At 41.6% G+C, this 288,358-nt stretch overlaps 3 protein-coding genes across 5 annotated transcripts; all 3 read left to right on the forward strand.

The window, feature by feature from the left end:
* The first annotated feature begins 54,454 nt into the window (after window positions 1–54,454).
* Window positions 54,455–68,490, forward strand: LOC147611577 (uncharacterized). The gene is made up of 4 exons (XM_086784983.1): window positions 54,455–54,627; window positions 60,477–60,584; window positions 67,714–67,778; window positions 67,913–68,490. The coding sequence occupies exons 1-4, from the start codon at window positions 54,499–54,501 to the stop codon at window positions 68,058–68,060; spliced, it is 450 nt and encodes a 149-aa protein (XP_086641109.1). The 5' UTR covers window positions 54,455–54,498; the 3' UTR covers window positions 68,061–68,490.
* A 26,232-nt stretch (window positions 68,491–94,722) lies between these two features.
* LOC147611578 (protein TAB2 homolog, chloroplastic-like) lies at window positions 94,723–171,976 on the forward strand. Its single transcript, XM_086784662.1, has 5 exons — window positions 94,723–95,612; window positions 122,101–122,170; window positions 122,269–122,440; window positions 171,281–171,424; window positions 171,562–171,976. Exons 1-5 carry the CDS (start codon window positions 95,035–95,037, stop codon window positions 171,819–171,821), a joined length of 1,224 nt encoding a protein of 407 aa, XP_086640788.1. The 5' UTR covers window positions 94,723–95,034; the 3' UTR covers window positions 171,822–171,976.
* Window positions 171,977–243,583: 71,607 nt separating this feature from the next.
* Window positions 243,584–247,047, forward strand: LOC147611579 (uncharacterized). Of its 3 annotated transcripts, XM_086784664.1 has the most exons (6): window positions 243,593–243,763; window positions 244,025–244,391; window positions 245,004–245,077; window positions 245,352–245,457; window positions 245,895–246,230; window positions 246,439–247,047. In XM_086784664.1, exons 2-6 carry the CDS (start codon window positions 244,125–244,127, stop codon window positions 246,802–246,804), a joined length of 1,149 nt encoding a protein of 382 aa, XP_086640790.1. In that variant the 5' UTR covers window positions 243,593–243,763; window positions 244,025–244,124; the 3' UTR covers window positions 246,805–247,047. The 3 variants fall into 3 exon arrangements, with proteins under 3 accessions (XP_086640789.1, XP_086640791.1, XP_086640790.1); XM_086784663.1 differs by having other exon boundaries at window positions 243,584–244,391; XM_086784665.1 differs by lacking the exons at window positions 245,004–245,077; window positions 245,352–245,457 and having other exon boundaries at window positions 243,590–244,391.
* Window positions 247,048–288,358: the final 41,311 nt, after the last annotated feature.

Below are 288,358 nucleotides of genomic sequence, written 5' to 3' on the forward strand. Positions count from 1 at the left end.
CTCTTAATTCTATCATATGTGAACAACATGTTAATGTTGTGTATAATAATAAACAAACTCACATTTTTCCTAAGCTCACTCAACAAGTTTCTAATTCTTTGCAAAGTCTTTTGCATGAATTTCATGATGTGTTTCCAAGCGACTTGTCGTCTAGTTTGTCCCTTGAGTGCACTTGTCATTGAAGTGCTGAAGGATGCTAAACCAGTCTATAAGCTTCCATATCGGCTTAGCGCTAGTGAAGTTAGTGAGGTAGAGCATTAGCTTACTCACTATGAGTGTGATTTTTAAGGGAGCTTTTCTTGGGTGCCCTCTCTCTCTACTTGAAAATCTCTCTCTAACTATTGCCACCACCATCTCCGTCCACCACCGCCCAACCCAACCCAGCCTAGTCCAGTCCAGTCCAGCAGCCCAGTCCACACCACCCTCTCTCCTTCTCCCACCCTCTTCCCTCTCTCTCTTCCCTCCCTTTCACTCTCCATCTCTCACTCTCTATATCCTTGTCTCTCTTTGCTAACTCTCTATATCCTCCCCCTGTCACTCTCTCTATCCTTTGCTTTTCTCACTATTTGTGTCCTCCCCCTATCTCACTCTCTCTATCCTTCTCTTTCCTAACTCTCTTTACCCTTTGCTCTCTTTGGTATCTCTCTGTATTCTCCTCCCTCTCTCTCTCTCTCTCTCTCTCTCTCCTTCAATTCCCTCTCCCTCCCTCTCCTCTCCCTCTCTCCCTTTCACTCTCCCACCCTCCCTCTCTCTCCTTCTTCTTCCACCCCCTCTCTCTCCCTCCCTTTCACTCTCTCACCCTCCCTCTCTCTCCGCGCCCAGCCCACACCACCCTCTCTCTCCTTCTCCTCCTAGCCCTTTCCCTTCCCATCTCTCTTCCCTCCCTTTCACTCTCCCACCGTGCCTCTCTCACTCTCTCTATCCTTGTCTCTCTTTGCTAACTCTCTCTATCCTCCCCTTGTCACTCTCTCTATCCTTCTCTTTTCTCACTCTCTGTCACTCTCTATACTTCTCTTTCCTAACTCTCTCTATCCTTCGCTCTCTTTGGTATCTCTCTCTCCCCCCCCCTCTCTCTCCCTCCCTGCCTCCCTCCTTGTCCCACCCTCCCTATGAATAATCTCTTCTTCCACCTCATTTATCTCTATCTCCCTCGTCTTCACATGCATTTTCATAGCATTGCATGTGAGTTTATTTTCTACATTTGTATTTTTGCTTTTTCATGACATAGGCTGCTCTGTATTATCCAATTGCATATCAATGCGTGTATGTGTCATTACAATACATTGCATTGCATGTCATGGCATTGCATCTTGATGTTATTACATGTGCATGTCATTGCATGTGGTACTCCATGCCCTTTGCATAGTGTTGCATGTCGTTGCATGCCTTTATTATCCAATTGTATGTCAATGCATGTATGTGCCATTACAATACATTGCATTACATCTTTATGTTATTACATGTGCACGTCATTGCATGGTACTCCATGCCCTTTGTATAGTGTTGTATGTCGTTGCATGCCTTTGTTATTATCAAATTGTATGTCAATTCATATATGTGCCATTACAATACATTGCATTGCATGGCATGGCATGGCATTGCATCTTGATATTATTACATGTGCATGTCATTACATGGTACTCCATGCCCTTTGCATAGTGTTGCATGTCATTGTATGTGATTTTATATCATTTGAAGCCTTTACATGTGACAACATATCATTGCATGTATACATACAAGGTGAATAATTTAAAGAATTATACATACAAGATAATTTCATTCTAGGCAAGATATCTACTATGCCTTGTGTAAGAAGTAGTGAAGAATGTAAATTTATTAAGGTCAATAATTTTTTAATTATGATTTAGATCATGGCCTAATTATTTGAGAGGAAGATGGAGGGGGAGAGAGAGAGAGAGAGAGAGAGAGAGAAGAACATGACGACATTACATCCTTAGGATTGAAAATACTGCTTTCAATTATAGATAAAATCTAGTTCATTCATATACACCTTCCAAATACAACTCTTCTATCATAACTGTTATTCAAAATATATAACAAATAGAGAATTTGACATAATTAATCAAAATAACAATAAATCAAAAATTGACCAAGGTAATTAATACAAAAGACAAGGTGATCTATAGTTGAGACCACTTTATTCTAAAATGGTTATTACATCTACTACAAGTATGTACTTATAAGGGCTACTACAATCTAACATTGTTTAAAATTGATAACATACTATAACTACCTACTATACACTTTTTTAGGCTACTCTATTCTTTAACTCCTCTCGTAGGGGCTCCTCTCTCTCTTTGGTAATATACCCGTAACTTCGCCAAGTGCCGATAGCGCTTCCAATCTTCATGTTCCACACATACAAATCTCTAAAATCAATAGGCTCATTCGCTAACATCTTTGTCCAAAGATTGCGGGCTTCTGCCATGATTCTAAGATGTTCTGTGTCACATCTCCGTCCGTTTTGTTGCATAAATCTTTACAAACCCTTTCTAGGGTTTCCTTCACAATATAGCTATGGCCATTGGAAGAAGCCCTTAGAGTCAACAAAGGTTAGTTGATGGTGGTGAGGGTTGTAAGGAAGAGAATGGTAGTGAGGGAGAGAAATACAATGAGAGGGAGAGGGAGGCAACAAGAGGGAGAGGGAGGTAACAGAATTTGGAAGTGAGAATTAGAGTAAGAGGCAAGGGTCAAATTTATAAATACACAAAGCAAAAACCAAAAAGGTACTTTGTATGGCTATCCCCACTAAATTTAGAAAAGTAGATACATGGCTTTTCCTTAAATTTAGAAAAGTACATGCATGGCTTTTCCCTAGATTTAGAAAAGTAGGTGCATGGCTATCCCCTTTATTTAAAGAAATAGATGAATGAAATAAACACATTCAAGCCATTGACATATATATAATCATATTATTTGTCCCGTTAAAACATTAAAAAATTAAAAAGTAAATAGTTCTTGCTAGAGAATTGAGACAAAGGACATTTTATTATTGTAACATGAAGGATCTTTTCAAAACTACAATACAATGTCATCAACAATACTAGGTCCTTTTCACAATGTTCTCTTGCTGCTAAACATCCTTATTAGGTCCTCCTTCTTTAGAGTGGGTTGATGTATAAACATATTATGATTTGCATAACTCAAAGATACATAAATATACAAAATAAAGGTGCTTGCATGCACAATATGGTCATCCAGCACCTACCCTGATTTGAAAATCGGGACATGTGCATGATGGATTCTCTCCCACAGTCACCTGGTATTTTTTGTTGCGTACTAGTGATTCCTCAGTCTCAATTACAAACACTTCCATCTACCCAACCTTATGACCAAATGCTCAAAGGCCGTAGTTGTGCTTAAAATTACCGAATCTATTTTCTTGGCTGCCATATCTGATATGCCACTTCTATACCTTGTTGACCGTTGGTCTACATCATTTGCTTCTTGACATTGTCCCTTTTGCAACAACACAAACCCACCAGCCTCCAATGCTCGGATCTCATCCAGAGTCAGGTTTGTACCTCATCCCACTAGCCAAACAATCGGGGTTCTAGCATAGGTGATTGACATATGGTGTTACATACTCTCCAAGTATGATCCATGCTGCTGTTATAAAACCACATGAACTGCCCTCGACCATTCTCTCATACCATAGAAAGAACGATATGTAACACCTTGCTCGTAGTTCTTGATGCTCTTTTTGCAGTTGCCATCTTGGCCACCACCTAACCATCCTTGGCAAGTTACCTTGCTGTGTAGATATGTTTGATGTATAGCCCACATTGAATTGTGTATGTTACTCTCCATAATTTCTTGCACCTCTACTTCAGCTATCTCTTCCTCTGCATTGTGTTGACCACCTGTAACTAAAGGAATAGTGGGTGGGAAGCTTAATCTCTTACCTTGTTTTTCTGTGTCATACTATGGACGATGTGATGAGTTATCTTTCTCAAGATTTATAACTGTGGGTTTTCGACGCTAGCTAAACAGTAATGTTATCACCAAAAAAGTTTGGTTGCATGTGCATTGGTGTGCCACTCACTGCTTTCCTCACCAATTTGTTAGTGCTTGATGGACTTGGAGCTTTTGATGCTCTGGCCTTCTCCATCAACTTTGTTATAGGGCCTGGTCTGTGATATTTACCTGGCATGAATGCATGCTTCTTTGTGGATTGCAAGAGGGCATTAGCGAGGTCTGAAATAGCTACATCATATAAAGATATGGTTCCCTTGAAACCCTCTCCTGCTAACCAACTTGCATGTTTCATTTCTGCTAGATTGGTGGTGGTCAGCCTGTGCGGCACACTAGCATCATCGACATCATACAATAGGAGATTAAGTTAATTGCAAGCTCCAACTGCATTCTATAACCAAATAGTTAAGTTGATAATTCGGATTCAAAATACAAGCTATTTTTTTAGAAAACCAAGAAAGTAATACTTACCCCTACAAGATGTTTTCTCCAATGGGGATATCTAGTATGCCACCACCTAAGCCAACAATCCATGGCTATGGTAAGTTTGCATCAGTGACTTTACCATTCATCCACCACCATCTAATGTGTCTGTATTTTAAAAGTGCCTCTTTGTCACTCAATGCATAACGCCATTGACGACATAGTCGCTTGTGCTCTTCCTAAAAATTCATAACTACATACTATACTGTATGGATGTTCAAGCTTTGTTTCCAATGAAAAAGACAAATGCTCACGACCTTCCAATATATTCTCTGGTCCATTATTATAGACTATTCTAACTGCTCTCCAGTTGGCTCTAGCCTCATCAGCCGTGAAGCTAAATAAATCTAGCTTGGAAAAGCCTTTTTGGACCACAACATTGTCAATCATCTCCCACAAAAACACTTGTGCCACTGTGTCCTCCTCTTTCATTTTGCAAGTTGCAATTGTCATGAGCTTGCAGGCTGCATGCCATTATACAACAATTGGAAAAGTACTAAAAACAAGATAAAATTTTTAAGAATTTTACAAGACCAAACTGTACCTTGGATCATATACATGTGCAGCCATTGTTGTCCATCCTTGCACATGCATGACGTGATCAATATAAACCCAAGCCTTCCTCAAATCCCCATCTCCTATTTGGCGCATATGGTTCACCAAATCTAAACCCCCAATGCAGGCCCTCAGGTTGACATTTTAAACACACAACACCGGTCTGACTGCCCTCGAGAAAATGACTACATACAGGTTTGTTTTTTGCAGTAGAAACAAGCTAGTGATCCATATCCATCCGTTGTTAAGACTAGAGAGGGAAGTTTCTGTGTGAGCTTGCCTATTATGTGAAAAATTATAAAGTTTCAATAAATACTCTTATAAATCAAAGTTTACTGAAATTAAGCCAAGATAATAAGATTACCAATCCATAATGTTGTATTTGGTGTGTCGTTCATAGTTCTGCTTTCACACAAGGCACAAGTGCACTTAAATAAGCCTCCACAAGAACTCTTTCGTACAACTCCATGAAACTTCACATGACTCTCTAATAGGTTTCACCCAACAATGGCCATCATGCGCTTGCTCCATTCCTTACATTGGAGAGGCTGAAGAATCACGTACATTTGGCAACTCAAAAGCCACATTACCATTATAGATTTGAGGAATCTCTTCTACTTTCTTAATATGTGTGCTTGCTAATAACAATCTACGAAGAACACCAGCATGAGATTCCTCAGACAATAAGTATTTGACCACACTCTTTTGAAGTGTACCTGTGGGAGAATCTCCTATTCTAAGTTCAATAATGGCTTCTTTTGGGGTGTTTGCTGTAGTGTTGCTTGACTCTCCTATTATTGGAATAACAAGGTATTCTGTTGTTATATCTTTATCAAAGATATAACATGGTTCCTCTCCAGCAGGTCTAGCTGGTTGGATAGGTATAAGATGTTCTACACCATCATCTTGTGGTTTGATTAACTTTCAATCCAGAGTGAGGACATAATATTTCATCAAATCATCAGCTTTAGTAATATAAAAATGACCATGTCTAGTTCTAACAATAGGATCACTCTCCAAATCTCCCACAAAAATGTGAAAAGAAGTGTTCTCCATGGCAAGAAAAGCTCTCAGAAAACCAGCTCACAAACACACAACAAAACAATAACAATGAATTCAAAATCTAAACACTAATTTTATACATATTAGAAAAAATTACAAATTTTATACTTATTTTAAAAAAAATAATCATTATAAATAATATCATTAATACACAAAATCTAAAATTTATTTTTATTAATTATACTATATAATAAATGCCTTCATAACTAACTCTCATTTAATGATTATTCCATAACTAACTCTTATATAATGATTATTCCATAAGTTACTCTCATATAATGATTGCATATGTCTTCTGTGATCCCAATTTAAGGTATAACCTTCCTATCATCTCTTTTTATGATTCCATCCATTTTTATTTCAAGTAAAGAGTACATCCTTGTATTGTATAGTTCTTACTTAAGCAACTGATTTTAACCCCAAGTAAAGATGTGCTTACAAAGAGTGGGTAGTTTAGGCACAACTTTCTAGCACAAGAGAATGCATATACAATGTGACATGAGAACAATGCCCTTCCATCACCCCCCATGGAGTCGATGTTGGACAATAGTGTCATACGTGTGATTGATAAATTAATTGATCCTGTGAGAGAGAGAGACATAGAGGTATTAAAGTGTACCATGACCCACTAAGGGCAATAGAACCATCGCCCTTAGTTGGTGGGGGATCGCCCTTAGTGGGTCATGGTTCACGGTGAGGGGTGGCACACCCCCCCACCAAGGGTGCCCTTAGTTGGTGGGGGGTCGCCCTTAGTTGGCGCCCCCTCCACCCCCCCACTAAGGGCAAGCCCCCATCCACTAAGGCGATAGCCACCCTTAGTGGGTTGGGAGGGTCGTGCTGCTGAGTTGGCGACCCCCCTGCCCACTAAGGTTCGGTCGCCCTTAGTTGGTGGGGGGGTCTCCCTTAGTTGGCGATCCCCCCCCACCCACTACAGAGGCGACGATTGCCCTTAGTGGTGGGTGGGGGGGGATGGTCACCCTTAAGTGGGTGGAGGTCCCCAACTACGAGCAACTATCGCCCTTAGTTGGCGACCCCCACCCACCTCTACTAAGGGCGATGGTTACCCTTAGTTGGCGAACCTCCTCCCCCCCACCAAATAAGGGCAACCATTGCCCTTAGTGGGTGAAGGGAGGCCACGTCCTTAGTGGGTTGGGGGGTCGCGCTTAGTTGGCAACCCCCCCACCCACTAAGGTCCAATCGCCCTTAGTTGGTGGGGGGGTTGCCCTTAGTTGGTGACCCCCCCACCCACTAAGGGTGACCGTTGCCCGTAAAAGTGGGTGGGGGGGGTGTTGCCAACTAAGAGCGAAGGTCACCCTTAGTTGGCAACCCCCCCACCTACTAAGTGCGATGGTTGCCCTTAGTAGGTGGGGAGAGGGGAAGGGGAAGGGGGGACGGTCGCCCTTAGTTTGGCGACCCACTCCCCCCCCACCAACTAAGGGCGACCATTGCCCTTAGTTGGTGGGGGTGTCTCAGCCCCCACTAAGGGCGATCGTCGCCCTTAGTGGGGGGTGCACGCGCCTTTCCCTACCATTAAATGCTTGACCCTCCTACACGGCAGCCACTCTTCCACCCTGCGAGAACGAACGCGGCAACCACTCTCCCCCTCCCTGTAAGATTCCTCCCCCTCAGCTTTTGAGGTGTACAGGTGTAAGAACCTTCCCTTCTGATATTGTAATTATTTTCCCTCTCTGGAATAAAAGAAAGATTTTGTTTTATCATGGTTTGACCTAGAGAGAGAAAATGTCTAGAGGGAGGTAGTCTAAAATTGAGATATTTTTGGATATGAAAATTCTCCTAGTGTCTAAAATGGTTTCCCTTGAAACAAAAATTCAAAAAGAACTTTTCAATGTGCAATTGGAATTAATTAGAAATGGGTATAAAGGACCTTAGCCTAAGGGTCTAGATTTTCAGAAATTTTTGGATTATGGTCCAATTAAGGTTCCTATGGGACCAATAGGATCAATCCAAGTGTGGGGAGAAGATAAATCCAATTTATAAAATAAAAATACCCAAAAATGAGTAAATGCCCACATAAGATGAAGAGTTGATTGAGTACAAGGTTAATTAGTAAAAAACTATGAGTATTACTAAAAAAATGAGATATTTTGGGTATAATGATTCATTTTTGACACATGTGTAAGGAAAAGGGGGCCCTTCAAGGAGGCGCCTAAACTCAAAAATATTGTGATATTTTTATCTCTCCTCTCTCTTGGATCAAACCAAATCAAAAGGGAACCAAACTAGGTCCAAATCTTATCCAAATTCAACCAAACTGAACCTGGAAAATTCTAGAAATTAGTTGGACTTGGTTAGAGGCCTCCCTCACCTATAAATAGATCCTTAGCCCTTTGTAAAAAATATGAGAACTATACTATGCAAGTATTATGCTGAAATAATGATATTTTCTATTATCCTCTAAAAACCTCTACAAAATTGAAGAGATTGGAGCTTCTCTCTCTCTCTTCAATCTTCCTTGGTGACTCCTACAACATACCAAACCAATTGATTGGTTGGGGGCCTCTACTGTGATCAAAGAATCAAGTAAATTAGAAGGTAAAGTGTGGATTATTGTCTTTTTCTTATTAAAACTCCAAATGCTTCTCTTCCCAACCCCTCTCAAGCTTGAGAAGCTTTAATTTGAATAGCTTTTGATTACTATTGAAGTTCTTTTATGAATTGTAATAAAGAAACACATAAATTTTCATTTATGCTTAATTTTAATGGGTTTTAAGCATTTCTGTCTCTCCCCCCAAAGAAAGGTCATTCCTATGATCTATTCTCAATCCAAATGAAGCTTCTCATGAAGCATTTCTCTAATCCAAAAGTAATTTCTATGCTTGTCTAATTGGAGGTCAAAATAATGGCTTTTTAATGCTTTTATGATATTTATTTCATAGAGAAATTATGAATCAATCCATAATTGGATAATGATCCAATTAGTGGTCATTCTTATCATATCAATAACTCATTCTTTTAATTAAATTGAGAATTATCAGTAATAGCAGCGGAGCTATGGTAAAATTTTTGTAAAATAAACACATAAAATATTTTCATTCATAATATGAAAAGAGAACTTCCTACCATATTCTAGGAATTATCATCCTAGATTAATTGAATGATTCTCATATATTTTATGTAAAAATTAAAAAAAGATTTTAGTTAAATTTATCTTTTTGCATAGATAAGTTTAAATGATAAAAGAGAAATTCCCACTACATTTGGAATTCCATCAATTAGATGGGGAAAGATAAATTCCTATCACATTGGAATTATTGGATAATTCATTTAAATTTAATGATGAATTTTTAGATAATTTTATTTATCTATGACAAATAATTAAATGTTAAAAGAGGAATTCCTATTACATTTGGAATTCCATCATTTGGATGGGAAAAGAGAAATTCCTAGTATATTGGAATTATGGGATAATTTATTTAAATTCAAAGATGAATTTTTAGATAAATTTATTTATCTATGAGAAATATTTAAATGTCAAAAGAAGAATTCTTATGACATTTGGAATTCCATCATTTAGACGGGCAAAGAGAAATTTCTAGCATATCGAAATAATGGATATTTTAATTTAGATAAATTTATTTTATGAGATAACATTGGAATGTAAATAATTAAATGCAAAAAGAGGAATTCCCATGGTAATTGGGATCCAAGAAATTAAATGGGAAGAAGAGGAATTTTTAGTATAATTCGATTTATGATTATTTACCAAAAGTGAAAATATGGGTAGAATTGATTTCTACAAATCCCATGAATTCTTTTATTCAAAAGAAGAAAATTGGATATAATTCAATTGAGGAATTGAGAAGGAATATGGAAATAGTTGTCAGAAAAAGAATCTTTAATTAGGCCAAGCAATTGGCAAAAATTTAAAAAAAGTTCTATTATTGGTATCAATCTAGAAAAAGCTATTAAATGGGAATAGCATGTGTATGGATGTGGATATGGATGGATGTGGATGTGTATGTGGATATGGATGTAGATGTATGGATGTGGATATGGATGCAGATGTATGGATGTGGATATGGATATGGATGTGTATGTGGATATGGATGTAGATGTATGGATGTCGATATGGATGTGGATGTGTATGTGGATATGGATGTAGATGTATGGATGTGGATGTGTATGTGGATATGGATGTAGATGTATGGATGTGGATATGGTGTGGATGTATGGATGTGGATGTGTATGTGGATATAGATATAGATGTATGGATGTGGATATGGATGTGGATGTGTATGTGGATATGGATGTAGATGTATGGATGTGGATGTGTATGTGGATATGGATGTAGATGTATGGATGCGGATATGGATATCGATGTATAGATGTGGATATGGATGTGAATGTATGAATGTGGATATGGATGTAGATGTATGGATGTGGATGTATGAATGTGGATGTGTATGTGGATATGGATGTAGATGTATGGATGTGGATGTATGGATGTGGATGTGTATGTGGATATGGATATAGATGTATGGATGTGGATATGGATGTGGATGTGTACGTGGATATGGATGTAGATGTATGGATGTGGATATGGATGTGGATGTATGAATGTGGATGTGTATGTGGATATGGATGTGGATATGGATGTGGATGTATGGATGTGTATGTGTATGTGGATATGGATGTAGATGTATGGATGTGGATGTATGGATGTGGATGTGTATGTGGATATGGATGTAGATGTATGGATGTGGATATGGATGTAGATGTGTATGTAGATGTATGGATGTGGATATGGATGTAGATGTGTATGTGGATATGGATGTAGATGTATGGATGTGGATGTGTATGTGGATATGGATGTGGATATGGATATGGATGTATGGATGTGGATGTGGATGTGGATATGGATGTGGATGTATGGATGTGGATGTGTATGTGGATATGGATGTAGATGTATGGATGTGGATATGGATGTGGATGTATGGATGTGGATGTGTATGTGGATATGGATGTAGATGTATGGATGTGGATATGGATGTGGATATGGATGTAGATATGTATGTGGATATGGATGTAGATGTATGGATGTGGATGTGTATGTGGATATGGATGTAGATGTATGGATGTGGATATGGATATGGATATGGATGTATGGATGTGGATATGGATGTGGATATGGATGTGGATATGGATGTGGATGTATGGATGTGGATGTGTATGTGGATATGGATGTAGATGTATGGATGTGGATATGGATGTGGATGTATGTATGTGGATATGGATGTAGATGTATGGATGTGGATGTATGGATGTGGATGTAGATATGGATGTGGATGTGTATGTGGATATGGATGTAGATGTATGGATGTGGATATGGATGTAGATGTATGGATGTGGATGTGTATGTGGATATGGATGTAGATGTATGGATGTGGATGTATGGATGTGGATGTGGATGTGGATGTATGGATGTGGATGAGTATGTGGATGAGTATGTGGAAGAATGAATGTAGATGTGTATCTGGAAGAATGGATGTATGGATGTGGATATGGATGTGGATGTATGGATGTGGATGAGTATGTGGAAGAATGAATGTAGATGTGTATCTGGAAGAATGGATGTGGATGTGTATGTGGATGTATGAATGCGGATGTGTATGTGAAGAATGGATGTCGATGTGAATGTGTACGTGGAAGAGGGAATATGGATGTGTATGTGGAAGTACGAATGTGGAAGAATGAATGAGGATGTGTATGTGAAAGGATGTGATGTCGATGTGAGTGAATGGATGAGATGTAATGTGATGTGAATCGGGATGAGAATGAATGAGATGTAATGTGATGTGAATCGGGATGAGAATGAATGAGATGTGATGTCATGTGAATCAGAATGTGAATGAATGTGAATGAATGATATGGGATGTGAATGGATGATATGTGATGTGAATGAATCTGATGTGATGAGATGGAAAATGATGTGATTGGATGAGAATAGGTACACATATGAATTGGACGTGGATTAAGTAATATGGATTGATATGGAGCAATGTGGAAAGACGAGAGTTCATTATAGAAATTGTATTTGTGACCTGTTTGTAAATGACTGTTTTATGTCAAGAATGCTGGGGAAGCATTTTGACCATCTTGTGAATAAGGTCGTAGACGTAACTGATAAAGTTGCAACAGCTGACGGAGAGTCAATAGAGGACGTCTAGCCTAGCAAGGTCGGTCAAGGTCTTGACCAGCCTCAGTTCGATTTAAATGGTGAGCTTCCGGTACGGTGGATGAGGGACCAAGGAAGCGGCCTATGAGTAAAGCGCTAGGTGACCTGCGAAGGATCCTAGAGGGTGCTGACCATATGGTGCTCGAGCTCTGGGTCGCCGAAGATACCCACACGTGCGTCGTGGAAGATATTGGAACAAGGAGTAAGAGTTGTTTTCTGAAACCAAGCATGGATCTGGTTGATTGACCTTGCTGGTCCTCAACGGATGAGTCCATGGCTCTTTTATATGGATCTGTTAGTTGATCTTGCTGATCTTCAACGGAGATTCCATCTTGAGTACTATGAGCTAGGAACTATCGAAAAGGCCCCTGAGTGCACAGGTGGTGAGCGTTCTGGTTGCCAATGATGCCATAGATACTCCGATGAAGGAACGATTTGAAATTAAGACTCAACTGGATATTTTGGAGGATTGCGATCAGTGATACTATGGCTTCATTAAATGATTGTTTTAAAGATACCTGAATCTATGAAGAAAACAATTTCATATTGGGTGTGTAAGTGGTGTGACTAGCTTTAAGTTTGCACGAACATCCGGCTAGGGGCCCTGGGAACTCTTTTCCCTGGTACCCGGGACAAAACCTAACCAAATTCTTAATTGGATCCCATCACTATATGGTTGGGTAACCCATGGTACTGGATGGGGTTAGGTTGACTAATGGATCCGCCGTAAAATGAGACTCAATTTCTGTTGCAGTACGCTAGATGAAGTAAATCCCGGATAGTAATTATTCTATGGAAAAAGGAATCAACGGCTGTGCCTCTTGATGGGGGAAATAAGCGTTGATCTCTATGATCTAAGTGCAAGTTTCTTCCTTGATCTGACCAAGTGACTTTAGGTTCGGTCGGATCAGTTTGGTCAGTGTAATGACCTTGACTACGTTAAGGTAAAAATATCCTGGAGGAGTCGCCCGTGCTTTCCGGGCAAGGGAAGTATTTTCGGGTTCGGTTTTGGAAGAACCGAGGGATTAGTCTCCTGTCCGGATATCCGTGGGCGAGGCCCTGAGTGAGAGGACCCTGCACCGTGCAAGGAGTGCTACTTCCGCTACTAGCAATCCCGAATCCGTTGCACAGAGGGGGCAGGGATCTTTCACTCCCCCCACCAACTAAGGGAAACCATTGCCCTTAGTTGGTGGAGGTGTCCCACCCCCCACTAAAGGAGATGGTCACCTTTAGTGGGGGGTGCATGCACCTTCCCCCCCATTAAATGATTGACCCTTCTACATGGCAGCCACTCTTCCTCCCTGCAAACACGGCAGCCACTCCCCCCCCCAAAGGAAAACGCGGCAGCCACTCTCCCCCCCCTAAAGCAAAATGCAGCAGCCCTCCCAACTCCCCCCTCCCCTCCCTCCCCTCCCTAAAAGCAGAATGCTCCCCTCTCCCCATAAAACGATAGCCCCCTCTTCTTCTCTCTCACAGACTCTCTCCCTCCCCCTAAACCCTAAAAGGATAGCCCTCTCTCTCTCTCTCTCTCTCTCTCTCTCTCTCTCACGGAACTCCCCTTCTCTCTCTTTCTCATCACCAACCTTTCCTTCACTCTCTTTTTTCCTCTCTCTCTCTCTCTCTCTCTCTCTCTCTCTCTCTCTCTCTCTCTCTCTATTCCTTTTCCTCTCCTCTCTTTTCTTTGTTGTTTCTTCTCTCTCCTCTCTTCTTCTTTGTTTCTTCCTTTTTTATCTTCTTTCAAAACCCTAAATTTTTTAATTTAATCTTTTTTCTCTCTATTTATATCTATCCCTCTATTTATATCTATTGCTTTTTGGCTCTATTTTTATCTTTTGCTTTCTTATACCTTTTAGGACTCTTTCTTCCTTGTTCAATCTCCTTCTTCTCATGCTAGTTGTTTGTCCTCATGGCGTCTCCTCAATTCCAAAGAGGGATACAAGTGTCCTTGATGTTCAATGATATCAAGATAGCTATTGGGACTGTTTTACATGTAGACCCCACCATGGATAATGTCTATGCAATTGGTTTGCTGCTTGGTCATGTTGGCATGTCAATAGAAGATGTTAAAGTGGGAGAAGTTTCTCTTCCTTTTCCCCTTGAAGATGGTGATATCGACAAGTTAAATTAAACCAAAGGATACATCATTATGTGGCCAGTTAGATATTGTGTAAGTCTTATTTTATCTCTCTCCACCTTTCCAATTATGCTCTTTTTTAGTGATTTTTTTATAAAGGGCAATCTGTCTTGTATATGTCAATGTGTTTAGATTGTTGTAAAAATCAAAGTAAATTCCACATCCCCAAAGCATGCAAAATGTGTAAAGAGCACACCTGCTAAACAAGCAAGCCAAGAAGTGACAGGTACCAAGAAGAGGAAGAAAGTGCAAGAGGAAGATGATGATTGGAGTCCTCCTTGAAGGAATCCAAATTGAGTTGCTAAGTCTTCGAAGAAAGGTGCTTCTTCAAAAACCATTAAAGAAACTAAGGAAGTAGGAGAGGTGGATAAGGGAGTTGAAAAAGAAGGCGAGAATGAAGAGGGTTTCATGGTGATGCATACAACTCGCTTGCGAGATTAAAACTCCTATAACACAGTATTAACAGAGTGAAGGTAATTATTAATTACTTTTTATCAAATCTTACATAAGGTATCTTTTGGATTACCAAACATAACGTGTTCATGTGCATTGCAAGTGGTGAAATCCACTCCTTTGACACCTATTCCCTTGTGCAGACTTGTGCCTAACCCCTCTAGTATGAAGAGTGAAATTTAGGTATAAGAAGCTAGCAAGGGAATTTCATAATAAATGGCTATGTTTCTGAGAGATGCAAGTTCATTTGCTCCATCTCCTCGTCCCATAATCCTGTTAGAGAAGTGACTCAAGATGGTTATTGCATGGGATGACATCTGGCGATTGAAAAATGAGGAGTTTGAGAATATGATCAAAGACACGGAGTGGGAATTCATGAGCAACAAGATGTTGTATGTGTGGGATGGCAATCTTCGAGTTGTGGCATGGATGGAGGAGATTAATAAATGTGAGACTACTTAAATTGCCTAACTTTGTGAATGCGATCTTTTGTTTTATAAAATAGCTTTGGAACTAATTAGATTTGCACTAACTAATTGTAGCATTTAAGAATGTCACATCAATACATCCTTGTGTTGACACTATCCTTATTGAGACTCTTTGAATTAGGAATGTTCGATGTAATACATCTCAATCTTTCATCATAACCTTAAATTTTGTTGCCATAGGATGAATGAAGTGGACTATGTTTCTTCTTCCCTTGTGGACAAAGTGCCCCTCATTAGGGCACTTGGGCTGGCAAACAAAGAAACAATTATGAAGTACACTAAAGAGCATGGATGGACAAGCATGCCTCGACACAGAAAAAAACGGCCATCCATCCTGGTATAATGTGAGCTTTTGGAACTTTCCTGAATAGTATTCCAAGTAAACCTTCAATCTTTAGACACTTGCAATATGATTAATATTTGCATATCATCCACTAATGCTGTAATTTGTGAATAATAGTATGAGTACCTCGCAGCCACCCGACATATTGATCCTCTAGTAGATAGTTTGCTTGCACATGAGTTTGAAGAGATATGGAGAATGACATTTTATAAAGTGAAAGAAAGTAGAGGCATGCTACAAGGCGGCTGGTGGTGATTACAAACCTTGCACAAGGGAAAGGTTTCTTTGAGTAAGAAATCCTACACTCTTTCCTTTGTCTATTTCGTAGAGGTAACAACATTTTATGGTTTTAATGTTGCGGTTTAATTTTGGTGTTGTGTTGCAGATGACTAATGCAAGTTAATTAGAACAAGAAACTGGATTGTTTGACAGAGGATAGGCTGTATAGCTTGGCAGCTAGCTCATTGCCAAATGACCACAAAGCGCAAATCTTGGATTTTTTGATTGATGGCGATTTGCAGTGAAGAATTCACAAATCCCTTAAAGTATGTAATAATTACTTTCCCTATCTTCTTGATATTTACAAAGTACTCTATTTTTTTAAAATAACAATTTCAAATAGCAACGTAGCAAATGCAAGTTTATTCAGGGATTGGCTTCGAAGAGAAGTCATATGGCATGAGATTGGAGCACAAGGTGTAGCCATCCTTGTAGAAATATCAAAAAAGTACAAGGGTAAATTTTTCATATACATTCCTGGAGGACCTCACCGATTTTAAGAGACTGTATTTTGGGAAGCTATTTGAGGAAACGGTGGGATCCCTAAAGAAACAAGGTGTGGTATCTTCAAATCCTACTGTGGTCAAGGCTACCAAGCGTGTTGTGTGCATAACATTCTACAAAGTGTACTTACTACTTAGTTGTACTCTTATATTTGTAAACTGAATGGATATAATAATGTGTAGATGGATTTGTAAGTGCCATGCAGAGAGATCTATTATAGATGTGCTTGCAATCTTAAAAGAATGGCGTAATCCAAAACATGAGAGCACTATGTATACACATCAACAACTTTAAGACCTTTGGGATACAGTTATATACAAGAGATGCCCATTGTTCCTTGACTTTCCAAGTGGCAAATTTCCCAAGAGCAAGAAGGAGATGTATACTTGAGCTTGTAAAGTGAAGCAATCAACCATGGTATGAACTATACAATTAGATATTTCACTTTATTTTAATATTGTTTCTTATATCTTTTCGAATTGTGAAGCCTAGAAGTTTATGTGACAAATCACATGTTCAAGGTAAGGGTAAAGGTCTTATTAAAGAAAGATGAAGGGGATGATGAAGATAAAGAGGATGATGATGATGAAGGGAAAAAAGTGCCAAAAAAGGATGCAACGAAGGAAAAGGGAAAAGGAAAGTCACTATAGGAAGAGGACGACTCTGATACCTCTCCTCTCCATCAGAATACGACAAGAGCGATTATGAGATGATAGCACTTGCAAGATCAAGACAATCCCAAAAGTTGAAGAAGTTGGTCATACAGCAACACAGGCAGGGTAGTCTTTTACTTGTGGTTCATTGGTACTATTGTTACATTATTTGGATACTAACATAGATTAAGTTATGGATTTAGATAAGCTTGGCAAGAGGGGAAGCGCCAAATGCACCATTGCAACCAATTAATCCACCTAGCCTACGTGACCTGACTCCAATCCAAATGAATTTGCTAGAAGGTATGATTTTACTCATTGGTAATGATAATGTAAAGTATTTGTGTGGTGTATGCACTTACAAAATGTACGCTTTGTAGGAGGTTCTCGTGGTACCACGACAGTAATCCTCGGCATTCCGAGTGAACATCAAAGTGCTAGTTCCTCTAAAGTTATAGAAGCCTCAACGTTAACAGGTAAAATAATCAATTATGACCACATGTGAAAAGATTGTAAAGGTGTGTCTTTTATATCATGTAATGACAATTGATGTATAACTCTACTCAACATAGTGTGGCGGGACATCATTCTACAAAGATGATGACATGTGTTGGGGATCCTTTGAAGATAGGTCGTGCACTTCTTAACCAGCTATGTCCATCAGAGCTAGAAGATGTCTTTGATATATTGCAGAAGGCCAACATGCGAGACATGACCTTTACCTACTAAAGGTGTCAATACAAGCACAATGTGTGATTGTATTGTAGTGAGGTTGCCCACAGGAGGTTCTGTTTATGGCTACCCCGATGACATTGTCCCACCATGGAATCTCTGCACATGTGAGTGATGAGATGATTTTCCCTTCATTAAGATCTTATGTGTTGTTGTGCATATGTTGCGTGTATTCATGCTTATGTTTTTTGTGTATGTCATTCTGATGCCACATAGATGGAGAGGAGCATGCATTGCTTCAGATTTGTGAGACTATCTTAGATGACAATGACTCTATTATTGTCATCGATACTGTGTATCAAGTGGCAACCATTATAGCTCATGTCGAGCACTCTGGCTTCTCCTTAGACACCCTGGTAAATGTGCAATGTACAACACACATTGGAAGGGCCTTTGGAAAAGAGGTAAGCAACACTAACCATAGAGGTTGCCATTGAGCATCACTTTTTGCTACAAAAAATCATTTCATACTCTTGTGCAGATACATACCCTCGTTGTTGCTACCTTCACGAGCATAGTTGGACAAAACCATACACAACCTTTCTCACCTGATTATATCATTGATGCTTCCAACATGATGCACTGAGGTAGATGCCCAGATGGGACAGCATGGCGAGGTATGGAGTTAGCATTTTTGTGCTTCAAAATAAGGGCCTTACATTTTTTGATGGAATTAAGAGAGATGTTTTCTTTGCAAGTGGATCTCAGCGTGGATATGACTTTTGGGATAGCTTGTTGAGGTGTCATGTAAAGCAAGGGAAAGTGTTAGTAGAGCTTTATGCTAGATGTGGATATTGTGCTATGGTAGCAAAAAAATTATGCATGAACATTGTTTTGTATTGATCCCGAAGAGAATGTAGTGGAGGGTGTCTTGATGAAGATTTCATTATAGTGCAATACACATATTTATATGTGAATATTCAAGTGACTGGGTTTAGCAATTGTTTATGATTATGTCATGATCTTATTTTTCATATTGAGAAAGAGAGAAAGAGGGAAAAAGCAACACATGTTGGGGTTTTGCAATAAGACATCATTCCCCTTTGCAATGATGTTTATGTACAACATGTTGTACAACCCCAATAAAGAATCGACATTTTCTGTATTATGTGGATGAATAAGATAGTGAAGCATTTGTAGACTCGAGGATCTGTACGTAAAACATGAGTTAAGTATGCTATGTTGAGAAATGAGGAGGAAATATAAAGAGAGTGAGCAAAGAGAAGGATAGAAAGAGTGAATGAGACAGAAAAATAGAGAGAGAGAGAGAGAGAGAGAGAGAGAGAGAGAGAGAGAGAGAGAGAGAGAGAGAGAGAGAGAGAGAGAGAGCAAAGAGAGCAAAGAGAAGGGAAGAGACAGAGGGAGGATAAAGAGAGTGAGCAAGGGATTGAAAGAGTGAGAGAGAAGGGTAGAGAGGGAGAGAGACAGAGGGAGGATAGAGATAGTGAGCAAAAAAAAGGACTGAAACAGTGAGAGAGAGACAGAGACAAAGAGAGGGAGCGAGAGCAAAGAGAAGAGTAGAGAGAGAGAGAGAGAGAGAGAGAGGGAGGCGAGAGTGAGCAAAGAGAAGGACTGAAGAGTTAGCAAAGAGAAGGATAGAGAGAGAGAGAGAGGGATAGAGAGAGAAAAGGAGAGCCAAATGAAGGATAGAGCGAGAGTTAGCAGAGAGAGAGAGAGAGAGAGAGAGAGAGAGAGAGAGAGAGAGGGAAGGAGGATAGAAGGATTGAGAGGGAGAGAGAGAGAGAGCAAGAGCCAAGAGAAGGATAGAGAGAGGGGGGGAGGATAGAGAGAGAGAGTAAGAGCCAAGAGAAGGATCTAGAGAGAGAGAGAGAGCAAGAGCCAAGAGAAGGATAGAGAGAGGGGGGGAGGATAGAGAGAGAGAGTAAAGAGAAGGATAGAGAGAGTGAGCAAAGAGATGGATAGAGAGAGAGGAGAGGATATAAAGAGCGAGAAAGAAAAGGGGCATAAGAGGTAAGAGAAGGATAGAGAGGGAGAGAAGGATATAGAGAGTGAGAGAGGGAAGGAAGATAGGAGGTAAGAGAAGGATAGAGAGTGAGAGAGGGAAGGAAGATAGGAGGTAAGAGAAGGATAGAGAGGGAGGGAGAGAAATGGACGGTGGTAACAGAAGAGAGAGAGAGTGTTAGCAAAGAGAGATAAGGATAGAGAGAGTGAGAGAGGGAGGGTGGGAGAGTGAAATGGAGGGAAGAGAGAGAGGGGGAGAGAATAGGGTGGGAGAAGGTAGTGTGGGCTAGGCGGTGGTGGGCGGAGATGGTGGTGGCAACAATTAGAGAGAGATTGTTCAAGTAGAGAGAGAGGGCAGCCAAGAAAAGCTCCCTCCACCAAGCTCCCTCAGTGGCCATCCCCCCGCTGACTACCTTGCTAGGGGCTTCATTAGGCCTAGCAATTCGCCATGGGCATCACCAATTTTATTAGTGAAGAAAAAAGATGGGTCTATGCGTTTATGTGTGGACTATCGTGGTTTGAATACAGTCACGATAAAGAACAAGTATCCATTACTGCGAGTTGATGAACTTTTTGATCAACTGCAAGGTGCACGATACTTTAGCAAGATTGACTTAAGATCAGGCTATCATCAAGTTTGCATCCACATGGAGGATGCACCTAAGATAGCTTTTCGTACCAGATTTGGGCATTATGAGTTTTTAGTTATGATGTTTGGTCTAACTAATGCTCCAGCTACGTTTATAGTGCTTATGGATAGCATCTTACGCCCATATCTTGGTTGATTCATTGTACAATTTCTTGATGATATTTTGATCTTTGGTCGCATCGAGGAAGAGCATTTGCAACACTTACGGTTAGTGTTTGACTTGCTAAGGCAAAACACACTTTACACTAAAGAGAGCAAGTGTGAGTTCTTTGCCTCATAGATCCATTATTTGGGTCACATAATCTTGGTAGTGGGAATTGAGATGGATCCTGTGAAAGTAGAGGCAATTCTTAAGTGGCCTCATCCAACCAATCTAGAGGAATTGTAAGTATTTCTTGGGTTGGCAAGGTTCTATTGTAAATTCATCCGGGATTGTGCTAAGTTATAAGAGTCACAACTTTGTTTGGGGTGCTGCCCAACAACAAAGTTTCAATCGTCTTAAGGTTGCCATAGCTACCACACATGTGTTGGCAATAGTAGATCCCAATCAACCGTTTGTGGTTGAAACAGATACTAGTGACCATCATGCAGTTGGTGTTGTGCTTCTTCAAGGAGGAAGACCGGTAGCGTTTGAGAGCAAGAAGTTGGATAGGGCTCAGCAGAATTATTTTGCATATGAACGTGAGCTTTAGGGCCATCATTTATGATCTAGGAAAGTGGAGACATTATCTCTACCGTGCTAAGTTTTAGATTGTCTTTGATCATGAGAGCATCAAATGATTGACAACTCAAACTGATTTGAAAGGTCATAAAGCTCCTAAGCAGAAATCCTCCAAGAATTCAACTTTTAACTAAGGTATCGCAAGGGCCAATACAATGTTGTGGGGGCTGATGCCTTAAGTCAACTCGTTGAGTTTCACGGAGTTGAAAAGTGAATTTTTATATTCACTCAAAGGCGAGTGCAAAAATGATCAGTCATACGCAAAGGTGTGGAAATTTGTTCAACGCAGAGATCCCTTCCACTCCGTAGTAGTAGTGAGTGCAAATGATAGTTTCACACCCACCTCTTCTCTTTCCAGACGAGCTTAATCATTGAAAGAGATTTTCCATTGATAATGGATACTTGTTAACATAAAGGAAGAGTATGTGTATCCTCGGACTTAGATACTAGGCACCAAATACTTTATGAGTGTCATGATAGTCCAAATGCAGGTCATCCTGGAATTAGGAAGACCTATGCCTTAGTGAGAAGGCAATTCTATTGGCCTGGACTTCACAACAAGGATGTCCAAGAATATGTTTTGCATTGTCAAAAATGCCAGGTCAATAAGGCTGAGCATCTTAAGATAGGTGGGCTGTTACAACCCTTAGAGATCCCTGATGGTAAGTGGAAAAACATCTCTACAGATTTTATTGTAGGTCTACCTACAACTAGCAAAGGCCATGATGCCATTTGGGTTGTAGTGGATAGGTTGACCAAGATGTCTCGGTTTATTCCAACTAAAACCACGGTGAAAATGCCAAATTTAGCTCGAATTTTCATTGAGAATATCTATCGACTCTATGGGCTACCAGCAGCCAATATTGTCAGTGATAGAGATCAGAAGTTTAATAGTAACTTCTAGTGAGTAGTGTTCAAAAGGTTGGACACAATGCTCAGTATGAGCACTGCTGACCACCCCCAGAGTGATGGTCAGATAGAAAGTGTCAACCAAGTACTCAAGGATATGCTAAGGACATATGTTAGTAAATGGTGTTAATCCTATTTTGGATTAATAAATATGCTCCTCCATTTGAGGACATTAATAAGTGTCATGCAAAGGTACTATAAAAGTTATACATTATGAGATATTGGCCACCCAAGGCCTTAGTTAAGTTTTAGTAGGCACCCAAGTGTGAATAAGGGCCAATTATATATAAAGCATTTTCTCATATAATGAATGGACACAATCCCCCTTTGTGCTATTGAGAGCTCTTGTTTGTGTCTTGAGAGAGAGATTGAGAGAGAGAATTCTAGCACTTGTGCCTCTTCTATACTTGTATGTTGCATGCTTGTGTTGAGGAGTAAGAGAGCGTGATTGCCTTATGTGGTGGTGCGAGCGACTCTACGGTGATAACGTGGAGGTGGAGCTTGGAGGATTGGAACTTCTCAAGTGAGCTTGGAGACCTCAAGGGACACAAGTTCTAAGCATTGGTAAGTGTCCTACAACAGTTGTGTCCTATTGCTCTTCCCTAAGGTGAATGCATTGAGTTCCCTCTTGGAGGTGTGGTATCCCATAACATTTTTGGTGCTGTTGCTGGGGAAACACCTTTGTTTCTTCCATATTCTTTGAGTTTCAGCTCCCATTACATAAGATTCATCATTGCCTTTGCATTCTGGTAGCATTCTGGTAGTGCATTGTGTAGGAAATGAATGGATAAGATTTGAGTGGATGTTAACCCAATTCTAGGATTAACAAGATCTACCGCCATTATCTTACATCAAGGATTCATGATAGATACACCAAACGTTCATACATTCAAGATATGAAGTAATGGTGTCCAAAGCTACAACTTGGATGGGCACCCGTATAATGGTGTGACAGAGTATTTATGGCAATTCTTACTTCAAGAGCATGTGGTAGCAAGTTAGGATGAAGTCCTAAGTGATGTACTTCATGGATATATTATGAGAGTAGTCATTGTAATAGCATTAGGCCTCTTAAGAGCCTAAAGTGCCCGGACGGCCACAGTGTAAGTGAGTGTGAACACTTATGGCCATGTATATAAGTGAATAGCTCTCATAATACAACATACTCTCCCATTGTGAAATTGAGTCTTGCTCTTGCTAATCTCTCCTAATGCATGCTAGTGAGTGTGTGTGAGTGAAGTAAGGTGAGAGGAGGGACGAGTACCCGTAGTGCAATGTGGCGGTGTGACAACGTCTTGTTGTTGCAGGAGGCGCGATGGAATTGCTTCTCAAGGAGTTGTAGAGCTTGGAGACCTCAAGGGTTACGAGCTCAACCATTGGAAAGATCATGACAGTTGCGGTTCACCAGGTAATCTCTTTTTGGATGTGTTTCAACAAGGAGGGTTAGGGTGAGCCTTAATAGTAGAAGTGAAAAATTGTGAGAAATTGGTTGTGTTTGTTGTGTATTTGTGTGGTGGAGTGGTCTTGGAAGAGGGCTCCACTATTTTTTCTAGTCAATTTTGATGTTTGCATCACTGGAATCGTCAACATGAACGAGCAGGGTGGTGTTCTATTTTTCTTTCTTTTTAAAAATTTATAAAAATCGTAAAAATAAGGAGCCATTGATTGTGCCTTGAACTCGTATTACATTCCTTAGCCATGGCACAATCATCTTGGAAGTAGTTGGATAAGGATATTGCACAATCATCTTGGAAGTAGTTGGATAAGGATATTGCACCCAAAATCACCTCAATTGATGCAAGAAGTTTCCATGTAAAACTGTAGAAAAATCGTTCACGACATGAACCGTTTTCTACAACTTCACGTCTACAACTTCACGTTGTGAAATGCTCCCTGCATCAACTCCATGATTAGCGTCGCAATTCACGGGATTACCTTGCCAAAAATAGGTAGCCTTATCCTGACACCTCTGATACCACGGATCTGACAAAATTAAGAATCATGAATTAGCAGAAACGTTCACAACGTGAACTATTTTTTAGAGTAGTTCATGACATGAACTGATTGCATTTCACGACGTGAACCATTTTAGAATCTTTCACAACGTGAACCATTTGCTTTTCACGACGTGAAACCTATTCCCTTCATGGCATGAACTATTTCTGCGATTTCACGCCTTAATCAAATCCAACTCACGAACCTGGTATTGTTAGATTAAGGCTAAGGAAGTTCTTGAGAACATTGAAAATTATAACAAGGTAACGTGGAATTATGAGTCCAAAGAAAAAAAAATTAACACGTGAAAGTGCAGAAAATTGTTGATGACGTGAATAGTTTTCTGACACTTCACGTTGTGAACTATTCTCTGCCATCTCACGGCCTTCGAAACGAATGGACAGAATCTGACCAAAATTTAATTAGGGCAGCAAAATAGCTTATCAAATCATATTCACATGCACTTGAGGTCTAGAAAGCTCATTAGAGACAACCTCACTCCTTATTACGATAATGCATCAAATCACCCAGGATCTTCCTATAAAAAAAGTGTGGGTTCAGGCCACTCATCAGTAAGCACTCAGTTGAGTGTCTTATAAGCAATTTGACCACCGTCAAAACTAGTAGTGAAGAATCCATGGAAGAAGGGCTGCGATACTCTAGGTTTAAAGAAGAGGATGAACCACCCTCCCCTACCAAATCCAGCAGTATCATTGATATAGCCCGAGGATTTTTTGGTCTCCAGACTAGCAATGATGAAGAAGTGCAATCTGCGGGCATGGGTCCGTCAACCAGCACTACTGGACTTGGTCCAAGGCAAGAAGTACCTATCCAAACTTCAAATTCGAGGCTGTCAAACATTGGCACCCCCCAAATGAGAAGAGACATGGAAAGCGCAGCTAGGATTGGTCAAGTATTCTTCCCAACCTCAGAGGAAGTAGAATTAGATCTGAAAAGGATTGAGGTAGAACGGTAGCTTACGCCGAGAATTGAGCTTAAGGAAACAAGAGCTCAATGCTCAAAGGGCTAGAGTCAAACAAAAGGAGATGGGAAGTCTAAACTTACTTCAATCATGGGGTAAAGAGCTGGAAATAGCCATGGGCACCAGTGAGGGAGAAATTCCAAACTTAGAATCCATTAATGAAGAGGCCATAGTGGAGCAAGGGTTTGTAACTCTAGATGAAGGGGATAATCTACCAAGAGAAGCAAGTGAAGTGGAAGACCGCCTGTACACCAAAAAGGACATCGAGCAGATGATCAATCATCCCATATTCTTACAGGACATGGAACTCTGAATTCTACAAAGGTGACTAATGATGAGCCATCCCAGAATGAAGTGGCCGGACCATCCCATAGACTGGAAATACCTAGAAGAGCCAACATAGGAAGAGGACGAGGTCTAGGTAGGGGGGAGTAGGTCCTCAAATACCAAGGGCAGATCCAACCATAGATCTTAATGTAGCCACAAGGATGGATTTGTTGAATATGGCTGCAGAAATGGGCCGAGGAATGGTCAGGGAACTAGGCACTGCTCTAAAATCCCGACCCTCTCAAATGAAGCCACACATCATTTCAAAGCTCATTTAAAAATTCTCTGGGGATGGGGATCCTATTCAACATGTAGAGATCTTTGAGTCCACATGCAAAACTTGTGGGTCAGTCAGTGTGATGTAACAATGATTCATGCTTTCTCACTGACCTTAGAAGGAAAAGCGGATCAATGGTTTCGAACCCTCAAACCCGGATAAGGTTAATTTCACACAGCTCAAGATTGTGTTTGTGCCCAGCTTTGCAAGTTTGGTTTATCCTCATTCTCACTTTTTGTTTTAGCCATAACTTTCTTGGCCTCTCGCTCAGCTTCTACCAAAGCTTTGTTCTGTTTTTGGCGCCCAGCTTTTGTAAGCTTAGGCGTTTCTGGTTCTTGAAGGATGACTTGCTCCCTATGTTTCCCTTCAAGTGATATCTTACTCAATTCCTCACCCCAATCCTTACAAAACTTGTCGTGTACCTTAGTGGCTTCAAGGTATCTCAGCCACCACTGGGCATCCATGGGTTTTCTTCGGGTAGGGCATTTCGTTGAGCAATATGTCATTTTTGCTTTCGCCATCTTCTAAGGCATTGGGCGCTGGTAGTACGGCCCTGTGATCCAATCCCTTCTATGCTAGAGACCTCCTCTTCTAAATCCTCATCAATGTTTTACCATATAGACAGACATAGTGGGAACAGTTCCAGATTCCACATATTTGGTTCCTCGAGGTTGCATCACATCTATGGTAGCTAGCACATCTATGGTAGCTAGCACATGCATCTAGTTTTTACTGAAATCCGGAGGAAGTGATGCATACATTTCCATTTCCTCTTCCTCTTTGGAATTTTCCACAGTGGCCTAGCATATTTGTATGGATATGGTTCGCTCGGTTGTGATCGAATCATTACCAAACAGTTGCTCTTCCATGGGATGTGATCTCCACGTTCTCAAATCTATCTTTAAAATTTGCGAATCCCTATGCACATACACATGATCTAGTGCCCAATCGTGCACCAATTAGGATTCCCTCATGAAGGGTCTCCCCAATATTATGTCATATGAGTCTGGTTGGTGCAGAAAGTCCATTACTCCAAATGTATGATGGTAGCAAAACGTAAAGAGTTTGAGTCTCACATTCTCTAAAAGCCTAATGGGCCTTGAAGATGTTCCGTCTGCCATTTTAACGATAAGATCTGCTCTTTTAGATCGGGTTTTTCCCAGTTTTCCCAACATCATTTTGTGATGATGCTAACCCCCACCCCACCATCTAGGATAGCTAGTGCCTGGTACCCATGATGAATTGGAATTGTAGCATTAGTGTTGTCACTTTCGTAATAATGCCCCAATTGATTAACCGGTATCTTGACGACTCTGGTTGTTCTTTCCCTTATGTGTTTTAAGGTTCTTTCTGTCAAAGGTGACATAACATCCTCTATAGTGTCGAATGGCCTTAGTCCTCCTTTTACCCATTCCTTTATGTCTGTCCATAATGTTGGTGAACTACGTAGTAGTTGTCCCAATGGCATTTGCATAGAAGTGGACAATGCGGCTATAAGGTTGCCTATGTCTCTGAGTTCTCTGGCAATTGAGGGTTCCTTCCATGTGTGTGTCTCGTATCCATCCCTAGGGAATGAATGGATGGACTCATCCTGCGCATCTTCCTCAAACATTCTTGACATCGTGTTTCCTTGAGATCCCTCTTCGTCTCTTCTGGAATTGGAGTAAGCACGTCCAATTTCCTTTCCCTTCTTATTGGTTCGTTCCTTGAATACATTGTATCCCTGACCCGGTTAGCCCTTAACTTGGCTTCGTGAAGTCATTGACACTCTTCTACTAGGGCCTTGGCTTCTTTGAGCTTCCTTATCTTCTCTTCGGCATTTGGGTATTCACCAACTCCTTTAGGGATTGATGGTCTTTCCCCTTGCATCTCTAGGTCAGGCTCTTTTTATTTGATTGTTTGATCCCCCTCTTCTCTTGATTGGGTGGATCCGGTGTTGATCGTATCTTTTTCGGATCCATCTTGGATTGTGACCCTGGTGTCACCCTTACCCACATTTTTCACCCTCCTTCTCCAGCCAGTTTTGGAAGTGGTTGCCTCTGCTAGGTTCTTCCCTTTGTCCCCCAATTGGGCCTGGGCCTGGGCCCGTGTCATGAAATTGACTGGCGTGATATTTCCAGGCTGCACATTAATGCACATTAATGGTTCGGACGGTGGCCTGGTTAGAAGTGGAAGTTGAACCAAATTGGACTACCTAGTCTGATGCAAAGGTGAATTACACTACCAAGAGCGAGAAGGGTTGGCCATGGTTTATGCAGTCAAGATGTATCTACATTACCTATTGGCCAACAAATTTGTGTTCTTCGTGGACCATCAGGCCTTATTATATTTGGTGAACAAGCCTTGCACCATGGGAAGAATCACACGTTGGTTGCTATTACTATTGGAATTTGACTTCACAGCAGTTATACGGTGAGAAAGAGGACACATCATGTGTTGGGTGGCCAATCATATGTTGAGAATTCCAAATGGGGAACTGACAAAACTGGTGTTGATGATGACCTGCTTGATGCTTGTTTGTTCAAACTGGACATGGTGCCCGAATGGAACAAGGAAATATCCGATTATCTAGCTTATGGTTTTTCGCAAGAACGACCCTTGAACAAATAAATTACGGTGGCTTGTTAAGCTTGCTGCACCTTATCAATTAATTGCAAGAGAACTATATAAGCTAGGTAATAACAATGTCCTAATAAGATGCATGAGAGAAGATGAGTTCATTCATGATATTGGATGAAGCACATTCAAGGATAGCCAAAGGATATTTTGCTAGAGAGATTACGGCTCTCAAGGTGCTTCAAGCAGGACTATGGTGGCCTACATTGTTCGGGGACACCAAAGAGTTTGTCAAAAGATGCGAAGAATGTTAGCCATTTGCTGTCCCACAACAAAGGGACAAGATGCTACTCACTCCTGTTATTGTAAGACAACCTTTCGAGAAATAGAGGATTGATTTTGTTGGATCTATTAGTCCAGTAACGTATCCATCACAAGCCCAATATGTAATCGTTGCCATATACTATTTCACAAAATGGGCAGAAGCTAGAGCCTCTAAGTGAGCTGATGCTCGAACAATAGCAAAGTTCTTATATGATAAAATTATTTCGAGATTTGGCTGCCCATTAAAGTTAGTTAGTGATCGCGGTTCACATTTCATTAATGAGGTGATCGATCACTTACTTGTTGGATTCCTAATAGTCCACCAGAAGTCATCACCTTATTATCCACAAGCTAATGGTCAAGCAGAGAGTACAAACAAGATTTTATGTACTATCTTGACAAAAACATTGGAATGAATTGGGAGCATAGGCTAACAGTAGCCTTATGGGCATACCGAACATCATATAAGGTAGCGAGACGAGATACACTCCCTTCCGTCTAGCTTATGGTGTTGAGGGAGTAATGCCAATGGAATACTTAGTTCCAAGCTTGAGAATTGTAGTGCAAGAACGTTTGATAGAAAATGCATTAGTTGAAAGGCTAATCGATTTAGAGAAGCTTGATGAAACTAGACTAATTGCATAACATGGACTTATGGTGGTTGAAAAACTACCAAGAAAACATTGGTTTGACAATAACTTAAAACAAAAAGAACTGGAAACGGGGGACCTTTTTGGCATGTATGGTGTAGGGAGCACCAGAAAAAAGAAACTCAAGTACAGAGGTCTAGGACCCTTTTGAGTGTCCGAGATCACACCTTAGGGGTCGGTTAGAATGGAGATAATTGAGGGCGTACAAATTGAGGGTTATGTCAATGGGAGCAAACTTAAAAAAATATTTTAGACCACTAATCCAAGAGATGATCTTGCAAAGAACATCTCTTAAAACAACGGAAGGAGCTTGCAAAAGAAAAAATCCAGCAAGCTTAAGAAGAGACTAAGGCAATGGAGGTCAAAGCCAAAAAGATACTCCAGAGAAGAGAATGTTGCATGTGAACATGGCTTCACTAACTCTCATAGACGAAGATGAACTAAACATTGAGCCAGTGCAACTCAGGGTGAAACTCTTTATGACTAAATGTCATGCAACGAGCATTGCATTGATAGATACGGGATCAAGTCATAACCTGATCTCATATGAGACATGGGTAGCCTTAGATAAACCACACCTTGAAACCACTAATGCACAAGTACGCAGTGTGCACTTGACAACTATGAAAGCTGAGGAATTTTTAAGTGTTAATGTTTCTATCAGAAATAATTCCTTGGTTGGAAAGGTGTTTGTCATGCCTACAGGTTCAATGGAGGAGAAAATGATCCTAAGACAATCTTGGATTTGCACCACCAACTATAATATCCAATGGGAGAAGAGGATAGCATTGCTGAGAACGAGGGCAATAATGTCATTTTTGTACCCTTATGGAGCCCGATAAACATAGGGAAGTAGGCCATGATTGAGGATATAGAAACACCAAGCACGGTGACATCAGCTCATGAAGCAAAAAAGGCATCAATTTCGCAATCCCTATGCAAAAAGAAACCCGTCACAAGGTACACAACAGTGGGTGCCTAAGGGTCAACTTGGAAACCAGCACTACAAGGTTTAGAAGGGCGTCAATAAGGAATCAACAAGAGAGGTTCAAAAGGGAGACAAGGGAAAGAAGTGGGCTTCACAGGTAAGTTGGTGGTACTCCAAACAAAGCAGCACTCCATAAAGCATTCATTAAGCAATGGGTTTGAAAGGACCTGCTAATGGCACAAGGTTATTACCAAGGCAATACAGCAGTATGGTGCCCAAACTCCACCCAGTGAACCATCGTTTTGCAAACACCACCGAATATAAAGAAAAAGGTAGTAAAGACATTCAGAACCAACTCCCAACTAAAACCAATGTTGGGAGTGCACAAACACTGGTGTGGAGGAAGAAGCCAACCCAACAAGATGGGTTAAATATAATAAAAGTAATATCTATAACCACCTCGATCAAGGAGCTAGACAAGGACATTGAAAGGAGAAAAAAGAAGGTGCAACAAATGGACACTGATATACAAGCCCCAATCCATAGGACTTAGTAGAAACACTTTTCAGTTGGGTGAAGGGAAGAATCAAGCACTCTCATATGGAGTTAAAATGCCTGTAACAACAACACCTACCTAGAAGTGCCAAAGTAACACCTTGGTTTCCATGGCAATAAAAAGATGAAGGTATCCATTCATCAAAAAATGGATACAAGGTAAAGCGGGGTATCATTCACTTCTTTGAATGCATGTTGAGTGTCTAAGCATGAAGAGAAATATAGGGTATCAATCTTGTACACACATGGTCCAAAAAGGTTCACGCCACCAACTGGTACGAAACAGTTCATGCCGTGAACTAATCTTAAGAGCTTCACGCTGTGAACTGGTCTTAAGAGCTTCACGCCCCGTGAACTGGTCTTCAGAGCTTCACGTTGTGAACTGGTCCAAAATGCTTCATGCCATGAAACGGTTACTTTTTTGGAGCAATCGTAGTAGGAAGACATGTGGCATTCTTCATTAAGGAAACCGCGCAAAGTTCTACGGCTGCGCCATAAAATCAAAATTCCTTCCTTTTTTTTTTTGTCATTTTGCATCGTGTGCACAACGCAAGAATCACGCCCTTCCTTGCATCACCTTCCTCGTCACTTCTTTGAGTACAAATCGACACATACAGGTTGAGGTGGGAGCTTGGGCCTTTCCTTTGTGGTTTCTTTTCTTTCATGCGTTCAAACCATTGATTGTAATCATTGAATGCATTTGTCAAATAATGTCTTTGCTTGATGAACAATGTCTTTGATTGTCGAACAATGTCATAATCATTGATTGCCCTTTGTTATCATCCTTACACAAACCCCGCTCTGCGGTTCAATCAAATCATGCATTCATGAAATTTATCAAAAATGAAACCTAAATAATTCATGGCCAAAAAACCTACAAGTTCACGGTTAGAGCCAAAAACCTACAAGTTCATGGGTGGCTAGAACAAAAAACCTGCAAACTCATGGAACTCCAACTTGTGGAACTAACCTTCACGGGTTTATCCCATCTCACGAAACTACCATTTCATGTAACTAAATCTCATGGAATTCCAACTCACAGAACTAACCTTCAACAGGTTTACCCCATTTCACGGGATTACCCTTCACGGGATTACCCCATTTCACGGGATTACCCTTCATGGCTTGCACTTTCACGGCCTTAACACCTGCACTTTCAGGGCCTTAACACCTACACTTTCACGGTGCTTAACCCAATCGTGAGAATTTACCTTGTCACATCACAGCACTTATACCCCGTTAATTGCTCACACCACTAACACACTTCTCATCACAATTAACCTTGTTACCAAAAAAGAAAAAAAGAAAACAACAAGGCATGGCACACACCCCACCAATCTACGGACTAACCTTTTTCTCCATATACAGATGTCAACCTTAGTAACATTCGACTCGGAAGCCGCAACAAAGACCCCCACTGTGACACAAGTCAGTGCAACGAGATCCCTAGTGAGCCAAAAGAAAAGACCAAACGAGGCCCGAAGAAGCTGAGCTACTTGGGTCAATACGCCCAGGCATTCCATGGTGCCATAATCCGCAAAGAAATCCACACGGTGCATGGAAAGGTAGCTTTACAATACCATAGCCCGAAGTGCCTCCAGATTCTGGAAGATGTAGAAGTTAAAGACAAGCTGTAGAAGGTTGCGGATGGCACAGATTCTCCCCCGAAACATAGACACAGAACTATGTGCAGAGTACATAAAGACATACGATAAAGCCACCAAGAGGGGGACAGTGACTAAAGCAGATGGCACCACGAAGCAAGTGTTAATCAGAGAGGATTTGATATGTGAGGCCCTGCAGCTCCCACCACTAGTGAAAATACATACACATGCCTTTGACAAGATGCCCTTAGATGCAATGTTAAAGAAAAGCTCGTACAACTCTAATGGAGCCAAATACAAAAATATCAAGGATGAAGTCATAGAAAAGGCATGCAGGGCAATGTCACTGATAATGCAAGTGAAGCTATTGGACGGGTACAACAGGGTGCCACTAAACACAATAGCAAAGGTGCATGAGGAAAAGAAGGATGATTGGGCCAACTACATCCACAGCAGGGAGATGGAGAATTACCTTAAGGCCCATTAGTCGAAGATTTGTAACCCGTACTACCTGATGACACATGTATTAAACTATGTGGCTCAGAGGCTTCTCCCAGAACTAGAACTAGAAGAAAGAATGCAATTGGCACTCCTAATAGAGCAACCAGCACCGACTGCTCTGTGGAAATGCAAGAAGGATAAGCTGTGCTCATGGAGACTAAAGAGATAATGAAGGAGATCAAGAGAGGAAGGAAAAAGAAGACTGAAAGACGGGGATTCATACCAGATGCAATTGGCACTCCTAACAAAAATGATGGGTAGATTACCGTGAGATGAGAGATCAAGGATTCTCATTACGAAATTGGGAATTAAGAAAAAAGGGGTTTTGTGGAAGCAATCTCAAACTGGGAATTTTACTTGCATAGAACCTCTATTTTTCTTTTGAAGGATTGTTTTATGCCAAAATGCTGTGGAGGAAGCATTTGGCATATGTTTTACTAAGAGGAGGTTCGTTGCAACAACTGGTGGGGAGTTGTCAAGGGACGTCGCTCGTGGAGCAAAGCCTGCCGAGGTCTTGATAAGGTTGAGAAATAAAAAGAATATCTTTAGATATTTTATGTGGTTAAATCACTAAATTCGTATTTACCTAAAAATAGATATTTATCTGAAGAAAATCCTTGTTAGAACTAAACCGAATGATTAGACTATGATAAGGACGGACAGTAAACCTACTTGTCCATCTCTCGAATCAAATAAAAACTTCGTGACCACTTCGAGTTCCTAATTACAAAGAATAGACTACCATTGAATTAAACGTTAAATTAAACTAGTTTTCGTTTGACCGAAATCACCAAGAATAATCTAGTTGGACAATCAGTCAAATGATGGGTAGATGACCCTAATGAGAGATCAAGGATTCTCATTACGAAATTGGGAATTAAGGAAAAAGGGGTTTTGTGGAACCAATCTCAAACTGGGAATTTTACTTGCATAGAACCTATGTTTTTCATTTAAAGGAGTGTTTTACGCCAGAATGCTGGAGGAAGCATTTGGCATGTGTTTTACTAAGAGGAGGTTCGTTGCAAAAGCAAGCGAGGAGTCGTCAAGGGACGTCGCTCGTGGCAAAACCTGCCGAGGTCTTGACCAGCCTCGGTACGGTTAAAATGGTGCGCTTCCGGTACGATGGTCGAGGACTGATGAAGCGGTCCCTGAGTGAAGTGCTAGGATGCCTAAGGAGGATCCTAGAGGGTTCTATCCAGGTTATGCACGGGCTTGCGGTTTCTAGGACACCCATGCGTGCGTCGAGAAGATTCGGATGGACTAAAAAGAAAGATTTTTATGAATCAAATTTTGATATTGGATCTTGTTGGTTGGCCAACTGGTCTACAACAGAAAGTCCAGATGATCTATTTTGTAACACAATGGACACGGAATTTTGGAGGATGATGATCAGTAATATTATGATTTTCATTGAAGGATTGTTTTAAAGATAGTCAAATCTGTTTATAAATGGCAATTTCATATCGGGTGTGTACATGGTATGCCTACTTTAAATTTTGCTTGGAAGCCGGCTAGGGGGCATGGGAACTCTTTTCCTCGGTACCCGAGAAAAAAATAACCAAATCTTTATAAAGGAATCCCACCAATACAGTGGTCAGGTGGTTGGCTAACCCATGGGCCAGTTAGATCGGGGGATTCCTGCGAAACAAGTAAGATACGATTAGTTACATTAGTAAGATTAAGTCCTGAGAAGACCCTTGTTCTGTGGGAGGGAATGAGCGGGCGGCTGTGCCTTGTTAAAGGAGGAAAAAAACGGTGATTCTATGGACCAAGTGCAAGTCTCTTCTTTGATCTGACCATGCGACTTCAGGTTTGGTCGGATCAGTTTAACTAGTTAAGACTTTGACTCGTTAGATTAATTCCCCCGTTATTTCCCATGGCAGAATCGCACGTGCCTTCCGGGCGAGGGAAGTTTTTCCGGGCTTGGTTTTGGAGGAACCGTCGGGCTAGTCTCTTGTCCGCCGGACATCCGCGCAGGCAAGGCTCTGAGTGTGGATCCCTGCCCCGTGCGAGAGGCTGACGCACTGCTTTCGCTGCCAACGCCCTCATCTTTGGAGGAACCGTCGGGCTAGTCTCTTGTCCGCCGGACATCCGCGCAGGCAAGGCTCTGAGTGTGGATCCCTGCCCCGTGCGAGAGGCTAACGCACTGCTTTTGCTGCCAACGCCCTCATCTGTGGAAAAACAACTAGGTGAAGATGCCAATATAGTCGATACAGGTGTTCTTGTAGATTTAATTGAGCCTCTAGTTTTACCACACAAGCCACCACACAAGCCAGAGCGCATCTTGGATTTTCAAGAGAAGTGAACTTGTCACAGAATTAGACAACAGTGTGTCTAGTTAAGCGGAAGGATAGACCAGAAGAAGGTTCAACTTGGGAGGACATTAGTTCTCTCAAGACCCGATATCCTACCTTTGTTTTTGAGGATGAAAACTTTTCCAATTTGGGGGAGTAATGTTGGGACAAGGGTAGGACTAGGGGGAGTTGGGCACAGTTCAGGGGAGTCCGAATTAATGTGGACGGCCAGGATATAGTTAGCTGACTAGGGTCCTTATATTCGGTGATTGGGTGGAGAGTTGCCTTATTCTCTTCTAGGAGTCTTCATGGATGTCTCATGGTGGCCTCTTAGTCAGCTATCTAAATCAATTGTCAAAATCAGATTTTGTTTCACATTTATTATCATGCATATCTAATCATGGGAGGACTCATTAATTAAATCATTTGAAATTAATATTTGCATTAATCATTTATTTTCTTGTAAAGGGACTAAACACTACCTCTCCAAGGAAAGACCTTCCCTAATGGACACCAAGATAGATAAATTTGAAGGAACAAGCGTTTACACATGGTAGACCAAGATTAAATTTACATTAATGAAAAAGGGGTTGTGGACTAGAAGAAGCCTTACACCAAGGAGGGAGAAGCATTATAGGTTAGCAAAGATGAAAAATCTCTTGCCATCATTGCATTTGGCTTAAGTGATTAGTTTATATATCACATAGATGGAAAAATTACTTCAAATGAAGCTTGGGAAGAGTTGGCCATATTGTTTGGTGCTCAAGGTAAGAGCTCCAATATTAGTCTTCTAATTCAATTATTTGAACTTAAGGGAGAGCCTCTTACCTCTCACTTAAATTTGATGTGAAGTCTAACCACACAGCTTGTAACTTGACCATGGAGGAAAATGTATGCATTGCATTATTGTTAAAAATTTTACCCCTTGAGGACTATGGCAACATAGTCACTACCCTCACCAACTTGCCTTCTCCAACACTAGCTGACATCACTACAGCTCTTTTGGAAGAGGAAAAGAAGATCGAAAGGAAAAACACCACCAGCACCATGATGCTCTAAGATGAGGCCTACTTTATAAAGAAGCACTTCAACAAGGGATCTACATCAAAGCCAACATTCAAAGACAAAGGAGAGAGTAAGTGCCACTTCTGTGGTAAGCCTGAACACTTTGAGAGAGATTGCTACACCAAGAAAAAGGGTATCTACAAACCTGGTGGAGAATGAAGATGAAGAAGAACCTATTGATGCTGTGGCCTCTCATGAGGCCAATTTTGTTGACTATGATTGGGCCTTTTAAATGCTCATATGCATCCTAACTCATATGTAAATCATATATGCCAATTGTATCCTCTCATCAATAGGCCAGAATTGGAGTGAGATCTTAGGAGTCTACTGCCAACAATGCAACTGGAGTGAGTTTCAGGTTGGGGTCATAGGTGTTGTCACTTCTATTAGGTGGGAGAGAATGTAGCCAGTTTTTGAAAATTCACTTAACGAGCTAGAATCAAGGAGAGAATTATGAAAAGGTGGCGACAATTTTTGAGGTGGATCCCTAACCTCATCTCTGACATAATCAACTATGTATTTGTGCCTATTTAAGAGGCAACATCTAATTGAAGAATAAGGTCATGTTTTATATCATTATGCTGTTCATCTGTTAATTACTTTGCTTAGTTCTAATCATTCAATGCTATGCATGCTTAGGCTTAATACACTATGGTAGTTTTACATAAGCAAATATGAGGAATAAGTGCGCTAATGCACAAAAAAGTGCCACCACTACGTGTGCATCCCTGTCATGCCACCTAGCTTGTCTCGATGTGGGAAGCACAGAGGTAGATGCCACATTTACATCTGGACTAGTATCACCATCCAAAGTATCTGTACTATCATGTGTTGGTGAGCTCATTCGAAACACCCCAAAACGTATAAAAAATTTTGATAACGTAGTTAACATCACACTATAGGGTATACCTTCTCCAACTAAGAGGATAGCTCAATCTGAGATATTCAAAAGAGCTGCTCGAGGAGAAGATGACAAGGGGGTGAGAGCCAAGGGAACGAGCCCTGATACCAATTATTGCTGGAATGGAGACGAAGGTAGTAACACACAGACAAGCAACAAGAGATAGAAAGAACCACAACACTCAAAGTAAGAGGGAAATAAAAGTGAAGGACATATGTACACACACTCATAAGAGTGTGTACATATGCTCAGGGGAAAAAACCTCCTGAAGAGGAAAAAAGTGTCCCAACCTATTATTAGCCTATGTCCACACATCACTACCATATAAATAGCTACAACCTAATGTCGTATACCATCAAAATATAATTCTAAGTATAGCATAATCATCAAAATGACAAAGCGAAGCCCTTATGTACCATTATAATGAGGGAGAAAATAGGCCTATTCTTAGGTTAAATCAATAAATAGAGTAATTTGTGTGAAATAAATCATGTACAAATGAGCTTTTTGCATGCATGCACGTGCATGTAAAGATTAGGAAAGATATGATATTTTTTAGAAAAATCAAGAGTAAAGTTTTAAAGAGAGAAAGTTAAGAAACTCTCTTTCTAAATCAAAATTTGTATATATTTTTGTAATGGATCTTAGGACATATAAACCCTATCCTAGGACTTAGGATAAAAGTTAAGCTTAAAGAATTTATGTGAATCTTTACTTTAAAATTAGTGCACACAAAGGTGCACATAACTTGTGTGCATAGATGTGTAAAATGACCCTTCATATGAGATATGATTTTTGCTAATAAGTAATTTATCCATGTAAACAAAGGATAAGAGTTCTTAGGGCAAGATTAAGGCCTATTCTTAGGTCAAATCAATAAATGGAGTAATTTGCGTGAAATAAATCATGTGCAAATGAGCAACTGACTCACATGCACATGCACATGCATGCGATAATAATAAATCATGTGCAAATGAGCAATTGACTCACATGCACATGCATGCGATAAATAATTAGTGATTCTTTTTGCATGCATACATGCATGCACTTGTATATAGAGATTAGAAAAGATATGATATTTTTAGAGAAGTTAAGAGTATATTTTTGAGAGAGAGAAAGTTAAGAAACCCTCAAGAGTATATTTTTGAGAGAGAGAAAGTTAAGAAACCCTCTTTCTAAATCAAAATTTTTGTATGTTTTTCATAGTGGATCTGAGGACATGCAAACCCTATCCTAGGACTAAGGATAAAAGTTGAGATTAAATAATTTATATGTATCTTTACCTTAAAATTAGTCTTAAGTATAATTCAAGAGAAGAAGATATAAAATATATGTGTAACATGAATTAAGGTTTAGCCCTTGGAATCAAGAAAAAGGGTTAAGAGTGGTTTAATTAGAGAAAATGATACTTATGATGACCTTAGCCCTTGGAATCAAGAAAAAGGGTTAAGAGTGGTTTAATTAGAGAAAATGATACTTATGATGACCTTAGCAAGAAAGTAAAAGTAACATTTAGAAGTGTTGTAAGTTTTTGGCCTAGAGAGAAGCGTTGTAAATTTTTGGCCTAGAGAAGGCTAAATTAAGATACTCTCTAGACCATAAGTGATCTATAATTAAGATTCTCATTTTTTTATCAAAGCCCTAGAGATATTTAGAATAAGATGGGGTTATATCCTTAGGAATCTTTAAATGATAAAGAGACCTTATGCTATAAATCTATAGTTAAATAAAGGATAAAATTGGGACGAATCCTAAGGCTAAATCACCCAATGAATTTGAGAAGAGCTTGCCTAGACTATCTGGCTAGAGGACTTTTCATTCAAAGTTTCGACTAGAGAGCACAGATGTCTCATTGGACTATGATGGTTTAAACAGTCTTGAATGCATGGATGTTATTCAAGAGGTGTGCCACATGAAGATAGTCGCCCGAATTGGAAGAAATGGGTGCACTCTTGGTATGATTGGTGTGAGAGGCAAGAAGTGGCTCTGATCTGTATATCGGGCAGGGTAGTGCCTGATGACTTGGACATTGGATGGAGCTTATGGGTTCTTCCTTACAGATGAGCATTGGAGATGACACTTATGGCATGCAATTTCTATATGCATAGTGGGTCACTCTAGAGAAACCAATATGGTTTAGGCTTGAATAACCAACAAGGGCTTTATAACATCTTGTGAAGTAGAATCTTCCCCATTAATCACTTTGCCTCTTGAGATAGGTTTTCTCTAGGGATCCAAACTTGTTTGGATCATAGTGGTGAAGGTTCATCTACAATAGTCTTCCCTTTGTTTGAATTTGAGCCTACGAAGCTTTTGTCCACCACTTGGGAATTGAAAGGTAGCAATGATAGTGAGGCTAGTGGTATATGTTTTTGTTTTGGGATCCAAATACAACAATCACCCTCATAGTAACCTTGAGCTACCAATAAGCATTTAGGGGGTAACCTATAGTTTGGACCTTTTGCGCTGATTATTTCATTGAGGCCTCCTTTGTTTAGTTGGTTGAGGTGGTACGAATGGAGAAATCTTGGGGACCCATTTGGGTTGCCACTTTTTAGCCCATTGTATTGGTTGGTCCTTTTGACATGGAGGTGTTAGGCATGTGGAGGGAAAAGAATCAAGATTCCTTTGAACAACAGACAATGAGGTGGAAGGGGTTTCTTTAGATTTGGTTCATGTTGAAGTTTCCTCCTTGTTTGCATTTTTTGAGACAAGAGTGAGAGGTGGCAGGGGGTTCTAAGTAGAATGTTCAACCATGGGGGTTTAGGCTTCACCTCTATAGAAACACACCTCGTTGACCAGTCAATCATACATCGTGCAACCTTCATCCATGTGTGACCAAGTATTATTAGTTCAGGTAATGTTTTTGTAGGCATAACCAAGAAGTCTCTCCCATTAGGTACTTGTTATTACAATATGTTTCAAATTTTTAGTAGCCCAAGAACCTTGGTGTTCCTACCATTGATAGCTTTCACCTTTAAAGAGGTATCTATGAGTTGAGGTTTTCCCAATTTGTAGAGGTGCTATGTACTCATCTATGTCTCCTTCAACTCCCCCAACAAAGGTTTTGCAGACCAAGGATAGCTTCTCATTGTGTTTGTTGCTACTGTCATATTTTCCTTTCTTTAGCTCCTTGTCGACCTTGAGGTTTCTTTAATTCCACTTTTTCCTTAGTTTCCTTCTTATTATGTGCAGCTTGCAAGGCTTCCTTGGTAAGAGGGCCATAATACTTCTTAAATTTACTACCATTAAGGAAGCCTACAGTTTCAACCATGTCAAGGGTTTCAACATGAATGGTAACTTGAGGTGTTATTTATTTTGTAGACTCAAAATGGTCCTTTTCCGGTATACTTGAGTTTCTTTTTCTCATTGTAGACTCCATACATAAATACAAGGTCTCTCTAATTGATTTCCTTATCCTTGAGATTGTTATCAAACCACTTTTTTGGCGATACTTTTCTATCATTATGTTTTGTATAGCAATTTTCCTTTCTTCCTCTAGTTGTTTAAGAATGAACAACCAGTCGGCCAATATGTTACCCTTGATTCTCTTAGCCCACTACTACCCTTAAGTTGGGTATCATGGAATCCCATGGCATTACAGCCGCTCAACCCCGTATACCATCTTAAATTGTGTGCAACAAATTGCAACTTTGTAGGAGGTTCAGTAAGCCCATAAAGTTGTTGATCTTGAATTCCTAATCATTACGTCGAACCTCAATAGTTTTTGTTAATATGGAAATGATGTCTGTGTTGGTGCTCTCGGCTTTTGACCATTTTCTACGGGGGCGGGTAGTATGGAGTGGTGGACTTGCAGTGTGAGACATCATGAATGTTGTGGTGAGTTGTTATATTATAGCATTTATAAAATGTTTCCCTTGGTCACTCACCAGTTCAAAAGGACAACCAAAGCGAGTAATGATATTCTCATACTGAAACTTAGCTGTAGATATAGCATCCGCTTTTTTTGAAGCTCTTGCTTCGGCCCATTTTGTGACAGAAGTTGTAGCTATTAAAATGTACCTTGCTTGGGTGCTACATGCAGCTAGACTAATGGGTTCCACAAAATCAATGCACCATTTCATAAAGGGTTCTAGAACTTCAATAGAGTGTAAGGGCATCATGTCCTTCTTTTATGGTTTAGCACATTGTTGGCACTCATCACATCTTCTAACAAATAGTGCCCCATCTTTAAAAAGATGGGCCACCAATACCTGATTAAACTATTTTCCTTACAGTAATATCTATTTAAAAGTGTCCCCACCAGCTACCCTTTGTGTGCTTGTTCGATGATGTATAAGTATTCATTCTCCCTAGGGCAGCATCTCAATATGTCATCCTTGCCTCTTCTATAAAGAGTTCTTAGCAACAATCAATTGGAAAGGTTGTACTTCTTTAAGTAACCTCCTTGCTAGACCTTGCCTTACCTTCTTTATCTTTGGAAAAACATTAGCCACAAAGTTAATGATTTTCTCACTCCACTCTGGTGTAGTCTCAACTTTGAATAGTGTAGTATCAGGTAGATTATCATCTATTCCAATTTGTGCTTTACCATTAGGTGTTTGAGATAGATGATCAGCCATGACATGCTCTTTGCTAGGTCTTACAACAACTATGAAGTCAAATTCAATAAGAATCAACAACCACCTAGTGATTCTCCCTATGGAGCAATTTTTATTGACAAGGTATAGCAAGGCTTGTCAACGACGTAGAAATCAAATTTATTAGCTAATAAGTAATGTCAAAATTTCTTCACGGCATAAACCATTTCTAACCCTTCATGCTCGGTGGTGGTATACTTCATTTCAGCCTCATTCAACTACCGGCTAGCAAAACTTACAGGGTAGTCCAGTTTAAGTTCACTTGACTAAGCCACGACGCATGCAATGGCAAAGTTAGAAGCATCAGTATGCACATGGAAGACAACATCCCAATTCGGCACTCGTAATATGTGAGCACTATAGTTTATTGGAGGGGGGTAATTCCAAGATAATTTTATTTTATTCTCAAACATGGAAATTCCATTTTTGGACACTATATGTCCTAAGATGACTCCGTGTTTAACCCAAAATTGGCATTTGAAGGGGTCTAGAGATATGTGATAATAAAGTCTACATACCTTTCGTAAGCAGTATAAATGCTCCTACCATGACAATGAACACATAAATCATCTAAGAAAATTTCAAGAAACATCCTTAGAAAATCTTTAAAGGCAATGTTCATAAGCTGTTAGAATGTGGCTGGTGCATTTGTCAAGCCAAATGACATAACTCTATACGTGTAAACTCCGTGTTCTATAACAAAAAGTAGTTTTAGCTTGATACTCATCTAAGAAGCTGTATACTTCCTTGTTGCCAGTTACTTGTTCGAGTACATGTTTTAAATATGGCAAGGAGTAATGATCCCATCTTGTTAGTGCATTGAACTTCTTGAGAGAGAGATACTCGCAATTTTCCATTCTTTTTAGCCATAACCATAATGGGTGACACGTTCAATCTCATAGATGAATCCACATTTGATGAACTTGTCTATCTCTTCTTTAACAATTCTAGCATACTTTAGATTCATTGGATAAGGTTACTAAAGAACAGGTATAGAATTGGTACCATGGGGATTGTGTGCTACACAACCTCAACAAGTACTCCCTTCATATCATAATAAACCCATGCAAATCAATCTTTATAGTCCTTGAGGAGGTCAATGAGTTCAACTTCCTAACTCGAAGTGAGGTCTTTTTCTATAAAGACTGGCTTAGGGTCTTCCCCAGGTTCAACCAAGTCTACTTCCATTACTTCAGCCAGACTATCATAGACTTCTTCTACCTCACGTCTCAGTTTTTGTGTGGCATTATCAAACAATAACTTAGGGTCCCCAATGTAAAAGATTTATAGTTCTCTAGGTCTAGGCACAAGTAAGGTGTTGGCTCCTGATTTTCTTTAGAGCTACCTTAGCTTCCACTTCCTTTTCTTTTTGGGCCAACTCCTTATTCTTCTTTCACCTAGCAAAACAATTAAGCTTTGGTTCATCATCAGTGACATCGATTCTTGCTAATCAACTCCTTATTTTTCTTCCACCTAGCGAAACAATTAAGCTTTGGCTCATCAGTGACATCGATTCTTGCTAATCAACTCAATGGGAGGAGGGTTGCAATACATAACTTTTTATAATTCCTCTCCCCATTCATCAATAAACTTGCAATGTGCATCAAAATTTTGTCCTCTCTTATAGACTTTTACGATGATTGGTCACATAGCATTTAGTCTCTTGCATTTTTTAAGATACTACATGGTTTTTTGAGAAACCTCATCCCTTTCTTTAGATTGGGATTCATTATCAAATTTGTAACTACTCCCTGTAGTTTCATCTTCACTTCCCACAGTTTCTCTTTATGTTGTAAGCTATTTTTTTCTCATAGTATTTAAGGAGTTGGTGTCACTTACGATCTCTGTTTCAGACTCCTCGCTAATTGGTGTGTCAGAGTCATCCCATGTGCACGCAAGTTTACTACGCAAGTTTACTATAACCAATCTCTTTGACATCGAAATACATAGCATGAATCATTCATAATGGCACAAGCTTAGGAAGCTCTTCACCATCAGATGTATGTAGATCCTCTAGTTCCCTAACTACCAATTGTAGCCATCATATGTATCCAATTTAAATCATTATCAAGCTCAATATCTTGTTTTTAGCATCCTTGTAGGGTGGGTTCTTTCCTACATCGGGGCAGCTAAATAAGTGGTGGTGGGGCAGCTAAATAAGTGGTGGTGTCCAAAAAAATTTCAAAAAGTCCTCCACTACCCATAGGATGTACACAGCCAGTCAACATAAGATCAACCCCAATGATGGAATCAACAAATTGGAGGTAGACATGGTTCTTAAAATAGTCATGCACCATCTTTGCCTCTCTAATGAAGGGGCATCCTAAGAAGTCCCATCAGCCAACTTAATGATGATATCTGAGACTTCCAAAAGTGGCTTAGCCATCTTCTCCCAGCATTTATTGGTGATTATGCTCACTCCCACACCACCATCTAGGAATCCCATTCTTGTGATGCCCTTGGCAACACAAGAATGGTAGTAATGCATTAAACTTATCATCTTCAAAGTATTGTCCTAGTTTATTAAGTGGAATTTTAACCATAAATTTAGCATTTTCTTCTTCCACTAGGATTGTTAATTTGGGTATGACTCAAGGTGTCTCCATTGTAAAGTGGGGGCGTGCCTTATGCATGCCAGGGAATGGTGGTAATCCTATATTGAGTTTTCCATTAAGGAGAGCCCTCATTACTTCAAATAATTCAAGATCTTCGGGTGATTGTTGTTGTATTTGTTTGTGGGGCCATATAGTCCAAAAATTTGGGGATGTTCAATGGTGGCAAACTCATGACCTCCTATCCATACAAAGGTGTCGGTGTGAGACTAGAAAATACATCTCCAAGATGGGCTCAGGGTTTCATATAATAATTGTCCCGTGAACCAACCAAGGATCAAACTATGAGTGGTGGAGGCCTCGGTCTCTTCCATTATGACACTAGGCACATCAAGGGGTTTGTGAGTCTCAATAGTAGTTGTTAAGGTACTAGGATGTACAATGTCTAAGACTCTCACTTTCTTGGGCTTTGATTCCAACTCCTCTTATGTTTTAGTAACTAAATCTCACTGAGTTGTTGGACTTTCTCAATCTCCTCTTATGTTTTAGTAACTAAATCTCACTGAGTTCTTGGACTTGCTCAATCTACTCTTATGTTTTAGTAACTAAATCTGATTGAGTTCTTGGACTTGCTCAATCTCCTTCTAAGGGTGAGGATAAGAGCCAAGTTTTGTCATGTGATTCAATTTCAAGAATTAGAGCTTCCCTTACGATCTCCTTTCTTGTGTTCTTAGTTTTTGGTGGTATCTCCTTGCCAAGTTGTGAATCAGTCCTTGTGTCTGAGGATTCCAAGTCCTCATACAAGGAGTTCTCATCCAGGTCCCTAATGAAGACTGGCTCTTGAGGTGTTCCCAGATTTGTATTTTTGGTCTCTTTTGTTTTTCCATTCTTAATTAACTTTTTGCTCCTATGGCCACTCTTCTTCTTAGACTCTACTCTACTAAGGCCACAGATCATTGCTTGAGAACATTTTGGTTCTGAGCTTGTAGCTGGGTGATATCATTCAAAGGTGTGGGATCTAAATTTGATCCGCCTTTGTGTTCGATTACTTATCCCAATAATGTTTAGTGGTGTGATAATGGGTCCCGTCTTGTCACCACAAGCTTGTTGGTTTTATCCAATGATCTATGCCACAATGAGTAGTTGGTGGCATGTTTGAGGGCACAACTTGTTTGAGTTGAGGAAAGATTACTTGTTTTATCCAATGATCTATGCCACAATGGTTATAAGCAATTGGTGGCATGTTTGAGGGCACAACTTGTTTGAGTTGAAGAAAGATTACAGGGCATTCTGAAACTCGATGGGACCTTGACATTGGTAACATTGAAGAGGCATTCTCCTTCCCATTGCATTGATGTCCTATCCTCTTCCCATTGCATTGATGTCCTATCCTCTTCCCATAGCATCAAGTTGGTAAACTAGCTTAATTGCTCCTCTCCTATCCACTATATAAAAGTCCGAATGAAGCTCTATGGGGTCCTCAAATAAGTGTGGAATTGGTTCGACATCCACCTCATATTCTTGGTAATCATTCAACTCCTTGAGGCTTACTTGATTAAGAGGTGTCACCCTTGGTGGAGGTGGTTATACGGTCCTAAGATTGGTGGAAGTAATGGGACATTGGGTGCATTATGTATGGATGATCCATTATTTGATTTGTTAGGACTGAGGGCTAGTGTTTGTGGCAGTGCTGGCAAGACTAGTTGTGCCCTCATTGTGTTGGTAATAGCCTATAGGCATGTTTCGCAATCTCAAGCTTTGTGACCATAATGCCCACAAAAGCCATAGTTACCATTGTAATGAGCCTTTAAGATGGCATTTGCTGTGCTGGTGCTATGTGCTTAATGACAAATGGAACACCAATGAAGCTCTCTCTTTGGGTACATGTGTACATTGTCTAGAGCTTTGTTAGTCTTCATTGCCTCTTGGTGGAGAGCTTTTGAGAAGTCAGTCCAAGTCATTTCCACTAAGGTATTACCTTTAGCTATAGGTTTCGCAGTGGTGGTGCTATGACCATTGTTGGTGCTGCTTGGTGACACAACAAACTTAGAACCTAAAGCTCTAACTCTCCTTATCATCAGGTTATCCTCAAGTTGAATGGCATTAGTAGTAACGTCCTCCTAGGTGATGATACCTCTAATGACCAAACCATTGTAGATATCTTCATGTTTAAGCCCATGGTATGAATCGATCAAGTAGTTTGATTGTTGGAGAAGTGCTCATGTAAAGTACAACAAGATTTTGAATGCTTGAGATGACTAAATCTCTCATTGACTCATCTTTGTGTAAGTTTGAAGTCATGCTCCACAAAGCTCCCTCATGCACAAACTGCTTTAGCAATAACCGTTGAGTTTAGATGTTCTTCAACTCTCAAGGTCCAATACCAATCACTAGCCTTTCCATCGAGTGTAAGGTTAAAGGCATTGGTCTTTGCTATCTCATTCCTCTCACCTAAGGCCTTGTAAACTTAATCAAAGACCTCAAGGTGTTTTCTAGGATCTCCCTCTCCGTTGAACTTATGCGCGAGCTTCGCAATTTGTGCAGTCTTTCTAGAGATACTATGTCTGTTATCTCTCATAACTAGCCCTATACGTTTGGCCATTGCTCTCCCCAATGCGTGTACAAAGGCTACTAGATCAATTGGGAGGGTTGTTGCTAGAAGTATTGGTATAGTAGGGGAATCATGTGGTATGAAGGGTGTTGCCTTTGCGCGTAATGGCATGAATCCTAGAGGAGTAACATGAGTCCAGTAGGGGTTTCATATAGAAATTCCCATAGGTACCAATGGCATATGAGCCAAGGGTGCCATTGGTCTAGTCATTTGCGAGACGATATCCCCCTTGCTCTAGGTTACAATGACAAAATAGAGGGAGATGCAAGGAATTGAGGATTTTGGGTAAAGGTTCGTCCGTCTGTGGCCCTAGCAAATGATATGGATGTGTTGACTAGGCCAGGAGCTATTGTTATAGGGACTGTTGCTATAACGGTGGTTGTCATAGTTGTGACTGAGGGCATGAAACTAATGGGCAATGTTGTGTGGCTGGTCACGGGTAGTGCCATTATAAGTGTCGTAGTGCCCAATATCACAGAGTTTGGAATTGTGTTAACATCTTGAGTGGGTACCTCTCTATGGTCTAGAAATGTGAAGACCGTGCTAGTAGATTCTTGGAATCCTGCGTAACCTTGAAGAACATTAGCAATAACCAGGGCTTCGTCCATCATGTAGCTAGGCATCACCACATATGTGGGATCAGTAGGGCTTATTAATGGTGTCTCCATCTTATTCAAGGTAGGATCTCATGCCTTACTTATTCCAACCTGTGTCTCCATCTTATTCAAGGTAGGATCTCATGCCTTACTTATTCCAACCTGTGTCACAAGAAGTCACATGGGCATGATGATTCCCTGTTTACAATAGCCTAGATACATTCGCTCTTCCTCGTCTGTTGGAAGTAGAGATGGCTTGCTTAATTTCCTCCCATCTAACACCATAAATAAGGCCCATAGTAGCCAGGTCCGTTAAGGTTTCTTAGGTTGCATTGAATTCCCAGCTCTTAGTTTGTAGTAATGTGTCTAAGAATCTTACACCTAAATGCACCTTGGATATGAATTCATGTGGTTTCACCCTCTCTAGGCTGTTAGTCACATGGAAAATTGGTACAATTTGGTTGCCTTGCAAAATTGGTGCACTTTAGGCCGCTAAAATCGTTGTTGGGCTCGATGTAAGGTCTCTTCCTCTTTCACCCTAGCAGCTTGGATTAGGGCTTCTACTTCTTGCACTCCCTCTTCGATCTTGCCATTTGGTAGTAAGGTTTAGGCAGGGTTTGGTCTATATGCATTGGGTTGTTGGTCAAGATTGGTCCCATGTGGATAAGGATTTCCACATGCATGGGGCTCGTGTTTGTGTAAGGCGACACTAGGTGTGGCCTTGGAGCTAACCTCAACTCCCTCATACCCAAATTGATATGCTACTTGGTTAGGTGCAAAGATTGTATTCAAAGTTGAATCCATGAAGTAATTGGTCATACAGCCTATCAAGCTACTGGTGTGTCTAGCGTTTATTGTTTGAGTAGAGTTTTCTCCCCCTTGGTCCGGTATCCAATTCAAGATCAAAGGAAGTGTCGCCTACTTGTTGAGAGTCTCAGGCCCTATATCACACTTAATCTCATGCCTCAAAAGGGTCTCAAGACAAAGGTGGGTTGATAAGAGCTTAATTGGGTCGACATAGTTTCCTCAAAACCTATCTTTAAAATGCGCCCAGATCGCAACTTTATATCATTGTGTAGGTTGTTAGGGGATGTTTCAGACTATTTTTATTTTTTTAGATTTTCTAATTAACTAATTCACTAATTATTTAATTTTTAATGTTTAAATCACCAAAGTATGTCCTATTACGCCAAAATGACTACAAGCCGAAAACCTATAACAAGCAACTTTGTGCGTTCAGTTTTCTAAAAATTTATATTTTTTGCCCGTGTGTCGGATAACTTTCTTTTCTTTTTTTAAATTTATTATTTTTTAACTTTTAGCTTTATTATTTTTTATGATTTCCATTTTGATTTTCGGTTTCATAGATTACCTGAAAAGTAGTGTCAGGATTTTCAGATTTTTCCTAGAATCCCTCTTTGACTTGGGGCCTAAAAGCCTGCACACATTGAATGCGAGAACTAAAAGGCTAACAACTAGTGGCCAAAATTATAAGAGGATTAAGCCAAGTTAATCCATGTTATTAGCACTAATGCAAAAACGTAAAAAATTTACAAAACATAGAAATTAATGTGGTTTGCAAATCCTACCTAAATCGTTGTTTTTATCCCAAATTCTCAGTGTAAGGAGTCAAAATTGGGATAAATCCCATAGCTGAAACCCAATTTTCAAGTCTATTTAACCAAATTCATTCAATTTCAAGCTTAAATTACAGTTTTTTTTTGTGTGAATGAAAAATGAACAGACAACAGAGAATGCAAAAATTGACCAAAATAAGAATTACATAAATTAAAATACACAATTTTAGGACAACAAGAAAAACTAAACATATATTTCATTAAATAACAAGAATATGCAATAGAAAACAAGAATAATGTAGAAAAATAAAGAGTTTTCTGAGATTTTCTTTCCACCCCATTCTTGAAAAACCAGAAATATGATAGATTTAAACCATTCACAAGTTTTCAAAATACACTATGGCTATGTGGTGGGGCTATTCCCTGGCAGAAACAGCGATACCACTTATGGAAGCGCTGACACTATGGAAAGGATGCAAAGAATAACCTAATATCATGGAGCTTTTCCTAACTGCACTCGGGAACACAAATAGCTTAACCAAGAAACCAATGAATCGTGGCGGGCCTAGCTCACAAAAATCCAAATCGGGATGTGTCATTGATCTCGTGAAAGCAGGTTTCTTGGGATTATTGTAGGTAGCATTGTCGTCGTCGTGCAGAAGCATGCGAGAGCTCCACTATGCCCATTGTTGTTGTACACCAATGGAAGGTTGACCCTCCTCACAACTCAATCTCACACACTCACTCTCTCACATACATGCAAGCAAGCCCCAAGAGCTCAACAAGCAATAGGCAAGCAAGAAAGCAATAGTAATTTAATGAATTAGCATAAGATAATGAGAGGTTTTGGTTACAAGAGGCCTTATCTAATTCCTTTTTAGGGTTTATACCCTTGGGTGGCCAAAGCTTAAAATCAGGTCCTTGGGCATCCTAGGCCTCCTAGGCTAGTGTAAACACTCATCCAAAGATAGTAACCTAAGCTCCTTGATCCTTTGGTGTGTGCCTTTCATAGACAAGTGATAAACACACATGCAAAATATATAATACATGGATTTTAAGTAAATTCCAGTCATTCTGACCGCTTGTGGCCCAAAGGAGGTGAAAATGATGCGGTGGTCGGTATTGATGCCATAGAGGTCTCTAGCAAGGGTTAAAACACGGTGAATCCGAGATTACGGGTGATTTCCAACTAAGATCTAACCTATTTTAATAAATAAATACTTGGGAAAAATAGGAATTAGGATTTAGTGGATTATGGTAGAATGGTTGCCTTTATAATCGAGGAGTTTGGTCATCATGTTGAGCCTTGAGGAGCCGTTGATGGGTCCTACTTGTGATAATTATGAAGGGAATACTTACCTAGAGGAATCATGTTCAATTCTTTATGTAAGGATTATTCTAGTTCAACTATATGTGAAAGTTGTTAGATAGTTGAAAGTCAGGATATTGATACATGAGGTCCCAAGTGGAATACTCTACCCTTAGATTAGTCTTCCACTATAGATTTATAGAGTTATCGAGGGGTGGGTGTTTCACAGTGCAATATTTGTGCTCACTTGGCTCATACTCACTCAGAGGTGGACTTGGACCTACCAATGTGTAGGGGATGTGCAATGATCCTTCCCTAGGGGCTAGTGCCTTTGATGGTGGCAAAATGAAGTCATCACCTATCACATCAGATAAAATATTGTGGTAAGTATGATGACCCATGGGAGGCTAACTTTTACCTCCCATTGGGTCCTCCTTCACACTATATCTAATAATGCAAGATCTGGTCGGATTGGTTCCAAGGCAAGGGCTTTGGCTATTTTTGTGGCCTCTTTAGTATGGTTAACGTCTCGATCAAGCACTAAGGTTACCTCATTAGTTTAGGGACTAGCTTAGGCAGGGTGTCAGTGGTTTGTACTTAACTACTAGTACTAGCTCTAGGATGGGTTTAGGGATTGGCTTAGGCAGGGTGTCAGTGGTTTGTACTCAACCACTTAACTACTAGCTCTAATTCAGTCAACACCTTCCTTAAAAGCTCTTGGGCTTGCTTAATTTTCTCTTTCTCCAATGCAAGGTTGGGACACTCCTTGAGTTTCTTTGGAAGGTTTGTGTAGTTAATGGGTTTCTTTTCTCTTTCTCCAACAGACAGGGTTGGGATACTCCTTGAGTTTCTTTGGAAGGTTTGTATAGTCAATGGGTTTTTTTTCTTTAGGAAGAGCTAGTTTAAATAGGAGATCACTCGTCTGCTAAAAGCTATCAAGACTTGGAGGCAATGGATTCACATGACCCCTATCGTGCATTGCGTTTTCATGTGCTCTTTGAGGTATTCTTCATCTAGACCTCTCGTTGTAATTCATTAGCCTTTTTAGGGGCTACTGCAACCTTTTAGGCTTGCATGCCAGGCTCTTAGATTACTGTGGCGAAGCTTGAGATTTTTGCTTCTTACCGTTGCCTTGGATGTTTCCTTGCTTAACCTGGTTTGGAGCCTTGTGATGGCATTAAGAAGGACTATATGAATAAGTCCACCTTGTACGCTTAACAAGTTAAGGCCCATCAAAGTGGTTGCTGATGCTCTTGCCAATTATATGCTTAACTAGTTAAGGCTCGTCGAAGTGGCTAATGCTCTTGCCCACTAGGGTGATTGTCACTCTCTTGGGATAATCCATATCCGATATGTGCCTCTATATGGAATGACTTGGAACTAGATTTAGGGATGGAGTTGGGGCATCAGATGTGATGGTTCTATGAGGACACTCGGTAACATTGTGCGGCCCTTGTAATGGAAACATCGGTGGCATACATGTTACATTATTAGGTCTCTCGCTCTTTATTACACCATGGCCTCGAACAGAGAGGTATAGTTTACAGATTGGGGTCACTGTGGATATCGAGAATCATATTGATCATATAACTCATAGCTCTCTTGTTATGGAGTCTCAAAGTCTTTTGGCAAAGTCACAAAGTACTATTGTACTAATAGGAGGTTCTAGCATAGCATTTGGGGTATCGGAGGTGGGTATGGAATTGGTGGCGATCTATACCTACCTCTCGGTATAGGGCTCCAATGAATGGATGTTGGATTATGCTCTAGGGTTGAGAAGAATTTGGTATGGGTAGTATGGCTAGTGGTTGTTTTGGCACTGGGAAAGCATAGGTTATGGTGTCAGGTTTCCCTAGTACCGATAATGAGCTATGTTATGGTTCCCATGGTACTGGCAATGAGCCATTTTTTTTTGTCTTATAGGCCTTAGTATTGGACACTATGTACTTATATGATTGTGGTGAAAATTATGCACCAAACCATATCTCTTCATGTGAATAGATGTGGGTGTCCTGCTTGAGGTGATGGTTGGGGTTGGCCTTTAGATTTCCCTTAGGGCTGGCCTTTAGATTTCCCTTAGGGCTGGCCCTGCCACTAAAATGGTTTAGCAGATTCTTTGTTAGCTTGTCCATGCTCATATCTTAATTATGACTCTAATTGGTGCTGGTTGGGCACCTTTGGTTGACAATGAGGCTTTAGATAATGTGTCCCCTATCTCTTAATGCAGGTGGATGACTTTTACATTCTTGTCTTGGAGATTGTCTACCAGGTCTATTGCCTCACACGACAACAGTCATTAGTGCCTAGACATGTAGAGATGGTCTTTTGCATTCTTCTCTTAGAGATTGTCTACCAGATCTATTGCCTCATAGTAGGGCAACACTTATCAAAGATTTAGTGCCTAGACCTGTAGATATGGTCATGGTGAAGCCTTTTGCTATGGAGACCCATCATAAATCAATCAATGAGCAATAAATTATCCAGTCTTTTATGGGTGGTGTATCTCATGCAAAGATGCTTAGTTCTTGCAATGTAGTCCTACATCATATCTCCCTCCTCCTCAAGGTTATAGATCTATGCATGGGGCTTCATCTAGCTCCAATGGGGGCAACGAGACTCCCATAGTGAAAGTGTGTCTCAAGACCTCATATATGGCCTTTACTAGTGGGTTTAGAGACCTAAGGCACTAGCCAAAGTCCAAATGAACTAATCTTGGTGATCCCATGGCCTTTGCAAATTTGATCGAACTTCTCTAGGTATTGAATGGGATATCCAATTCCACCAAATTTAGTCATCATCCTTGAGATGTGGATTGGCTTGCTTTTTCCCAACTTATTTTTAATACACTTTTGAAGGAAGGTATAATGTACCCCCTCTCCTCTTAAACATTAGCACAAAGTATCCCTCTCTCTCCTCACTTTTTTCTTAAAGTCAAGATGGAGAATTAGACATAAAAATCTTCTTTAAAGTCCATCCATGTGGTGCTAGAATACCTTCAAGCTTGAGACCCATCCACTTATCATCAGAGCTGTCTTTATAATGCATATGCACATAATGTAATTAGACATTTTGCAAAAGTCCTCAATGATAAGAGCGACATCAAATTGGCGAATAAAATGGTCCTTTAGTAAAAACAGGTGTAAAATGGCTAGATCTTCATGATCCACTCTTACTATGGTTGATTTTAGAACAAGTTCGAAGCTACAATAGTTGAAGTGTGGTGCGTAAAGGTACACACACGCACATATATTCTAGCATTGCAGGTTGTGGCCGTGATGTAGATATTTAGAGTAACCTTCAATTTGAAGGCCATAAACTAGCTTGATCTTCAAAACTTAACTAAATATATATATTTATGCCTAAATTTTGGAGAAATCTATGAAATAGTGGCCTTCTTTTGCAACCCTGTTTTCCAAGAGGCTTTCTATAGAAGGTTTGAAGGGCTTTGATGCCTCCGAAGGCTTCATGCATGTATATGTGTGTGTGTGTGTGTGTGTTAAGCCAAGCAAATATAAGCTATGAAGCGTTAGAAAATCAAATTAATCTGACCACATCATACTTTAATGTTGAGACATAAGAAGCTTTGTAGTATCATGGAGTAGAGACCCAAATTTACACAATATGTTTCATATATATTTTTTGCATCCAGCTTTATGCCATACTTCACTAAGTGTTTATACGATATCAATAAGCTTACAAAGACCTGAACATACATATATACACACACAGGTATATATATATATATACATATTAGCAGCGCGGCTACTATTACTAGTGCTTAGAAGACTGCTTTTGCATAATTGTATTCTTCATTTCCATTCCCTTGGTTTCGTCTTTGTCCCTTGGAGTCCAGAGGAAGAGGAGGGCCAAAGGGGGGGGAAGCGCTTTTGTTTTGAACGCACCTTTCCTTTTGGTTTAGGCAAACAAATCCAACTTTCGCCCTTTATTTTCGAAAGAAAGGTTTGGGTCTTCGAATAGTTACGTCCATATAATAAATAAATAAATAATATATATACATATATATATATATATATATATATATATATACATATATATATGATATTATATAATAAACATACATACATATATATATATATATAAGAAAGAGAGATAAGAAAGAGAGAGATCGAAGAGGCTTTGTTGGTTTAACAAAGGTTATTTACCTAACCAGATAATGGGAAGTCTCCGAGATTTTGCGAGAAGGTGCACCCTCCGGCACTCCTATGCTGGCTTCACCTCTCCCACCACCAACACGACGACAAAGCCTGCCCTTACCAAGCTGTCGCTTCTCTCCCCCGACATGGTATGCATTTTTCAACATCAATTTAATGTATTGAGTCATGAATTGTTTCATAAAAATCAGTTTATGAATCATATCATAAACCCGAAACAAAAGCTTCAATCATTCCATTTTGCATAGCTTGAATGCATTCATTATATGTAAACTATAACTTTGAAGCTGCCCATTGTACATGTTCGTACTTTTCAAATCAAATGCAACTATCACAGATCAAAATTGTTATGTAGATAATTACTTGTAAACAGGCAATATAAGGGCTATTATTCTTTGTAGCAAGCTAGAATGATGTCAATCGTGTCAGTTTACATTGAAAATGACCTCATTTGATTGCCTCAGCTTTTGTTGTAGCCTTTCTCATGGTTTTGAGGCAATAGAAGCCAAGGATATGCAGCATGACGGTGTCATCCTAAGGTGAACATGGCTTCATACACAAAATACGGCACTTGTGGGTGGGGATGGTGTGTGTTGGGATGCTAGCATTGAGGGTGTGTAGGAATAGGCGAGGACGTAAGAGGGCATCAACAACTAGTAGACATGACCTATTGATAGGAGAGGACTTGAAAAGTGTCACATGGCATGTCACTTGGGTATAACATGTTATCTTTGATTACTTAATGGCGTTGTTCCATTTAAGAACTTGGATGGTCATAAATAGAACTCTGGTAGCCTCCACATCACATTCGAGACACACGCTTTGGCTTCACATAACACATTTAGTTGATCTTGTGTAAGAGTTTAAAGATGGCTGAGCATCGTGAGTGATTGGATTTGTCGCTTATCCATTTCAACTCTTTGCTTGGCGTCAGTTACATAGTACTTGCCATAGTCAACAATGACTATCTGCATTTGTTGAACACAATGAAACCAAGTAGTGTCAACATCATCTAATAACTGAGCAGAGAGCGAAAAAATGGATCATGTACTAAATCTTTGAAGGCATCATGCGAAAGATAGCTGTTATTTATATGTAACGTTTTTGATGTTGTAGAGGAGGTTCCCATAAGGGCATATGAAAATATAAAGCCAACCATAGTGGTGAATGATCAAAGAGTGTTGAGGCATGATGAACCCAAAGCTTGCATGAAGAGGAGTCATATTATCGAGTATGTAACAAATACCATCTATGCAATCCAGCCCAATATTGACTGAGAACATTATGGCAATAAGTGAATCGTGAGCCTTTCAATTTTTCTTGCTGCTTAGCCAAAGTAGAAAAGGGCGACACAAGAATGGCATTTGCAGGAGAATGAGAAGGTGAACTGATGCATCGGGGACTAGACCACAATTAGTGGTTTATGAATTACAATAAGGACATTTATTGGAGATATGCCCAAATTGTTTACATTTAAAGCATGCACCAGCAAAAGTGCCCCAAATAAGCTCATAGTTCCGACGGCCAATATCATCAATACATTTTATTCCAATAGAGACGGAGAGAACAACAGGCCTAGTTGTATCCCAGAGGATCATAAAACGATTTTCATCTTCAGTAGGTTGAGGAGGACAAATATCTTTATCCAATGAAGCAGCCAACATAGGCAAAGGTTCACGGAAATGTTCTGGAAAATGCTTCACTATGATCCACACCAGGCATTTATGCTTAATGACATTTTCATAGTCCTTATTCGCTGACCACGGCAATACATGAACCAACTGAGGCGAACTGTTAGAATTGTGCATCTCAGTGTTGCACATTTTATCTATTTTCACATGGATTATTTGTCTTGGGCCAATCGGCGAGCTTCATCATGTAGTTGGCCAGCTTCTGTCCTCACTATATAAGGGACTCTCATATTCACTTGTATTTAATCCATTCCCTTTCACAAGTTCAACATTCTCTTGTTGGCTATTGCCATTGTAAAGCTTCAAGCTATTATAAAAGGTGATCTTGTCCACAAGCTCTCTCTACTCTCTCTCTAGTTTTGTTTATGCTTTTGCCTGTGCATTCTCCAACATGGTATCATTTGCTTAGGTTCAGGCTGCTACATCCTTCTGCAAACTGCTCGCCGTCTTGTATTCTGCAGAGCGTTTTGCTTCCATAGCTTCTCCGGCTACGGATCAGCATATACAGTGGCTGTGTTTCACTGACTTGCTGCGTTTTCTGGTCCAGCCAGCCCTCTTGCTGCTGTTGGCCAGCCCTACAGGCTGCGTTTTGCTCTTCAGACGCAGGTTGTGGAGTTATTGGCTGTGTTTTCTGTTTCAGCATCAATTGTGGTGAGTTTCTTGCATGTGGTGTTGCCAAACAAGTGGCTGTACATCTTCTTCTTCCTCCACGAGTCCCTACCCTTCTGGTAGGAGGTTCCCAGTGGTTTCTAGTACTGTTTTGCTGCTATCCAGCCTCTGTCTCTCTCAGATTTGAGAGGGGGCTGATTGGTTCTGGAGCCTCACTACGTTGGAAAGCACGTGAGAGGAGTCTTTGAGAGCTAGGATTGGTGTTTCTTGTTTCTGTGGATATGGCTCCCCCCTGTACGAACAAGGATGACAAGTTGAAAGGACCCAACTATGCCCATTGGAAGCTTCAAATACGGATCTAGTTCATCCACAAGGGTTTGTGGGATATTGTTCAGGGCACTGAGAGGAAGCCCGAGCGTCCTCAAAACTCTAGGAGGTGGATTGAGGATCAAGAGGATGAATTCGTTGCTGAATTACAAGACTAGGAGAATCGGGATTCGAAGGCGCATTCAGTGCTTGTGCGGACCATCACAGAGGAGGTCTTACTGGCCATGCAAACTCTCACCAGTGCTGATCAGGTATGGTCTAAATTGGAGGATCTCTTAGCTCGAGATTCGTCGATGAGGGCAGTTATCTTGCAAGGGCAACTCTACGGTTTGTTATTCCTTGCAGGCAGTTCCATGCAGTCGTTCCTCATGAAGGCCAAGGTTATCCATGACGAGTTATTGGCAATGGGTGTTGCTTTGTCCTCTGCTCAGCTGGTTGCACTTATCCTCACCAAGCTTCCTCTGGACTATGATGTGATTTCTTGATCTTTGCGGTGCTAGGTCACATCCACTCAGTTGGATTTTGATAATCTTAGCTCCCTACTATTGGAGGAAGAGTCCGTCCACATCTCACAGGGTAAGTTGAAGGTGTCAATCAACAGTTTTGACCAGGCACTTTTCTCTGTTCAGAAGAAAGGTTGGAGTCACTGCTTCTCTTGTGGGAAAAGAGGACATCTGTCCAAGGATTATTTGTCCAAGAAGAAGGACAAGACCAAGGGCAAGGTTTCATCTCAGAGAAAGGGCAAAGACATGACACACGACAGTGATACAGATTCTAGTACCACTTCTAAGGTTCCTAGGGCGCTTTTGGCTCATGAGGACCTAGATGGTGTACTTCTCTAGTATGCATGTAGTTCTCCCCATGCGCTTCTAGCTAGATGGTGTACTTCTCTAGTATGCATGTAGTTCTCCCCATGCGCTTCCAGCTAGAGGAGGCTCGTGGGCAAGAGAGGGGGCTGATTACAGCTCCACTTACTGGTGCATGGGGACCGTGATTCGGAGTTCAAGCATTAGACATTTGGTAGAACATGGTTATCTTTTGGTATAGCAGAGATTATGGATTGGATCTGCCCAGAGTTCATTGTTCGAGGCCTTTGGGACGTAATGTGTTTCCATCCACTCTTGGGGATTATGGGCACGGTTTGTCCAATAGCTCATCTATTCTTGGAGTTCACTGCACACTTGTGTGGGAATTCGTAGCCAAGCAAAGTTCCTTGTTGTTCATGGTGGTCTTTCGTTTCGAGGAAACAGGTTGGTGGGTGCTCTCTCTCAAGTGATTCCAGTATTCGCGGTGCTGGAGGGTCGACGGTTGCATCTTCATCAGCTTATCTTCTTTAGACTCTTGCACACTTTGAGCTACAGAGGGGGTGTTAGAATTGTGCATCTCAGTGTTATGGGACTTTGCTTATTTATTGGGCATTTAATCTATTTTCACATGGATTATTTGTCTTGGGCTTGTTGGTCAGCTTCATCATGCAGTCGGCCAGCTTCTGTCCTACACACATTGGGGGTTGTCCTACGTGTTTCATCAGGAACCGACTCGACAATATGGTTATAAAATAGAACTTCCAAGCAACCTTCTCCCCTACCAGACAAAGGATCCAAAAATCCTGGTGCTAGCACAGCCACGAAAACTCTAGATTGCACAAGGATCCGTCTAATCTATTAGGAGGAAATTCGCTTATAGATATTTGTTTGCATATTCTACAAGGTTGAGACTCAACTGCAATCGACACAAGTGTCCAACCCATCAACCGAGTGAAATATAGGTAGCAAGACCAACAGGCCTTACAAAGTCCTTTGGCTTTCCATAGCTGACCAAGGGCTCAAGCCTCTAAAGGGTGTAAAGATCTCAATCACATGATACCAAGAAATAAGCATTCACACTGATGACCAGCTTACGCTGAAAATATACCTTATCATCCATTGAGATTTATGTAAAGATGTAAACCTAATACGATCCCTAGAGTACTGGGGCTTTCTAGCGTTTATGACCTTGTACGCTAAGCTGTATAGGGCAAAGTAATACGGGTTATGAACCTTTGCTAACACTCCAGTCAAGACATGTAATCTGTCCTTTGGGAATTCTTCCCCCAATGGTCATGAAGATGCAACAAAGGTATACGGAGTGCTTCTCTCGTAGCACACACATGTGCTACACAACCACTTGAGGTTGCTTCTCTTGTAGTACATACATGTGCTACACAATCACTTACTTGAGGTTGCAATAGGGACCTAGAAATGGACTATACCTCGGCAAGGTTTAGCCCCCCCAGACCAAGCCCATGTCTCTTTGCATTCGATGATAATACAAGTGAAAGTATGCACACCATTCGTGCAAAAACAAACCTGTAAAACAACTGCAACACAAAGTCAGTCAATATTTTGAATCGGATTAATCAGTCCACACATATCTTTCTCTGACTAGAAACTTCAAAGTAAAAGAACCACACACATCTTTCTCTGCAGCACTCTCCGAAGTTGCGATTCTTAAAGTCCTTACCTTCAATAAACATGGATGAGGTTCAGCCTAAGAAAGCAGCTGCCTTCGTTGTGTGTAGACATTTGATAGCCTCCAATCAGCCCAACCAGCAAGCCTCAAACAGCATGGTAGTGCCGGCAACCAATAGTGCTTGCTACATCAGCAGACTGTACAGTTTGTTGTACAGCTGCCAGCTAGGCAGCCCGTGACCCTGCATACAACAGAAGCATCAGCAGGAGCTCTGTACAGCTGCGCTTGTAGTTCATACCAGGCATCAGCCCACATGTGTGATGTTTGTACATCATGGATGTGCTGGTTCTCAGTCTTCCTTGTTGTTTGCACAGTCATGAATGCATGAACAGCAGGAAGGCTGAAACTGAATCAACTATCACTGACACTAAAGAGGCAGTTGGTGCTCACACACTCTCTCTTTTTTTTTTTTCCAAGAAAAGATCCTTTCATTAGTTATATAAAAACGCCCACACACTCTCTCTTTTGGTGAGGTGGCTGTGAACTAGACAACTGTTAGAAGTCTTGCCCAACCCCTGCATAGGGCCTTTCCGTGTTCAGAAAATTAAGGGGAGGCTTTACTCTCACATTGTAACAGCCCAGTGTATGTGAGCAATGGGCAGGGAGTATCATGAAATGATGTTGTATTTGAGGGTTGTCTATGTGATGGGTTTGTGAGACAATGCTTTTGAGTATAATGCAAGCTTGTGTACAGTGTACCCCCTTTGAGCATGTGCATGAGTCTAATGCTTGCTTCTTAATTCAAGAGCTAAGGTAGCTTTGCGTTGGGCAGGTGAATCCTGCATCCTTGAAGCTTCAAGGTAGAGGATCACTTGAGCTTGACGGTCTTTCTTTTTATGCAGGTGGAACTTGAATTCGACAATGGCCAAGCCTTTCACCTGTCTGCTGAGTTTCTTAGGGTGCAATCTCCTGCTGCTGACAGCAAGCGCAGGATGGTATCAGGAGAAAAGGTCAGACTCACTTGATATTTCTGATGTAAATAAGTTATTGTAAGCTTTATTGCACACAAAGTTGATTTGGAAGCTTTTAAATAGAGTTGGTGTGGCCAACAATGTGTTTTTTTATAAATGTTTGAGTGAAGGCCTTTTGACGTCCTGAATTGTCATTGTAATGTGGGGGGCCCTTGCCTGATTGGCTGGCACACAATGCTGCTCAAAAGGGGTCACGAGTTTGAACCCCAACTTTGTAAGTTTATAATGTGTTACCCACAACAAAAAGTTCTTGATACAGAGAGTCAAAATTCAGCATTGGGTGTGTCAAAGGTTGCATTAAAATTATAGCCAACCCATGCTTGTATATGTTCTACCTCTCTTCTATACCCCCACCATTGAAAAGAGTGGCCACAGTAATCAATAGCCTTGAACATATTGCTACAAAAATTTCATCGGTGGTGTTTACTCAGAAGCACTGTTTGATTATAGTTCTGCCCGCCTTTCTAAACATTGGAGGTGGCGAAAGGTGTCTCACATTGGCTTATTCCTCTGTCCTTACACCTAAATTTGGGTAGAATCGATGTGTCTGGGGTCATTTTTTTTGCAGGTCTTGGTTGAATGGATGCATGTGTACTGCTTGTTCTTGTATTCTGTATCTGGGTAGGATCAGTGTCTTGTCCATTTGGGGCAGGTCTTGGTAAAACAGCTGCGCCCATTTAGCTTGTGAACACTGTACTTTCCTGCATAGATGGTGGTAAGACACGTGTCACCATATTGGACATTTTTCACACGTGGCTTTGGAAGGCACAAAGACACCCAAAAAGGATGCGATGCACAAGCTTTGGGAATGGGAGATTACAACAAAGAGCCAGGCACCCTTGGTTCTGTTGGCAGTGCTCGAAGGATGACAATGGACTTATGAAATGGCAATGAAACCTTTGGGAAACTCAATGTTGCATGGGAAACCATCTCTTGTAGGCCTTCGAGAGCAGTGTTGGCAAGGGCCATGTGAACAAGGCTATAAGGACATGTTTGTTTGTTTTATGGTGACCAGTTCACATTCTTTTTAAAATGGTGGACACTTTGAATAAAAGTCTCGACAACTTATAACATGGGCATTCACATTCTTTTTAGAATGGTGGACACTTTGAATATGCATGTGCCCCTAGTTTTGCATGTTGCGTGACCTTGTGTGGTTCGTGGGCATTTAGCCCCATGTTCAGTTGGTGGTTGCATGCTTGGACACTCTATTTATATATTTGGAGACTCTTTATATATTTGGACATCCCTTTTATATATGTGGGCAATTTGGGCACATGCTTTTACTAGATGGCCATCTCTACAAGTTTGTGCAACACTTGAGGCATGTTTGTATAGTTTTGTGATAGCACTATAGGTGCCCTGAGGTGCCGAGGACATGCACCAATGGGTGTGACATATTTTGGACATAATATGAACACATTTCATGACATCTTTCATGATGGTTATGGTCTGAAAAGGACTAGCTGACAAGAATATGACTTGGCTATCAAAATTCCTATATAACGGTAGGTGAAGGGTAGGAAGATAGAGGTTGCAGAGCTAAGAGCTCCAGTAGGAAGAGCCCTAGGCAGCACTAGTCTGGGAAGTCAATGATCCTGGAAAGTGGGCCAAACCCCTCATGGAACAAACAGTGAAATCTCCCGCGGATCTCATAGTATACTGGGCAATGGCATATGTAATGCTCATGTGTCTCAACCTCTATGTGGCATAATCGAGCCTCTTCTCCCTAGGTCTCTATATGAACTCTCTGGCTCTAAAGACGCGCCTAGTTCTCCCTCTTCACTCTGAGGCGGTGGGATGAAACCAGTATTTGGCCAATCGCAATTTGCATGGCATGGGACATGGGAACACTCAGGTAGCCTGATTGCTAGATGAATCCATCCTCAATGAGCCTGAGGAAGTGATCTCTGTAGAAGTGCATCTTCGGTGGGAGCTCTGAAGGTGTGATCCATGTGTAGTGGATGTAGAGGCTGCGAAGATCTAACCGGATAACCCGGTCGGTGCCCACATGAGAGAACTAGAGAAAAGGGAAGTCCAAACTGTACTGAAGGGGTGGGAGGCAGTCCATGTGGAGCCCATATCCTGAGAACCATGTGGAAACTTGGGCATACCATACTCCAAGGTGGCCCTCGAGTGCTAGTTGTCTCTAGGACTCCATGGCAAGCGTCCGGTACCTATGGGAATCCATCTCACTGATGTGATGGAGGTATGTGACTATCTAGAAGAGTGCATCCACTACCATCAGGGCTGCATCAAACCTTGCATGGATAATCTTGTGTGGGACTGATGGTTTGCTGCAGATCATACGAGAGAACATCATGACCTAAAGCCTCTCAACTCACTGCCAATCTTCATTAGATAAATTTGCGCACCCCCCCCCCCAAAAAAAAAGGAAGAAAGAAAGAAAGAAAGAAAGAAAAAAAAGCTGCTCCATACATCAAGGCTGGTGTGACAAGGGGTGTAACAGCTAACCCTTCCTCGTGGGCACGTCGAAATGTTCCTGGAAGCATTGCCGCTCAAGCAAGCTTAAGGCTACATATCCCCGCGTCACTCTAGCATGTGCAGAGGGAACCATGGTGAAGTGTGGGCCACTGAAAGTGACACCAAGGTAGACATAGGAAGAGACAATCTCCACAGGGTCCCCTCTATATGTGAAGCTCAATTTGGATATGAAGGGGTGGGGGGTATTGAAGACCATTACCTTGGTTTGACCAAGGTTAATAGTGATGTCCCGTTGAGTGCAAAAAGTCTTTGAAGCCCCTCAGCCGAATCTGAAAGGAGGACAGTGCCATCTCCATAGAGTAGTAGGGGGATTACTACGCCTGCCAGTGTGGAACACGCCCCGCCTGATTTGTCAAGCCATGGCATCACTACATTGAGCAGAAAACAGCTTGGGAGAAGTATCTACCCACTGGTAGAGTTTGTGTACAGTAACATAGTGCATGCCTCCACGGGAAAGGCCCCATTTGAGATTGTATATGGCAAAGTGATATTGCCACCCATCCTACGCACTAAGGATGAGATCTTTGCAGTAGATGAGTATGTCAGAGATCTTGATGTTGCCTTTGCACAAGTCCAGACAACCATTGCTCGTTCACAGGAAAAGCATAAGAGGGCTGCTGACAAGCATAGAAGAGAGGTGGACATCAAAGTGAATGATTGTGTATAACTGAAATTTGAGAAAACAAGACTCTGTAAAAGGCCAGGAAAGGAGGGAGCATGCCCTAAGCTCTCTACTAGGTATTACGGACCTTTTAAGGTGATCAAGCATATCAATGAGGTTGCTTTTCGGCTTGCATTGCTTGATCATTGGAGAATTCACAACGCCTTTTATGTGAGTCTATCATGGAAGTATGTGGGGCCAAAGTTAGAAGAGCCTGTCACACAGAAGTGCTGCCAAAGGTTGATGAGCTAGAGGAAGTTCTTCGACCCTGAGCAGATTGTGTTTCACAAGGAGAGAAAGGTACCTGCTGATAAGTTTTCCAAGCGATACCTTGTGAAGTTCAAGAACTACTTGCCTATTGACACGAAATGGGTTGATGAAGGCTACTTCAAAGATTACCCACTGCTTCTTTAGGCATATTTGGAGTTTAGAAGTCAGCGGGATGTCACCATTTGGTCGCCCAAGTGGCTCTCCCCTATTTCGTGCCAAGGTATGGGAGGCCAAGGAGCTTTGTGTCGATCGTACTTGTGTCACCTACGGGAGGCCAAGCCTTGTGTCACCCATAGTGTGGCCAGGACGTGGAACCCACTGTAGGGAATCCCAGTTTAGGCTTCCCATTGAGTGGGTGATATATCCATTGCATAATGCACATGCACGCATCTTTGCCCGCTTGAAACTAATTTCACGTGATTTGTTTTCGTGTGATTGCCTGCTATGACATGTCCAGTTCACGGCAAGGAACGCCCACCTGCGAACCGTACGAGTGCCGTGTATTTTGACATGGTTTGTGGCATGTGAACAGGTGGTAAGTATTCATTTAAACCCTTGTTTATTTCTCTAAAGGTTTTATAACCGTTATTGTTCGCATTCATTAAAGTCATGAACCAACCATTAGCAAGTGCCCGGGGCCCAAGGGATCCAGGTTAGGGCAGCCCATCTTGGTTTGAGGTGGGCTATGCCATGTGGCAGAGGGGTTGGACCCCTCCCTTGCCAGCCAACCACGAACCCAGGAGGACACCCACACAATGGATCCCGTGGACCCACCTTGGGCTGTTGCAGACCCACCTCGCCCAAGAGGAGTTACCTAGGATACACTGCATGCCGGGCACTTATTGCCCCTCAGACGACAACCACGATCCAGGCATCAGTCCCAAATCCAAGACATGCTCCACTGCAAACGAGCTATCTTTCCTTGTGACGTAGTTGAGGGAGACCTCTCGACCATACTCAGTAGCCCCATGCTTGATATACTGGAGAGTGGTATACCATCTTTTGGGTGCTGATGCTCCTCTCCTGCTTCATGTTCCTTGTATTCTGTGATGAGATTTCCATGGACAGAGATAGTTGTGATTTGTTCTCTTTTATTTTATTTTCCGTACCACGATGAGATATGCCATGGACATTATTGCATCACTTTGGTCTCATAGGGCCATTGGGTCTTTAGTAGGCGCTTAATATATGTTTCTTTCTTTTGGTTTCTCTCTCTCTCTCTCTCTCTCTCTCTCTCTCTCTCTCTCTCTCTCTCTCTCTCTCTCTCTCATGGATATGATGAACCTAGATTAGATTTTTGTTATCTTTCTTTATCACTATTTTGTACCCAGGATGATGCGCCTCATGGATATGATGTAACCTTTTGGTTTCATAGGTCATTTTTTGGCCTTTTGAAGACGTTAATACAACTTTCTTTCTTTCTCTCTCTCTCCCCCCGATGGTGACATGTGTGGGTGTAGGAGATGTCATCAATTCTAGGAATTCTTGTCGGTATATTTAGGGTTAGGGTTAGCATAACCTAAGGAGGTTCAAACAAGAAAGCCATAGCTATGATGTTTGGGTGTTTGACAGATATAGAGAAAGAGAGTGAGCGCTAGAGAGAGAGTAAAACACACGACTCAATGATATGACATTAGCTTGTATTCATTCAATGGAGTACAAGTACCTTTATATAAGTACAAAGGTTCTCTTCTACACATAAATATCTATATATTATTTATACCTCTAAGAGGTGGTTCACATACATAAACACACAACCATATAAATGAGTGTGTACACCCTTTTTATGGATGTTCACACACACACACACACATATGGATACACAAACACACAATTGCACATATTACAACACCCTGCTCAATTGTGAGTTGGGGCACACACACATGAACATAGGCAATATCTTGATTCCAACACTCCCCCTCAAGGGATTGCCACACACTAGTCAATGATTAATCTTAGGCCCATAGCCTAGTTTCTCATGCTAGTAGGTGGTTCCCAAGGGTAGGAACAAACAAGGAATAGGTTACACACTCATAACAGAACACACATAGACAAGACCTTGTTCCCAACAAACCCCCCTCAAGGGCTCTCTCTCTTGCTATTGCAAGGATAAATCATAGGCTCATGTCCCAGTTTCTCATGCCTGCAGAGGTGCCACTTGGGTAGAGTCACAACACAAGAATTAGGTCACAACCACATGACAACAACAACAATAACAACGACACACACAAAAGAACATGACATTGCCTTCTATAAATCAAGGCGGTACATAACATATAACAAACAAACACATAAATGTTTGGAGAGTTTCTCCTCTCTAATCATAAATGATCCCACAAAATCAAAGCGATGGAAATATTGTGCCGTCGTTGAACTTTGAAGACGTAGCTGTCTTTTTACGGCGGCATTTCCAAGGCATGGTCACTTGGAGCCCAAGCATGAATGATGATGATGTTGAACCAAAAGCTTGTATAGATGCTCGTGCCCACGTAGATGCCCGAGGCGATGTTGTGGAAACATTTGATGAAGAACAAAAATGTGTGAAGCCCAAAAAAAGCTTCCCCATGTGAACTAGCCCTTGTGTAGGAGCTTTTACACAACAAGATATTGAAGAATCCCAAGGCTAAAACAACCTTATCCACTCGTAACCCTGCGATCTGCTTTGAGGATGCAACCGGTATGGCGGATGAAGATGGCAGCCTCTTTTGTTGATGTGTGCGATGCTGTAGTGCCTGCCTATGAAGCTGTTCAGTACTTGATTGGAGCTCGTGGCTGATGATGGGCCACTGGTCTGCAGCCTACTGTAGGTCAAGGCCGATGCTGGCAGCGGCTCTAGGTGCTAGGTGATGGCAGCTTGTGACGGGGGTGGTGTACGACGGTGGGTGTGCTATAGGCAATCAATGCTCAGCCCTCAGTAGGCAACAGCTGCAGCAGCAATGGTGATTGGATCTGCTAAGCACCTGTTGTCATCATGTGTTGGGTAGTCGCGTTGATAACCAACCGTGACCACGCACAGGGTGGACTAAAGAAAAGGGGTGCATCGTACTGCGCAGGTGAGGAAATAGCTGTATGCGCAGCAATACAGAATATGAGGTGGGCTGAGGCAGGAAGGTGATGCTCTGATATCACTGTTGGTATTTTAGGGTTAGGGGTAGCATAACCTAAGGAGGTTCAAACAAGAAAGCCATAGCTATGATGTTTGGGCGCTCGACAGATATAGAGAAAGAGAGTGAGAGCTAGAGAGAGAGAGAGAGAGTAAAACACATGACTCAATGAAATGACATTAACTTGTATTCATTCAATTGAGTACAAGTACCTTTATATATAAGTACAAAGGTTCTCTTCTAACATCATTGCTTATGTCACTACACACATAAATATCTATATATTATTTATACCTCTAAGAGGTAGTTCACACACATAAACATACAACCATATAAATGAGTGTGTACACCCTTTTTATGGATGTTCAAACACACACACATATGGATACAGAAACACACAATTGCACATATTCCAACAATTCTTGCAGGCCAATTTGATGGTCCAGATTAGTTCTCTGCTGATTCCCATGAAGACAATTAACATTTTTTCGCAGATAATTTAGTTGGAGTATCTACAATATGGACTGCATGAGGGAAATGCTGACATAGCACACTTCTTGTGTAACAGGTGATTGCTGGAAGGAGAAATGTGGGCATCATGGCTGTAGAACAAGTGGGTAATTATGGCGTAAGGTGACTCAAATCAGAGCTTTTTGTGATTTCGAGTGCTAGCTCATGCTCTGTGATCTTGCTGCATTACTTAGTGTTTTTTTTTTTTTGGATATGGGAGTCTATTATTCTTATCCTCGTTTTTCTTTCATTTCCAGAATGTCTTTTGATGATTTGCACAATACTGGTATTTACTCTTGGGACTATCTGTACCATTTAGGGGTCAACAAATTTACATTAATGAGGCAGTACCTAACCACCTTGAAAAGGCACAATTTGAGCAGGTCACCTCGAGGAAAAAGTTGATTGTGGGGTCTCTTCAGTAGTGAGAATGTGGCTGGCAATGGTCTTTCTCTTTAGGCAATAACTGCATATAGTGTAGATTGAGCTAGGTATGTAATTATATAAGAGGCAGCAACTAGGAGATTTCGTAAGTTTGGGGTGTGATTGTATCCCCAAATTAGTGAGGCCGACAATTGTAAGGAAGGTGTAGTAAGAGGATGCAAGTGAAACCAATTTTGAGGCTTGCCTTGGCAATGGATCTATGGCATAGGTAACTTCGTCCATCAGGATGAGTATGTTAATTACAATTTCTTCCAGAACCTTTGATTACAGTTCAATTGGATAGCAATATACATGTAAAACTTTAATGTCTATCCATTGGAATATCAACAATACAATGACACAAAACTAGTCCCTTGATGCACTACTTAATATAAATTTGCTTTTCTTGTCATTGGAAAAGGGTTTGGAGCTGCTTCTGGGGACCCCAGACTTGCATATCAAAGTGTACAACTTTGCAAAATCACATTAATGCCATTATCTAAGTCCGAATCATACAATATTGATAGCTTAATCTTCTCTTTGAAGGGTCCAGATTGCATGACACTAATGTTATGAGCCTAATCTCTTCTTTGAAGTCTCCCAACTCATATTACATTACTATCATTAGGTAAATTTCTTCTTTGAAGCCTTCTACGTTAAATATTATATATGTATGTGTGACAGAACATGTACCCTTTGGGCTTCCCATCTACCTTAAAGATCTTTTTTGTTTCATATCTAATTAATATGCAGCTGTCACTAAAAGTCTATGCTTGTAGGGATTGATACCACTTTTTAGGGTCATACTTCTTCACCCAGACCATAAATTTGAAAGCACAATATATAATATATCTAAGGTTAAACTCTTTTCTTTGAAGGTACTATTTGACATTCTGCAGTTAATTTGTACTTCCATCCAACTTCAACTATATCAAAAGAAATGAAGAATATTTGGGAAAAAAATATTTGCCATAAAAAGGCACTTTTCCCTTAAAAATGATGTTTGGAAGATGAGGATAGCATGCTTGTGCAACATTGTGGGTAGTAACATGGGGATAAAAGATGCATGAGACAAAGATATAGAGAGAATAAAGGAATGGCTATACAAGGCATATGATATTTGTACTCATTGTAAGTATGATGCAGCCTAGATTGAAAAACAAGAATCTTATACTTCTTCAACAAAGTAGCTCAAGATTAGGAATAGGGTTGAGTGCAAGAAGACAAGAATGTTGAGATGATAGCTTAACTGCACAAGTGCTATGATGACATGTTTGATCAAGTTTCAAAACCATCAAGGATTCATGATGGTGCTTTTTCTTACATGACTTGACATGAAGAATCTCATGATAGTTGATACTTTTTAGGATGCCTCAAATAATGCATATAAAAGTTTGACAATTATAATAATGCCATCAAAAGTGCATATGGAAAGCAACGTATATGAATGAGTCATAAGATGTAGATGTGAGATTATTTATCAAGCACCATTAGTTTAACTCGTCTTTCACTTCCAAATGCCAAGGCTATTTAAGAATTTCAAGATAAGATCTTATGAATATGGTGTTTTAAGTGTAAAGTATGCTTAAGTTTATAAGTTTGTTGTTTTCAAAGCATGATAGTACAAACAAGGCCACCTAGATTATAATGTAGCTCACTTGAACAAAACTATCCCAACAACATATTGAAAGCCAAAACAAAAAAACAAAAAACTATTATTGAATGTGCTAAAATGAGGACGGTTGAAAGATATGTGCAAGAATATATCTTGTTACTTGGTTAAAACAGTTTAAACAAGAGAAGGTTTCTCATTATTAGGCTTGCCTTAGTATTTGATGTTTCCAAAAATTTCAAAAGATTTGTCTTAATTTTCTCCTGTTAGCTATAAGAGAGAGAGAGAGAGATTAAAGTCTTCAAAAGACCTAGAGGGTCTATATGAGACCAAAAAAGTTAAAGACCTATAGGGTCTTTCTCTAGATCTTTGAGGGACAAGCTGGCAAGGGGTTTTTAATGATGCTCTTAGAGGGAGGGCACGGGGGCTTGTGTGTGTATTGCACATGGGCCATTGCTACAGTATTCGATTCACCTTTAACGTTACAATCGAAAACATTATGCAAATAAAAGAAAGAGAGTGGAGTATTCACTGCACAACCAGATCATGCTTTACATCAACAATGGGTGGTGTAGCACGATGTGCATTTGGCGATGCATGTGGCCAAATTTTGGTCGTCTCTTTCCACATGGCAATGTGGACACAACAAACCTGGTTGAGAGACTTTGGCAATATGTTAAGTATACGCTCTTGGATGCACGGATCAATAGGTCAGCCCTGGACCTTCTACATGCTCTTGTGGGTGACTCAAGAACAGGCACACGGATGGGGGGCACAACACTTGAGTTTTTCATGCAAAAGCAAGAAACAAGTAAAGATGACTGTCGTGCCTAGGTTTATTTTTATGCATGGGTTTATTTGTTTGTCTGGGCTTATCTGAGTACCCGAGTTTCTTTCCCTTGCATATGATTTGTTCGGGTTTGACTGTAGTTGATCCTAGACGATACAACATTTACGGTAACGACAAGTCACAGATAGCTAGGCTAGCAGGTGGACAGCTAGGCTAGGAGGTGGAGAGGTATACTTCAGAGGTATGAAGGTGACTCATCCACTCTTCAGATCATAGATGAGTTAGTAATACTCTTTAAGATCTTGAGTACCTCAAGTTCACATGTTTGGTACCATGTGAGCATCCAATCAGCATACTGTGATTGCCTGGATTGGTCAAGCGACTGGAAGCATCTCTATGGTATACGGCTCATCTTGAAAAATTGGTTCCCACACCTTCATATGCCATTCTCCCCATCATTGACACAACACATGCAATGGGGGTAGAGTGTGAGAGCCAACATGTGACGTGGACCCCTCGGGTGATTTGGATAGGCCTTCCACTTTCGAGTTACTGTGTCATAGCATTGAAGAATTAAAAGATCTCATGGACAGGATTGCACAAGGTATACCTTCATATGATGAATCACAAATACAAGCATTGATAAGCAAAATACATATCTCCCATGATGGACTTTGCAATACAAGGGTCCCAAAGGAGATTGTGTTACCAATGAAGGGCAGCATTTTGCAAGTGCAATCCCATGTGACAGCCACACAGCTTTGGCAAGCCCATGACCAAAGGAGAGGTGATTGACAAAACAAGTGTGGCACCCATTCAACCTACCCGCTAGACCGGTGTGTTGAGGAGGAAGCATTAAAGGGGATGGAACCGGGTGCGCTTTGAGAAATGTCCGTGAGTGTATTGTCATCATTGTTGTACAAAGACTTTGTTGGTGGACCCATTGTGTATCGACTCATGCCAAACTTGGCATGCATTGTTACCTTTGACACAGAGACTTGCTCCACAGGATGCACTAGGGGCATTGATGGATCAGCACGTGACAATATATGATGACTCATAAGCTTATGTTGCAAATGTGTCATCCTATTCATGTGGCGCCAATGAGGAAGATGAGCGATGCTTTGTGTTGACTCTAGCCAATGGTCAAATGCTGTTTGATGTTTATGCATCAAAGCTCAGGATAGTGTTAATGTAATCTCCGCTAGTTTGTATTTGCTTAGGGTTTCTCAATATGATTTGCTTACAAAGGTTGAGCACATATTTTGTTTGAATACAACAACATTTTTGCTAATCTCCCAAGATTACTTGCACATTATCGTATGTAATGCACAAAGGATTACTTGCATGAGACATGGAGTGAGTGTAACAATCGTTGACCTGTATGTATGTAATTTACTCGTATGTATGTAATGTATGCATGAGACATGGAGTAAGTGTAATAATCGTTGACATGCTATCGCAAACACGAGAGGCATGTTATAAAAAAAAGGATTTACGCATGCTCATCACAAAGGTAAGTATATAAACATTTACATGAATTGAAAACATCACATTATCTTACATTTTTAATTAAAAGCATGTAGATTTTACAATCACATGAGTTTAAATGTACATTAGTTAAAAAGAAAATTAGATAAGGTAGCAACAATGTTGCAACAAGTGATGGCTCTGAACAAGTCTTGGCCATGATTACAAATATTGGCGTCAAAACATGAGAACCAAATTTATCAAAATTTATAATGAAGGGAGCAAATTATTTAGAAAAAGAGTATATACAATTTTCATTAATATCAAAATTTTCATAAAAAAGAGTATATACAATTTTCATTAATATCAAAATTTTCATAAAAAACTTCTTTTGGGTTATAAAGGTAAGATTTAAGGTTTTTTGTAAATTTCCACCCAAAATTTATTGAATTAAAAGAATTAAGTAAAGAGGGATTGAAGTGAATTAGAGTTTCTCTAAAAATGAATTGAGTAATAAAGTCAAATGCTTTATTTATAAATGTTAAATGCATAAAAGGAAACTTTTTAACACAATTTTTTCTAAATGAAAAAATCCATTTGATTTAATAGAGAATGAACGAACCTCTTCCATTTAAAAGTTTTGTTTGGTAGTTCCAAAACGAGGTTGACCAAGGAAAGACAGCTTCTAGATCCACGTCACCTCCTCTTGAGTTGTTTCCTTGGAGGAATTTGTGGATGAACGGGCTGAAAAAGTTTGTTTAGCAAAGGTTTTTTCTTTTGGCTTAAAAGAAGTGACTGTCTTCAGGATTTGTTCAATTAGAATAACAGCAGGGGGGAGACAGGACAATGAGGAGTGAGAGGAAGGTTTAGAGCAAGGTTCTTTGTAGCCTCTAGTAATAAATCTTGAAAAAAGTAAAAAGTAAAAAGTAACAAGACCAGTACGAACTTCTAGCGGAAAGGAAGCATAAAATTATGCTGCAGCACAGAGTTAAATTTTAAAAACAATCAACATTGTTTAGAACATACCAAAACAAATGATCGACCCAAATAATTGCGGGTTGTGATTTTTTTGAGTTAGATTTATTAAAGCTACAGTGACATTTTGCATAAGGGCAAAAGATATTCTAGCAAGATTTAATAAATTCAGTGTTTTTTGGGCCTGATTCAATATTAGAGGCTTTTGTAAAAAAAAAGATAGATAAATTATTGAATTTTGAATGATCCACAACCTTCAAAGGAAAAAGTGTTAAGTCAAAATCAAGATTAGTACTTAGAAAGCATCTAGCTTGGTCACAACACATGAAGGATTAAGTCCACATATTAAAAGAACAGTGTTAATAGAAAAAGGAGCACGTTGACTTTGATTTTCTCTAGACCACAATTTGTGAGAAAGCCTTTGAGAGTCTAGCTCAACTTGTCTAGGCAAAAGAGGGATAAAGGGCATGAATTTTGCAATTGGGTCAAGAGGGCTATCTGAGGAAGAGGAGAGAAACACATATGGCTAAGAGTACCCTCAAGGGAATCCCAATCCACTCTATCATAGGCCTTCTCAAAATCCAAGAGCAAAATGGCTAAGGGCTGATTGCTCGCTTTGGCCCATTCCACGACATCCCAAAATGAGAAAATGTTATATCAAAGATGCTCCTTTCACATGTAAGAATCCATTTTGAGTATCATGAATGACATCTTGCAAAATTGGCTACAATCTAAGGCTCACTACCTTAGCAAAAATCTTATATGAAGTCCCAAGTAAGGTGATAGGTCTCCACTAGCCAATCAATGTATTATCCCCACTCTTAGGGATAAGATAGATAAGCCCCTCAGTGCGAGAAGAAGGCATAGAACCTATGTCCCACATCTCTTGGAAAGCCGATGTGATCTCAGCCCCAATCTCATCCCAAAAAGTAATTAAAAAAGGAGAGGAGAGGTCATCCTCCCCTGGACACTTACCATGAGGTAAGGCATGAAGAGCATGATTGAACTCTTACATAGAAAAAGGGGCATCTAGAACAGCATGCATTTCCTCAGTGATCAAATGTGTAGGTCCATGCATAGTTAGTGCCACCATCCATGGTGTAGACTCAGCCCATAAAGATGAACTACATGCATAGTTAGTGCCACCATCCATGGTGTAGACTCAACCCATAAAGATGAACTACATGCACAATCAGTGCCACCATCCTTGGTGTAGACTCAGCCCATAAAGATGAACTACATGCTGCTATATAGTAGCCCCACCTCCCACAGCCGTTCAGGCTCATCTTGGGCCCTATTTAGGGTGCCCTATAATACTAGGACTGGGTGTCCAAGAGTAAAGACTACCTACTCCATGTGTGAACTTTATATGAGATAACGATTCAGCATCACATATGTCTCTAAATCATATGTCCTTTTAGGCCACCTTTTCGTGTGAATATGGAGATGTTGGGTGCTCAGGTTGCTCAAAGTTTTCCTTGTAATGGGGACTATACAAACACGTGCTAGCTAGTGCCTAGATAATACAATATGAGGGTGGAGAATTGATATAAAAAATCCCCCCTCAATGTCCACCCAATTGTGAACTATCTTTGAGGTCCGAATGTTGCGATTCGATGAAGATATCGTTCTCCATATGCTCCTTGCTTTGTGAAGATGCTTGCACAATTCTTTGCTGAGCAATAGACCATCTCAAACTCCCTACACATGATGAGCTTGCACACAAAGTGATCATGAATCTTAATATGTTTTGTGTGAGTATGAAACATAGGATTTCAAGAAATGGTCATGCAACTATGGTTGTCACATTTCAATCTTGTAGCCTACTTTCTGTGCACCCCTCACATATCTTGTAGAATCCTCCTCAACCACCACAATGCCTTGCATGATGCAAAGCATGCAGCTTCGTACTTAGCCTCAATGAGAGTACAACATTGGGTTGTTTCCCTTTCTAAGAAATGCATCTCAAACTAAGAGAACAACAAGATAATTGAGTGCATGGTGTCCAAATCACCCCCCAATTCTGTTCATGCTAATACTTTTGATGGAATTTCCAAATAGATACCTCTCTAGCAAAGGACCATAAAGCCTTGCATCCAACATCGCTGAAGTAGGTACTATACCAATGGAGCATAGTGGTGGTTGTAATCACCTCTAATAACATGTTTGAAATAACATTCTAAACCATATAATTTCCAAAGTTACAATACATTTTTGCCACTTCTCCAACTTTACTTCATCAATTATGAGGATAAAATCTAAATTAGGAAGGGGGTACATTAAACACATTTGGTTAACATCTCACTACATAGTCGTGAATTTTGCATCACCATTCATAACTATACACTCACACTTTTCTACCACCATTCATAACTACACACACACACACACACACACACACACACACACACACACACACACACTTTACCACCATTACTGCATAGTTGCCACTTTTGTACCACCATTCATAGTTGTGCCATTATACAGTCTCGCTATTTGGTTGAGTGATGAGTTTGAATGATGAAATTAGTTCATGTGGACAAGTCCATATTCTCAATTAATGAAATTATTCCAACGTGAATTTCTCAAGAATTTCATGGCATGATTATCTTGGAGTTTTTCACGTATGAAAATCTTAGATTTTCATCGGTAGAGTTGCCACATCATGTGTATGGAAAAAGTGGTAACACCTCCCCCTTGCCTACACTAGCTTTAGTCCTTTGAAAGTATCTATTTGAATAACTAGAGTTGGTAACAAAAAAATAGAGGGCTTCAAATTAGAGGAATGGGTTGACAAAGAACGGCTAGAAAGCCTTAGACATGCTTGATTGGAAAAACTCCATCAAGAAGCACTCCTCGAATATCCACATATGGTGGGCAGGTAGGTAGATATCCGATTTGCTCATAGTACACACATAGATTTGGTGATGAGTTGGTCCTATGGCAAAATCAAAGGCAAGCTACTGGCGAGGGTGTTCATAATAAATGTGCAAGCCTTTATTTATTTTTATATCTTCAAAATTCCCTAAGCAAATCAAAAGTCATAAATATCTTTCATGTCATATATATGTATGTGAAAATCTTTTGAATTATGCTGATCATCCAAAAGGAATCTGATGACTTGCCTCATCCAATCTTCATCTATCTCTTCCCCTTATGGCACAATATGGTAGTTTTGGAAAATTGACTAGATATTTATTATGTGCTAGCTTATTTGTGTACTCTTGCCATCTATATATCCTTGGCATTGGCATATATTAGGGGTCGATTCTTTGGGTTGTAGGTGTATGCCTATATGTGTCTCTATAGACATGGCCTTTGTGAAACTAAGGCAGTCACCATGTGTGTATCCTGTGTTTAAAAAAATAGCCTTTAATGGTCGCATGAATTCGGCCTGCTCTAGATTGGGTTTCGCCAATCTTTCCATCAAGCTTCCATGTAAGCCTTTAACAATAGCATATCCATTCTGTATATCTATGGCATGGCCTCAACTGGCTTGTGATAGGAACAACAATTACATAAAACAACTTATTGTACATGGTAATGTTTTGCCATATCATAAACATCCTCCTCCGATGAGCAGGAGGATGTTTTACATGAATCAACTTATTGTATATGGTAATGTTTTTCTGCCCCGCAATAAGCTGACATGTTCTAGTGGCATATCATAGACATCCTTTTGTGATGGCTGTTCATATTTTGTTTTGATCCCATTCGGTGGGAGGGATGTTTCCATGTGTCAATGCCAGCCCACCATGGGTCCTCCTCAGAGTTAGCAGTTTGAATTTTAGGTTTCCTTTCTTTTCAGTTTAATGATGAAAGAGGCATTTAAGTTCTATGCTAGAAATGTATTTTCTTGTTCTTCCGTCTTTCCTTTGCCCTTATCTTTGTTTGTATCCTCTACTTGGGGCTTTTGTTTGCCTTGCTATCTATAATCTGTTGTGCCCTCTAGTTCTTTAGTCTCATCTACATGCTTTTGTTTTGGGCCGCTCTCCTTGTCTTTCTTAGAGGCATCTTGATCCTTTTCTTTACTTGGCTTCCCCAGGTCCTGCTTCTTGTCAGCCCCATTTGATTTTTTGTCATTCCTAGTAGGTGGCCTATTTTTTATTTCAATCGGGATACGCACCATGCTCTATGTCAAAAAAAATATGCATTTGCTATGCTTCTCCATCTGCTTCTTGTAGATTCTTATATATAGCACCAAAAATAGTTCAAGAGGGTATATTCTAGGGCTCTCTTCATCCAAGGTTATTTGACTTACTGAATCAAGCAAATCTTTGATCTCAACATAATGTGGATGGTCCTTTGGGTTTCTTACTCTTTTCTCCTTACCACCAAGACTTTTTGTGGTCCCAATGGTTGATTGGGTCCTTTATGTCTCCAAGGAAGTAATGTAGCTTTTCCCCTGCTATGGTCCTTACTTGTTTCTTTTTAACACTTTTGGAAATTTTCTCTTGTGATGGCTGTTCATCTTCTGTTTGATCCCATTCAGTGGGAGGGATGTTTCCATGTGTCAATGCCAGCCCACCATGGGTCCTCCTTAGGGTTAGCGGTTTGAATTTTGGGTTTCCTTTCTTTTGAGTTTAATGATGAAAGAGGCATTTATGGGCTATGCTAGAAAGGTATTTTCCCTTTCTTCCATCTTTCCTTTGCCCTTATCTTTGTTTGTATCCTCTACTTGGGGCTTTTGTTTGCCTTGCTATCTATAATCTGTTGTGCCCTCTAGTTCTTTAGTCTCATCTATATGCTTTTGTTCTAGGCCGTTGTCCTTGTCTTTCTTAGAGGCATCTTGATCCTTTTCTTTACCTGGCTTCCTCAGCTCCTGCTTCTTATTATCAGCCCCACTTGATTTTTTGTCATTCCTAGTAGGTGGCCCATTTTTTATTTCAATCAGCAAGTTATCTAGGTCGTTATGCTGACCCAATTCCAAGATATCGGGATACGCCCCATGCTCTGTGTTAAAAAATATGCATTTGCTCTACTTCTCCATCTGCTTCTTGTAGATGTTTATATATAGCACCAAAAATAGTTCAAGAGGGTATATTCTAGTTCTCTCTTTGTCTAAGGTTATTTGATTTACTAAATCAAGAAAATCTGTGATCTCAACATAACGTGGATGGTCCTTTGGGTTTCTTACTCTTGTCTCCTTATTACCACCAAGACTTTTTGTGGTCCCAATGGTTGATGGGGTACTTTATGGCTTCAAGGAAGTAATGTAGCTTTCCCCTTGCTATGTTCCTTACTTTGTTTCTTTTTAACACTTTTGGAACTTTTCTATTGTGATGGATGTTCATGTTCTGTTTGACCCCAATCGGTGGGAGGGATGTTTCCATGTATCAATGCTAGCCCACCATGGGTCCTCCTTAGGGTTAGCGGTTTGAATTTTGGGTTTCTTTTCTTTTGAGTTTAATGATGAAAGAGGCATTTAAGGGCTATGCTAGAAAGGTATTTTCCTGTTCTTCCATCTTTCCTTTGCCCTTATCTTTGTTTGTATCCTCTACTTTGGGATTTTGTGTGCCTTGCTGTCTATAATCTGTTGTGCCCTCTAGTTCTTTGGTCTTATCTACATGCTTTTGTTCTAGGCCGCTCTCCTTGTCCTTCTTAGAGGCATCTTGATCCTTTTCTTTACTTGGCCTCCTTGGGTCCTGCTGAAAAGATGCAGGAGGGAAGAGAGCTTGAGCTCTTGCAAGCACACACACACACTCACAAAACCCTAATAGAGAACACACAAGGTGAGAGGCTGAAAATCTTCTTCTTCTCTACTCAACACTCAACACACCATATACAAGATAAGAGTACACATAATATGAAAGGTACTCAACCAATACATACACGGGTTCTCTATAGTGTGAACCCGACTAAATGAGCTGGCGCTATAACTATGCCAGTCTCTAGAATGGCTGTCTCATCCCACTGGCTGCATATCACCCAAGATCTCACCAACCATGCCAGTGGTGTAAGTGTGGGGCCTATCCCCCAGGCGGGTCATCCGTGGCCACCGCCTCACTAGACGAGCTCGATATCTCAACACTCCCCCTCGAGCTCAACTCCATCTCATGTACACCAAGCGAAGCCCTGAATCTGCGGAGCTTCTCTGTACCCAATGCTTTGGTGAAGATGTCAGCTACCTGATCCTCTGTGCTGACATGAACAAGGTCAAGATCTCCTGCCAAGACCTTCTCTCTGACGAAGTGGTAGTGGACCTCTATGTGCTTCGTACGAGCATGAAAGACTGGGTTCCTGGCCAACTATATACTGCTAATGTTGTCACAGAAAATGACAACTTGTCTATCCACCACTGATAGACCCAAATCTACAAGTAGCTTTCTCAACCAAGCTACCTCACATGCTGCCATAGCAGCTACTCTGTACTCGGCCTCTGTACTCGATAGAGCAACCGTAGGCTGCTTCTTGCTGCTCCAAGTCACAGCAGCACTCCCCAAAGAAAACATGAATCCACTGGTAGATCGTCTATCTGAGATACTACCAGCCCAATCAGCATCTATGTACCCATGTACACATATCTCTGTCCCAGTCTCATAGAATAGTCCACAATGCAAAGTAGACTTCACATACCGTAGTATGCATCTCACTACATCCAAATGCGGTTTTCGTGGAACCTGCATAAACTGACTCACCAACCCAACAGCATAGCTCAAATCTGGTATGGTGATCGTCATATAGATCAAGCTTCCTACTATGCGCCTGTACATAGTAGGATCCTCCAAGATCTCTCCTGAATCTGCACTCAACTTGCCATTCTGATCCAATGGCACAGAAATAGGCTTACAGCATGTCATACCATACTTGGACAACATGTCCAAGCCATACTGTCTCTACAGTAATCCAATACCATGTGGTGACCTAATCACCTCAATGCCCAAGAAATATCTGAGCTCCCCCAGATCCTTCATCTCAAACTTCTGTCGAACTTCTATCTAAGCAAGATCTTTACATCAAAGATCTCTGCATCATGGTCCCCCGTAATGATCAAGTCATCTACATAGATGACAACAAGCACAACCCCTCTATCACCATGTCTCACATACAATGAGAAATCTGCATTGGCTACATGAAAGCCAATAGTGACAAGATATTCAGAAATCTTGTCAGACCATGCTCTTGGTGATTGCTTTAAGCCATACAAGGCTTTCTTCAACCTGCAAACATGCTCGGGGTGACCCACATCCTCATAACCAGGTGGCTGCAACATATACACCTCTTCTTGCAAATCCCCATGCAAGAATGCATTCTTTACATCCATCTAATGTAAAGACCATTGCTTTGACGCAGCCACTGCTATCACAACTCTCACCATTGCCATCTTGGCAACTGGGTTGAAAGTTTCCTCATAATCAATCCCATATGTCTGCGCATATCCTTTGGCTACCAATCTAGCCTTGTACCTGCTTATGCTTCCATCACTGTTATGTTTAACTTTGTACACCCACTTGCATCCAATGGCTTTCTTGCCTTCAGGCAATTGCACTAAATCCCAAGTCTCATTTCCATATAGTGCATCCATCTCCTCATCCATAGCTTTCTCCCAACACACATTTCCAACAGCCTCATCAATGCATGTGGGCTCTACAACCTGCACAACCTTCGCCATATATGCATAGTGATGTGCCACATAACCATCATATGTAAATCTCTGCACAGGGTTCTTCACTCTCCCTGATCTTCGCATCTTTTCATTCATGGCTTCCATAGCCTTCTTTACACCAGGTGTTCTCATAGCTGGGATCCCAAGCTCCTCATCAAGGCTCATATCTGAGCCACTAGACTCTCCATCAACATGAGAATGCCCTGCAGAAATGTCAGGCATACCAAGGGGCTCAACCACTTTCTCTTTTCCTTTACGTGATGTAGTAATCACATTTGCAGGACTAGTATTATGACGCAGCCTGCCACTCCATGGTCTATCAACAGACCCACTAGATGAGGACTCTCCTGGTCCACTCAAAGACCGTGATTGCTGACCTGCATTCTGTGCAACCACACTTCCACTCACATCAGCCCCAACAACTTCTTTTTCAGCAGCATACCAGCTGCTCATCTCATCAAACACAACATCCCTGCTTACCCTCAGCTCACGTGTAGCAGGGTTATAACACCTGTATCCCTTTTGCTCAAGAGAATATCCAATAAACACACATTTTTCAGCTTTTGGATCCAGCTTAGTTCTCAGCTCATCTGGCACATGCACATATGCAATGCATCCAAAGACTTTCAGATGAGACAAATTTGGTTTTCTACCAGTAAACCTCTCCTCTGGAGTTACATCATGTATGGCTGCAGTTGGAGTCCTGTTCATGATGTATACTGCTGTAGAAACAGCCTCAACCCAATAGCAATGCGGCATATTCTTCTCTTCCGTGCAATCTCAGCAATGTGCCTGTTTTTTCGCTCAGCAACTCCATTTTGCTGCGGAGTGTATCTGCATGTGAACTGTCTCCGAATACCATTCTTCTTCAAAAATTCAGAGAACTCATTGGAGAAGTATTCTCCCCCTCCATCTGACCTTAGGCACTTTATATATTTCCATGTTTGCTTTTCAACCAAAACTCTGAAATTCTGAAAGTGAGTGAACACCTCACTCTTCTCCTTCATGAAATATACCCACACTTTCCTCGTGTGGTCATCAATGAAAGTCACATAATACCTGCAGCCTCCCATAGATATGGTCTTCGTAGGACCCCATACATCTGAATGCACAACATCTAGTGCATTTCTACTCACATATCTGTTACGTGGAAACACATGCTTTGTTTGCTTCCCAAATTGGCATGCTTCACATATTTTCTGCATACCTTCCACTTTAAATTTTGGCAGCCCTGTCACAATTCCTTTTGTCTGCATAGACTTCAATCTCTGCACATTTACATGTCCAATTCTTTTATGCCATATGTCTATGTCTGCAACAACTCCTGAACCATTTGCAAATATCGCAGCACTCATTTCAGGCATGTCTACATTCAATGTAAACATTCTGCCCACTCTGTTGCCTTTTGCAACCAACCTGCACTTGTCTTTAAAATCTTCAACATAACACCCATCAGGGTTAAACCGAACCTGCAAACCCTGCTCAATCATCTGGCCAACTGAAACCAGATTCTTTGTTATGTTCGGTACATGAAGTACATCTGCAAGGTACTTCACTTTGCCATCCTGCATAGACAATGGCACATCTCCAACATGGGCAATTGGATGAGCAGTGTCATCCCCTGTTTCCACAAAACCTAGTCTTTCCGGGTTTTTCATCTCCTTGAACCACTCCCCATGACTCGTCATGTGGTTCGAAGCTCCTGAATCCACATACCATACATTATCTTTTTGTGCTGCATCAACATTTTCAGACATGGCATTCACGACATGCTGCATAACAAACAACCTTTCATTATCCTCATTATTTCTGCTTGAGGATGCATAGTTGTTTTGCTGCACTTTCCCATTTTGCATGTCAGCCTGCTTCTTATAACATTCTGCCTGCACATGTCCAGGCTTACCACGATAATAGCATTCACGTGCATCATTATATTGCCTTTGCCAATTTCCACGGCCTCTTTGACTCCCCCTGCCTCTGAATTTACCTCTTCCACCTGCGTGTTGTTGTTGTTGTTGATTCTGGGACTGTTGTTGTTGCTGCTGCTGCTGGCCATAATTCTGATTACCTGTTCGGCCACCTCCTTGACCGCGTCCATGGCCTCCTCTACCTCGTCCTCTTCCTGAACTCGTGTAGAAGGCCTGTTGCTCTGAACTGTTTTTACTTTGTGAAGACTGTTGATCTTCACCCAAGTTCTTCTCTTCGATAATCAGCATAGACACCAAATCTGTAAAGTTGGGAATGTTTTCCCGAGTCTGAATGGACGTCTTGAATGCCTTGTATTGTGGCCCGAGACCACGTAGACAGACTTCCACCTTGTCATCATCATCTACTAACACACCAATAGATGCAAGGGATTCCACAATACCCTTTATCTTCAACGCATAGTCATTCACAGACATGCTCTTTTTCTCCACAGTATGAAGTTCATTCTTCAACTGTATCTTACGTGCCTTGGTACTTGTTTCATAAAGCTTTACCAAGGTGTCCCACGCCTCCTTGGGGGACTTGGCATCCTGAATGTGCCCAATCATGGTGTTCCGTATACTAATGGAGAGCCAATACATAACCTTTCTGGCTCCTTGGTTCTAGTCTTTAAACTCTTTCACATCTGCAGCAGTCGGATTTATATCCGGTATCTCCGGTGCCTCTTCATGCTCACCTTCTATGTAGTCCCAATAGCCTTTTCCCATCAAGAAATTCGTCAACCTGAACCTCCAAGCATGGAAGTTATTCTTGTCAAGCTTCTCAGCCACAATCTGAGTTATCCCATCATTTGACATCTTGCCAAACACACAATTTTACCAGAAACTGCACTCTGGTTTTTCCTGCACAAATGCTGTATTTTCTGCACAGCGGTACTGTAGTACTCTCAAATGTCACAACCAGTGACTTCAATGTGCATACATACACCCAATGGCAATTGTAGACCTCTTTGCAGCACCCACAGTGGCTGCACAGTCAATCTGTCTTCCTGCAAATCTTAAAACAGAGTTCTGCAGAGAATCGATGACTTACCCACAGTGCTCGAAATCGCCTGCTTTTTGAAAAACGGAGGTCCAGACGCGCCCGAAACGCGTTTTTGGCCCGAAAATCGTAGTCCAATAGGACTGTATAGTTGCCCTATAGCTTTACTCCCGCGAAGAACGCTTCTCAATCAGAGACCGTTTGCCGATGCCTCCCGTAGAGCTCCCGACAAGGGTGTAGTCACCAACACAATAGGGAAGAGTAGTTGAAGCTCTTACCCTCGTACCACTTCCTGTGGTTCTCTTGCTTGCAGCTCAGCCCTTACAGGCTCTGATACCATGAAAAGATGCAGGGGGGAAGAGAGCTTGAGCTCTTGCAAGCACACACACACACTCACAAAACCCTAATAGAGAACACACAAGGTGAGAGGCTGAAAATCTTCTTCTTCTCTACTCAACACTCAACACACCATATACAAGATAAGAGTACACATAATATGAAAGGTACTCAACCAATATATACACGGGTTCTCTATAGTGTGAACCCGACTAAATGAGCTGGCGCTATAACTATGCCAGTCTCTAGAATGGCTGTCACACAGCCTGTCATCCCACTGGCCGCATATCACCCAAGATCTCACCAACCATGCCAGTGGTGTAAGTGTGGGGCCTATCCCCCAGGCAGGTCATCAGTGGCCACCGCCTCACTATACGAGCTCGATATCTCAACACCTGCTTCTTATCAGCCCCATTTGATTTTTTGTCATTCCTAGTAGGTGGCCCATTTTTTATTTCAATTGGGATACGCTCCATGCTCTGTGTCAAAAAATATGCATTTTCTCTGCTTCTTATAGATTCTTATATATAGCAGCAAAAATAGTTCAAGAGGGTATATTATAGGGCTCTCTTCATCGAAAGTTATTCGACTTACTGAATCAAGCAAATATTTGATCTCAACATAACATGGATGGTCCTTTGGGTTTCTTACTCTTGTCTCCTTACCACCAGGACTTTTTGTGGTCCCAATCGTTGATTGGGTACTTTATGGCTCCGAGGAAGTAATGTAGCTTTTCCCTTGCTATGGTCCTTACTTTGTTTCTTTTTAACACTTTTGGAACTTTTCTCTTGTGATGGCTGTTCATCTTCTGATTGATCGCATTCGGTGGGAGGGATGTTTCCATGTGTCAATGCGCCAGGCCACCATGTTTCCATGTGTCAATGCCAGGCCACCATGGGTCCTCCTTAGGGTTAGCAGTTTGAATTTTGGGTTTCCTTTCTTTTGAGTTTAATGATGAAAGAGGCATTTAAGGGCTATGCTAGAAAGGTATTTTCCTGTTCTTCCATCTTTCCTTTGCCCTTATCTTTGTTTGTAACATCTACTTGGGGCTTTTGTTTGCCTTGCTGTCTATAATCTGTTGTGCCCTCTAGTTCTTTAGTCTCAACTACATGCTTTTGTTCTAGGCCGTTGTCCTTATCTTTCTTAGAGGCATCTTGATCCTTTTCTTTGCTTGGCTTCCTTGGGTCTTGCTTCCTATCAGCCCCACTTGATTTTTTGTCATTCCTAGTAGGTGGCCCATTTTTTATTTCAATTAGCAATTTATCCAAGGTCGTTATGCTGACCCAATTCCAAGATATCGGGATACGGCCTGTGTTAAAAAATATGCATTTGCTCTGCTTCTTGAGATTATTATATATAGCACCAAAAATAGTTCAAGAGGGTATATTCTAGGGCTCTCTTCATCTAAGGTTATTTGACTTACTAAATCAAGCAAATCTTTGATCTCAACATAATGTGGATGGTCCTTTGGGTTTCTTACTCTTGTCTCCTTACCACCAAGACTTTTTGTGGTCCTAATGGTTGATTGGGTACTTTATGGCTCTGAGGAAGTAATGTAGCTTTTCCCTTGCTATGGTCCTTACTTTGTTTCTTTTTAACACTTTTTGGAACTTTTCTCTTGTGATGGATGTTCATCTTCTGTTTGATCCCTTTCGGTGGGAGGGATGTTTCCATGTATCAATGGCAGCCCACCATGGGTCCTCCTTAGGGTTAGCATTTTGAATTTTGGGTTTCTTTTCTTTTGAGTTTAATGATGAAAGAGGCATTTAAGGGCTATGCTAGAAAGGTATTTTCATGTTCTTCCATCTTTCCTTTACCCTTATCTTTGTTTGTATCCTATACTTCGGGATTTTGTGTGCCTTGCTGTCTATAATTTGCTGTGCCCTCTAGTTCTTTAATCTCATATACATGCTTTTGTTCTCGGCCGCTCTCCTTGTCTTTCTTAGAGGCATCTTGATCCTTTTCTTTACTTGGCCTCCTTGGGTCCTGCTTCTCATCAGCCCCATTTGATTTTTTGTCATTCCTAGTAGGTGGCCCATTTTTTATTTCAATTGGGATACTCTCCATGCTCCGTGTCAAAAAAAATATGCATTTTCTCTGCTTCTTATAGATTCTTATATATAGCAGCAAAAATAGTCAAGAGGGTGTATTATGGGGCTCTCTTCATCGAAAGTTATTCGACTTACTGAATCAAGCAAATATTTGATCTCAACATAACATGGATGGTTCTTTGGGTTTCTTACTCTTGTCTCCTTACCACCAGGACTTTTTGTGGTCCCCAATGGTTGATTGGGTACTTTATGGCTCCGAGGAAGTAATGTAGCTTTTCCCTTGCTATGGTCCTTACTTTGTTTCTTTTTAACACTTTTGGAACTTTTCTCTTGTGATGGCTGTTCATCTTCTGTTTGATCGCATTTGGTGGGAGGGATGTTTCCATGTGTCAATGTGCCAGGCCACCATGTTTCCATGTGTCAATGCCAGGCCACCATGGGTCCTCCTTAGGGTTAGCGGTTTGAATTTTGGGTTTCCTTTCTTTTGAGTTTAATGATGAAAGAGGCATTTAAGGGCTATGCTAGAAAGGTATTTTCCTGTTCTTCCATCTTTCCTTTGCCCTTATCTTTGTTTGTAACCTCTACTTGGGGCTTTTGTTTGCCTTGCTGTTTATAATCTGTTGTGCCCTCTAGCTCTTTAGTCTCAACTACATTTTTTTGTTCTAGGCCGTTGTCCTTGTCTTTCTTAGAGCTAGAAAGGTATTTTCCTGTTCTTCCATCTTTCCTTTGCCCTTATCTTTGTTTGTAACCTCTACTTAGGGCTTTTGTTTGCCTTGCTGTTTATAATCTGTTGTGCCCTCTAGCTCTTTAGTCTCAACTACATTTTTTTGTTCTAGGCCGTTATCCTTGTCTTTCTTAGAGGCATCTTGATCCTTTTCTTTTCTTGGCTTACTTGGGTCTTGCTTCTTATCAGCCCCACTTGATTTTTTGTCATTACTAGTAGGTGGCCCATTTTTTATTTCAATCAGCAAGTTATCCAGGTCGTTATGCTGACCCAATTCCAAGATATCGGGATACGCCCTGTGTTAAAAAATATGCATTTGCTCTGCTTCTTGAGATTATTATATATAGCACCAAAAATAGTTCAAGAGGGTATATTCTAGGACTCTCTTCATCTAAGGTTATTTGACTTACTAAATCAAGCAAATCTGTGATCTCAACATAACGACCAAGACTTTTTGTGGTCCTAATGGTTGATTTGGTACTTTATGATTCTGAGGAAGTAATGTAGCTTTTCCCTTGCTATGGTCCTTACTTCGTTTCTTTTTAACACTTTTTGGAAGTTTTCTCTTGTGAGATGGATGTTCATCTTCTGTTTGATCCCATTCAGTGGGAGGGATGTTTCCATGTATCAAGGCCAGCCCACCATGGGTCCTCCTTAGGGTTAGCGGTTTGAATTTTGGGTTTCTTTTCTTTTGAGTTTAATGATGATGAAAGAGGCATTTAAGGGCTATGCTAGAAAGGTATTTCCCTGTTCTTCCATTTTTCCTTTGCCCTTATCTTTGTTTGTATCCTCTACTTCGGGATTTTGTGTGCCTTGCTGTCTATAATCTGTTGTGCCCTCTAGTTCTTTAGTCTCATCTACATGCTTTTGTTCTAGGCCACTCTCCTTGTCCTTCTTAGAGGCATCTTGATCCTTTTCTTTACTTGGCCTCCTTGGGTCGTGCTTCTTATCAGCCCCATTTGATTTTTTGTCATTCCTAATAGGTGGCCCATTATTTATTTCAATCGGGATACGACCCATGCTCTGTGTCAAAAAAATATGCATTTGCTATGCTTCTCCATCTGCTTCTTGTAGATTCTTATATACAGCACCAAAAATAGTTCAAGAGGGTATATTATAGGGCTCTCTTCATCCAAGAATATTTGACTTACTGAATCAAGCAAATATTTGATATCAACATAACATGGATGGTCCTTTGGGTTTCTTACTCGTGTCTCCTTACCACTAGGACTTTTTGTGGTCCCAATGGTTGATTGGGTACTTTATGGCTCCGAGGAAGTAATGTAGCTTTTCCCTTGCTATGGTCCTTACTTTGTTTCTTTTTAACACTTTTGGAACTTTTCTCTTGTGATGGCTGTTCATCTTCTGTTTGATCGCATTCGTCGGTGGGAGGGATGTTTCCATGTGTCAATGCACCAGGCCACCATGTTTCCATGTGTTAATGCCACCATGGGTCCTCCTTAGGGTTAGCGGTTTGAATTTTGGGTTTCCTTTCTTTTGAGTTTAATGATGAAAGAGGCATTTAAGGGCTATGCTAGAAAGGGCTTTTCCTGTTCTTCCATCTTTCCTTTGCCCTTATCTTTGTTTGTAACCTCTACTTGGGGCTGTTGTTTGCCTTGCTGTCTATAATCTGTTGTTCCCTCTAGTTCTTTAGTCTCAACTACATGCTTTTGTTCTAGGCCGTTGTCCTTGTCTTTCTTAGAGGAAACTTGATCCTTTTCTTTGATTGGCTTCCTCAGCTTCTGCTTCTTATCAGCCCCACTTGATTTTTTGTCATTCCTAGTAGGTGGCCCATTTTTTATTTCAATCAGCAAGTTATCCAGGTCGTTATGCTGACCCAATTCCAAGATATCGGGATACACCCCATGCTCTGTGTTAAAAAATATGCATTTGCTCTACTTCTCCGTCTGCTTCTTGTAGATGTTTATATATAGCACCAAAAATAGTTCAAGAGGGTATATTCTAGGGCTCTCTTTGTGTAAGGTTATTTGATTTATTAAATCAAGCAAATCTTTTATCTCAACATAACGTGGATGGTCCTTTGGGTTTCTTACTCTTGTCTCCTTATTACCACCAAGACTTTTTGTGGTCCCAATGGTTGATGGGGTACTTCATGGCTCCGAGGAAGTAATGTAGCTTTCCCCTTGCTATGTTCCTTACTTTGTTTCTTTTTAACACTTTTGGAACTTTTCTCTTGTGATGGATGTTCATGTTCTGTTTGATCCCAATTGGTGGGAGGGATGTTTCCATGTATCAATGCCAACCCACCATGGGTCCTCCTTAGGGTTAGCGGTTTGAATTTTGGGTTTCTTTTCTTTTGAGTTTAATGATGAAAGAGGCATTTAAGGGCTATGCTAGAAAGGTATTTTCCTGTTCTTCCATCTTTCCTTTGCCCTTATCTTTGTTTGTATCCTCTACTTCGGGATTTTGTGTGCCTTGCTGTCTATAATCTGTTGTGCCCTTTAGTTCTTTAGTCTCATCTACATGCTTTTGTTCTAGGCCGCTCTCCTTGTCTTTCGTAGAGGCATCTTGATCCTTTTCTTTACTTGGCCTCCTTGGGTCCTGCTTCTTATCAGCCCCATTTGATTTTTTGTCATTCCTAGTAGGTGGCCCCTTTTTTATTTCAATTGGGATACGCTCCGTGCTTCGTGTCAAAAAAATATGCATTTTCTCTACTTCTTATAGATTCTTATATATAACAACAAAAATAGTCAAGAGGGTATATTATAGGGCTCTCTTCATCGAAAGTTATTCGACTTACTGAATCAAGCAAATATTTGATCTCAACATAACATGGATGGTCCTTTGGGTTTCTTACTCTTGTCTCCTTACCACCAGGACTTTTTGTGGTCCCAATGGTTGATTGGGTACTTTATGGCTCCGAGGAAGTAATGTAGCTTTTCCCTTGCTATGGTCCTTACTTTGTTTCTTTTTAACACTTTTGGAACTTTTCTCTTGTGATGGTTGTTCATCTTCTGTTTGATTGCATTCGGTGGGAGGGATGTTTCCATGTGTCAATGCGCCAGGCCACCATGGGTCCTCCTTAGGGTTAGCGGTTTGAATTTTGGGTTTCCTTTCTTTTGAGTTTAATGATGAAAGAGGCATTTAAGGGCTATGCTAGAAAGGTATTTTCCTGTTCTTCCATCTTTCCTTTGCCCTTATCTTTGTTTGTAACCTCTACTTGGGGCTGTTGTTTGCCTTGCTGTCTATAATCTGTTGTGCCCTCTAGTTCTTTAGTCTCAACTACATGCTTTTGTTCTAGGCCGTTGTCCTTGTCTTTCTTAGGCATCTTGATCCTTTTCTTTGCTTGGCTTCCTTGGGTCTTGCTTTTTATCAGCCCCACTTGATTTTTTGTCATTCCTAGTAGGTGGCCCATTTTTTATTTCAATCAGAAAGTTATCCAGGTCGTTATGTTGACCCAATTCCAAGATATCGTGATACGCCCTGTGTTAAAAAATATGCATTTGCTCTGCTTCTTCATCTGCTTCTTGAGATTATTATATATAGCACCAAAAATAATTCGAGAGGGTATATTCTAGGGCTCTCTTCATCTAAGGTTATTTGACTTACTAAATCAAGCAAATCTTTGATCTCAACATAACGTGGATGGTCCTTTGGGTTTCTTACTCTTGTCTCCTTACCACCAAGACTTTTTGTGGTCCTAATGGTTGATTGGGTACTTTATGGCTCTGAGGAAGTAATGTAGCTTTTCCCTTGCTATGGTCCTTACTTTGTTTCTTTTTAACACTTTTGGAAGTTTTCTCTTGTGATGGATGTTCATCTTCTGTTTGATCGCATTCGGTGGGAGGGATGTTTCCATGTGTCAATGCGCCAGGCCACCATGTTTCCATGTGTCAATGCCAGGCCACCATGGGTCCTCCTTAGGGTTAGCGGTTTGAATTTTGGGTTTCCTTTCTTTTGAGTTTAATGATGAAAGAGGCATTTAAGGGCTATGCTAGAAAGGTATTCTCCTGTTCTTCCATCTTTCCTTTGCCCTTATCTTTGTTTGTAACCTCTACTTGGGGCTTTTGTTTGCCTTGGGTAAGCTGTAGTAATTCTCATGTATGGAGGTGGTGAGATCATGCCGTGGCATTTTGTTGTTATAGAGGCAGTATGGCTTAGACATGTTATGGACGATAGGCTGTGTGACAGCCACATTTGGTTTACTAGAGTATGTCATAGTTATAGTGTCAGCTCATATAGTCGGATTTACACTATGAAGCAACCATCATATGTTATAGTAGGAGAGTAATTTCCCTTATAGTATGTACTCTTATCTCTTTAGTTTATAGTTGTATAGAGAAGAGAAGAAGATGGAAGAAAATTAAGCCATCCATCTATTTGTTGTGTCTTGCTCTCTTTTATATGTGTGTGTGTGTGTGTGTGTATGTTTGCTTGCAAGGAACTCGAGCTCTCCCTCTCCCTCCCATTTTCTTTAAGTAGTAGCTTTAATTTGATGTAATTGGCTAGTTTAAGTAGGCACAATTAATGGGAGATTAAGTATTAATAACAGTCAACAGTTTTATAGTATTGAATACAACGAGCTTAATTTATTCATATCTCCCTCATACAAACTCAAAAGTTCATCGTTGGAATCATAGCATCGAGCATTTGATTTCATAATTAATTAGTGTGAGAGAATGTGAGAGGAGATTACACCCTTTAGTGTATGTGAATACATTTGGATAGAGGGGCCTTTGTTTTCTATGATGAATAATTTGGGCAACCTGAGGTGGTCGTATGTCTAAAAAAATTTGCAAGGATCTTCAACTCATCAAGGACTGTAGATATTATAAATTTCACCCATTATTTCAATCGGGATACGCCTCATGCTTTGTGTCAAAAAAATATGCACCAAAAATAGTTCTTATATATAGCACCAAAAATAGTTCAAGAGGGTATATTCTAGGGCTCTCTTCATCCAAGGTTATTTGACCTACTGAATCAAGCGAATGTTTGATCTCAACATAACGTGGATGGTCCTTTGGGTTTCTTATTCGTGTCTCCTTACCACCAAGCCTTTTTGTGGTCCCAATGGTTGATTGGGTACTTTATGGCTCCGAGGAAGCAATGTAGCTTTTCCCTTGCTATGGTCCTTACTTTGTTTCTTTTTAACACTTTTGGAAGTTTTCGATGCTTAGGTTGTAGATTGAGGACTTGCGTGATTTTGCTTTTGTTAAGCCTACGCCTTATCACAATTATCGCTTCTTCCTGTTCTTTATCTGAAGACAGTCAACTTATGGCACGCACTATTCCAAGGCTTGCTAGTGGTGGCTAGGATGCGATGGTAGATAGATTTGAAGTTGTGTGCTTATGCGAGCAATCACTAATGCCACACCAAATGCACCATCTATCCAAGGGTGGCAATTTGTTTTTGTTTGTCGCTTTTAGATCTACCTTTATGGGGGATTCAGCTAGGATCTTGACATTTAAAATAATCAAGAGGAACTCTCCTTGGGCCATTAATGTCCTGCAGCATGTAGGCTCCTGATGCTATTTGCATCATTAAGGTATTGTGTGTTCCACATCACTGGTCTTGGTTGTCCTGAATAATATTCACTTTTGGGTGGGCTTTTAAGGATCATGCACTGTGTGTTGCTCCTGTATATAGTGTACCAATTCATTTCCCACTTTATAGCTAAATGTGGATGGCCCATCTCCCTAGGAGAAGCTTTCCACACTTCTTCTAGCCCTTTAATCACTACCTTAGCAATGTCTTTTGTGTGTTCTTGGGCTCTTCTATTTTCCTAGTATCTTGACTTTTGACACTTGGTTTTGTTCTGACTAAAGAGTTTTTTATGGATGGGGTGCCTATAAAGTTATTATCAAAATTTATTGCATCTAGGCAACTATCTAGCCAACACTCCACTAGGTGTTACACCCACTATTATCTAGGCTTGATGCTACAACAGTCATGACATGCTACTCACTCAATCTATTCCATGGTGAAATCCCTCTTCTATTCTACATGTTTTCATCACTCGTCGGGAAGTCTAGTATATCAAAATCCACTACCCACTTCAGCTTTCTTCCCATCTTGATGAATTCCTTTGTCGAGGCCACAATCGATAAGAAGAACTCATGTATCTTGGCATCGTACACATCGTTCTTCTTGGCAATAGAAAGATCACACCCTATATCTCAATGTAATCTCCCATGACACAACCATATCTCAATGTAATCTCCCATGACACAACCATATCTAATGGGAGATCCATGAGCTAAAGAATCTCCCATGACACAACCATGTTTAATGTGGGAGATCCATGAGCTAATGTAACATCTAGAAACATAGTGGATCTCCACATTTGCAAAGGATGTAGTGTCTCTTTAAACCAATGCATAATACAACCAATAAAATGTGAGCTCAAAGCAAATAATACACATGATTTTGTTTACAGTAACATAGTACTTTCAACCTACAATTGTTATGGTCTTGGTCGGGGTCCCCATACATTGGAATGTGTAACATCTAATGGTCTTGCACTGACATGCTTTTCATGTAGGAAATCATGTTTGGCTTGCTTAGCAAGCTAGCATGCTTTATATACTTTGTGTATACCATTAACTTTGAACTTCGGCAAACCTGTAACAATATTTTTGGCCTACATAGACTTTGGTTGGCTGCATATCACATGACCAATGTCCTATGCGCAAACATGGCTGTCTTCACCTTAGGCATATTAACATCCAAAGTAAACATCTTGCCATTTTTGTTACCCTTTGCAACCGAGCGACAATGATTTTCAAAGTCTTCCACAAAACATCATTAAGAAATTAAACCTCAACCAAACTATACTCAACCATTTGTTCAATAACATTTGGAACATGAAGTACATATGCCAAGTTCTTAATTTTACCATCTTGTATAGACAATGGCGCTTTATCGTGTGAAATGGGGTGCGCAATATCATAGCCTAGTTTCTCCATTTTCTGCATTTCTCTAAACCACTCACCATGACTGGTCATGTGGTTTAGAGGTGCCAAAATCCACATACAAATTATCTCTTAGTTTCTACATAACCTAGTTTCTCCACCATAACCTAGTTTCTCCATTTTTTGCATTTCTCGAAACCGCTCACCACCATGACTGGTCGTGTGGTTAGAGGTGCCAGAATCTACATACCAAATATCTCTTAATCTCGATACATTTGCTATAGTGGAATTGAGAATGTTGATGATGCATAGTTACCTTGCTGCAACTTTTCACTTTTGATATCATTTTACTTTTTATAATAGCAGTCATTTACGATGTGTCCTGGTTTGCCATAGTAATAACACTCTATGCTATTTGTATTTTGATTTCTGCCAACTTTCTCGGCCTCTCTGCCTCCTTGCCTCTAGAGTGGTCTCTGTGCCTCCTTGCCTCTAGAGTGGTCTCTTCCACCTGTATGAGATTGATTTTCTTATTGTCATCGTTGTTGCTCTGCTGGTTTTAATTTCCAAACCTACTACCATCTAGTCTTCTAGAGATGACAACCTATATCTACCTCTACATGTATTTGAGTAGAAGGCCTATTCTTGTGCATTTCCAAATTATGAACCTCCTTTAATATTCATCGCCTCAGAGACAAGGAGATGAATCAGTTACTAAAAATCAAAAAGGTTATCTCGAACTCCAATGGAGATAGAAAACTAGATTTACTCTTTGCCAATACCATTCAAGGTCATGGACACCATATCATCATCATCTATTGTTGGTGATCCAATAGAAGCAAGGGCATCTACAAGCCCACGGAGTCATCATTTATACCCAGCTTCCCTTTGGTCACATTACGCAACTCCTGCTTTAGTTGCATCTTTTGAGCTTGGTACTATACATCTTCACCGAGGTGTCCCAAGCCTCCTTGTGCATCGTCTTGTATATGCACAATTATAGAATCTATCACACTGATAAACAACCAATACAACACCTTTTTGGTTCTTTTATATACATGATATCTTTGATATAAAGTATAAATGTGTTTATACTATATATAGTACTAGATGCGTTTATATTATATATATAGTATAAATGCATTTATACTACCATACCTTAGGATACGCTAGGGTATGAATTTATTAATGCCCATGGTAGAGTGTACATCAAACATGAACTAAAGGAGGGAATTGAAATGGATAATTTAAAAAATATAAATTAAAAGATCCGAAGGATTGTGGAGCGCCACAAGTTATGGGAAGTGCACATTCAAGGAGGCAACGAGGTAGGAAGTAATAGGCAGTTTCCTACACAGGTTTGTCTTGGTCCTTGCAGAGGGGCGGAGGTATGCCAGTGTTGTTGGTTTTCTCTGTGTCCAAGATAAGAACAGAGCCCCCCCTCTGCATTCGCTAGTGTTGTATGCATACGGTCTCCTTGACATCGACAGAGATTGTTCCATCTCTTCACAGAGAGGTTTTGCCCTCGGGTTTCGGCCATTGATACATCATGAGCCTGGCTGTTGGAGCAAGGGCTTCATTAGCCCCAGCTTGGAATGGCCATGGAAGCTCTTCTTTGCCCACCCCCACTTCCCCTTGGCCCAACAGAGTCCATTTTTCTGCAACCTCATGCAACAAAACCGTACCTCGTTGGTCTGCCTGTCCTGTAGATGCAGCAACAGCAGCATCATCAGCAGGAGAAGGAAGAAGAGATGCCACAGACCAATCTCCATTTGGAAGTTCTGCAAGAGACGGTCACCAAAAGCGGAAACACCGCATTGTAGCATCATTGAGTGTAGCGCAGCCTTTCTCTGGTGTGCAGGAAGAAGATGTCGTCCAAGAGCCTGTCATTGTCCCTGGTACAGATTTGAGCTCTATCAGAGAGTGGGAGCTGGATTTCTGCTCTCGTCCGATCTTAGATGCTCGCGGCAAGCGAGTCTGGGAACTTCTTATCTGCGACAGCAGCAGGAACTTGCAGTTTGCCAGATTCTACCCCAACAATGTGATTAACAGTCTCACCCTCAAGGATGCATTGCTTTCTGTCATGCAGCTGGGGCTTCCTAAACCTCAGAAAATCCGTTTCTTCAGGTGAATTTGCCATTGCAATAATGCTTGTTTTAACTGTAACTTCATGTGTGTGTATGTGTATGAGAGAGAGAGAGAGAGAGAGAGAGAGAGAGAGAGAGAGAGACTTAAGGTAATAGCCAAGCCAGCTGATCACATGTGATCCATATATTGGTACAACAGTACATGAAATGGGACTTTAACTTGGGATCTCTTGATCAGGAGCCCAATGTGTTACCGCTAACACTTGAGAGAGAGTCTATCAAGGTCGAACAGAAGACCATGAGACACATGCAGTGCATCAAATTACATCCAGCATGCAGGCTGTGGATATTTATAGGACCTTGTTTGGTCCTTTGTGATAAGCCTTCCAGTAGTGGCTATTCTGCACCATAGGGGCCACCATGGTTCAAGGTCAAGCCCATCATACATGTAGGCTTATGCTTTTGATGTTAGAAAAAGTGGCTTAAGGCACCCAGGGATCTGGGGAATATTGGTCAATGTAATGTAGTGGGTAGCATGAGCCTAGGGTGAATCATCCCAATGCGTATGTTGGTATGCTGAATATATGCATGTAAACCGTCTTGCATCCTTGGTATGCAAGGGGCACCAATACTTAGAGAAAATTTTTGGCCTTTAAGCGATGAGCAGGCCGGTCATTTTGAATAAGACAAAATGACTCCAACTGTATTTATCGGCAATCCCTCATGCACTGATAGAGAAGGCAATTGAATGCCAAACTATCTGAATTGTGTGTGTCAAGAATAGGGGGTTAAAACCTGATGACAGATGACAGATGCAACTAGGAACACTAGAGACCTAGAGTGTAGTCTTTGGTCATGAGTGTCAGCGATAATACTCTTTGTAGAGTTTGTTTGGTAACTTTTGTGGCCATGTTAGTTAAGCAAGCAGACAATCTATGCTGAAGCAATTAGCTCGTCAGCTGTGAAAAGAAAAAAGCAAAGAAAACTAAAGCAAAGAAAACTGTTGAAAAATAAATCCAAGCAAATAGATTAGATCTCCAAGGTTTAACTTGCCTCCACTCTTGCAAGTGAGTGACCAAAGCTCTGACAACATTGTAAAAGGTAGTTGCTAACTCCGAACATTATGCATATGACACATGCAAATAATGCAGATTATATGCACGTTACAAAGGACTAGAAATAGGGCAAACTTGTTGGAAAAAGCACTTGCTCAATACTCTTGTTGTTATTGCGGGTGACGTATGTGCTCTGTTTTGTAAGTCTCCCTATGTGAGGAGTAGCCGTTGTGATGAGCACCCAAGCACCCGATAGTTCTTAGTTTAGACACCGGATCGTGGCCAAATGTGGCTAGAAGGTTAGGAGACGCTTATGTAGACTTGGCACTCTGCGAAGTAGGATGCACACTTGTGTGGGCTATGTGACAACATTAGTGAGTGCTGGACAATAAATCGAGGACACACTATTCTTAGGTTGTGAGGCTCGTTTGAGGGTCCAGATGGTCTAAGATAGTCGTGGGAGTTGCACAATATCTTAACGAGACTAGTTGTAGTCTATGGTCCCTATTGGATTTTATGGTCGGTTGGTCATTTTGGACTTGGCCGACCTACGTTCATGCCGACCCTTGGCATTATATATAGACTAGTTTGGCAGCCTTTGTTCGTCATCAAGTTCATTGTGTTCAAGCACTCTTGTAAGCAAGACATCCTCTGTTTAGAGTGTGTCTAGATTGCTATCAAAGCTCCTTACCTTGAGCATACGGTGGGTGGATATCCATTAGTTTGTAATCGAAGTTTGCAAACAATAATATTGTTTTCTCTCCACCTCTTTTTGCAATTAAATGCTTTGTATTATGAAGATCTTGCTTCCGCTATTGTGTTTTCTTACAAAACCATCCCTCCCTCCCTCCCTTGCCTTCCTCCCTCCCCTCCCCCTCCCCCTCCCCTCTCCCTCTCCCCCCCCCCCCCTCCCTCGGTCCCAACAATCATGTATTGTACATAATGTACTTATCATTAACCTCTATGGTTTGGGAGATGTTGCGGAGTCACAATGATGTACTATCCTTTGTACTTAACCTCTATGGTTTGGGGGATGCTACTTAACCTTCAGACTGTCTCAAGACAGGTCTTGTGTGGATGGGTTTCAATTTGAGCGTTGATTGGGGGCCTTGTGTGTTATGACCTGCACACTAGGTTGATGCTTTGCGTCAACTTTTACTGATGCTTAGCATCATTTTTGCTAATGCTTTGCGTCCACAAATAATGACGCTACCGTTGACGTAGCGCGATATGCTAGGAGCATCATTTGCAGTGTCATTTTTTGACTTGCTAAAATGATGCTATGGGTCCCCTTTTGTTGTAGTTGGGATTGGTGATCAAAATCTGACAATTTTGGGGTCAACAATCTAGATTTGGGATTGTCGATCCAAAAATCCATTAAAGATGGTGGTCGACATTGGTTTCTATGTAGTTTCCAAGTACAATTTGTGTTACATGCGGAAGCTTTGAGAGTCTTCTTTCAGCCCTAAACACCACTTAGAACATGCTGATGCAAAAACGCAGACAAAAGGGAGAGTAGAGAGAGAGACAGATGGCTGGAAATTCAGTATTTCATGGCTGGAAATTCAGTACTTCATATGGTACAAAAGGTACATAATCCCTTGCAGCCATGGGCTTCCTTCTGGAAAAGGTAAACAAACCCTAATCCTAGTCTATGTCTAGACCCAACTCAACAAGGAGTTGAATGAGTAAAACAATGAGCAAAACCTGCCTTTTATATAGGTCTTGGACAGCCAGAGATCTGGCCGACTGGACCCAAATACATTAAATGCCAATTCCGACATGCCTGATGCAGCCGACACAGTCTTTTCTTGTTTCTCCATGCAGCCGACAGGTCCGTGAGTCCACTCTAGTCCATCCCTTGCCTAAACTTGCACTCCATGCTCCAAAACATCTGGTTCTAGTGAGTCTTTATCATGTTGCCTCTAGGATTAGCCCTTGAGATTAGCATGTACATGTGTGTGCACATGACATCCCCCTCTGCTAAACTTGATGACGGGAATCCAATCTGCTTCTTGGATGACTGTCATCATCCCATTCTATTCCTGGAGTCCCTCTGTCATCCTTCCTACTCTGGCAACCTTTTCATTGAATGCCCGGCCTGGTCCCAAATCCACTCTAACTTTGAGTAAGATCTATGCATCTGTTCCATCCAGTCCCCATTGCGTGACCTGTCTCTGAACACCGCTTGGTCTTCATTCCTGAGAAATGAGTCTGGCACTCTCACTCCACCCCATGGAGGATCATCCTCCCTTGGAACTGTTGCCCGAAAGCCTTTCCTGGCTCACAGGACTGCCATCCCCTTTGGGCTTTGTGGAACACCACCAACCAACCTGCTAGGAGCTCTTCCTGGTCTCGTGTTCCTTGCCTTGGGCTTCGTACCTGTGCACTTTCCTATACCTTGTACCTATACACCTTCATATTGGACTGAATCAGTGTTTAGCCTTGTTGAGCCTGATGCTCTGATACCAATGTTACATGCGGAAGCTCTAAGAGTCTTCTTTTAGCCCTAAACACCACTTAGAACATGCTGATGCAAAAATGCAGATAGAAGGGAGAGAGAGAGAGAGAGAGAGAGAGAGAGAGATGGCTGGAAATTCAGTATTTCATATGATACAAAAAGACACATAATCCCTTGCAGCCATGGGCTGCCTTCTTGAAAAGGTAAACAAACCCTAATCCTAGTCTATGTCTAGACCCAACTCAACAAGGAGTTGAATGAGTAAAACAATGAGCAAAACCTACCTTTTATAGGTCTTGGACAGCCAAAGATCTAGCCGACTGGTGGTCGGCCAGCCGACTAGACCCAAATACATTAAATGCCAATTCCGGCCTGCCTGATGCAGCTGACACAGTCTTTTCTTGTTTCTCCATGCAGCCGACAGGTCCCTGAGTCCACTCCAATCCATCCCTTGCCTAAACTTGCACTCCATGCTCCAAAACATCTAGTTCTAGTGAGTCTTTATCATCTTGCCTCGAGGATTAGCCTCTGAGATTAGCATGTACATGTGTGTGCACATGACATCCCCCTCTGCTACACTTGATGACGGGAATCCAATTTGCTTCTTGGATGAGTGTCATCATCCCATTCTATTCCCGGAGTCCCTCTGTCATCCTTCCTACTCTGGCAACCTTTTCATTGAATGCCCGGCCTGGTCCCAAATCCACTCTAACTTTGAGTAAGATCTATGCATCTGTTTCAAGTCGCCATTCCGTTCCTGCCCTGTCTCTGAACACTGTCTTGGTCTTCATTCTTGAGAAATAAGTCTGGCACTCTCACTCCATGTAACATGCGGAAGCTTCAGAGAAGATCAGTAACTTCAATGCTCAGAATAACGGCACTCTTTTCACGACGGAATTAACGCACAAAACTGAAAGAAGATGTGCAGAAAATAGAGAGAGAGAGAGGGAGAGATGGAGAGGACACAGTATTGGGTCCCAAATACCCTCTGTAGGGTCCCCACCACGGATGGTGTATTTGCTTTATTAGAATGATGTGAATCTGAAAAGAAAATACAGAAATCTTGACCTTTCTTGGCTGGGAAATCCAAAGACTCACTAGAACCAAATGTTTTGGAGCATGGAGTGCAAGTTTAGGCAAGGGATGGACTGGAGTGGACTCAGGGACCTGTCGGCTGCATGGAGAAACAAGAAAAGACTGTGTCAGCTACATCAGGTAGGCCGGAATTGGCATTTAATGTATTTGGGTCCAGTCGGCCAGATCTCTGGCTGTCCAAGGCCTATAAAAGGCAGGTTTTGCTCATTGTTTTACTCATTCAAGTCCTTGTTGAGTTGGGTCTAGACATAGACTAGGATTAGGGTTTGTTTACCTTTTCCAGAAGGCAGCCCATGGCTGCAAGGGATTATGTACCTTTTTGTACCATATGAAATACTGAATTTCCAGCCATCTCTCTCTCTCTCTCTCTCTCTCTCTACTCTCCCTTCTATCAACGTTTTTGCATCAGTATGTTCTAAGTGGTGTTTAGGGCTGAAAGAAGACTCTCAGAGCTTCCGCATGTAACATTGGTATCAGAGCATCAGGCTCAACAAGGCTAAACACTGATTCAGTCCCATATGAAGGTGTATAGGTACAAGGTACAAGAAAGTGCACAGGTACGAAGCCCAAGGCAAGGAACACAAGACCAGGAAGAGCTCCCAGGAGGTAGGTTGGTGGTGTTCCATAAAGCCCAAAGGGGATGGCACTCCTGTGAGCCAAGAAAGGCTTTCGGGCAACGGTTCCAAGGGAGGATGATCCTCCATGGGGTGGAGTGTCACGTGCATCCCGCACTTGGATGCCACGTAGACATATCTGTACACAGAAGGTGTAGGACCTGGGATGGTGAACTGGTCCCATGTGAGCCCAGTCCAGGACGAGTCAGCAAGGGATCCATCTCAGTTGTCCGAGGTCAGGTGTGCATTGTCCTGCACAGGAGTCCAAGGTCAGGTGTGCACTAACCTGCACATGAAACAGTGCCAGTCCGCGCTGTGAGTCTCCCTCTGGAATGATGACAGTGATTCTGTGTATCTGGTATGGTACCGGATGCCAGATCATTGTGTAGATAGTTAGGGTTTACTTTTAGGAATAGGGGCCAGCCTATAGGGCTACCCCAAGTCTCAGTGTGGGCATGGGGATGGTGTGAAACCACCCCCATGAGGGCCAGGAAGGCCCTGGCTGAACCCACCAGCCATGGAGGGGCTGTAGGACAGCCCCAAGGGCATGCCAGGGGCAGCCGACAGTCCAAGAAGCAGTTATTGGGCTGTAGGGCAGGTATGGGGCAGCCCATCTAGGCTGCCCAGCCCCAGAACTGGTTGCAAAATAGGGCCCAACCCATCCAGAATCAGGTGCATAGGGAATAATGCGCAGCATTTAAGGTGATTTTTCTAGCATTTAATGCTGTTATCTCAGTCGTGGGAGACATTTAGAACTGGCCGCCTGTTTATCTACTGGCCGACTGCTGTTGGGAAGTAGTATAAATAGTGGAGGCCACAATCCCATTATTTCATCTCATTTTTCACCAAGAGCTCAAGCATACAAGGGCTAGACAAGGCCAAGAAGTTGCTAAGCAAAGGGGTGGAGGACTGCATGTCAAGGGCGTATGCCATGATAGGGTTTCTTGTTTTCTTTCTTCTTCATCTCCTTCATGTTTTTGCATGAAGGCTAGTTCCTAGGGCTAGGGTTTTGCATGCCAGGTTGGGTCCTTTGGAAGAGAGAGAAGCAGTTTTCTAGCCTTGTTGCATAATTGGGGTTTGTTTTACCTCGTGGGGGGAAGAAAGCTTCGCACCAACGACTGTATTTTCTCTGAAGTACTTTTCTTCAAGTCCTTTATAACTACACGTAGGGCTGCAACATGCGCTTGGGAGAACTCTTGTGGTCTTACACAGCAAGTTTAACTATTTAACTGTAACTCTTAGATTTAAAATCCAAGACATAGGTGAGTTAATGTCAAATGGCATTACTAGGGAAAGGTCATAATGATTGCTTAAGGCCATCAAGAAGGTCTCTAAACGAGGTAGGACTTTGGGTTTGTACAACCTTTCAAAGTAGGATTTATGATCATGTACTTGGTGTTAGCAGAGTTTTATGCAAACTCACATGTAGACAAAAAGGACATGATAATAATTTCTATCACGTCTTCTATTATCTCCAATACAAACTAGGTCAAAGGGAGATGAACTTGGAAGATCACTAGTTCATCCTTTAATAGTTCTCATTGGGATTGTCCCCTTATAATTTAACTTACCACAAACTAGACTGATGTCAAATTGAGTATTTTTGTTTCTGAAAATGGATAGAATCTATGGCATAATTTCATTGAATCTTGTAAGAGTATCTTCATAAATATATGGCATGTGTCCCTCAAACTTGAAGAAGACAACTCAATGAAGAAGACAACCCTATGGTCATAGTTTTTCAATTAACACATAAATCTAAAGGAGAGTCTCTAAAAGATTTGCTCTTACAGTCACATGATGGAAAATTCTCCTAATTGTTCCGCCATCTCTTGGTTGAGTAGGTCTTAACTTATGCTTTCATAAGTGAAATAAGAGCATATATATAAGCTATTTAATACCCTCAAAAAAGTATGCAAAGGCTGGAGGCCTAAGCACACATGCTTGATTGTGGTTGATGACTCCGATTTTTATCTGATGATTTATGGACCGAGGTGGCTCACCTTTTTATATGTCCGTATGGGTGCTTTTGGCTGGTTTTAAGGCTGTTGGCTTGTTTTGAATCACTTGCCACCCATGACTAATTTGATCAGCATTAAATGTTGGCTGTTGGTCGTGGGCTTGTTTGTTTGTTGGCCAATTGCAGTCTGGCCTGGCCGATTGCTGCCTAGGCCCTCACAAGGGCTGCCGATTGGGTCTACATGATGGCTAAGGTATTTAATACCCATAGCAAGGCTGTCCCCTCCTTGGGGCTGGCCCCTGCTATATGAATGCAACTAACATGGCTCTGATGCATACTACTAAGGCTTACATCTACATGCACCTACAGGAGGAGTCGGGACTACTTGCTGAATTCTCTAAAGTGCGTTAAGAGGACTGACCTAGCATTGACCTGACGCAGCACCACGCATGGTTGGTTGGAGAATGCACACGCGGAAGCATAAATTGAACAAGAGAGAGAGTAGAGAGAGCTCGTGGACAAGATCACCTTTTATAATAGCAATAGGCTTTACAATGGCAATAGCCAGCAAGAGATGTTGAACAATGTGCAAGGGAATGGATGAATACAAGTGAATATGAGAGGCCCCTTTTATAGTGAAGCAAGGAGGTTGGCTGACTCCAGGAAGAGCTGGCCGACTACTCAAGACATCCTAAAATAGGAGAAAATAGATAAAATACCCAACAAATAGGGTAAACCTCGTAACACTGAGATGCACAATTCTAACAGGGTGCACGTGACATGAACCCCCTTTGCCATGAAAAGGCACATATCCAAGAGAATCTCCCCCCAATAAGAGAAACACTTTTGCTACGATAGAGTCTGCCTTAGAAGATGAAGACTGGCAGAGTTTCTCCCTGCACGTTCCCAATCTCTCCAAGCTGATCTTGTTGAGCTTTGGAGGATCTTCAGTGTTGTGGCATGGTGTGCAAAATTTAGTCTCCTTGCGTGTAGTGCTTGCCATATCCCCACATCTCGTCCTTTGATTTCCTATTTGAGGATGGTCAAGATTCATCCGATTTTATGTTCACATTCCGTGATCAGCCTGGCACATGAAAAAGTAGTTCGTTGAGAGCTCTTCTTACGCTTGGTGGCCTTTTTTGTTGTAGCTGCAACGACCACTAGCGTGGTCCAATCTCTACGGTCCTGTGCTTTCACTAGACTCAACAGAGAGCGCCCCATTGGTGTTCCAGGACCACGCACAAATAGGTGCTCCCGTACTAACGCCTGGCTCTCCCGATCTCAGCACCTTTGGACTGTGGTTCTCCAAGAGCTTGGACTACCCGGCACCGAACGGGTGTTGCCGTGGAGAGAATCCCTTATCAGATTTATCACAAAGTACTTTACTTAAATCTGAAAATTCACTTACTTGTAGATTGAAGACCAATATCCGGATGTGTCTGTGTAGAAGGTGTAGCCACCTAGGAGGTGTAAAGTCCTCTTGTAGCCGCCAATGAAAAAGAAGTGCAATCTCTTACAAAAAGGAGATGGAGCAGCCGCCTTAGGAGAAGTAACGCCTCGCTGTAGGAACACAGCCACCAGATGTATAGGAGAAGGTGGCTCAGCCTAAAGAGGTGTGGAAGAGCAACCAATATAGTCGTCTGGCTGTAGTGGAGAAAAGGCAGCCTGGTGGAGGAGATGGAGGCGCACGGTCACTTGCAGCCTGCTGGACAGAAGGAGAGTCACCGACTGTTGAGGTGATGAAGCGCATCTGTATGGACAGGAGGTGTCTGGCTGCAGCCTGCGCCGCCTGTAGTGCAGAGTGAACAGCTGCCAGCTGAAGGACTAGCGCAGCCAGCAGAGGGATTGCAGAAGCGTTGGTTGTTGGAGAAGACACTGGCGCCTGCAGGAGGCAGCGCACAGCCTGCAAGAGATGGTACACGCCGCCTCTGAAGATAGTGCACAGCCGCCTGCTGTGGTAGGCAGCGCAGCCTGTTTGGCTGCCTGTCTGGAGGCACACACACACACACACAGCCACCTTCTAGGTTGCCTGGCGAAGGGAAGGCAGCCTGCTGGTGATTCAACGCAGCCACCTGCAACAAATTCAGTCGCCAGCAGAGGGATGGCGTTGCTTGAGGACATGCACAGAAGATGGTTGCTGGCTGATGATCTTCACGAAGATGGAAGAAACGATCGCTGATTTTTTTCTACGATGGAGGTGGTGGCTTCCTTTTGTAAGGGTTGGAGTGGAGTAATACCATAGTGATTTGGCTGGCTCCCCACGTTTGCATGTGGGCGGCCAGTTCCATGGTGGTGTGGGTAGGTGACCATGCACCCACCCCCCCACACACACAAGTCAAGTGTGGCTCCCCACCTTGGCCCCTAAGTGGGTGCCCAAAGGGGGTGCCCACTTTTAAGTGAGTGAACATATAACCTTATAAAACAAAAGGTTAGAATATAAAATATTAAACCAACATGTGCAATACACTTACCACCTGTTCACATGCAACAAACTCGTCAGAAGACAAAGCAAACTTCATGACTCACTGGCAGGCGTCCCCGCTCAGTAAGTAACACGTCAAGCAGGCAAACACAAAAATACAAGTCATGCGAAAACAGTTTCAAACATGCAGAACATGAGTGCATGTGCAAATAGTATCATGGACATATCGCCCGTTCATGGAACAAGTACAAAATATCTGTCGGCACAAAAATGGCACGACGTAAAACATAAATCCTGGTCTTCCTATGGAGTGACAGTCCCATAGGTAAGACACAGTTCCAGGCACGAGCCTCCCTATGGAGTGACAGTCCCATAGACAAAACACGGCACGAATACTGGCTCTTCCATGGCGTGACAATCCCATGGGTCGAACACAGTCCAGGTCATACACGGGTGGCACCAGTCTGGCTCTCGTCCATACGACACCATCCTGCTAACACATGGGTGGCACCAGTCTGGCTCCCGTTCATGTCAGCAAAATACTGGCCTCTTCACATGAGACACTGGCCTGGCCTCAAGTGAACGAGACACAAAAACTGGAGATGGACCAAATGGTCGGCCAATTGGTGACATCCCCCCGGGCTTCTAAAGAGTTGTCCTCGACTGAAAAGCCTCAAGATATGCCTGCAACAACTGTGGGTAATCAACAAAATAATCCTCATTTATCCACTTTGCATCAATAGGCAAATAATTCTTAAACTTCACAAGGTATCTCCTGGAAAGCTTCCCTGCAGTTTCACAGGTAGCTTTGGCTCCTTGTGAAAAACAATCTGTTCTGGCTTGAGGATCTCCTCAAGCTCATCAATCTCTGGCGGATCTTCAGTGACAAGCTCGTCAGGATCTGGCCCCACATATTTTCGAAATTGACTCGCATGAAATGCATTGTGAATCTTCCAGTGACTAGGCAAAGCAAGCCTGTAGGACACTTCATTGATCTTGTGAATCACCCTGAAGGGTCCATAATAGCGAGGAGAAAGCTTAGGATATGATCCTTCTCGTCCTGGCCTCTTCCGAAGCCGAGCCTTCTCAAATTTCAGCAAAACCCAATCACCTTCTTTGACTTGCATGTGTCTTCTATGCTTGTCAGCAGCCATTTTATGCTTATCTTGTGACCTTGCAATGGCTGTCCGTACCTAACCAAAGGCTACATCCAAGTCACGAACATATTCATCAGCTGCAAAAATCTCATCCTTTGTACGAAGGATGGGTGGCAATACCACTCTGCCATAAATAATCTCAAACGGAGCCTTTCCCGTGGAGGCATGGATTGTATTGTTGTAGGCAAACTCAACAAGTGGAAGATACTTCTCCCATGCAGTCTTTTGATCTGCCACATAACACTTCAATAAATCCAACACGGCTGAATTTGCAGCTTCACTTTGGCCATCCGTTTGGGGATGATAAGCTGATGAAAACTCAAGTTTAGTACCCATATTATCAAATAAAGCCCTCCAAAAGAGGCTTGTAGTCTTGGGATCTCTATCCCCAACAATGGATTTAGGCATACCATGATGCTTGAAAATATTAGCAAGAAAAAGCTTTACCATATGATCAGCTTTAATGGTTTTCTTGACGGGCAAGAAATGAGCTTGCTTGCTAAATCTGTCCACAATGGTCCAAATAGCATCATTCCCATGTTGGGATCTAGGCAAGTCCATAATAAAATCCATAGTAATACTTTCCCAAGGTTGCGAGGGAATAGGCAATGACTGAAGCAAACCTGGAGGTTTTTGCCTGTCAAATTTCACCTTTTGGCAAGTAACACATGCACGTACATAAGCCTCAATGTCTTTACGCATGGTTGGCCAAAAGAAATATCTTTGAATCATGCGTGTAGTGGGCATAATACCTCTATGACCAGCATAAGGTGGAGCGTGACATTCCACCATAACCTTTGGACGCAAATCCATCACCACACATAGGTAATTATCCTTCATAAGATAACCCTCGTTGATAACATAAGAGGCATGTGAATGACCAGCCATCAAATCAGTCCATATATGGCAAAAATCAGCATCTAAATGATACAATTCTCGCATAGCAGATAAGTCTCCATGAGAGGCCACTGAGACTGCAGCTACATAAGGCCTCCTGGATAATGCAACGGCCACCACATTTTTCTTTCCTGGAGTATGCACAATTTGAAAATGAAACATGGAAAGAAAGTTTGCCATTCTCATCTGCTTCTCTGAAAGCTTTGTTTGAGACAGAAAATATCTCAAGCTTTGATGATCTGTCTTGACTACTAATTCAGTCCCAAGAAGATAATGTTTTCATATCTTTAAGGCATGAATTACAGCCAAGAGCTCTTTCTCATAGATATCCATATGAAGCTCAGCATCATGCAAATGACGACTCTCGTATGCAACTGCATGCCCTTCTTGATTTAGGACAGCTCCTATACAATCACCACAAGCATCACATTCAACTACGAATGACTAAGTCAGGAACAATCAATACTGGACCACATATGATAGCATGCTTGAGCTGCAAGAAAGCATCCTGTTCTTTTGAAGTCCATTTGAAAGTGATTTTCTTCTTTGTGAGATCATGTAGAGGAGTGGCAATCATAGCAAAATGCCTTATGAAATGCCTATAATACGAACATAATCCCAGAAAACTACGTACTTGATGTATGTTTTGCAATTCGGGCCAATTCCGAATGGTCTCTATCTTTGCAGGATCCATTGTAACTCCATCTTTGGATACAATATAACCCAGATAATGAATCTCTGAAAGGAAAAACTCACTTTTCTTGGCATTAATGAAAAGTTTATGCTTCCGCAACTCTTCGAACACTGTGACCAGATGAGTTCTGTGTTCTTGCTCATTCTTGGAGAAAACCAAGATATCATCAAAGAATACTCCTGTGAATTTGCGATGGGGTCGGAATATCCTATCCATCATACGATTAAACGTAGCAGGAGCATTGGTGAGACCAAAAGGCATTACCAAAAATTCATGTAGTCCAAAGGCTGTCCTGAATGCAGTTTTATGGACATCTTGTGGCACCACTCGTATTTGGTGATAACCACTCTTCAAATCAAGTCGGCTAAAACAAGCCGAACCATCAAGCTTATCCAAAATATCATCAATACGCGGAATTGGGAATCTGTTCTTGATGGTAAGCTTGTTTAAAGCTCTATAGTCCACACACATGCGGAATGAGCCGTCCTTCTTTTGAACAAGAAGCACAAGAGAGTAATAAGGTGAGGAATTGGGTTGAACCAAACCTTTCTCTAAAAGCTCATTTACATGCTTCATGATCTCTTCTTGTTGTGCAGCGCTCACTCGGTATGCGGGTTTGTTAGGTGGAGAACTACCTGGCACAAGATCTATGCGATGATCTTCGGGCCTTTGGGGAAGTAATTCTCCTGGCAATGTATCAGCAAAACAATCATTGAATGCATGAAGAAAATTCAGCCTATCATTAGTCATAGCATCCACATTTTGATGATTTGGCACAAGGCTATCACGAACAAAAACCAAGTACGCAGAAAGACTCTTTTTGATTGCTTTATTAATTTGGATGTGTGATACAAGTGGGATGGAATCCCCTTCTTTGCCAGCATCAATAAAATGCATGCGGCCTTTATGCATAAAAGAAATCATATTGGTCTTGTATTCTTTGTGGGGCTCAAGCCTATGATGCCATGGCTTGCCCAACAATACATCACATCCATTTAGTGGAGCAACTAGGAAATGTTCATTATCAAGGTAGCCCTGGATATGAATGCGCAACTTTCCTATCAATGGGGTAACTTGCACCTCTTTACCAACAAATGCAGCTTCAGCTTCAATCTGAGGTTCCATGTTCTCAACTGCCGTTTGCATAGAGATGAAGTTATCGGTTGCACAGTCATCAAACATGAATAGGCGGGCTGATCCTTGATTTGACCCCAAGCTTTGTATACCATTCGCTCTTTTGCATCATGTTCAGTGTTTTCCTGCACATCGGGAACTGCATGTACATTAGCCTTGGTCTGCTTGTCCTCGTGCTTAGGTTTGCGATCAAGGCACTGTCTAAACATGTGCTCTTTGCTACCACAAGAAAAACATTTTTCCTCCTTGGTATATTGCTCTCTTTGCTCCGGGGTTAAGCCGAATTTGTTCTTCTTTGGGCCCTGATCTTTAGATGTGGTATTTTCAGCTCTACCACCCTTGTGGGTCTCCTGGAAGTTCTTTTTAGGTGGCTGTCCACCCTTTTGTTGCAGATTTGGGATAGCCTTGTCTTTCCCCTTTGAACCGCCTTGATCTTGCTTAATTTTGAGCACCAATTGCTCCGTAGCAAGAGCAGAAGCTGTGAGCTGTTGCAAAGTATGTTTCGGATGCAATTCAATGCCCGAACGATATGCTGGTTGCAATGTAGAGCGAAACTTCCTCTTTCTTTCATCCTCAGTGATTTGCATAAAGGGAGTTACCTCCAACAACACTTTCCAGAACTTGTTAACATATTGTTGCACGCTTTCATTATCTCTTTGCTCAAGTCTGTCCCACTTTTGGGTGAGAGTTTGCTCCGCATTTGCTGGCAAAAACTGAGCATAGAATCTATCCTTAAATTCCTTCCAGGTGTTAATGGGGTCCTTGGTGATCTTTTCAGTGATCCACCAATGAGCAGCAGTCCCTTTCAAAAACATGCTAGCATGGCGTACTTTTGACTTCTCAGTGAAGTCTTCATCGCTAAAAGCAATGTCAAACTGTGCCACAAATGCTAACACTTTAGAAGCATCATGCTCTCCATGAAAAACATTAAACTTAACAGATTTGTCACCTGCTTTAAATTCCTTGAGCTTCGTGGCATGAGGCTCATGGTCTTCTCTTTTTCTTTTCCCTTATCTAACGGGGCAGCCCTATCTGCATTTGCTCCATGGGCCGTCATAGAAGTTTCATGAGGCACGGTGGCATGTGCTCCACGAACTTGAAACTCAGATGCATGTGACTTTCCTGTATAAGGTATTGTCTCTCCATGAGACAACTCAGAAGGCAAAATTCTTCTAGTGGGAGACCTGTCACCCTTACCATGGGATACATGTCTTGAATGCATGTGACTTTCATGCCCTCCATGAGCATTAGCATGCATATATCTGTCAGGCTTTGTGCCTTGTGGAGAAGACGCATGATGAGAGGTGACTGTCACCTCTTCCTTTTGCATAAAAGACCTCAGCCTTTGAGATGCGGGATCTCCATGCTTCAAGAGGAGTGGATTTCTGAATTTCAGCTCTCCGTCATCCCCCTCTTTGATGTCACCCTTTTTTTTTCCTAGTCGTGGAGGATTTATTTCCTAGTCGGCTGCCTTCATATGGGCATATATATAGTTGCCTTGCCTCCCTCATTCTTCACTGCTTGCTTAGCATTGTTTGCTCTGCAGTCCCTCACATACGAGGTCTTCTCCCCTCTTGCTCGGGACATGTATTCCTTTTGATGATGATATTGAGAGCAAATTCTCACTTGTGTTTCCTCTCCATCTCTCTCTCCTCTATTTTCACTTTCCCTTCTTCCGCTGCACATTCAATCAGGTTCACATTCATTAAAAGTGAGTGGATATTTTTTTTTAAATTAAGTGCCAGGGCCCAACCTAGTGAGCATCCCGTTGGGCACCCTGGTGGTGTAACGTAGGGACACGTGAAAGTGACAAAGTTGATGAACTACTTGTAACAAACCCACTTAATCAATAGTCACAAATAATGAACGAAAGTAGAATTTAGAGAAAAGAAAAACGCCTCAATGAGACCTTAACCCTTCGCAAGAATTTATTGAATCAAACCATGGACACAAAGTGCCTGAACCTTTACAATAGTTGAGAAGTGTGTTCCCAAATGAAGAGAGAGTGCTCCAATTTATAGGTTTGAGGCTTCAATGCTCTAGAATGGAAAGAGTAAGATCCAAATGACAAGTGGCTACTTTAATTGACAAGTGTTAAGCTAAATTGACAAGTGTAACCAGCTTCCTCTTCTCAGAAGGAGTATCATCCAGTTGCAAGAGTTCTTCAGGGAGAGCATTCACCTGAGACGATTTTTGCGGCTGATTCTCCTTCTTTGGCTTGTCCACCCATACGTCCTTTTTCTCCACAGTTGAAGCATTTTCCTTCCTTGGTATACTTTGCCAGTTGGCTGATATGTTAGCTTCCTTCTGGATGGTAGAACCACGATTCTTGGGCTTCTTCTCTTTCTTTTGGTCAAACATCTTGGCCTTCTTCTTTTGGGACTCTTCTTTGTAAGACTCCAAGGCATATGCAATCCTTCCGCTTCTATGGTTGTATCTTGAGTTGCTTCCAAGGTGTCCGGTTTTGTCATCTCGTTGAAGCATTGGATGTAAGCCATGGATAAACTCTTATCTCCATATTTGAGGGAATTTCATTGAGAGAGGTTGCAGCAAACGTACTGATATAAGTTTCAACACTCTCCTCTCGGTTTTGCTTCAATTCATCCCATTTCTACTGCACATTAGCTTCAAAGGATGAAGGTAAAAACTTCTTATTGAACATCTCCTTCAAGTCCTTCCATGTCTTTGGTTCTTTCTCTACATGGACAATCTTGAGCCACCAATTCAAGGCAGCGTCCTTCAAGTGCATCGTCGCTATTGTGCTTTGGAATTTTTTGAATAATCTTCACCACCAAAGCAGCATCAAATTGTCTAATGAAAGAGAGAATCTTCTTTGTAAGACTCCAAGGCATATGCAATCCTTCTGCTTCTATGGCTGTATCTTGAGCTGCTTCCAAGGTGTCCGGTTTTGTCATCTTGACTGCCTTTGAAGCATTGGATGTAAGCCATGGATAAACTCTTATCTCCATATTTGAGGGAGTTTCATTGAGAGAGGTTGCAGCAAACGTATTGATATAAGTTTCAACATTCTCCCCTCGGTTTTGCTTCAATTCATCCCATTTCTACTGCACATTAGCTTCAAAGGATGAAGGTAAAAACTTCTTATTGAACATCTCCAGGTCTCCTTCAAGTCCTTCCATGTCTTTGGTTCTTTCTCTACATGGACAATCTTGAGCCACCAATTCAAGGCAGTGTCCTTCAAGTGCATTGTCGCCATCGTGCTTTGGACTTTTTTGGATAATCTTCACCACCAAAAGCAACATCAAATTGTCTAATGAAAGAGAGAATCTCTCTTACCATGAAAAGCATCAAACTTGATGCTCTTTTCTTTTAGCTTGAACTCCCGCTTCTCAGCTACTTGTGAAGTTACTTCATGAACTGCTACTTCTTTTGTCATGACAGCCTTAAGCGAATTAGCCACCATGGACATTTGTGTTTCTTTGGCTTTCTCCTTGTTCTTATGAGGGTTTTCAGGACAAGATGAGGCGGCTTGGGTATGGTGGGACTTTGAGGTTACAGCTTGATTACCTCCTTTGATGATGGTGGATGAAGTAAATTTCATGGTCTTTGACTTTTTTGAAGTGGAGACTCCTTTCATGTTGAGGTAGGCTTTCGTTGATGCAACACCATCAATCGTAGCAGCCTTCTCAGTAAGAAAGTCTTCAAAGACTTTAGCTTCAGCTCTAGCATTAGTTCTTCTCTCCATCAAAGCTTGAATCTTTGGATCTGCTTTAAGCTCTTTGTACCTTTGAATCTTCGCATAGTTTGAAAAAGACAATGTCAAAGAATGTCGAGAACCTCCAGATTGTTGATGAATACTTTTCTCTCCTTCTCTTGACATGGGGAATGTAATTTGTGGGCTGGCCAAAAAAATTGTCACCTCAGGAAAGTTCTCACAAGCGAAGACTTAGCTTTGATACAATGTAACACAAGGACGCGTGCAAGTGACAAGATTGATGAACTACTTGTAACAAACCCACTTAATCAATAGTCACAAATAATGAAAGAAAGCAGAATTCAAAGAAAAGATAAACGAGACCTCATTGAGAGGGAAACATGTCCCTCCCTCTTTGCAAGAATTTATTGAATCAAACCATGGGCACAAAGTGCCTCAACCTTTACAATAGTTGAGAAGTGCGTTCCCAAATGAATAGGGAGTACTCCAATTCATAGGTTTGAGGCTTCAATGCTCTAGAATGGAAAGAGTAAGCTCCAAATGACTAGTGACTGCTTTAATTGACAAGTGTAAGGAGAAATGACAAGTGTAGGGACACTTGTCTCATTCTAGATGCCACATGTCTTAATTTAAGTGGTGATTTCTTCCATAACCTTCTATGTTAAAAATATCCCAACTTGTAAAGAATTTGACAGCAGGAGGTCAGCAGCCCAGGTTCTGGCCTAGTGTGGTGTATTTGTGCATATTTCAGTTTTCAGTTTTGTTTATGTTTTGTGCTAATTCCACTTCATTAAGTGTTTAAGCGATTGTATTTACAAGACGGTGTCCAATACATGCTTAGACCCAGCGGGGTGAATTACACTCTGCAGCGATGAAGCTCTAGTAGGAAGAGGCCTAGGCACCGGTGATCTGGATAATCCATGATCTTGGATAAGGGTCCAAACTCCTCTCTGAAGAGACAGTGGAACCTCCCTCGGATCTCATAATATACGGTGACCTGCATATGAAGTGCTCCTCTGACTCGATCTCCCTCTAGCATATAGTGCATATCCTCTCCTCAGAAGGTATCTCCATGGCTCTCCCTGTCTCTATCATCCTGAGGCGGTGTGATGACACTCGTTGCTGGCCCACTGCATCCGCATGGCATGTGACATGTATATGTTAAGTTATTTGGCCCTAGCCTTATGAAAGTATCCATGTAGTATTGACGTTTGTGTGAGAGTGGTTCATTTGTAGTGATCTGGTATCCTGAATGTGTAGTCTCAATAAATCATTTCTGATCACCTGGTACCTGTGTCACATGCGGAAGCTTTGGGAGTTTTCTTTCAGTCCTGAACACCATCTTGGAACATGCTTGATGCAAAATGCATACAGAAGATATAGAAGAGAGAGAGAGAGAGCTGAGTATTCATTATATTCTATAGTACAAAAAGCTACATCTTGGCTAGCCAATTGGTTGCCCCATCAAACGGTGGTGAAACACCTAATCTAATCCTAAGTCTATGACCCAATCCAAGGAAGGACTGAATGAATCAAAATGATGAGCAAAGTTGCCTCAAATAGGCCTTTGGAATTTCTAGTGAACTCTCCGACTGTGGTTGGCCAGGTCCTGGACAAACTCAAGTGTTCTTGCTGCAACCAACATGTCTTCTCACTCATGCACTGGCCGACAGCCTCTCTTGGCCACCACCGGTCTTTCGCCTGCCAATACCAGCAACAAATGCTCGAGAATTTGGTTCTAGCCTAATTCTTTATCTTGTTGCCCTTTAGCATTAGTGTGAGGACTTCCTAGTTTATTAAGACATGATTAAAATTGAATACAAGAACTAAAGATAATTAGAGAGTGGAAAGCTGAGTTGTTTGCATAGAGACAGGGGCCTTTCTTAAATAGAGGCCGAAAGGGTACAAGTGAAGAGACACATCCCTGGGAAGGAGTGTGGCTTTGAATCAACGGTTATGTTCTTTGGACTTAGGGGTGTGTCTTTTAATGAATAGACATGTCCTTTGATAGTGACCCATGTGTAAGGGTGTGACCCTTCACAGGTGTCCTTTCAGTTAATAAGTGATAAAGGAGTAATTAAGGAGAGATTAAGAGAGTTAGTCACAATCGTGACATTCCCTCCCAGTTAAAAGAAGACTCCTGCTAAGAAGAGATGGTTGTCTTTGAAAGAATTCTCGAAGAAGTTTTGGATATTCCTGTAAGTCTTCATCACTTTGCCAAGTAGAGTCAGAATCATTAAGATCTCTCCATTTAACCAAAAATATTGAAGAACAAAGTTGGCAGGAATAAGGAGAGTATGGCCATAAGCTGCTTGAAAAGGTGTCATTCCAGTAGCTGAATGATAAGAATTATTATAAGCAAATTCCACCAAAGGTAAATATTCTTCCCATAAAGCTAATCGAGACTGAACATAATGACGCAGCATTTCTTCCAGAATCTGATTAACTCGTTCCGTTTGTCCATCTGTTTGTGGATGATAAGTAGAGCTAAAGAGTAAATTTGTACCAAGAGACTTGAATATGTAAAAATGTCCTGTAAACTTTGGATCTCGATCAGAAACTATAGATTTTGGCAATCCATGAAGTTTGAAGATATACTGTATGAACAGTACTACAATATCTGAGGCTTGGGCTGCTTTCTTGCACGGAATAAAATGTGCCATTTTAGAAAATCTGTCAACCACCACAAGAATCTTTGTATTGCCTTTAGAAGAACGTGTTAATGAAGCTGTCAAAAGACGATATGTCTTGTTGATGCCTGGGTGTGCAGCATAAGTGACCTCGTGATGTTCTTTCACCAATACTCTTCGAACATGAGTATCATGAGGTACACAAATACGGTCCTGATAATATAATAAACCATCCACTATTGTATATGCTCCATAAATCTTCAAGTCGGAAGGAGTTGCATTCTGAGAATTGAGAATTCGAAATGCATTTTCAAATGAGGTATATCCATTTCAATTGTAGAAATAGCCAAGACCGAAGCTGGCGGCATACGACTGAGGGCATCCGCAACCACATTGGTAAGACCAGGAACATACTCAATTGTCATATGAAAATTGGCTAAGAATTCGACCCGACGCGCTTGCCTAGCATTCATAACTGGCTGCGCGAAGATATATTTCAAAGAATGATGATCTGTTTTCACCACTGAATCTGCATCAAGGAGATAATGTTTCCATGCACGATAGGCATGAACAATAGCCAAAAATTCCTTGTCATATACCGGGTATCTTCCTTGAATTGCAGAGTGCTTATGACTGTCAAACGCAATAGCACGTCCTTGTTGCATTAAGACGGCACCAGTGGCAATATCAGAAGCATCCGTGTAAACATCAAAGGGGAGAGTAGAGTCAGGAATAGCCATGATAGGAGGAGTTGTCAAAGCTGTCTTTAAATTTCCAAAAGCTTGTGTTGCGGCTTCAGTCCATTTAAATGCAGGAGCGGACTTTAGAAGTTCTGTGAGAGGAGTAGCTATTTCGGAAAATCGATGAACCTTTGTGTGATAGAAGCTTGTGTTGCGGCTTCAGTCCATTTGAATGCAGGAGCGGACTTAGAAGTTCTGTGAGAGGAGTAGCTATTTCGGAAAATCGATGAACCTTTGTGTGATAGAAGTTGGCAAGTCCCAAAAAAGAACGAATATCATAGATGTTTGTGGGAGTTGGCCAATTGACAATAACCTGTATTTTCTTTGGATCCACGGAAATACAGTCTGTTGAAACAACATGTCCAAGGTACTCCAAGGATGTCTTGAAGAATTCACTTTTGCCTGGATTAATATGAAGAGCATTGTCACGAAGCACCTGGAAAACGATCTTAAGATGTGCCTTGTGTTCTTCCATATTACGACTGAACACCAGGATGTCGTCAAGGTAAATAATGACGAACTTGTCCAAAAAAGGACGAAAAAGATCATTCATCAGACTCATAAATGTTGCAGGGGCATTGGTTAACCCGAATGGCATGACTAGGTACTCGTAATGACCATATTTTGTGCGAAAAGCTGTCTTATATTCATCACCTTTGCGAATGCGAATTTGATGATATCGAGACTTAAGATCAATTTTGTTGGGTTTTATGCTGTGCACCCAGAGGAGTGCTAGTGATCATCAGTAGATTACTGGGGCACTTTTTACTTCAGTTAGTGGAGGTTTTTTTCCCCCAGTTTAGCTTAGTTTCACTTATAAACAGTTTATAAGTGTTTTGGTCCACTCGGCACATTTTATGGCCGGACATGTGAACACATCTTTTAGGTCACTTTATTATGTGGCTATTGTACTTCACATTATCAACTGAATACACAACTAGAGTCGTGTTCTCTCTCTGCTTTCCCACGTTTGTGTTTGCAGTACCTCCAAACCCTAACCCTAACAGCTGAAAGCCTTCATTTGGTATCAGAGCCATCCGTACAGGCCATCTCCACGAGCCACCCTCGCCGTTAGCTGTCCGTACGAATTCGCTGACAGCTACGGTCCTACTCCGTACTACTCTGCCTGCCCGTACTGTTCCACATCTGCGCAGCAAGACAAGTGCTTCCGTACAGTCAGCGCCGCCTTCAGTACCGTATTGTACTTGCTTCCGTACTGTACCTGCATACAGTCGACTGAACATGTACCTGCTCGCTCTGCTCCGTACTGTGCTCCGTACAGTACCACGATTGCAGCTGTCGTGTACCTGCTCGCCCAGCTCCGTACAGCACTAGTCGACTGTTTCCGTACTGTACTTGCTACGAGTACCTGCAGCTACCTACGACGAGTACGTGCTGTGTACTTATTCGCACTGCTTAGAACAGTGCTCAGTACAGTACCATGTACATCCGCCGTACAGTCATCGTACCTGCAGTCTGCTCCGTACAATCATCTATACCTGCACAGTACAACAGTCTAGTCATCCGTACCTGCACACTACAGTCAACTTGTACCTGTTGAAATCTCAGTTGTGGTAAGCTTTACAAGTTTTGAAAATTGGGCATTTTTCTCTGTAAAAATTTTCTGGCAGATACAGGCTGATTTTCTGGCAAAGAAATCTCTACAGGTTTTTTGCAAGGTTTTGGGTGCAGTAATTTTAGGCATTTTTGGCACTGTGTAAGCCATTTTTGCTGCTCTACTCAGTCAGTGGTGCATTGTGTTGCACATTCAGAGGATTGAGAGTGCAGGCATATTTGGGTTAACTGTATTCAGTGGAGTACTGTTGCTTTCAGGGTTCTTGCTATTGGGTTTTTTTTTTTGATACACAGGTACAACATTGTGCATTGGCATAATGGCAAATCAACAGCAGAGTGATGTATTCACGTATTTGTCTAAGGAAGACAAATTGGACGGCACGAACTACTACTTGTGGAGTTTTATGTTGAAAAATGTGCTTGTGGCAAAAGGTCTTTGGGATTTTGTTAGTGGTGATGAACCACGTCCAGGTCCATTGGCTCCAGAGACCCCAAGGGGGTGCTCATGGACGAGGACAACAGGTACAGGCTCCAGGTCAGCCATTGCCTGTTCAAAGAACAAATGCTCAGAAGACATGGGATGCCAGAGATGCACAAGCCTTGTCACTCATTGCATTGTCAGTACAGAGGTCTATTATACCTCATATTTGTTCAGCTGGCTCTTCATAGAATGCATGGGTGACTTTGGAGCAGATGTATGTTGCTCGTAATGAGGCTCGGATCTCGTTTTTGAAAAGAGAGCTGGAAAATCAAAAAATGCATGAAGGAGATGATATGTCTAGCCACTTAAACAAGCTGCAGGATTTGAGAGCGCAACTCATCAATGTGGATGAGATTATTCCTGAGACACAGCTTGTGTCCACCATCTTGCACTCTTTGCCAAGATCTTACTTGGCTTTTCATACCTCTTTGAATCTCAGCATGAGGAATGCTGTTGAACCCCTCAAGTATCAGGAACTTGTTGCTCTCTTGCTACAAGAAGAGCAAATGAGGAAGAATATGAATATGAACACAAGTGCTAAACAAGCATTTACTACTACAGGTCAAAAGGGGAAAGGCAAATCTCAGCCAAAGAGTTCAAATCAGAATTCAGGTGATGGTGGTTCATCTCAGGATACCAAGTAAAGTGATGGACAGCCCAAGAAGAAGGGCAAATGTCATTACTGTAAGAAGCCAGGTCACTACATCACAGAGTGTAGAAAGAGGATTGCCAAAGAGAAGGCAAAAGAATCTGGGATGTATGTAAATGATGCCTCTAAAGCTCCTCCAGAGACTGCTTCTTTTGTTGAGGACAGGGATTACTGTTTCTATACATGGAGCTATGATGCCTCTTGGTCTTCACAGGCACGCAGTATGACAGAGCATGCATGTACTTGGTATTTTGATAGTGGTGCTTCAAAGCATATCACATCTCGCAGGGATTTGTTTTGTCATGTAGGCCCTGTCCCTGTTGGCAAAACTGTGCAGTGTGCCAACAATGCTTCATATCCAGTTCGTGGCATTGGGGAGATTCAGCTCACAGCCATTGATGGCTCTATTCTTCGCCTTACAGATGCCTTATATGTACCAGGGATAAAGAAGAACTTGTTGTCCATTTCTTCTTTAGCACATTGTGGTATTCAAGTCCACTTTGATGATGACAAATGCATGGTCAGAGACAAAGCCAATGCTTTGACCTTGATGCTTACTGGTACATTATGTCATGGACTTTATCAGTTGGATGCATTTTAGCCAATGGATCAGTCTGCTTATAATGCATTCACTCTTACTCCTGCTATGGTTGATGCGGAGTTATGGCATACTCGCATGGGGCATGTAAATTTTGGTAGTCTTATGCTTATGCAGCGACATAACATGTTTACTGACCTACCTCTTATGGAGAAGCCTCCAGATCACATTTGTGAAGGATGTATTTTGGGAAAAATGCATCGGTTTTCCTTCCCACGTGATCAGGCTCTACGAGCAACTGCAAAGTTGCAGCTTATACACAGTGATCTTTGTGGTCCCAACTCCCAACTCTGATGAAGATCTATGCATTTGTTTCATCCTGTCCCTTTTCCCTTCATGTCATGTCCTTGAACACTTTCTCTGGTCTTCTTTTCCTGAGTATTGAGTTTGGCACTCTCACTCCACCCCTTGGAGGATCATCCTCCCTTGGAACCGTTGCATGAAAGCCTTTCTTGGTGTGCCCCAAGTGGCACCTGACTCACGAGATTGCCATTTCCTTGGGTCTTGTGGAACACCACCAACCAACCTCCTGGTGTCACCATTTGGTCCCTTCACTAGTCTTGATCAGTGTTTTGGGCCAAGCCCATATACAGAGTAGAACCAAGGTGAGAACGGGGATTTTCCACAGAAGAAAGCTGAAGCATTCACTGGCAAAGTTTAGCTTGAAAGATGGCTATAGAGCATGAGCAACATGGGAATTTAATCATAAAAGTGACTTACAATGTTTATAAGTCAATGTGTTCACACATCATTATTGAAGGGTTGGATACATTATTATTTTTGGGAATGGATAGGTGGACAAAAGGAGGCACCTAGCATAAACTTGGGCTACAAGCCTGGAAAAAGCATAAATTGGATATTTTGGGTAAGTTTAGCCACTTTTGGCAAAAAGGAAAAGCACAAGCCAAAAGTAGGGCTGGTCGACTTTATTAAAAGCAGGGAGTGGGGATTCTCTTTTGGGGAGTAGGCGCATGCCTCTGCTGGCCGAGTGCAGCTTTCTCTCCCTCCTCTTAGTGCTGGCCGCACAGCAGACCCTCTGTGGGTACTTTCTTGCGCTGGCGGTGCAGCAGGCAGCCGAGCTGTCTTCTGATGTTTCTTTACTATGTGCTTCTCTTTGATATTATTGGCCGTGTAACAGACGGTGTTTGGGGCTGATTCAGGGCTGATTTTGGGACTGTTTTGGACAGATTTTGGTGCTGTTTGTATCTTGGCTCTAGACAGAGATCTGGGCAAGAGTCTTGCTGATGCTTTGTGGAAAATCCGATGCTTTATGCACCCGCACCTTGGTTTTTGTAAAAAGCTTCTAATTGAATAAAGAAGTTCCTATGGGGGGGCCATCCGTTCTGGTTGAGTGTGGTGTCGTTATATTATTTGTGCCTCTACCGCTGTGTTTTTCATAGCTCTGTCTGGTATTTGAAGTGTTTGTCTATCACTCCGGGTCCCCGATTTTAGTGACACGTGGGAACTTCTTCCATGTCTTGTTTTCCTTTCCTTGGACTGTGCACCTTCATTTGGGATTGAATCAATGTTTAGCCTTGCTGAGCCTCATGCTATGATACCAATATCACACGCGGAAGCTCTGGGAGTCTTCTTTCAGCCCTAAACACCATCTTGGAACAACCTGATGCAAAATGCAAGCAAGAGAGATCGAGAGAAGAGAGAGAGAGAGAGAGAGAGATAGCTAAGTATTCAGTTTTTCTATAGTACAAAAAGGTACATCTTGGCTAGCCAACTGGCTGCCCCATCAAAAGGTGGTGAAATACCTAATCTAATCCTAAGTTCATGACCCAGTCCAAGGAAGGATTGAATGAATCAAAATGATGAGCAAAGTTGCCTTAAATGGGCCTTTGGAATTTCTAGTAAATTGGCCGGCTGTTGTTGGCCAGGTCGTGGACAAACTCAAGTGTTCTTGCTGTAGCCGACAGGTCTTCTTCTCATTCATGCGCTGGCTGACAGCCACTCTTGTTCACCACCGGTTTTTCCCCTGCCGATACCAGCAACAAATGCTCCAAAATCTGCTTCTAACCTAATTCTTTACCTTGTTGCCCTTCAGGATTTGTCCTGAGATCAGTCCTACACGTCTTCCACATGACATCCTGTCATCCCGAGACAGCCTGATGAATGGGGAGTCCGGGTCATACTAGAATGTGCATACTTAGCTATACCATGACTCGTGCCCATCTGCTGCTAGCTGTTGGGAGGATTGTAGTGCGAGCCTCGGGAGTCTCTAGGGGGCCATGACACTGATCTTGTGAATGTATGTGACTGTCTGGAAGAGTGCCTCTACTACCATGGGTGCTGCAGCAAACTCTGCCAGGATCTTATCACGTGGGACCGATGGTTTGCTGCCTATCATACGGGAGAGCATCGTGACCTGAGGCCTCTCTATTTTGGCCATTTGGCTGCTGTGAGATCGGGTGCCCAGAAGGGTTCTCCATTCATAAATGCCGGAGTGACCAAGGTGTCAAATGGCCACATCTTGGTCCTAGGCTCTTGGAAATGGGCCTGGAAGCACTGTCTGAAGCATACCCTCGCATCAGTCTAGCCTCTGCAGCATGGCTCATCGAGAAGACCGGTCCGGTAAAAGTGACTCCCAAGTACACATGAGTGTACGCATGTATGAGAGAGAGAGAGAGAGAGAGAGAGAGAGAGAGAGAGAGAGGTTACTAGTGTTTCTTTTCATTGTCCAGGTCTCAAATGCAAAATATTGTCTCAAAAGCTTGTGCGGAGCTTGATATTCAGGCTGTTCCCAGCCGCAGGGTATACACTTTATGCTTCAGTCACTAGGTTGCAGTTTGCGTTTCCTTTTTGTTTTATTTCCTTCTCAATAATTACTCTATTCGATTTGTTGGATGCAGTGTATCTCATTGATACGTTGGCTAGATGAGAGGTATCAATCTGTTTACAGCCAACATCCTGGTTTTCAGGAAAATGCAGCGCCTCTTTTACAGGTGGAGCAATCATTTCCTCTTGAACTTCCTGACAACTTGCGAGGTGATCAGTGGGCATTTGTTCAACTTCCACTTTCAGGTTGCCATGCTTGTGCTTTAAGCCGTCGAAAGTATTTATTTCATGATTCAATGACAGTTAAAAATATAATTTTCGAGAACATATTTGTTGTTATTTCTAGTCCTTCATTGATGTGGTTTAGGGTCCTCTTAATTGTAGAGCTCTTTGGTCAGAATCTAGTCACATGATTATGTTTTAGCTTTCTCCATGAGGCACCTGTAAGTGGGATTTGATGGTTGTGTACCCAACTTGCAAAATTTACACTTAAGGTTTGTACTTTTGTTAGCTATCTTTCTCACGAATAGCTACAAGGAAACCTATTCAAAGTATGACAGATGTCATAAAGGTCTTAATTGTCAGAAGAGTGTGCTAACCTATCTTTCTTTGGTGGTGACTAAAAGATTGTCAAGTGGATGCTTGACAGATTGTGTCAAGACCAAAAGGAGGAGATCTTTCCTTGAAGGAGCTGAAAGAAAGATGATGTAGTTCCCATAGAACTTATGTATCTGTGCTTTTGGTCTTCAAGATTTTCACATGTGAAACAGAAGAAGTTAATGTTTTTTGGTTGCTACCACTACTAAACTGCTGGAAAATCCAATCCTGCTGGTGTGTTGTGTCCATTGTTGACTGCACATTTCCAATCTGTAGCATTGTAGCATCTCGCCCACAGCCAGGGGAGCTTCCGTAGCCACCATGCACCGCCCGGACAAGTTGAGGCCTACCAGGCACTCAATCCTACAGACACACGCTGGAGGTTCCACCCTCTAAGTGCTGTCCACATTGGTTTTCAGCATGACCAGCCATGCATAGATCCTGTTCCTTCTCTGCACACCACAAAGAGTGTCTTCTAAATTTTTGCTGTAAGATAGACATTGTTCCGGCGTTTTCAGAGGCCAAAACTAGCCCAAAACTTTGATTTTCAGCCTCCAAGCTGTATGGCCAGCAAAGAAGAAAGAGAGAGAATGTTCTGCTAGTAGCCTGGTTCCCAATCGGTGAAAGGCCCACCCAAGAGTAATCGATCAGCATAGAAGATGTCAAAGCAGCCATGACTTTTAGTTTTCAGCACCTTGGTATTGCTGAATATACAGTAAATCAGCTCCAAAATCAGAAATCACCCCCAAAATTGACACTTCTCGCGACAGAAGTCCACCACAGAATAGTCTACCACCTTTGGAACACAGCTGGCATCAAAAAATAAGCTCTAAAAACAGTAGAGAAGAAGTCACCTAGCTCTATAGCTTCAAAACCAACTGAGAATCCTCAATTCTGAGCAAGAGAGGAATAGAAAAGCACAAGTGAGAGCTTGGAGTGCTAGGCGAGCCATGGTTTGCTTCTTTTAGCTGGGTGCCCTTCTAATTATGTGTATCCAGACCTGGATTAGCAACTCGTGGAGCCCGAATAGGACGCCCAAATTTGATAAATTTCCTGGGTACATTAATAAGTCCAGCCTAGATGTGAACCCACTTATAAGTTTATAAGTTTGCCTGCCCACATTTGAGTGAGTGTATACCTGCAACCATAAAGCCTTAGTAGCATGGCTATAAACATTAAATTGGGCAAAAGTTCACACTTACCACCTGCAAAACACATAAGAATACCGTCTTAGTCCCAAACAAGTGTGCACACACGTCCACAGGGTGACCAGGCATCCTTGGGTCCCATGAACATTTACAGCCAAAATACCAGGCATTGTCCAAGCAGACAAAACATGTCACACATGTCACACAAATAAAACAAAAGCCAGCACACACATGGCTATGCAAAATGTTACTGGAAAAATTTCCAATCTTCCCATTGTACATTTGTAGGCCTTCTGTCGTGCACAACGCGAAGACCAAAATGTCATGGACACCATCCATGCAAATCTCGGGCACCGCCTGTCTTGAGTAAACCCATATATGTTATAGACGCCTCATGAGTACCACCCATGAATCCCATGTACAGCCATAAAAATAGGAGACGGTGACAAGCAAACCAGCATTGGTATTGATCAAGCCTTCATAAGCACAAACAGAAATTGGAAGACCAAAAAGAAGATTCGATGCAGTTTCTGCACGAAGAAGTGGACTGTTTTATGAAGAAAGAGCAAGAACAAGTGCAGCACCATGCCAAGCCCCTTGAAGAAGATGTTCTAGACTCTTCTAAAGAACATGGTGCTGATAAAGAAGAAATTCATGTTGCGATGGACCGGGTCAAAAGCGTGACTTTAGGCGAGATCCAAGACGATTGGGCATTCTAAGCCTCTTCTCCCCTTCGTCATTTTGTATGAGTCAAGGGTTCTCTCCCCTAGAATCTGAGTATTTTGGATTTCTTTTGGAATTGTTGTAAAGCCTTGATGCTTTAAAAGGCAAAGATGTATTCTTATCCCAGTTAGGACTCCGAAGGAGTCGGCGGGGTGACTAAGCAATAATCTCAGCTTCGGTCATAAGGTGATTGACGGAATAGCATGGCACGGGAGGTGCGCATAGCTAAGGTCGCCTCTTTGCAGTGATGTGATGGAGTTGGATGTTGGTTGCTTCTTTTGCATTCGGGTCTTACCATCTCCGTTCCAAGGGAGGATGTTGGAATAGTTGGAGTTTGAGTCGTGTTAAAGGATGTCTAGATCTTGGAGTGAACACATTAGGTGTGAACCACCTCTTAATAAGGGACAAAAGATAGGGCCTTGTGCCTATAAAAGGATTGTACATGGTGGATGTTTTATTACTCATAATTCAGTCACTGTGTTGTTGGGCAATCTTGCTCTCTCTTGTATGTCGTCCCATCTCACTGCAAAGAGGCCTGGAGGAAACTCCGAGAGCATCGCCCTCCCACACCTATCACCTGCCTGGACACATGGCACTCCTATGCACGCTTCCTCTATCATATCCCCCATCAACCACCCCTACCCCCTCCATCAGATCCCTGCCCCACCACCTCCACCTTCTTCACAAAGGGCATGGTCCTCAAGGCTATTCGTAGACTATGCAATGGGCGAGCCCAGGATCATGAGGGACTCACTGCCGCGAGTACTTCTCGCATGACGATGATACCTTGGCGCCCCTATTAGCCTACATGTTCAATAGAGCCCTTTGTGAAGGATTTCCACCCTCTTGGTCCACCAACACCATCACCCCCATCCTCAAAGCCGGAGATCCACTTGATCCTGATAATTACAGGATGATCATGATTGGCCACACATTGGCCAAACTCTATGGATCAGTGCCAGAGGTGGAGCTCAGTTCATTTGCAGAGATGCAGAGACTCAGGACAGGCTGGCTTTCGGAGGAGCTACTCTGCCCTTGACCACATCTTCACTCTGTGCCATCATCGAGGAGGGTAGAGCACGACATCAGAGGATTTACTGTTGCTTTGTGGATTTCTGCAAAGCTTTTGATACTGTACCCCGAGCCCGCCTTCTACATCGTCTACAGGAGATAGGAGTCCCATCTGACATGGTTTGGAGCATCATCGCCCTCTCTGAGTCCGTCACTAGACGAGTGAGCCCCAGGAGGTACATCACAGTAGATTTCCAGCACTATTGGGGTGAAACAGGGCTGCCCTTTGTCACCCACTCTTTTCGGTCTCTACATTGATGAGATCTCGAGCTTCTTTGACGGATTAGGCGGGGCTGGTCCCACATTGGCAGGCATATTGATCCCCATACTACTTTATGCAGATGACATCGTCCTCCTCTTAGACTCAGCAGAGAGGCTTCAGAGACAGTTGGATGCCTTACAGGACTTTTGCACTCAGCGGGACCTCTCTGTTAACCTTGGTAAAACCAAGGTAATGGTCTTCATTACCTTTCACCCGTTCACATCCAGATTGAGCTTCACATATAGAGGGGATCTTGTGGAGATTGTCTCATCCTATGTCTACCTTGGTGTCACTTTCAGTGGCCCACGCTTCACCATGCTTCCCGCAGCACATGCCAGAGTGACATGGGGTTATGTAGCCTTGAGCTTACTTGAGCGGCAGTGCTTCCAGGCACATTTCCAGGAGCCCAGGATGAAGGGCTGGCTTGATAGTAGTGGATGCACTCTTCCAGATAGTCACATACCTCCATCACATCAGTCACATGGATCCCCACAGGTACCCGAGGCTTGCCCTGGAGTCCTCAAGACAGCTAGCACTTGAGGTCCACTCTGGAGTATGGTATGCACTAGTTTCCACTTGGTTCTCAGTATATGGGCTCCGCATGGACCGCCTACCCCCCCCTTCAGTACAGTTTGGACTCCCCTTTTCTCTGGCACTCTCACGAGGAAACCAACTGGGTTATCTGGTTAGATCTTCTCAGCCTCTACACCCATTGCACGTGGACCACACCTTCGGAGCTCCCTACGAAGATGCACTTCTATAGAGATCGCTTCCTCACACTCCCTGAAAATTGATTCATCCAGCAGCCGGGCTACTTGAGTGTTCATATGTCCCATGCCATGCGGATTGCGATTGGCCAGATACAGGTTTCATCCCATCGCCTCATAGTGGAGACATGTAGAGTTGAGCGCATCTTCAGAGTCGGGAAGCTCATACAGAGACCTAGAGGGGAGAGGATCTGCCGATTATGCCACAGAGAGGTTGAGACGGAGGAGCATTACATATGCCGTTGCCCAGTATACTATGAGATCCGCGGGATGTTTCATTGTCTATTTCGTGAGGGATTTGGTCCACTCTCTAGGATCATTGACTTCCAAGACCAACGTTGCCTAGGCCTCTTCTTGCTTGAGCTTCGCAGACACAGGGACACCTTCTTGAGAGAGCTTCGGCCTAGCCACCCCGCCCCTTCCCTCTCCAGCCAACCATCACCAGTTTCTTCCGGACCTAGGAGGTGGATGACACCGATATAGTGGCTCTTGTGGACCCTCCACGAGTTGCTCCGGACCTACCTCGCCCGAGAGGAGTTACCCCGCCCCCGCCCCCGCCCCCGCCCTCCCCCTCTCCCCCCTCCCCCCCCGTTGACCACGATCACCTCATCAGCTCCAGATCCAGGACATGCTCCACTGCCATCAAGCTACCTTTTCATGACATAGCTGAGGGAGACCTCTCGGCCATACTCATTAGCCCCATGCTTGATATTTTGGAGAGTGGTATACCATCTACTCGGAGTTGATGCTGCCCTCATGTTTCTATGTTCTTAGTATCTCCATGATGAGTTTCCATGGACAGTTTTGTATCACCTAAGTGAGATAGCTATTTTATGTTTTCTTTCTGTTTTATTTTCCATTCCATGATGAGATATGCCATGGACATTATTGTATCACTTTGGTCTCATAGGCCCATTGGGTCTTTAGTAGACGCTTAATATATCTCTCTTTCTTTCTCTCTCCACTGAGGGCCCGTTTATACCCTCACACATTCATGAGCCCTCATGTGCCTAGAGATGTCTTTGTGTGGACACTTTCGTCCCCTCTTAGTAGCTTCCGAGGTTCCCCATTGTTCCCATGTTTCCCATTTTTCCATGTTACTCTTGATCTCTAGATCTATAGATCTTTTCTCACTTTTTTCTGTTACACACCACTGACATTTGTACTTCATCTGACGAGATTATTGTGACTTTTGGTCTCATAGGTCATTTTGGCCTTTCGAAGACGTTAATATAGATTTCATTTCTTCCATCCATGGCTGCTCATCCACATACCATGGCTTGAGCTCTCCATCCTCTTCTCTTGCACTCAACTCTTGGGCATGATGGTATCTCACAACTACAACCCCCACAATAGCCGCTTCTACACCATCAAATCTTGTGATGACACAGAAGGAGTTTGATCATAAAGTAACATAGGCCGTGGCCTAAGCCTTGGCAATGCACGCAACCACCTACCTCATCTACTTGTTGAAGTCGTAACTTTAGCAGTCTGTTTTGCTCCATCGGCACTAGAAGGAAATCTTTAGTGCTTTGCGGAGTGTTTCTTCTATGCTGTGTTGGGTAGGTGGGCAGCTAGCCTGCACACACACACACACACACACACACACACACACACACACACACACACAACCTCAAGCATAGAGAAACGTGAGTGCTGGAAAAGATACTCAATAATGATAAAATGAAAGTACAAGTGAGTACATAAAGTAGCCTAGGGCAAAGTGCCCAACACACATAAGTGTGTTCACATGGGGAAAAAACCTGTGTCCAGTCACAGGGAAAAAATGCCCGTGAGTAAGCTGTGTTCACACCTGAACTAGCCGGGAGTGGACATGACCAACAAACCCCCCTCAAGTGAACGGTGTGAATGGGAAGCAGGGTGATAAAGCTGTGAATGCTGACTTGCACTATGCTCCATAGTTATCATTTTTTCAAAGAGTGAGGCTGAACATAAAGAGCATCTTGCCATTGTTTTTGAAGAGCTAAGGAAACATAAACTTTTCATCAATGGGAAGAAGAGTGAATTCCTCTTGTCAGAAATTCACTATTTAGTGCATATTGTCTCCAAAGATGGAGTACACATGGATCCCACAAAGATTCAAGCCATCAAGGATTGGCCAGAACTGCAGAATGTGCATCAAGTTAGGAGCTTTATTGGTTTATGCTCTTATTATCGTCGATTTATTTGACACTTTGCTTTCTTAGCTTCATCGTTACATGATCTAACGAAGAAGAAAGTAGCATTCCGTTGGTCGGCTCCCGAAAAGACAGCTTTTCGGAAGTTGAAGGATGCCATCATATCAAGGCCAGTTCTTATTATTCCAGATTTACATAGACCTTTTGTGGTCAAGTGTGATGCATGTGGAGATTGTTGGGGGGCTGTTTTGAACCAACATGGAGATGCAGTGGCTTTTGAAAGCCGCCGCCTGCAACATGCGGAATTGTATTTGCAGGTTTATGAGAAAGAGTTGTTAGCCGTTATTCATGCCCTTCAAACATGGAAGCATATTATCTTTTGGGGATTGAATTTATGGTAAAAATAGATCACGAGAGTTTACAACACTTTCTTACACAACCTAAACTCTCGGAGAAGCATCTAAGGGGGGCAAACTTCTTGTCCATGTTCCATTTTCAGATTTTGATTACCCCCGGGCAAGAAGAATTTGGTGGTGGATGCTTTGTCACGCAGGCCTCAAGTGCATGCCGTAACTACTGCCTATCATCAGGACTTATCAGGGATGCGAGATATGCATGCATTGGATACAGATTTTCAGCTTATTTAGGCTGATTTGAATAATGGTACTACTGTCACAACTTATTCGATTGGAGATGGGTTTCTGATAATGCAGAATCGTATTTTTGTAGTGCGTGAATTACGCCAAAAGGTTATGGAAGAGTGTCATGCTCCGCCATATGCTGGTCATCGTGGTATTCTGGCTACTACACAGGCTTTGGAAAGATATTTCTTTTGGCCAGTTCTATGCAGGGATATTAAAGCTTATGTGCGAGAGTGCATAGTGTGTCAGAAAGTCAAGTTTGACAGACACAAGACACCTGGTTTGCTTCAGCCCTTACCCATTCCACAGGAACCATGGAAAAGCATTGCTATGGATTTCATTATAGATTAGCCGAAATCGGCACATGGAAATGATGCTATATGGACTATTATAGGTCGTTTTAGCAAACAAGCACACTTTATTCCTGTGAAGAAAACAATCAAGCCATAGCACATGGCAAAGTTGTTCTTAGCTCAGAATTTCAAACATCATGGCATGCCCAAGTCTATTGTGGGGGATAGAGATCCTCGGACTACCAGTTTATTTTGGCGGGCATTGTTTGATAATATGGGCACAAAGCTGAGTTTTTCATCGGCTTATCATCCTCAAACGGATGGTCAGAGTGAAATTGCAAATTCAGCTGTGCTTTACTTGGCTCAAGTGTTATGTATCTGAGCAGAAGTCAGATTGGGAAAAGTATTTGCCATTGGTTGAGTTTGCATACAATAACACAGTGCATTCTTCAACTAATAAGACTCGATTTGAGATAGTCTATGGCAAGGTGGTATCTTACGAACAAAAGCTGAAATCTTTGCAGCAGGTGAGTAAGATACTGCGTTTGCATAGGTTCGGTCAGCCATAGAAAGATCTCAAGCTAAGCAAAAAAAGGCAGCTAACGAACACAGGCGAGAGGTGGTTTTCAAGGAAGGTGATTAGGTATTACTTAAGTTTGAGAAAGCAAGTCTTCGGAAGCAGCCAGGTAAAGAAGGCCGGTTTCCTAAGCTTTCAAGAAGGTATCCTAAGCTTTCAAGAAGGTATTACGGGCCATTCCAAATCTTGCAGAAAATAAATGAAGTGACATATAGATTTGTATTGCCCGATCACAAGAAAATACACAATGCCTTTCATGTCAGTTTGCTGAGACCTTATGTGGGACCACCTCCTATGGAACCAATTTTGGAAGATCCACCAAAAGTGGATGAACTTGAGGAGGTAATGCAACCTGAGCAGATAGTTTTTCATAAAGAGCGCAAGCATGCAGGTGGCAAGCTAGTGCCCAGGTATCTTGTGAAGTTTAAAAACCATTCGGTTATGGATGGACGAGGATTATTTTGTGGATTATCAAGAGCTTCTGAAGGCCTACTTGGAAGCTTTTCAGTTGCAGTCAACCGCTTAGAAACCGGGGGGGGGGGGGGGGGGGGATGTCATAAAATTCCTTACAGCTTCTATTTTTCTACTGTTCATGTGGCATGTGGAGCCTGACATGACATACATGTATGGCTGGTGTAGCCTAACATGGTGTGTCTGTGTGGCATATGGAGCCTGACATGACAGTATATGTGTGGCTAGTGTAGCCTGACATGATAGTACATGTGTGGCTTGTGGGGCCTGACATGGTGTACATGTATGTCTCATGGAGCCTGACATGATGTAATACCCTAGGACTAGCTATCCTGGAGATCTTTTGTATTTATGTTCTAGGAAGGTTCCGGAAGGATCATGAGCCTTGGACATTTTATCGGATACAACGGAGCAGATGGGTGTTTCTTCTAGTCTAGCTGCACTCATGTGTATGCATGACTTTGATTTTATCTTTGGATGACTTGTATTGTTTGCCGGGACAATGCTTGAGATTTCTGCCTGCGTTGTCCATGGGGCCGGGGACGCCTGAGCACCCTCTGCACGTGTATGTGCACACCTGTTTGGGAATGACAGGTGGTCTACATGTGTTTTGCAAGTGGTAAGTGTACCCAAAAACCCAATTTACAGCTTTATGGTTTCATATACTGATAATTATGGGTGCAAGTTCACACACACTTATAGGTGGCCGGAAAACTTATAAGGTATTCACACTGGGCATGACTATTTTAATACATGTGGAAGCCATAAGGTGGGCACCGGACTAGATGTGAACCAACTAAAGGTGCCCCCTTCTGGACCAAAAAAGCACATGTGTGGGCTGTTTTCAGCAGGGAAGCCCTATTATGGGAGAAAACTCCAGTTCTGGGGTAGGCGCCTGCTTTTTGGGGTGGGTGAGGGCTGGTCGACCTATTGGAGAGCAGGTTTGGTGGATTTCTCACGTGAAATCTCATCTAGGTGGAAGATGGTGGCTGTCCAATCATCATGCAAGCCTCTATTAATGTTGGCAAGCTGTAAACAGCCACAGGAGAGGCTGGTCGACTGGTAATCAAGCTGCGGTAATCTTTGGCGGGCTGATAACAGTCATATACAGAGGCTGGTCGACTGTCCGGGAGGCTAGAAGGCTGATCGTTTTTGAGGTACAAGCGGGTATCTGTTGATTGGTGGTCTTCTGGAGCATAGACTACTGTTGTATGACCTGTTTTAGGGTTTCTAAGGGCTGGTTGACTGTTGTAACAGCCTTAAAAGGCTGGTCGACCTACCCTGTGAACCTAACAGGTAAAAGAAAGAGAATGAAGAAGAGCTGTCCCGGGCTGATGCGGGAGTGCTATGCGCTGTCCATGGTTGTCCTGCATGTGCTTTATGCCGGGAATGCTCTTGGTTTCTGAGGAGGAGTGTCCAACTCAGAGCTTGTGAATTGTTTTGATTTGTTTTCATATTGTATTGGAAGAAATAGGTGCAGCCAGTGGTGGTGAACCCTGGTCACCCGCAAAGCTGTATTGGAAGCAGACTCCTTTTTCGTAATCTAACCATAGGGGGGGGGTGTCAGCCCCTCTTCTAGCCCCTAGTGTGGTGTACTGTGAAGTGTTGCTATATGTGTTTATTTAGATTTCATGATTGTTAAGATTTTCCGTGTTCAGTTGCCCTTGTGTTTACACTGCTCCCGTGTGGGTGCTACTTGAATTGCATTAGACTGAGAGGGGATGTACAGTAACGCACACTTTGCTCCTTTTGTGATCGCTCTTTGAATGTGGGAAATGAGTGGAATGCTAGGAATCCCAGCGAATCATGAGAGGCTTAGGAAAGCCTTCAATGATGGTGAAAGTGTCCTGCTTCCAGTCAAGAATGGGTGCATACTGTCTAAACCACTGGATCCCGAGGATCATGTCACACACTAAGAGAGCGGCGAAATGCGAACAAACTATTGGTGGCCGAAATGCCTATGAACGATCTGTAGGAGAAATGCTTATGGAACACGTGGCTATCTATGCCTACGAAGAGTGATTGTTTTATCTTATTACATTAGCCTACCTCTCATCCAAGGTGTGTGGTTAGAGTACCAACACGGAGTGCATGTGGTAGAGTGAACATTATGTTCCTAAGCTCTCTAGCAATTTGCTCTCAGTGTTTTGGATTGCAGGGAAAGGCTATGATGTCTACTTTGACAATTTAGTTCTTGAGATCATTGACACTAGCACCTTCCAGATTGTTGTCAAAAGTGTATAGGAAGGTAGCTTTTATAGGTTGAAGGACTTCGGTGGCTCTTTGAATGAGTCACAATCTCATCTGCTACAACTTCAAAGCTATCATGCTTTGGTAGCTCAGGAGGATACAACGTTGTGGCATGCTCGCTATAGGCACTTAAACTATACTTCTCTTCAGCAACAATTGTCTTCTCAACAGATGGTCGAGGGTCTTCCGCAGCTAAAACCCTCCCACTCCACTTCTGTGGTTTGTTTGCATGGCAAGCAACACTGAGAGCCTTTCCCTCATCAGGCTACTCATCGGGCTTCTTACATCCTGGAGCTTATCCATATGGACTTGTGGGGTTCCATGCGGACTACTACCCAGGGTGGTGCTAGGCACTTCATGCTTATTGTTGATGATTTCTCATGTAAAGTTTGGGTGTATCTCTTGGTAGAAAAATCTCAAGCTTTTTCCGCTTTCAAGAGTGGGTGCCTCTGGTCAAGGATGTGACCACACAAAAGGTTCGATAGGTCGGTTCGGACAATGGAGGAGAATTCATCTCCAAAGCCTTCCACAACTTTTGTTCACAGAAAGGTATTGGCCGTCAGTTCTCCACACCTCGCACTCCACAGCAAAATGGTGTGGTTGAATGCAAAAACATGATCGTTTAGGCGATAGCCCTTACCATGCTTTCTTCTTCCGATCTTCCTCTCTCTTTCTGTGGAGAAGTTGAGATCACTGCTGTCTCCATCATCAACCGTTCTCCCACAAAGGCGGTTGCTAATATGACACCAGAGATGCTTTTACACGACAGAAACATTAAGTTTCACATCTCAGGGTTTTCAACTGTGATGCCTATGCTCATATCCCTAATTTTGCCAGGTCCAAATTTGATCCCAAACCTAGGAAGTGCAAATTCCTTGTTTATAGCTCTCAATCCAAAGCTTACAAATTATGGGATCTGGAGACAAAGTCCTTAGTGATTTCTCGCGATTGTCACTTTGTTGAACCCTCGTCCGATGATTCGTGCTCTGACCGTGAGCTTACCATAGAGGTTCCTCATCCTCCTGCTTCTTCCTCTTCTTCCCCAGTATCCCCAGCCCCATCAGCTTCTCCACCCCCCATCCCAAGTTTATCTGCCCTCACCTTCTCCTACTACTCCTGCATTTGTGCAGCAGAGGATTGCCCCCAGGCTTCCTTGATGGCTGGAAGCCAGTGTTCGTGACTCTAATCTCTCAGATGTTGATCTTCGTCAGCTTGTTGACTCCTTAGAAGCACCTTTGACACGGGCATAGAGATTACAACAACTTCATCATTCTTGTAACCTTGCCTTGATGAGTAAATTAGTGCAGTCATATGAGCCTGCTACAGCTATGATAGAATGTACAGCGGAAGAAGGGAAAGTGGAAACACAGGAGAGAGAGAGAGAAAGAAAGATTTTATTAACGTCTTCCAAAAGACCGAACTCGGCCTATGAGACAAATCGGTGTACCTGTATGGGGTATCCTCTGTCATCCCAACAAAATGAAAAAGTACTGAACTAAAAAAGCTGAATCTGGGTGTGCAATAAGTACAATGAGTGGTGAAGGGGATGGAGCTCTACTACTAGGAGAATGCAAAGCTATATGCATGGAGTATACAATCATGATATGCAACCTAGCTAGCTCCATCCTGTACCATACTGGGGGTATAAAATGGTATACATCAATGAAGGGGGTGTCCATAGCTCCCTGAAGAACATGCCTGGGTGTGCTCTGAAGCGAGCCAGTCGCTCCGCACCTTCTCTGTGAAACTGAGCTCTGATCTCTATCATCTCTCTCTGGTATAGGCGTGGTGTCCGAAAGCCAGGTGTCCTCTGTCTCCTGCGGGCTCTGAGTGTCTCTGCTCTCTGGAGAGTAATTCCTTGCCGTGTAGGGGCTGGGAGTGGGATGGATCTCTGAAAAAATGTAGTAATCTGTGTCTATCGTCCCCCCTCTAGAGCTGTCTGAGCCTGTAATGATGTCTCTCTGTGGCGTTGTATGTCTAGAATGAATCTCCCCAGTATGCGCTGGTCTGCTGCCTCAAAGATCTGGCGTAGGGAATGTGGCTCTCTGAATAAAATGGGATCTCTCTCTCTGATGGTTGTATATGCTCTGCATCTGCATACATAATGCTCCTCACTCTCCACCTGCTCTCTGCACAATCTGCATACCCTCTCCTCTCGGGGGATCTGTGCTGCTCTGCCAGTCTCAATCTCCAATCGGTGTGATGAAACTCTAAGCTGACCAATAGCCACTCGGGAGCCGTGTGGCAAAAAGCCCTCCATGTATCTAGGTCTCTCTATAAATCTATCATCAGTGATACTCATGAAGTGATCTCTGTAGTAGAGCATCTTCGGTGGAAGAGGCTGTGTAGGCGATATCCATGTCTCTCGTGTATAGAGCTGCCATAGATCGTGTCTCAATACTCTGTTCCTCTCACTCTGAGAGAGACGGATATGTGGTGCATCCCTGTCATACTGGAATGGTGGTAGATGATCCATGTCTAGGCCATGCTGTGAGAACCAATGTGTGACCTGTGCATACCATGATCCTCTGTCTCCTGCCTCAGCCAGCTATCTAGATGCCTCAAAAGCTTTGTATGACAATCTGTCCTGTGGCATCTCTCTGAATCTGTCTAGCAAGCATATAGTCTGGAATATGGCCTCTACCATCATAGGGGGCGCAGCAAACTCTGCTCGGATAATGTCATGAGGTACTGACGGTTTGTTGCGTATCATGCGTGCCATCATGAGGGCCTGTGGTCTCTCTATCTGTGTCCACCAATGGGTAGCAAGGCCTGGCGCCCATATCGCTGCTCCATACATCAATGCCGGTGTGACTAATGTGTCAAATAGCCACCCCTTCGTCCGAGGCTCGTGAAAATGCGCCTGGTGGCACTGTCTCTCTAGCATAGCCAATGCTGCATATCCCTGTGTCAATCTAGCTCTGGCTGCTGAACCCATGGTGAAGCGGGTGGCTGCTGCAGAGAAGGTAACCCCCTAGGTACACGTATGATGTCACCACCTCCACTTGGCGTCCTGCGAGAGTGAATGTCAGCTGACTCCTGCCCTGTCTCGATGTATGAAAGATCATAACCTTGGTTTTCCCAAGGTTCACAGTAAGACCCCTCTGTGTGTAGAAATCATCGAGTGCATGTAGATGCTGCTGTAGACCACCTAGAGACTCAGACACTAATACAATATCATCAGCATAAAGCATAATATGTACTGAGGTACCTGCTGAAATTGTGCAAAGATTAAGTGCTGAAATGTGCATGAGGATCACACGTGAGAGAGAAGGAAGAGAGCGGTTGAGAAATGAAAACCGTAGGGATGTGAAATCCCACGATTCCCTTCATGCATATATTATTATTATCAATAAAAAGTCATAACCACTTACAAAGGTTTTGTACCACTTATTCATGTCCATACATTTATTAATGTCCATTGTGCATTGTGCACATTAGATTGACCTCATTAATTCTAACACTCCCCCTTAATGATCAATCTATTTTCTTTTACACCCAACATATTTCTAAACTTTTCAAACTTATCCTTTGAGAGAGCTTTTGTGAGTATATCCGCTGCTTGGTCTTCAGTAGAGCAATAAATCAGCTCTATCTCCTTTGATTGCACCTTTTCCCGTACAAAATGATATTGTATTTCAATATGCTTTGTACGTGCATGAAACACTGGATTCTTTGCTATTTGTATGCAACTTTGATTGTCACAATATATTATTGTTGGATCAGCCTGCTTCACTTTGATTTCTTCCATGATTCTTCTCAGCCATATAGCTTCACATGTTGCACTCTTTTCTGAAATATACTCAGCTTCAGTAGATGATAAAGCAACGGTGGGTTGCTTCTTACTTTTCCATGATATTGCTCCACTTCCAAGAGAAAAACAATAACCTGAAGTAGATCTTCTATCTTCAACACTGCTGGCCCAATCTGAGTCACAGTAGCCAGCCAAAGTGAGAGTACATGCTGAATTATATTCAATACCATAGTTGAATGTACCTTTAAGATATCTCAACACCCGCTTTGCTGATTTTAAATGAGGTTCTCTTGGATCAGCCATGTATTGGCTGAGCATACTAACTGCATATGATAAATCTGGCCGAGTTATTGTTGCATATATAAGGCTGCCCACAAGCTGCCTATAAGCGGTAGGATCCACCTTTCTTTGATCTCCACTTGATGTGAGCTTTTCATTGACTTCCATTGGAGTAGAAAGAGCTTTTGAATCAGCCATATCAAACTTCTCAAGCACATCTTTGATATACTTTGATTGTGTGAGAAACATGCTATTCTCTTGACGCCATACTTCAATACCAAGACAATAATGAAGTTGGCCCAAATCTTTCATATCATATTCCATGGATAAGCTCCTCTTTATCTTGTCAATAAGAGAGCTATTACTTCCTGTGATAACTAGATCATCAACATACACTATTAGAAGCAAAAGATCTTCATTATGCTGAAATATATATAAGTTTGGATCACTTTTACTTCTCATGAAGCCATTGGACAGCAAATACTCATCAATCCTTGAGTACCATGCACGTGGAGCTTGCTTTAATCCATACAATGCTTTCTTGAGCTTGCATACCAGCTTTTCTTTGCCTTTGACTTCAAATCCTTTTGGCTGCGACACATATACCTCCTCTTCAAGAATGCCGTTGAGGAAGGCACTCTTGACATCCATTTGAGCAATCTCCCAATCATGATGAGTTGCTACAGCCAAAACAACTCTTATAGTATTCATCTTTGCCACGGGAGCAAAGGTTTCTTCATAATCTATACCTTCTTGTTGCACATAGCCTTTTGCAACCAGCCTTGCTTTGTATTTTTCAAGAGTACCATCAGCTTTGTATTTGATCTTATATACCCATTTTGTTCCTATGGCTTTCTTCCCATGTGGAAGATCAACAAGACTCCACGTATCATTCTTCATAATGGAATTATATTCTTCTTCCATGGCTGTCCTCCACTCTTTGCTCTTGTTGGCTTCTTCAAAAGAATCTGGCTCTTCTTCACTTAACACTCTTGCCATGAGTGCTAAATTGACATTGGCTGAATGTTTGCTCTTCAATCTTTGGCTTCGTCTTTCACCTTCAATACTAGATTCTGGCTGCTCCTTCATTTGACCATCTTCTATGGTCTTTATGTACCATTTTGGAAGCTTTTTAACATGGGTAGGTGCTGTCTCACCTCCCCCATCATGTGAGATTCTCCTTGGACTGTTTGAGACAGCCCCTTGAGGACTTTGAGGATGTCCCATATCATCATTAGTGGCTGGTCCCTTATGCTTTTGCTGATTTTCATCAAGAACACGAGCACCTGTGTCTTCATCAATCTCATAAAAGATTAGTTGATCATCAACTTCATGAATTTCATCATTATGGACAGCAAAGGTACCTTCATTGAAGATCACATCCCGGCTGATTATGATCTTCCTTGCAACCGGATCATACAACTTATATGCTTTGGAGTGTGTAGAGTATCCTATGAAGATACACTTTCTTGACTTATCATCAAGCTTTTGCCTCCTTTCTTTGGGAACATGTGCATATGCAACACAACCAAAAACCCTCAAGTGAGAAACATTGGGTTTATATCCGGAATATACCTCTTCGGGTGTCTTTCCATCCAACACTTTAGTTGGTGATCTATTTTGGAGGTACACGGCTGTTTGGACAGCTTCGGCCCAAAAATTTGATCCAATATTTGCATCCTTCAACATGCATCTTGCCGCTTCCACAAGAGTGCGGTTCTTTCTCTCAGCCACTCCATTTTGTTGTGCACTATATGCTGCGGTTAATTGCCTAAAGATGCCATGCTCCATACAATGAGAATCAAAAGCCTCCGAGTTAAACTCACCTCCCCGATCAGTCCGGAGTATCTTTATCCTTTGTCTTGCTTCATTTTCAGCTTGAGCTTTCCATTCTTTGAAGACTTCAAGTACATCTGACTTATGTTTGAGAAAAAACAGCCAACACTTCCTTGAGTAATCATCAATAAGGGAGAGGAAATACCGTGAACCACCCAATGAAGGTCTTTGGGCTGGTCCCCATAAGTCACTATGAACCAATACAAGTGGCCTCCTTGCTCTAAATGAGCTTGCTTTTGGAAATGGAGCCCTTGCATGCTTGCCAAGAACACAAGGCTCACATACTCCCGGTATTCCTTCAATCTTGGGTAAGCCCGTCACCAAGCCTTTGTCATGAAGATACTTCAATGCTTCAATATGCAAGTGACCATACCTCCTATGCCATAAATGAGATAATTCAGCTTTTTGAGTCATCAGAACTTGCTGTCCACCCATTGTAATCAGCTTATACAGCTTGTCATTGCTTCGTATGCCACGGGCCACCTCTTCACCATGCTTCTCAAGGTCTTTTATGATAAAATGGTCCTTAAAGAACTCCACGGACATGTGCTGGTCTGTAATACAGCCAACGGAAAGCAAATTTCGTGCAAGATTAGGAATCCAAAGCACATCTTTAAGCATACCTGTGTCACCATTTCTGAGCTTGATTGGTATATCACCATGTCCTTCAATGCTTTGAGTGCTATCATCACCCAAAACCACTTTGTTTTTGTTGCCTTCATCAACATAAGAAGAAAACCAATCACCATTGCCCGTCATATGGGCTGTAGCTCCCGAATCAACATACCATTCTCCTTTGTAATGAGAGTGAGTTGATTCAGCCATCAAAAGGAACTCATCTTTGCTTTGTCTTCCATCATGTGGGCTATCTTCTTCCACATAATTGCTGTTTTGCTTTCTTGAGTAGTTGGAGAAGCCTCTCCCCCTACCTCTCATGCTTTGTGCATGTTGTTTGATTCTACATTCACTTTCAATATGGCCATCTTTACCACAATAAAAACAGGGACCTTTACCTCTTGGATTGTTGTTGAAGCCTCCTCTTGAGCCTCCTCTAAAGTTTCCTCTTGAATTGCCTCTATAATTACCTCTTCCACGAGAGGTGTAGCCTCTTCTATCATCATGGGAAGAGCTTGAATCTCCCCCTTCTTCATTGCTGGTCTGATTTTGCCTTTCATTGTTTCTCCAAGTTCCTCCTCTACCACGGCCACGCCATGGTTTGCCTTTGACATTGAAAGCTTCATCCTTTGCTTTGACACTTTTTGTGCTATTCCCTTGTCTTCTTAGCTCTTCTTGGAGAAGAAAAGCACTCAGCTCTTCAAATGATGGTGTAGATTCTCTCACCATGAGAGAAGTAACTAGTTGTTGCCATGGGGAGTTAGGCTCATTCATTGTGAGCCCATTCATTGCAATGCTCACCATATCTACATCACTCACCATCTCATCCACCGACACAAGCTGATCAGTAATATCCTTTAAACGAGTCAAATAAGATGTGATTGACTCACTAGATTCCTTCTTAAATGTGTGTAACTTTTGCTTTAAAAACAGCAACCTTGTTGTGTTTACCGATTCATAAAGGCCTTGAAGTATGCCCCATGCTTCATTTGAGGTTGAAGCACTACTTATTTGTGGAATAACGCTGTCCTTCACATTCATGTTGATGTAGACAAGAGCCATTTGTGCTCTCCTATCATACTTCTCCCTTTGAAGGAGTTCTCTTTCATATCTTTCCTCTTCAAGCTGTCTTTGATTCTCTTCAAGAACCTCGGTGATCATGGGTCTTCTCACGGTTGGTCTTTCTTCCTTGCCATTCGTGATGTCCCACAAGTCCTTCACCTTGAGAATATTCTTTAACTTGAACTTCCAAATGGGATAATTTTTCCCATCCAACTTCCCACTCTCCGGTAGGATCAGCATATCAAGCTTTGCCTCTGCCATGTAGGCTTTTGGACAGCACACACTTAGTGAGGAAATCTTCTCCACACAATGGAGATTAATGTGGTTCAATAACCACACAATGGACAGCACCACTCTTCCACAAATGACCTTTAATTTGTCATAATTTAAATGCTACATACATTACCAACATGTTGCAGCTTTCCATCAGCTTCATGGTTGATCTTTGACCTTGCTCTTTGCTGGTCATACATGCCATTAGCCCTCTTCCCGGGCAATCCTTTGAATGCAAAATTCTTCAAGTCTTCAAGGGCCTTGACATGCCCAAACACATGGGTTGTGGACAGCAGCACTTTACTTCCATTTTTGACATAAAATCAGGTCCTAACTTCAAGTTTGACACTTCAAACATGAAATGCTCCACTTTGGCTTGAAAAATCAGCAAGTATGTGGTCCCTTGAACATCACATGCATGGCTGGAGCAGTAATTTCTTCTTGGACAGCAACTTGGGCAACATTTGCCTCAACTTTCTCCATGATTTGGAAACCCATTGATAGGGCCATCAATTAATCATTCATTTGCCCCAATTTGGGCAAGTTTTCCATCAAATTTTGGAAGAAAAACAGGGCTGAAACCCTAATTTCAGATTTTCATACCTTCCATTGATCAAATTGGCTTCGTTTTGGGACTGATTTGCTCACCTTTGAGGGCTGAATCATCTCCAATTCTTCATGCAAGAAATCGCCTCTGATTTGGGGCCCAATTCTCCATCGATTTGCATCAAAACAGGTCGCTTTGCTTCTATGGTGCTTGCTCCTTCAAATCGCCTCTTTCCTGGGATTGCATGGGACTTGAATTAGGGATTTGAACCCTCTAAATCAATGCTGGTCACCCCTGGACAGAAATCGTTTTTCTCCATGCTCTCTCTTTCCTGCGTTTTTGCTATCCCTGGAACCCCCTTCTTCTCCTCTACACGTTTTGCTCTGATACCATGAAATTGTGCAAAGATTAAGTGCTGAAATGTGCATGAGGATCACACGTGAGAGAGAAGGAAGAGAGCGGTTGAGAAATGAAAACCGTAGGGATGTGAAATCCCACGATTCCCTTCATGCATATATTATTATTATCAATAAAAAGTCATAACCACTTACAAAGGTTTTGTACCACTTATTCATGTCCATACATTTATTAATGTCCATTGTGCATTGTGCACATTAGATTGACCTCATTAATTCTAACACCTGCTAAATCAACCCAATCTCCGCCTCCCCGTGTAATGAAGTCAGCCACCTCATCAATGTATAACCCAAATAGAGTGGGGGAAAGTGGGCATCCTTGCTTCACCCCAATGGTGCTAGCAATAGTCTCGGACATACCTCCTGGACATCTGACTCGCCCAAAAACCTGCTCATATAATGCATAGACGTCCCATGTCATATCTGCTGGTATGCCAAGAGACTGCAGGCGCTGAAAGAGCCTCTCTCGTGGTACTGTGCCAAATGCCTTGCGGAAATCCACAAAGTAGCAATAGAGCTTTCTCTTCCTCACTCTGGCCTGATCAATCATACATCTCAAAGTGAATACATGGTTAGTGGTAGAGAAAGCTCTCCTGAAGCTTGCCTGCCCTGATGAGCGTAAACCGGCTCGCTCAGCATATAAGCTAAGCTCTTGCTCCAACACTGCACCATAGAGTTTGGCCAGCACGTGGCCAACCATAACCGTCCTGTAGTTGCTTGGATCGAGCATATCCCCTGTTTTGTGAATCGGCACAATGGTGTGTATCGTCCACTCCGCAGGCAAACCCTCTGCTAGTGCCCTGTTAAACAGGTGTGCAAGAAAAGGAGCCAAAGAATCTACTGTATATATGAGATGCTCACCCTGCAGGCCCGTATGGTCGTCGGCCCGTCCATGCTGTAGGCGGCGGATAGCTTCCTGTACCATCGAGTGGGTAAAGAAGCTAGCTGTGGTAGGTCGAGGCTCCTGTGGCTGAGGTATAGGTGGCTGCTGTGGGGCGTGATATAGGCCCTCTGCATATGTGTGCCATGTCTGTGGGTCTGCAATAGGTGTCGGTGTCCGGGGCTCTCTGAAGTGCCGCCATGAGACAGGGCTATCTCTACTCATGAAGAAATGAAAGATCTCTAGCTCTTGTATCTCTGCAAAGGCCCGCCTTTTGCGGCGAGTAAGTCTCCTCATCTCTCTCCTCGACTCCTGCTCTGTGATGGCTCCCAAGGCTCTCTGTATGCGGAGCCGTGAGTATAGGGCTCTGCACTCGTCATCATACTATCTGTTCTGGGGCATAGTCCCAGATCTCGCAGGCTCTCCTGAGTGTACACGATGTGGGAAGCTCTGTAATGCAGCCGTGTGTAGGAGTGATGCCAGCTGGGCTGTAATGGTATCCATAGGTGCTAGGGGATCCATGAGTAGGAGCCCATCCTCTACTCTGCCAGTGTATATGTCTGCCATGTCATGTGTGAAGTAGATGGTAGTGTGTGGCGTCGGTATGTGAGGGGCTGGTGATACTGGTGATCTGGCTAGTAAAAATGCCAAGTATGTATGATCTGCCCCAATAGGACGAGGTGGAATGGAGAATGAGGTGACAAGCTGTGATGCCTCCAAAGACCCCATAATGTAGTCTACCACCGTGCCTCCGGTCCGTGTATGACCCCCATGTGGGAAGCATGTCAGCCCTCCTGATCCCGGCCACTGTAGCATCCCGTTATAAATAACGAGACGATGCCTGGCTCCCAACTCTAGTAAGTGGTCTCCATAATGTCCTCTGTCTGGTCCAGTGTCCTCTGATGCCCGACTAGCCCCTATCTCCTCTGGATCCACAGGATGGAGGATCTCCATGTCATCATAGTCATACACCTCACACTGTCTGCACTGTGTGTGGGCATTGAAGTCGCCCGTAAGAAATACTTCCCCTAGTGTAGAATAATGCATAATCTCCTCTGACAGACAAGTGTATGGCGAGGCTCCTGTCTCCTCCTCCTGTGGCATGTCCTCTGTAATGACATAGGAGGATCCTGATGGAGAAAAGTAACATAGAGCTATGTATACAACCCTGTCTTGTGAGAGCTGTAAGCTGATCCACATGTATCTGGCCTCTGGATCCTGTGCTACCACTCTCAGTCTCCCCTGTAGCTCCCGTCTGAATAGAACTGCTACTCCCCCCGACCCTCTTGAGGTACCCTGGCGTGTGGTCCTCCTGTATGCTGACTCCCACTAGAATCCCTCTACTCGAGGTAGCCCTCTCTCTGGGCTCTGATGTGTTTCTGTCAGAAGTATGATGTCTCTCCCCACCATAACATGCTCCAGTCGTCCAGGCTGCACCCATAGTGAACCATTACAGTTCCATACTGCCATGTGTATCTCTGTCAGTGGCTTGGTCTGTGTCCCATAGGCTCCCATGGGCCGGCCATCAACGATGACCCGACCATCTCGATAGAAGGCCTGGTACCAAGAAAGCTCCACAAGCAATCTCCTCAACAACTCAGCTACAAAAGCAACAGAAAAAGCTGCGAGGTGTACATTGCTTCTTTGGAAGAAAACAACCCCATAGGCTACGACATGTTGCTCCAAATAATGGTTCCAAACCCAAGTGTAAGAACACTCCCCGAAATCGTATGTCGTGTATCCAACCTGGAGAAGGAATGAAACAACCTCAAAACCAACCAAGATCAGATCCTGTAGATAATCAATCCTGGGAGAAGCAAGCTGCTCCTCACTGGAACCCTCTGAAGAAATAGAGTCAATGTGCTCCAACTCTGTACCAAGAGTAGCCAAATGCTGTACAAAAGCATCCTCTGAAAAAGGCAAACATCGCAAGATGTAAAGACTGTAAAAAAGATGGGGTCCATCTGCTCAAACTCCGTACCATGAGTTGCCCAATGCTGTACACAAGCACCCTCCACTGAGGTGGGCATCGCCAGATGAAAGGACTCCACATCCCCCTCTGAAAAAAAAGATGTGGTCGGACTGGTACAAGCCCAACCTGATTCGGATCCAAATCCAAAAAACTCTGGAAGTACCACTGTGCCCCAAGCACGGTTAGCAACCACAAATCCCAAGCATCCCACTAGGTCCAAAAATCCATCCTCCAAAACAACAAACATGCACACCGCATCAAACCCAATGGAGAACTCGAAGGGGGAGGGGCATCCTCAGAAGCATCACAAAGAAAGGTAGAGGTAGACTCCTCACAATGAGGAAGGGAAGCAGGAATATAAACTGCAGTGGTAACAAAGTCCTCAAAAGCATCACTGAGAGCAAAAGACTGTTCCATAAGTAGAATCAGATCCCAAGAATCAGCAACAAACAAGTGATCCATGTGAAAGAATCACACCTCACAGGCAAAACACCCTCCTTTCTCTGCACAAACACTGCAAAGAGCACACTCTTGGACAAAATAAACTCTGCTCAGGATCCCTAAAAAGATCATTGCTCTCCTCCAAAATCTGTAAACTCTTGTCACAAAAGAAAGCCTCCACAGATCCTGCACAAAACAGGCCGCCAAAGCAAACTGCTGTAGAAAACCACGTGTAGAAAAAACGCAGCACACTAGGTGCTGCTGCCCTGAAATCAGTGCAAAAAACAGGTGTGAAAGGGGTTCTCAGAGGTCAAACTGATGAAGAAAGACCACAGGCTGCTGAGAAGAAGAGCCGAGATGAAACCAGGCAACCAGCAGCAACTTGAGAGAAAAATAACGCAGATCTGAACACTTGCTGAAAAACGCAGATCTGACCACCTAAGGAGGGAGAGGAGGGAGCATCCAACACTAAAGATCACCGGCGCTCTGATACCATGATAGAATGTACAGCGGAAGAAAGGAAAGTGGAAATACAGGAGAGAGAGAGATGGAGAGGAAACATAGATATAGACCTGCTCTCAACCAAGAATACATGTCCCGAGTAAGAGGGGAAGAAGACCTCATATGTGAGGGACTGCAACAAACAATGCTAAGCAACCAGTGAAGAATGAGGGAGGCAAGCCAGCTATATATATGCCAACATGAAGGCAGCCGACTAGGGAAAAGATCCTCCACGACTAGGGAAAAAGTGCCCTAAGACTCCATAAAATGGGGATAAAATATGGGTAAATAAGTGAGGGGTGACCAGTCCCTCAAGCTAACATGGTCAGCCCTAGAGGCTAAAATAGGACACCAAACATGAAGCTAGCAACAAGGAGATGATGTCTAACAAGCTAAAGAGGCTCTTGCTCTTCCGGAGTGACGGACAGCCATGGAGGCCAAGATTGATTCAATTGAAAGGAATGGTACATGGGAGCTTGTGGACCGGCCTTTGGGTCAAGTGAGTCTTTAAAACCAATTTTCATGTCGATGGTTCTATGGACAAACACAAAGCCAGATTGGTTGCAAAGGGGTATTCTCAGACTGAGGGTATTGCCTGCCTCTACAACCGGATACACCACTATCCGGACAATTCTTGCTCTCTCTACTCATCATCACTGGCCTGACATTTCTTACAGTGTGAGTTTTCTCAATCAGTTCTCTTCCACTCTCCCACATTCTCATTGGCAAGCCGCTCTCAAGGTTCTTCAGTACTTATCCTAGTACCTTGGACTATGGTCTCTCTTTCAAAGGAGGCACTGAGCTTGTTGGATATTGTGATGCTGATTGGGTAGGTGATCAGGATACCAAGCGTTCCACTTGTGGTTTCCGGCCTCATTTCTTGGAGATCCAAGAAGCAGACTACAGTTTTCTCTTTTTTCCACTAAGGTTGAGTGTGAGAATATGTGAATATGAAGAGGAAGCAAATAGAGATCACAAAAGAGAGATCCAACACTTGAGCCAAGAACTGAAAAGTATTGAATGTATTGAATGAATTATGAAGACACAATGTCTATGCTTATATACATCTCATGTACAGCAATCGGCCAGTAGCACTCGAGGACAAATGTCCACTACTGATGAAAATGCCTAAAACAGCCTGAGAAACATGGGAAAAACCCCTAAAAATATTAGATAAATATCAGGGCAAAAAGGGGCATTAAATGGAGTAAAAGAGAGCTAGAGATGACTTGTCCAACACCTCCTCTCAGCTCCAGCACGGGGGTCCGACTCTCGTATGGGTAAGGAGCTGATCAATAGTATCTCGAGGAAGAGGTTTGGTGAAGAGATCAGCAATGTAGTGTCTTGGTAGTATCCAACTTTCCATTATAGCTCTCGAATTCTCTGTCCTTGTCCCTTGACTTGAACTCTTTGGCCTTCTTGCTATGACGAGCATCCCGACGCTCTAATACATCATCCCCCTCGTCATGTCTACGATGGCGACGGTGCCCAGATCTAGGGCTGATTTCCTGTGTAACACCTTCCACTCTGGATGGAACTTTAGGAGTAGGAACATACCTAGAAGGTGGAGACACCACCGACAATGCATGAAGATCTTCTGCATCTCTCAAATGGGCTGAAAACCCCTCATCATTCCCTCGAGCTACATGTTGATGTACATCATCTCCTCGGGCTGCATGCCCCCTCATATCTATTGCATGGGCTGCAAGCCCCCTCAAAACACTTGCTTGGGCTGCTTGCCCACTTACATCACTTGCTCGGGCTGCATACCCTCTTACATCACTGGTGTGGGTTGCATGCCCACTCACATCACTGGTGCGGGCTACATGCCCTCTCATATCATCGGAGTTCCCTTCATGGGATAACCTACGAGGCTACCGTGTGAAGACCCACTTGCCCTCATCATCGGAAACAACGTCACCACGGCTTTTTAAATAAGCAACAGCCAACTCTCGAGGTTTGTCGATTCCCATCCGTTGGACAATTGCATCAAAAGTGACCACATCAGCTTTGACATGGGACTTTGATTCAATGACTCTCTGTACATCAGGATCTCTTTGCAAAGCACGGAGCTCTTAAAGCTCATTCATCAAGTTATCAATATCCTGCTGATCCTCAGCCCTGGCAGACAACGGTGGATTGTTATCCGCCAAAGCCCCAACATGATCCCTGTCTCTATCTTCTTCCTGCATGCGGCGAGTACGGGTGATAGAGTCCTCCACACAATGATCTGACTGGCTAGCCAGCCATAATGTATCTCCAGCTTTTCAGAAAGAAAAGAATTTTCCGTGCCTCGGAATCGCTCTCTACTAGTTCCCCAAGTATGATACCAAATAGACTGCAAGGGTGCAACAGTGCCCTTACACAAATAGGAGGGCCACAAAGTCTTTCCACACGCTGACTGCCGCTTAAACCAAAAGTAACCTCTTTCGAGGCGCGACAATAAGACAAGGGCTACCTCAGAATCCCAACCTTCTCTCACGGATAATGACTCCTTACAGCCATATCTAGCATCATATTAGGTACAACTGCATAGACAGACAAGCTCTGATACCAATGTAAACGGAAAGGCAACTGACGGTACACGGAAAAACTTAACAATCATGAAATTTGAATAAACACATAAGCATGCCAGATATAAAGATGATAACAAAACTTCACAGTACACCACACTAGGGGCCAGAAGATGGGCTGAACCCCCCCCCCCCCCCACCCCTTATGGTAGATTACGAAAAAGGAGTCTGCTTCCAATACAACTTTGCGGGTGCCCAGGGTTCACCATTGGCTGCACCTGTTTCTTCCAATACAGTATGAAAACATATCAAAACAATTCACAAGCTTTGAGTTGGACACTCCTCCTCAGAAACCAAGAGCATTCTCGGCATAAAGCACATGCAGGACAACCATGGACAGCCCATAGCACTCCCGCATCAGTCCGGGACAGCTCTTCTTCATTCTCTTTTACCTGTTAGGTTCACAGGGTAGGTCGACCAGCCTTTTAAGGCTGTTACTACAGTCAACCAGCCCTCAGAAACCCTAAAACAGGTCATACATCAATAGTCTATGGTCCAGAAGGCCACCAATCAGCAGATACCTGCTTGTACCTCAAAAACCATCAGCCTTCTAGCCTCCCGGACAGTCAACCAGCCTCTGTATATGACTGTTATCAGCCCGCCAAAGATTACAGCAGCTTGAATACCAGTCGACCGGTCTCTCCTGTGGCTGTTTACAGCTTGCGAATGTTAATAGAGGCTTGCATGATGATTGGACAGCCACCGTCTTCCCCGTGGATGAGATTTCATGCGAGAAAATCCACCAAACCTGCTCTCCAATAGGTCGACCAGCGGGGCGCCTACCATTAGTTGGTTCAAATCTAGCCCGGTGCCCACCTTGTGGCTGCCACATGTATTAAAATTGTCCTGCCCAGTGTGAATACCTTATAAGTTGTCCGGCCACTTATAAGTGTGTGAACTTTTTTTTTTCCGAGAAAAGATCCTTTCATTAGCTATATAAAAACGCCCGTAGGGCTACAAAAGATCTCTCCTGCTCCTAAGAGAGACAGAGCAGCGAATACAGCATGGCAGCCCGGGAGACTCTCCCTAGGTGCTACAAAATACAAGCATCAGTACAAAGAACTGAGCGGCTAAATCATACAATAGGGGGGGGGGGGGGGGGGAGAGCCAAACAGGTGGCCTGTAGTGCCAACGGGGGGATCCCGTGTGTAAGGTGTAGAAAGGGCCACAGCGCCAGGTGGTGTGAAAGGCCTGGTGCCGTAAGATCGCCTCATCCGAGTCTCCCCGGATGCGGTCGTACTGTCCTCGCAGGGTGTGGATCAACTCCTGCCAAATCCCCCGTACAGTCTCTGCTGGTGGCTCCAATCTCCCCTCAAAGGCCGTATAGCACCGGGCCCTCCAGGTGAACCAGATGGTGAGGCTGCTGAGGAGCACCCATCGTAAATCCCTCTCCTGTGTCCAGCTGGCGGACGAGAAATCCGGTGCCGGAACCAGGCGAGGCTGGCCCCTAATAAATCTAATGGCATGACTGCCCTGCTCCATCTCATAGCCCATAGTAGGCCCTGACGAAGTCCACCAAGTAGCGGCACCCCATGTAAACATACCCTCTGGAGAGAGGGGGGCCAGAATACGCAGCATCCGCAGCCAAATCTGCTGTGCCTGAGGGCAATCCCAAAGGCAATGTCTCTGTGTCTTCATAGGGTGGCCGCATCGGACGCAGGCCGCCGGAAGACCGCTGTAAACAAGCCAAATGCCAACTGCTGAGTCCCTGTGGGCGACCAGCCACCACTGAAAAGTCAAGATCCTGCAGGCCTGTCGACTAGCCCAGAGCCGAGCCCAGAAATCCTCCAGGAACTCCTGTGAGAGTCCCTGTAGTCGCCAATGCCCCGCTGCCGCTGGAGAAACCGTCCTCCTCGCCGTCAAAATATGCCGCCCCAGCCGAACAGTATACTGGAAAAAGGTGATCTCTGTGGCCTCAAGGGATGCATAAGGATCATGCCACTCGTACTTCCCGGGGTCCCACTGTAGCCGGGCCAAGGGGCGCGCTGCATATGTCCATATGCGCCAATCCGGGAGCACATCAGCAGGGTCGGGGTCAATATGCCACTTCCGAGAAGCGGCGGCCACTACCCGAATCCTCTGAAAGGTGCACTCTGCAACCAAAGGCGACTCCACCTCCACTCTCTGGGGTCTGCCCTCATCCTGAATCTCATAGTAGAGGCATCTGCCATCCTCAGTGCAAGCTCTGACAACAATCAGGATCTCCAACTGTGTAAAGGCTCCCATCCACCGTGGGGCCACTGGCTCGAGAGGCGTGAACCACTCCTCTGTGAGTGCCTCTTGAATATCATCCCTCATAATCAACCTCCCTCTGAAGTGACTCAGCCTCTCCACCTGGATCTCCTCTGGTAGACTGCAGAAAACCTGCCAGTCTCCAAAACTACGAGCTGGGCCTGCCGCTAAAGGTCCCCAGGCTAGACGAGGCCGAGAACCTAGCATATGACCCTGCTCCGTGCGAACCGCTGGGCTCCAGATGAGCGGCTGTCTGGCCCGCTCCTCAACACAAGAAGGAGGTCGCTGAGAGAGCCCCGGTCTCAGCAGCTCCCAAGCTCTCAGGATACTCAAAGCAAATCTGTCCTCCCATCCTCTACTGAGGCCTGTCCTTCTCATCCCTATGAAGATCCAGCGAATCTCTGGTGCCCAAGTGCCCCCTGTTGGGGGCGCCCGAGCCTGCAGTCGTTGCAAGAGGAGCTCTTTCCAAGGCTCAGCGCCTGGAAGCAACCCCCGAACAATAAGCTTCCCCAATAAGGCTCTGCTCTGATCGACTGGATCTATAATGCCCAAACCGCCCTGAGCCAGCGGAAGTGTAATAACTGCCCATGCAACCTTTGCCCGAGCTGGCTGACCGTCCCGCCCAGACCACAGAAAGTTCCTGATCAGCCTCTGTACCTGGCTGATGCAAGAGCTCGAGAAAATCCAGCAAGACGTAATGTACCACATGGTCGCTAACAGCACCTGATTTGCCACCACCACCCTCCCAGCCAAGGATAGTCGAGCTGTACTCCAATACAATAGCTTCTTCCGAATGCTCAGAAGAAGCGGGGCAATCTGCTGCTCAGGTGACAAATCTAGGCCAATCTGGCATCCCAAATACCGCACTGCTGTGCCTGGAGGAATCCATCTAAAACCGGGGTCCGGGCTCCATGCTGGAGTGGGAGCACTACTGATCCAAAAGGCCACTGTCTTGCGCCAATTGATCAATGCTCCCGAAGCTGCACTAAAAACCTGGAGCGACTGCTCAGCCCGAATAAGATTGGCCTCATGGCCATGCAAAAATAAGCCCGTGTCATCTGCAAACTCAGCATCAAGCAGGTCCTCCCCCCGGACTGGGAGCTGCAGTCCTCTCAAACCAACCTCTTCTGCCGTCAAATACATACTCATAGCCTCCGCAAAGAAGAGAAAAAGGAAAGGGGCGAGAGGACACCCCTGACGGACTGATCTGGTCAGCTCAAAACTCGGCCCCCGTCCTCCTGCAATCAGCACCTGGCTGCGAGCTGTGGAATACAGAGCTGCCACCCCTCTGATCCATCCTGGCTCAAAGCCCAGGCGAAGCATAGTGCCCTCTAAGAAACCCCAATCAACTCTATCGTATGCCTTCTCAAAATCGAGAAGCATCACGACCAAGTCCTCGCCAAGAAATCTAGCTCGGGCCGTCGCCTCCCAGAAAGTAAAGATGTTGTCAAGGATACTGCGCTCCTTGGCAAATCCTGTCTGAGTAGCATGAATCAACTCCCCCAGGAAGGGCTGGATCCTCAAACTCAAGGCCTTTGCTAAGACCTTGTAGACAGTATTGAGGATCGTAATAGGCCTCCAATGCCGAATATCATCTGATACTCCCTCCCCCTTGGGGATAAGATAGATCAAGCCCTCTGAAAAGCTCTGCGGCATCACCCCAGTGTCCAAAACATGCTGAAAGCCCCTGCGGAGGCCTGGCCCCAAAAGGTCCCAATAGCGCATAAAAAAGGCCGGCGTCAGTCCGTCCTCCCCTGGGCAACTATGTCGCGGCAGGACCCTCAAGGCCTCGGCAAGCTCAATCTCTGACAAAGGCGCACCTAGAACTGTACGCATATGGTCTGTGACCCTCCTCTGCACATGGGCCCACACAGTCTGTCTGCAAACATCTCGATCCTCAGTGGCTGGCTCCGCTGAAAGCAGGTCACTATAAAATGCAGTGGCAATGGCTCTGATCTCCCCGAGCTCAGTAGCTACCGATCCATCCGGTCTACCAAGCTGGCGGACTCCTGCTCGCGCATGACGGGGTCCAGTGATCTCAAAAAACTCTCCAGTCACTCTATCACCAAGCTGCGTCCACTGAGAGGCCTGACGACGATAGTAAAACTCATGTCTCTGCTCCTCTACCTCTCTAACCTCCTGGCGTGCCTGGCTCAGCTGGGACACCACCCACTCACATGCAGGCTGCTGCTCCTGAAGGCGCTGTAGCGAAGCAAGGCTGCGTCTCAGCCGTTGCTCCCGCTCGCGAATCTCTCCCAGTCGTGTCAAAGCTGCAGTGTGCAGAAAAGAGCTAAGATCAATGAGTCCCTGGGCACACTGGCCCGCTGCATCCTGGTCAGAGCACTGACTATCATGCCAAATCCTCTCAATGTCCTCAGCGAGACTGGGATCTGTAAGTACCCTCTCTGGGATCCTCGATTGCAAGCTGGGCTCCCGTGTCCCCTCCTCCAATGTCTCTGGGATCCTCGACTGCAAGCTGGGCTCCCGTGTCCCCTCCTCCAATGTCAATATAACTGGCGCATGATCTGAAAATGAGGTGCCAGCGAGAATGCCGACGGAGCCCCCTCGCTCCCCTAACCAGTCGCCCACATAAAAGCGATCAATCCGTGATAGATTAGTCCCTCCCTGCTGACGATCCGACCGAGAGAAACTAAGACTGTCCTGAGACCGGGAGAAAGCCCCATGCTGCCATGCATCGGTGATCCTCAGTGACATGCAAAACCGGTCCCAAGCTGCAAGCTCCGTGCCGTGCACTGTAACATGACTGCCTCCCACCCTATCTGCCGGGTCCTCAAGCATGTTGAAGTCTCCCCCAACACACCAATGTGCGGCCTCTGGCAATGCATCTGTAACCTGAGTCCAGAACTCTGCTCTGGCACTAGCATGATTGGGCGCATAGATGTTGAGCACACCCAATAGCTCATCATGCATCCTCAGAATGACATACTGTGCTCTACCAGGCACAATGATCCCTCCATCCACAATGGCCTGCCGTCATACATCTGCAATGACCATGCATACTCCTCCCTGTCCACCCAAAGGACCAAACCCTGCAGACCAAAAAGTGTCCCATCTACCAGGCATCACCGAACCATATCTCCGGATCCTGCTCTCACCCAAGTGGTGCTCCTGCATCATCAAAATATCAATGCTGCCACCAACCAGGCATCTCTGAAGCTCCTGCCTCAAGCAACCACGATAGCGTATAAAGTGTGCTCCGCCAAGGCCCTATACATTCCATGAGATGATCCTCATGGATGCCCTGCTGAGGTGGATGCTGTCTCAGCCGTACGGCGGGCCTTCGCAAGCGGCTTGGATGGAGAGTAGTCCCCATCCCAACGGCTGCGAATCTGCCCACCCGGTGTACTGCAAGAATCCCGGATCAGGCGCCAGTGGCTGTGACCCATGGCGACTGCCTCCCGCTCTGACAGAGCAACCTCGTGTATACACACATATCCAGGGTCGCGTGCTAAGTCTGCCACTATGCGCACGACCAAATGCCGAATCCCTGAGGTATCCACACTCCCGGGATCCAAGAAAAAATGAGCCAACTTCCAAAGTCGGCCTATCACATCTGTCACCTCCAGATCGCTCATGTGATGAGAAAACTCAACTGCCTGAGTCTTCAAAGTGCTGAGAGCGAGCTCTAGAGTCCACTCCTGGTCGCAAGGGCCACATAGAGGGAACGAGAAGGCCACCGCTGAGTCTAGTGCCTCCTCCCCGCGGGCCGGAGGTATCACTACATGAACTCGGATGGGTGCTGGCTCATGGGGGCCCTCTGCTCCAAAAAGCCGTGTGAAGGTATAATCAAAAGCCTCCGAGCGCTGTCTAATGCCAAGGCGACTCAGCCGATTGCGGATAGATGAAATCCGTGAAGCCCTAATCGGCATAGGTCTCCTCTGTGATGCTCGAGCGAGGTCAGTGCTCAGCGCTCTCCGGACTGCAGGTGAGCGCCAGGGAACTGCCAGGGCCTCCCGGGAAGGTGAGGCGGGCGGAGGGGGAGGAGGGGGGGGCGAGGGAGGTGGAGAGGGAGCCGCTGCTGAAACCGGAGCGGAGACGGGAGGAGGCGATGGTGGAAGCGAGGCGGGGGTGGGGGGGGTGAAGGTGGGGGTGCTGGCATCTCCTGGTCCTCAGACGTCGCCGCGGGGGTCTCCTCCTGGAGGGGAGAAAAGCTGTTCCTCACGGGGACCCAGTAGGCTGAGACTGTGGCTGCTGCTGCAGCGGTCTCTGGGCGTGCTGCTGTGGCTGTCTCCCTCGGCGGCGCCCCTGTCCAGGCTGCCACTTCGAGGTCTCTGTGGCCTGAGCAGGTGTCCCGGAGGCAGCCTGCCGAGCCGAATCTGTGGGCGGGCCATCAGTAGCCTGCTATTGTGGTGAGGGTCGGGGTCTCCTGCGAGGACAGGCCCTGGCCAGATGACCGACCTGCCTGCAAATGAAGCACTGGTTCAGGAGCCCCGAGAACTCCACTCTCTGATCTATCCCCCCCCCCCCCCCCTATCCTAGGTACCTGAATGACCTTAGGAAGGGAGGAGATGTCAGACGCCAACACTCTGACCGAAGGTAGCCCAGCTGCTCTGGCCACCACTGAAGCTGCTGAGGGGCCCGTCTCTAGTACCGAGCCCACCAATGCTCCGAGCCTGGAGAGGAGCGGAAGATACTCCCGGCGGAGACCAGGGAAACAAACTGTAACATGGAAGAGGCGCTCTCCCTGCTCCGCCGCTGCTGGGTCAAATCCATGCTGCCAAGGTCTGAAGAAAGCCCGAGCACCCCTGATGTCAAGGGGACTCATGGCAAGGACCTTGGCAACGCTCTGGGCGGCCTCGAACTCGATCTGATAATGTCCCCGACCCAGGAGCTGTACATCCAGGATCTTGCCCACATTTGCAAGAAGGCGGGCCTGAAGAAGATCCCTGATCTCCCCTCTGCTGAGGCGAGTGCCGACTATACAGCAGATGGTGGAATGAGCCTGGAGGCGTTCCACCTCTGCGGTGAGGCTCGCTTCCTCTTCCGGCGAAAGAGAAAGCCTGATGGGGGTGACCTCAGGGGCGGGCGAGGGGGCTGCGGATGAGTCCCTCTGAGGCGGGGCGGGAGGAGCCTCCATCAGAGTCTGAAGCTGCGGCGAAGGCGGGATCCTGCTGGAACCGAGCTGCACACAGAGAGGCGGAGTACGGAGCGAAAAAGGAAAACAAAACCCCAAGGGGAGGCGGAAGCAAGAAAAAGGAAGGAGGGGGGGGGGTGGGAGAAGGCGAAGGAGAAAAAAAGAAAGAAAACCCAAAAAAGGGGGAAGGCGGGGGCTGCGCGCAAGAGGATGGGAGGTAGCGAGCTGGCTGAGGGGGGGGGGATGAGGCGTTGCTGAGGGGAGGGCGAAGACAAGGGGGGAGGCGCGAGGAGAGGAAGCGAGCAGAGCAAGGCGGCAGCAAGCGGAACAAAAAAGGGGGGGGGGGCGCAGCAGCGGAAGCAGGCGGGGGGGGGGGGGGGGTGCTAAAAGGACAGGCGGCGGGCAATGCAGGGAAGGCGGAGGGGGGAAGGAGCGAGGGGAAGACGGGGGGGCGAGCAGGCAGGGGGGGCGACAGGCGCAGTGCAGTATCGCGAGCAGGGAGAGGGGAGGCGGGAGCTTCAGCGAGCTTTTTTTTCTCAAGTGTGAAAACTTTCACCCATAATTATTAGTATATGAAACCATAAAGCTGTAAATTGGGTTTTTGGGTACACTTACCACTTGCAAAACACATGTAGACCACTTGCCATTCCCAAACAGGTGTGCACATACACGTGCAGAGGGTGCCCATGCGTCCTCGGTTCCATGGACAACGCAGGCAGAAATCTCAAGCATTGTCCAGGCAAACAATACAAGTCATCCAAAGATAAAATCGAAGTCATGCATACACATGAGTGCAGCTAGACAGGAAGAAACACCCATCTGCTCAGTTGTATCCGATAAAATGTCTAGGGCTCATGATCCTTCCGGATTCTTCCCAGAACATAAATACAAAAGATCTCCATGATAGCTAGTCCCAGGGAATCACATCATGTCAGGCTCCATGAGCCATACATGTACACCATGTCAAGCCCCACATGTCAGGCTACATCAGCCATACATGTACTATCATGTTAGGCTCCATATGTCACACAAACACACCATGTCAGGCTACACCAGCCATACATGTATGTCATGTCAGGCTCCACATGCCACACATGAACAGTAGAAAAATAGGAGCTGTAAGGAATTTTGTGACAAGCAGCGGATGGTTGGTCTTTTGTCTCAATACAGCAACAACAATGTTGTGTGACGATCTCCCGCCTACTCTCCCACCCAGTAGACCTGTCGCATAGAGTTGGTTCTTGGTTCAGAACCTCCCAGCAAGTTTGCCTATTGCCTTTCTAAGGCATTGGAGAGCGAGCTTGAATAGCAGGTAGCTCAGTTACTCCGGTCCGGTTTTATCTGACCATCCACCTCACTAGTAACCGCTCCCATTCTGTTTGTGCAGAAGAAAGATAAGTCTGCACGATTATGTGGATTACAGGGTGCTCAACAAGCTAAAAATGAAGAATATGTTTCCCATGCCGAGAATAGAGTACATCCTTGAACGACTCAATGGTGCAAAGATTTTTTCTAAGATAGATCTTAAGAGTGGCTACCATCAGGTTCGGATCTTTAGGGCCGACATTCTAGAAACAGCCTTTAGAACTGATGAATTTGTGGTGAAGCCCTTTGTTCTCACCAATGCACCAGCGACGTTCAACAAAATGATGTCTTGGGTTTTTCGGGATCTCATTGGCAAATGCATCTTCATCTTCTTAGATGAGATTCTTATCTTCTCAGGGATTGCAGAGCAACATGAGCGAGATTTGGCATAGGTTTTGCAGCTCTTGCAGGACAATGAGTTGTTTATTAATGCCAAGAAGAATGAGTTTGGAGTACAAGAAATCCATTACCTAGGATACATCATCAGTTCTTCACGTATTAGCCTCGATCATGAAAAGGTCTATGCCATTCTCAGTTGGGATGTTCCCACTACAGCCCAAGAAATCCGCTCATTTGTGGGCCTTTGTCAGGCCTACAACACACATATGGACAAGTTTTTTGACCTTGCATCACCTCTTACTGACTTGCTCAAGGGCGTGAAGACTCGTCGTCAGAAAGTGTCCATCACGGGCAAGGCTCTAGAGGCATTCCAGGCCATGAAGAAGTTGCCTCTGAGTCTCCATTTTTGAAGTTGGCATCATGGGATGATCCTTTCAAGGTGATTACCGATGCCAGTAATCTTGCCATTGGAGCAGCACCCTCCAGGATCCTTCGCAGGTCACCTAGCGCTTCACTTATAGGTCGGTTCCTTGGTCCCTCATCCACCATACCGGAAGCTCACCATTTAAATCGAACCGAGGCTGGTCAAGACCTCGGCCTCGGCCGCGACCTTGCTACGCAAGACGCCCTCCATTGACTCTCCGTCAGCTGTTGCAACTTTATGATTTAGGTCTCCACACAACCTCATTCACAAGACGATCAAAATGCTTCCCCAGCATTCTTGATATAAAACAATCATTTAAAAATAGGTCATAAATACGGTTTCTATAACGAACTCTCGTCTTTCCACATTATTCCACATCAATTCACATTATTTAATCCACATCCATTTCATATGTATTCCCATTCTCATCCAATCACATCATTTTCATCTCATCACATCTTTCCTCATTTATCCTCATCAAATCTCATCCACAGCAAGATGGTAGGCCTGTGGCTTATTATAGCCGCGAGTTGAATAATGCCGAGAAGAATTATTCAGTGTATGGCAAATAGCTCTTGGGAGTGATTACCGCTCTTAAACATTGGAAGCACTTCCTCTACGGGAGGAACTTCACATTTAAGACAGATCACCAGGCACTTAAATGGTTGCAAACCATGCCAAGTGCTCAATGGAGTGACATGTAGTCTCGATGGAGTCAATTGTTCCAACAGTTTGGGGGAATGATTGAATACGTTTGGGCAAGCATAACCCCGTTGCCGATGCTCTTAGTCGCAAGGGCACTATTCAGACATTGTAAGAGTCCACTGTGCTTGAAATTCAAGGCAAAGACTTAGACACTATGAAGGCATAGTATCCGGATTCGGCAGAGTTCGGGACTCAATATCAGTTGGCTCTCAGCTCCGACCCAGGCCATTACATTATACAGGATGGTTGGTTGTTTTTCAGGTACTGCCTTTGTGTACTCAAAGACAAGCGTCAAGTCCTTCTCCATGATGCCCTTGATTCTCTGGTTAGGGGAGATAGGGGTACCAACAATACTTTCGAGAAGTTAGAGAGGTCATTCTATTGGCCTAAGATGTGACGGGATGTCTACCAACATGTCTAATCATGCTAGATATGTCAAAGAGTGAAAGTACCTCATACCAAACAAGCAGGGTTGCTACAGCCTTTGCCTATTCCTGAGGGACCCTTTCATGACGTTAGTATGGACTTCGTAGGCCCTCTTCCCACCTCCGCTGGATCTAGAAACACAATGTATGACCGTACCCCATTGGTGGTTTGCCACGGACTATCACATCAGATAGAGATCCAAAATTTATGTCCCGCTTTTGGAGAGCATTGTTTAACAATTTAGGGACTAAGTTGCAGTTGTCCAGCGCATTCCATCCTCAAACAGATGGCCAAACAAAAGTTTACAATCAATTGGCCTTTGACGTTCTCAACTCATACTACCATGACCAGGAGTCGAAATGGGAACAATATCTTCCTTTGGTGCAGGCAATCCTAAATGATACTCACTCATCGAGTATTGGCCGGACGCTGTATGAGGCAGCATTTGGACGCAGTTTCTCATCTCTTTTGACGAGACAAGTGTCGCCATCTCTTGAGACCAATAAGACCACCAAGACATTCTCGGAAATGATGGGAGAAGGAACTTGAATTAGGGTTTAGAGTTCATTCATGGGAGACATACACAGAGAAGCAAGGGAGAGAGAGAGAGAGAGTTGTGGGGATAAGTCAACTCATGAGGCATGAGTGTGTGACTCCCCTATCACACATGTATATTGCACTAGTCCACATAGTGCACTTAGTACATTAAAAGTACTAAGTGTACTATGTACTATAACTTATGGGCTTGTACACACTATAAGGGTGGGCATAACGCCTTTACCCCAACAACCTCCCACTTAAAGGCAAAGTGCCCTTAAGTAAAGGAAAAGAAAAAATCAGCATGTACATGATAATATACAAGGCCATATCAAGGCTGAAAATGGCCTCATCCAATGCCCATCAAGTGTCTGCAATGAGCAAACCGCTCCGGAGGCAAACTCTTCGTCAACAGATCAGCCGGGTTGTCATCCGTGTGAATCTTAACAAGCTGAATTTGCTTGTTCTCTATCACCTCTCTGATGAAGTGATACTTCACATCCACATGCTTCGTCTTTGCATGAAAAACAGGGTTCTTTGCCAACTGAATGGCACTCTGACTGTCACAATGCAACAATGGAATATCCCCTGTATAACCCAAATCAACCACTAACCGAGATAGCCATAATGCCTCCTTGCAAGCCTCTGTGGCTGCAATATACTCGGCCTCTGTAGTAGATAAGGCAGTGCACTTCTGCATCCTGGATATCCATGACACAGCACCTCCTGTGAATGTAAATACATAACCGGTAGTAGACTTCCGGTTATCTGGATGACCGGCATAATCCGAATCCGTGTAACCATGCACTAATGCATCATGTTTGCCAAAGCAAATGCACAAATCCTGTGTGCCCTTCAGGTATCTCATGACACCTTTCACTGCTTCCCAATGCTTCTTGCCAGGGTTGGCCATGTATCTAGAAACCACTCCCACTGCAAATGCAATGTCCGGCCTAGTAGCAACCATGGCATACATGAGACTGCCACAAGCTGAAGCATACGGAATCTTGGCCATATCAGCCCTGTCTCTATCTGACTGTGGGCTGTCCATAGCACTGAGTTTCACATATGGAGGCAAAGGAGTACTAGCTTTCTTCCCCCCGTCCATATTGAACCTCTGCAAGACTTTGCCAATGTATTCCTTCTGAGACAAATACAACACATGCTGATTTCTGTCCCGAAGTATCCGCATACCCAAAATGTGATTTGCATCACCCAAATCCTTCATATCAAAGGTTTCATGCAGCCTCTTTTTCAAAGCATCCATCTCTTTACGAGATTTCCCGGCAATCAACATATCATCAACATACAAAATGAGAATCAATAGACTGCCATCCAAAGCTTTCTTGGTGTACAAGCAGTGATCTATGTCACTTCTCCTGAATTTCTGAGATTTCATGAATGTATCAAATTTGTGATACCATTCCCTTGGTGCCTGTTTGAGCCCATAAAGACTCTTTTTCAGCTTGCATACAAGCTTCTCCTTTCCATTTACTGCATAACCCTCTGGCTGCTGCATATATATCTCCTCATGGAGATCACCGTGAAGAAAAGCAGTCTTCACATCCATCTGAATCAAGTCCAGATCATCATGCGCAACCAAAGCCAACACAGCTCTAAGTGTGGTCATTTTGACCACTGGAGAGAAGATCTCATCAAAGTCCACACCATATTCCTGCTTGAAGCCCTTAGCCACTAACCTGGCTTTGTATCTTGGCTTTGCATCTGGTGCAACTTTGAGCCTGTAAACCCACTTGCATGGCAAAACCTTCTTGCCTGCAGGCAAATGCACCAACTTCCAAGTTCCATTTTTATGCAGAGAATCCATCTCTGACTTCATGGCACGCTCCCATAGAGCTTTGTCTGCCCTCTGTAAAGCCTCTTTGTAACATGAGGGCTCTCCACAGTCAGTAAGCATCAAATAGTCAACCCCTGGAACAAACCTGTCAGGGACTCTGGAGGGTCTAGTGGACCTCCGTACCCAATGACCATCATTTGCAGGTTGCTGTCCAGCCTGCATATCACCCATTGGTGGCTGCTGTTCCATGCCATAAGGCTGAAAAATCATGCCCGGTATATCCTCCAACTGTGGTATATCCATAGGGATATCTTCTGCCATCTCTGGCTGTCCATTTGGACCATTTTCAGCACCATTTAAGGGCTGGTTTTCCTGCTGTAATGGCTGATTTACAGCCCTTTGATGTTGTCCATGATGTCCATCATCATCAAAGATGACTCTGCCAGGCTCCTGTTGCCTTGCAGGCTCCTTATACATGCATGTTTCATCAAAAATGACATCATTGCTGCGTATGATCTTTCTATTCATGGGATCCCAAAGTCTATACCCCATTTCACCTCTGTCACCATATCCTAGGAATATGCATTTATGAGACTTAGGATCAAGTTTGGTGCGCATTTCCCTGCGTATGTGCACGTACGCAACGCAACCAAACACTCTCAAGTGCTTGTATGACGGAGGCTTCCCTGTCCATACTTCTTCTGGCACTTTCCCACCAAGCCTCGTGTTAGGTGACCTATTTATAAGGTGTACGGCTGTCATAACAGCTTCAGCCCAAAAACCATGAGGTAATGCAGCATGTGACAACATAGAACGGACCTTCTCCTGTATGGTCCTGTTCATCCTCTCTGCTGTCCCGTTTTGTGGAGGATCATAAGGAGTAGAGAGCTCCCTCTTGATGCCTTTAGCATCACAAAAGTCCTGAAACTGTTTGGACGTATACTCTCCACCATTGTCGGAACGCAAAGCCTTCAGTGTTTTGCCAGTTTGATTCTCAACAAGAGCAACAAACTTCTGAAACACTGAGAATGTATCACTCTTCAAGCGAAGAGGATAGACCCACACCTTGCGTGTGGCATCATCAATAAAAGACACAAAATATTTTGCCCCTCCCAAAGAAAGCTGAGGCATCTCACATACATCTGTATGCACAAGCTCTAACTGAGCATCTTTCTGTCCAAGAGCTTTCTTATGGGGGCACTGTAGTTGCCTACCATATATACAATGCTCACAAAACTGAAAACTTGAAAACTTTAGAGAAGGCAAGTAACCCAAACGAGACAATTGCTCCATTCCCTTGACACTCATGTGTCCCAACCGGCTATGCCACATAGAAATTTCCGGCAGCTCGGTTGCATTTACATTAGCATGGTGACAAACACCTGCATGCATGAAATAAAGAGTGTCCACCTTAGAGCCCCTGGCAAGAACCAGTGAGCCCTTACTAATTTTCCACTTTCCACTACCAAATGTGGTAACATAATCAGCATCATCAAGCTGTCCAGTAGAAAGCAGATTCTTCTTGATCTCAGGCACATGCCTGACATCATGGAGCATAAGCTGTGAGCCATCTGAAAACACAAGCCTCACATCACCTCTGCCAAGAATCTTGCATGCATGGTTATCACCCAAATAAACCACTCCTTCATTGCCAGCAGTGTACCTGACAAACAAGTCTCTGCAACCTGTGACATGAAAGGAGGCACCTGAATCAATGATCCATGAGTGCATACCATGACCACCTGTAAGAAGTGAATGGGCATCAAGTGAAGACGTAAAGAGGACCTCATCCTCACTGCCACCTGCATGTGACACATTGATTTCTTCGATCTTGACTCCACTTTTGCCCTTTGGCTTTACATCTTTGGCTTCATCCTTCTCTTTGTCTTTGCCTTTTCCCTTTTCCTTTTGATCATTTTTCCATTTGTAGCATTGCTTTTTGATGTGTCCCTTCTTGCCACAATAATGGCATTCCAAATCCTTTTTGGAGCGAGACTTGCTCCTTCCCCTTTCTTGGCTTTTCCCCCTTTGCTGGGATCTCCCACGTGCATTCATTGCATTAGACTTGCCAACAGAGTTGTTCTTCCTGTTCATCTCTTCTTGAAGAAGAGCACCCTCAACATCTGCATATGACAGCATAGCATTCGAATTGCTAGTGGCTGTCCTGAATGTGTCCCAACTCTCTGGCAAAGTGCATAACAAAAAAGTGGCTTTGAACTCATCGTCCATTGCCAACTTTTGATTTATAACCTGGCTGACAATACCATTAAACTCATTGAGATGGGCTGTCATAGAAGCCCCTTCCTTCATCTGAAGGCCTATGAGTTTCTTCAACCAATACACTTTGCTTGAGGCACTTTGTTGGGCATACAAGTCCTGCAATCTCTGCCACATTCCCCAAGCTGTCTTCTCTTCACGAATGCTGAAAAGTAATGAGTCTGACACAGACAACATGATAGTAGATCTTGCCAGCTCATCCATATCTTCCCACTCTTCAGCCGTAAGAGAAGCGGGCATCACACCCCTTTCTTTGATAGGCTTGTGCTGCTTTTTCTGAAGCAACACATTGTAGCACTGGGTTTGCCAAATGTCATAATTCTGCGAGCCTTCAAGCTTCTTGATGTGAAGCAATGAAGAGCTCTCACCTGTGGTTGCCATAGCAAAATGCAACCTGTCAATGCCTGACTCCCTGCAAATGTGCAAACACTGCACCCAAGATGTGCAAACACTGCACCCAAAGCACATAAAGTGCTTACAAATGTTCTCCCAAGCTTTATCTCCCACTGCGGAAGCAAGAATGCAACTTTTCTCCCACTTTTTGTGATGAAAACACCAAAATCTGGTTGCTGCAGATTTTGGACAGCACCTTGAATGTGCTCTTTTGCCCTTCCAAAGTACTGTACAGCAGTACTAAGCGCTCACCAATGATGTACCAAACCTGTACCGGCAATTTCAGCAGCTGAATTTGAACCTTTTGATCACTCAAAACAGTGTACAGCCATGCCAGAACATGCACAAAGCTGTGCCAAATCTGTACCAGCAGGTACAATAGCAATAAATGCTTTCCTGGCTGTCCAAATGAGTGAAAATCAGACTTTTACAGTCCCGTACATTGCATACAACAGTCCCGAACAGAAATTGGGCAAAAGCCCCTTGACTGCAAGCTGATTTTTGAGGATTCAAGACATAAATGTCTTGCCTGCTGCTTTGCCAAGCTCAACAAGCATACAAACTTGAAAAGCCCCTTGATTTGAGATCAATTTCTGATCATGCATGGTACATTGACGCACATGAAGGCATCCAGAGTGTTCACGATGCTTCCCCCTGGCCACATATACATCCAATACATGAAAGCCCCTTGATTTACAGGCACATTGAGTGCTTGTAAGGCATCAGCACATTAACCACAGCATCAAATGCGATCGCCTGCATGCAAATCGACCAAATCGGCACAAAAGCCCCTTGATTTGCACTGCAATTTGCTGCAATTTTGCCCAAATGTGCGATTTTTCACATCATACAGCATGTATGAGTGCTTAATTGCACAATTACATCAAAAGCCCCAAATTTCGACATCCAATTTTCTGCAAATTGATCCTGATTTGACCAATTTCCTGCAAATTTATCCTGATTGTGACCAATGTCACCCAATTTTGCCAATTTTGCTCAAAAAATTGAGCAATTGGGCACCTGTACCTGCTCAATTGATTACTGTACTTGCTCAATTGCAAATCCCAAAAAAAATTTGAAGCAGAATACCTTGTAATTTCTGAATTTCTCTGATTTGCAGGTTGATTTCTGTTGCAGGAGGGGGTTGTGATGAATATGCTGCTGTATTGCTTTATTGATGCTGCTTGTGTTGATGGAGATGCACCTGCTGTGCTGCAAATTTAGATCAACTGCAAGTACTGTACGGGCTGGGCAGCGTAGCTTTCCTCAGCATAGTACCCAGTTGGACGCCCAACGCTGCTGCTGCACCTTTCGCTTCGCCTGGCTAACGTGGAGCGAAGCACTTTCGCTTCAGTTTCGCCTAGCGCCAGCTGCTGTGTAGTGCTGTGCGCTTCGCTTCGCTTCGCCGTGCGCCCTCCACACGCCTGAAGTCGACGGGCTCCCTTCGCTACTCGACTCTCCGCCGCCTTCAGTGTTCGCCAACGCTCACGCTTTCGCTTATTGCTGGCGCCTTCGCTCGCCTATCGCTTCTTCGTGCACCAGCGCTACACGTGTTTGCCTGCGCCACTATGCTGCCCTCCTCGCTCGTGGCTGCTGGACAGTCCGCCTGGCTGCTGGGCAGTCCACGCTGCTGGCTGGGCAACAGTTGAGCCAGCCCACGCCTACTGGCTGGGCAGAGACCAGAAAAGATACAGGCACACTCCAAGAAAGATTCAGCAGGCGACCTTGCTCTGATACCAGTTGATGGGAGAAGGAACTTGAATTAGGGTTTAGAGTTCATTCATGGGAGACATACACAGAGAAGCAAGGGAGAGAGAGAGAGAGAGTTGTGGGGATAAGTCAACTCATGAGGCATGAGTGTGTGACTCCCCTATCACACATGTATATTGCACTAGTCCACATAGTGCACTTAGTACATTAAAAGTACTAAGTGTACTATGTACTATAACTTATGGGCTTGTACACACTATAAGGGTGGGCATAACGCCTTTACCCCAACAGGAAACCATGGAGTCAGTTAAGGAGCGCCTTGCCAAGGCTCACGAAGCATACACCCGGCAAGCCAACAAATCCCAGCAAGATGTCCACTCTAAGGGGATTGGGTATATCTCCGCATCATGAAACAACGGCTAAAGCAAGTGGACAAGCGTTGTTCTAAACTCTCATTCCGAAGTTTTGGTCCATTTCCAATCATTCAGAAGTTAAGTGATGTCTCTTTAAAGTTAAAGTTATTCGAAAGTTGGACTATACACAATGTCTTTCATGTTTCTTGGTTGAAGCCATATGTAGGTCCAACATTGCAGAATATCTTAGAAGAGCAACAACTAGATATGATTGACAAAGCTGAAGTTATAGCACCAGAGCAGATTCTCCTCCACATATGGAAGCATGGATCCGGTCGAAGAATACGACAATTCTATATGAAGTTTAAGGACCGCGGAACCCATGAAGCAGTTTGGCTCAACGAAGAGTTCTTTCAGGAGTACCCCCAGTTGTTGGTGGACTACTTGGAACCTCTGAACTTGCCGCCAAGTTAAGCAGGTGGGAATGTCACGTGCACCCTGCACTCGGGTACACAGTGACACACTGGCATGATCTTCAGTGCAGCATTTGTATAGAAGTAGAGCCTTTTCTAGGATTATTTGTCGTATGCCGTGACCCTATTGTGGGCCCTCAGTCCAGGGACAGTCAGGCACGAGCTACGTAGGTCAGTCTTTGAGCTTTAGAGGTCAGTCAGTTGTCAGTCCTTTTAACCCACTTGGAGAAAGCATCATTCAGGAGCATGTATGTGTTAGCCTTAGCAATAGTTGCATATAAATCATTTTAGGTGCATTCAGATAGAAGGGGGCCAGCCACAAGGCAGCCCCCAGCTTGGCTAGCCTTGCAAATGCAGCCATGGCCTACCTCACAGCCGGGCAGCACCCGAGCAGGTATTGTTGGCAGCCGACTGTGCATATGGGCAGTCGGGAGCATTTAATGAGTTAGCCGACTGGAGGTACAGTATCTGACCAGCATTTAATGCTGGCCGACTGACTTTTCAGCAGTCGTGGAGGCTTCTTGCACCAGCCGACTACTGTTTGAGGGGGGTATAAAAAGCATGGACTTATTTCCCACTTCAACATTCAGGTCTTCAGCAGAAGGCAACGACAGATTGTAGCATCCTGCTCATCTTGAGGCAACAAGGAAGTTACTCTACATCTCAGCCAGCATATGTGCAGTCCTTCAGTCATTTGGACTTGCATTAGTGGCCAAGGAGAGTCTTAAGCAGAGCCTTGGGATAGCTGGATACTCCGCCGACGTTTGGGCCTCCTCATCCTTGCATTGGGCATTCATATCATTTGTACTCAGCATTGTACATCATTTCTCCAAAGAATAATATAAGCAAATACTCCTGCTTGCAAGGGGGGGCCCTTCAGTGGGTATTGGGACCCAATCCAATGTCGTCTTCTACATTCTATATTCTCTACTCTCTCCCTATTCTCTAAAGTTGATGCTACATATTCTCACCACATAAAGGTATAAAGGCAGCCTTGTTGCGCGTTATCACGATTAACCTTGATGCATGTAACAGTACAACAGCTACATAATCTGAGACAGTAGGTGCAGCCCTCCACTCAACCGGTACAACATGTACAATGGTTGGCACAACGGGTACAAAATCTGAAAATCTGAGCACGTACAGCCCCCCACTTAGCCGGTACAACAGGTACAATGGCTGGTATAGCAGGTATAGTGGTTGATTCAGCTCATACAGCATGCATACAGCCATGAAGAGACTAAAGTGGTAGAAGAGAGCTTGCAGCAAGAGAGCCTACTCCAAATTAAGAGAGAGGGCTCCAATTTATAGATTTGGACGTCCTATGAGCTAAAATGGCAAGAGAAGGCTATAATGACAAGTGGAGAGCCACACAATAGCTGACGTGACAAATGTGAGCCCACTTGTCTCACTTTGATCCACTTTCTTGCCACATGTCCCAATCTAAGAGATGGGTTTTTCCATTATCTATATCCCAAGTGATAGACCTCCTGCCAAATGTGCTTTGGCATGTCCCCCCCATTTACTCAATTCGAGCTGTGATGATGCAAACGGAATTTCCATCAGAGTTGGGCCAAAAATAGTAACTCTCCTAAATTTTAGGAGTGCGATGCTTTGTATTCCAGGATAACCTTCCATTCCCAAAGCTTGTGCTTTCCAAATATTTAGATGTCCTTGAGTTCCACTAGACCCCTTTCGTACTAGGAAATGTCTAGTCTGGTGACATAAGCTTTCCTCGTAGAGCATTAAAACGTTGGGGGACTGCCGCATTATATTCTATCATTATAGGACTCCCTCAACCAAGAAGTGGAAGATTGGCGTGGTCATCATAGATATTATTGGTGGCAAGGATACAAGAGCTGATGAGGAAGAAGCTCCTTAATGCCTGTGAATGTTCACAAGACTTAGGGGCACTTTGGAAATCCAAGAACGGACATGCTTGTCCTTGTATCAACTAAAGAGTCATTTCACATGGGTTTTGCATGTGGTGGAAGTAAACCCGGACCTTTTTTTATTCGATTGAATCATTATTATATGGTTATTACTGAGGTGTACTGTGTAGACACTTATGACAGAGCGGACACCTAATAAGTAGGGATCCCTTTTCATAGATAAAGTGTGAACATGATAAATGAGGCCAGCATCCAAGTGGCTGGGCATCCCACAAACATGTGTAGAGCTACCCAACACTTGGCACAAACAGGTTGCCCAAGATGAGAAGGATCAAGCTTGTGCAGAACCAAGGTACTTGAATGTCTTGCTTGGTGGTTTGCTGGCAAGGATCAGCATCGGCTTCAACACTTTGATAGTTCTATTCATTGCATTTACTGGTCTTTAGTTTGACTTAAAGACACTAATATTCCAAAGGAGTGCATGAGCACATGAAGTAAGTGGTGAAGTTGCTAAGCGAGAACAATGAATTTTTTAAAAGGAGGTTTTCTATGTAGAGTAAATCATTGGCCCAGATGGATTTCTTTAGGGCAAGCCATGGTCAACGACTTATATAAATTAGCCAGTTTCCAAGGATGCAAGGGAGCTCAAGCATGTGCATACTGGGGCATGGAGAGCATGGAGAAAAGTTTCTCCAATAGCATTGGAACACCATTATTAATAGACATTCTAGAAGGGGTGAAGATTAGGAGACAAAATACACCTCACAAGAAAGCTTTTCACAAGTTGGAGCATGCCACTGGGATGGTACCAATGTTGGCCATAGCATGGTGGGGTATACCATTTCAGGTGATTTGTGATGCCAACAGTCATGCCATTGGACCAAGTTGCAATAGGATGGGCATCTAGTTGCACAAAGGAGAAGAAAATTGAAAGGGCTTGGCTTGAATTATTACACTTAGAGCTGTTAACAGTCATCCATCCACACTTTGAAGACAAGGAATAATTTTTAATGATAGGGAGTTCTTGGTCAAGACAAATCACCAAACTTTGAAGTGGGTTGCACATTATACCTACCTGTTTTGAAGAGCGGTGCTCTGAGAAACTCTTTTTTTTAGGATTTATTTATTCATGTTCACTAGAATTTTCAGTGAGAACTGTTAATGGTTCTCGGCTACTGCATCATCATGTGTAAGAACACTCTTTTGGTAATATAGTTTATGAGAACACTCTTTTGGTAATATAGTTTACGGAAGGGGGGGTTAGCCTATCTTCGACCCCTAGTGCTGTCTGTGTATTGTGTAGGAAACTCTCTTGATGTGATCATGTTATTTATGTTATGACATGATCTATTGGACAAGGATCTATGATGATGTGATGTATGCAATTGTGATTGTGTTGGATTTGCATAATTTCCAAGTTTATGTGTTCTTCTGAACTATGACATTGCTTCTCTTTGTTTCTCCTGTCTTTTTCAATTAAAAGTGATGAGATCCTCAAAAGTAGTAGCAACAAGACGTAGGAAGGAAGGAAAGGAGTAGAGGAGGAGATGAAGAAGAGGGGAAAAAGGGAGGAGATGAAACAAGGGAAGGTGAAGAGGAGGAGATGGAAGCAAAAAAAAATCCCAAAAAATTTTAAAAAACAACACTACCTTACTTCAAAGGTTTTGACATTTTTTAGATAGAGGAGGAGAGGAATTCGAAGGTGATGAGGAAGATATGGACGAAAAACCTAGGGACCCCCCCCCCCCCCCCCCCCCCCCCTCCCTCCCCCCCCCACACCCCCAAAAGAAAAAAGAAAAAGAAAAAAAGACAAAAGAAACCTAAAATTTGGGCGAAACTGCCGTACTGCGAGGTTTTGAGGTTTTAGGTTTCGAATGGATGAAACATGTTTTTTTCTACGGGAGTGGCACAGTCTAGAGCTTGGCAGTGGCGTCAGAAAATGCAGAAGAAAGGGTGCATGGTGTGGAGATCAACGCAGAGAAAAAGATGGTGCAGCATACATTTTATGACATTTTTGATGACTTTTATTGGCCTGGAAATGGCTGGGGCCGACCTGACATAACATTAAGACCATGCCGGTGTTGAGATAAATCTGCTGTTTAAAGCAAACCATTCAAGAAAACATTATACTAATCAACTAGTAGTTCCACAATGCCAAGCATCAGGTATATTCACCAATCATCTGGGTTTCGTTGTTTTGGTTTTGGTTTGGACTTACGAGAATCCTCAATGAGAGCTCTACCCTCACAATAGATTGCCCACTTGTCTTCTTTCCGATTTGGTTGACTCTGCATTCTTCTTGAGATGAATTTTTGTGTCAAGTTTGTGTGTCTGTTTGATTGCCTCATTCTTACCAAATTTGGTATGATAACTGAATACTGCATGATTACCTTGTTGTGAAACTTTGGCAAATACTAGCTCCCTGCCGATCATTGGCACGGCTTCACATACTCGATCATCTAAGTATCCCTCCTCATCACTATTCCTTCAGGTAAACAACCCACTCGGATTTGAAGGGCCTTAGTCTGCCTCAGTTTATTTATTTGATGTGTTCTCCTAAATCTTCCGTGACCGTGGTCTTGATTGCGGTAATGATCTTGTGTAAGTCTTGCTTCATCTCTTTTTCCACCTTTGCAACATTATCTTCTTTCTGAAGGGTCCCATTCTAGGGTCGTAAGACAATCTTCTAGTTCATGAAGCTGCCTCTTGAGTGTGGCAGAGTTTGTTAGATGCTGGAGTAGGTAAATAGACCACTAATTTTGTCGCATGGCTGGGGGTCTTCTTTGGCTACAACAAAGCCCCCGCAAAGGAAAGCTTCGGCAGGCTTGAAACAAGTAACATGTGAACCCGCTCTTAGTTGGAGTATGGAGAGAAGAAGAACGCTGTTTTAATGTCGTAGGAACAATCCCGAGAGAGAGAGAGAGAGAGAGAGAGAGAGAGAGAGAGGTAGCTGCTTTTTGATACTGTCTAGAGTGTGCAGGTGTTATCGAGGAGGCTTCAGCTGTTGAACGAGGCTCCACTTTTGGGTGTTTTTTTCCACTAGATATTTTGGGATTAGATTTGTCTCCTAACGCTGTTATTCCAGGTGTTGCTGTAGCCTCATCACGAGCTACTCCACTTGCAGGTGAACAAACAGCAGCATGTCTTTTCAGATCGTGTTTTTTTTCCTTGTACCATGCTTGGTTTTAGGCAGTCATAAAACTATGTTTCAAAGTGCATGTGCTCTGAACCGCATTAAAGTTTTTCCAATTTTGCGAGCAGCTTGGACGAATGCTTTGGAATTGGCATCGATACAGGTGGATAGGGTGAAGAAATGCCTAGTGCTTTCCACTGGGGTTTCTGACCGTTGGCTTTATGCATTCTACCGCAAAACTCGCCAGTCAGATCAAGAAGCTGAGGCCTGGGAGGCCACAAAGAAAGCTTGTGGTGGGCTCCATTTCCTTGCAGTCCAGCAATCTCTAGATTCAGATGTTTGTGCAGGATTTTGGCTTCTATACGACGGGCCTCAGTCTCGGGTGTAATGTCTGTATAAGCTCTTTCTGCTATTTATTCCTGTTATGCCTGTGCTTTTTCCTTAGACTTGTATCCCATCCTGTTGCAAAATTTGAGTCTAGAGCTTGTTACACCATGTTCTCTTCCCTGATTGTTAATGTTAAGTATCATGCACTGTTTGGATTCAGTTTTTTGATAGCATGCAGTTGCACTGATGAGTTAGCTATAAAGCTTAAAAATTAAGGGTTATAGCATTGCTCATAATCAATTTGAGAATTGCCAACCCCAGTATTCAATTTGCCCATGAGAACCTGTTCCCTTTATGTGTGTCCTACTTTTGTTAGTTCTTGTCTGCTCTTTCTTGGCTGGCATGCAGATGAAAATTTTACCTGTTGTTAATCTTTGTATTCTCTTCCTTAGCATAGCATCCTTGTTTTACTGATCGCTCTTCAAGGCTACGCTTGGCTTAGTGTCATGCTTTTGGCTTAGTCACATCTATATCAATGAACTGGAGATTTGTCTTTGTTTTCGGTTGCATGCATTGTTAAGGAAAAGTGTGCCCCTAGGATGAATTGAAATTTTAAATCCACTAATGTGAACTGAAAAATGAATTTAGCAAGTAGAAATATGTAAATTTACTTGAGACAACTGGATTTGGGTTCCGAAGAGTAATATTTTTGCCATGATCATTCTGTCACCCCCTTACACTCTAAAGAGGTACAACAAACTAGAATGCTTGGAAGCTAGGGCTGTGTTTTCCACTTTTGTACCCTTTTTTAAAACTAAATTATTGTACCCGTAGTGCAGGTCTACATTCTCGTTACCTTGGTTCATAGAATTCCCATTACTCTATTCAATATGGCTGTGACTAGCAACACTACCATGTGAGCTAAAGCTTGGTTGTGGCCACTATAATCGTCAACATGGTATCAGAGCTACTTTGTATGCTTGTTATGGAGCTTGCTTGTGGCATGGTGAGAGATGGTACCATCGTTTGTTAGCACGAGGGCTTGGGGGATGTTTTGGAGAAGGTGATTGGGTGGGGACACCACCTGTTTGATAGTGGTCATGAAGAGTGCATGTCTTTGTGCGAGCTCCCAATGGCGTCGCTTTGACTACAAGGGGTGTTCCAAGTTAATCTCACTCCTCTCTCCACATTGCATGGAGATGGCTTCTAGATATCCCATATGGAGTTGATTTGATTTGTCCATCATAGTATATAGGGGTCGGATACCCTTGGCCCCTTCAAATCCCCCACCTTTATGGTGGACAAATGGGATTTCAAGGGACTGTGGGGGCCTCATCGATTGTGGCCATTCTCTATCCAATTGATTGTGGCCAAACTCTAAACCCTAGTCTCGAAAGGCTAAATCTCAAACCCTAAAGCCCAAACTCTAAATCCCTAAAGCTAAACCCTACACTCTAAAAGCCAAATCCTAAATGTTAGTTTTGATGGAAGCAAATTTGCAAACACTCACTGACTCAATGTTACAGATTAAAAAGAACATAAGGGAGAGAGTGTGTAGAAGGCTAGTTCCCTAGGAGAGAACACAAGGGAGACGAAGAGTGTAGAAGGCTAGTTTACTTTGTAGCAATAGTTCAAGGTACAATGAAGTACAAAAACCAAAGAGTAACCCTAAATTGAGTTTGAGGTTGCTTATACATTAGCTAACCCTAAGTTGCTCGTTCACACATGGATGGCCATGGAAAAAAACGCAATGGGTTAAAATTGCCCATATCATAAGTGCATGACCTCACATTATAGTACTGTCAAATATCTATAAACCTCTCTGTAGTACAAGTGTCCATGGCACAAGTGCATGACCTCACAGTGCTACCAAATATCTAACAAATCCCTATGTACTACAAATGTAAGATTCACGAAGATTATAGATTAGTCTTTGACAGAAAAGAAGCCCAAAGCTTTGCAGAAAGCCTCAAACTTTTCACGTGATAAGGCTTTAATGAAAAGATCTACCACATTGTTATGTGTACTACTATAGATCATATTGATATATTGATTTCTCTTGCTTTAAGTCTCTCTGACATAGTTGTGATGCACTTTAATGTTCTTACTCTTGGCATGAAGGACATGATTCTCAGTCGCCATTGCACTTTGACTATCAGTGAGACTAGTGGTAGGGGTGTAGGAAGGGACACAAAGATTCTCCTTTGATTTTTCCAACCATACACATTTAACTCTCACAATAAATGCTTCTTTGTATTCATCTTTGTTGTGGTCACAATTGGTTGCTTTTTGCTTAGCCAAGATATGCATGATTTGCCAAGAATGAAATAGTTTTCAGATGTGGAGTATTGTGTATCATAATTGCCTGTCCATTTGAAACCATTGAAGGTGCAGAATTCTAAATCATCTCCTTGGCATAAAACAATCCAAGATCTTAAGTGCCTTGGAAGTATGTGAAGATATGTTTAATTGTCTGCCAATGCTTAGTGATTGGGCACGCAACATGCTTAGTATCTGGGCAATGCTTAGTGCATGGGCATGTAGCACATCAGTTTTGAAAGTTGTGACATACCATATTGGATGTCAGCTTACAAATCATACAAATAGATTAGGCATTCAATAGTTTGATTATAAGCGTCATCTCGCAAAGTTCACCAATATCTTGTAAAATTAAGTTTTACACTAGGTCTCATTGGTGTGAACCTTTAGCAATGCCATGATGTACTTAGATTGCTTAATGACTATACCATCATCTTGTTGTATAAACTATATATTAAGACAATCGATGTTATCTACATAGAGAATGACACCAAGTAAATTTTGCATGTCCTTTTTTCATATAAAGTGTTTTTTGTAGGATTGCTTGATCTAGTTAAATAGGCATGATATTTTTTGGTACCAAGCTCTAGGAGCTTGTTTCAAGCTATATAAAGCTTTATTGAGCTTGCATATCTTCTATTCTTGACCAGGTTGGGGATAACTAGTTGGTTCTCACATAAACTTGTTCTTGTAAGTCACCATTCAAAAGTGCTATTTTGACTCACACAAACTTCTTTCTGTAAGTCACCATTCAAAAATGTTGTTTTGAGGTCTAGTTGATGCACTTTCCATCCAAGATGGATTGCCAAAGGAATAATAAATCAGATAGTGGTCATGCAAGAAGTGGGAGCAAAAGTTTCACCATAATCAATCACTTTCTATTGGGCATAACCTTTTGCAAAAAGTCTTGCCTTGAATATGTGAACTGATTTATCTACCTTTATCTCAACTTTGAAAGTCCACGTAGTACCAATAGCTTTCTTGCCAAATGGTAGATCCAGTAAATCCCAAGTATCATTTTTAAAAATGAAATGCATTTCATCTTGCATGGCTTTCACCTAATTTGAATCTTCTTGAATCTTCTCAAAAGACTTAGATTCATCTACATCATGTAGAGAACTAAGAGATGCAAACTCAGCAATATCTCTTGAAGAAGTGGTTTGAGCATCGGATTTGATTCTACTCTCCAAAGGAGCAGACAATTTCCTATCTTGCAAGTTGTTTCTAACCCATCTAGACATAAGCCTAGATTCATTGATTTGCTGATCTTTTAACATTTAGTGCATCTAGCAGCAACAGCTTGGTGCATCAATGTCTTGAGCGTTCGTCCCTAGCATCAAACAATGATTAGTAAGTAAAATTTACTGAGAATATGAATATTGTGGCACGAATTTGCATATACATGCTCATTCTATAAATAGATAGGCAGAATCCTTTGCATAGGCATGTTTATTAACTTTCATAAATAGACAAAATCCTTTGAAAAAACAACATTCATATCTATTTAATAGATAGGAATGATGTTTTTGCAAAGGATTCTATCAATAGAAATGTTTTTTGCAAAGGATTATTATCAATAGAAATACATAACGCTTTGCGAAAACAACATTCCTATTGATAATAATCTTCTTAGTGAGAATTGTAGAGACGACAATCTTTTCTTTCGACACTGTAAATGATAAAAATGCATTTCACTACCTTCTCATTAAGCTTAGTTTGATGTTGTGTTGGCACATATGTATATGACAACCAACCAAAAACACATATGCTCAACTTTTCGATTGAACCAAGGAGAGATAGTCTTCAAAGCTTTAGGAGGCATGTGTTCAGCACATAGAACCGCTACCATCCAAAACTTATGTGGAATCTACTAACCTTTAACCATGCATCTAACCATCTCCATGAGACTCTTATTTCGTCTCTTCCATACCATTTTTCTATGGTGTATAAGAAGTTGTACACTGATGCTGAATGCCTTTTTGTGCCAAAAAATATTTGAATGCATTGGACATACATTCCCTTCTTTTGTTTGGATGAAGAGTTTAAATTTTTAAGCCAGTTTTATTTTCAACCATAGCAACAAAGTGTTGAAAATGAGAAAATATCTCAAATTTTTCTTTTATGAGATAAGACTAACCGAATTTATTGTAATCATCAATGAATGTTACAAAAATATAAGTTTCCTCCTAAAGAAGTATGCATTAGACCACACACATCGTTATGTATGAGGTGTAATAAGTGATCAGTTCTATTTTCTGCATTCTTTGGGAAAGGTTAGTGAGAAAGTTCACCAAGAATGCATCCTTTGTGGCTCACCCTAACCCTCCTTGAAACATATCCAAAAGGAGATTACAGGAGGGTGAACCACAACTGTTGTGAGGATCTTTTCAATGGTTGAACTCGTAACCCTCGAGTTCTTCAAGCTCTACAACTCCTTGAGAAGCAATTCCACCGTGCCTCTCGCGAGCGTTGTCACACCACCGCGTTGCACTACGGGTCCTTGTCTCTCCTCTCACCTCACTTCACTCACACACACTCACTAGCATGCATTATGGAGAGAGATTAGTAAGAGGATTAGCAAGAGCAAAACTCAATTGCACAATTAGAGAGTATGTTGTATTATGAGAGATATTCACTTATATACATGGTCATAAGTGTTCACTCACTTAAATTGTGGTCGGTCGGGTACTTTAGGCTCATAAGAGTCCTAATGCTATTATAATGACTACTCTCATAATATATCCATGAAGTACATCACTTAGGACTTCATCCTAACTTCCTACCACACGCTCTTGAAGCGGGTTTCGCCATAAATACTCCGTCACACCATTACGGGCGTTCGTCCAAGTTGTAGCTTTGGACACTATTGCTTCATATCTTGAATGTATGACCCTTTGGTGTATCTATCGTGACTCCTTGATGTAAGATAATGGCGGTAGTTCTTGTTAACCCTAGAATTGGATTAACATCCCCTCCTTCTTGATAGCGATTGCATCTTCGTGATCACGTTGTGAAGACCTCTGTGTGGGGAGAATGGACAAGCGTTGTCGATGGCTTTGATGTTGATTGACGCTCAATGGTCTTTCTCTCTCTGGGAAGGATTAAGAAAAACTAGTTAGTGAATGGAAAGGTTAGTGGTTTATCAGGAATTCCTAACGTGGTGGGGGGTTGGGTTTCTTTGCGAATGATTGCATATTTGTGTGAGCCTTTTTATCCTTTTTTTTTTGGCGTTTGCTCACTTTATTTGTGGCAATCATAAGCTATGTTACATGTGATTTGTGTTAGTGGAGATGCTAAGAGATGTTAATAATGGGAGAGACGAGTGAAGGATCCGAAGGAACGTAGACTTAATCATCAGAACAAGATGGTGATTCTCAGTTCCTCATTTGATTCATTGAAGCGACATTCATCATTTGAAGAAATTGGCCTTCGATGATGTCTCTTTGTGTGGCAGGATTCATGTCAAATGTTGTCGAGTAGTAGGACGTGTTCCTGCTTTCTTCTACCCATGTAGTTTTTATTTTTTATGTATATTTAAGTGCTCTTATGAAGCAGATATACATGGAGTACAAGACTTGAGTCATATAGACTCTTATTAAACTGCTCTGTGTGTTGAAGTAGCTACTTGTTGGTGAGGATTGAAAGAATTACGCCGACTTGCGAGGTTCATATAGATATCTTGCCATATCAAAGCTACTCATCCAAGGTATGAAGCTTCATCATCTTCGTGTATTTGGCTTACCTTGGCTACATACTATAGCAATGGCACAACACCAACAAAGTTTGGTTATTCCAGGGTTCATAAATGAATACAAACCTATTGATGGTTTAATGAGTATAGAGAGGAGCAAAAAAATAAATAAATCAGCATTCAAGTATGACATAATAACATATTTATAAACTTAGAAGGGTCCAAGTAGCCTTGGTGAAGTTCAATCAGTGCACAATAGAGGACTATGAGGGTAATCTTATTTTTGTTATCAAGCTTGATGAGGCACACGTCCTAAAACATAAAAAAATGAAAAGAATCACTATTGGAATGATGAACAAAGCTTTAAATTATGCCCAAGGTAAGGGAGACCAGCCATTACATAGCGGCAGTCAGAGATGAAGCTATGGTACCTACAGTGCTAGATGAGAGTCATGATACTCTTGAGTGGTTGTTCTAGCACATAGAAATTCCAAGCATCATTGATGCTCAGAATAAAGGTGAGAAGCTCGTGGTGGATGGGATATGAAACATTATAGTAGAGTGGCATATGAGTGTCAACTTGAAAGAATTGAAGTGCATGTATGGGGTGTGTGGTGGTCCTAGATCTGTAAACCCATGCCTCTATTGCATGGCATGCATGAACAGTCCGGAATGGTATAACCCTACAATGGATTTTACGAAGCTTCCATCTACAGAAAGACAAAGGAAGTAATTGGTGATGATGACCAAACGAAGGCTAGAGGGAAATCAAAGACCGGGAGTAAGGAAAAGTCAACAAAAAAAGCTGAAGTTAAGGGTGAACCATGTATTGTGCCTGAGGATCCCAATTGGGATCCCATACTTCCTATAAAGCTAGAGAGATTTTCCATTTGTACTTTACATGCATAAATTAGAATACTAGATAAGCTATTAAAGCTTCATCTTGACTATGCTCATTTCATTTTGCCATTAGAGCTATTGGATGTATGTTTACAGCAATGTGAGATATTACTCTCTAACATGGGCTTTCATGGTGGAGATGTGCAACTTAAAAAGGATGACAAGCAATCAGGTATCATTGGTGATGTTCTGGTATATGTGTTAATGGGAGGAGCCAAAGCTAGGAGGTTCTTGTCAAACTATGAGAACAAATAAGTTACAGTAGTATGGGAATGTTGAAAAGCTCTATGCGAACACACAACTAACCACGCTGGTGATCCAAAGATGACAAATCTTCGCATGAGAATCTGGACAGAGCTTGATAATTTTATAAAACTCTTATGTAAGCAAACGACTGAAGGTGATTATCCAAGTCATTTTGAAACAGCAATCAAGACGCTTGTGAAAACAATTGTAGCTACTTGGGGGAACAAGGACATAACCTTCTACTTAGTAAGATATTTTGATTCATGTAACTCATACATTGACTAATTAATATTACATAAATCAATTTATTAATATGTTCTTTTTTTGATGTGAAGCATATTTTATTTGCACATGGCTATACTTTTTGAAGAACTAAGGGCCTCTTGTATGGAATACTCAAGGCATGGAAAAATCACACTATGTGGCTCGTATAACTACTTTTGTACAACTTGACACGGTGGTGGAAAAACAAAAACAAATGCATTATGAGAGCTCTTCAACACATTCTACCAAAGGCAATCGCAATGATACAATGTAATTCTTAAAAGCCAGGTTAGTTTATACTACACAAAAATATATCCACTATTATTAATATTAATATTATTATAAACATTCATCATGCTCAATAAAGTGTATCTTTATGCAGGATGGAGATTAAGATAGAGAAAAAGTCGTGGTGATGTAAATCCTATAAATTTTGAAGAAAGTCTTAGCTTTCAAATGAGAAGCCTACACTATGTATAGAAAATTACTTTGTATTAAGATAAATACTATGCAACTGAATTTTTTTTCAATACAAGAAGGGATAGTCTTCTTCTTCTTCTCTCCTTCTTCCTTTGTTTCTCTTCCTCAGAGAGTTTGCCCTCCTTTTCATGGATAATTATTTTCCCTCATCTTCTTCGGGTAGCTTGCCTCTATATCTCAGTACAAGAAGGGATAGTCTTCTTCTTCTTTTCTCCTTCTTCCTTTGTTTCTCTTCCTCAGAGAGTTTGCCCTCCTTTTCATGGATAATTATTTTCCCTCATCTTCTTCGAGTAGCTTGCCTCTATATCTCAGTAACTTTTGGTGTTAGTAGCCTCCAAGAGAACGGGTATTCAAATCAAGAACTGCCTTAGCATAAGCTACATAACATAAAAAATACCCTGCTCTCGATGCCCACAACCATGGACCATATCCAAATATACGGATAGCTTCTTTCTTCTCCATCAACATGATCTTTTCTATATTATGTTATATCTTAGACTATCCTAAGTATGTTGATAAAACCTTTAACGCCATTAATGGAATCTAAATACTTTGAATGGTAAATAATCTCGAGGTATCTTTGAAATATAGTGTTCGAGGGCTCAATCTCTTCCAACAAAAGTATGCTACCTCCACCTTGTCTAAGGAATTCATCTTCATCTGTTATCTTAAGTTGAAAATAGAGGAAAGATAATTTACACTATAAAAATAAAAGCTTGAAAAAAATGGATTCTCAATTTATTCTTATAAATACCTTTTTGTATTCTTCTTCAACAAGTCGCCTATCCACCCACGAGGAGTCGCTTGAACCTTGTGGAGGGATCTCTCAATCTGAGCATCGTGTCTTTGGTGAATCTCTTTCCATATTTGAAATTTCCATGCTTTCTTGAATAGTTTTAAACTCTTCTTCTGTGGGGGGAGAGTTTTTTCTTGTTCTTCAATCTTTTTAAGGCACATTTCTAAGGACCTTGGTGCATCAATGAAATTGCTCCCTGGTTATGTATCAAGCATTGAAAAGTCATCAACCTCATTTGGATCTATAAAGTCTGAAGCAACTTGACAACCATCTGCTATTAATCCAAGGCAATAGTCTTCTCTTAAATTCAAGAGCTTCTTGATAATTATGAGGTGTACAAAATTTTTATTATCCTTGAGTGGAAAGGATAGTAAGCATGGGAGAGTGATCTCCTTCTTTGAAACCTCTATAGTAACATCCTTTTCCTCTGGCACAATTAAGCTTGTCTTGAAACCACCAACATCAAAATCCTTGCTCAATATTTTTTTTGTTCCTTATCCAAAACCATATGTACATCATTCAATTCTTCTTGATTTTCAATATCCCCTAGAAATACTATAGATTACACATCAAAAGTGTCAGGATTACTCTTTCCAGCATCCTTAATAGCTGCTTGTACATGCAAATAGAAAAGCAAGGCTACATTATGTTACAGGAGCTTGCATTTTCTATTATGAAACTCGCACTGATCAATAGTGATTTTGACATGAATAGGAAGTGCATCATACTTCTTTTACAACCTGGCCTTTTCTAAAGAAGTCTTTGTCGAACTAGTAAGATCTTACACCTTCAAAATCCAAAGCATCATCCTCTGTCAAGGAAAGAAAAGCTTCCATTTCTTCCTTATAGTACTCTTTGAAATGATTAATGAGTGAAGGTAAGTCCAAAGCCACATTAAAGAATTCTATAGGAGACAAAAATATCCAGTGCACCTTCTAATTGCAAAAAATCAAAGAGCTTCTTTGCAGGTGTTTCCTCTACCACAGGTATCCCTTCGTCACTTAAACCCATAAGACCTGACTAGGAAGATACCTAGATACTATTAGAAAGCCCCGAGAATACCTTTGCAGGGCCTAGAAGGATGGTACGATATACGGTGTCTTAGATCTATTAGGACGCCCAAATTCACGTCATCTTTCTATCACAATTGCTGGGGGCTGCTTGGCAAAATGAGTGAATGAATGTTTTAATATATGTGGGAGCATTGTCTTTAAAATATCTTCATAGAAATATGGCGTGATATCAATGAAGTGACGTCCTCAGAATCCAAGAATTGCATCGTCTTTCTATCTAGCCACAAGGTTAACTTTTATGCCTCTTTTTGTAATTTGGACATCAAATACCTACCTCCTTGCATATTCCTTTCCACAGTATAATAATGCTAAAGACAAGATATATATTTAAAAAAGATACAAGAATCAATTCCATACAAGCCAAACCGGCTCTCTTATTCTTTTTCTTTATATTGCCAATAATCTAGAATTCGGCCTTCCAGCCTCTACAGACTGGGCAAAACCCTACGGGACCATACACCTCATCGTCGATAGCTGGCGAGGACTCAAGTAGGCCGTCGCCCCCTCAGGCTCCGTCGCTCAATCCTCTCGCCCCTCACTTGCCTCAAATCAATGAACCTCATTCTCCCAATGGTATGAGGGATACCATGGGCCAATTCCGGGCCTTGCTAAAATGACGTCGCCCGTCGGCTACACAAGCACGGAAATGGAGTTAGCATCAAAGCCAAGAGAACATACCTATACTCCTTTTCTTAAAAGTAGCAATTTCAATACTAACCATCGATTACAAAATACAACATCATTTCAAATAATAACTTTATAGAATTTTTAACATTTTTCAATGGAAAAATTCGTATCTTCTTTCTTGATTTATTGATATTAATATTAAAGAATAATTTAAATTTCCTTTTAAATGATAACCAAGCTAGCCTAGCCACCGTTTCCTTGTGGAGCTTGCAACGGGAGGGTTGGAGCCACATTAGGAGCATTTTCTCTAATCTCATTGTTGCGTGCTTCTCCTAAGGTGAAATTTTGGTGTTTTCGGGATGGGGCCATCTTCATCACCGCCTTGTAGTTCTCGATGCTGTGATCGCAGTGCTTCAGTCGGATCTCAATTCCGAGATCGTTTGCTCACTCTATGAGCAAAAAACCACAGCATATGAACCTCCTCTAAGCTCAAAAACGTCTTATTGAAGTCTACGTAAATGGGGGTGGGGATTGTGAAATGTCCTAAAGGGCAAAAACATTTTGCTTCAAGAGGGTGAGGGCTATAAGTCTCTTCACACAGGGGCAGGGAGAGAGAGAGAGAGAGAGAGAGAGAGAGAGTTAAGGACACCCTCTCCTCACAAGGGTGGGGTGACTTAAAAAGGGCTTATCTGAAAGATGGTTGATTAGGGGATACTGAGAGGAAGGCGATGAGGGTTGTGAGGCACAACTGCAGTAGTACAGTATGCAGGCACAGATTGGCGGTATGGCCTTGTACTGGGTGCAGCAGCTAAGGGTGTGCTCTATCACCAATGAGCTGCTGGCCATGCAGTACACGGGGGTTTATATAGGTGCAGGGTACGATTGTGGGTACAGAGCAAAGTACGGGTGAAAAGACGGTGTACCATCAAAGTGGAGGTGCACAGGAGACAAAGGTGTGGTATATGCATATACCCTTTTGGCAGAGGCAGCATGGACATCCACATGGCGGTACGTGTGGACCATACACACTCATCACTAGGGCGCGCATACAATGGCCGCGTAAGGACCAAAGGCCACCAAAGACCGACCACCCATTGTATTTTTGGGACGGGGTCTCCAAATTTAGGGCTCTGATCTCGATTTGTGTGTTTGAGTGTCAGGGGGATGTTTTTTCAGCGAAAATGTCCGGGATGTTTCCTTGGTCGTTGGGGTGTAGACTGCTCGTTCAATCGGATGCCCGGTCGTGCATTTATTACGGTTTAAAGGTCATCATTTTTTAAACTAAAAATAACTAAAATTCATGTATAAGATTGATCCGGTGTCCATTTTGGATGCTGTAAAATCCTATATTAGGGTAAAATTGCATGCAGATTCTAAATTTGGACTTGAAATTTGAAGATTCTAAGTGGAAATGGCTTGTTTAATAAAATCACTGATTTTTACACCATAAAAACTTATAAATTCATCTATTATACAGGGACATTTTTATTATTAAAAATGAAGATGGGCATGTTACACCAAATCATTATTGATTAAATGATATCTAGTCAACAACTATGTCAATCTCTGAACTCTATGGTTCATCATCAAAATATGACTCTTGCTAGGCTGTGATAGTAGCCGATAGTAGCCTTAGACTCAATTTCAGTGTGAATAAAAATAGCAAATTCCTTCAAGAACTTGCCCAAGTACTTTGTGGATCCACTTCATGTGGCTATCTGCCCCATGACTAAGCTTAGTGTGAAAACACTTCCACACCTACCCAAGTACACACTGAACACTCTTGGTGATTTGGCCACACCAAATTGACATGTTCAGGGCTTTATCTAGAATATCAAGCACCTAAGGTCTGCGACTTCCATAAAATTTGAGCTCATTGTGGAAGTCAACAATCAATATCGATTAAAAGAAACTACCACTTTTTTCTCGATAAATTTTATCACCCCCATTTGACACAAGGTCAATTGGGCAGCATGAAGGGTCCATCCTTGTGAGTGCTCCGTCTTAGAACATGACCTAAGATATTCCTATGATCACTCTGGATTAGCACTCACTCTTCTTCTCACAAAAACCTTGGCTAATCTCTCCAGATCAACACACCTTTCTTGTTGCGAGGGATGCAATAATTACTGGAAAGTGCGCGCGCATACAACAATACCATGCCTCAGTAAAAAAATGATCAAGATAACTATTAGGCATTCTATACTACCAGTAGCAAGATCTACGTGTAATCATTCCGAATTAACACTAATGTATTGTGGCTTGTCTCTTACCTTTTCAGATCAACTCCAAACCTTGAGTTTACTTTTGAAGCACTGTGTTCAACCCTAAACTCGTGAGACATGTTAGGATACTCTGCTAAGCTCTCCGGCTTAGTATTCCTTTCTAAAAAGCACAGTCATGGTTTACATTGGATCCAATGACAATAAATAACCATGCTCGTTTGGAGTGAAGTACTCTCTCACTTTAACCATGTAGTAACCCCATCTCATACTGGTAATGCTCTACTCATTTCCATTACAACTGGTAGGTTCTACAAGGACATGAACTTTGCAAAACTAAATAGCCCAAGCAAAATAAGAATTTATTTTCTTATTCATGAAAGTCATTCCATATTTTGTGCGGTAGAAACCCAACGTGCACTCAAAAATGAACACAAGTGTTGGATATAGGCGAGTCTACACTCCTTGAAAGTGTTGGATATAGGCGAGTCTACACTCCCTTGAAAGTTGTAGGGCATCCCCCACATATAACAACCATCCAACAATACTAGTCTCACTGCTCACAAATGGTTCTATAACACTCTCAAACTAGAAACCACTCTGTCAGCACTAGTATATGATCATGGCTATGCTACCCAGAGCTTCTTCAAACTCTATCGCTATTAAGTGAGCTCAATTTTGTCTCAAACACTAGATCACATGGAATAAGCATACAACGAACCAAAGGGTCAACCTTTGAGTATGAGCCTTGGTGACCCATACCACCAAGACCATTATGACCTTCATGAACACTTGATGTCCCATACCATCAAGTAAGCATGAAGCTCACTATGACATAGAAGTAGACTCCTTTTCCTCTCCTTGAGAAATAGGTACAAAATCTCAAGCATATGGATGATTATGCACCCAAGCCTATGGGTGTTTCCAACTAGACGAACTATGCAACATCGCATATGATGCACAATTTGTTCCAAAGTTCAACATGGCTTTAATTTTAAGAACTAGATTAAGTTCCACAATGTCAAATATTCAATGTAGAGTATTTGTGAGAACAATTCGATAAGGTCTCAATGGCCCACTACATAAATTGGTAATTAAGCCAATCTATGAGGATCTTAATGACCAGCCGCGTACAAGTTAGCTTTAGAAAAAGACCTCTCCAAGGCACGACCATCTTATCGGACAAAAGGAGCAATAACATACTCCAAGGTAGGTAGAGTAGCTTCGTACTCTATTACAAGTCATGTTGAACATAACATCATCAACACCCAGGTTCCTTTATGTTTGGTAAACTCCAAACTCAAACCTCATTCTAAAATTACTATGAATCTCAGAATCATTTGGTCTCTATGGACCTTACTCTAGGATTATCCAAACCTTAGAAAGAACACGAAAGAGGATCTTCAAGAAATGAAGCTAATTGTTTTCCCCTCTCTTAAAACGTGGAGTAGTCCAATGAAACAAAATTGGACTAATACATCTTGTTGGATAAGACTAAACAATGCTATGTGTTGGTCAATCACAATCTTTAATTGTGATACCGTAGGTCTCTATCTTCTCATCATCATTACTCCCACAGTGAACGATAAACACTCACAATCCCATGCAAGTCGGTCTCTAGAGTTTGGGTCAAAGGGAGAAACAACATCCTTGCCGAGAGAACCCATTTCATTGGTGGTCTTAACTAAGGCACCACATACCCAACCAAACACGCACTCCCAATGGCCAACTTGAAAAAGAATGTAAAAGTACGCAACTAGCGAGATTTCACCTTCTGTTGTAGTACTACATCTCCAATAAAAAAATAAGATAAAAACTACAAAAACAAGGATCAATCCAACCTAGTAGTAGTGGTGGTCAGAGTAGACTTTCCACATTGCCGAGCCACAGTAACTGTGCATTGCACTACTCTGCCCACGTATCCACACTACACTACTCTGAGAAGTTCCATGGCTCCATGCACCATAAGATGCAACTTCAATCCTAGACACCACTCCACTTGTTACCGAGATGGTATCACCACCTAGAGGGGGTAGCCCATGATTGTGACTACATCTTGCAAATTGGTGTGGCATGCCGTCCACATTATCCCGGCCATCCGATCGTTTGTTCACTCGATCGCCTAGCTCTATGGCTAGTCGACACTTTGACCGAGGTATCCTCAACCCTAAACCCCGGATGAACTCATCATCTACACTCTAACATTCACGCTCCACATCCGGTCGAGCTCTCACATGCCATTACAGGCTACGTGACAAGAACAATATCACCAATACCTTTAACAGGGTAAGAGGCATTGTTAGCACATGTAACAGTGTGACCACTTTGCATATGTTTGACCAACTTCTTTGAGAAGTTATATGCTTAGAAGCACCACTATCATGAAACCAACTGTCAGCGAGACGACGATGGTTGCATTGAGACATGCATTCTGTTGAGGATTATAACTACAAATTGCCATAAGTGAGAAGTTTTGATGGACAATGATATTAGTTGAGTCCTCTTTCTTAGAACTCTTATCGTCAGATGGAGAACTGTTGGAACCCTTATTGGATTCCTTCTTCTTCTTTTCTTTGTTTTGAAGTTTCATCAGAAATTTTCAATTGCGTGGCCAAGCTTTTTGTAATATTGTCAAGTAACCTTCTTTGGCTATTTGGAATCACCCTTAGCCTTAGAGGTTTTGTTGGAATTGGTCTTCCATAGAAATTTTTTGCCCTTATCCTTGGCTACCAAAGCTTGATCACTACGAGAACTCTCAAAGACATTCTTTCTGGATTGTTCCTCGTGCAAACAACTGTAAGCTTGATCATTACGAGAACTCTCAAAGACATTCTTTCTGGATTGTTCCTCGTGCAAACAACTGTAAGCTTACAAGCTCTAATAGGTAAGAGGGACTGCACTGCCTCTCAATGAAAGGTGGAGGGAAGTATTGAAACCCACATAAGATTCATGTAAAGAATTAAGGGTGATGTTAATCATGTGCTTTTTAGGAATGACTTAATGAATATTGAGAAGTTTCTCTCTCAAGTCTTGTCACTTAGTTAAATGTTATGGACTCTTTTTCATGCATATTTTCATTATCAAGTTGTCTTCTGAGATAGGCAATCCTTACATCATTTTTAGCCTAATATATAACTTTTAAGGCATGGATGTTCAATAAGGCAATCAATGCCAAAGCTTGAGCATCATGAAAATCCCATCTTCTTTGGTCAGTAGTACTTTGAGGAACTTGTTGTTGGATCTATTGGCCCTGACCCCTTTAAGGAGTAGCAAGAGTAACTATGCCAGGGTGGGGGTCATCACCACTAATATATCCTTATAAGCCCTTTACAACAATAAGGACATTTTTGACCATAAAGCTCCATAGGGAGTAATTTGACCTATCCAATTTATCCTCTTTGGAAAGAATACTAAATAAATCATTTATAGAGTTGCTGGCCATAATTTATTTTGCTATGGAGAATTGAAGAAGAAAAGATGCTGAAATAAAGCTTGAATTGAAGTTAGGAGCTCTTGTGCTGATGATGATGTAATCCAATTCTAGGATTAACAAGAGCTACCGCCATTATCTTACATCAAGGAGTCATGGTAGATACACCAAAGGGTCATACATTCAAGATATGAAGCAATAGTGTCCAAAGCTACAACTTGGACGAGCGCGCGTAATGGTGTGACGGAGTATTTATGGTGATTCCGGCTTTAAGAGCGTGTGGTAGCAAGTTAGGATGAAGTCCTAAGTGATGTACTTCATGGATATATTATGAGAGTAGTCATTGTAATAGCTTTAGGCCTCTTATGAGCCTAAAGTGCCCACCTAGCCACAATCCTAAGTGATGTACTTCATGGATATCTTATGAGAGTAGTCATTGTAATAGCATTAGGCCTCTTATGAGCCTAAAGTGCCCACCCGGCCACAGTTTAAGTGACTGTGAACACTTATGGCCATGTATATAAGTGAATTTCTCTCATAATACAACATACTCTCCCATTGTGCAATGGAGTCTTGCTCTTGCTAATCTCTCTCCCTAATGCATGCTAGTGAGTGTGTGTAAGTGAAGTGAGGTGAGAGGAGGGACGAGGACCCGTAGTGCAACACGACGGTGTGACAACGCTCACAGGGAGACGCGGTGGAATTGCTTCTCAAGGAGTTGTAGAGCATGGAGACCTCAAGGGTTACGAACTCGGCCATTGAAAAGATCCTCATGACAGTTGCGGTTCACCATGTAATCTCTTTTTGGATGTGTTTCAAAAAGGAGGGTTAGGGTGAGTCATAACATTTTTGGTACTGCTGGGAGCCATCCCTTGGCTTTTTCCATCATTTTGCCTCTAATCTACGCATAACCCATTGCCCATTATCTTGATTAATAGTTTGCCATGAAAAAGATGTGGATTTGATGGTGATTTGTGTGAGATTTGGTGTAGAATAGCTCTCTTTTTTATTTTGAAAAGAATGCTTTTTGCTTAATTTTTAGATTAATTTGTGTTTTTGTGGTTTTTCATGTTCTTAAGGCTTGCACATAGTTTGTATTAGGCTTAGTTTGCATCCTTTGCATCAAACAATGCAAGAGAATGCATTTCTTAGTGAATGTTAGCTCTCTTTAGTTTAAACATAGATCTAAGATCATTAATTCTAAGTTTAATTGTGCATTTTTTGTTGAAATTGTTTGGATTAGAGTGTTAGCAAGTATTAAGAGTAGCATAATCTTTTAAAAAATTTCTTAAAACCATAAAAAAATCCTTGAATTTGACCAATTTCTCTTAATGGATTGATTTTTGTCATTAAGGGTGATTAATCTTGTTCAAGAGGCCAAAAATTTAGAAAAAGTGTTAATTGGGGTCTAAATTGATCATATGAGTAGTCGAAATTGGGATTTTTGAGTGTTTTGAGAGCATCTAGATGCATCATAACACCTAATCACATCAATTGGAGAAGTTTGACTCTCTTTGCTTAATTTTACCTTAAAAGAGGAGACTATAATTAAGAGTCTAATTAATTTCCTATTTTAGATTAATTTACACAATTGTTGATACACAAAGATTAGCATTCTCTTGCTCCATCCAATGATATGCTCAATTGTGTGAATTAATTAGGGATTAGTGGTTAATTTGAGTTCTTGATTAGTGTAAAAGAGGGAAAGATTAGTGAAAGGATTAATCTTGGATTAATCTTTAATCACTTCTTTACATAACCCATTAAGGCTAATGAGCATTCAATGAGTAGATGCTCTCATGAGTTGTCAATTTGTCCATTTTGGGGGTCATTTATGAAGGGTGTAAGGTGTGTCATTAAAAGGTTGACTTTTTTGATTCCCACTTATAGGCTCATATAAATGTAACAATCAATGCTCTATATAATGTTTTGATATACCCACTAACCTTAAGTTTTATTAGATCAATTTATCCCATCATAGACCTTGCAATATACATAATATATATCCTTTCAAGCAATATATCATTTTTGCATGTAGAGTGAATGATTGTAGCCAATGAAACCTACTCTTATGACATGTAAGTGATCAACCTTGTAAAGTAGAGATTGAAACCTACTCTTATGACATGTAAGTGATCAACCTTGTAAAGTAGAGATTGAATCTTTATTTTTTACTTAGCCTTTGTTTGCAGCTTGGTTTCCTTCTCCATCTAAAATGTTTAGCATTGACTTCATTGCAATGTTATATCATTAGTAGAAATGTCTCACTAAGTTAAATTAATTGCCCTTAGATTGATATGTATATCAATCACTGTGAGCGACATGAATTATAATAACTGCATGTGTAGGCTTTCAACTACAGTATTGGGCGGAGTGTAACAAAAAAGCGGATCTCTCTCTCTCTCTCTCTCTCTCTCTCTCTCTCTCTCTCTAGACTGCCTACATGGATAGTGCAGTGCCACGTGACAGTGCCACGTGTAATGCTTGAACTCGGGCATTACATGTGACATGCCTACGTGGATTGTGTAGTCCACATAAGTAGTGCCATGTGTAATGCCCAAACTTGGCACTACACATGGCATTGCTTACGTGGACTGTGCCATGTGTAATGCTTGAGCTCGGGCATTACACGTGGCACTTCCATGTGGACTACGCTATGAATTGGGGCCACATGTAATGCCTGACCACGAGCATTACACATGGCATGCCTATGTGGATAGCGTAGTCATATTACACGTGGCACTGTTTACATGGACTGTGCTATCCATGTGGACTACGCTATGAATTGGGGCCACATGTAATGCCTGACCATGAGCATTACACATGGCATGCCTATGTGGATAGCGTAGTCATATTACACGTGGCACTGTCTACATGGACTGTGCTATCCACCACGTAGTCATGCCATGTGTAATGCTCGAGCTCAGGCATTACAATGTGGCATCATCACATGGCATGTGCATGCCATGCTATTATGGCTCACCCTAACCCCCCTTGAAACACATCCACAATAAGAGATTACTTGGTGAACTACAACTGTCTGAGGATCTTTCCAATGGCCGAGTTCGTAACCCTTGAGGTCTTCAAGCTCTACAACTCCTTGAGAAGGAATTCCACCACGTCTCCCCACCACGAGTGTTGTCACACCGCCGCGTTGCACTACGTGTACTCTTCCTTCCTCTCATTTCACATCACTCACACACACTCACACTCACTAGCATACATTAGGGAGAAAGATTAGCAAGAGGATTAGCAAGAGCAAGGCTGAATTGGACAATGAGAGAGTATGTTGTATTATGAGAGAAATTTTATATACATGGCCATAAGTGTTCACACTCACTTCTTAAAATGTGGCCGACTGGGCACTTTAGGCTTATAAGAGGCCTAATGCTATTACAATGACTACTCTCATAATATATCAGTGAATTATCACTTGGGACTTCATCCTACATGCTACCCCACACTCTTGAAGTGGGAATCGCCATAATTACTTAGTCACACCATTACGAGCGCCCATCCAAGTTGTAGCTTTGGACACCATTGCTTCATATCTTAATTGTATGACCCTTTGGTGTATCTACCTTGACTCCTTGATGTAAGATAATGGTGGTAGCTTTTGTTAACCCTAGGAATGGGTTAACATTCCCCCCCTTTCTGATGGCGATCGCATTCTTATGATCGCGTTGAAGACCATTGTGTGTGGGGAGAATGGACAAGTTTTGTCGATGGCTGTGATGTTGAGTGACCTTCAATGGTCTTTGTTCCTCTGAAAGGAATAATTTAGTTTCGGATTTGGCGAGAGTTTTGAGTGTATTTTTCTAAACTCGTCACATTTTCTTTCCTCGAACTGACGAAAGAGTTTGGTCTTGGTCATAGTCTGATTCAAGGTTTGAGTCTGACAAGATTTTTCTTGAACTATCTTTCTCAAAAAGGATTGATAGTCTGATAAGATTTTTCCTGGTCATAGTCTGATAAGATTTTTCCTGAACTATCTTTCTCAAAAAGGATTGATAATTCAATTACTACTTTACTGAATTTCATTCATTGAACATTCACTACTTAACTGATTTCTAAATTAATTATGAATTCCGATGAGGAATAAGTTAATCATTTATCTGAATATTTCGATCTCGATAGATTTCTTGAATTTTCTCTTTACAATCCGTGTGAATATAAAACGATAGAAATTTCTCTCTTAGAGTATTTACTTAAACATAGAAATTAAACATAGAATTAAAGAGAATTCTAATTTTGATAAAAAAAATTCTTTATACATCTATTTATGCATAAAAATCAACTTCAATAACACTTTTATATAAAAGAAAATCCTTTTATGCATCTATTTATGCATAAAATCAAATTCAATATGAATAACACTTTTAAAATAAAAAATTTCCTTTATGCATCTTTCTATGCATGAAAATAATACTTTTATAATAAAAATAAAATTTCCATTATGCATCTTTCTATGCATAGAAATTAAATTTAATTAAAATAACACTTTTATAATAATTTTTTTTCATTATGCATCTTTCTATGCATAGAAATTAAATTCCATGAAAATAACATATTTATGATAAAAAAAATTCCATTATGCATCTTTCTATGCATAGAAATTAAATTTAATAAAAAATAACACTTTTATAATAAAAAAAATTCCATTATGCATCTTTCTATGCATAGAAATTAAATTCAATGAAAATAACACTTTTATAATAAAAAAATTTCCATTATGCATCTTTCAGCACCATATGGTCATCACCCTCTAGGATCCTTCGCAGGTCACCTAGCGCTTCACTCATATGCTGCTTCCTTGGTCCCTCATCCACTGTACCGGAAGCTCACCATTTAAATCAAACCGAGGCTAGTCAAGACCTCGGCTGACCTTGCTATGTGAGACGTCCTCCGTTGACTTTCCGTCTCAGCAGTTGCAACTTTAATAGATAGGTCTCCACGACCTCATTCACAAGACGGTCAAAATGCTTCCCCAACATTCTTGACATAAAACAGTCATTTAAAAACAAATTTCACATACAAATATAGTTCCAACAATATTTCTATTTTTTCTCATCACTCCACATTCTTTCACATTAGTCCCCATCTTTTCTCATCTTCCCACAATTTTTTTTCTTCTTCATTGATCCCTTTCACATCACATCATTCCCACATCAAATCACATCCAATCGCATCATCCACACATCAATCCACATCATCCATACATCCATCCACATTATCCACACGAATCCACATCATCCATACATCCATCGACATCAATCCACATTATCCACACATCCATCCACATCTTCCATACATCCATCCACATCAATCCACACGTCAATCCACATTATCCATACATCCATTCACGTCAATCCACATTACTCACACATCAATCCATATCATCCATACATCCATCCACATTATCCACTCCTCCATCCACATCAATCCACATTATCCACACATCCATCCACATCTTTCATACATCCATCCTCATCAATCCATACGTCAATCCACATTACCCACACATCAATCCACATCATCCATACATCCATCCACATCATCCACATCAATCCACACATCAATCCACATTATCCACATTATCCACTCATCCATCCACATCAATCCACATTATCCACACATCCATCCACATCTTCCATACATCCATCCTCATCAATCCATACGTCAATCCACATTACCCCACACATCAATCCACATCATCCATACATCCATCCACATTAATCCACATTATCCACTCATCCATCCACATTACCCACACATCAATCCACATTCATTTCATAAGTATTCCCATTCTCATTCTAATCACATCTTTTTCTATCTCATCACTTATTTCTTCATTTATCCTCATCAGATCACATCTACTTGCATCTATCCATACATCTCATCACTTCACATACATTAACATCTATCCAGTTTACATCGCATCTTATCACATCCATTTCACATCACATCTCATTCATTCACATCCCGATTCACATGCTAACACATTCATTCACGTCCCTTATCGTTCATTCACATCCTGATTCACATGTTATCACAAATTCATTCACATCCTATATCATTCATTTACATCCTGATTCACATGTTATCACAAATTCATTCACATCCTATATCATTCATTTACATCCTGATTCACATGACATCACATCTCATCTATTCATTCACATTTATCTGATTCGCATCACATATCATCACATTTCATTCTCATTACTTCTATTCTCATCACATCCATCCATCCATTCTTTTCCATCTATCTGATTTGCATTGCATCTATTCACCTCACATTCTCGTCATTCTCATCGCATCCATCCATTCATTCCTATCTATCTAATTTGCATCACATATCATCACATCTATTTACCTCTCATTCTCATCACTTCTATTCTCATCACATCCATCGATCCATTCTTTCCCATCTATTTGATTCGCATCCCATCTCATCACATCTATTTACCTCCATTCTCATCACTTCTATTCTCATCACATCCATCCATCCATTCATTCCCATCTATCTGATTCACATCCCATCTCATCACATCTATTTACCTCTCATTCTCATCACTTCTATTCTCATCACATCCATCCATCCATTCATTACTTTTATAGTAAAAAAATTCTTTTATGCATCTATTTATGCATAAAAATCAATTTTGATGAAAGTAACACTTTTATAGTAAAAAATTCTTTTATGCATCTATTTATGCATAAAAATCAATTTTGATAAAAGGAACACTTTTATAGTAAAAAAAATCTTTTATGCATCTATTTATACATAAAAATAAATTTTGATGAAAGTAACACTTTTATAATAAAAAAAATTCTTTTATGCATCTATTTATGCATAAAAATCAATTTTATGAAAGTAACATTTTTATAATAAAAAAATTCATTTATGCATCTATTTATGCATAAAAATCAATTTTGATGAAAGTAACACTTTTATAATCAAAATATTCCCAATATGCATCTTTCTATGCATAGAAATTAATTCTAATGAAAATAACACTTTTATTATAAAAATATTTCTAATATGCATTTTTCTATGCATAGAATAAAAATAACACTTTTAGAATACACAAGCGGTGGGGATTACTCTTTTTGAATAATAAAAGATAAAACTTATTTCACAAAATTTAAGAAAATTTTACCATAACCTCCTTTGTATGGCTGACCATTTTTTAATTTTTTTCATTCTCAAGTTACTTAGAAATTATCCCAAATGGTTTAAAGCATTCTAAACTAATCAAATTTCACTTTTTAAAGAGAAACAATATGAAAAGTTTAATTATAAAAATTTGATTACACATCTAGGATAAAGAAAGGTTGAATTCAAGAATGAAGAGAGGGGGAAAGCCTTTCCAACAAGGCATAACATCATTTTTTATTTTAAAGAAAACAAAAATTAGAAAACCATTAAATGGAATAAAGAAAAAGTAGGATTTCTAGCTTACATGAATTTTTGTGAGCTTTCCTTTGGCTTTGATGGTTTGAGGGATCTACTCTTGTTTGCAACAAGAGTGGCCACCAATTCTTTTGTGAAGAGGAGATGGTCAAAAACTAATGAATTATCAATAAATTCACTGTTTTTGGCTCCAGGGAGGAGTAGAGTAACAGTGCATAAAACACTATTAACCATTTACAAAGGGGGAGGCTTCATTTATAGGAAAAATTGAGCCTCTAACCAAGCAAACTAATTCTAGAATTTTCTAGATCAGTTTGGTCAATTGTTGACCATTTTTAGGTCAGTTTAGCTTACTTTTTGGATCTAGTTGAAGCAGGAGAGAGGAGAGATAAAAAATATCTCATTATTTGTGAGTTTAAAACTCAACCACACATGTGAAATAGGCGCCTCCTTCATGAGGGGAATTCCCCCACACTGAGGTGTCAAAAATGCATCATTTCTTCTAAATATCTTTTCTTTTTTAACTAATAACCTTGTCCTTAGTCAACTCTTCATCTTATGTGAGTATTTACTCATTTTTGGGGGGATTTTCTTTTATTCTTCAATTTATCTCCTCCCTACATTTGGATTAATCTAATTGGTCCATAGGAATCTTAATTCAAAAATTTCAAAAAATCTGAACCCTTAGGCTAAGGTCCTTTTTACGTGATTTCAATTTATTCCAATTGCACATTGGAAATTTCTTTTTGAATATCTCTTTCAAGGAAAACCATTTTAGACACTAGGAGGATTTTTATATCTAAAAATATCTCAATTTTGAATTACCTCCCTCTAGACATTTTCTCTCTCTAGGCCAAAATGGGTAAAATAGGATCTTTCTTTTATTTCAGAGAGGGGAATAATTATAAGATTAGAAGGGAAGGTTTTTACACCTGCACACCTCAAAAGTCAGAGGGAGGAATCTTACATCTATACTCCAAACCCATGTATATGGTTTGTCTTGAGAGATGTGATATGACATTGATATTGACTCTATACACTTGAGTACATCACCTTTATGTATGCCTTCCTTCATCTTCCATTTAGCTCTAAGAGTAGTATCTAAATCATTCTCTACTAACACATTCTGCATAACCACATTATCTTGGTTCCATGAATATTAGAATGAGAAAAACATGCTACAAAGACATGAAGTAGGATAAACCATGATAACTTGAGACTCTTACAAATTCTTCCAAACTTCATGGATCTATAAATATCCAACACTATCTTGCATTTGAGAATGAAGCTATTGTACCTTTGTCTCACAAAAGCAAGGCTTGGAATTGGTAGGCTTTCAAGTCTACCAAAAGCTTAGGCATTGGGATGAACAATGTATTTTGAACTATATAAAAACATATCTTTACTGATGAATAAAGAAGAGATATTTTTTGGAAACAAAAACTTTACAAAATCAACATGCATAACTTTAAAAGTACCGATGGAGTCAAAAGTACTAGTGAATGACTCCACTAGTTGCCACTCAATACTTGATGATGGGTAGACATTTGAAACCATGACAAAAATAGCACACACACTCATTAGTTTATTTGTTGGGAAAGTGGTGAGAAAGATTAGAGCACTTGGAACCACAATCATGAGCTATACATAGGTTTAAAGAAGTCAATCAACATGATGGGATTATAAGCACCATTAACACTTAAACAAGAGAGATTAGACCATAATGATGAGAAAAATAATGGCACACAAAAAACACAACAGAATTTGATTGAGAATGAGCCTTTAAATAGGCTAAGGATACAAGCTTGAATGACATTACTACTGATGACTAAAAGTGCCCACCATACTCTTCTCCATTCCCTCCATGATTCTCTCCTAGATTTGAATAAGGCATCTACTGCAGTAGTGATGAACTCGTGGATTCTAGCTGAATTACAAGATCCTTTACAACTTGTACTTATGCAGAATAACCTTTGGCTCAACCCTTTATGCAATCCTAATCTACTGGTGGGCATCAAATTGTCTCACAGTTTGCCCCTCAATTTTATGACCTCTGCAAACTAGTGATGACATGGCTTGACTCATCCACAATGTAGAAGTTCAGAGACTCTACCTATGTTGTCATATGAGCTAGATGGTTTGACACTTCCAAAGTCTCGATCTATGTCCCAGCAGACCACTAAACTTTAGTATGGCATGATGGTTTACAAAAAAGGGTTAAGGGCAAAAAAGAGACCCCATGATTAGGATATATGTATACAAGCTTAGCCTATAAAACCCAATAATCTGAAATGAGGTTGCCTCCTCTCTGGAGACACGGTCTTCATCAACTTCTTCTTTTTCTTTGGCAATATGCTCTAAGATTAGCATGTAGCCTATGTTTCATGAAGCACTTTTTCTCCAAGTGTCTTGGTTTGCCACAAAAGTGGCGCTTTGGCTTTGACTTGCTGAAGTTTTTGCTGGTGGAGGTTTTGTTAGTGTAAAGTTTTGTTAACATTATAGGCTCCTTCCTTGAGGTACTCAAGGCCATGGTTCTCCTTCTTCTTATACTCTTCAAAGAGAGTTGCCTCAATACTTTTTAAGGTTGGTTTTGGGAGATTTTGTAATGTAGAAATAAGATGCCCATACTCCTCACTAGGCATGTTCTTTAGAAGAACCACAATGGTGGCATATTCTTCATCCATGGGTGCATTGACTGTTGCAAGTTGTGCCATTGAACTCTTCATATAGTTGATGTGAGTAGGAAAATATTATGTAGGATTCATTTTTGAACAAAATTATTGGCAACCATTCGGGATATGGAAATGCCTCATTCTTAGGCCTAGATGCAACATGCAATATGCAACAGATCTAGATATGATCACTTCATAGGCCTAGTTGCAACATGCAGCAGATCTAGATAGGATCACTTCATAGGCCTAGTTGCAACATAGGCAGATAGACTCACTTCATAGCTTATGGCCAACCAATCTATCCTTACCAAGAAAACAAAGGCCTTCGGCACTTTATATAAAGAAAAAGAGTTTGTCCTTGCAACACTATCAAAGTAACAAACTAAAGTTAGCTGGCCTCATGGCCCTAACAACTTTTGGAACAGTAATGCATTGTATGTGATAGAGATTAAAAAAAGAGATATAATTATGAGAGAGGTATAATAGGAGATCGCAAAAGAGATTACTCAAACCCAAACTTAGATCTGCATTCGGCTTTGAGTTGATCGGTGCTAATGTTAAAAAGGACTAACTGATCCTTGAGGTGGTAGTGCACTTGCCAAATTTGGTGTTGTACACCACCACCACAGCCCTGCTAATACCTTCACATGTTCATGAAGTTATGCCAAAAGGTGCCAGTATAATACATGCGTGACAAGCTCATGTTTTGGATGTGGATGTGAATGTGATGAGATGAGATTGAGATGTAATGATATGTGAAAGGATGTGATGTGATGTAAATAGATGAGAATGAGATGTGGACGTGATGTAATATGGATGGGATTTATGTGATGTGATGTGGATGTAATGAACGAGATGGATGTGAATGGATGCAATGAAATGTGAATGGATGACATGTGATGTGATGTGAAATGGATGTGATGTAAATAGATATGAATGGATGAGATGTGATGTGATGTGAAATGGATGTGATGTGAATGGGGATAGATGTGAATAAATGAGATGTGATGTGAATCGGTATAGATGTGAATGGATGAGATGTGATGTGAATCGGGATAGATGTGAATGGATGAGATGCAATGTGAATGGATGTGATATGGATATTGGTAGATGTGAATGGATGAGATGTGATGAGGATAGATGTGATGAGATGTAATATGATATGACTATATGAGAATGGATGAAGGACGATGGGAATACATATGATTGGATGTGGACTAAGAAATGTGAATTGATGTAGAAGAATGTGGAATAACGAGAAATGATGTGGAACAATGTGGAAAGATGAGAGTTCGTTAGAAACTGTATTTATGACCTGTTTTTAAATGACTGTTTTATGTCAAGAATGCTGGGGAAGCATTTTGACCATCTTGTGAATGAGGTCGGGAGACCTAAGTGATAAAGTTGCAACAGCTGACGGAGAGTCAACGGAGGATGTCTCGCATAGCAAGGTCGGCCGAGGTCTTGACTAGCCTCAGTTCAATTTAAATGGTGAGCTTCCAGGTACGGTGGATGAGGAACCAAGGAAGCGGTCTATGAGTGAAGCGATAGGTGACCTGCGAAGGAGCCTAGAGGGTGCCGACCATATGGTGTTCGGGCTCTGGGGTCACCAAAGATACCCACACGTGCGTCAAGGAAGAAAATGGAACAAGGAGTTAGAGTTGTTTTCTGAACTCAGGCATGGATCTGGTTGATTGTCCTTGCTGGTCCTCAACGGATGAGTCCATGGCTCTTTTATATGGATCTGTTGGTTGATCTTGATGATCTTCAACAGAGAGTCCATTTGGATTTTTATGAGTGAATATATTTCTGGGTACTATGAGCTAGGAACTATTGAAAGGCCCTTGAGTGAACAGGTGGTGAGCGTTCTGGTTGCCAATGATGCCATGGGTACACCGATGAAAGGATGATTGGAAATTAGAATTCTACCTGGAGGATTATGATCAATGATACTATGGTTTCATTAAAAGATTGTTTTAAAGATAGCTGAATATGTGAAACAGGAAATTTCATATCAGGCGTGTAAGTGGTGTGACTATCTTGAAGTTTGCTTGAAGCACCGGCTAGGGGGCCTGGGAACTCTTTTCCCTGGTACCCGAGGAAAAACATAACCAAATTCCTAAATGGATCCTATCACTATAATGGTTGGGCGGTTGGCTACCCATGGGACTGGATGGGGTTAGACTGATGGGGCTAGACTGAGGGATCCCTAAAATGAGACTCAATTCTGTTATGGTATGATAGATGAATTAAATCCTGGATAGTCTTTGTTCTATGGAAAAGAATCAACAGCTGTGCCTCTTGATGAGGAAAAAAGCATTGGTCTCTATGATCCAAGTGCAAGTCTTTTCCTAGATCTGACCATATGACTTACGGGTTCAGTCGGATCAGTTTGGTTAGTTAAGGCTCTTGATTACGTTAGAATAAAAATACCCTGGAGGAATCGCCCGTGCTTTTTGGGCGAGGGAAGTTTTTCCGAGTTCGGTTTTGGAAGAATCGAGGGATTAGTCTTTTGTTCGGATATCCATGGGCGAGGCCCCGAGTGAGAGGCTCTGCCCTGCGTGCAAGAAGTGCTACTTCCGTTTCTAGCACCCCTGAATTCGTTGCACGAAGGGGGCAAGGATCTTTCTTAGTCTGACCCATTGTGCAACAAAATCTTGGATTGGAATCTTCTTGCTTTGTAACAACCTTGTAATTGCTCTTGTCAATGGGTAGTACCGAGGAAAATATAAAGGAAGAAAGGGGAACTATCTAGGGATGAGAGGATAAGGAATATAGGAGAAAGTAGAGAGAGAGCATCAGGTGTGTGAGACTTATGCTACTGCATTGTACTGTGTTGCTTAAGCCTTTTACTCAAGAAATGGTAGTGGTTCGTCTTGTCTTATCTCTATTTTGTACTGCATAAGTTCTGTCTAATTCTTGTCCGTTCTGTGTTAATTGCATTCCTGTCTTCTGGGTATGAATCCTTTCTAGCACGACTCTTATCTGGAATCAGGATCAGGAGCCACGTTTGGAATCATGACACACCAAGGGACTGACCTTTATGCAGTCTCACGACGATTAACTCCCTTTGCTTAGGCAGACTAGCAGCTATATGTGTCAGTGTTAGCTTATTGCATAGGGTACAGTCGTGTTAGTCTCACTGCTCATCTGGAACCGACTAGGTGGTTCGGAACCACGCAAGTGTCGGGTCTTGATCGGACACCAACACTTTTGGCAATCCTACTGGGAAACGGTACGCGAGGTAGGGGAGTAGGAATAGAGAGGCTAGTTCTAGGTTAGTCATGCACAGTGAGTCACTAGAGTAAAGCCAGTTAAATAAGGTCTAGAAAGGAAGTGCACACATTGGTGTCAGGAAACGAGAGAGTTATAAAAGTACAATGGGATATGCATGGAGAATGAAGGGGGATCAAATAGAGGAATGCGGCCCACCACCTAGATAGGCAAAAGCTGTAGAACATGAAGGACAACTGCATCGTCCAAGAAGACTCCTAGAAGGGATTCCGCACTAGCTAGAATGACAAATTTAGGAACCATTACAAAATCAAGAAGGAGATCACCATGAGCCACAAAACAGGAGGCAAAAATCTCAAGAAGAAGAAGAAGAACCTGCAGTTGTGGGAAGGAAGTCTCTCAAGTACCTTAAGCTCAAGGGCAAGGGTGAGGAGGATCTAGATGCCCATATCTTTGCCTTCAAGACCACATTCCTAGCCACCAGAGCTTCGTTTTGCTACAAAAGATAGAGAATTTATGACAACTTTGGGTGGCAAGGCCATCATGATGGTATGCACAGTATGATCTAGAGCACTTCCAGATATTTGAAGATTTGAAGAAGGCCTCCTTGAAAAAATTCAAGAAGGACAAGACCATAACATAAGTACTGGAAAAGCTGCAGAGGCTAACTCAGAAGAAGAGGCCAATAGAGGACTATGTCGCTCAATTTCGAGCACTGCTAATGCGCTTGGATCAGCCCAATAGACCTGCTCTAGCCACACTGAGCTAGTGGTTTGTGAGAAGGATGAGGGAAAGCTATAGACAATAGTGGCGTCATATAACTTGGAGACCCTCACCTTCGAACAAGTGGTGGTGGCGAGAGCTACTAGAGCTAAGGGGATCTTGAAGAAAACAAGCAAACACCCCTAGAAGAAGAAGAAGGACAAAAGGAAAAAGAAGGAGGAAGAAACTTTCCAAATCAGATTCCGAAGAAGATACCTCAGGATCAGAATCCAATAAGGAGTCGGATGTCGAAGTGCGAAAGCCCCATAAAAAGAAAGATAGGAAGCTAGCAGCAGGTAGTATATGTTCAAGAAGAACTAAAGGCTGCCCTAGCCAAGATTGCTAGAGGACACATAGAATTAGGATTCAAACCAGACGTTTGGTGCATGCGGTGTAACAATCAAGGTCACATGAAGGAGGAGTGCCAACTGCTGTAGAATACGCAGCAGATATGCACCATCTATGGAAGGAACAATCACACCACAGAAACGTATTTCTACAATACTCAAAACAGGAATCCGAGAGTGATGAAAAAGCAGCAACAACAAGCCCTAGCCATCAACTAGGTCGCCACACAAGACCTCAAATCAAAAGACCATATGAAAGAGGAGGTGGAAGATTTGGGCCAAGGGGAGCTTGCTTCTTGCAATGGTCTAGGGTATGGACAAAATGATTGCCCCATATTTCAGTGCCATCAGTAGGAACTGCAAGAGGTAAGGCCACAAAGGGAGGCAAATCTAATAGGAATTAATGCAGCTATAAACATGGTAAAAGTGGACCATGGGGGCAGTAAGAAAGGCCACCAGAGGTGATGGGCTATGACAAGGGCTTGTCAAGAAGTCGATAGGCAGGAACTCTGACCCGAAATAGAAACAGAAGCCAAAACAGTGGGTAGGGCAGTAGAGAGTTCACCAAGTTGGTGTAAAATGTACAAGGGATGGTATGGACAATGTAGGAAAGCCCGCTCCTTGGAGATTTTGAGGAGAATCCAAACAGGACAAGCCTAGTCAAGAAAAGGGAAGAAATTGCGGCAAGAAAGAAGCCAATGTGCAAGGGTAAAGCAACCGAAAGAAGCCAATGTGCAAGGGTAAAGCAACCGAAAGAAAGGATGTCGAAGTGCCAACTGGAGCCAATTACAACCTAGAGTAGTGGAAGTGTTGTGAGAGAAAGAAAATGGGAGAAAATCTAGAAGGAATCCGGATAGGATAACTGACAAGGGAAAGTCAGGAAAAGGAAAGGAAAGTAAAGGAGGAAGAAGGGAGAATGTGCAGAGGCTAAGGTGTGCCCACTAACATGAAGAAAAGCAATAACTCCATGAAGGAATATGACCTGTGGGAGAATCTCAGCAAGATGAAACTGAACATCACGTTGGATTAAATGCTGAACCTAGTTTTCAATTATACAGGCAAAAACTGCTTCACGCCATAGTACCAAATGAGAAACTCCTTTGCAGGAATCAAAAAACCCGGCAGCACAATGTAGGAATGTTGTTATATGCACATTATATGTGCATATACTAGGAGGCTAACCCACATTAGGCTTGTGAGCATGGGAGCATGGGAACAAACTCTAGTGGAGCATGAGTTAGGACTAACCCCTTAAGGGTTGAGGTTAGGTTCAAGCATCCAAGGGTTGAGGTTAGGTTAAGGATTGAAGTTAGGTTCAAGCATCCAAGGGTTACACATGGGAAATGCAGAGTCAAGAGTCACTTGAGTGTGCCCTAAGATCTCTCTAGATAATCATCATGCATGAACATGCACAAATCAGGCATAATATCATCCACCCAACCACCCCCGAGCCTAAGGGATGCACACATGAATTACAATAAAGTATCTCATACCTTTACATCTAAAGAAACAGTATTTACATCAAAATGAATACATGAAGACACTGGATTCATAACCAACTGGAAAAGTTCATAGTTAAAAATATCATCCATTAATTCTAGCTCATTGATAAAAGTTTCCTTGGGTACAACAATGTTTCCTTTAAGAGTTACAAGGTTTCCATTGTGATGGAAAGACATCAAATGTTTGACCTAATCAATAGAAAATTTCTTATTTTTGCTATGAAACCATTCCATTCCCAAAATTATATCCACATGTCCCAAGCTCATGACATGGAAATCAAGCCTATCTGAGTACAATTGGATGTCTAACGGTAGTTTTGACACCTTCTTGTCCCAAAATTGGACTTGTTCTCTAGCCATCCTGACCTTGTACATGTGATCATTCTGCATGGTTTTGAGCTTCATCCTCTGTACCACAATATTATCAATAAAATTGCGAGTACTACCAAGATCAAACAAAATATAAACCTAATGTGCTTTCACTGATCCATAAACATGAAATAATTTGTTTGGACCATAAACATCTTTACTGAAAGTACAATCTAAACATTGTGTTCCTTCAAGATGCGTAATATTGTCTTCAGAGAATTTACCTTGAAGTTTTGTAATGTGTACAGATTTCTTTGGTATGAACTTTTTCGGTGCTGCCTTTTGACCAGGTGCCAAAGTTGTTGTAGCTCCATTCAAAGGACAAAAATTCTTTGTATTATGCCCTTTCTCTTTACATTTAAAGCATGTAAGTTTTTCCTTCACAAACTTTGGTTTTTTGCTCGCGCGTTGTTAACATTTTTTGGTTTTGGTGTGAAAACCAATTTTCTTTTCTGTCCACTATTTGAATAAGTGAACGTGGATTTCTTTTCACTTGACGCTGATTTTGATGAATTGGCACCAACCATTGTCTTGTGAAAAACCTGAGCAGCCTGAATAGCATCCTTAGTCGTTTTAACTTTGCACTTCTTCACCTCATATTGATAGTCACGAGATAAACCATCGATGAAAATACCACACAAGGTATGATTATCAGACTTGGCTTTGGCAACCAACTATCAAAACTTTTGCACATTTGTCAAAAGACTGATTAGCCATGCTATTTTTAACTAGCTTGGCAATAACTTCGAATTCATCCTCAAGTTGGACAAACTCCTTCTTGAATGCATATTCAAATCCTTGCCAAGTAATGGGAATAGAATCTTCTTTTAGATCCAACCAGGTCAAAGCTTTCCCCTTTAACAATCCCTGTGCCATCTGTAGTTTCTGTGCCTCAGTGAAACAGTGAAAAGTAAAGTGTGTAGTCCACTTGTTAAGTAAAGGGTGAAAAGTAAAGTGTGTAGTTTCTGTGCAATATCAGTGAAAGGGTGAAAAGTAAAGTGTGTAGTCCACCTGTTAAGCCAAGCATCCACACATTCTTGTGTCTTCTCCTTCTTCTCCCCATACACCTTTGGTGCAAAAGACAGAGCAACTGTTTTGGTAGAAGTAGATGAGGTGGCTAAAAGAGCTTTCTACAGAGTTAAAATCTGCACCTTAAGTGATTCCATCTCATTATGGCACTTTGCTATCGTAGCCTCGAGACGTTGTGTTACCTCGAAAAATTCGCTCTTTGATATTGCCTCCTCTTCTTCTTCATGAAACTAAAGATTTTCCCTTCTAGAATTGGGATGATCACTCATGTCATCAACATTGTCATCGATTGAAAAGTCAATATGAGCCATGGTAAATGAGTTCTCTATGAATCTGGATTGTACTTTTCTTTACCCTTCTCTTGACCCCTCGACCAAAAGTTTTAGCAAATTAATTTACTAGAAACAATTGCACATAAGAAAAATGCTTCAATTAGCATTTGGTGGCTAGGTATTGGCTAAAAAATCATGAAAACATCATCTAGAATCAATCCAAACCGATAAATTGTTAATACAAGGCATGCTCGCATTAATAATATGCGAATAACCCGCATTTATCTAGTGTGAGTACATAAAAACGTACTAGAATACCAAATAACCCTAGAAAATAAAAATTCTTGAGAAAAAAGAATTACCATGATTTTTTCCTAAATTTTTCTAATTTCTAGGGCCTCAAAATACGCTAATTTTGAATTCCACAAAACCCCATCTTATGGCACTCCAAACCTATATTTTTTTAGAAATTTTTTAGCAAATAAATTTACCAAAATGCCATTGATATTTTAAAAATACCAATTTTTAGGATTTCTAAAAATAATTTCTAGAATATTCCTAATTTCTACTAAGAATCCCATCGTTCACGAAATTTCCAATTCCGCTCGATAATTTTCAAATCCAATGAAAATTTATAATTTTAATGGATTTCCTAATTTTCTAGGCAAAAAATAGATTTTCAAAAGAATTTGAATGGTCCACGGGCGCCCGAATGGACACACCACATGCCAATCATTAATCCCAAATATTCCAAAAAATTAAAATAACCTTTGTCTAATTTTCCACTAGTTTTCATGAAATTTTTAGAATTTTTAATTTACCCCAAATGCATTAGAATACGAACGGTCCAAAAATTTTGGAATCCCGATGGTCTTCTCGGAATATGGAAAGCCAACAGTTTCGGGAAAATGAAAAGACAAAAAAAACCGAAATTTGAAAGGTCAAAAGTTTCCGGAATCCGAAAGGTCAAAAGATTTCCCGAAATTCAAAAAGTCAATAGGTTTCCCAGGAATGCGAAAAGCCAATAGGCTCCAATCATGCAAGAAATCGCTTGATGCATCAAACTCAATGTCCTTAGACCGATATCAATAGGTGTCCTGGGTTGATACCCATACATAAGCATGACCAGACTAAAAACCAGTAGCCGTATGTTTATAACTGTTATAGGCAAATTCCATCATTGGAAGATACATTTTCTAATTTGATGGTTTTCCAGAGACATATGCACGAAGCATATTCTCTACAATTTGATTCACACGCTCTGTTTGCCCATCAAACTACGAATGATCAGAGGAACTCATACTCAAAGTAGTTTCCTCGTTGTAAACCATTCGGAATAAAGTAGGAAGACATGGCATTATAATGGCAGGAACGAGGGATCCATTGGCGGCCCGACGTACCCACATCTGCACAGGGAATTATAGGCGTCCCGAGTTACCCATATCAACATAGAGAGCCATCAACGTCTCGATGAGTCACATATGTTCATCCATAAACCATCAGGTGGATTGTATAAATCACCTCAAGGATGAAACTAGAGAAAGAAATGCCAACAAAGGAAGAATCCAAATTTCCTTAATCCGAACACAACAAGATAAACTCGTTGAACTCTAAAGAAAGAGATTTTGACAAGTGAAAATGCCAATGAGATTACACTCATCAGAACATGTAGACTATAGATAAAAGAAGTTTATCTAGATAATTCCTACACTACAACTTCAAATGAATTCAGAAAATGAGATTGTTTTTTAATGTTGGGGTCAACATGCCAAGTAATGTTAGTAAGGCAACAATCTTGAGCCCAAATTATTCCATAAGATAATATATGTGAGGGATCACTAGCGTCCCATACCACCATGTACCACCCATACATGCCTTACCAATTTGTAACTCCCTAGTATGCCGTCTAAGAAAAATGAATAAAGTCCTTCATAAAAGAAATAAGATGGCCTTATTCTAGACTTTCATATACTAAAAACTTGTCTCTATATACCTTAGACCACATCAAGGAATAACTCTTTCCATGTATATCATTAGAAAACAATTTGAATTATTGGCACCTTTCTAATGATAACTACCTAATAAACACAATACAGTTGGGATAAAAAAATAACAATTCACCTAGATACATAAGCAACTAGGTATCTAAATTGGAATATGTACAATAGTACAAGGAACATACTCCAAAAGTATATGCAAAAATGAAGGCAAATGCTACCTTCAAAGCACATGAAATTATCCAAAAGATTAAAAGATCCTTATAAAACCATGGATAAAAGCATAGAAGCATCTCAAATCCATGAAAACCATAGTTGATCATAAAAATCAATGCATGCCATGTAATGGTTATTAATCATGCCAAAAGAAGCATTAAAATTGGTGGCCAACTCATCAATCTGAAGTATATGAACGTGGTGTTGTTCAAGCAAAACTCCAAAGTAAGCAAGTGAAACACATGTATATAGCACTCATTAAAACCCCCTAGACACAAGTGATCTAGGCAGAACCTGATGAGTCCATATAAAACTTGAAAAACATCCAATAAAATCCACCAAAACAAACAGATCGACTAACCCATGATAGAATTTGTCTTAGGCTTAAGAAATTAAGCATAGACCAGACTTAAACAAGTGCAAAATAAATGATCATAGACAAGTGTCAAATGCGAGACACACTTTGAACGCAGATTCTAGCCATCATTGAAGAAAGTAAGGAACATGTCCAAAAAGAATGGTTAAACAATGGTAAAAGCATCGTCTAGAATTAATCCAAATAGAAATAATTACTAATATGATGTATAATCGCATTAATAATATACGAATAATCCGAATCTATCTAATGTTAGCACGTGAAAACGTACTTCAACACTAAATAACCTTGGAAAATATTAAATTCTCGAGAAAAAAAAATTATCATGAATTTTTTTATTTTTTCTTAATTTTCTAGGACCTCAAAATATGCTAATTTTGAATTCCATCAAACCTATCTTATGGCATTCCTACCTACATTTTTCCAGAAAATTTTTAGCAATTAGATTTGCCAAAATACTATTGATATTTTTAAAAATACCAATTTTTAGGATTTCTAAAAATAATTTCTAGAATATTCCTAATTTCTCATGAGAATCCCATCATTCACAAAATTTCCAATTCTGCCCGACAATTCTCAAATCCAATGAAAATTTATAATTTTAATGGATTTTCTATTTTTTGGGCAAAAAAATAGATTTTTAAAGGAATTTGAATGGTCCAGGCGCCCGAATGGACACCACCAACCCCACATTTTTCAAAAATTTAAAATAACCTTTATCTAATTTTCCACTAATTTTTAAGATTTTTAAAAGAATTTTAATTTACCCCTAACGCATTAGAATCCAAATGGTCAAAAATTTCAGAATCCCAATGGTTTTTTCGGAATACAGAAAGCCAACAATTTCGGGAAAATGAAAAGACCAAAAAAAAAATCTGAATGTGAAAGGTCAAAAGTATCCGAAATCTGAAAGGTCAAAAGATTTCCTGGAATTTGGAAAGTCAATAGGTTTCCCAGGAAAGCGGAAAGCCAAAAGGCTTCAAGAAAATAATTTTTTTTTAAAATTTCATAGAAGCTTTTTTTCTCAAATCTCTTATTTTCTCAAAGCTTGAAAAAAAGAAAGAAAATAAGAGATCTGAAAACAAATATTTTCTCTGATTTTTTCGATTTTTTTCTCTTTGGAGCCTTTTGGCTTTCCGCTTTCCCGGGAAACCTATAGACTTCCAAAATTCTGGGGATCTTTTAACATTTTGGATTTCGGAAACTTTTGACCTTTCACATTCTGATTTTTTGTCTTTTAATTTTCTCGAAACTGTTGGCTTTCCGTATTCCAGGAAGACCATTATGATTTCAAAATTTTTTGACCATTCGTATTCTAATGTGTTTGGGGTAAATTAAAAATTTTAAGAAATTCCTAGAAATTAGTGGAAAATTAGACAAAGGTATTTTAAATTTTTGGAAAATTTGCGATTGGTGTTTGGCATGTGGTGTGTCCATTGGGGCACCCGTGATCATTCAAATTCCTTTAAAAATCTATTTTTTGCCTAGAAAATTAGAAAATCCATTAAAATTATAAGTTTTTATTGGATTTGAGAATTGTCGAGCGGAATTCGAAATTTCATGAATGATGGGATTCTCAAGATAAATTAGGAATATTCTAGAAATTAATTCTAGAAATCCTAGAAATTGGTATTTTTTAAAATATAAATGGTATTTTGGTAAATCTAATTGTAAAAAGTTTCTAAAAAAATATAGGTTGAAATGCCATAAGATAGGTTTGATGGAATTCAAAATTAGCGTATTTTGAGGCCCTAGAAAATTAAGAAAAAATAAAAAATCATGATATTTTTTTTTCTCGAGAATTTAATATTTTCAAGGGTTATTTAGTGTTGAAGTACGTTTTCACGTACTGACGTTAGATAGATGCGAGTTATTTGCATATTATTAATACGATTATACCTCGTACTAGTAGTTATTTCTATTTGGAATAATTTTTAAATGATGTTTTCATGATTTTTTAGCATTGTTTAGCCATTCTTAGATGGCATGCATTGTTTTTTATGATCAACTATGGTTTTCATGGATTCGAGGAGCTTCTATGCTTTTATCCATGGTTTAATAAGGATCTTCTAGATAATTTCATGTTCTTTGAAGGTAGCATTTGCCTTCATTTTTGCACATAATTTTGGAGTATGTTCCGTTACCTTGATGTCCCATGCTACCAAGAGGTATGACTCCAATCCAGCAGCATGTAGTTGTAGTGTGAAATGGTAGGTGAGTAGATACAATCCTCTACACAAGGGAATATAACATAACCAGGCCTCCCTTGAGTGTGTCCCATGTCCCTATTACATAGGAGGGCCCTCAAGTGACTCTTGAATGTCCATTTCCCATGTGTGACTCTTGGTGGATGCCTGACCTTAACCTCAACCCTTAAGGTTAGTCCTAACCCATGCTCCACTAGAGCTTGTTCCCATGCTCCCATGCTCACAAGCCTAATGTGGGTTAGCCTCCTAGTATATGCCAACGAAAAAAATGCCACCCGCATAAAAAAAAATTAAAGCTTAATAAAGCTTTTATTTATATAAAAAAGGAGGTTTAAAAAAAAGCTTTTCAATGCTTTTAAAAAAATCTTGAAAAAAGAAAGAAAATAAGATATTTGAGAAAAAAAAAGCTTCTGTGAAATTTTCTAAAAATTTATTTTCTTGGAGCCTTTTGGCTTTCCGCTTTCCTGAGAAACCTATTGACTTTTCGAATTCCGTGAAATCTTTTGACCTTCGGATTCCGAAAACTTTTGACTTTTCACATTCTGATTTTTTTTTGTCTTTTTATTTTCCCAAAACTGTTGGCTTTCCATATTCCGGGAAAACCATTGGGATTTCAAAATTTTTGATTATTCGTATTCTAATATGTTCGAGGTAAATTAAAAATTTTAAAAATTCATGAAAATTAGACAAAGGTTATTTTAAAATTTTGAAGAATGTGGGATTGGTGATTAGCATGTGGTATGTCCATTCGGGCAGCCGCCGTAACCATTCAAATTCCTTTAAAAATCTATTTTTTACCTAGAAAATTAGAAAATCCATTAAAATTATAAATTTTCATTGGATTTGAGAATTGTCGGGCGAAATTGGAAATTTCGTGAATGATGGGATTCTCAAGATAAAAAAGGAATATTCTAGAAATTATTTTTAAAAATCTTAGAAATTGGTATTTAAAAAATATCAATGGTATTTTGCAAATCTAATTTCTAAACATTTTCTAGAAAAATATAGGTTTGGAATGCCATAAGATAGGTTTGATGGAATTTAAAATTAGCATATTTTGAGGTCCTTAAAAATTAGGAAAAAATAAAAAAAAATAATGATAATTCTTTTTTCTCGAGAATTTAATACTTTCGAGGATTATTTAAGTACGTTTTCACGTACTGACATTAGATAAATGTGGGTTATTCGCATATTATTAATATGATTGTACCTTGTATATTAGTAGTTATTTTTGTTTGGATTAATTCTAAACAATGTTTTAATGATTTTTTACCATTGTTTATCCATTCTTTTTGGACATGTTTCTTTCTTTCTTCAATGATAGCTAGAATCTGCATTCAAAATGTGTCTCACTTTTGACACTTGTCCATGATAATTTATTTTTCACTTGTTTAAGTGTGGTCTATGCTTAATTTCTTAAGCTTAGGAGACAAATTCTATCATGGGTTGTTAGTTGATCTATTTGTTTGGTGGATTTTATTGGATGTTTTCCAAGTTTTATATGGACTCATCAGGTTCTGCCTAGATCACTTGTGTCTAGGGGTTTTTAATGAGTGCTACTGAATTCAAGTACCTTTTTAGGTTTGTGTGGAACATAGGATAAATCTTTGACTTCAACGAGTTCTTAAGGAGTAACTGTGTTATCCTCATCTCCCAGTTTCTCTTTCAACCTACTGACATGAAAGACTGGATGAACTCTAACATGTTAAGATAGTTTTAGTTCATATGCAACCGTGCCAATTTGACATATAACTCGAAATGGACTATAATATCTAGGAGATAATTTTGAGCATTTTCTCATTAACAAAGTCTAAGAGTCTTTAGGAACTTTTAAATAAACCAACGCTCCTGGTTCAAAAGACCGAGGTGAGTGTCTTTTATCAGCATAAAACCGTGCCTTATCCTGAGCACTCTTGATAGAATCCCGAGCTTCGGTCTCAAGATTTCCTGCATATCACGCAAGAAACCCCTCGATGTATCAAGCTCAATGTCCTTAAGACCGACATCAATAGGTGCCCTGGGTTGATACCCATACATAAGCATGAACGGACTAAAACCAGTAGCCGTATGTTTAGAACTGTTGTAGGCAAATTCCATCTTTGGATATACTTTTCTCAATTTGATGATTTTCTAGAGACATATGCACGAAGCATATCCTCTACAATCTGATTCACACACTTTGTTTGCCCATCTACGGTCGGATGATCAGAGGAACTCATACTCAAAGTAGTTTCCTCGTTTTGTAAACCATTCAGAATAAAGTAGGAAGACATGGCATTATAATGGCAGGAACCAGGGATCCATCGGTGGCCTGACGTACCCACATCTGCACATGAAATTATCGACGTCCCGAGTTACCTATATCAACATAGAGAGTCATCGTCTTGATGAGTCACATCTGTTCAAGTGGACTGTATAAATCACCTAAAGTACGGAACTAGAGAAAGAAATGCCAACAAGGAAGAATCCAAATTTCCTTAATCCGAACACAACAAGATAAAATCATTGAACTCTAAAGAAAGAGATTGCAACAAGTGAAAATGCTGACAAGATTACACTCATCAAAGCATGCAGGAGGCTATAGATAAAAGAAGTTTATCTAGAGAATGCCTACACTACAAATTCAAGTGAATTCAAAAAATGAGATTGTCTTTAAATGTTGAGGTCAACATGCTAAATGATGTAAGCATGACAACAATCTTGAGCCCAAATTATCCAATAAGATAATATATGCAAGGAATCGCTAGCATCCCATACCACCATGATACCACCCATACATTCCTTACCAATTTGGAACTCCCTAGTATGCCGTCTAGGAAATATGAATAAAATCCTCCATAAAAGGAATGAGATGGCCTTATCCCAGACTTTCACATACTAAAACCTATCTCTATATACCTAAGACCACATCAAGGAATAACTCTTTTCGAGTACATCATTAGAAAATAATTTGAAATATTGGTGCCTTTCTAATGATAACTACCCAATAAACACAAAAAGTTGGGGTAGAAAAATAACAATTCACCTGGATACATAAGCAACTAGGTATCTAAATTGGAATATGTACAAGAGTACAAGGAATATACTCCAAAATTACGTGCAAAAAATGAAGGCAAATGCTACCTTCAAAGCACATGAAATTATCCAAAAGATCAAAAGATCCTTATAAAACCATGAATAAAAGCATAGAAGCTCCTCGAATCCATGAAAACCATAGTTGATCATCATAAAAATCAATGCATGCCATCTAATGGTCATTAATCATGCCAAAAGAAGCATTAAAATTGGTGGCCAACTCATCAATACAAAGTATATGAACGTGGTGTTGTTTAAGCAAAACACCAAAGTAAGAAAGTGAAACACATGTGTGTAACACTCATTAAAAACCCCTAGGCATAAGTGATCTAGGCAGAACCTGATGAGTCCATATAAAACTTGGAAACCATCCAATAAAATCCACCAAAACAACTAGATTAACTAACCCATGATAGAATTTGTCTTAGGCTTAAGACATTAAATATAGACCACATTTACACAAGTGCAAAATAAATTATCATGGACAAGTGTCAAAGGCGAGACACACTTTGAACGTAGATTATAGCCATCATTGAAAAATGTAAGGAACATGTTTAAAAAAAATGGTTAAACAATGATAAAATATCATGAAAACATTGTTTAGAATTAATCAAAATAGAAATAACTACTAATAGAGATAAAATTATATTAATAATATGCAAATAACCCGCATCTATCTAATGTCAGCACGTCAAAACGTACTTCAACACAAAATAACCCTCGAAAATATTAAATTCTCGAGAAAAAAGAATTACCATGATTTTTTTTATTTTTCTCTATTTTCTAGGGCCTTAAAATATGCTAATTTTGAATTCCATCAAACCTATCTTATGGCATTCCAACCTATATTTTTCCATAAACTTTTTAGCAATTAGATTTACCAAAATACCATTGATATTTTGATCGATCAGCATTTCCTGCATATCACGCAAGAAATCCCTCAATGCATCAAGCTCAATATCCTTAAGACCAACATCAATAGGTGCCCTGGGTTGATATCCATACATAAGCATGAATGGACTAAAACCTGTAGCCATATGTTTAGAACTATTATAGGCAAATTCCATCATTGGAAGATACTTTTCCCAATTTGATGATTTTCCAAAGACATATGCACAAAGCATATCCTCAACAATCTAGTTCACATGCTCTGTTTACCCATTAGACTACGGATGATCAGAGGAACTCATGCTCAAAGTATTTTCCTCGTTTGTAAACCATTCGAAATAAAGTAGAAAGACATGGCATTATAATGGCAGGAACCAGGGATCCATCGGTAGTCCGATGTACCCACATCTGCACGGGGAATTATCGACATCCCGAGTTACCCATATCAACATAAGGAGTCATCAACATCTCAATGAGTTACATATGTACATCCGTAAACCATCAGGTGGACTGTATAAATCACCTAAAGTACGGAACTAGAGAAAGAAATGCCAATAAAGAAAGAATCCAAATTTCCTTAATCCGAACACAACAAGATAAACTCGTTAAACTCTAAAGGAAGAGATTTCAACAAGTGAATATGCCGACAAGATTACGCTCATCAAAACATGCAGGCTATAGAGATAAAAGAAGTAAATCTAGAGAATACCTACACTACAAATTCAAGTGAATTTAGAAAATGAGATTGTCTTTAAATGTTGGGATCAACATGCCAAGTGATGTAAGCAAGGCAACAATCTTGAGCCCAAATTATCCCATAAGATAATATATGTGAGGAATCACTAGCGTCCCATTCCACCATGATACCACCCATACATACCTTACCAATTTGGAACTCCCTAGTATGCAGTCTAGGAAATATAAATAAAATCCTACATAAAAGGACTGAAATGACCTTATACCAGACTTTCACATACTAAAACCTGTCTCTATATACTTGAGACCACATCAAGGAATAACTCTTTCCAAGTACATCATTTAGAAAAGAATTTGAATTATTGGCCACTTTCTAATGATAACTAATAAACACAATAAAGCTGGGGTAGAAAAATAACTCACCTAGATACATAAGCAACTAGGTATCCAAGTTGGAATATATACACGAGTACAAGGAACATAGTCCAAAATTATGTGCAAAAACAAAGGCGAATGCTACCTTCAAAGCACATGAAATTATCCAAAAGATCAAAAGATCCTTATAAAACTATGGATAAAAGCATAGAAGCTCGTCGAATCCATGAAAACCATAGTTGATCATAAAAATCAATGCATGCCATCTAATGGTCATTAATCATGCCAAAAAAAGCATTAAATTGGTGTGGCCAACTCATCAATCTGGAGTATATGAACGTGGTATTATTCAAGCAAAACTCCAAAGTAAAAAAGTGAAACACATGTGTGTGAAAGGAAACTTCGTTAGTTAACTAATCCCTGAGGTTGAAATTAATGGGAGCATGGGAACAAGCTCTAGTGGAGCATGGGTTATGACTAACCTTAAGGGTTGAGGTTAGGGTTAGGCATCCAAGGGTTTTGTTTGCCCATTTAAGCCAATTGCTGTAGAGGACATGAAATAAATACATTCTAGTGGCTACAGATTACTGCACAAAAATGGGTAGAGGCCAAGGCCTTGAGAGACTGTAAGGCATTGCTGATAGAGCGAAGTTTCTTTATAAAACTATCATGATAAGATTCGGATGCCCGATAGAGGTAGTCAACGACCAAGGGAGCCACTTCCTCAATGCAGTGGTCAGGAAGCTGACAGAGCAGCATATGATAATATACAAGAAGTCAAAAGTCTACTACCTGAAGAAAATGGGCAAGCAAAATCCACCAATAAAATCCTGAAGGGAATCCTGGTCAAGATAGGTAATGAGAACAGGAACGACTGGGACACAAAGCTGCACTTAGCATTATAGGCATTTCGACGAACATCTTACAAGAATGCAACATGACTTACATCTTTCAGCATGGTGTATGGATTGGAAGCAGTAGTGCCCATGGAGTTGTCCTCATGTTAACCCATGGCGGACATGGCGACGTACTATATTTTACGTCATTAATTTAAATATTCTGAGTCATGGGCCAGGCTTGTCGGCACCATATGTTAAGGATGAAGGGATTGGGTGATCGCCGATGAGAGGCGCACCTTGGATATCAGTAGGATAAGGGTTAGGGTCGGCCGGCCATGTATGGGCGTCCAAGTGTGAATGGCCAAGTCACCTATATGAGTCAAATGTAACCCTAAAATCCTCATTCTCATGTGTTGTGAATACAAGAGTGCTCTTGCCTTATCTCTTTGGTTTCCTTCTCCTGCGTTTGTGAGAGAGAGAGAGAGTGAGTGAGAGAGCGATCGAGCACTGTGTAGCGGCCAGGCGGCGGCGGAGAGGCGGTAGAGCGGCGACGGCGGCTCCTCCTTCACGGCTGCGACGCGGGAATCCTTCAAGGCGGCGGTTGAGCGGTGAGTGACACACCCTTTGGCATTCTGTTTGAGCTTCCTTCCCTGGTTGTATGCTTGCAGCCATTCGTGGCTCGCATACGGTGTCTGGCAAGTCCCCAGCTACGACCTGTGCGACAAAAGTGCACATTTTTGGCGCCGCTGCCGGGGAGTTGCCCTGCACCAAGCTCCAGTTTGCAGCTCGGCTACTGCGTGAAGTTTAATCTACACTGTAGGAAAGCGACTGTGTGTTTGTTGTTAAGGTGTTTCTGTGTTTTGCAATCTGTTTCTGCAATTTGTCTGTTGCATTTCTGTTTCTTTTGTTATATTTTCGCTCCGCGTGTGGGCGTGCATTCTGTTATCTGGTTTCTGCGTGTGAGAGGGATTTCTAAATCCCCAGACCTGTGCTGTGTGCGAACTGCGCCGCGGCCAAGGCTGAACCTAAAGAAACCCTAGAAAACTTATCTCCAAAAAAAAACAGAAAACAAAAAATTATAAAAAATAAAAATTAAAAAACTAAATTTTATTTTTAAAGAAAGAACCAAACGTGTGGAGAGGAAAGATTTTCTAATTGGAGAAAAAAATTTTGAAAAGAAAGAACCCCAATTGACCCACGACCCACGGCCCCGGCCTCGATCTCGGTCTTTTGATATATATATATAGGAGAGTGAGCCTCCATAGCTTTCTCTCAAGTGAGAGCTTATGGGAAGTCGTGCCCTATATGTAGCCCACTCCCCAAGGAGTAAAGTGAGCATGTGGGATAAAGCCCTCACCCTTTCCTCCACAAGCAAATAGGCTTTTGCCCCTTCCCCCCAAAGGAAACGGACTATTTTGAGGACTACAGGAGCTCTAGATAGGCGAACACGGTGCTGTATAGCACACTAGGACCCTTTAAACGATACGCTCGTTTCGAGCTATCACACGCCCTAGTCCAAGTTCGACCGTAAGTAAGGGGGTCAAAAACGAGTTAAAAACAATCTAAAAACAAGTAAAAACGAGGTGCAAAATACCCAAGAAACCACTTGTGTGGGCTTCAAGGGTAGTTACCAACGCACGTAGGGTACCCACGTCACATGCATCTACGTTCTGGTCGGGTGTAGAGCCTGAACCACTAGAAAGCGTTTCAGTCTACGCAGGCTCATACCATCCCTCCACGTTGGCATCTTGGCCTTCGGCTGGAACCCAAGGGAGTGCAACCCAAGATCCACGAATAGTGGATAGTGACTCGTCCTTTGACTCAGAAGCCATGGAAGGACACCCTACCAAGAACCCTGAGGAGACAAGCCAAAACATGCCAGTGTGGGCCCCACAACCCGGATCTAGCATGTTTAGTCGTCTAATAGAGACCTTTAGTAGAGCTACACGCTCTGAACATGCGACAAGCGAAGTAAATGAGGAAGGAGGGGTAGTAGATTCACCATTCACATCTTATGTAGACCCTACCCTCCCAAAGAGTGTCCATGTGGATATTCTACCCACTTCGTTTAATGAGGGCCTTACTGAGCTACCACATTCCGATGCTCTTCCTAAAGTAGAGGTCCCTAGAAGCCAATCCATAAGAAGTGACATTGCATCCACTTCAAGAGAACCGTTTGGCACACCAAGTCTAGATGGGATATTTCTCAATGAAAATTGGGAATATGATCTACACACAGAGACTCTAACGGACCTATACACGGGTTACACATACCATGTAGGTTGGTTAGAAGTCCTACGATCTACATCTAGTGCCACTAATCTAGAGGAGCAACAACACATGATATGTGAGGTGATTCATAGAATTATCCAAATTGAGAGGCAAAATAGGGGAGTGGACCTAGTTTCCACTGGCCCTATGAGGTTTTTGGATACAGGCAAGGCCAAACAACCAACCCTATCACAATTGGAGACTCCCTCGGTGAGTCCCATAGACCCTTCGTATGTTGTTTCGCCTGGAGTCTCAATGCAGGTTGAGCCCACGAGCAGTAACTTTAGTTTTCCAACCTTGGCTCAACTTTCCATTAAGGAATCCACAATGCCTACCCCAATGATGAGCATGACAGAAAGCGCACCTGTTACCACTGTAGTTAGTACAACACCACTACCTAGTGGAACAGTACCTACAACAGTGCGTGCCCGTGCCTATCGACCCTATGTACCTATCTCAACTCATGCTCATGTAGCTCCTACGCCTCTTAGTATGCCAATGGCGTATGCTCCACGACCGCCTTATCACCACCCTTATCCAATAGGAGCTAGGCCTAGTCACATATCATATCCTATGTCATTTGCCAACATACTCAGACCAATGCCAACTCCTATCAACCAGGCTATCCCAGAAGTACCTCCACCAACTATGCCTGCTCACTTAGGTGATCTCGCAGCATTTGCTCAGACGATCGGACGATCCATTGTGGAAAACATGCGGGGCATGCCTGAGAGAGAACCTAGAAGCAAGGCAGTACAAGTGGCTAAGCTCACTCAAAACTTCAGTGGTAACGAGGATGTTAGGAAGCACATTGAAGTCTTTGAACACGTGTGTGATTCCTTGGAAGAGCACAATGAGCTGCACAAGTGTAAAGCCTTAGGCTTAACCTTGAGTGGGAAGGCCGAAGATTGGTATCGAACCTTAAGGGTTGAAGAGCGCACTCACTACCCCACTCTCAAGAGATTGTTCTTGAAAGAATACATACGCGAGGGTGTGCTTTGGTGGGGGGTAGCATCTCAACTCCAAAAAGCTGAACGCGAGGAAGGGGAGTCAGTGAGAGACTTTATAAGTCGATTGAAGCATCTAAATTCTCGCTGCACTCCCGATGAACGCTTCAATAACAACCAACTCCTCGATAGATTCATCCGAGGATTGCGCCACGAGGACATTTACAATGGCCTAGTCATTAGAGGTCTTACAACGTGGGAAGCAGTCACGGCCAATGCAATCCAGTTAGAAGACAACTTGATGATTGCAGGTAAAAAGGTGTCTTCAGAAACAAAATCCGTTAGTTCGCAAGTATCTGGGCACGAGCCAATGACGGTAAAACCAATTGCCAAGGAGCCCAAGATATCTGAAATGTCTGTGACCGACCTTACTAAGGCTCTCCAAGAATACTTTAGGGGTAATCGAGCTCCTCAGAATAGCCATATGTACCCAAGAAGAGAGCAACAATGGTGTTCGGTGTGCTTAGGACCACATAGCACGAGTGAATGTCCCACATTTAGAGTCAAATTCAATGGGAATTGCAATGCATGTGGTAAGTATGGCCATCAATCTAAAGATTGCCTAACACTTAAGCGAATGTTGGCAAACCAGGCACCACTAGCTTGGTCAAACACACCTCAAGTACCCGCGCTAATGCCTGCACAACCTATCGAGCAACCGTCACAGCACATAGTTCCAAGGAATTCGAATGTAGTCGAGTCTGTGTCGTTACCACCGCCAGTGCTAGGACCACAACCTCCACATCCAAGGATTACCCCAATAAACCAGATGGGTTGTGAGTCACATATTGCATGTGGGGATTATGAAGAGGAGATAGACCCCACTGCTCCATACGGGATTGATACGTTTGAGATGATTCCCCAGTACTACATGGAGGATCATTTCGGGTAAGTTAAGCCTGTATATCAAGCGGCTGCTCTCGCCACAAGAGGGCAAAACCTTAATACCTTGGTGAGGAGACCATCTCTTCAATGCTATGAGTGTGGTGGACCGCATCGTGTAGCGGAGTGCCCTAATAGGCTACAGAAGATCGCCACTCAGATGCAACCAAATCAAGGGAGCACATCGGGAATGCCGGTACTTACATGTAATCGTTGTGGCATAGATCATTTGATCGCTCAATGTCCACATAATCCTAATGCACCCAAGATTACGCCATTGAATTTGGTTGAGGTCACCAACCAAGCACGAGGAACCACACCTGTTGTACCCGCGAATGTAGTTACACGGTCAATGCTTCAAAATCAAAACTACATTCTTGAAGAGAGGGATACTGCATCAATCGCTCAGGCAAAGAAAAAGAAAACACGGCGAAAGAGATCGCTTAATGCCACGAGCTCCAAGCCCAGTTCAAAGACTAACATAGGGACAGGAGACGACCCCGTGTATATGAATGATCCTGAAGACGATTCTGATTCAATAGAAACCATGGGGACCAAAGCCACTACCTTAAGGGAGGAACCCACTTGGGAGCTCAACGAAGGAGAATCAAGCGAGTACATAAATAAGGGGAAACAGAAGGAAACTTCCTCGGCCCCGCAACCAAGTCAGTTAATGCCCTCTCGACCACCCAAACTGACTGAGACTCCCCAAGACAAGCCACGTGGGCCAAAAACCCTCAAGAAAAAGATTGGAACTTACCCAAACCCAGTTGAGGAGATTGAAAAAGTGCAACACTTAAGGGGTTTGGTGGAAGAAACACAAAGAGAACTGGAGCCAAACCCGAGAAAAATCAAAATTCCAGACACAGTGTTTCCTACGCAAGTTCAACCTCACAGGAACCATAAACCGTTAGCTATACCGAGTATCATTCAAGAAGAAAGTGAGGATAGAACATCAGGAAGTGGGAAAACACCCTTTTTGCTTGAAAGAATGTTTAGTGAGGGAATGCCTGACCCCATTGAAGAGGAAGTGATTCCATCTTCACCAGTTCCTAGTCAAGGAGCGATATCTCGAAAAGTACCATTGAATGTGTCCAAGCTAATGGATTTCATGTCCTCTGAAATCAGAACCATGATCATATCCAAATTATACGGAGATCCTGAGCTATTCTTAGCTCTTCGGGCATTTCTCAATGGAGAACTAAAGGCAGGGCTACCACAATTTGCAAATATGGATAGACCCGACACGCTTCAAGATGAAGGGGAGCATTGGGATCTACAACCCAACTTTGATGAAGATTCGGTCGTGGAAATACCTGTGAACAAGTTGGTACAGTACTTTGAAGGTGACGAATCTAATGCCACCCTCCCCATTACTACCAAGGGATTAACTCTAAAGGGAATCCTTGATGGTGGTGCTGGAGTGAGCATTGTGACTAAAAACTGTTGGGAATCTATGGGAAGGCCTCACCTCGAAGTCACAAACATAGTGGTTAAGATGGCAAACGGAACCATAGCTAAACCTATTGGAATGTTAAGGGACCTCAAGATCAAGGTCCTGGGATACAAGGTAAAACATACCTTCATTGTAATGGATTTCTCCAAGCATCCTATGTCATATCAAATGATCTTAGGACGTCCTTTCATGAGGGAAGCACAAATGGTGCATGACTGGTCGAAAAACCATGTCTACCTACAATTCTAGGACTCTGTCATTCGAGTTGATCTTGAGAATGGTCGTGCACATCCTTTAGGAAGCAAGGTTATCATTGATAATCGATCGGAGGTATTGCTATACATGCAAAAAAGAGACTGATGATGGGAATGATTCTCCTTACATGGATGTCCTACCGGGTATGACTGAGTCGGATAACGTGGATTGGGTACACCTAGCGGCAACCATAGACACATGGGGGAATAGAGGCACAAGCTGGGTAACACCTGAGGGGCAAGATATGCCACCGTTAGTGCCAATAAACATGATAGGTGTTATGCACTTGACCCCTGATGGCGAGAAAGTGGCAAACTCCACCGACACTGAAAGTAGCGAAGACTCTGACCAATACAACTCTGAGTATGAATCTCAAGAAGAAACTGACCCTGAGCCTGATGAGGAAAATGAATCAAATATTCACCCAAATGTGGAAGCAAGGTGCTCAAGGCCTGGGACAGTGGCCTCCTGCAGTTCATCCGAAAGTGAAGATCGACCAAGTGAGTCCGAATCTGATAGAAACAAAAATCAAAAACTTGGTAAGAAGAAAACGAGACATAAGCGCCAACGCTATCGAGCTAATGTACGCACTGCAATAAACAAGGAAAGATCCACTGCAGAATGGCTTAGTTATGTAGGAGCCATTGGAAGATAGCGGATAATTGGGGACAATACGCTCATCGGAAGATAGCGGATAATTGGGGACAATACCTCCAAAGTGTCATGTGGTGTATTCCGCAACCTCATGACGTCGCCCAATTAGAAATCAAAGAAAAGCCGAAACTAAGTCGTACTGCAAGAAGGCGGCAAAACCAAGAGTTGGCTCAACAACAAAAGGAAGCGGAATTGAAAGAAAAAAACCTGGCACAACAAGAACCAGTAGACTTACACCCCGCACCCGAGCATTTCAAATCATTCACCACAGGGGAACGTAAAGTGGTCTACACAAAAGCCCAACGAACGCCTACCAATGGGAGTAGCGGTGTCTACGATGGCCCTGCGGTAGTTAAGGAGATAGACTTAGCAGATCCGGGTGAGGAGTCTAAACCAGTTTATATTGCTCAAGACCTCACCAAGGCGGAAGAAGCTGCACTTACGAAGCTTCTTAAAGAATTCAAGGACATATTTGCTTGGACATATCATGATATGAAGGGTGTTCCACCCTCGGTGGTGCAACACACGATTCCAATGATTAGCACTGCTAAACCAGTCCAGCAACGTCCCTACCCAATGAATCCTAAGTACGCAAAGATTGTACAAGAGGAAATTGAAAATCTGGTAAAATGTGGATTCATATACCCAATTGAGCACTCAGAATGGGTTTCTCCGATAGTCATCGTGCCAAAGAAGAATGGGAAACTCAGAGTGTGCGTTGATCTCAAAAAGGTTAATGCAGCCACCAGAAGGGATCATTACCCCTTGCCATATTCTGAACATGTGCTTGAAAGAGTGGCAGGCAAGGAGGCATATAGCTTTTTAGATGGGTACTCGGGTTACAATCAGATCACAATTGCAGACGAGGACCAAGCTAAAACAGCATTTATCACGGAGTTTGGAGTGTTTGCCTTTCGCGTCATGGCTTTTGGCCTGACCAATGCACCTGCAACGTTCCAACGATTGATAAACACGGCCTTTAAGGAATATCTAAGGGACTTCTGTGAAGCTTTCTTAGACGATCTTTGTGTTCATTCCTCTTGGGATGAGCACTTGATGTGTTTACGAAAAATATTTGAGAGGTGTAGATTATATCGCATCTCCTTGAATCCTTTCAAATGCCAATTCTGGGTTAAACACGGAGTTATCTTAGGGCATATAGTGTCCAAAAATGGGATTTCCACTGACGAGAGTAAAATCAAGGTCATTCTGGAATTACCCCCACCCACCAACTACAAGGGAGTCCAACGCTTTATGGGCCACGTTGGTTATTATCGAAGGTTTATTCTCTTCTTCGCCGAGATAGCTCGACCATTGTATAAGCTTCTCATCGAGTTTATTTGGACCGAAGAATGTGACCGTGCCTATGAGCTATTAAAGAAGGCCTTGGCGAGTGCTCCAATCTTGAGAATGCCTAACTGGGATTTACTCTTCCATGTGCATATTGATGCATCAAACTTTGCTATTGGGTGTGTGTTAACTCAACCTGGAGAACACAAGCTAGACTACCCCATTAGCTTTGCCAGTCGCCAGTTGAACGATGCTGAGATGAACTACACCACTACGGAGCGAGAAGGGTTGGCAATGATATATGCAGTAAGGAAATTTCGTTATTACCTCCTTGCCACCAAGTTTATTTTCTATGTGGATCATCAAGCATTGTTGTATCTGGTAAACAAACCATGCTCCACAAGAAGAATCACACGATGGCTATTGATTCTTCTTGAGTTTGATTTCACGGTTGTTGTGAGACCTGGCAAGAAACATGTTATGGCTGATCATTTGTATCGCATACCCAATGGTGAGGCTCCTACAGGGGTTGATGATGACTTACCTGACACTTCCCTGTTCATGGTGGAGACAATGCCTGAATGGAGTGAGAAGATTGTTAACTTTTTGGTTAATGGCTTTCCACCCAAGGAGCTTCGTAAAGATCTAGCTCGAAAGCTGATCAAAGAATGCGAACCTTATTGCCTGATAGCCGGGACTCTTTATAAAAGAGGAAAGGATGACATTCTTAGGCGTTGTGCCCGAGAGGATGAGTATCTATACATTTTACAAGAGGCACATATGGGCGTAGCCGGTGGTCACTTCTCAGGAGACTTAACTGCGCGAAAGATCTTACAATCAGGGTATTGGTGGCCCACTATGTTCCAAGATGCATCACTCTTTGTGAAGGGTTGCGATGAATGCCAACGATACAAGAAACCCCAGAGGAAAGATCAGATGCCCCTACATCCGATCAAAGTAAACCAACCATTTGAAAAGTGGGGTTTAGACTTTGTAGGTCCAATTAGTCCAGCGGCCCGAAACACACAATCTCGCTATATTATTGTGGCCACTGACTATATGACCAAATGGGCTGAAGCGAAAGCGACACGTAAGGCAGATGCAAGGACAACAGCCAAGTTCCTCTTTGAAAATATAATCACACGATTTGGTTGTCCTTTTGAACTTGTGAGCGACAATGGTACGCATTTTATAAATGAAGTGATTAAGGAGCTCACAACAAATTTCATGATATCCCATCATAAATCTACTCCTTACTATCCGCAAGCGAATGGCCAAGCCGAGAGTACCAACAAGACTTTAATCTCTGTTTTGACAAAGACAGTTGAAGCTCATCGCACGGATTGGGATCTAAATCTCATGACAGCTTTATGGGCCTATCGTACTGCGTACAAAGTGGCTATTAATTGCACACCATTCAAAATGGTATATGGCCAAGAAGCAGTCATGCCGTGGGAATTTGTCATTCCTAGTCTTCGTGTTGCTACTCAAGAGGGTTGGGATGGTAATCCCTTAGCAGAACGTCTGTATATCCTTGAGCGGCTAAACGAAGAAAGACAATTGGCTGTATACAATGCCCTTGTGGAGAAGGATAGGAGGAAAAAATGGTTTGATCGCCATCTAAAGGACAAGGACATCAAGGTGGGGGGTAAAGTCCTGATGTATGGAGTGCGAAACGAAAAGAAAAAGCTCAAATATGCTGGTAAGGGACCATATAGAGTATGTGAAATTACCCCGCAAGGTACCATTAGAGTGGAGACTCTCGACGGAGTTGAAACCATTGGATTCCTTAATGGGAGTAAATTCAAACGATACTATGACCCCCTGAGCCAAGAGGAGTTACATGCAATCCATCAAAAGAAAGCAGCTAAAGAACAGGCTGAGCTTAAAGATACAAGCGAGAGTCGAAGCCAAGGAACGTCAACAACGTGCTAGGAGACAACGAGAAGCCAACTTGGGAATTACGCAAGTATTTTTCGAGGAAGCAGAAGAGGATACACTAGAATCTGACCCACCTCTAAGATACCCAATTGAGTTACAGAGTCCTTACGGGGAGGTGCTATATAATGCATTATTGGATACAGGAGCTCAACATAATTTGCTATCATATGGCGTGTGGTGTCAACTGGGAAAACCACCTTTATCCAAGAGTTCTATCCAAGTTCAAGGAATCAACAAGAAGAAAACCCCTGTCTCAGGAATTCTGCACACTCCGGTTGCCTATGACAAGGGAACCATAATTCAAAGCTTTTTGGTTATGCCTGCTGGTACCATGGAAGGGACTGTAATCTTAGGGCGCAAATGGATGATGGCCACCAAGTGCAATATCGATTGGGCAACCAGACAAGTCACAATGCAAGAACCAACACTAGGTCTGACCGCTCAAAATCCCGCACCTAAGTCATCCACTCAAATATTAGATAACGAAAAATCACAAAGTCCAGTGGCAAAACCATCTTCGATTGTTGGCCACCCCTCTAACGCTTCAATGCCAAGAGTGGAAACAGGCAAGGTGGTCCCTAAAGCTTCACTTACTATGCCAAAGAGAACATACAAATGGGTCCCCAAAGCTTCGTTAACAGCTACTTCCCCTGCTCAATCTCGTTCAGCCACCAAGAAGCCTCGTAAAAGGAAAGTAGCTACCTACCCGAGAAAGGGCAATGTAACATCGCGATGGATCCCTAAAAAATTATTAGTAGCCCAAGGGTACTACGAGGGAAATGACCAGATTTGGGTCCCTAAACATAAGTTGAATCCCTCTACATCACCTGTAAAACCTTGCAAACCAATTGTTGCCACCCCAATGACAATTCAAGACCGTGGTAAGGGAAAGGTAATAGAGTGCTCCGCACCACTTCTTCCAGAGTTAGTTTGGATTCCCAAACGATATCGATCATTACCACCTAGCTCAGGAAGGGGGGAGCCACATGAAGCTTCTAGCTCCTCATGCCAAGCACACACTCATATAGAAGTTTCTACATGCTCTACACCTACTCTTGTCAACACCCAACAAAAAACCGATGAGTCTACGTCTCCCCTTGTAATAGTATCATCGAAAACCATTTCCTCCATTCGTCAATGGGAGCGTACATTACCATCTCTGCAATTGGATGTGGCCATAAAAAGCTATCTGCCCACATCACAACCTATGACCCGCTGGACAAATTGGTTCCAAGAGGCTGCAACATCATTGCAAATAATATGATCTGCCCAAGGAAAGGGGGAGCATGTACTCACGCTTGACATTCTAATGCTTCCTCCTTAACCTTCTCCCCTGACCATGTAATTGCCAAATTCAAGGGGATGTATATATATAGCTTTATACATTTTTTTTTTAAAAAAAAACAAAGAAAAGAAAACAAAAAATAGTAAAAAGAGCAAGAGCACAAAAACAAGAGAAATATCCGTATACAATCAAGAACTAGATTGTCCTGTCATAAACCTACTGATGCTATATCTGTGTTTGCAGATATGGCAGATGCCCGATCATCATACACTTCATCTACTCCTACCTTTGGTGAGAGGTATCATCTGTACCTTTCTCAGATATTCCACATGTGCTATCCTGTAATTGAAACTGAATGGGATCATATAGATGTACTAGCCAGAGAGAAAAATATTGAGGAATTAGAATGGCTAATTCGCCTATTGACCATGACTGACCCCTACTCTGTAGAGGACATATCCCCGATAGCCCAATACTTTCCTTTTCCACAAGATGACTATCCTCGCATGGTTACATTTTTGATGAGTTTATGTGGATGGGAAAATGAAAAGGAAATATCTGACAATGATGAATGGACGGATGAAACTCATGGCACTACTGAGGTTGACTTTATTTGTTTGGATGATGCGGATAGAGGCTTAGCCTTAGGGCTAGAGCCAGGACTCTACAACATCCTCTTACCATATCCTCAGTAGTAGTGTGGTGACTGGTAGGTAGGTTAGCGTTTTCAGGTTTTTTCTAGTTTAGATTCCTTAAACAAGTCTTGAAATTTTCACACTAATGTGCCTCTCGAGGTATAGTGCTTGTTAGTTGATTGTACAGGTTGAAAAGTTTGAGGTGGGTTCGCTTTCAAGTCCTGAGACTGCCGCAACATTCATCAAAATATATCTCATCAAATTGCAAGCTGTCTCGTCAAATCAAGGAGATCTCCAATTACAGGTGTAATTCTTCCATACCCACTCTCTTTCGTTTTTACTATTCAATCAATTGCATAAACTATAATGCATGACCACATGGAAATTGTTAATGTACTACTTAGTTTTTGAAGTTGCTTGCATGCTAGTGTAAAACATTAATGAGCTTAACTTTATTGGAAATATTCCTAGGCAGCATGATGTCTTTAGTTAACCTTGGAATACGATTGTCTTAGGTCTAGGGTCAAACCATCTTAATGTTTGACACCTGGCCATGTGTGTGTTGACCTCTAGGACATAGTTATTACCCCTTTGTCGCGAAAGGATGCAAGACAAATAATAGTTCAAGAGCAAAGATCAAAAGAAATAGATTTAAAAAAAGAGCCTACAATAAATGGCAATACAAGTCTTAATGTGCTTTAATGTTGGCCTATCGCCTTATTGATACTTGGTAGGCGAGGAGTATTCTACTCCAGACCGATGCCTTGGTTGGTAGGGGGTAGCCTTGCCTAAAGTGAGCTAATAGATTCCTGGATAATGCCTTGTGTTAAACATGGTACCAGGATCGATGTTAGTTTTGCCTTAGGAAGGTCGCCATTGTGTGTAAAAATTGTCACGTGCATTTATAAAAAAAAAGAGACAAAAGGCTCCTGTAACTCTGATGTTTCTTGTGTCCCTAGATGCGTGGTATTAACTTGTTCTTAGAGTACACACAGTGTGGTCATCTGTTTATTTATTAAGCTTGGTTATTTTCCTTGACTTAGGCCAGTTATAAACCTTGATTAACCTTTGACACCTTGCTTACTCTTGATTTACTTTCAATAATTTTAAACTCCTGTTAATTTGCTACACTAGCTCACTCATGTGACCCTTAAACTAAGTTCTCCTAGCAACATCCATTGTGGTCTAACATGCTTGAATTTATACACTTTATATCTTTTGAATTCCAGCATACCTTCACTCTACTTCCTTGTTTTGCAGACGGTCTACCACAACACCCTCTCGAGATTACCATACCATAGCTTCCGAGGACGGAATCTACATCAGGAAGGGGGGCATGTTAACCCATGGCGGACATGGCGACGTACTATATTTTACGTCATTAATTTAAATATTCTGAGTCATGGGCCGGGCTTGTCGGCACCATATGTTAAGGATGAAGGGATTGGGTGATCGCCGATGAGAGGCGCACCTTGGATATCAGTAGGATAAGGGTTAGGGTCGGCCGGCCATGTATGGGCGCCCAAGTGTGAATGGCCAAGTCACCTATATGAGTCAAATGTAACCCTAAAATCCTCATTCTCATATGTTGTGAATACAAGAGTGCTCTTGCCTTATCTCTTTGGTTTCCTTCTCCTGCGTTTGTGAGAGAGAGAGAGAGTGAGTGAGAGAGCGATCGAGCACTGTGTAGCGGCACGGCGGCGGCGGAGAGGCGATAGAGCGGCGACGGCGGCTCCTCCTTCACGGCTGCGACGCGGGAATCCTTCAAGGCGGCGGTTGAGCGGTGAGTGACACACCCTTTGGCATTCTGTTTGAGCTTCCTTCCCTGGTTGTATGCTTGCAGCCATTCGTGGCTCGCATACGGTGTCTGGCAAGTCCCCAGCTACGACCTGTGCGACAAAAGCGCACACCTCACATAGAGCCTTAGGATAGCAGTGGTGGTAGAAAGGCTCTCTCTAGAAGAATGAGAGGTGCATAGGATTGAGCAACTCCTTAAGATGGATGAAAGGAGACTGCATAATGCTTGGACAACCAAAATTGTACAGAAGAGGAGAAAATTGCAAGTGTATAGGAACACGAAATTCAAGATCTTCAAAGAAGGAGATGAAGGCCTACTGTTCTCATCAAGAATGGGACCCACCCAAGAAAACTAAAAATGAGATGGACGGGCCCATTCAAAATTGTCAGAAAAATGGGGATAGGAACCTTTGAACTGGCAAGTCTAGATAGAGAAAGACTAAGGAAACTGGTGAATGGGTATAGGCTAAAGCTCTATTATGGAAGAATGCCAGAAAAAGAAGGAAAAGTGAGCCCAAAGGGTAAAGTGTGTCCAGATCCAGATCTAGAGAATGCCCAACAACTAGAATCTAAGTCCATTCAGGATTGAAAATCAGGACATGATTTTGGATATAATAAAAATAGAAAAGAAAAAAAGTCCAAATTAAGCATCCCGTATGTAAATATGATTACAGTGTGCATAGAGACCGAGTAGCTAGTTGGCAGCAACATGGTGTTGGTAGGAAAGAGGCGGGAAAATTGGTGTTGCCATCCTGAAATGGGTGCATGGCTCCTCGATCTCTGTTGGCAAGAGACCGAGGAGCCAACTGCCGCCATCCAGTTGGTAAGAAGCTATCAGGAACCCTTGCAAGAAGAGCTGCGCAGGAGGAGGATGGAATTGGGCCCCCTGGAAGAGATGTAAAGGCAAGTACAGGATCTTTAGAAGGCCTACAAAGAGACTCAAAAGGAGATGGAGAAGATGAGGGAGGCAATGGCCCAGAAAGAAGAAATGAATGTGCAACTACAAATAGAATTGGACAAGGCCAAGGAGAGCTAGGCAATAATAGAGGGCCAAGTTGCCATGATCAGAGAGGAGCACCTCAAGATCATAAGGGAAGTGCAGTCCAGGGCTGACAAAGACAAGGTAGAGCTAGTCAAGGCATAAGCTAGGCTGGCAGTCCTGGATGCAAAAGAGTTTCCAGAGGTCTATGAGCTTGAGGCAGAGAAGATGGAGCAATGGGAGAGCCATGCAAACAAACAACTATAATGCAAGCCCCCACACCTTCTTGCAAACAAATGGTGCCCTACCAGTCACACAGGACATAAATCCAGAGGGATGATCCGGAAAATCGAATCCAACCCAACTAATAGGTCTAGAACCAACAAAGGCCGTGGAAACAGCTGCACACAACCAAGGGGGCAAGGAGGCCGGCCACAATGGGGGAGGCGCTAGTGAACGAAAAAGAGCTGTAAAAGAAAAATCAGTAGCTCCAAAAGGAACTATAAGTCTGGAAAAGGAGGTTCACCCTCCTGAAGGGTGACAGAAAGAATCCAGCTGAGCAGTCAGAAGGGAAGTGGAAATAAATTGTTATATATAAGGGGTCGTTAATGGACCTAATCCCCAATGAGGAGCTGAGAGAGCATGCGTGGGTAGCCACAAAGAAGCTGGAAGAAAGATCCAATGATGAAGCTGCACACTCAGGGCACAAATTGAAGAGCTAGAGGCCCTGGAGGAAGAATACAAAGAGCAACATAAGTAGGATGGGGAAACAATAAAGGCCCTAAAAAAGGAGGCGATGGGCAACTGCATCCTCAAGGGTGACAAGAGGAAGAGGGGGGGAAATGATGGTGAATGAGCTGAATGTCACCTTGATAACAACCTATGTTGACCTCAAGAAAAGACAAGAATAGATAGATGCGATGAGAAGGGCACATGCAGCGAAACTACTAGCATCCCAATATGACCTCAGGAAAAGACAAGAACAAATGGATGTCGTGAGAAGAATACATGTAGGAAGAGTGAGTAGTCAATGCTGACCACACGAAAGTGCGAGAACAGATGGATGCCATAAGGAAAGCACATGTGGAGGAATTGCCAGCAAAGGATAAAATGATTGAAGACTTCCAAGGCTGGGCCAAAAGGGAAAGAGGGGAAAAAGAAAACCTGTAGAAAATAATCTAGCAAGAAGTGGGCCAAAGGAGCACGAGTGTGTGGAAACTGCCCTTAAATACATGCATAATTTAATCTAAATAGCTTAGCAGCAGCAGCACGCATGTGCCCTGAGACCTTCCAACTAGGACAAAATTGTAAAATTTAAGAATCAGTTGGAAGCATCTAAAACAGAGAGATAGGGTCAAAGCAGCTTTTAGCGAGCAGGAGAATCAGGACAAGGTAAAAGCCCCTCATCTGGATCCAAAGTAGTGCGTAGAAGCAGTGGACTCTTATGACTTGTGGATTTGGGTGAGAAGGCAACAGCTCATTCAAAGAGCAAGACTACTAGTGCCCCTCACTGTTGAGAGATGTAATCACGGTGTTGTGGGAAAGCACCCTAGAGGTGCAAGATATTGTGGTAAGATAAGAATGCCACATGTAATAATGTATGGTGTGTGAGTGTTGACCAAAAGAGTGGAAAGGAGTTGCCACATGGATGATGACATGTAAAGTGGGATAAGGCTAGAGGGCCTATATCATTGTATGATTCATTTGTAATATGCAATAAAATTGAGTGTTGAGTGTGCAATCTCTCTCTCTCTCTAGTTATTCTTAGTGTGGTCTAATCCACCTTAATTCTGTTACATAATCTATGTCTATCACCATGATCAATCCCATTTTAGGATTGTTTAACATGGTATCAGAGCTTGGGTGGGCTCTTGGTCATGGTGAATATTTACGTATAGATTTCTTGGTTATGTGTTCATTTGATTAAGCAATATTTTTAGTTTATTATGAAAAAAATTAGCACACTCACAGTCATTAGTATTGCATTTGGAGAGAGATTATGCTCATGGAAATTTGGAGATCATGGTGCTGCCCAAGAGAGTTGCAAATGGGAGTTTTGCAACATGGAAAGCCTGCTCATCATCATGGAAGTTGAAAATGGAGATTTCAGCAAGTATGAAGGCTATGGAGTCTTCGGTGTCAACAAGGCCGGCGAACTTCAAGAAGCAGCTTTCCATCTAGCTAAAGAAGCTAAGCCAGAAGGGGAAGCTGGCATAGGTTAAAGCAAGCAAGGACCAGCATGCGCAGCATTGAAAGCGATGTCATGAGTAGGTTCCCAGCACAAGGGTCCTCAGGTGAGAAGTGCTTTGTTTTTAGGATGTCCACCATTGGAGCCGCTTTAAGGTTGGATTTGGTGAATCAAATGCGATAGACCAGCTCTGGTGACCTATGACATGCATGGATATAGTTTGACCACACTCGATGAACATCAGATTGGGTGACCATAGCTTGTCATGTGTATGATCCAAGGTAGCATATTACAAACTGATAATGACATGCATTTTTTTAAAGCATGGGAACAAGCCCAAGGTTTAATGGAGGTCAATTAATTTTATTTATTTATTTTTTTAAACGTGCAACGTGTAATGCAATACACGCAACACGGGCCCCTCTTCTTCAAGAGTGCAATGTAGCTATGCAGAGATGCCAGCCACACTCCATTAATGCTCTCGTCTATTAGACCTGGCCTCTGCTAGCCTCTGCTAGCTTCTCTTTTCGCAAATATAGACCCCACTTGGGTCTTCGTCTTCTTCACTCTGCGCTGCGACTCTGTTGCCCTCAACTCTGGATCACTGCTCCTTCATACTACGCACGCGGATAGAAAAATCCAAGGTGCTAAGTGCTATCCCAAACCTGCAAACTAGTAGGACAGCCACCTAAAAGGAACCAAAACCAAGCCAAAAATGATCAAAAAGCTGAAAATAATTCTGCTAAGAAACAGAGTAGAAGAGCAATATATGCGCGAGAGAAAATGCTTTACTTGTGGAAGCACTAAGCATATCGCAAAAGCATGCCCAAACGTGAAGAAGCATAATAATGCGAATGCAACGAAGGCCAATGTGCATATGGTTCCCGATGTGCAAGGGAATACATCACATCATGGCAAAGACACGGTTGTATGCAAAGCTTGGGGACGGCTTAAGGATCAGTCCGCTTTATTTATGTTTGACGATGAGAACTTTATCTCTACACAAATGGCAACTATTTTGGATACTGAAGTAGAGGACATAGGGCCTCAAATAGAAGTAAGGGTTGCCTTTGTTGATAAAGAAGTGCAAGTTATGCCAATTATTGGCAAGTTGTGCATACACGTTCAAGGCTATTTGGATCATAAAAACTTTTGTAAAGCGCCTTTCAATGGCTCTAATGTATGCTTGGTAAGCCTTGGCACACACACATTGATCCGCACAAGGCTTACAAGACCAACAAGATCCCCTTCATGTATAAAGACCGAGAGCATGTGATTGATGCTAGCAAGGAGGGTGATACTATCCCCATTGTACCTCGTGTACAAATTATGAACGTAATTAAAAAGAGTGCTTCTACGTACTTGATTTTTGTACGAGGTCATGTTGAAGAAGCTAATGTGCATGTAAATACTCTTAGTAATGAGAGAATGAAATTTTTGCAAGAGAACAATGATTGTTTTGCTAATACACCAAATGAGTTGCGACCCGTACGTCCAGAAGATCATCGCATTGATCTTGTGCCACGTAGTTCCCCGCCTAATAGGCCAGTCTATCCCAAAGAGAGAGGATCATGAAGCAGGCAAATGAGCTTCTTGAGAAGAGTTTGGTTCAACCGAGCTCTTCACCATATTGTTCACCCTTTTCATTTTAAATTCAAAAATATTCCTCCCCAAAAAGAGAAATTCGTATTTTCCACTAGACTCCAAAAAAGGCGTGAAAAGCTAGGCTGTGAAAGACCAGGCCATGAAAAGGTCCGGCGTGAAAGTGCAGGATGTGAACAACTGGCACGTGAACGGATGGGACCTGAACTGCTAGGACGTGAACGGCTTGGCGCGTGAACGGCTGGCGCATGAACGGCTGGGACGTGAACGGCTGGGCGCGTGAATGGCTTGTGAATGGCTGGGACGTGAACGGCTTGGCACGTGAACGGCTTGGCACGTGAACGGCTTGGCATGTGAAAAGGTCCGCAACAAAAGGTATGCATTGGGAAAATTTTTCGTCTTGAGACAGTGATGGAAAATAGGTTTTAGGACCTCCTCTTCCATCTGGGAAGTTCCTAGCATACGCTTTTTTTGGAAAATATCTTTAAAAGGTCGTTCATGTGCGTATAGCGCCTAAGCTAATTAGGGCAAACGAACACCCGTTTGATCCAATAAAGAGTACGCCAAGCCTCTTGAGGCTGTAACGGGCTGTGGGAAAGTATAAAAAGCAAAAAAGAAGAAGAAGAAGAAGAAAAAAAAACTGTAATTGCTCATTAAGAAGCATTTAGGCACTCTGACATGGCCACGATAGAGGGAGTGCCAGGGATCACACAAGGACTAAACCCAATGGCTGTCATCTTCGAGCCATTAAGATCTATACTGCCAATTCACCTCCCCATGCCATTGGCCATGCCTATAACAAGCGTGTCATCAGGTTTTACACCCCTTATGACTTCGATACCACCGAGCTTTGATCCCTTGCCTAACATTCCCGCAAATCCTATAAGTACCAACCCTTTCCTAGATGCACACACCTTGGACATACTGAAAAGTCTAGGAAGGGGGGTGGCCCAAGGACTCACTGAGTCTCTTCCAACAAGAGCACTTACATACGGCCTCAGTGATACGGCCATACAAATTTCCAAAATTATGGGCAAATATGATGGAACAACATACCCTGTTCAATTCATTCAAATGTTTGCACAGAGATGTGAAGCCTTTGGAAATCCCAACTACCCCACTAAGGTACATGCGTTGAACTTATGCTTAGAGGGAAAAGCTAGTCGATGGTTGATCACATTGATGCCGACGATCAAGACCAACTTCAAAACCTTGAAATCAGCCTTTATACATGGCTTTTCTCGACAAGGTGATTGGTGGAGTGTAGCAATAGAACTCTATTCAATTAAGCGTCAACCAAATGAATCCATTAGAGATTTTATCCTTAGGATAAAACTCTTGAACTCACGTTGTGAGTCATGGGAAAAATTAAATGATATTCAATTGAGGAGATGTTTCATGATGGGCTTGAAGAATAACAGCTTACACAACTTGATCGTTGTATCCAACCCGGAAACATTCGATCAATGTTGTAAAGAAGCAATACATTTAGATGACAACATGCTAAAAGATGATCATGCTACGAGGTGTTCCTTATCTAAACCAAGTGAAGCAATGGCAAAAGAAAGATTGATCCCAGAATTAACATTCCCTGAATTTTATAGAGCCTTGCTTAAAACCTTACTGCAAACACCCCTAAGAGAGGATGAAAACCTTAAAAACCAGACATCCTTAATGTCTCTAAAAGTGAGGAACGAAATGCCTTGTGTTGAATGCAATCACTACGACTATCCCAATTCTCATTGTGCATACAAGGCACCTGTTTTTCTAATACTGTATATATTGTAAAACCTTTGACTATGATACTAAAAAGTGTCCCGCTTTCTTCATCCACAATGGACTCAAAACCTCCATCTTCTATGCACCAAACAGAAACTACTTAGGAAGCAGTTAATCAGACACTTCAGTGTTTCTATTGTCGTGGACCTTACAAGGTGGCAAACTGCACAGTTTGGAATACTTCCCTGCCCATAGTCACTGATACCTTGCGACCAATGTGTGAACGATGTGGCATTGATCACATGTTCCAAGATTGCCCAAGACGAGTTGCTTCAATGCAACTTGTCTCACAAAATACAACTCTTAACATCTTAAGTGTACAAAATGGGCAATTGTCCATGGTGCCCTTGAATATGCTTACACGCTTTTACAAGCCAAGGCATGACAAACGGTCAAAAAGAATGTAAACAATAATACCTCAACATGGGTAGAATAACATGCTTTAAAAAAACAAAACCTTCTAAACCCAAGAAAGACAAGGGACAAAAAACTATCGAAACCAAGGTCGAATTAAAAGACAGGAAAAAGGAGTATGTAGAGGACATAAACCCAAAAGGGGACATAAACACAAAAGAGCCAAAAGCTATACATGATGCAAAAGCATCTACCTCAAAGACCACCACGCAAACCAGAATACCCATACGTGCGACACAGGATACAAAGACCCAAAAGAAAATTCGATCTCGTCGCATGGGTAAACATAATGAAAAACTGACAAACCAAAGAAAGTCAGAGAATGAAACAAGTTCTAGTACATCACTAAGTGAGAATGAAACAAGTTCTTACTCTTTGCTTAATGCACCACATAGACCAATCAAGAAACTAGAACCCACCCCCAACCACCGTAAATTGATAATAATGATCACATGACATATGTGGAATGCAAAAGCCAAGATCAGGAGAGCATGCTTCGCTTGGTTAAATGTCTTACAGGGTCACCGGTTGTGATTGAGCCTCATAATGCCAAACCTAAAACAACAACCAAGATACAAAGCCTAGAGGAGTACTGCTTTCCCTTTCAAGAGGAAGACATACTCTTTACAGAAGAGTCATTTGAGATACATTGTACGAACTATTAGCTTGAGAAAGCACGTGAGGAATTCGATAATTCCATTACAAGATTAAAATAATCTCTCAAAAACTCATTCGGAGGAATGCTCTTCTCTCATGTTGATAAAGCTAGCGTCACATCAACACTTGCACCTTTAATGGCTCAACCTGAGTTATACAAGGACTTAACGAGCTACATAAAACAGAACTGTGAGGATTTGCAAGTTTTCGAACAGCCCTCATTAAGAATTGTCAGAGGGCTAAGTGTGCCAGTGTATGCATTGGGTACTCTTGAAAAAGTTGAGACTCAAACAGAGGATGAAAGTGAATGGGAATATGAAACAGAAACAGGATCTGAAGCTGAAATAATACCTGAAACACCCATGGTTCCTTTGGAAGATTCTATCATGGTGTGGTTGGATTTCCCTATAGGAAATGATGTTCAGCGCAAACACGCATTGATTAGCCCTCGAGCTAGTCATAACATCGTGACAATAGACACATGGGTGTCATGGAAACAACCTAAAATCATCCCTACAAGCAATAGTCTTGCAGAAGGAGCCAATGGATAAAACATTGAAGTTGGCTAATTCCAAACCAAATGATGTAAATTCAAAGCCCCAACCTAGCCACAATAGCGTGCATGCACCACGTGCTGATTCGTAGCACAAATATCCCATCTCTTATTATAAATGCCATAAAAAGGGCCACAAACAATCTCAGTGCCCTTTCAAGCTTCCAATGGACAACCCTTCATTGGTAAAACTCCAATATATTGAAGAGGATAGTGCTATTGATGATCTCAATTTTTCTCCAGATTAAAGTGAAGACGCTCTTCAATCCGAGGTGAACAACACAGAATCTATTGATCCAGGTATGCCTCCCTCACCACATGATTTATTGCAAATGAAAGGTCATATAAATGGTTTTGAAGTATGTGTTTTACACGACGATGGTAGTTCACATGACTTCATCTCTGAAAAACTTGTTAAGAAACTCCAACTTGAAACTTCTCCTTCTGCTTATAAAGTTAAATCTGCTTTTCAAGGAACTAGGTACAATGTCACACGTGAAATAAAAGATCTCGAAATTTCTATTGGTCCTTATAAGGAAAAACAAAATTTTCTTATTGCACCTCTCCACTCCACAGATGTCATTCTTGGTATACCATTTAGACACCAGCATAATCCACAGATTGATTATCATACACACACTATGTCTTTCAATTTCAATAATCAATCTCTCTCTTTATCTAGCCACTCTTCTCTTGAAATGTTTCCACTCGTCGTGCATTAAGGAAACGTGAGAAAGCGTACATGATTTATGTTAATAAAGTGGAAAAGAAAGAATCTTCTCTCTCACCAACAACAACAAAAATTTCTTGCTTCATTTAACGATTGTTTTGCGGATGACTATCCTCCCCATCTACCCCCTTCTTGTGGTGACTTAGACCATAAGATAGAACTTCTTCTGGGCATTCAACCACCTCACAAAGCACCATATAGCCTCATGGCCCTTTGCACCAACAAGAAGTGCAATGCCAAGTAGTTGAATTACTTGACAAAGGTCTCATTCGCCCTAGTAGCTGCCCGTTTGGTGAACCTGTCTTGCTTGCGCAAAAAAAAAAGAATAAAACCTTTAGGATGTGCATAGACTATAGAGCACTAAATAAAGTAGTGACTGTTAAGAACCGTTACCCAATCCCTAGAATTGATGACCTATTAGATAAATTTACAGGTGCAAGTGTATTTAGTAAAATTGACTTAAAGTTTGGGTATCATCAAATCCGTATGGATCCTGCTGATATCTTTAAGACTCCTTTCTGTACACAATCTAGACATTATGAGTTCGTTGTCATGCCCTTCCGTCTCACTAATGCTCCTACCATATTTGCACATATGATGAACAATTTTTTTATAGATTATCAAAAATTTGTGATTGTTTTCTTTGATGATATTCTTGTTTATAGTCACTCTGAAGAAGAACACAAGGATAACTTAAGTATTATCTTTGATTTGTTGTTTGAGGGAAAATCAATTATATGCTAACCCTGACAAAAGTTATTTCTTTCAAATTGAGATAGAATATCTAGGCCATATTATATATCGGCCGATGGTATTCGAGTAGACCCTAGGAAACTCTAGACCATTCATGATTGGCCTACTCCTAAAAATGCCCATGAAGTTAGATCTTTTCTAAGTCTAGTAGGTTTTTACCGCAAGTGTGTAAAGAATTTCTCACTCATTGATCTTACTTTAAGAAGACAATTTTTCAATGGGGTGATAGTTAATGGAAGTCCTTCAAAACTTTGAAGTACTTTTATTGACCCATGCACCTATCCGACAACTCCCAGACTTTGACCATCCTTTCTTTTTAGTTGTCACATATGCTAGTGGATTTGGTGTAGGCGCAGCCCTCATGCAAGATGACCATCCCATAGCTTATGAGAGACACAAGCTCAAACCCAATGAGGCCAAGTATAGTACCTATGACAAGGAACTTTTGGCTGTTGTCCATGCCCTCAACATATGGAAGCATTATCTCATGGGATCTGAGGTACTAATAAAGACGGATCAACAGGCTATCAAGCGCTTGTTGATCCAATCTTTAATATCGGATCGCCACATCAAATGGGCTTCTTTTATCCAAAAATTTCACCCTATGATCCAATATCAACCAGGTAATGTTAATGTAGTTGTTGCAAATGCTTTAAGTCGTAGACCTCTTGATGATAACCAAAGTTTTGTTTGCAATTCTAATTCATTTGATGTGCTTAAACATGCTTATTTGAATAATGTGTCTACTATTCAAGTGAAATCTTTCGATGCCATGATTGACTCATATGCTGATGATCTTGATTTTTCACCTGCATGGAATGCCATACATGCTAACAATTCTCTGCAACTAAATGATTACTCTTATGCAAATGGATTTTTGTTCTTTAAAAAGAGACTTTGTATCATTGCACCATTTAGAAAACTAGCCATAACTGAGATAACTGAGATGCATGCTCCTGCATATATGGGACATAGAGGAATTCAATCCGCATTAGCTACATGTAAATAATATTTCTTTTGGCCTAACATGAAACATGATATTGCAAAATTTGTGTCTGAATGTATTGTTTGTCAAAGAATTAAATGCCATTGTGGTAAATCTTTTGGTCTTTTAATGCCCCTACCTATTCCCAAAGGTCCATGGGAAGAGATTTCAATGGACTTTATTTACTAGTTTGTCGACTACGTCTTCTCATAATGACATGATACGGACCATAGTTGATAGATTTAGTAAGCAAGCATACTTTGTACCTTGCAAAGAAGACCGTGTCTGCCCCTCAAGCTGCTAAACTATTCATTAAGACTATCTTTCCTCACCATGGCTTTCCCAAAGTCATTCTCTTTGACCGAGATAGCCACTTTTGCAATCATTTTTGGGTTGCTCTATTCAAGAACTTAAGTTCTAAAATGGACTTTACATCCGCTTTCCATCCAGAAAGCAATGGCTAGACTGAAGCTATCAACAACACCATTATGGATCTTCTTAGATCCTACACTATTGACCGACCCTCTAATTGGGATCAACAATTGCCTCTACTTCAATTTGCTTACAACAACAATACCCCCATTCGACTACTGTTCGAGCTCCCTTTGAAATTGTCTATGGCAAGAAACTTCCCATTCCTGTCTCTACCATAATTAGTGATGTTCCAACTGTTGACACTTTAGCTCATGACCATACTACTCTGCTAGTTGAAGTCACTAAATCTATTAAGCGAGCACAATTGAAATACACTGCTCAAGCCAACAAGAAACGAAAACCAAGTTTGGCTTCGCATAGAGAAAAGATGCTTAAAGAATATTGCCAAGCATCTTATAATCAAGTTGGCTCCTAGATTTTATGGACCGTTCACAATTATCCAATAAATGAAAATGCATTCCGCTTGGGCATTCGCACTCATCACTGGAAGATTCATAACTCATTCCACATTAGTTTATTGAGACTCTTTTTATTGAGTCTCTTTAAAGGCCCCACTCATATTAACCCTGTTATTATTGATGACCCTCCTCTCCTCGAGGATGACTCTAAACCCGTACTAACACTGTGTATCATCGCTACTTGGTGAAGTATAAGAATCATTCTATCAGTGGATTCCTAAAACATCGCTTACCCCACACTACCGACACTTGATTCTAGCATACCACTCACATTCACATTGATTCTTTTATGGACACCGATTTGTTGAACTGAGGCAGTGTCATAGTTCTTCCACATTCATTTAGTGCCGATTCGCTGATTGAGGTAGCACGTTAGTTTAGTGCCGATTCACCGCAACTGAGGCAGTATGTTAGTTTAGTGTGCGGATTCGTTGACTGAGGCAGCACGTTGATTTAGTGCCGATTCGTCGACGGAGGCAGCACTATAGCATGAGGTTGGCCACTCTTGCTTTTGTTTATTTCACATAACTGAGGACATTTGCTTTTTAACCTCGCGGAATGTTATGGAAATGTGAATTGTGGAATTAGTTGATATTTTATGTGGTATTTATGGTACGCTCATTTGCCACAAGGTCGTTACTGGCTACATGCGAGAGCATGGAGTAGTGGTCGCGTTGTGATGGGCGAATACGTGAGATTTAATGTGTCTTGTGTTTTTGTGAGTAGATTAGTGCACGGAGTAGCGTGGGTGTGCGATGGATTTTGGTCAGTGCGCGGTCGTCAGGTTTTGGTGTGTGCCGATGGTCACCCGCCCATAGTTTCATTTTATTAAATTGCTACAATTTGAATGTAAATAGTCAAGCTTGGAGACCAAGTTACTTTTTGATATTAATAGCCCAAAGTGGAATGTATCAAGCTATCTTGAGCACTTGCTTTTTATACATGCATGAGGAAGCGTGCTCACTCATGCATGGGGGGAGATTGAACCCATTCTTCTGTCATGCATATCTTGCTTTTATGCTCTTCTTGTTTATTTGCCAAGTTTTATGTTATGGTGATGGAGGTTAATTCACAACAAAGTCCATCATTGGGTAATTGGAGAAGTAATGATCGTTGATTGGAAAAGTTGAATCATTGATTGGAAAAATACAATTGGGCAATTGGACTGGTTGGGTAAATCAAAGCAATTGGAGAAGCTGGCAATTGGTGAACTAGTACAATTGGATGATTAGAAAAACTTGGAGACGATTAAACTATAGATTGAACGATTATAGAAGTCGATAATTGGAGAAGTTATCGATTGTTCAGACCAGCGATTATAAAAGCCAAACAATTTAGTTGGATGATTGGACTATTGAGCGATTGGAAAATCATTAATAATTATAGATTTTATCTACCACAATCAGAATGACTCATATATACAATGCCCAGTTGCCCATAGGCTCTATAGAAATAGCCAGGCTAAGTATACACTACCGACGTTACACAAGTCGTAAGCTCGGTAAATGACTATCGTCCGGCATTACAGAGGTCGTAAGCTCAGAGATATCCTAAATTTTGTTACATTAAGTGTATTACGCGGTACAAAAAAGGGTGTAGTCATGAATTCGGAGTAATGTTAACCATTGTAGATAACATTCCCCAAAACCTCTTGGTATGGAGATAGATAAATAGAAAGAGTTGTATTGTAAACACTTCAATTGGACACTCTTTTTGAAGGACATAGAATGAGTTGTATTGTAAACACTTCAATTGGACACTCCTTGTGAAGGACATAAGGCTTAGTTCACAATATTTAATGAGGGTGTCTAATATAAAGCTAGAGCATCTCATTTGCTAGGGTTGTGGTTGAGTGGACAACGACATGTGATAAGTTGGCAAGTATAAATGCGAAGTGTACACATTTAGACATTGGAGGCATGACATAGATGTGAATAAAGGATGCTTGAATGCTTGGAGCGTGTGCAGTGTGGCACTTTTACATCGAGTGCTAAAATCTACATGGCTTTGCATCAAAAGTAAGTGCCACAATTTCTTTTTATTTATTAAAACTTTGGCTTGAATTAGATAGAACAACACACACACCCCACATGCCACCGCTTGCAGAGGGGGGGGGAGGGGGGGCTCGAACCCATGACCTTGCAGAGGGGGGGGGGAGGCGGGGCTCGAACCCATGACCTTGGGACTCTCGAGCACCACCTTAACCACTCCACTAACTCGCGGTCAGCAAGTGCCACAATTTCTGAAGTGCATGCCCAATCATGCTCAACTACATATGCGACCAAAAGATGGCGAGTTTGGTGGTTATGGCTTCGTGGGAGGGGCGTTGGCCGAATTGGTATACGAGCCTGTATCACGCATAGAGCCCTAGCACGTGTGAAGCCCGAAGCAGACGGACAAGGGTTGGTGGCTTGTTGTGGGCGGGCGCCCAATGTGAACAATGTGAAGTAAAGCTCCCATAAGATATTTAAGTCCTTCTGTGATTCATTTTCAGATGAATGGAACGGTTTCTTGGGGGGTTTCTTGGGCGCACGCTGCCTGCAACTTTGCTGCCTCTCTCTTTCTCTTCTCAGGGCGATGACTCCTTGTGTTGTTTGATGGAAATGGGAATCGCTTTCTTCTTCGACTTGGAAGCCCCTGGTTAATGGCTGCACTGCCGCCATCGCTCTGATCAAAGTAAGCTTTTGCTTTCTTATAAAGCAGGAAAACAGCATGGCTATGGCTACAGCTCCTTCGTCATCGTTTTCTACTTTAACTTATTGATATCATGCCTTCCTTTGCTCTGGTTTTTTCTGAAACAAAGCTCTCTTGTGGCTTCGCTTGAGGTCATGGATTTGCTTCTATTTTTTTTTTGGGGGGGATAAATCCCAGATGGAGGTGTAGATTTTTGTCCGTGATCGGGTTTCTGAGGCCTTGTAATTCCTTTGTTGCTTGTAGGGTTTCCCAGTCTTTTAGGGTTTCCTTGCTTTTAGGGTTTTCTTCTGTGACAGGTTTGCTTTCCGTGTTTGCCCTTTTTGGGGTTTTTCTGGCTTTCAAGATGTCAACCAGCGAAGAGGAGGCAGAGGCTATGGCCGTGGCCATGGCCAGCCTTCCACCTCCACCTCCACCTCCACATCTGGCAGCAGGCTCCGCTCCTAGGGCATTGCCTAGCCTGGACCTTCTCCACTGGTCCAACTCGCCCCCCCACAATGACGGCCACTCTACTCGCATCTCTGCCACCAATGACAGCAGCGCCTTCATGAATGCCTCCGACGAACGCCCCCTCCACCAACCCTCCAGCCGCTCTTTGGTTCGCACCAACCAGGTACCTTTCATGTTTGACATCATCTAAAATATGCACCAGTCTTCACCTGAATCATCTAAATCATGTTTTTTTTCTTAGCCTGTCAATGGACTTGTGTGTCATTACATGCTAAATCATTTGCCAATATTGCTTATGCGTATTCATGTGTCATTCTGTGTTTTCTTATTCTTAATTATGTGTGATTTCGTACCTTCTGATGCCTATCTAAATTAGAAGCTAATCTATGCTTCTTCATGTGCCATTCTGTTCCTACTCATGTAAATTATCTGACTCATGCAATATTTTGAGTGTATCTATGGCTAATTGGTGTCATTCTCCAGCTGCTTATGCACAATCATCTGAATGATTTATCATTTCAAGCATGTGTACGCACCATTCTGTACCTCATCTACCATTCCAAGCCTCTGTCATTCTGTAATTTTTTAAATGCTTAATCATATAAACTATGCTGCAAATTGCACCTGTTTACGCTTATTCATATGCCTTGATGTAGTTGCTTCTGCGCATAAGTATCTCCTTTATGTGCGTTATCGTTCCTGCTTATCAGTAACTATATGATTCTGTATCTGCCCTGCGTATTCTAACATAATCGTTTTTATCTTGATCAATTAGCCTGCAGGTGGGGTAAGCACTATATCATTTGGTGCAAATCTAACACTAGAAGAGTCGGACCCATCGCAGAAGAGGTGTGCTATCATTTAATGTTCCCGTCTTGAAAATTTGTGCTTTTCAATTTGGGAAGTCCGTCCTTTCTTTTGGTGGCGGTGGCGGTGGGGGTGGGGGTGGGGGCAGGGGCGTGTGTGTTTGTGGGCTCTCATGTGTGCGCAGGCGCATGCTCTGTATTTGAGATGTGTGTGTGCACATGTTGTACACATTTCTCAAATGCAGGCACCCTTCTTTCTTTTGGTGGGGTGGGGTGTGTTTGTTTGTGCACATGCTCTACACATTTCTCAAATGCAGGCGCCCTGGCTCTGATTCCAAAAGAAGGGAGATGACTGGAAGTAGAATTTTTGATCACGAGGCAGCCTCAAAGTTGCCACCAGCTCTTCCAGCAAAAAAAACTTTGGTCAGAAGAAAACACTCAGTTTTCACATTATAACCTGATTTTACATTATAACCTCATGCTGCAAAACCTTGAACACTTTTGTTTCTGCATAATGAGTTTGATCAAAGTATGAAATGCCTTAGCAGCTTAAGCGTGTAATAACACAAGGGTAGAATAACAGCTACATTAATATACATAAAAGCCTCAGGCGGCAGAACATTGGAAAGGAAAAAAATCTTATCTTACTTATGGAAATTTCTATACATACATGATACACCTTTGTGTGCATGTGCATATGTGTGTGTGCATCATGTACATGTACATACATATACATATACCTATGTATCCATGTCCATGCCAAGTATGTCCACATACACGTACATACGTATACATATTCTTATACATGTACCATGTGGAATTTAATGGGCTTGCAATACTGAGAGATGGGTTATATGCAGGCTGCAGGAATTGCAACCCCAATACCAGCACATTACAATGCCATCATAGAGGATTCAGCTTTATCTCCAAAGAAGTCTGCCTCCATAGCTGAGGCGGCGAAGCAGCGTGAACTCAGCGGCAGTTTTTTTGAGGTTGGAGGAGGCACTGGGTCTATAAGGAGGCCCTGCTCCTCAGCAAAAACCAAGGAGCTTGAAGGCAGCAACATCTTTGGCAGATCAACCCATGAACGATACAGCAACACCTCCCCAAAATGCCTTACAAATGACCTTAACAACTTATCTGAAGCTGATCATCAAGAGAACAAAGCCCCAAGAACCAGTGTCAAAGTCTCCAATGTAAGTTGCAAAATTCTGGCTCTGGCTTAAATTTATTGTTAGAAATCTAGTTGCTAGTAGACTCTAGCCCAAGGGGTGACACCATAACCCTCCAAAGCACAGATGCAGGGTTCAAACCCTGACATTTAATATATTGCTTAATTTAGAGGGGTAAGTGTTTGTATGCACAATAGATTGATGATAATTATATGTTTTACACACTATATAGCCTGCGGGTGGGCGGAGCCAGATCTCATTTGGTTGTGATGGAGGAGGAGGAGGAGGAGGAGGAGGAGAACATTATTGTGTGCAAAGCAAGAGGCAGGAGCACAACCAAAAAGTGGCAGAGCTGTCAGGGAACAATATTTTTGAGGATGAGGTTACAGTGGCCAGCAGCAACAACAACAACAACAACAATACCAACAACTACAATAATAATAATAATCACAGTGAGAGGATTGTGAGTGCTGCAAAGCGCAGAGAAATGCTAGGAAATGACATCTTCTCGGATGGGAACCCGGCAGCAGCCACTAGAGACTGTTCAAGAGGAGTTAGACAACCACCAGGTGGTAAAAGCAACCTCAAGCTACTTTGAGTGATCTCTTTTCTGCATTCAAAAAAGCTCTTTGTTTTCTTCAGAAGCTATTTTTCGTACCCAAAAAAGAAAACCATAAATAAGTTTCCTTCTCAATACATACTTTACATTTGCTTCTAGCGTGTATAGAACATGGTAGAATATATACAGCTCACCAACGCATACAGCCTGGTTTGCAAAAAAACCACAAAAAATGCTACTATAAAAATCATTAGTTTATTGAGGTTTGTTCAGATTTCACAAGAATTGGCCCATTTATTTCATATGCTCCACAAGTAGGAACCCAATTAGTTGGTAGATTAACTCGGTTTGTTTAAATGTGAGAAACAAAGAAGCTGGTCTGTTAATCTTGCTTTTAATTTGAGTTATCAAGTGGAAGTGAATGCCAAAACTTTATCAAAGGGTTTCCTTTATTTTTTATCAAGGAAAACAGCTTCTCATTTCATAAAAAGTGACCATCATACCATAGTGCTATGGTTTGTAGTAACCATCATACCATAGTGCTATGATAATAAGCAAGTAGATATCAAACGCTATTCAAGGATTTGTCTTTAATTAAATATATGACTAATCCATATTCATAAGTAATGATCATTAACTATAATGTATTTCAAAGTAGCAGCCCCAATTAAGTTGACCATTAAACATTGCTTAAGTATAAGAGTTTAGTGAAATATAAGAAGGATTTAAAAAAATATAAGATGGATTTGTCTTTGAGGCAATCGGACATTTGATAAGCTCCATTCCTTGATCACTATATAGATTTAGGCTTGTTTGGGACAAGAAATTACTTATCCATATCTCAGAAGTAATAGTGATGGTCTACCAAGTTTAACACATGGAGTTGGAACTTTGGAGTGTGTTATGATTAATGATTATAATCACTCAAGATAATCCTCCAAAGGACATTCTTGTTCTAGACCAAGAACATAAATGAAACATTGGGGAAGGAAGCTAGAATCAACGAGAGGAGTATCAAAGGAGCAGTAGAATAGCTTGAAGAAAAAAAAAAATAGATCTGAAACATCACAAAAGAGGATTAACTTTGCAAGAGGTGGCTGGAGTAGTAGGTAGAAGCTCAAAGAGCAAGTTGTATTTTTATAGTAAACCAGCAAGAACATTACAAGTGTAGAAGCTTAAAGAGCAAGTTCCATGTTTACAAAAAAAACCACAAGAACATAACTAAAGAGTTATCCAGGAACAAGAAATGCAAATCATCAATGGTCTAGTTGATGCCACCACCAAAGCAAAAGAGGCCAAACAATTGCAGAGAATATAACGAAGGAGCATCTAGAGGTGGTATGGAGCATACATGAGAGATGTAAAGACCAAGTAAAGATGGTCCAAGTGGAGTCCAGACTGGCAATGTATGATGTTGAGACCACCTGAGAATTCTATGAGCTAGATGTAGGCAAGATGGAAGAATGGGAAGATTATGGAAAAGGTGTAGGGGGAATATATTTGGAGAACCTAAAAGCTGTGTTGGAAGCACCACCTCACCTGCAAAAATTGGTGATTTTCAATAAGGATGACAGGAACTCGGATGAGGACAAAGGACAACAAGTTAGAACACAACCCATGAATTTGGAGGTAGGAGAAATCTCTGGAGAAAACTAGGCGTCTAGCCTCCATGAAGAGTCTGACAATGGAAACCCAGATAATCTCAAGGAACAAAACAGGTAATTACAAGGAGAAGTGGAAGAATGAAAAGAAGGGTTTTAAAGTTTGAAAGTAGAAGGTAGACGTGCAACAAGAGGAGAAGCCCACTGGTGCTCAAGGCTGACACACAAATGGACAGTATACTCAAGATTGAGTTGTGAGACGAGAGCATGTCATGGCTACTGTCAAGCAATTGGAAGAGAAATCAAAGGTGCTCAAGGTAGACACACAAATGGATAGTATACTTGAGATTGAGCTGTGAGACGAAAGCATGTCGTGGCTGTTGCTAAGCAATTGAAAGAGAAATCAAATGAAGAACATGCACTTTGGGTGCACATTGAAGAGCTATATAGATTGATCAAAGAAAACAAGGAGCATTAGGATAAGGACAAGAAGGTCATCAAGGACCTGAAAAAGAGCCATCAAGGGGTTGAAAACAAGGAGCATTAGGATAAGGACAAGGAGGCCATCAAGGAACTGAAAAAGGAAGTGAAGGATAATCCACCAAGGCCATCATGGACAATTGGGAAGTAAAAGGAAGCAACCAACAAGGAACATAATGCAAAAATCATGCATGTCTAGGCCAAGTTGGACAAAACAGAAGAAGAAATCCAATAGCTCAAGGACAAGCACAAGGTAGAATTAGAGTTGAAAGATGAGTTGAAAAAATAATCAAGAATGCTACACAAAGGAGCAGGAAATGAGGAAGATGCTCAAGGAGGACAAAAACATGTTATTAGACATGATTAAAACAAAGGACAGAGGGAACCATTTGGACAATATGCAAACACATCAAAAATCTAGCCAAGCATGCCATGAGAGTGGCAATGAAGGCTATGGATGATTGGGATGAACTTAGGGAATTTCTAGAGGAACATTAAAAAACCCAAACCACAAACACCAAGATAGTGAATGGGGCCATCCGAAGGATTCATTGGAAGAGAAAGGCCATAAGCTCCAAAACAATCCGGGGAAGCGGCACAACCTCTTTACGATCAGTGTCGGGTGAGGTGGTAGAAGCTCATGGAGAGAACAACATGATCAAGGCCCCTCACAAACGGTCATTTCTACCAAAGTCTCGAGTAATACTGCCATACGCAGATGTAGTTGGAGCTAGGGAGACAAAAGAATGTTAGGTTTGAATGGAAGAAAAGATATACTCACTCACTTAATGTTCACAGATGAAAGAGAACACAAGGGAGAGAGAGTGTGTAAGGCTAGTTGACTACTCAAGGTACAATGAAGCACAAAATGATCTGTAACCCTAAAATAAGGATGAGGTTGCTTACATACTAGCTAACCCTAAGGTGCCCATTTATACCTGGATTACCATGGGGAAAAACCTAGTGGGATAAAAGTGCCCATGGCATAAGTGCATGACCTCACAGTGTAGTACTACTACATATCTAACAAACCTCCTTGTAATACCAATGTGAGGTTTGTAGAGATTGTAGATCAGTCTCTAAAAGGGAGAGGCTCAAAGCTTTGCAGAAGGTCTTAAACTATTCATGTGATAAGGCTTTAGTGAAAAGATTTGCCACATTGTCATGTATACTGTAATAGATCATATCAATCTCTCCAGCATGGAGTTTCTCTTGGACATAGTGGTAATGCACTTCAATGTACTTGCTCCTAGTATGAAAGACATGACTTTTTTCAACTGCCATTGTGCTCTGACTGTCAATGAGAATAAGAGTAGGGGTGTGTAAAGAGACACAAAGATCCTCCATCAATCTTATGAACCATACCCATTTAACTGTCATACTGAATGATGCTCTGTATTTAGCTTCACAGGGTGATGTTTCCATAGTTGGTTGTTTCTTGCTTATCCAAGATATGCACAAATTGCCAAGAAAGAAACAATTTTCAGATGTGGACTGTTGTGTATTATAATTGCCTACCCAATTGGAATCACTAAAGGCTTGCAGTTCTCAATCACCTTGCCTTGCATAGAACAATCCAAGATCTTGAGTACCTTGCAAGTATTGAAAGATGCGTTTAATTGCTTGCTGATACTTAATGCGTGGGCAATGCATGAACTTTGAAAGTTGTGACACACCATACTACTGGATGTCTGGTGGCGAGTTGTACAAATAGATTAGGCATCCAATAGCTTGATCATAAGTGGTTATGTCAAATGGTTCCTGCAGACTAAGTTTTACACCGGGTTCCATTGGTGTAAAAATTGCTTTGCAACTTTCCATGTTGAACCTCTTAGGTAGTGCTTTGATGTAATTTGATTGCTTACCATCATCTTGCTGTGTAAATTGCATACCCAAAAAGTAGTGCAAAAGACTTAGATCTGACATCTCAAAATTTGAGGCAAGGTTAGCCTTGAAGGCTATAATAAAATCCTCATTGGTGCATTTGTCACCACCATGTCATCCACATAGAGAATGGCAACAAGCAAATCTTGCTTGTCCTTTTTCACATATAAAGTTCTTTTTGTAGGACTATTTTAAAATCCTTGTCAGTTCAAATAGCATGAATCTTCTGGTACCAAGCTTTGGGAGCTTGTTTTAAACCATATAAAGGTGTATTAAGAGTGCATACCTTTTATGCTTGATCAGCTTAGGCAAATCTAGTTGGTTGGCTCACATAAAATTCTTCTTATAAGACACCATTCAAGAACGTTATTTTGGTATGTAATTCGTGTACTTTCCATCCATGATGGGCTGCCAAAGTAATAACAAATCAGATAGTGGTCATACAGGAAGTGGGAGAAAACATCATCCACATCACCATAGATGCTCTCCTCATCACTAGTAATGATGGTAGATGAGTCATCAACAAAACTGCATGAGCATCATTATCAAGATGCCTAATGTCACCATGACCAACAATGCATGTGTCTCCACCATGTATGTATCCTCATCCTCATGTGTAAGACCTATGTCAAATGCAACCTCATAGGCATGTACATGATCACATGAATCATCATCTATTATTTCACAATTGCATGCACATCCAAAATATTTTCAATGATTACGTCTTTATGATCTCGTGGCATCATATCATAAGCTGAAAATGTATCAATCAAAGCACTTGTGAAAGTAATCCAAGCATTTCCATTTTGAACTTGTGTATTCCCATTGACTACGAACACATTGGTGATGTCTTGTCGAGAGAGAACCGGCATCGAGATCTCCTCATTTACTTGCTGTCCAGAAATTACAGCAAGCGCCTCATCCACTTCATCACCCACAATGTGTGCATAAAGATCCACATAGTTATACTCTATGCAATGGCCAAATGTGATTGTGCATGGAGGTCATTGTTTGTCCTTAGTAAAGCTAACCTCTTTCAAAATAGAGTATAAGTAAGAGGTGAACCAAGAAACGGTACCAAGAATTCACATACATTGATTGACCTTTTCTTGCCTTTACTGCCATAGAACTTAACACATTGCTTTTCTCCATCCATGGCTTATGAAGAAGAAGGCATTTGACCATTGTTATGCTCAAACTCATCAAGATCTTCCTCAACATGACGTCTTGAAGCACCACCTTGATGAGTATTTCCCTTGAATGGAATATAAACATTACTCCTTGGGAATCTTGAACCTTCATTTGGAGATGCATGACCCTTGCCTTTGGCTTCATTGGATGTGTATAGAAACATTGGGTTGCGCATAGCACCATAAGTAGAATGAAAACTTGGGTGATAATTCTCTTTGTCTTCAACATAAGCTTGTCGAAACTTGTGAGATGGTCCACCCTTGTCTTCATCCTTGGTCTTCATGTCATCATGCAAGCTCCTAAGCTCTTGGATAATTTTTTGCGTCATGCTTTCCATCATGATTTTCATAATCATCACGGATTGTGACATCTCATTTGTGCATTGCTTGTGCATTTTCTCGTCCCAATGGATTTGATGTATTTTTTTGCCACATTTGCAAAACTTGGCCCGCTTTACACATGATTTTTCTTAAGTGCTGCATTTGCAATGTTGTGACCTTCTTAATTCATATCCTCATCACCAATCTCCTCTACATGATCCTTACTCACCATTTTCCTATCTTCCCTTATCTCTTGAAGTTCCATTGCTTGCTTAGATGGACGCTCCCTTGGCATAATGGCTGAAAATGAAAAATGGCTAGTAGAAGGCTTAAGTGGTGTTAGAATTTGATGATCTAGGGATCTATGGAAAGATCTTGTGGCGTAGAATGAAAATATGCAAGAATAGAAGATTTTCGAATAGCCCTAATATTCTCCGTTGTTTTAGGGTTTATGCGACACTGGTGAAAATAGAAATTAGGCCTAGAGTACTCAAAATTCATCGGAGTTAGATGAAATTTGATGTGTGGGCTTGTGATGACAAGTACTAACTATGCCTAAGAGGATTTGACCAAAGTCAAAGTGCACATATCCTCTATTTTGACTTTTTGGTCAAAGTCAACCATATAGGTTTGACCCCCCTAAACGACATCAGATTCGAGTGTAATATGGATTTTTGGGAAGCTCTAATGATGTATATCCATTCTATGATGTCATTTGTCCCAAATAGCTTGCTGTTTTTGACTGGACCTAAGTTTGATCTCTAATGAAAAATGGCAAGTTGGGGATCCAAATGATGTCGGAAACGGAGAGGTGTAAGGCTTGTTGGGAAGGTGTAAGGGAGTACTAAGAGCCTATATAATCTCCCAAACTCTAGCCCTAATGTAATTTTATTGAATTAGGGTTTTGTGAATCTGTAAATTTTGCTCAAGAGCTCTTTTGGTAACCATTTTCCTTCTACATGTTCCACATGTACCACCCCTTGCTTCCAAGTATCTTTGGCATCTAAAATCACCTTATGTGTGTCCACATTTTCCTTAATCCCAACCATGCATGTAATTTTTAAAAAAATTTGGTGGTCTCCTTTGTATTAGTGACCAAATCTCAAATTTCCTATGTACTTAATTCACAACCAATGTTCTCTTGGCATTTGGCATAGCATCAAGGCATATCCTTATTGCATAATGCATTGGCCAATGGCATATTACATATGACCTTTGTGTTGATGAAGATTGATGGTTGTTGATGAAGAGATTTGTTTGTTGATGGTTGGAGAGCTTTGTTTGCTAATCTCCTAGCCAAGCCTTCCCACCCTCTTACCAAAGTTTAGAATCCAATGGCAAGCATTGGGGCCATCTCTTCACTCCAAGTACCTACCTAATCCTCTTCCTTACTGCTTTACCACGGCACTCACAGCGACAAGGAAGATTCAAGACATTCTCCCTTTGGCCTCTCCAACCAAATTCCAAGGTACCCTTACACACATTCAAGGTTCAAGGAATAGAAATGTGAATACAATGTGTGTGCGATTTGTGTAGAATGTTTGAAGAGATTAGTAACTTCACCTACAAGAATGTTTGCATGAGCTCATGTCAACATTATATCCATTTACATTTCTTAGCATGTACTCATGTTCTTCTCATCTCTAAGTCATAGTACCATAGCTTCCAAGTGATCTCAACACATCAAGTGTCCATAGTATGCCCTTACCATGGCATAAGAGAAGAATAGGCAATCCAAGAAGGCATCAATTAAGCATAGATTGCATCAAAGTATTTGTATGATGAAGAATCTCTCAAATCCCTTGATTATACCAATTTATTAAATCTTGCTTGATATGTGTGAATCATGCAAGATAATCTTTAATCAAAGTATTAGCCATTCCATTATGCATCAATTGCATCAATTTTGCTAGCTACGGTGTGGATTCTCAACATTTTGAGGCATGCTAGTCCTAATGGTAAATCCCCAAGCTCATCCATGGAGAAAAACAAGATATAGCTCATGAATCATAAGAAGACTTACCATTTGTCCATAGCAATGATTTTTGGCATTCAAATCATAGAGAGGAAGCTCTCAATTTGATCAAACATGGTGCAGCTCCTATGAAGGAATCATGGTCGAAATTTGTTGAAGAAACTTCTCCATAGCCAAGAAATCACCATCTAAATCACCATGGCAAACACTCCTAAGCCTTGCTAAGCCTTTGGGCTTGCATTGGCTAGCTCTAAAGAGGTGAAATGCTCCACGTTAATGGCCAAATCGCGCAGTAGAAGAAGATGTAGGATCTGTAGGTAGCTGAATCGTGAAGCCTCTTAGCGACTGTAGATCATGCCATTATCAAGGTTTTAAAGCTTCTAATCTTCCTTAAGCCTTAGCTAAGCTTAGCTAGGCTTCACAAGGTAACCCTAAGCAAAGATTACACACGATTTTCTACAGAAATGGTACTGTTAAGAAACACGTAAGCGGCCAGCCAAGCGATGGAAAATGAAGATTTCTTGCAAGATGAACTTTTGAAGAAAAGGATCATCACCATCAAAACCCTAAGGCAATTCTAGCTAAACACTGAGATTGAAGCCCTAATTTCTCTCAAGATCAAGCAAGAAGAAGAGGGAAAACTAAAATGTTTTGGATTAGTAGTTAATCATGGATTAGCAATTTCCCCCAATTTTGGTCTTGACATTCAAATTTGATGAGACCATCCCCAAAATTTGGTCCACCATAACCCATAGCCCCAAAAAGCTTATGAAAAAGTGAATTAAAAAGATCAAATACTCTCAAATAGGATCACCATATCCCTGTTTCTTGATCAAGAAAATCAAGAAACTCAAGAAAACTATAAAAAAAATTCAAAAAATTCCAAGAAAATGGATCAAATCAAAGCTCCACTACCAATGCAAGAAACTAGGGTTGGCTACTCAAGACATGGAGTAACAACACGGGTGTAGGTCACCATCCCAACATCTCAAGAGGGAGAAGTCCACCATGGAAGCTTGGGCATAAGAGCTCCAAGAAAAGTAATAGTAAAAATGATCCAAAACTTGTACAATGCCCATGAGCTCTATGTATCATATAGTCCAAGGCCCCCAAAGGCACACATGTAAATGACCATAAGCCCAAGTGCATAGGCTCCATCCCCCATGTGCATGTTCCACCAAATCTACTTCATTACACTTTAAAAGACTTAGGTTTATTACATCATGTAGAGAACTAAGAAATATAAACTTAGCAATATTTGCTGAAGAAGTGGTTCGAGTACTAGATTTGGTTCTTGTAGGGCTTAACTTCGTTCATCCATTCATTCTAAGCTATTGGGATCACCCAATATTTTCGGGTGTTGATTAGAGGTCATGCTCCTAGCCTTAGATGCATTAGTTTTGTTTGCTTTTGATTTTGTTTTGAAGTTTATTTGCAGTTGAGCATTCTATTTTCATATCTTAGAATGGGAACCTTGGTTTCTTAGTGATTTGCATGATTTTGGAGTCCAAAAGGCTTAGATTTCATAGCATTGAGCTAAGGAATAACTTAGTAATTGTGATTAAGGAGTGGAATCCACTCCAAAAACATGAGCATTAAGATCTATTAGGTGTGGATTAGAGTGAGCTAGATTTTTTTTTCGTGCATTTCATTTTTTCATACATTGTTTGAAATAGTAGCTTTGAAGCATGTAAAACAAACAAAAACAATTAAAAAATACTTAAATATTTGTATAACCATCATTTACTAGGATTAGGATCCTTAATCACATCACATCAAATCTAAAAAACCTCAAAAAGCTTTAAAAACCAAGCCAAACAAGCTCGAAGGACGTGATCCCATAGTGTCGTAAAAAAAGACACGAGCTTGGAAAGTGAGTTGTGAGCGTGGAGATGTGAGCTATGAGTCTGGCAAACACATGAGCTATCAATTTGGAGATGTGAGTCTAGAGGTAGGTATACCCAATATTGTACAAATAAATTATTACTGCCTTAAAAGAGTTGTAAGGACACATACCTACTCATGTCCTTTAAGGTTTTTTCTTATCATACAATCTATACCAGCTACAATTTCTAAGAAAAATTCTTATCCTTTGTAATTATTAGAGCAATAAAGTATATTTTTTTCCTTAATAAGTGCACACTAACCCTATCATAGGCCTAGTGTATTAAATTTCGTGCACCAGGTAGATAAATTTCAAGCCTACTTCAAGAAGCACTGGAGGTCATCTCACTAGAGTGAAACCTTTGATGCACTAGAGGCCATCTGGTGTTAGAAACGATAATACAGTCAACTATAGTGCATCAAAATACACTTCCATAAAATGATTCCATCAAAGCACACGTCCTCAAATGATTCCATCAAACAACCAACACTCAACATAGTGCTTCTCTATTATGAAGGTTAGAAGCCTTCAGATCCACCTCAAGCGAGAAGCTTTAAGACAAGATGAGCCAACTAAATACAGACGTAAGTAGTGGAACAATGGAGCACCTGGAAATAAGAGCCACCATGATTCTCCAAGCTTCAATAGGCCTTGTAAAAAATAGCCATAAACTTAATGAAAAGGGCATCAAAACACCATGTTTTTGGTTAAGCTCTAGTGAAGATGTGGGAGTAGGACCACCAGGAACCTTAAGGTTTGTTCTCTTAGGAAGTGGTCAAACCATGTCGAACACCACAATGTTTTAAACATTTGGTGTTGATCCTGAGCTAGGATTATCCCATATGACCATGACCACCCAAGAAGCTCAACTGTAGTTTAAGGCAATTAGCACGACATGTCTCTTTTATTGTACCATTAGGGATAAGTGTTTCTTAAAACACACAGAAACAATCTCGTTTTCCATAGGAGCTCATTATAGAAGCGTATTCACACTACGAAGCCAAGTTCTAGTTTTTCTCCACTCGAATGAGGAATAGGGAATGGGGAGGGGTAAAGAGTATATATCTGGGATTGCCTCAAACCAAAGGGATCCACAAGGATAACATGTCCTCACCTAAAAGCAAGCCTGTAGCCTCAAAGCCATGCTGACAAAGGACAAGTGCCATTGGAGACCTTACAAAAGGACAAGTGCCATTGGAGACCTTACAAAAACAGTCTCATTTTTCATAGGAGCTCATTATAGAAGCGTATTCATACTACTAAGCCAAGTTCTAGTTTTTCTCCACTCGAATGAGGAATAGGGAACGGGGAGGGGAAAAGAGTATATATCTGGGATTGCCTCAAACCAAAGGGATCCACAATGATAACATGTCCTCACCTAAAAGCAAGCCTGTAGCCTCAAAGCCATGCTGACAGAGGACAAGTCCAAAAGCTTTTACACACACAGAGACACTCTTCATCTTATCAAAATGCACTCGAACCAGCACAATCTTCTCAGTCACTCACACTTCAATATCAGGTTGCCGAAAACCCTCTAGGTTCTCTTTCCTTGTGTCCATTAACCCGCTTTCATGACTTCCTAGAACCTAAGGATGTCCCTTCTCAAAACAAAAATCTGGTGTCAAGGAAGTCCAAAAAACTTCAAGCACATAAGCTTGCTGCTCAACTGCTCCTCGCGTTGTTGCTGTACATACAAGTTTTGGTAGAGGGTGATCCTCTGAGTTCCGGGAGCCATAATGTCTAGTTCTTCAAATGCTAAACTCTCCAAGATGATACTGACCGGAGTATCCTGATGAGCTAAACCAGCAACCAAGGTGGACAACCCACTTCAACCAAATCCGAATGCAATAGTGATAGCCGAGTAGTCGAATGATGCTAGATCCGAATAGACTTGGCTGATGGGCCAAAAAACAAGTAAGCATTGTGGCAACAAACAACATAGGTCAAGTGAATGTCTGACACGCAGGCAATGTGGCCAACATGGCCATCGAACCAATGATTTCTTCTACCATGTGTGTGGCCAATGCGGATTCCAAGGTCATAGCTCTCGAGTATGCCCACATGCATTGTTGGAGTAGTTTGAGGATGTACAACACACCGGTGGCTCAAGTGGAAGAATGCTTGCAAAGTTGACCACCTTATGAAGAGTAAAAAGGAGCTCAAGCACTTTCTCAAAGATGTTGCCTCAGCCCTGGAATGGCATTCCCAACACCCTTGAAGAGAAGACTCTTGTTATAGGATATGGCATGGACAGTAATTGCAACTGGAAATGTCTTGTCTGATGTCAAGCATGCAAGTGCAAACCTCGAGGATGAGGACAGTAACAACTCGGAGAGTGAGTCTGAAGCTTCTTATGTTAATTAGGAAGCTGACTATGGTTGCCATGATCATGCTACAGATATGGTTGCACCTGACCATCCAAATGAGGAGCTTTTGGCTGCCCAGAATGTCATTACAGAGAATGGTGATGGTTAGCAGAGCAGCACATTGATTATATTCCCCATGTTAGTGATGGTGCATGGCATAAGCTAAATGAGCAGCCTCTTGTACATCTTCCCAATGAGGATGATGCCATATCAGTTCCAGAAGCAGCCCATAACAATGATGAACCAAATGTATGACACATGTTCTCACCAAGCAGAGCAATAGAGGTCATGAACACATGGGCTGAAATGTTTTCGGATTTTGGCTTTATACCTTCTACATACCAACATACACATGATCAATCTAGCTTGGGTTTTGGCCTAGCTTTGGAGCAGATGTTGCTTGGAGGACATTGTTCCAATATGTCAAAGGACAATCATGTACATGAGGATTCCCATCCTATGCCCAACAATCCAGAGGAGCAAGCTTTTGATGAGTCTACATCATATGTGCAGTTGATGGCATATTTCTTGGATGATCCGAAAGAGGAGGCTCTTGCTGCACATACACATGATGTATCCGGAGAACACTTGCCCCTTGGGATATTTTCAGTTTGGTCGATGATACCCCAGATGGCAATCGTAGCCCACCCAAAAATGCCCTGGATGCATGCAAAAGTGGCACATGCCCATGATATGGTTCATGGTGATTCTGCTAACATGGTGGTTCATCTGGAAGTTGTGGTGAATAGAAAAAACAAAGAGAAATTAGTACAACTTGCCTACAAGCCTACAAGAGCTGAACAAAATCTAAATATGCAGTAAAAGTTGCTCAAAATTCTAGTGGATATGGTAGGGATCTTGCCTATATCCTTGGAGTATCCTTGCTAGGTGGAAAGCTCTATGAGATATGCATTCCATAGAGTCATGGTCGAAAGAGCTAGGTGATTCCCTTGGATGTCTCTAACCTTGTCTTAGGTTTCCCACATGGTGTAGATAGTTCAGAAAATCTAGTTTCCAATTTTGGTGAAGATGATGACAGACTGGTTTGACATATTTCTTGCCACAATGACGGTGTGCCTGTCCATGGTGACAGCCTTGCAGAGGTCGATGCAGCTTGGTTTGACACCTTGCTGCAAGAGGAGGTGGATCATACAGATTATGTTTATATACCGGATGCAGTAGAGCATGGACTAAGTGTTCTTGATCAGCCTACACAGCATGATGAAGATGTGGATCATGTGCTTCATTTGCTTATGCACACACTCTTGTGTTATTTAGAAAATTTCTTTGGAGATAATGTGCCATGCTTATCAAGTCGAGCTTAAGGTGTTGTGCCATTTGGCATGTAGCACATGCTGGAGCTTCATCGACATATCTTTTTGGTCGGTGGTATTATGCCTACCCCGTGTCTACTCCGTGCCAGTCGAGTGGTTTTATGTTTTCATTTTGTATGATCATGGCTAGATATCCATGTATATGATGGGTTCTCAGCCTTGGCATGCTGCCATGAAATGGTTGCACTGTACTTGCACTTGCTACATATCATGTACACGACGCTGGCATGGCCCTATCATTGTGGGTTTGAGTTGTCCGGATTGGGAATCCAACCCACTGGGCATGCCAAGTGTTGGTGGTTGGACAGTCGTAGGCAGTCAGCCCACCATTAGGGGAAATTTGGGCTCATTTTTGGGCCCTCTAAGGAATTTTTTGCCATCTTTGCCTTGAAAATAGGGGTCGTGGGTGGACATTTCTTACCTTATTTCAAAACCCCATCATATGACATATCATTAGAAAGATCATGAAAAGTAGATCTTATAATTTCAAACTTCGAAACATTTGGAGTTGCTTTGCTCAAGATATACCATTTTCCTCAAAATCAAGTTTAAAGGCTATCGTGAAACGGTCCACATCATCACTTTTGAACCTACTTTTTGTACATCTTCCATGGGTCATGTCCAAACCCCATCATGTTATATATCGATGGAAAGATCTTGAAGAGTAGATTATATATATACAACCTCCGAAAAAATTGGAGTTGATTTACAAAAAATTTACCATGGCCCCATTTTTGATGATGTGGCATTCCTTAGAGGGCCCAAAAATGACCCCAAATTTCCTCTGATGCTTACCGTCAAATCAAGTCAGCGCTGCTAGATGTCAAAGATGACAAAACAGCTCACTTTATTATAGAGCCGGCATGCCAGAGTTAGGTGGGCCCACCTACTTTATATTCGGGGGGCATTCAGATCATTCACATTAGTTGTTAAGTAGTTGCTAGGTAGAGAGTGTGTGGGCTGTTGTATGATTCATTTGACGATTATGGGTTTTGGCTAAGAGCAACAATGGTGACTCTCTTTTTTTCTATGTCTTTCTCATGTTTCTTTTGTTTTCTCTGTTATGGCAAAAAATGCCGCTAACATCCTAGCACATGTTTGGTGAAGGGTAAGGGATAATGATCGCTTATGGTGGTGGCATTAACCTTTTTGAGGTCTACACACACTTACTTTCTTGTTCTTTTTAGGCACTATCACAATGGGTGATACCCATTCCGTATGCTCTATTTCATAGATGAATCCAACATCAGTAATTTTGTGGACCATCTTGGAATATTTCGGGTTCATAGGATAAGTTCTTTGTTTGACCGTCCTTGCTCCATCAACCATTGGGATGGTGTGCTTGACTACTTCGGGAGAGGTACACCTTTCATATCTATGTACTTTTTAGGCGAAGCAATCCTCAAATTTTGTAAGCAGAGCGATGAGCTTAGTCTCTTCTTCTATAGAGAGGTCTTCTCCTGGCCTCGAGTCTTAGCTCGGGCCTGCCAGGTTAATTTCTTTTACCTTGACTGGACCATCATACGAGGTCCCTGGTTATCCATTATGGGACCTTTGGGCCGAGTCATATTGGACGAATCTGTCGGCCATCTAAAATGTCTTGAAGTGTTAAGGCACCTATTTGTCTCTTCTTCCCTAGATCTTTCTTCTTCAACTAGCCTTTGGGTGTACCTTCCATCTGCGTAGATTGATTTGATCTTTTCTTTGAATGTAAATGTGACCGGTATCCCAATCGTGGATCATTTTGGATTCCCTCATGAATGGTCGCCCAAGGATGTAGTCATAAGAAATGCGCTGACATCCAAAGTTCATCACCACAAAGGTGTGGCAGTAGGTAGTTCCAAGGATCTTTATTTTTAAATCCTTCAGTAGACTAATGGATCTAGCTGTGGCTCCATCACAACGAGTTTGACTAGCAATGTGGTGTCATCCATGGCGAGTGCTCTCCATTTTTCCCAGCATTTTTTTGGAAGAATGCTCACTCCTGCTCCCCCGTGTCAAGGATTTCTATGACCTAGAGGCCATCGAAGGTTATCGGCAATGCCGCATTTAGTTCATCACCTTCAAAGTATTGTCCAAGCTTATTTACTCAAACTGTGGGGGTGCCAATAATCTTGTGGGGTATTACCAGCTCCTCTTCCTCGAACTCATTAGAGCTATTTGGCTTTGTGGATTCTTGCATGTCTACCCCAAGGCGTCCCTCCATCCAGTCCTTCAGATCTTTTCATAAACTTGGACTACCTTGAAGTAAGGTGCCGATAGGGATTTGGATCTTAGAAGAAAGGAAGGAAGAGGGACTAACAATGCCACTAGGAGTGAAGGTTGTTCCATGAGGAAGGTCGCTTTGGCTTAATCTTAAGCTCTTATTTGTATACGGGATGTGAATAGGGATTTCTGTATTCATTCTTTTAAGATGGTCATCCCTCCTAGATCTTTGAGATATTTAGCTACTCGGTTTCCCTGGTGGTGGTGGGTAGCTACTCTACAGTGGGTGCTGATGAAAAACAGGTAGAGGGAGAGGAGACACGCACACAGGAGCAAACCCTAATGTATATTACAAACCCTAACCATAGAGGGAAACCATCTCCCTTCTCACACATGCTGCTACCTAACATTCCAGCACATAGCGTAGCTAGCACAAGCTGACATCGAGCTTGAATCTCAATAGCCCCTCTCAAGCTCATGATGTACTACCATAGATGAAGATGTAGATGAGCTTATGCTATCAAAGCTCTCAACACTCCCCCTCAAGCTCATCCCACGTACTCCCAACATAGTACGGAAGTACTCAAACTTCTCCCTGCTAAGTGGCTTTGTAAAGATGTCGGCCACCTGCTCTTCAGTCTTCACATACTGCAAATCCATTGTACCATCCAACACTTTCTCTCTGACAAAATGATAGTGGACCTCTATGTGTTTGGTCCGCGCATGAAAAACTGGATTCTTGGCCAACTGTATGCTGCTCATGTTGTCACAATGAATGATAACCTTGCCATTAATAGGCTCACCCAAATCAGCTAAGAGACTCTTTAACCATACTCCTTCACATGTAGCAATGGCTGCACCCCTGTATTCAGCCTCTGTACTAGATAAAGCAATAGTAGGTTGCTTCTTGCTTCTTGCTACTCCAACTCACCACTGCACTTCCAAATGTAAAGGCATAATCACTAGTAGACCTCCTGTCATACGAGCTACCTACCCAATCTGTGTCTGTGTAGCCATGTACATCCAAGCCTTTACCATGCTCATAAAGAAGACCATAATGTGCAGTGGTCTTTACATATTGCATAATGCATCTCACTGCATCCAAATGAGGTTTTTTGGGGCTCTGCATAAATTGGCTTACTAGCCCCACAACATCAGTGAGATCCGGGCGTGTGATAGTCATGTAAATAAGACTGCCAACCATCTTTCTATACATAGATGGATCATCCAACTCCACCAAAATCAGCCCGGAGCTTCACATTTTGCTCCAAAGGTGTACTCATTGGCTTACACCCTGTCATCCCATATTTTGCCAACATATCCAATGCATATTGGCGTTGCACTAACCATGTCCCTGCATAGTCTTTGATCACTTCAATCCCAAGAAAATATCTCAATTCACCCAAGTCTTTCATGTCAAACTGCCCACTCAATGCCTTCTTCACATGCATAACATCTGTAGCATGATCTCCTGTGACAATCAAGTCATCCACATAGATGACAAGTAAGACAATCCCATGATCTGTTTTCTTTACATAGAGTGAAGAATCTACTGAAGAAACCTAAAATCCAAGGGAGATAAGATATCGGCTTATCTTATCACTCTAAGCACGAGGTGCTTGCTTCAAACCATATAATGCTTTCTTTAATCTGCATACATGAGTGGGATACCTTGGGTGTACATATCCTTCTGGCTGTGCCATATAAACTTCCTCTTGTAAATCACCATTTAGAAATGCATTTTTCACATCCATTTGATGCATTTCCCAACCATTTGCTGCAACCATAGTAATGACTGCTCTCAATGTTCCCATCTTTGCAACTGGACTAAATGTTTCATCATAGTCCAAGCTTTGGGTTTGTGCATAACCCTTAGCTACCAATCGTGCTTTATGGCTCTCAATGGAACCATTTGATTTACATTTCACCTTTGTAAACCCATTTGCAACCAATGACATTTTTGCCTTGTGGTGGTGGGTGTAAGGCAACTAAATCCCATGTTTCATTATGAACCAAAGCGTCCATCTCAACATCCATTGCCTTCTCCCATACATGCTTCCCAATAGCTTCTGTATAGCATGTAGGTTCTACATGCTTCACCAAAGAGGTCATATATGCGTAATGCATAGTAAAATCACGATATGTTATCCTGTCCTCAACAACTGGATACCTGACCCTTTGGAATCTTCGCAATGCATGCGGATCACTCTGAACACCTATCACTCTAGCATGTGGAGGCACATATCTATCTTGCCTCTTACACCAAGTGTGCGTAAAGCTGGTATGCCAAGTTCCTCATCCAAACTCTCTGAACTTAATGACTCATAACCTGTATGCCAATTCCTTCAACTTTCTTTTTTCCTTTATCCACAGCACTACTCCTAGTGCTCACACTCTCATGCCTCAAGCGTCCTGACCATGGAGGTATAGTGCTACTCTCAGACTCTGCTAGCCCAGACATAGAAATAGAACTTGCTTGTTATGGCAAGTTCACATGCAGATCAACATCAACGGAATAAATGACACCCTAATCCTTTGCTTTGTACCAACTAGCAAGTTCATCAAACACCACATCTCGCGAGATAACCACTTGCCTAGTTTGTGGATTGTAACATTTATATGCCTTGCGATCTTGTGCATATCCAACAAACACACACTTTTCTGCCTTAGGATCCAACTTCCTCCTTCTCTCTTCAGGCACATGTACATAAGCTATGCAACCAAACACTTTGAAGTGTCCAATGTTTGGCCTAAAACTTGTAAGCCGCATCTCTGGCATACTTCCATGTATGGCTATTGTGGGTGTCTTATTAAGTACATACACCGCGGTGGCACACGCTTTTGCCCAATAATAGTCTGGCATGCTCTTTTCATTGAGCATCGCCCTGGACACATCACAAATAACTGTATTCTTTCTCTCAGCAACACCATTTTGCTGAGGTGTGTACTTGCAAGTTAACTGCCTTCTTATGCCATCTCAAGAAATTCTCAAAAGCATGTGAGGTGTATTCACCACCTCTATCTGTCCTCAAACATTTTATCCAAGAGCCATATTGCTTCTCTGCAAAAGATTTGAAGTCTATAAACTTTCCCAGAGGTTATGTAACTTTGGCTCATTGTTTCCAACCTCTCTTTTGAGAGCATAGAACTAAGGTGCGGCTTTTTGACACACTTGTGACCTTCACTTTTCTCTCTGAGAAAGTAATTTCAAGTCATTCTGCTGAAATCATCAACGAATGTCACATAATACAAGCTGCCTTTAATGGATGGGTTTTGTGCAAGACCCCATACATCGCTATATGAACTATCTCAAGTGGCCTGCTACTCACGCCTTCTTCAGCAAATGGCAATCTCGCTTGCTTTTCCAAACTGGCAGGCATCACAAACATGCATATTCCCATCATACTTTAATCTAGGTAGTCCACTAACAATGCCTCTTGCCTGCATGTTCTTTAGCCTTTGTATGTTCACATGTCCAATCCTTTTAACAATGCCTCTTGCCTGCATGATGTTCTTTAACCTTTGTATGTTCACATGTCCAATACTTTTATGCCACATGTCAATGTCCTATACCACATTTTGGCTTTTAGAGAACATGGTTGATTTCAACTCAGGAATCCCAGCATCCAACTTAAATAACCTGCCTTCTTTCTTACCTTTGGCAATGACTCTACATCTATTTTTGAAATCCTCAACGAAGCAACCATGCTCGTTGAAACGAACCTGTAAACCTTGTTCCACCATTTGACCAACTGAGGCCAAACTTTTTGTAATAGAAGGCTCATACAAGACATCTACCATAGACTTTGTTTCACCATTGTGCATAACCAATGGTACACTTCCAACATGTGTGATAGCATGTTGGGTATCATCTCCTGTTTCCACATAGCCTTTCACATCCATAGGGTTCATATGCTCAAACCATTCACCATGACAAGTCATATGGTTTGATGCTCTAGAGTCCATATACCAAGTGTCATCACTTTCACCATTCGTCATCATAGATCCCACAACATGTTTCATAGGCAAACAAGTGATTTGCGCTGCCATCATTACTGCTTGATGCATAATTTCCACCACTTGCATAATTTCCACCATGTTGTGCATAATGTCCACCATGTTGTGCTCTACCCCCTCTTAAATCATTTTGTTTGCAGAAACAATCACGTGCCATATGACTAAATTTCCCACAGTAATGGCATTCCACATTTTGCATAGATGTTTGTTGGCCTTGCCAACGTCCTCTACCACGAGGATTACCTCTGCCTCTCTGAGGTGTATATCCCACGACCACCTCTAGCACCATATGTAGGCTGAAAATTATGTTGTGGTGACCTGTCCTCCCATCCACGACCATTACCACGGCCACGTGATGCAAATATCCCCCTGCCTCTAAATCCCCTTTGTGAATAGAAAGCCTGATTCCTGCCATTATCATCATGGCTAGTAGATGCATCATGAAAAGAGTCACCAAGTTTGATTTCCTCAACAAGCAAGAGTGAAACCAACTCATCAAAATCTGGTAAACCTGTACTCCGAGATAGATGTATCAAAAGACTTATACTCCTTGCCAAGACCACGCAAGGTAATGTCTGCCAAATCATTATCAGGCATGGGGGCATTGATTGTTGCCAATGCATCTACATACTTCTTTATCTCTTGTACATAATCATGGAGGCTCCTTCCCTTCCATTTCACAATATGAATCTGTTGTCTCAACTGAGACTTACGACGAGCACTAGTGTTTGTATCAAATAGCTTTACCAATGTATCCCATGCATCCTTGGGATTCTCAGCATCATGTATATGTATGAGTATAGCATCCGAGATACATATAGATCGGTAATGTAAAACTTTGTATGCTCTTTCTGACCATTGCTTTATGAGCTACAACCTATTGTTGTGTAGGTTATCGGGGTAGTTTCGGCTCTGGCTCCGCACCTGTAACAAGGTTCCAAAAACCTTTTCCCTTCAGAAAGCTTTTAATCCTGTACTTCCATGCCTGGAAGTTCTTCCTATCCAACTTTTCACCCACAATTTGTACTGGGTTGTCTGACATATTTGCTCAATGCAAATGCACCTTTCGCACAGGTCCAAATTTGTAAACGAGCCTTCCTCAGCTCAACCACACTCAGATACTCCAAATTACTCAACAAACTTCACTTTTGAGGTAGAAAATCAAACTGATTGCATCCAAAATGAACCGGCATACGCAGTCCAAGGTACCCTATTTTGGTGCACTTTCCAAGGCTCAAATTGTAATGTAGTGCACTTTCCAAGGCTTCAAATTGTAATGTAGTGCACTTTCCAAGGCTTCAAATTGTAATGTAGTGGTTCAATCAAGTGTGGATAACTTGCATTGACACCTAAACAAACTCAATGTTGCATATCAACACCAACTAAGATGCGTACCTACCAAATTTGTCAAATCCCCTTCTTTATTTTGAGAAAAACCAGTAAAACCAGAAAAGATCAGTAGTAAAATTGCTCTAATTCCTTTGATTCTTGTCCAAATTGAGAGACCAGGCATTCATTAGCTTAGCATTGATGTCTACTAACTCCATGTAAAAGGAATTAGACCAATTGTTTAAGATGAGAGAGTAATTAGCCAATTAATCACCCTCTATTTTACTAATCACAGTAGATAGCCTGTTTAATCAGCTCATTTCCACCTCCATAATGCATAATTACTTCAACCAAACATATATCATCCTTCTCAAGTGTATGTACAACACAATTGCTAAGGAGATTTTGGAATTTATCAACCACAAGACTTGATTTTTGGCCTCCACCTAGCAAAAAGATGAAAAACTAATGTGTTTCCTCACTCATGACAGTCTGCACTGCCTTCTCCTGAGGAGAATTGGTGAGTTTATAAAGGTATTTGAAGATAGGTATGGATGCCCAACACTCCTAGGCATGTACTTAATCCATCAATTGAGTGATTTTTACAAAAACCTAGCTTTAATTGCATCCACAATGAGCATCATTTCTCTTTTTTTGTGAAGGCTTCAAACCAGTGAATTTGCTCTCACATAAATGCACCAACTTGGCTCCAAATTTAATGTAGGGCTTGCACATGAGTTGCCAATACATTAATCCTTGTCACATACATGTTCCTTTGCCAGATTGCATCTATTTTCACAATACATCAGTGCTTTCAAGCTCCAATGGAAAGCTTGCAAAAAACTAAAATTTTCTTTTGCTTTGGGCAACCCTGATTTGCCTTGTTTGTGCTTGAATCACCTGCAATCCGCTCAAGGGTGTTTAGTAGTCCTTACCCGGTAGGCCAAGCTCTCAGATTTGATGGAAATTGGTGTGCTCCAAGCTTCACAGCATCAATGGCAAGCTTCACAACTTTTCTTCATAGATTCTTCTCCCTCTTCTCTCACTCACTCATAAACCCTAATAGAGAGCACCACGCTCTGATACCATGATGAAAAACAGGTAGAGGGAGAGGAGACACACACACAAGAGAAAACCCTAATGTATATTGCAAATCCTAACCATAGAGGGAAGCCATCTCCCTTCTCACACATGCTGCTACCTAACATTCCAGCACATAGCGCAGCTGGCACAAGCTAACATCGAGCTTGAATCTCAATAGGTGCTGCCATTTCTGTTGGCCTATGTGGGGGTGATTGGTTTGGGATCTCTCCAGAATATACCTGAGCTTCTTCAGTAGGTCTCATGTTGGAGACCAACGAACATGGCTCAAGGTAGGCAATAGAAGTCTCGTCTTCTATTTGTGCTTGGCGATCCTTGACAAATTCTTGGCTACCAAGAGTCTTTCTTTCTCCTCTATGGGGTTAGTATATTCGGAAAGCTTTTTCGAGAATTGGTTAGCATTACTTGGTTCCCTGGCTAAGGGCGGTTGAGCGTAACAAATATTCCTCTTCTAACAAAGAGGTTGATGCATGTGTTGTTGTGCCATCTTCTGAGTCACACCAATTTGTTAGCTAACCCCCTTGACGGAAATCCTTGAAGAAGGAGATGAGGGGGAAATCCCAGAAGGTCCTTACTATAAAACCCTTGAGCCAACCAGTCCAACCCCACAAATTTTAATGAAATGGGGGTTGAGGTGGGAGAAACAAGGGTGGTAAGGGCATTTCAGGTACCCTAAGAATTCCTCTTTGGGCCACTTCTTGGCCTGGTTGAGGTGCATTGTGGAAAGCAAATGCTGGCAAAGCCAGTGGTTGCCTTGGGTTTGCAGGCAAGGCTTGAGGTAGAGCGCGGGCTTGAGCAGCCCTTTGCTAGTAGCAGTTCGTGACTTTGTGATTGCCCCATCTTTGGCAATGTGTACAATAGAGGGTTGGACAGGGTCACAAATGTGGGCACTTCGTGTTGGTATGGTTAGCTTGACAAATCGGGCACCATACAAGCTCTCTCTTCGAATAGAGATGGGATTGGCCAACCCTATCCCGGCCTTGGCCAGTTCTCCAATGTTGGGTCATCTGCTACATTAATGAAGTGGCCAACTTCTCAATTTGTTGTCCAAATGTGGACTATTTGCTCTTTTCATTTTGTGCTGGTCATCTTGAATGAGACTTCTGATGTATCCTCATGAAGTTCTCGAGAACGTGTTCCCTTGAAGTTATCCTCAAAGTCCATAGCACTCCTATAGCATTGCTTGAAGGAGCTTTGGGCCAAGGTATAAAATGAATTGTGTAAGGGTACATCGTCCAAACCTTCCAAAAATATCCCTATATTAGTCTCTCATTAGAGAACTTGTCTCTGGCACTGTAGTGGGAGTGGAGATATTTGACTCTATTGATATAATCTCGGATGGTTTCGTCATCCCTTGTCTAACATTGTGCAGCTACTCCATCGGACTCCATCTGGTACCTTGGCAAGAAAAACCTACCTTGAAGGCCTCTTTCAAGGCTTCAAAGGTGGCCTTGTCCTTAACTTTCAAGGATCTAAACCATTGGCTAGCTTTACCATTTTGAGGGTTAGGCCAAAGGCACTCACCTTAACTTAATCTTCCACGTGGCCAAAGGCTTCACAGATTTGGTTAAAGATCTCCAAATGTCAGATGGGGTCTCTCCAGTCCCATCAAATTTAGTGATGATTAGCTTTGAGATGTTTGTGGGTTTGATCCGCTCTAATCTGGGTCCTGGTGTGCAAGTTGCACTGGTGTTGGGGGCGTGATGCCAAGCCACCCCCCTCCCTATTTCCATGGCTAATCTTAACATTTCTAGTTTACCCCTACCATGACTGGAGCAGGTGTATCTTGAGGAATGTTTGGAGGAGGAGCGAGACTAGGCGGATAATAAACCATTGGAGGCCCTTGTTGTATGGGTGGGTTAGGTTGTGCCCCTGGTGGTCCCATATGGTACCATGGGTATGCTCCCTATGGTGGGTACTATTGATATACAAATGGATTGGGCTGATGTGATGGGCTTGGGTGGGCCCTTTCTCTCTGGTCTAATGTTTCCATTCCTTGAGAAGATGGACTCGACCCTAGGTTTTGTATTGGTATTTGGGCCCTATATAAATAATCCACTTTTGAGACAGGCATGGCTCTCCAGACTGGTGGTTGAGTTTGGAACTTATGGCTTTTGCTCTGCCCAATTTCCACTCTAGGATCTAGAGATGGCATGTGCTCACTTTCTTGTGGATGGTCTATACCTCTTGCCCTGAGGTGCGTCTCTTCCGACTATGTGTTTCCCAAGATAAAGTTGTAGAGCCTTGAAGCAAGGCTTCTCTGTGAATGTGTGGGAGAGGTAGGATCTTGCTCTTGGACAGGTGTTTTGTCCATACACTGAGCTTTGAGTTCTCTTGTCTCAAGTCAGGAGTTTCTCGTCCCGTTCTGGGATGATCTTTGCTGTCATTGGTGCTGTCAAAGATGTGCACCATTTGGCTCCATGCGGTAACAGATGGGTCTGACCTTATTAGAAGCGAGGGAGCTTCGGGAGAGTTTACATCATCAAAAAGAGGGTTGTTTTGCACCAATTTACCCAAACGTACTTGCATGGAAGTGTGGAACTACTATGCAAAACCCCCTATGAACAATCCCTCTCTTTTTTTTGGGAATGGTACAACCATATGCTTTGAGATGGTATGGGCGTACGCTTCCTGAAGGATACGGCTGTGGCTTTAAGAGGGAATAGACGTGTGCTTTTTGGATGGAGAAGGTACAGGCATGGCAGGTGAATGGTATGGGCATGGCAAGTTTGCCACATGGGCATACGCTTGAGAAGAGATAGTTGGTATTGGTGTGGCACTGTTTGCCACATGGGCATACGCTTGAGAAGAGATAGTTGGTATTGGTGTGGCACTGTTGCCCACAAGCGTACGCTTCAGGTAGGGTAACTGGTACGGGCGTGGCACAAGTGGAACGGCTGTACACTTTCTGGTGTTGGGGAAACAGAGAATGACTCGAGCATGGAAAAACTAACACGGACCTGGCAAATGAAATAAATACTTTGGAGCAGGTGTACCCTTCGAAAAGGAATGGCCATGGCACAAATGGAACAGCCATGGCACTATTAGATTTTAGAGATTTTTCAAGGAATTTTAGAGAATTTAAGGTTGCAGGTTTGACTGCCACCTACCTAATTCCCTGACAGTGCAGTTGTACCTACTTGGTTGAATGCAATTAAATGCACTTTATGCCCACTTAATGTAATTATTCTATTTTTAATGCTAACTACCACATTCAAGGCTAGAAATTTCCAAAGATTTGGCCAAAGAGAAAGGAACGTGCGTGGCACAAGTGCCACACGGATATGGCCTGTGAAAGAAACATCCGTTTGCTTCTCAAAAATTCTTGTAGAATGTGATTTCCACCTTGTTTCCCCCTCAGATTCTTGCAATTTCAGGTATCTTCCCAATAATTTTTGGGTTTTTTATTTAATAAAGAGCTAGAGTTAGTCTCAAGCTATCTATTAATGCCTACAATGCTTAAACAAACCTAACTAATTCAGATTAATTTGTTAATTAAGCTATGGTGCAAACTTGATAAAAAAAAGAACAAAAAATAAGAGATTTGCATGAATGTCAAGGGCAATGTTTGAACACTTAATTGCTTCTCCTGCACTCTGTGAAGACCTCAATGCTCCGATTGGCCTCCATTTCTCCATGAAAACCATCAAACAAACAAACAAACAAACTCAAACACAAGCAAACAACCGGTGGATTTGCACTCCAACCAGGCCAAATAAGGAATTGGGGGACCCTAAGCTAAGTACATTCCCTGGCAGCGGTGCCAAAGATGTTAATCATAACATACTACCTTACACACGAGAGAGAGAGAGAGAGAGAGAGAGAGAGAGAGAGAGAGAGAGAGAGAGAAGAAGAAGAAGAAGAAGAAGAAGAAGAAGAAGAAGAAGAATAAGAAGAAGAAGCTAAACAACATACAAGGGTTGAGTTCAGAGAGGTGCACTTAGCCAACCCTAATGAGGGTTAACTCGTCAATGTGAAGGTACTAGGGGCTCCCTCCACCTCTACTTGTGTCACCCAAGTAGAGATTCAATAGCTAGGTAAAGAGAAAGAACAAGGGAGCTATGAAAAGCTCAACCTTCACTCCACGCCACATGCATGCAAGAGGGACTTGGTACCAGAGAAAATAGAGGGGAGAGAAGGAGAGAAGCTAGAGTATCACCATCCCTACAAGCACACAGCAAAACAATCAAGCATGTAAGCACAACAAGCAAGCATACATCCACAAGCTCATGAGAGTGAGAAAGAGAGAGAAAGGCAAAACTCAAATGAGACTAATGGGATTGTCCCCTTTTCATATTTCATAAAATATCTTGTATACACAAGAGCTCATAGTTTACAATGGCCGGCCGCCCATTTACAATTGGGGGCCCAAAACTAGTCTTCCTAGCTCTATGTACAAATCCTTCCTATGACCAACATTACACAAGCCGTAAGCTCAGTCATCCCATATCTCTTTTTACATTAAGTGCTTTTCATGGTTACAAAAGATGAATTACAATGAGTGTAGCCACACTTGAAAAGTAATGTTAAACCAAAGTGGTTAATAGAGCATCTGAGAAGGGCAAAGAAATGTTTGGTGAGTCACCATACTAACACACCTACACACACTGATCCATACATGAGCATACCCCATGTGTGAACTGATGAACACAAAGTATCGCCTTTCAATATTTCAGACAATATTCTTTGCATTTTGGCAAGCTTAAGAGTCTCATATAATCTAGTGCATTTGAGTGCATGTCAAGAGTGGTCTTCCAAAACAAAACATCCAAATCGAGCCCACGTTTATGAATATCCTCATGAACTTTTCTATCATCACATCAACTAGAGCTTCATTGTTCTTCTCACATCCTACCATCCTATACTTGCACATTTTAACTTTGAAAGATATAATCATTTTGTTTAAAATTATTTGGTAGATATGTATTGCTAAGTGTGGCCTACTTGTAGAAGCACATAGCTTTTTTGTTAGCTCATCAAATCCAAACAAAGATATAGGCTACCAAAGCATTCTAGATGTTCTTAATTCATACATTTGTAAAAAATATTGCTATTTTATTCTATTTCAAAAAAGCTCACCTAATAAAGCTAGCCAAAAAATCACACTCAATCACGGTCACCACCAAATGGTGACACCGGTTATGATGGCACAAAGCATATCTACATTTCTTTGCCTCCACACCAAAGTGAGAGTAGGATCTAGCAATATGGTCTTTGCTAGATCTAGAGTAGGATTTGACTTTGTATCAACCCCTATTAGGATTTCCCATAACTTAGAGAATCAAGAATAAACCTAATCTTGAACTTCTAGAGAGTGTAATTTGTCCCATCTAAATTCCCATCACCAAAAGGTGGAGGGTGTTCATGAGTGGCTACGTTATTTGTTGGTTGGGCCATCTCTCTAAATCCATATTCAAATAGTAAATCAATAAAACAAGCTTTGGCTAGAGCCTATGCTCTAATACCATGTGGTATACAACAATAGCAGAAGTAGGTTCAACGCAGTACAAAGCAAGAGTAGGATCTACCAGTATTGTGTGTAATGGATCTACTAGATTTGTAGTAGGATTTAGCTTTACATCACCCCTATTGTGATTTCCCACATCTCATACAAATCAAGAATAGACCTATTCTTGAACTTCAAAAAGTGTAATTGTCTCATTTAACTTCCCATCACCAAAAGGTGGAGGGTGGGCATGAGCGGCTATGTTATTTGTGGGTTGGGCCATCTCTTTAAATCCTCCTTCAAATAGTAAACTACCAAAGCAAGCTTTACCTAGAGCCTATACTTTGATATCATGTAAGAGTAGTGGAAGTAGGATCAACATATAAAAAGCAAAGAATTGGCATCCACCCACCCATGTGCTCCAAGTGAAGGGCTTTGATAGCAATCTAGGCACACTCTGGGTAGAGGATATATTTCTTACAAGGGTGTTTGAACACAACGAGCTCAATGATGAGCTAAGGCTTCCAAACTGGTCTATATATATAGTACCTAGGGTTGGCATGGACGTAGATTGACCGCATCGGCTAACCCATGACTTGGTCCAACATGACCAACCAACCATGTCATGTGACTAGGACCATATTAGACTATAGCATAGCCTTGTAGAGCAAGTATACAAAGCTCCAACAGCCATCTGAGACTATCTAGACCCTTAAATGGACCTCAAAACCCAAGAATAATGTATCCTCAATTTTTTATCTAGCACTCACTAATGCGATCACTTAGTCCACACTAGGGCTATTAGAGAAAAGCATATAAAGTCAAAACCTTTATGCTTTTTAAGGCTGGGTTGAACATTGGCTTAAGTTGGCATTTGGTGATACTTGGTCTAATTCTCAGCCCTCAAATTTGAAGGACAATCCCAAAATTTCATTTGGACTCATATTAAACCTCCAATTTTATGCAAAGACACAACAAGGATATACTAAAAATTGTTTTTACAAAGAAAAAAATATTTATACCTTTATTCTTAAGCATAAACCCCCTTTAAGGGTATAACAACTTTTAATTTCTATCGAATGACGATTGATGAGAGTTAGATGGTCATTGATAAGCTGAGAAAGGCACATATTTGAAGAATTTCCACACATTATGCTTGAAATAAAAATTAGTTTGTTGAAGGTTGATGAGAAATAAATTATAAGAAGATAAAATGAGCCACAATTTGTGTGGACTTTCTGAGCTCAACATAGAGGATTTTCTTACTCTTGAAGGGTTCAGTAACCTTCAATTTTTTCCTAATGCCAATCAATACGAGGGAGGTGCTCATTGTTGATAGGTCAAGAAAGGCACAGTTTTGAGAAGTCTAAACCATGCATGTGCTTGAAATAAACACTGGTTGTTGGGGAAAAATAAATTAGAAGAAGACAAAATGGCCCACGATTTGTGTGGACCTTATGAGCTTAACACATAGGATTTGCGTATGCCTACATCCTTCCTTTTTTAATATAAATGCTTGTAATAAAAGTTGGATGGTTAGTCATGTAAGTGACCACCAACTCATTATTTGGCCTTACTTAGCTTGAGTAACTAATGAGATTCCACTACATGCATCTTCTACATTACAAAATCTCCCAAAACCAACCTTAAAAAGTATTGAGGCAACTCTCTTTGAAGAGTATAAGAAGAAGGAGAACCATGGCCTTGAGTACCTCAAGGAAGGAGCCTATAATGTTAACAAAACTTTACACTAACAAAACCTCCACCAGCAAAAACTTCAGCAAGTCAAAGCCAAAGTGCCACTTTTGTGGAAAACCAAGACACTTGGAGAAAAAGTGCTTCATGAAAAAAAGGCTACATGATAATCTTAGAGAGCAGATGCCAAAGAAAAAGAAGAAGTTGATGAAGACCGTGTTTCCAGAGAGGAGGCAACCTCATTTCAGATTATTGGGTTTTATAGGCTAAGCTTGTATACATATATCCTAATCATGGGGTCTCTTTTTTGCCCTTAACCCTTTTTTGTAAACCATCATGCCATACTAAAGTTTAGTGGTCATGTTGGGACATAGATCGAGACTTTGGAAGCGTTAAACCATGTAGCTCATATGACAACATAGGTAGAGTCTCTTCTACATTGTGGATGAGTCAAGCCATGTCATCACTAGTTTGCCAAGGAAGAGGTCATAAAATTGAGGGGCAAACTGTGAGACAATTTGATGCCCAGTAGATTAGGATTGCATAAAGGCTTGAGCCAAAGGTTATTCTGCATAAGTACAAGTTGTAAGGGATCTTGTAATTTAGCTAGAATCCACGAGTTCATCACTACTGCAGTAGATGCCTTATTCAAATCTAGGAGAGAATCATGGAGGGAATGGAGAAGAGTATGGCGGGCACTTTTAGTCATCATCAGTAGTAATGTCATTCAAGCTTGTATCCTTAGCCTATTCAAAGGCTCATTCTCAATCACATTCTGTTGTGTTTTTTGTGTGCCATTATTTTTCTCATCATTATGGTCTAATCTCTCTTGTTTAAGTGTTAATGGTGCTTATAATCCCATCATGTTGATTGACTTCTTTGAACCTATGTATAGCTCATGCTTGTGGTTCCAAGTGCTCTAATATTTCTCACCACTTTCCCAACAAATAAACTAATGAGCGTGTGTGCTATTTTTGTCATGGTTTCAGATGTCTACCCATCATCAAGTATTGAGTGGCAACTAGAGGAGTCATTCACTAGTACTTTTGACTCCACCGGTACTTTTAAAGTTGTGCATGTTGATTTTGCAAAGTTTTTGTTTCCAAAAAAATCTCTCTTCTTTATTCATCAGTAAAGATATGTTTTTATATAGTTCAAAATACATTGTTCCTCCCAATGCCCAAGCTTTTGGTAGACTTGAAGGCCTACCAATTCCAAGCCTTGCTTTTGTGAGACAAAGGTACAATAGCTTCATTCTCAAATGCAAGATAGTGTTGGAAATTTATAGATCCATGAAGTTTGGAAGAATTTGTAAGAGTCTCAAGTTATCATGGTTTATCCTACTTCATGTCTTTGTAGCATGTTTTTCTCATTCTAATATTCATGGAACCAAGATAATGTGGTTATGCAGAATGTGTTGGTAGAGAATGATTTAGATACTGCTCTTAGAGCTAAATGGAAGATGAAGGAAGGGATACATAAAGGTGATGTACTCAAGTGTATGGAGTCAATATTAATGTCATATCACATCTCTCACGACAAACCATATACATGGGTTTGGAGTATAGATGTAAGATTCCTCCCTCCGACTTTTGAGGTGTGCAGGTATAAAAACCTCCCCTTCTAATCTTATGATTATTCCCCTCTCTGAAATAAAAGAAAGATCCTGTTTTACCCTATTTTTACCTAGAGAGAGAAAATGTCTAGAGGGAGGTAATTTAAAATTGAGATATTTTTAATTATAAAAATCCTCCTTGTGTCTAAAATGGTTTTCCCTGAAACAGATATTTAAAGGAAATTTCCAATGTGCAATTGGAATAAATTGAAATCAGGTAAAAAGGACCTTAGCTAAGGGTCCAGATTTTTTGAAATTTTTGAATTAAGGTTCCTTTGGACCAATTAGATTAATCCAAATGTAGGGAGGAGATAAATTGAAGAATAAAAGAAAATCCTCCCAAAAATGAGTAAATACTCACATAAGATGAAGAGTTGACTAAGGACAAGGTTATTAGTTAAAAAAGAAGAGATATTTAGAAGAAATGATGCATTTTTGACACCTCAGTGTGTGGGGGAATTCCCCTCATGAAGGAGGTGCCTATTTCACATGTGTGGTTGAGTTTTAAACTCACACATAATGAGATATTTTCATCTCTCCTCTCTCCTGCTTCAACTAGATCCAAAAAGTAAGCTAAACTGACGTAAAAATGGTAAAAAATTGACCAAATTGATCTGGAAAATTCTAGAATCAGTTTGCTTGGTTAGAGGCTCACTTTTTTCTATAAATGAAGCCTCCCCCTTTGTAAATGGTTAATAGTGTTTTATGCACTGTTACTCTACTCCTCCCTAGCCAAAAACAGTGATTTATTGATAATTCATTAGTTTTTGACTATTTCCTCTTCAAAAGAATTGGTGGCCACTCTTGTTGCAAACAAGAGTAGATCCGTCAAACCATCAAGCCAAAGGAAAGCTCACAAAAGTTCAAGTAAGCTCGAAATCCTACTTTTTCTTTATTTCATTTAATGGTTTTCTAATTTTTGTTTTCTTTAAAATAAAAAATGATGTTATGCCTTGTTGGAAAGGCTTTCCCCCTTTCTTCATTCTTGAATTCACTCTTTCTTTATCCTAGATGTGTAATCAAATTGTTAGAATTAAACTTTTCATATTGTTTCTCTTTAAAAAGTGGAATTTGATTAGTTTAGAATGCTTTAAACCATTGGGGATAATTTCTAAGTAACTTGAGAATGAAAAAATTTGAAAAATGGTCAGCCATACAAAGGAGGTTATGGCAAAATTTTCTTAAATTTTGTGAAATAAGTTTTATCTTTCATTATTCAAAAAGAGTAATCCCCACCTCTTGTGTATTTTAAAAGTGTTATTTTTATTCTATGCATAGAAAAATGCATTTTAGAAATATTTTTATAATAAAAGTGTTATTTTCATTAGAATTAATTTCTATGCATAGAAAGATGCATATTGGGAATATTTTGATTATAAAAGTGTTATTTTCATCAAAATTATTTTTTATACATAAATAGATGTATAAAAAAATTATTATAAAAGTGTTACTTTCATCAAAATTGATTTTTTTGCATAAATAGTTGCATAAAAGAATTTTTTTAATAAAAGTGTTACTTTCATCAAAATTGATTTTTATGCATAAAATAATTTTTTTATTATAAAAGTGTTACTTTCATCATAATTGATTTTTATGCATAAATAGATGCATAAAAGAAGTTCTTTATTATAAAAGTGTTACTTTCATCAAAATTGATTTTTATGCATAAATAGATGCATAAAAGAATTTTTTTATTATAAAAGTGTTACTTTCATTAAAATTGAATTTATGCATAAATAGATGCATAAAATAATTTTTTTTATAAAAGCGACACTTTCATCAAATTTTGATTTTATGCATAGAAAGATGCATAAAGAAATTTATTTTTATTTCAAAAGAGTTATTCTCATCAATTTTGATTTTATGCATAGAAAGATGCATAAAGAAATTTATTTTTATTTCAAAAGAGTTATTCTCATTAAAATTGAATTTATGCATAGAAAGATGCATAAAAGATTTATTTTTATTTCAAAAGTGTTATTCTCCTTAAAATTGAATTTATGCATAAATGGATTTTTATAAAAGTGTGATTTCCCACTGAAGTTGTTCTTATGCATAAATAGATGCGTAAAGAATCTTTATATCAGAAATAAGAATTCTCTTATATTCTATAAATATATGTGATAAGATGTGATATGAATCAGATAGATGAGAATGAATAGAGGATGGATGTGATGAGAATGAAAGGTAAATAGATGTGATGATATGTGATGCGAATCAGATAGATGGGAATGAATGGATGGATGGATGTAATGAGAATGAGAGGTAAATAGATGTGATGAGATGGGATGCGAATCAGATAGATGGGAATGAATGGATGGATGGATGTGATGAGAATATAAGTGATGAGAATGAGAGGTAAATAGATGTGATGAGATGGGATGCGAATCTGATAGATGGGAATGAATGGATGGATGGATGAGATGAGAATAGAAGTGATGAGAATGAGAGGTAAATAGATGTGATGAGATGGGATGCGAATCAGGTAGATGGGAAAGAATGGATGGATGGATGTGATGAGAATAGAAGTGATGAGAATGAGAGGTAAATAGATGTGATGATATGTGATGAAAATCAGATAGATAGGAATGAATGGATGGATGGATGCGATGAGAATAGGAGTGACGAGAATGTGAGGTGAATAGATGTAATGCGAATTAGATAGATGGGAAAGAATGGATGGATGGATGAGAATAGAAGTGATGAGAATGAAAGGTAAATAGATGGGAAAGAATGGATGGATGTGATGAGAATAGAAGTGATGAGAATGAAAGGAAAATAGATGTGATGATATGTGATGCAAATTAGATAAATGTGAATGAATAGATGAGATGTGATGTCATGTGAATCAAGATGTAAATGAATGATATAGGATGTGAATGAATTTGATAACATATGAATTGGGATGTGAATGAATGATAAGGGACGTGAATGAATGTGTTAGCATGTGAATCAGGATGTGAATGAATGAGACGTGATATGAAATGGATGTGATAAGATGCGATGTAAACTGGATAGATGTTAATGTATGTGAAGTGATGAGATGTATGGGTAGATGAAAGTAGATGTGATCTGATGAGGATAAAAGAAGAAATAAGTGATGAGATAGAAAAAGATGTGATTAGATGAGAATGGGAATACTTATGAAATGAATGTGGGTTGATGTGGATTGATGTGTGGGTAATGTGGATGGATGTGGATGGATGAGTGGATAATGTGGATGGATGTATGGATGATGTGGATTGATGTGTGGGTAATGTGGATTGACGTATGGATTGATGAGGATGGATGTATGGAAGATGTGCATGGATGTGTGGATAATGTGGATTGATGTGGATGGATGAGTGGATAATGTGGATTGATGTGGATGATGTGGATGGATGTATGGATGATGTGGATTGATATGTGGGTAATGTGGATTGACGTATGGATTGATGAGGATGGATGTATGAAATATGTGGATGGATGTGTGGATAATGTGGATTGATGTGGATGGAGGAGTGGATAATGTGGATTGATGTGGATGGATGTATGGATGATATGGATTGATGTGTGAGTAATGTGGATTGACGTGAATGGATGTATGGATGATGTGGATTGATGTGTGGATTGATGTGGATGGATGTGGATGGATGTGTGGATAATGTGGATGGATGTGGATGGATGTGGATGGATGATGTGGATTGGTGTGGATGATGTGGATGAAAGTATGGATGATGTGGAGTGATGTGTGGATGATGCGATTGGATGTGATTTGATGTGGGAATGATGTGATGTGAAAGGGATCGATGAAGAAGGAAAAAAATTTATGGGAAGATGAGAAAAGATGGGGACTAATATGAAAGGATGTGGAGTGATGAGAAAAAATGGAAATATTGTTGGAACTATATTTGTATGTGAAATTTGTTTTTAAATGACTGTTTTATGTCAAGAATGCTGGGGAAGCATTTTGACCGTCTTGGAAATGAGTTCGTGGAGACCTATCTATTAAAGTTGCAACTGTTGTTGACGGAGAGTCAACAGAGGACGTCTCGCGTAGCAAGGTCGGCTGAGGTCTTGACTAGCCTCAGTTTGATTTAAATGGTGAGCTTTCGGTACAGTGGATGAGGGACCAAGGAAGCGGCCTATGAGTGAAGTACTAGGTGACCTACGAAGGATCCTAGAGGGTGCTAACCATACGGTGCTCGGGCTCTGGGTCACCGAAGATACCCACATGTATGTTGGGGAAGATATCGGAACAAGGAGTAAGAGTTGTTTTCTGAATTCGGACATGGATCTGGTTGGTTGACCTTGCTGGTCCTCAATGGATGAGTCCATGGCTCTTTTATATGGATCCATTAGTTGATCTTGCTGATCTTCAATGGAGATTCCATTTTGATATGTGAATATATTGCTGGTTACTATGAGCTAGGAACTATCAAAAAGGCCCCTGAGTGAATAGGTGGTGAGCGTTCTGGTTGCCAATGATGCCATATGTACACCAATGAAGGAATGATTGGAAATAAGGATTCAACCGGAGATTTTGATGATTGTGATCACTGACACAATGGTTTCATTAAATGATTGTTTTAAAGATGGCTGATGCTGAGAAAAAGGCAATTTCATATTGGGTGTGTAAGTGGTGTGACTAGTTTTAAGTTTGCATGAATATCTGGCTAGGGGGCTTGGGAACTCTTTTCCCTGGTAACCGGGATAAAACCTAACCAAATTCTTAATTGGATCCCATCAGTACAGTGGTTGGGCAGTTGGCTAACCCACGGGATTGGATGGGGTTAGGCTGGACTGATGGATCCTTAAATTGAGATTCAATTTTGTTATGGTACGATAGATGAAGTAAATCCCGGACAAAAATTGTTCTATGGAAAAGAATCAACGGTTGTGCCTCTCAATGAGGAAAAAAGCGTTGGTCTCTATGATCCAAGTGCAATCTTTTCCCTGATCTGATTTGGGACTTACGGGTTTGGTCAGATCAATTCAGTTAGTTAAGGCTTTTGACTACGTTAGAGAAAAGTTATCTTGGAGGAATTGCCCGTGCTTTCCGGGCAAGGGAATTTTTTCCGAGATCGATTTTGGAAGAACCGATGGATTAGTCTCTTGTCCGGATATCCGTGGGCGAGGCCCCGAGTGTGAGACCCTGCCCCACGCAAGAAGTGCTACATCCACTGCTAGAACCCCTGAATTCGTTGCATGGTGGGGATAGGGACCTCACAATAGACATTGGAAAGATGTTGGTTTCCATTAGATTTAGAAGGAAGTTCAATTAAATTTGAAAGTAATATTAAAATGGGTCTGGAAATAGTAAGAAACTCATGGTCAATTCTAAATGGACCTTGAAGGAGGATGTTCATCAATCTCTTTAGTTGTTTTTAAATGGCACACCAAATAACTCCAAATTGAGACTGAATGGAAACATTATATGTAGAAGGTCAAAAAGCACATTAAATTGTATCAAGTGTCTTCCTCCTACTACTTTGGCATTTGAGACTTAACCTAATATATCTTCTTTGTATTTTTGGCAATGTCTATACGTAAATTTATGCCCCATGTCATTTTAACGTTATTTCAAATTATTGTTATCTTGGTATTGAGAACTTACCAAAATGGGACATTACCCAAAATAGAAACTTTTTTAGTATTTAAGTCAAATGTCACTCTTATTCTCTTATTTAACTAAATCACTTCGTCTTAGTTTTTCTTAGCTCCATAACTTTGAGTGCTAGCCATTCTCTACCCCCCACTATGGATGCACGCTGAGCTTATGATGATTTCGTTAGTAAGAGTGATTTTGGTCATAGATCTGAAGAATCATTTCAAATCTTTGCCTAGAGGATTGATATTTTTAGGACTGCTAATAAGAGTAGATATGTTTTATCTAATTTGATTGACTGTATGAGTTTGTATATTAGCAAACATAAACATACTTACTAGCTAGATGATTCTAGAGCAAGGACTGGGTTCCTTATTATGACTTCCTCCTTCACCTCTATGGTAATGACCCTAACTTTGAAAGGCGTGTCAAATACTTTATAGAGCAATTTGACTCTAATAGTTATCATGTCATAGATATCAGCATCTTAGAGGCATTAGGAATTATAGATGTAGGAGATAAATTTCTCTTGTGGAAATCAACATTCATTTTGTTGCTTCAAGAGGCTAAGGTTGAAGGTCATAATGGGTGAGGAAGCAAAAACAAGTGCTAAAGCCCTAGCGCTACCCTAATCCAAGCTACAATGGAGCTAGTTAAACCTGAGGATGTAGAAGACAAGAAAAGATAGGTTGCTTTAGCACTATTGACTATTCAAGAAAATTCAAGGCCAACAAGAAGAGGCTGAGAAGGATGAAAAAGAGGAGGAGGAGGATAAGTTTGAAGAAGAGGAATACCCATGAGAGAAAGTGGAAGATCTACATCCAAGAGTATGTTTACCTCCTCGACACATCAAAGAATTATTTGGGTTGAGGCCAACATCCTTGAAGCGCCGTGATGCTCCAAAAGAAGTCTACACACCTATTCATTATCTTGTAGATCCTCCACTTTAACTTAATTCATCATAGTTGTCTTGGAGGCATGTTTAAACTTTTTTTTTGATGTGTAATGATCAAGAAGAGTTCTACAACCCCTATTAACTTATTTCTCTTCTCATATATTGAGTTTGATAAATGTATTTCAAGTAGCTTTTAACCTGAAACTAAAATCTTCTTCTACCCTTTTCTACTTTGATATTTCACATAAACAAATGAATCTTTGTGCTAATAAGAGGTCTACAAGTCTCTCTCTCTCTCTCTCTCTCTCTCTCTCTCTCTCTCTCTCTCTCTCTCTAAGTCTAAAGCATCTGTAAATTTATACAATTACACAACACTTCTCATAAATTCATATGGCACACACAGAGGATAGACTATATGAAGACTTACTACTAGTTCACATAAATAGCACGTTCTTATCTATAAGGTCTACCACACTTTCACTGTTGTGAGATTCTTATAGAGCTCCAACACTTCAGATATTGTTGTCCATGCTTCCATAAGGGCATTGGATCTAGGTGTTTTTCTTTGAAGTGCATGAAATATTGAAGAGCTTTACTTAAGATGCTTGCAAACGTCGTAGTATTAGAGGGATTGGTGGATGAACCCCATGATAATTAAGTTTATGCCCAGCCTATTGCAATATGAAGATATAAGGGAAGGGTGGGGTGGGATGTGTCCCTACTAAGAAGAGTAGTGGAACATGGCAAACTCTACTCTATTTAAAAGGTCCCAAAAATAAAATATCTATTTTAAGCATAGAAATAACTATTTTAAGCATTAAAAATAACTATTTTAAGGTCTCACTTAAACTTTCTCTCTTTCACTCACACTCTCTCTCGTGGCCACTCAATTTCTATCCATCTCTCTCTATTGTCAACTTAATTACCTAAATGCTTATAGCAAAAGCATTTAGGTCTCACTTAAACTTTCTCTCTTTCACTCTCTCTCGTGGCCACTCAATTTCTATCCATCTCTCTCTATTGTCAATTTAATTACCTAAATGCTTATAGCAAAAGCTAAAAGTAATGTCATTGATATAATATGAGTGTACAAAAGTGCATCACAATAATGTCTCAAACAATATATTTCTTTCATTAACAAGCAATGAAATACATCAATAAGGGCGATGTGCTACTGATGAAAGAAGGTAGGTGGCTGCATATGTAGGGAGCTCGTCCAGATGGTGTAGGTGCAGGTGGGAATAACGACCGTGCAAGTTCAAGACGTGGTGCCCATGATGAGGGCATCGTAACAGAACCCACAAAGGACTTTGTGGCATGACAGGTCAATATAGGGCCTCCCCCTTGTGAAAAGATGCAGAGGAGAAGAGAGCTTGAGCTCTTGCAAGCACACACATACTCACAAAACCCTAAAAGAGAACACACAAGGTGAGAGGCTAAAAATATTCTTCTTCGTCACACAACACTCAACACACCATATACAAAGATAAGAGTACACCAAATATGAAAAGGTACTCAACCAAATACATACTAGGGTTCTCTATAGTGTGAACCCAACTAAATGAGCTAGCGCTATAACTATGCCAATCTCTAGAATGGCTGTCACACAACCTGTCATCCCACTGGCCGCATATTGCCCATGATATCACCAACCATGCCAGTGGTGTAAGTGTGGGGCCTATCCCCCAGGCGGGTCATCAGTGTCCACCGCCTCACTAGATGAGCTTGATATCTCAACACATTGGAACACTAGGTGATGACAAGGCACTTTACCTTGTTGGGCTCATGGATATTGGCAGGGGGTGGAGAATATGGGTGAGGAATGTGTGGAGACGATGTCTCCACCTCCCTCTATTGCTCTTGTTGAGGGTATTCCACTGATGTCACCCTTAACATATTGTTGACCCAAATCTTAAGGAATGTACAAAAGTGGTCGTGACTCATGCCCATCACCCTGTGCGTGGGACTCAACTTCTGCACTTATGCCACTTGCATGGTTGGTGAGATTATGGTTGATATGACTCTAATGGATGATAGGCTATGTGACAGCCACTTTGGAGTACTAGAGTTATGGCATAGTTATGGCACTAGCTCATATAGTCGAGTTCACACTATAGACCACCAACCTTTGTATGTTGTTGTATTAGGAGAGTACTTTTCCTTTATGTATGTACTCTTATCTTTTAGTTATATGGTTGTAGAGAAGAGAAAAAGATAGAAGAAAATTTAGCCATCCATCTCTATCTTGTGTCTTGCTCTCTCCTCTGTGTGTGTGTGTGTGTGTGTGTTTGCTTGAAGGAACTCAAGCTCTCCCCCTCCCCCGCATTCTCTCTATGGTATCAAATCTCAGGTTCATGTGAGAGCTAAGGAGGCAAGCAAGAGGTAAGAACAAGTAAGGAATGAAGTGGTACACAGCCGGGTAAGAGCATTATCATCTCTTCCCCTTCTTAGTTTAGGTACAACACCCCCTCGGTAGCTCTAAGAGCTACACATCTCCGATTGAGGAGCTGTCTTCGTAGGCTTGGAGGTACCTGTTGTGTGTTGCACAATACTTTGTGCTATAATTTACAGCTAAAATTACATTTTGGATGCGTTTCAGTCTCTGTTTCATCAATATAAGGTATTTTCAGTAGTTTTCGAAAGTTCCAATGGAGAACTATCTTTGGTCAAAATGTAGTTATTGCAGTGCACCAATGCATTTTGGGAGTGCAGATAGTGTTAGCACATGTATTATTGATATTGGGTGTATGTACATGTACTTTGGTCATATTTGGTGACATATAGGTTGTGTTAAAGTACTACAGTCCACAAAAGATACTGTTGTGTTACAGATTGCATATAGAAATTGTCTATTTATAGGTTTCTGATTGTTGCAAGAAAACATGTTTGACAAACTCAATCAAATTGTTAGTGAGAAGCTGGATAAGAAAAAATTCCATACCTGGAAGTTCAAAATGGCCAATTTCCTAATGGATAAAGGATTTTGGGACTATGTCAAAGAAGACAATGAGGAGCCTCCAGAGTTGTATGAAGAGAATGCCACTCCAGCAGATATAAAGGCATTCAAGGATTGGAATCGGGGTGCAAGGAAGGTCATGTATTGGCTTTCGATGAGTGTCATAAACATGATGATAAAACATGAGTGTCATAAACATGATGATAAAACATATACAGGATGCCGACAATTGCGTGGTAGAATCTGGTGTAGATGTTCCAAACCAACACAAAGGAAAGGAAATTGCAGCTAAAGCAAGAGCTACATACTATGGAAAAGAAAAGCATATATATCAACGAGTATGCTTTAAAGTTCAAGGGAATTGTTGAATTCCTTGGGTCTATCAATGTATCAGTGAAAGATGATGATTTGGTGAGTGTATGTTTGAATGGGCTCAAAGAGTATAAGCCATTCAAGACCTCCATTGCAGTGAGAGAGAATATTCCCAACTTTCAGGACTTGGTGTTTATGCTGATCATAAAAGAAAAGTATCTGGGTGAGGACTCTTCTTCACAAAATAAGAACACATCAGAACATGCCTTATACTCTAATAGAGGCAGAGGTAAAGGTCATGGTCAAGGCCAAGGTGGTGGGCCAACAAGGAAACCAAAATTCTAGGCAATAACAGTCCAATGATTCGTAGCATCACAGCAACAATCATACACAGGTGGAAGAGGCCATTCTAGAGGAAGGGGGAGCCAAAGAGGCCGAGGTGTTTGGCAAAGAAATGAGAATGCAAATAGCATAGAGTGAGCAGCTATTTGTGATGCAACACATGCTCAGTTCCATAATAGGAAATGTGTCAGGATCTCAAGATATATGGTATGTGGATTTTGGCACCTCTAACCACATGATCAGTCATGATGACTAGTTTAGAGACATGCAAAAAATGGAAAAACTAGGTTATGTAGAAACAGGTGATGGTACTACGCATCCCATTACAGATGTTGGTAAAGTACCATTGTCTATGTAGGATGGCAAAATGAAGTACTTGGCAGTTTACTTCATGTTCCAAATATTATAAAGAGCTTGGTTTCTGTTGGTGGATAGATGGTTGAGCAAGCTCTACAAATGAGGTTTAATCCTCAAGGATATTTTGTGGTGGAAGACTTCAAAAATTAGTGTTGCTTGGTTGCAAAGGGTAATAGAAATGGCAAAATGTTTACTTTGAATGTGAACATGCCTGAGGTAAAGGCAACCATGTTTGCATATAGAATAGGTGTCATTGCAGATATTGGCATATGACACAAGCGATTGGTCATGTGAATATACAGCGAAGTCTATGTAGGCCTAAAATATTATTGCAGGTTTGCCAAAGTTTAAGGTTATGCATAAAGTATGTGATGCATGCAAACTTGGTAAGCATGCCAAACATGCTTTCCCACATGAAAATCATGTCAGTGTAAGGCCATTGGATGTTATACATTCAGATGTATGGGGACCCTGACCAAGACTGTAACAATTGCAAGCGGCAGGTATTATGTTACATTTATTGATGTGACCACACTATGAAAGTGTGGGTTTACTTCATGAAGAAGAAAAGTGAGGTGTTTGCTCACTTTCAGAGATTTTAAGTCTTGGTCGAGAAGAAAAAAGGCATGCAGATAAAGTGCCTAAGATTAGATGGTGGGAGAGAGTATTTCTTCAATGAGTTTAGTGATTTCTTGAGAAA

Source organism: Cibotium barometz, chromosome 47 (assembly GCF_041138505.1).
Source record: "Cibotium barometz isolate CiBa-2024 chromosome 47, ASM4113850v1, whole genome shotgun sequence".
Lineage (NCBI taxonomy): Eukaryota > Viridiplantae > Streptophyta > Polypodiopsida > Cyatheales > Cibotiaceae > Cibotium > Cibotium barometz.

Bases quoted from the DNA above. Each gene is read 5' to 3' on its own strand.
- LOC147611577 (XM_086784983.1), top strand. From the start codon at position 54,499: ATGGGAAGTCTCCGAGATTTTGCGAGAAGGTGCACCCTCCGGCACTCC. The intron at 54,628-60,476 runs GTATGCATTTTT...CTTTTTATGCAG, and splicing joins CGCTTCTCTCCCCCGACATG to GTGGAACTTGAATTCGACAA. The intron at 60,585-67,713 runs GTCAGACTCACT...CTTGTGTAACAG, and splicing joins GGATGGTATCAGGAGAAAAG to GTGATTGCTGGAAGGAGAAA.
- LOC147611578 (XM_086784662.1), top strand. From the start codon at position 95,035: ATGAGCCTGGCTGTTGGAGCAAGGGCTTCATTAGCCCCAGCTTGGAAT. The intron at 122,171-122,268 runs GTATACACTTTA...TGTTGGATGCAG, and splicing joins AGGCTGTTCCCAGCCGCAGG to TGTATCTCATTGATACGTTG. The intron at 171,425-171,561 runs GTGAACAAACAG...TTTTGCGAGCAG, and splicing joins ACGAGCTACTCCACTTGCAG to CTTGGACGAATGCTTTGGAA.
- LOC147611579 (XM_086784663.1), top strand. From the start codon at position 244,125: ATGTCAACCAGCGAAGAGGAGGCAGAGGCTATGGCCGTGGCCATGGCC. The intron at 245,458-245,894 runs GTCAGAAGAAAA...GGTTATATGCAG, and splicing joins TTCCAGCAAAAAAAACTTTG to GCTGCAGGAATTGCAACCCC. The intron at 246,231-246,438 runs GTAAGTTGCAAA...CACACTATATAG, and splicing joins CCAGTGTCAAAGTCTCCAAT to CCTGCGGGTGGGCGGAGCCA.